This window comes from Momordica charantia (genome assembly GCF_013281855.1).
Source record: "Momordica charantia cultivar OHB3-1 chromosome 8 unlocalized genomic scaffold, Mcharantia_2.0 BLBB01000008.1, whole genome shotgun sequence".
Classification (NCBI taxonomy): domain Eukaryota; kingdom Viridiplantae; phylum Streptophyta; class Magnoliopsida; order Cucurbitales; family Cucurbitaceae; genus Momordica; species Momordica charantia.
Genome location: NW_028275166.1, coordinates 1,948,666 through 2,182,417, shown reverse-complemented (window position 1 = coordinate 2,182,417; position 233,752 = coordinate 1,948,666). Strand labels below are relative to the sequence as shown.

Here is a 233,752-nt window from a genome sequence, read left to right as displayed (position 1 = left end):
TAATTTTTACACACCACTAATTCACTTTCTTCAAAAGTGATTCTTTTAAAAAAATTTGATAAATAATTTTTTATTCTAAAATTTAACAACCACTTATTTCAAATTCCAACATTGTAATTACAAATGGGGTTTGATTTAGAATTTACAGCTCTATATAAAAAATCAAACTGACTAAATTTCATCTTTAGACATGTGTTGTTCACTTGTTTGATTCGATAAAATATAAAATTAAAAATATTTGGTTGGATAGGTCTAGATAGATTTTGTTGGTTGAATTCAATTTTGACGCGTGCAATTGTCAAATTTATTTTGGTCTTTATTTTGTTCTTTCTTAAGATTAATAGTTGGCTTTGACCAAAAAAAATTAGTTAAAGTAATTAAGCATCTATACCTTTCTATAATGAGTTATAGATTTGAAACTCTACTCAAACCATTGTGTGATTTGTAATGTAACTGTAAAAAAATTATAATGTGAATTGGGAGTTTAAAGTTTTAAACCTTAGCCTTCATGAATGAAGATAGAGCTGTGCCATTTGAATGGCTCAATATACTGATAGAGATGACGTGGCTTCCATGTTGGAGGATAAGTGTGCATTTTCTAATTCTCCTTTATTTATGGGAATAATATTTCATTATGAATAAAGAGTATTTACCATTATTATTGACATTATTCTCAAATTAGTATTATTTCTGCTTTTTTTAATCACTTTCTAACCCCAATCAAATTTTTTCATACGTCAAATCTCTATAATGAGCGTGGTGGAATTATACTTTTTTTTTTCCTTATTTAGGATTCTATTACAACTTATTAATGGATTTAATTTAACTTCGTATGATTACTTTTTTTTTTTTATTTCTTACTTGATTATAGCATTATAATTGTAGAGGTGAGTATTTGAATTTTGTACCTATTAAGAAGTTATTGATACTTTGATGGTTAAACAATTTTTAAGTTAACAAAAAATTATTAGATTTTAGATATAAAATAAAGAACATAAATCATATGCTATAAATCTCATTTTGACATACTAAATATAGTCCTTCTATTTTCATATATTACCACACTCAAATCCTTCACATTCCCATTTTTTATGGCAAATCTTTTTTTTTTAAATTAAATATGACCGATCCTATAAGACATTAATACAAAGGCATTTACTTCAATTTCGAATAAATATCTTAACCTTCTTTTCTGTTGTCCACTGCAAATAGAAGGACAACGAAATTGATGAGTTTCAATATTTGAATCTTGAATAAATATCTTAAAATAACTCAATTTTAATAGTTGTGGATGAATTTCACGTATTTTTTTAGATATTGGTTGAATCATATAAACACAGGTAAGAAAATCCGCTAAATTAAAGAAACATATGAAAAGGAGGTAGGTATTTGGCCATAACCACAAAACAAATATTTTTGTGGATAAACATTGCATAAGCGACCAAAATTCTGATTAGTGTTCATATCTCAAATTCCATGATATGAGCATGAGTGGGTTATAAAGACAACAAAAAGAAAAAGAAAAAAGAAAAAGGAAAACTATTTTATTTAGTCACCATCACGTAATAATGCCCCGAACCCAACATATAGGCCATTTTAGTTTAAGAAAACCGCAAGAACAAATAAATAAATAATATATATATATATATATATGAATTAATAGAAACTAACAACAATAAATTAAAGAAATAGAAGAATTTAAACCTTAAATTTGAGGGGGGAAAAACCACCACCAAAAGAAAAATCAATGACGTAAAAAATATTAAAATTATACATAATTCTCTTTCAACATTTAATTAATAAAAAAGTATCTCAGCTTTATTCCGCTAATACATTTTTTTTTTTTATAATAGCCACTAATACAACTAAAGTTTGCATACAAAATTTAAAATATTTATAATCGGAATGAACAAAATTAAAAATCATAAGTCATTCTTACAACATTTTGAATACGATCACCGATATCTTTAAGATTCTCTTCTAACATTTAGTCAGAAACTTAATACTAACGGGCTCTCCATGATAATTACACAGATTTTTCTTACTTGTCATAAATACGTACATTATGGTATGAAATCTTTAAATTTTGAAGTCAATAAAGGTTTATATCCCTTTTACATTAAGATAATAATTAATTATTCTTTATGTGTGCTACACGAGTTTAGCGTAGGTTAAATATATTATTGGTGTGAACTTATTTATTTTGTCCTTACTACTATTTATAAAATTTTGATTTAATTATTTTCAATCAAATTCTTATATTATAGAGTAGTTATAACTGTACTAGAGTGCAATATAAGTTTGAGTATTGTTAATTTGATATCGATGGCATAAAACAACTTTGTAATGTCGTAATCTAAATCTGAATCGAGTGGTTCGGAATTAGTATTAATTTTTTCTTCTCTCATTTGTAGTGTAATATTATCAAGAAAAAGAATCAACCCATCAATGAGATATTAATTTTGCAACTATCAGAATTTAAAATCTTTTATTTTAGACACATAATTAATGAAACCAATTTGCAGTTAGATCTCTTATATCTGCAAAGATTTTTTTCCCTTTATTTCTGGATTCTCTATAAGACTAATATTATAGGAAGCACATGCTTTGTAAAAGAAAAACACAATTATTACCATATAAATACGTTACATATAATTAAAAAATTTCACATGATAATTGCAACAAATCAAAGTATAATAATCCGACAGTATATAATTTAACATGATATTGTCATTTTCTCTCAAACAGTATTGTTAATAATCCACTTGTTGATTAACTTGATTTAAAATTAAAAAAATGGGGTGAAATGTTTGATGAAATAAAATAATATAGGGTTGGGAGGTGGCACTTTCAAAAAGAAAAGTTGCGGCAGGAAGAAAAGATTTCGTGGGTAACGGCACATTTTCCAGTTCATATTGCAAGACGTGGACCAATTAAAAACAGTTATCAGACGTCTGTGACAAAAAGTTGGGTCAAATTAACAAATACCGTGTGGTTGTTTGTCCAAACTCCAAAGCTTATTTTGGACAGCTCTAAATCGCTTGTTCCTCCAAATAGTGTGGCTGTAGACAAAGCCACAACTTTTTGACAACAAAGCAATTACGTTACAAGAAAAAATTCGCGAGTATGAATATTCTTTTTATTTATTTATTATTCACGGCATCAGTAAGGTACTAAAAATAATATGAGATTGTGACATCCGAGTAGAGTGGATTACATGAATGAATGATACCACATCTGAATAAGAAAGATCACGAGATTATGAAAGAATGAAAAAAAAGCTTAAAAAATTGATAGTGACTACCTGTGCTAATAAGGTGAACCTTCCTTTTTGGTTATTGAATCGTAGGAACTCCAAAGTTAACGTGCTTGACTTAGAGCAATTTTCAACTAGATTACCTCATTTTGACAAGTCTATTTGTTTCATTTGTGTCTTGATCTCAGGCTGTGATATTCATATTTTTACTTGTAGTATACTTATTTTTTGTAATAAAAAATAATAAAAATTTAAGAAGAAAACTCTTAAAGAAGGAGATTGTGTGGATAAGGATCAAACAATGAAAGTTAAGTTATTTTTCTAAATGTTTATATAGTGTCAAATAGGTACGTTTCTGAACTTAAAAGTCGTCTAATAAATTTATGACTTTTCATTTTGTATCCAATAGATCTTTGAACTTTAAAAACGGTCTCATAAGTCGGGGATCTAGACACAAAACTAAAAATCTAAGAATTTATCGTATACATACTTAAAAATTGTGTTAGAGTGTAATTAAGGAAATTAAATAAAGTGGGTAGCATGAGAGACTGAGAAGAAAGTGTTTACGGTGATATATGCAAACAGTTAAAAATGAAGTACTTAAGCCAAAAGCATTTGGATAAAACTAAACACCTATCTTTTTAAAGAATATGCTTCTCCACCCAAAACATTTGAGTTGAAACTTAAAAGGAGTGCTTTTAACTATCCAAAAGCAGAATCTGATTGTAAAAAGCATTCCCAAACACACATTAATACAAATTTTCCCTCTATCTTATTATATGCTAATGTTGGCCTAGTTGGCCTGCCCACCTGGCCACCAATAAACTTTATAGATAATAAATACAGCCCCCAGAAACTTCATCACCAAGGAATTAAATGAAGAGACCAAATCTACAGAGAAAAGGGGATTCTTGAATAAATTATTTGCAGAGACAATTGGAAAGATCAAAAGGAAAGAACGCACACAAAAAATGATGACTTCACTTCATCTTCACCCTCTTTTTCTTTCAGTAAAGTTGGAGGTGATAATGGTGGCGGTGGCGGTGGCGGTGGCAGTGGCACATATGATTCTACTCACTTCTTTTTCTCTCTTCGAATTTGCATTTGCATGTCTTCTTCAGCAAACAGAGATGCTTATGTCACCCACATTCATCTTTTTTGGCACCCACCAGCCAGCCCTGTGACTGTGATGTTCCATCACTCTCGCAGCAAAAGTTGACACAAATTTCCCCTTGCCTCCTATTCCAATTTCTAATTACTTGGTTGACGCATTTCGTCGAACAGGTGGTGGGCGGTCCAGAATCGTCCCCACCTGCCACCACCACCTACCCACCCCTTTCTTCTTCTATGGCTTACCATGTCCAAATGTCCTCGGCCAGAGGACCCTCGCCCCTGAAAAAGGGATTTTCGTCGGAGCCCTGCCAGCCGGTGCCGGCCACTTGGGAAATGTGGGAGCGTGAAGAAGATGGGAAAATTTGTGTGGTCGCGGGATTTCCAAGTCAGAAGGGTTTTTATTCATTCTTTTGATGTTTGGAAAGAAAAATTGACTTGGCGAATGAAAGCGAACGAAAGCAATCGTAGACGAGTGATTTTGAAAAAATATATTTAAATATAATTGATTTTTTTAAATTACGATCTCGAAGTGATTTTTACCATATCAAAATCATTCTCAAACACATCGTTGTTGTTGTCGCTGTCGCTCGACCCACCCAACTTTTCTTCGCTTCTTCAATTTATCGCATTCAACCAGTGAGAGTGACTTATAATTAGTATATCCTTAAAAATGATTATAACAATACAATAGTAAATATACTATATATCAATATAAAATATATTTTCTTTCTAATATGTGAGCTTTCTTAGGATCACCTCCGCTATCTTAATATTATCATCTTTTTACAATATTTGTTAAATTAAAAATGAAGTTATTTGATTTTAGAAGTTTTAATTTGTCATCAATGATTTAAATTTAGTTTAATCAACTCACAACTTTCTCTATAAAAAAATAAAATAAAATCAAATCAACTCACAATTTTTTGTTACGATAATATTGAAAATGTTACACGATAGGGATGGTTGTATTAGTTAACTTAATAGTGATTATATTTTTAAATGGATAAAATAAATAAATTGAAGTTTAACCAAAAGAGGACAAATTTTGAAACTTTTAGAATTATAAGAATCAAATTAAAATTAAGACCAAACTAAAAATAAGAGAAAGATTGAACATATAATATGACCACGTACACATGTCATGATTACTCGGGTCATACATGAAAATAGATTCAACATGAATAATTAGCCCTACTTAATTTAAACTAAATTAAAAAAAATTATATATGAACGAGACAAATCAATAACTTACTCTAATTTAATCGGGAGTGCACTTAATATAAATTAATATAAATGTTCAAAACTCAACACATAGCCACAAAATTGAGAGTAGATCAAATACATTAAATATTAAAATTTAACAAAATATTCAACGCAACCAAAAAATGAACCCGTACCAATATACATTTGTTTGGTTGTAAAGTTGTAACAATGTTCACGACTATTTGTTTTTTCAATAGAAAATTAAATTAAAAGTTAAAATTAAAATTAACTGAAATAAAAATTTAACCTTTTCCCCATATAAATTTTGAGAAATTTTAATAACTACTATCATTTTCTATTAATTAAAATAAAATAAAACTTCTTGTGATAATTTAAATGCGCAGATCATTGGTGCCAATTTATTTGCTACATGAATTATATTTAAAAGGAAATGAAAGGTGGAAACAGAATAAATAATGGAGAATAAAATGCCGGCCGCGCCGCCGTTGCCACCCTCTAGAAAATTAGTATTAAAACTGGATTTCTCTTATGAATTAAATAAATCCAAATATTTCGAAAATATTGACTTTTCTCTGGTCAATTCTATTCAATCGTGTCTCCCTTTTAAAGTATATATTTTTTCAGTTTTTGTTTTCCCCACAAAAATAGAGAAGAGATGTTATTTTTCTAAATTTTATAATCTCAAAGTTTTAAAGTTAGTATTTACAAATTTGTAGAATCAAAATGAATCCTTAAACCAGGTCAAGATGGAGACCTTTTTTTTTTCTTGTCCATTTAATCGATTTTGCAAGTTTCTAGCTGTGTTTTATATTTTACAAATAACAACATTCATATATGGAGCATTTTTGTAGCAAAATAATAAAAACTTTATTACTTCTAGCAGTTGAGCTAGTTGACAATTTAATCGTATTTATTAAGAGATGCAAATATTTAACTAATAAAACGATGGTGTGATATTTTTAAAGATATGAAATCTTGCAAGCTCGCTTCACATTACTGGCCTATACCCTAATTCAGTTGTACTAGAACTCAAAATTCCACATTTCTTCATTCTTCTCTCTCTCTTCATACTCAACACTTAATAAGAAATGACGTAAATAAAAAACATGATATGCATTAAATATGATAACTGTTAGAGATCAAAACTGATAGATAGACATGTGGCTCTCTCATGTAAAGGCGTGTGTTTTTGGGCCTTAGCTCGCTCAGACATGTCGAGAACGGGAGGAAGGACTAATGTGTCCTTTAGCAATGCTCAATTTGGTTTTGACTCGAGGAAAACTTCGACCAACGAGAAACCTATTGGCATTCTGTAGAATGACTATTTTATTGTCGAAGGATCTTCCATTTGTCGACAGAAAATATGTTGAATGAAGGGTATGATTGTCACAACAGAGCTACGATTCTCAATACTCCCCTTGAGTATAAGAGGCAAATTCTCACATTCTCGAAGGTACACAATTTCCTGCATTTTGTTTAAGTTCGACTCAACATCAGCTCGAACTAAGTAATAACTTAAACTTCAGAGTGTATGAGCTCTGCACGGGTGCATGCAAGATTCTTCTGGCAAATCACTAGCCACACCCACGTCAGTCTCTACATGATTGGACCCTTTGCTGGTGTGTCAAACAAGTTCGAATCACGAATCAACATTAATGACTTGTAATGATAAATAAAATTTACAAAGCTCGACAAACGCAAGGACCAAACTGAAGTTTACTATGTAGATCGAATTTGTAATTTAACATTTTTAATGTGTTTCAAAAGGTAGATAATTATACAACACAAGTGGGTAAAATAAATGGGAGATATTTATAACAAAAAACTAATATAATACATAAAGTGATATAAAATGGTAAAAAGATGCCACGTAAAAAGATGAAATGGACAGGTAGGAAGTAACGTGAGCAATTAATTGCCACGGTGGCAAAATCCAATAACCCAACAAAAGGCAGTACCTCCATCCGTACAAACTATTTTATTACATATTATAAAATGATTTTCAATTAGCTTGGCCATTCAAAAGCATGCCTCCAAATTTATCTTTGTTTAATTGGTTAATTTTTAAAATTTTTTAATTTAATTTAATCTGATATTTTTGGGGGATGTGTCACCAAAAAGAGAGATGGATATTATATATTTTATTAACCCAATTGAGATTGGTGGATTAGTTTTCAAAAAAAAAAAAAAAAGATTGGTGGATTAGTTTTTAAAATGAATGCACAAACAAACCTAATTCTGTCTATCTTCTTTCATTATTTTATGTTGTTTTCATTATTTTTTAAATTTATATTAGATATTATACGTGCATCTTTAACAAGTATTTAGAATAGAAAAACGATGATTACTGTATGCTTCCCTTACAAATAGAAGAACTCAACCATTGGTACTACACAGAGTTTGAAGAACAAAAAACCAAAATTCCTCGTGATTAATAAGTACGTCCCGAAGACATGCTGCCTAGCTTTTTGTTAAGTCCCATTACATTTTTTTTTTATTTTCACATAATTTGGATGGTACTGTCTATATAGGTTTTGCTTTGATGTTCAAGTCCATTTTGAAGTGGAAACGACAGAAAAGATTGAACGAGATTAGAATATTCCAAACCACATGTAAATTAAAGTGTTGAACTCAGCTTGAATAGGGTGATGCACATAATGATGAACATGAAATTAAGAGAGATTAATTAAGGGCATATGGGATTAGGGAAGAAGAAAGGGACAAAGTTCCAGGTCTTGTGGATGACAATAGAAAGAGAAAAATGATTCCAAAAATTGATTTTGATTTGATGCCAAATGCAAAATGCGCACTACTGTTCCTCTTACTGCTACTAATTATCCCCACTATCCTTTTCTTTCCACTTTCTCATCTCTCTCTTTCCCCAAGAAAAAAAAAAACCTTTTTATGGGGAGGGACTATTTGGATATTTGATTCTGTTTTTTGCAAAAGTATTTAGGTACTGTTAATAGAAAGAAAATAGAGATCGGATTAAACAAACCAAAAAAAGAAAGAAAGTAGAAGGAGCAGACCCGAAGAGGTAAGTGGGTTGGGGCACAGCGACTCGGGTCGGCCGTGGCCGATCCGGGATTGGCGCCAATGGGTTCTCGGCCACTCTCCAATGAACCCCGACCCCATGCAAGCCCAGTTTGAATCGACTTGGTCTCGACCCTGAATAATACAACATGAAGCCCACTCTGTTTAAGATCTCCTGAGTGTGTAAGGATTCAACTAATGTAAACCCTAAAGGGATTAGGGTTCAACTAATGTAAATCCTGAAGGGATTAGGACTCGATCTCTATAAATACGAGGGTAAGCCAAATTCTAGAGATATGCTCACAACACCCTACAACTCAACTACTCTGATTCTGACTTAAGCATTGAAGCCTGTGTGGCAAGAGCCACACCGGTCCTTAGTGCTATTCTGTTTTGCAGGTCTTGTCGATCCCTTTTATTTTAGAAGGTTGGTGCGAATTTGACGGAATCTGAGGTCAAATGTTTGCATCAACAGGTACTAAATTTGTTGCTTAGTTTCTAGCAATATCTACTGAGTTTTTTTTTTCAACCTTAAAATTTTATAGTTAAACTGAAAATTTGAGTATGGTTCAACTAATTAAGACGTAGTGCGTGATGAAAAAAAAAAGAAAGAGAAAAAAAGATTTACAATTAAACTTAGTCAACTGCATAAAGTGGGTCATGAACTCAACTAATTAAAGTTATCTTATCCCAATAATGCATGCTAATGCATGCCTGACTTTCAAGAGTAAGAATTTCTATGAGACCTTTTTATTATGATGGAGGATGATCATCAAGTGGGCGAATGATTAACATAAACGTGATGGATTATCAAACTTCCTTTAGAATCATAATTTATGGTGTTTTTCAACTCTAGTTTGTTTAGCTCTAGCAATTTCAAAATCAATCCCACTTTAGGACTTGGATATTTACTACTATTCATACTACTATGCTATGAAGAATTGTAGCAATATACGACTCCAATTTTATCATTATCAATTCAAACGATTCCGATCACAAAAGAGCTACCAATCTGATTAACAAAGTGTAAACACACGTCAAAGCTAGCATAGTTGACATATATCTCAAATCAAGAGGTAATGAGTTTGGTCCTCCATCCCTATTGTACTTTAAAAAAAAAACAAAGTATAAATACACACCAACAATTAATACCAATTGGAAAAAAATTTATATCGTAACTAACTTGAACCCGAAAACTTCCAAATCCCAAAACTCTTTTGTTTTGATAACTTAGGCATCAATTGTCCCGCCCTAAAGCCATCTCCACACAATTGCAAGTGGGAGAATCATTTGAGCCTACCATTGACAAACAAAATTTAGACAACGCGCGTTTTGTGTTCCTTTTGTTAACTAAGAATGTTTTGTCGTTGTCGAATGAGTTGCATGATTGAAGTGTGTTGAGTAACAGCATTGGCAGGAAAAGAAAAAAGAGAATAGGAGAAGGGAATAACAAAAGAAAAGGAAAGTTTGTTTTGTTTGGTGGAATATGCTTTTATGTGTTTTGGCCGAAATGCCAAAGGAATTGGTAGACTCTAAAGGCTAAACAGTTTTAATTTCTCCCCAGCCCACCACATATGGGTGAGATTCAAACTCACAATCTCTCGATCGAAAATAAATGCATAAACCAATTAAACTATTTTCAAGTTGAGCTCACATTTTCCTTTTTAATCTTAATTTCCCTCAACTTTTCATACATCAATTAGATATTAATAAAGTATAGACTACTAAAATCATTATTTTACCTGATATTTCTCACATTAATTGTGGTGATCTTCTATGTTGAAGTTGACCACAACTAGGGAGTGCTATCCAGGTGGGGCTCGGACCCTCTCCGTCCCCGCCACCCATTTCAGGTCCCGTCACCATGAAATTCTTAGTTAAATTTTACAAAGATTGAGACGAAAATTTTCCTGCCCCTCCTGAATAGGGATTGGAAGTAACATCCCTAACCACGATCATGTCGATTACAACTAAAGATGTTTATGGGTTGGATCCAACGGTTCGAGTGGTAAATTTAATTAATCCAAACTATCCAATTAGAAAATGAATCCAACCAACCCATGAAATATTTGAATTGATTCAGTAAAAAAATGGGAAGTAAAATAAATGATTTAAAAATTAATAATAAATTTGAGTTGGTTTGATTAACCTAAATTTAATTTTGGTAAACTCTTGAACCAACCCAACTCAAATGGTTTGATTTACAATTCAACGATCGATTTTTTTGAACACTCAATTACGACCCTATGATGCCTTGTTATTTTATTTGTATCTTGTCAAGTAATCACAGATCTTTGGCAACTTGGTCTTTCCAATTTAGCTCTCCATTGTTGATTAAGAACTCAAGATTCTGTAATAAGAAGATTTTGATAAAAATTTCAAAATGGAAAGAAATCAAGTTTTTACTTCTACTTAAAATTATTATTTAATATAAGATAGTTCATATTTCATGATGCTAGTTTTTAGAAAAGCAAATAATATAATAATAATAGTAGTAGTATTAGATCTATTACTCTTTGAAAATCCAACTTTTTCCAAAAAGAAAAAAAGAATGAGGAAAATAGAGACCCCATCGATTAATAATTCAATAAAATAAAAAATAAAAACAAAAACAAAAACAAAAACAAAAACAAAAACAAAAACAAAAACGATCTCCTACAAATTAAAATTCTTTCAACTTTTCATTTTTTTTTTAACATCTTGAAAAAGTGCAAGTGTTACCCGCCTCAATAGTGGAGGTACAAACAAGATAAAAGCTTATTTATTTTACAACTCAACAAATTAATCTCCTGTTCAAATAAAATCACAATGAAGATAATAACTTATTTTCTTTTGAGTTCATCACAATCAACGAGGAAATTTGTAAATTTGAACCTCTGCAGAGTTACTTTATACTTTAACCAATTGAACTATGTACAATATGTCGATTAACTTATTTTCAAGTGCCCAATAAACATCCACATACATGTTTTCTCCGACAGATAATCGGGGTTGGAAATAATTTGACCATTGATGGGTTCTAGATCTTATAGATAATTTGGGTAAAAATATGTAAAAGAGGAGAGAGAGAGAGAACATACATAGTATAAACATTTGGAATCTTGGAACACTTCTCAGGTTCTGAGATAGATCCACAGATGCTAGAAATCAGAAGAATTAATTCTGTTGCTCCTTGAAATTTGCTAGAGCTGACAGATTAGTGAGGATGGGCCCCAATACCATGACCATATATAATATATAGTAAGAACATCATAAACTCCGATTCCTAATGAACAAATGAACAGAACTTATTGCATTTATCAAAGATTCGATGGTTGAATATAGAATAAAGCATAAAGGTGGCCACTAGAAAAAAATGACGTGGGATTATAAAATAAACGTGTTACATAAACGTACCTTCTTCTTTTTCAATTGGACATTTGACAGCATCTGACAACATCTGACAACGCGTTGAACACGAATCCATGGCGTTAGGTAGTGGGTGCACTGCAAAAATTCTCCAATCCAAGATGAACACTTGTTGAGGACATAGACCATTTGTTTGTAGCCAACATCAATGTTCAATGCCAACTATTGAGTCCCCCCTACTCCCAAAGGGCAGCAGCTTGAGGTTGTAGAGTTGGAAATGGGGCCATTTTCATTCTGCACATCAATAATGCAATATGGTATTAAAATGAAGAAGTTTGGCAGAAAGGGTCATATCTCTATGAAAATTTCTATCATCCAGAAAAAAAAACATCTTCAACATGTAACAGGAATTTTCCATATCTCAAACTTCATGTTCATACTCTAGACTAGTGCTCTCAGGTCCTGGTCAATAAGATCTACAAAGGTGCCAGGGTTACAGAGGAAAGGCAAGATAAACTGACATCAAGAAGCTTGCACCACAAAATTCCTCACAGAGTTGAAAATAAATTTCCTAATTTAACATGAACTGCACCGAGACGAGATAAGTAACACAAAGCCTCCTTTGAAAAGTGTTGCAGCATCAGCTCTCTACCAAATACTCAAAGGCAAAAAAATACATAAAATTTTGGAGATACATCAGACCAAATCAGATCATGAGCATTGAGTTTGCTTTAAAGGAAGATTTCAAAGCACATAACACCAGATTCACAAGAAAATTCACGACAAAGATTCAGGAATCCAAGAGCCGCTACCCTAACGAAGCAAGAATCTTCAGATTTTGGACAGCAGGCATTAAAAGAAGCGCCTGCCTCTATCTCAAAACCATTAAGCCCTCCTGAACGAAAAAATCCAATAGACATGGAAGCCACAGCTAGTGAACGAGGATCACAATAGAAGGTAAACTCTGGAGTTAAGGAAACAAGGACATAAAAGAAGAAAAGTAAAGAACTTAAAATATCTTCCAAAGGGCAGAAATACAAGCTCGTTTCAACCACATCTGAATCCTAACCAAATCATGCATTTCATACTTCTACATTTGTCCAGAAGGTGTTTCATTTAGAAATTGTTAATTACCAACTCCAGCCCACCCCTTAATCTTTCTACAAACACCAATTCTTTTCTTCATCTCGTCCTTTCCACAAAAAGTTCCTTAAATACTATCAACCTTATCAGCTACCATACGAGGTAGTTTAAAAATAAAAAGGAAGTATCACAATTAACTATTTCTGACCCCATCTAATTCAACCATATGGGGTGTGCACTGCCAAGGAGATAACAGAATAATTAATGTTAATTATGTGAATAGTATAATTTCTATAGAAATGAACATGAATCCACCTTAGATACTAATCTTTTCTTAAAAGATCCGACTCATCCAGATAACTGGCCTGGACCCGATAGTCCCAAAAATCTGTCGCCATCTTTCCAGCCTGTAAAAAACTGAGCGGTATTAGCAGTAATTATGAGCCCCAGCAATAAAATTAATTTAGTAGATAAAATGGCAAGTGCTGATCAACTCGTTCTTGCTACCAATTATTCTACTCATCCAACCCATAAATCCAGTATCTATCAAATTCCTAAAAAGATGTTAAAGATTTACCAATACCTAAAGGAATTAGCAAAATAAATCATCACATCCAAATCCATTCACTCTACAATACACATTCTCTAGACTTCAAACCATGATGTGACCAGACAGTTAGTATTGTGTGTGCATGTGCAAATGTGTGTACTATATATGAAACAAGAAATTTTTATTAGAAAAAAAAAACAATACTACAATGAGTTATCATTAGAAACAAGAGCTCTTCATTAGTAAACACAAAGCTACTATGAGCGATAGTCATCAAACCAAGTAAAAGGCAAAGGAAATTACATCCCAAATATCTTCCTCCTCCTTTTAGGATATTACAACTCAATACAATTACATGAATTTGTAAAGACTAATTGGAGTATATCCGTATATGGACTCAGCAAGCTACAAGGCTTGCATTTTTTAGATGATCTAGTCCTGCCAGGCTAAAATCAGTATCATGACAATTTCTATATGAATAATAAGATATTCTATGTCAAGCCACATAATTTAGAAAACCCAGAAACTCTAAACAGTGAGAAGAACAGAATGTAAAAATGGATGAAAACTTAATATTAATAAATTTATTTTCTAAGAACAAAATTTTGTTAAGAAGCTTAAAGAAGTAGGACAACAATTATACAGGAACAAGCAAGAAACTTGGTATTGGCACAAATTAATTTTTAAGAATTAGAAAACAGAAAAGCAATAAGATAATAAATTCAACCTTTGGAGTCTTCTTTAATTGATTAACCATGGGATTTCAATACCAAAAGATTTTTCGTACCTCTAGAAGATGGAAATAAATGAAAGAAGGGAACAGCTATTAGATAGCAATTGCACTTGCCTACACTTGAGGGAAAACCATCCTTACCAATAATTTTCAGCTGAAGCATTTACGATCAATTACACTCATTATCACATTCCAAAACAATTTTGAATCAAGTCAGAAACTTACACAAATTTCCAACAAAATAACTAATTTAAACTCATAACCAGAAAAGCATATAAGTTCCGTGCTTTGTGTGTTTCACTATTAGTATCAGGTCAAAAATAATGGTTTACACAGTAATACTTCTCAAAAATTAACTCATCAAAACAAATTAATTCCAAATACCACGGGATCTAATGCCAACCTAATAGGTGATTGTTTTATAGAGCAAGGACTTTTTCAAGACAAATTATTATGGTACTCCGTAATCATTATAAAACTCTTTTCTCACTTTAAATACCTATAACTCCTCAAAAAACAAATAGTAATCCTTCTCAGAGTGAAAAGAACATCGTAGAAACCTAAAATGTCTGTTGCTTGGGGGTGGGAAAATTTCAACCCAAGTCATGCATTATGTTACTCCAGTTCAAACAAATTTAAGATGAGTGCAACATGGGTTAAGAGTATAGTTATGATCCTCTCCAACATAGTAATTTTGTTTTTGCCTCTCCAACATAGTAATTTTCAAACTAAACCATGGATCTTCCTTTAGAAAAAGAAGCCATTGGTAATTCAAAGACAATCTTGTAGCTTTAGAAGAACATATTTATTAGCATATACTAAGTAGTTATCAAGAGCTAAGATGAACTCCAAAGAAACCTCTGCACATAAGATGTGTTTAAGGAAAAATTACAAATGTTTTTTCTTATCTTTCTTTTGTATATTGAACTTTCTTTGCTAAAACTACTTGTATGGTTACATCTGACAACTTTATCTATCAAACGCTAAATCACAATGATTGAAATTCCAAATGCTTCCAAATAAAACTTGGAAGAACCTCATTGAGATCCACGAATTTCGCGAATCATGGATAGTAGCATCTCATCTCCAGCAATTGATCGCAACCTTTTAACAAGAACATCTTTTGCCAATTTCCCAGCCTGTAATAGTCAAGCACGTACTGTTAAATTAGCATCACATTATCTTCAATTAGTTAAAATCTATTTCATCTTCTTTTTTTCTATTTAGTGAATAGGAAAGCGTCCAGCAAAAATTCTACAGCAGACTTACCTTAAATGTCTGAAACAATGTCGCAACCTCTTGAACTTTAGAGGTAGGCAGGGAATTCTTCATCTTAGAAAGTAATTTCACTAGGGAATACTTTGTATCTGTCGATTCTCTCAACTTGTCTGGAAAAAAGAATCAGCCAAACAGAAAAAAAAAATGACGATGAGATTAAGAATAATACCAATGAACCCAATCAAAAGAAATATTTACCTGCCAAATGATATGTTGATTTGAAGCTCACTATGTACTCCGGTAAAATGTGTCTATTCATATTGCTACACCATACAATATACCGTTTAGGACATGTCGGATCATCCACACCAGTGTCGAACTCTGGACTCGAAGGATGGGATTGCTGAGATCCTGCCTCAACCTTTTCAACGTTACCCAATATAACTCGACATAGAGCCATATGTTTTACACCATCCTCGTCGGCCCCCAATAGCTTAGAACTGGGAAACACAGTTAAAATGCAGCTTGAAAATGGGGAGAACATATAATTATGAACTAAAGTACCTAAACATAAACGAAAACCAAATTACCATAAATGGGGCAAGCCCACTGGAGACAAATAAACTCCAATGCCATGGGTATCATTGGCAGGAAGCTGAAGAGGCTCCCCAAATCCATGAGCCAAAGTTCCCGCCAAAGTTTCTGCGGAAGCTCCATACCATGCATACACCATATTGGACACACCACGAGCAGCAGTTGTAATCTCATTCTGCTTCTGAAACACATCGAGGCGAGCTTTTTCCAATGGCCCCGTGCGCGTGCACTGATGGATTGCGGTGATTGCAGAACCAGGATCAACTTTTTTCATCGAAGAGAGAAAGAAATTGCTCACCAACGTGTACGCACTATCTCCTTCAGTTAGCGCTTTCACGTTCGGCCAGGCAGCAAGAGCTTCAGAATCGTTAGCAATCACACGCGGTACTTTCGATGCCTTCGCTTCCACATGTTCGTTAGTAGAATTGACTTCATATTCTTCCCCGTTCATCTCTATCGCCTCCCTCTTTCTCTTCCCGGACATCCCGTCAACCGTAATTTCAATTTCAATTTTCGGATTCCAAGAGTCTCCGTACGTATTCGCCCTCTCCTCGCAGACAAATACTTTAGGGAAGAAACACTTACCATTTTCATCGATCCAAGCAACCGATCTCTGACTACCAGTGTTGAAGTCAATCTGCAACATCCGGTACAAATCAAACAGGTACTTCGATCCTTCAATTTGCAACTCCATCACCGGCCTCTGCTCGGAGAAACCCGCCCGCAAGGTTTCGAGCACTTGGGTGGGAAAATCAAGCCACGAACTGCCCCGATAAAACATGAAACGGGAAGGCAAACCACTCGTCTTGAAATTGGAGTAGTTCTGAATCAGCAACTGCGGAGAGTCGGAGAAGCTCATAGGGTTTCTCGGACAAGGCCTCGGAGAAGCCCAAACTTCAATCGACTCCACCATCTTCTTCCCCAATTGCTTCGAGGCCATGGATTCTACTAGTTTCTGTGGATCGAACGCCGGCGCTGAAATTCGCTTCGAAAAACCGGTAGAATCAAGGCGATGAAAGGTAGCGTCGGGGCATATGTATCCGTTTTCAGCACCAATCATATCCAAATTACACAAACACCCCTCCGTGTCGCCTAAGTCAAAAGTCGGCAATCGACTTTAAATCCTTAAAGCGAGAAGGGTATTTAGGTCATTCAAATCAAAGATCGCCGATTTGACGGAGGCTTATGAACGCGGAACGCCGAGTCAAGGAAGCTTCGCCGCTGAACTAAACTTACTTGGAAATTAAGTTAGCGACCTTCTACATTATTTCTTTTTTGTTTTCTTTAATAAAATTCCACGTCAGTGTGGGCTTTGCATGACACTATATTGGGCCCAAAAAAGATTTTAAAAACTTTTTTAAATGAAGGTCTAAATCCTATATTGGTTCGTATATTTTGTAATTTTTGTTTAAATATATATATATATATATATATATTATATCGTAATTTTTAAATATCCATTCTTAGTACTAACTTTGGATTTTGTTTAAAAAACACTTGGGATTATTTGTAATTTTAGAAATAACTATTTAGTCTCTAAACTTTGCTCCGTAATAAATTAATTCTTGTATTTCTAATTTGAAAATAATTCAATCATTAAAATTTAGTAGGTAACAATTTAATCTCTAAAATAAAAAATTTCATCACAATTACGTGCTAATTTTTATTCATCATCGATTTATCGATCAACATATATAAAAAAAATTAAAATATAGATATTAAACTATTACGTAATAAGTTTCATGCACTTAATTGTTACAAATTTGATAGTACATTAACTAAATTGCATTTAACGTTTAGAACTAAATAATTTATTCGATAAAGGTATAGCGACCAAGTGTAACTTAACTTTCAAAAATTTTCCACATTGGTTCATATATTTTTAAAAAAATCTATTATGCCCCATCTATGTGTTAACGAGTGATTGTTTTGATCATCTTATTCAAAATAAGGAGAGATTATTAAGGGTAGGATTTGTGTGAAGTTTTTACTAAAATAAAAAGAGAAAAATTAAGAGCTCTTTTGGTAATCTAACGTTATCTTTGATTGTTTATGTTCCTCTTTTTTAATTAAAAATAATAATTGCATTGCCCCAACATCTCTAACAATGATAAAACAAGATCTTTATTTATGTTGGAACAAATTGAAAATTGGAACAAGAAACATAAATTTGTTTTGGTATTTATAAAATTTCTATCCAACTTTGAGAATGTTTTTAAAAAATAGAAACAATAAACATAAATAGTTATCAAATATTTAAGTTTATTAACAAAATTGAAAACGAGAAACAATAAATAAAAATGTTATCAAACAAACTATAAATGTCAAATTGGTAACATTGTCGTTTCCAAATTTTGATAAAAATAAGCATTTAATAACTATTCATATTCCCCTCCTCATTTTTTATAAATGAATTTTGTAGAAATTGAGAAATAACAAAATAAATTTTATTGCCATTGTTTCCTTTTTTTTTAAATATATATAAAAACATTATTTTATCATGGTTATTTATTTATTTTGACTTATTATCATTTTTATTTATAAAATGCATGATACATATAAAAAATAATTATAATATAAAAAATTGAATATTTAATTTAAGAATTAATTTTATATAAACATTTTATTACCGATTATCACCTTTTTTTTCTGTACAACATGTCGAGGGAAGGATTCTAACTCATAACCTCGTTGGAGATATATATGACAATTACCATTGAGTTACGTTCGTTTCGACAATTATCACCATTTTTAACACATAGAGACTAATTTTTTCTTCATAGAGACTAAAAATTAAAATTTCGAAAATATCAAAATAGATAAAAGCTTATGAAATACTACAACGTAATAAATAAATAGTCACATTTTGACTTTTAAATGCAAAGCCTTTTTCGGCGCGTGTTGGAAGCCAACGCATGGCCACCACACGGCAACAATATATCTATATTCTAAATTTCTAATATAATATTATAATATATGACGACAATAATAGGAAATGAATCGGAAACTTTATGCTATTTCGATACGTATATTTTATTCGTATGGGTTATTTTTTGTCAAATTTTGTCAGCTGTTTAGTTAAAGAAAATCTATGTTTAAAGCGTTTCTAATCCTTTTTAAAAGTTGTTTTTGTTTAAGTTTCTTTCAACGAACTATCATCACCGTTCTTAAATCTAGACTTTTTGGAGAGCGTTTTCCCTTGACTTGACTATCCTAACGTCGAGCTAAGTGACTTCGTAACCTTTGCGTTAACAAAAATTGTAAATCGTCTAACAATAAAATATAATAATCTGATTAGGAGGATTTTTTCACTTTTGTCACAGTTAAAAGTACTTTCCACCATTTTCGAAACTATTATATTTTAATTTTCGAAATTATTATATTTTGGAGTACATAAAAATACTTTAAAAAAGACAAAAAAGAAAAGTTAGATGTATCTCAAAATACTTGGTCACTAAGTATTTGTTTGAGCAATCTAGAATTTGCCAAGTGTTTCACAAATAAGCACTAGAAAACACTCTTCAATGCACATAAAACATGAACAATAAAAAGTTCAATAGAAATGTCAAAAAATTCCACGAGGAAGGGATGATAAATTTATTTTTCCGTTTCAATCTTATAAAGACAGGACTAAAGGTCAAATGAGTAAATAAGTTTAATTAGAATTACAATGTTGTGTATAACTACATCCTATGTCGTGCCACATCAATATTTCATCAACTGATCAATAATAAAAGTGTACGTATAAACTTATACGCTTAGAACAATGATTTTTATACTAGTAAAAATGTGAAACATAAACAAAATGGTTGTTTTTGGATCAACAACATGTGGAGTGAGATTCGAATCTCTAAAACCTTTTGATTGAAATATTTTCCTTAATTAATTGAACTATGTTTAGGTTGGAAACTGGGTGATGGGTACAATACTTAATAAAATATTTTTGGTTATTCAATATTATTTAGTAACCATTAAATCTACTATTGATAATACAAATTAATCAATCAATCCAAACGTAACTAAATGAACATTACTTTGATGGTTAGGTCTTATCCCACAATTGTTGAACTAAAAAAATAATAATCGAGTTATCAGATGTCAAATACCAAGCACATGGGATGATTTTGATTAATTATTAAACTTCAGCTTGCAGATATATTTTAATCAGTAATTTGAATTATTCATTTATGAATGGGAGATAACAAATGCCATATAATTAATTTGTTATCATCCAAATAATGTATTGTGAATATAGTCTCCTAATGTTTCTAAACGTTATCCAATAATTTCTTAGTTTCTATTTATAATGTTAAGCATCAACCTCTCAGTTGACTATTTGAAATTTATATTCGCTGAGCTCTATTTACGGAAATAACCCTTGCAAAAGATCTGGAGCCCAACGGCAACAGATACAAAGCCCAAATGCGACCCCCACCATCGGCCCATAACTTCTGGCCCAATAAGTTCACGCATAGGCCCAAAACGAGAACAATCTCATCTTTTGTAGGATCAAGAGCGGTGGTGCATTATGTTCACAATTTTGAATAAAAAAAAAAAAAAGCGCACACACACACACAACTTTTTTTTTTTATTTAAAAAACGAAACATGACCATGTTAGAATTTCGTTAAAATTGATAAATTTTTTTTAGTATAACATGTTGAGGAAGAGATTTGAACTCACAACATTTTTATTGGAGGTATATGCCAATTACTTATAAACTATGCTCGTTTTGGCCATAGTCGAAGTTTTTGTAGTATAACGGTTATATATCAATACAGATACAGTATATAAAGTTTGGACATAAGAAAAAAATAAAATTGAATGGGGTTGGGAATATGGGAAGATATCCCCACAGGCCACAACTAGTTGACAACACTTGTCTCAGCACTTTGTGTGTATAATTGCTATTGCTTTATGGTGCACATCACATGTTTGGTTTATTTCCTCAATTAAACCCCACACCCAATTTCAAACCCATTATTTCCAAAAGCATTCACATGCAACAACCAAGAGCAAGAGGCCAAAATTAAATAATAATAATAATAAAAATAAAAACAAAAAATATATATATATATATATATATATATATGCTTGTTATTTTTTATTTGATAATGCATTCCAAGTATAATATCACCAAATACCATTATAACAATTATTAGGTGATGTCAATGTTTAGCCCACAAATATAGAAATTGCTTCTATCATTAGAGGCTTTGAGTGCTGATTTTCCCTAATGGAATACATAATTATTGTCTATATATTTATATATCTATTGTCTCAATAGTGTTCCCTCGGTTGTGTGATTGCACACTTTTTTTTTTTTTTTTTTTAATAATATTTCACTAGTTTCTTAAAACAATGTTAATGCGCTTTTGCTTTATTAGAAAGATATGTGTAATGGAAATTCAATATCTTTGACGAAATTGGAGAAATATTTGGTCTAATAGATTTCGATCCATCATTATCAATATATGATGGGATCATATGTTATGTTGCCATGTGACGACGATCAATTTTTACTTTTGTGTACAAACAGTATTTCTTTCCGTCTCCCATTTTAGGTAATGGTGCCACACTCAAATACCGAAAAAAGATTCTTACTTGAGGAACAATATTTAATCTGAGTTGAAAATATATTCTCTTGAAAGTATGAATATATTATTTTTTTTCAATTCCATATATTAGAAACAACTTTAGGAAAAAGTCAGTCTAACCTATTACACAACTTGGTACGGTTGATTCGACTTTAGAAATCTCAAAAAAGGAATATCGATAATTCGAATTGTAAAATACCCTATTTTAATTAAGATATGTATTAAGGACAAGCCTCAAATGTTTTTTTAAATTGAAGTTAAAAAAAAAAAGAAAAGAAAAGTGTAGTTGAATATTTAAGAATTGATATTCTGATCCCTAGAAAGATTGCAATGTGTAGTAGCTGCAAGAGACAAAGATGTAATAAAATAATTAAAGATTTGGGATTTATTTTTTCTTTCTTTATTTTAAATTTATAAAACTGTTCCTTTTTGGTCAAGGGTTGAAACTTTTTTAATTTAATGGATTCTCCACATTGCCAACTGAAAACAGATGCCTCCATGAATCTCATTCTTCCAACAAGGCTTTATACAGAACCATACATTAGGTTTTTATTTTTTATTTTTTATTTTTTTCCAAAAGCCATCATCTACTTGCACTATACATGTTGCTTTCTTATTTTTAAATTTTTATGTTCTAATTTTTATCCTATGGTAATTTAGAACTGACATGACGGTTTTGTTGAACAAGACTTCTTTGATGGAGTGAAGGCGATTCTTTAATGATTCTGTCATCTAATGATCATTATTCTTAAAAATAGTTTTATTTTAAAGCCACGTGAAATCACACCTTATTATCTTTGGATTCTCGATAGATGAAACATTTTCCTTTTAACTTTTTGAAATCACAGATAATCTTGATTTTTGTAAAGTAATGTCTACTCTAAAAGAACAGTGAAAATCTCACTAGAAAATTCATGATTTGATGAGTTATTCGAGTCTCTCAAATCTAATCACTAGTATTAAAGATAAGCTAGCTAGGTTATGCTTTTCATAATTATTGAAATACTTGTTGGTTCAATTGTTTTTTTTTTTTTTTATCGTTACATATCGTTTGTTTCTTTCTCTTATTCTTAAGAAGATTATGAGCCTATGAGGAATGATTTTGAATAAATTATATATGATAACCTTAATATAGAGTCATTCAATCACTACTTTAAAATATAGTTTTGTTTCTTAGAAATACATTAACTTTGAATACAATAACTTCCACTCGCGGTCATTCATATTTTGAATTCTCTTACTCAATTAAATATATTTTAATATTTTAAAATGAGAGAATCTTAATTATTTAAAAGTAACGTGTACTATAAATAAAATTCTTATCAAATCATTTATAAGAATAATCTTTGATTCTTTAAAGGATTAATAAAAGCCTCACTTAATTGTAAAAAAATAAATAGAAATAAAAGTCTCACTTATGAAATTAATGACTCCAAATCTAATCACTACTATGCATATAGTTGGTTAGACTCTACTTTTTTATGATTATTGAAGTACTTATTGGTTCAATTGTTTCTTTTTGTTTATTGTGATGAATATTTGTTCCTTTTTCTTCAAAATAAAATAAAAATATGAATGGTAAAACACGATTTTAAAGTAAATTTTAATAATCTTAACATTTGCAAAAACATTCCATCAATATATTTTTAAATATATTTTTGTTTTTCATAAAGACAAAAACTTAAATACTATAGCTACCTTATGCTTTATGTCATTCATATTTTGATTATCCTGAAATCAAATATCTTTCAATTTTTTGAAGCAAGAGAGAGTCTTGATTTCTTTTAAAGTAACGTCTACTATAAGGGATTAATAAAAGTTTCACTATAAAATTAGTGGTTTGATGTAAATTTATTTTAGCCTCTCGTTAGTATATGGAGTAAATTAGGGCTTTGTACTTATTGGTTCAATTTTTTTTTAATATTTATTGATAACCCAGTTTTCTCCTCTTCATAATATGACAAGATTATGAATAATAATTTCAAATAAATAATCACCTTAATATAATCATTCAAACAGTAAAACTAAGAGTAATTTTATTTCCACAAATATAGTAGGTCATATACCTTATATCATTGAATTTTTTGGAATTAGAAATCTAAATTTTAGTTTCTATTCTATAAAGTAACGTGTATTACAAAATATTGTGAAAATTTAACTCTAAATTAATGATTTGATGCAAATTATTGGTGCCTCTCAAATCTAACCCATAGACCCTAGTGTGTAGAGGCAAGGCTAGGGTTTCACTTTTCTCAATAATTGAAGCACTTTTTGGTTTAGGTTTAGGTGGTTGTGTTTTTGAACTTAATATATGATTAAAGAGAATTATATTATAATGAATGATATATAAATATATTTGCATTTTTGAAGTTTTGATGGTGTAATTTTGACATCATATTATTCATTTATTTGATTACTTTTTAGGAAAGCATATAGTTATTGTTATTTGTCAATCATATTTTTTAAAAAAAATGGTAATTTTAGTTGCGATGTATTTTGACTAATTAACTCAATGCATATTCTGCTTTTTTGCAATGGACGTTGACTTTGGTCAAATTTCTTTTAAAAAAATGTTTTCTATTTTATTTTTAAACAAAAATTTTCTTGATATATTTGAGGATGAATGTATTTTCCTAAAAGTACCACACATTAAAAATAGTCTCATTTTAAACCACAAGTTCTATTCAAAGTACTCGTAAACTAACACATTAAACAACATCAAGATACAAAGAGAATAAGTCCTGGTTTTTTTTTTAATGTTCATTAGAAACTAAACACTCCCACCTTTAGGATTTCAGAGTTAATTTTGTAACCACGGATATGAAATATAAATTTGAGACAAAGAATAGAAGCTATGCATCGATTCAAAGAACAGAAGGAATACCGTAAAATTGTGTTTCTTTTAGTACACAAATTGTGGTACGAGAATTTGAAGTTATAATTTTAATTACCACTAAGCTATACTCATGTTGACAGTATATTGTAAAATTGTTATTGAACCGAAAGGAGCACACAGAATAAAAGAGCCATTACTTTTTTCTTCTTTCTTTCTTTTTAAGAACGATGGAGAATTCAAAGTACATGTGAATGAGGAGATAAAAAGATGCTTTCAGCAGTAAAAAAAAAAAAAGGAGACCACTTTTATCTTTTTGCCCATTTGCACAACACAGCTTCATCAAAGTGGGATGGATTTGAATCCTCCAGAAGGCAATCATGGCTCAATAATTTGAAATATTTGTTTAATTAGTTTTAGGGTAACCCCACTTTGAAAATTTTAGAGCAAAAAGGGATCTCCTTGCCAATCACCTTCTTCCACTAATGACTCAAGATCTTATCTTTCAATTCTAGGACTCCCTTTTCTTTTTTGACAAAATTTAAAAGGGGATATTGAATAATTGTTGTTTTTTTTTCCTCTTCTTTTTCATGGGTCCATTTGGGTCTGTTAGGAAGACTTTTTTTTTTTGTTGGGTTTATGTTAAATCATTCAATTTCATCTTTTGTTTCGGTTCGTGGAATTGAATTATTTATATTAGCTTAAGTGTATACGATTGGTTTAGCTTTGAACGGTGAGTTGATTGATGTAGCATTCTTTTCAGATTTTAAAAGATTTGGAGTGAATATTTGAATAAATCTAAATTAATTTAGGCAAGTTGAGAATAAATCTTTATTTGGAGAGGAGGTACCTTGAGTATAGCTTTGAAGTATATATTATTCACTAAATGGTTGACGATTTGAATGCACCCGGCATGTTATTGAACTTGACAAAAATAAATCTTTAGAGATAAATTTATGTAGCATCAAAATTTGGAAGGTAAAGTATTTCTAAACAACTTTTTAAACCATGTTTGAAGATGTATTTGAAACAAAAAATACAAAAAATAAAAAATAAAAGAAAATGGTGTTCTTAATTCTTATAGGAATAATTACAACTTGTGCCAAATACTCTCATGGTTTGCAACATACGATTCTAATATGTTATGCATACCAATATACTAATTTAATTAGTTTGGTAGATAAGTTCTTTAAAAAAAAAAAGTTAGGTAGAGAAGTTAAAATTATTATTATTAGTATTATTATGTGTCATAGTAAAAGTTAAAAAACTAAGAAAAGCATGGTTGTGCAAACTCCACTATATTTAAACAACTTGATTCAACTGATTAAGATATATATCATTGACTAAAATGTTAGAGGTTTGAATCTCCACTTCCACAAAATTGTGAAATCTTCTCCATTTGAGATAGGGGAAGAGTTACTATACCTTATGAACCCCCTCTTTCTCTCTTTTTTGAGAATACACTCGGGATAGAAGAAAACTCAAAGATTTATTTATTCTATACTATGCATTTGTTCACGACTCCCAGAAACTTATGCCTCTAAAATCACACACCCATGTTTACAAATTCATTCCTCTTTAGGTTATTCAACACTTTTCAGTTGTTGCCTTGTAACATCTTCTTCACATTTCAATTGCAACTTCTATTCTATATATGTTTCTCTTCATCTTTCAAAAGAAAAATTACATCATTTTCATCATAATTCACCCAGAAACCGAGATTCAAAAAAACAAAAGAGATGAAACATCATGGTAAATATACAAAATTAGAACTTATATTCTTCATCTATTAGGCATAGCAAAGCAAAACATTAAGAAGTAGAGGGCAACAATAAACATTATCAAAAGAGCAACAACTTAGTCTCTCCTTTGACTCTCTCTCCCTCCCTTTAGTATTGGAGAAACCACTTATCTTATCATATAATTCATTCAAACATATAAGAAGAAGAAGAAGAAAAAAAGGTCACTCCCCCTTTTAACTTAGAATCTGGACTCAAAAAGGGCACTTTTATTATCGTGACATCATGGGTATCCTCCCACTTTTTTGACTTCTTTGAACGGTCGGTCAAATTTGCAAGGATCCACCTGTTGCAGCAGCTCTACCACCTCTCCCATGGCGGGTCGCAGCACTGGATTCCTGTAAGTGCAGCGAATGGCGATTATCAGAGCCTTAATTATCTCATCCCTGAACGACCCTTTTAGTCTTTTGTCAAGAATCTCGAGAACCCCTTCTTTTGTGTCCACTTTGTTCGAAACCCAGAACACAATGTTCTTGTTCTCTCCGTATTCCGCCTCAATCGGCTTCTTCCCGGTAATCAGCTCCATTAGCACCACCCCGAAGCTGTACACATCGCATTTGGTTGTTGCCTTGGATGAATATGCGTATTCTGTAACTTGTAATTTTGATTGTTATGAGAAATCTGTAACGAAATCGATTCAATTGAGATTTGGGGCAATTGATTGAGAAGTTTACCTGGGGCTAAATAGCCGTAGGTTCCGGCGATTACGGAATTTGTTGAATCTTTGCTTCCTTGAAGAACTTTGGCTATGCCGAAATCTGCAACTTTCGGTTGGTAATCTGCGTCTAATAGAATGTTTGTGGTTTTGATGTCTCTGTGGATGACCGGCGGCGAGAGGTCGTGGTGGAGATAGGCGAGGCCTTGGGCCACCCCCACCGCGATGCGGTGGCGCGTGGGCCAATCGAGATGGATCCACCCTCTATGGAGCGCGTCCCAGAGGTTGCCGTTGGGCATATATTCGTAAACCAGAAGGCTGCAATTTAGGCCCGAGAAGTAGCTATAGAGTTTCACGATGTTCTTGTGCCTTATACTGCCTAGTGTTTCGACTTCCGTTTTCAATTCCTTATCGAAGAGATGTTTCGCCCTTCGATTCCACAGCCTCTTCACGGCGACGATTTCTCCGTTTCCGAGCTCGATTTTGTAGACCGTTCCGGAGCCCCCGTGGCCCACGATGTTCTTTTCCACCATGGCTTCGAGAATCCCGATTTGGTCGAACCTCTGCAAGTGGAAGAATAACGAAGAGAGGGTTTCTTCGTTTTCGATCTCTGCTCTCTTTCTCGAAATCCGGCGTTTTAGAAACAGGGCAGCGCCGGCGAAGAAGATGAGCAGTGGAATCCCGATCGCCCAGATGAAATTTAGGCGTTTTTGGAAGGAAAAATGTGAACAAATGGGGAATTTCTGATCTGGTGAAATGAAATACGCCGGTGGAACACACAGATTAGGGTTGCCGGAGAAGCTATCGGCCAACCCCTGTTTGATCAGAGATGGAGGAATTGGACCTGAAAGTTGATTGTTCGAAAAATTCAGAGAACTCGGGAACAATTGGCTCAAACTTTCTGGGATTGTCCCGGATAAAAGATTATTGGAGAGATCGAGAACGTTGAGGGATTTCAACGACGAAATCGAATTTGGGATTGAAGAATCCAGCTGGTTCCCCTGTAACATCATCAGATTGAGTTTCTTCAGATTTCCAATCTCCGGTGGCACCTGGCCGGAGAGAAGATTGTTGCTGAGATCAAGCTTCACCAGATTGGTAGCTCCTGAAATCTCCGGGGGTATAACTCCAGAAATCCTGTTTCTTTGCAAGAACAATTCCGACAAGTTCTGTGCCCGTGAGATCGAATTCGAAATCGAACCGGCTAGATTATTATGAGCAACATCAATAATCGAAACATGGGGGAGACCCAAAACTCCTTCAGGAATTGTGCCCACCACCTGATTGAAACTAATCCTAAACCTTAAAAGCGACTCGCATTCACCAAAGCTCGGAGGAATTTCTCCAGAAAGCCTGTTTTCCAGGACAAGAAAGTACAGCAATTTCCCCCCCCTGCAAATATCCAATGGCAGTGATCCGGACAGGTGATTTTCCGACAAGTCGAGGACAACCATTGGTGAGAACTTCCCCAACTTTTTTGGAATCTGTCCTGTGAGAAAGTTGTCATAAAGTGATAGCATAGTGAGTGTTGTTGAGTTTTCTAGTACACTTGGAATCTCTCCTGTGAGGCTATTGTTGTAAATCTGTAGAACTTCAAGCTTGGGAAGTTTACAAATAGATTCTGGAAGCTCTCCTGTCAAAAGGTTCACTGACATGTCCACGTCCACAAGCTCTGTTAGGTTCCCAAGCTCCTCTGGTATGTTTCCTGTGAGTTCATTGTAATAGAGTTCAAGTTGTTTCAAGTTCTTCAGTAAGGAGATTTCTTTTGGAATCTCTCCCTTGAGAAAGTTCCCACTGAGTTCAAGATCAACTAGAGATGTCATGCTCCCTATTGACCGCGGGATTTCACCGTCTAACATACAGGTAGTCAAGACCATGGATTTCAGCTTCTTCAAGCTGGAGATGTTTTCAGGCAGTTTCCATAAGTTGAGGTTGTAGTTCTCATTGAAATTCAGCACCTCGAGGTTAAAAAGGTCGAAAACCGACATGGGAAAGTCGCCAGTGAAGGAATTGTACGAGAGGTCAAGCACACGCAGCTGTTTCATTTGTGACAAGTCCGGGATTGTTCCATTGAGATACAAAGAGCTCATGTCAAGCACTTCAAGGAGAGAGCAGTTGGTGATTCCTGCTGGAAAACGTCCCCGAAAACCGGTACCAGCAAGACGAAGAACTCTCAGCTCTGGCAGGTAGGAGCATACATCTCCAGGGAAGCTACCAGAAAGAAGTTTGCCAGAGATATCAATCCCAACGACGCGGCCACGGTCATTGCAGCTGATTCCAGTGAAGTTGCAGAAGGATTTGCCTCCGGAAAGACCCCACTCAGACAGGAACTTCCCTGAGGCAGTCTTTTGCATGAGAAAGAAGAACTGAGACTGATTATCATTAGTGAGAACTTGAGAAGAAGAGATGGAGGAGGAGGAGGCGAGGAACAAAAGAAGAAAGAAAGCTGAGTGAAGAGCCATGATTGGCACAAGGTGGAGAATTGAGATGATGATGAGAGGTGGTGAGTGAAGAAAGCAAGCCAAGATGGGAGAATATAAATGGGCATCAAAATGGTGCAGCAGCAACAGCAGCAGCAGTACAGTAACAAAGCCTTGAAAATGAAAAAGGAAGGTGAGAGAAAAAAATTAAATAAAAAAGAAAAGGTTCCTGCAAGTGTACTGAGAGAGTGAGAGAAGGGGAAGAAAAAAGAAAAGAAAAAGAAAAGTAGAAAGAGAGAGGGGTAGTAGTAGATACAAAGCTTTGTATAAAGAAACTTTATGTTTATACTCCACTATAGAGAGTTGTGGAGAATAACATCTAGAGTTGGAAAAAGATTTTGAAGTTGTTTGAAAAAACAAACTACTGCAGAATCACCCCTGGTTTTGTTTCAAAGATTGCAGTTGACTGAAAGTAGAAGCTGATCAAGGAGCTTGGAAGACAGGTATGTCTGAATTAAACTTGTTCTGGTTTTGGTTTTACCTAAGAAAATCCATTTTGAAGAACAGTGCCATTATGCTCAATTCAATTCCTTTGGCCTCTCCTCCACTACCCTATATTGGAGCTTCAACTGATGACACTAAATCATGGCTTCCCCCACTTCCATATACATTTTTCACTCCCACCCCTAAATCCAAATCCTCCTCCTTTTGAAAATCTCCTCCCAATCTCTTTTTTACCAATCCAATATTTGCTTGGGTAATTAAGCATAAACTCACTTATATCATATTTTATCTTTTTTGTTTGTTCTTTCTGATTTGCTTATGAACGTTTAATAAATGTGTTAATTCCACTAGCATCTTTTACTGAAGAAAGAGATTAGTAGTGGTGGTAGCAAAAGGTAGCTTTGTGAAACACATGTTTCAGTTTTTTTTTTACTTTTCTTTTTTCTTGTCGTTGTTCTTTCTTCCAAAATTACGAACTTAGTTTTTTTTAGTACAACAAATGTGGAAGATGCCTCGAACCACTCTGGGTGGTGATTGATGACTAAATGAACTTATATAATGGCCCATTTTCATTTCCAGGCTCTATGGGTCATGGATCCAAAAATTTTGATTACAGCAGCCCATATTCATTAGTTTGCCAAAAGTTTTCTAAAGTGCCTTTGGATTTCATACGCAAGTGTTTATTAGAAACTATTATGTAAAATTCTTATTTTAACTTTACTTTTATTCTCTTTAATACTTTTTTTTAAATATATATATTTGCCATTCTTTTTCTCTTAGGTATGAATATAGGGAAAATTATTTGTTCTGCATAGTGCATTTGTAACTTTTAGTAGATTCATGATTTTAATTAAGATTGATTTTTCATCCCAAACATAGGGTCAATATTTAAACCTAAAATCTCTTATTTAAGAGGATAATATGTCTTGACTACTTATACACTCATAAAAATTTAGAAGCAATCTCTTCCATATACACTTCTCTTCCTTTTCCTTTATTTATTTACTTTTTTTATTCTCCAATTCTACTCTTACACATTTTATTTTCCAAGTGTCTCTTTTAAAACATCAAACAATATTCGATTCTCATATTTTAAAACCATTATATATAAAAGAAAACTCGAAACTAGATTTGAGAAACTTTGACTTAACAAAAAAGAAAAAAGAAACTACATTTTTTCCCCTAGACGAAGAATAAAGCATTTAGGCACGCTTATTTCTGGTTAGTCAGAGCAGAGCTTGGCCTGTAATGGCCGCTCAGCTCAAGACGCCATGACTTTTTGACTACACATTCTAAAACCCTAAACACAGACCCCATCCATCACAGATTCACAAGCACCGCGCACCATAATGTTCATAAACCCTAATTCTGGAAACCCATCTGGTGGAATTGGACTTGGACTCCATTAATTGTCCTCTGCAAATCCCTGTTCAGCCCCCACCTTCTGATACGCAGCTGAAACTCCGTCGCCGCCGCTAAAAGCTTCACCGTCTGATCGGAATTCAGAATCTCCATCACTTTCCTCATCGTGGACCCACGGAGCCCATCGGCCCCGTCGAGAACCCCCACCATCGCCACCTTCAGCTCCTCCATGGCGCTCTCCATCTCGCAAATCTCCCCGTCGACCAGCCGCCCCGCCCGCCGCGCCAGCCCCACAATCGGCGGCGCCGCCACCGTCTCCTGCAGGCTGGCCATCGCCTCCGTCAAATCCCTCTCCCTCCGCCTGACGTCCGCCTTGAGCTCCTCCAGCGCCGCCCCCTGCTCCGGCGTCAGGTCCCTCACCGCGCCCTCCGCCAGGCGGAAGGCGATGGAAGGCCGGAAGCCGCAAATCCAAAGCAGAGTCCTCTCGTAAGGGGTGAGCCAGGGGGCGGAGAAGACGCGGAACACGTCTTCTCCGGCGGCCTTTGAAATCTCGTCGTGGTACCGCCGGTAATGGGCCAGAACTTGATTGATCAAACGCAGTTTCTTGTCCTCTGTTCCGGCGTCGGAGGATTGGAGGAGGTGATGGAGGAAGGATTGCTGATTGGCGAGCCAGGACTCGTAGAAATTGCCGAAGCTGTCGATTACAGTGTGGGTCATTGATGGGTGCGCCATTTTTGTTGTTTTTTGATTTTTCGATTTCACGGCGGCCAATCGGAATCCCCGGACGGGGTGGTGGGGGCAGGGGCACCGATGATTATTTATAGTTAAAAATCGGGAGACAGATTTTTTATTTTTTATTTTTTTATTTTAGATTTTAGATTTTAGATTTTGATTGCGTTCTGCCGCCATTTTAAATTCTTATTAAACAAAATTCGGGTAGGGGACAATTTTTGTAATAGTAGCTCCCATGAAAACAGGGGACTTACGTTTACGTTGGAGAGAAATTTCTAGTGATCGCAAGTCTCCATTTCCTTTTTTGTTTTGTTTTCAATTTATAAGAAATATAATGCATTTTTGTGTTGGAGTGAATATGTTATATTTTACCCATTTTAATTTGAATAAAAATGAAATGGATTAATAACTCGAAATAGTATATTTATTAAATTTTTTATCATTTTGTATTTTAAGATTTCAAATTCAAAATTTAAAAGTAGGGTAGAAATTTCATAAGTTGAAAGTGGTTTTAAAAAGCAAAATCTATCATTGGGATATTTAATTTCAAAATTAGGTTACATACCAAACATGTCTAGATCTTAAACATTTGATAATTGTTCTTTCTTATTTATATTGTTTCGACTACAAGACATAATTCTTTTTTAATTAAAAAAAAGAAATGAAAGTTTTGTTTAGTACAACATGTAGGGGTGGGGTATCGAACTCATAAACTCTTGATTTGACGTATATGCAAGAAATGAAAGTTAAAAACCATAAATATTACCCCACATATTTTAATAGACAAAAGATCTTGCTTTCCTTGCTTTGTTTAGAAATTAAAAACTATATTATTTGTGAAAATTTTAATGGCATATATCTTTAATTCGTGAGTTTTATCTCTCATCCCTACGAAGAAAAAGGGGAAAAATGATATAAGTAAAATTTAGATTTTATAAAAAGGAAAAAAAGATTATGGTTTTAGGAAGTAGGCGATTGTCCTGGGCTTTGGATTGACCTCCACGTGGCACTGCGCTTTAACATGTGATCCATACCATCTTATTCTACATTCTCCGTATCTGTACATTCTCCGAATCTGTACATTCTATATCCATGTCCCTCGTGCACTGTTTTTCTTATTTCTTTTAGGGGATGATTAATATACCTGTTGAATTATATTCAAATAAGTGACACAATCAGCAAAAAAATTATAGGATATATTTATATAAAGCTCAAACAAAATTTGTAAGTTATTCAAAATTATGAAACTTTATAAGTTCCATTGGAGGGGATAAATACCCGTAAGAATTGCCTACGGATTCAAAGTTTTAGATGGAAGTAGAAAAATAAAAAAAGGGAAAATTTTTATTCAAAGATTTTATATGAGATAATAAATAATAAGTTGGAGATCATCTTATCTAAGATAAAATAGTATTAATGTGAATATGAACTTAATTCAATCGCACGTGAGGTAAAAAGAAATAAATGAGTATTAAAGAGACGGTTGCTTCGTTGGCAAGGCTGCGGCGGTGGCAGTGGGTGATAGGAGAAGAGAGGCGCCGTGTCGATCGGTAGGGAAAAGAAGGAGATTTAATTATATTTCCGGCGGACGGCGGTGTTGACAGTGGAGGTGAGATTTATTATATTTATTTACAGGGTTTTGGTTGGAGTCCAGGTGGCAGGGTGCATTATTTTTTAACATTTTTGTATTCTTGGCTGTTGGATTCTCTGTATCTGTACCGTATGGAATTCTTCTTCTTTGTTTACTTCACTTTTAAGCAAACTTGCTTAAAATGTCAAACGTAACTGTTGAGGTCTCAATTTTATGAAAATATCCGAGTCGTAATTTCACATGAATGGTGCCTTCAACCACTCGACCATCTCTCCTACAGAATGATTATGGTCCAGAAATCGAGTTAATAGTGAGTAGTAAAAATATCGATAGATATTTTTGTAAAAGTTAAAAAAAATAAAAAATCGTAAAAAATATTTAAAATAACAAATAAACATTTTCTAATTTCTAAATTAGTTAAAAATAATTAATATTAATATTATGTGTGTTAGTGACATTTTCATATTTTGTCGATTTTTTTTATTATAATGAAAATGTCGATTTATTCCTCGTGTCAATGTCGAACCTATAAAAACATATATCAACGTGTCGACGGATATTTAGAACTATGAAACAAACCAAGTATTATTTTATTTTAGTTATAAATCATAGATCTAAATATTCGTCGACATATCGACATATTCATATTTTCATGCATTCGACATCGATATTTCTATCATAGTATAAAAAATCGACAAAATAGAAAAGATATCAAACAAACATTTAAAACCTTGATATAAACAGACAAAAAAGGGAAGAGAAAGAAACTTTCGTTTTGGTTATGGTTATTATTATTATTAAATTCTTGTTTCTGGGACACGTGTGGACAATAATCTTATTTTATTCATATACAGAGATACTCTTGCATAATTTTTAGGTTGTATTTAAATACCGACACTCTGACAACTCTGAAAAATGCATATTAATAAGAAACATCGGAACTCGAGAAGAGGAAATTTTCGACTTACTTTCTACTTTCTACTTCTAGGTTCAAATTATTATATTCTTGTTTTCAATTTTTAATTATTATTCTTTTTCATTTTTTATTCTTTAAACAGAAATATAAGCGGCAATTGTTTTTATTTGTTTTTTTCAATTTTTTTTTGAAACATTTACGAAGTAAACTAACATGAAAAGTACGACAACTAAAATGTGGTTTAAAAAATATACGAGAATCAAAATTGAGAGTATATGGACAAAAAAATATTTAAACATTATTATTTTTAAATGATCCTGATATTAACAGAGTTGTCGAACATAAAAACATCCATTTTCATATCTTCATGATGTACAACGCGTAAAGATTTGTTTAAGATTCGTAAGTGTTTGTCTAATTAATGATTTTTTTCTTCAATATTTGGTGTACGATCAAATTATCAACTTTTAATGCAGATTATAAGATATAAATAATATCATTTTAAAGAGTTTATTTGTTGTAGTATCAAGTTAATTTTGACTTTGGTAGAGTTTTCTTTTTTCTTTGTACAGATGAGAAAACATAGGTCTAGTCATATTAAATAGATATATATTTATTATATGGCTATATATAATACACGTCTATTTTATGTCCAAATAAGTATAAATTCGAGGAGTTTCGACACATTGTTCTTTGAAATTCAATCTCTCGTTCACACGTCATTATATGTACACACATTTGCTTCATAAATTTAAAACATAGGATATTTTAAAGTCAAATGATATATATTTTTTATGTCGTATTATCATTTTGTGATTTTTTATTATACTAGTAAAAAACAATAGTTTTTATTTCAATGTTTAAAAATATAAAATTTAATTAAATGGTTAAAATTTATAATCTAATTTGGTTTTCTTTAATCTCTAAATGTTTACCTCACCAAGTTTTTTCGTATTTTCAATGTTTATCTCATAAAACAACGTCTCAATAATTCTCATCATCCATTGATGCGGTTAGTGTAACTAAAAGGATTATTCTTCATTTACTTAATTTTTTTTCTAAAAAAAAACATTTTCATGGACTTTTCATCTTTTTTTCCCTAAACATAACAATACATAAAATTAAATAAAACTTTGTTTCAATTTCTTATTTGAATCATTGAAAAATAAAATGATAAAAAAAAATAGTGAGAGATAGAGGTGCGTTCAGGACAACCGTTCTTTGCCATATTCGAGTTCCGATCCATAGCTCATCGGGAATGCCAACCGCAGCCATGTTCCGATAGATTGCTTCGACTATTTTCATCACACGATGATCACCTTACGAATGAGGAGGTCATTGAGAGAGTCCTCGTGGTTATCAAGTGTCATCCCAAAGTGGATCCGTCCAAGGTGATCCAATCTTATCACTCATTTTCCCTTTTGTTTTTCCAGTTGATTGTGTCGTTTGGAAAAAAATAACTAAAAAAGTTGAATATTCTATCAAACAATCTAACTAAATATAAGAAAACACAAGACATTGACTAAAGAATAAATTTAACATACCGAAAGAGAAAAGAAACTCAAATTTTGATTAAGAAAAAGTTGGGAGAAAGAGTAAGAAAAAACTCTTTATATAGTGGTAGAAAATAAAAAGCTACTAAACTTTTGAAATTCTTTATTAATTATAATTCAAAATAAGTTATAACTTTTTAACATACAAAGCCCTCCGTATTATAACTCTTTATATTCTAATCTTTAAGAGGAAGAGTTTATTAGAAAGAAAAAATTAATTTGAGAAAAGTAAAATTTGTGATGATGGAGATTAAATATTTTAAAAGAAATGAAAAAAGTTGCTCTAAAATGTCCATAAGAATGTTGAAATTAAAAGGGTAAAATAGGCCGAAAAAATTTCTTCCTATAACTCATTTTATATATACTATAGATATAGATATATTCTAAATTCATGCTTACTAGAGATACCGTGGTAAATATGTGAGGACTAAAAAACAACTGACAAAATTATGTAATTAACCAAATTCTCACTCGAAATACAAATAAAGTTCTAAAATCGAACCAATTGGCTGGGTATGCCGATCTGATAATGATTTATAATTTATAATTCTTTTGTTTAGCAAATTTCTATTTTTAAAAAATATAAATTATTGGATAACTGTTTTTTGTTTTTTGGCCAAGTAGGGTTCGAATCTTCACGCGTGTAGAGGATAATAGTAAATATTATATAATAAAATTCAAAAAGAGATAAATCTTTTATGCTCCGTTTGATTTCTGTAATTGGTAGGAAATAATTTCAAATTTCACGAGAAGTGAAATGATTTTGAATTTCTCATTGGAAACCAAAATGATTCTAAATCATTAAAATTAAAATTTATTGTTTGGATGTTCAAAGTATAACATTTTACTATTATGCCCTTAATATTTTGCAGAATATTATATTATTAATAATATAATATTTTAATATAAACCAGTAATTTCAAATTTGAAAAATTTAAATAATTTAATCAAATCAACCTAACACAAGTTAAAACTTGTCAATGTGATCTTTATTTTAAAAACTAAACTAAAAAAAACTTTGCAAATCTCTCGATTCAGTTTTTTTTTTTTTTTTTTTTGAACAACTACTTTGGATTCAAATATTAAAAAAATAATAATAAAAAATGAAGAAAAAATATAAAAAACAAAAAAAAAACAAAAAACAAAGATCTAAACTATAAGGAAAATTAAACCTACCAAAAACAAAATAGAAAATCAACCTTATTTTGTTTGAATGGTGATGAAAAAAATTATATAAGGAGAGTCAGTTTATAGTTATTAGAATTAAAAAAAAACGGACAAATCAAAATTTGAAACTAATTGAGTTGATGATATGTGCAAAGGAGGTTGGAATGATACGTATTTTTTTTTCACCAAAGTACGACAAGATCAGAATTTCTTCAGTTTAAACTTAAAATCCTCACAAATCCAACTATTTGGAACTAAAATTCTCCCACCCCACCCTTTGTATAAAAAAAACCAATGAAATCTTTAGTTTTTATAATTAAGAAGTAAAAAAATTGACAATAGAACCATTGATTTAGACATTTATTTTCAATAATAAGCTCATGTGTTGTACTAAATAGAAAGACAATAAAATCTAATTTATATGCATTAGTTGAAATACTATTCAATTAATATAATTATTACTATTATATATATATATATATATATATAATGGAAAACGAATAAACTTTTACTAAGAAGAAATTAAGTCCTGATTCGTCATAAGGGCCAACCAATCACAAATACAAAAAATCCAACCTACACTCTACTCTAAATCGAAAACCCTACAAGATAGTGGACACAAAAATTATCATCCATGTTCACCTTATTAAAAGAGATGACGTTACAGGTAAACTTTTTTTGACTACCCACGTTTTTTCAATAAGATCATCGCATTCCTTTGCAACAACTTAGCCACCTCTATTGAGTTAGTCTCCATCTAAATAGGATAAGATACCATAAACTATAGATTTCGCATCCCTTCCAGAACATCAATAACTTCCAACATCTTCACACTTCTATAGTTATCCATGAAACGGTTGCTTGCAAGGATAATGACACATTCCTAATTATGCAAGATCCACCTAACCCCCTGCCTGCAGATTCTCTGGCCAAGGCACATCAGCATTCAATGTCGAGGTATGAGGGGGGGAAGGGTCCAAGTGGTTCTTGCCTTAGTGACTCCGCTGCTATTAACTAAATACATTAATAGGCAATCATAGACTTTAGAATGATGATACATTAGACCTTTTTTTAAGATCAACCTATGCAAATTTTCAAACTTTTTATGAACTTTAAGAAAATGTGAAAATGTGAGCAGGGAAACAATCACCTCTTACACTAAAAATATTAACTTCAAACAGATATTTGTAATTCGATTTCTTTCACAACTCAGAAAAAATAATCCAAGTGGGTTTTGAAGCCTCTTCAAATATTTAATTACATCACCCAAGTTTGATCTTTAAGAGCAATACCAATTTCAGAGACTAATCCCATTTTTATTGCCTACATTATACACTTATTCAAATTTTTCAATATTGAAATAATTAACTCAATATAATATACTTAATTTCTTTTAATAATTTAGTTTAGTCCTGAGTCATTATACTTAAAAAAACACATACATGTAACTGACATAAAACTATTAAAACCAAATTACACCTAAAATAAAATACCTTAAACCCTGCCTTTAAAAACTAAAACATGACGAACAAATTCTAAATACAAAAAAACTATATATATATATATATATTTTTTTTTTTTCTTCCCTAAAATCAGACGACAACACAACAGTGTTTGTAAACACAAGTGACACTGACACAACCTAATTTTTATTTTCTTTTTTATTTTTTATTTTGGAATTTAGTTTCACTATAAGAACTCGGAAGTGGGCCTACTGTGTGGGCCCACCATAGTGAAATTAGAAGGGCATCACGATTCACGATTATGGCGTTGTTCTCTGTGAACGCCCCATCTTCTGATTCTGAGCTGAAACTCCGCCGCCGCCGCCAGAAGCCTCACCCTCTGATCGGGATCCAGAAGCTCCATCACCTTCATCACCGCCGATCCACGCACCCCATCCGCCCTATTCAAAACCATCACCATCGCCGTCTTCAGCTCCTCAATCGCGCCCTCCATTTCGCAAATCTCCCGATCCATCACCCTCCCCGCCCGCCGCGCCAGCGCCTCGATCGGCGGCGCCGCCACCATCTCCTGCAGGCTCGCCATCGCCTCCGTCAGATCCCTCTCGTTCCGCCGCACCTCCGCCTTCACCTCCTCCAGCCGGGCCCTCTGCGGCGGCGCCAAGTCCTTGACCGCGGCATCCAGCAACCGGAGCACGATGGAGGGCTTGAAGCCGCCGATCCAGAGCAGCGTCCTCTCGAAGGGGGTGAGCCAGGGGGCGGAGAAGGCGCGGAAGACGTCTTCTCCGGCAGCCTTGGAGAGCTCCTCGTAGTAGTGCTGGTAGTGGGCCAGGATTTGGTTGATTAATCGCAATTGAGCCTCTTCCTTGTCGTTGGCGGGCAGTGCGGCCGATTGGAGGAGCTGTTGGAGGAAGGATTGCTGGCCGGCCAGCCAGGATTGGTAGAAGTTCCCGAAATTGTCGATAACAGGGTGCGGTGGCTGTGCCATTGTTCGCGGCGGCGCGGCGGCGGCGCTAGGGGTGCGGTCTCCTGTCCAGGAACAGGGGAGGTGCTTCTGGTTGGCTATTTATAATCGGAATAAATTGGCGCCGTGTGGGTACGGCAATGGCGGTGGTGTTTTGTTGAAACTTGGAACAATCAGGAAGGGGAATATAAAACTAAATTAAGTTCTAAGAAGCATAAAACTTTGTTTTGCATTCTTAATCAATATTGCTAATTTTTTTTAGCACTGAGCTCACGTTTTCTTAATTGAAAATACGTATCTTAATTGATTGAATTCAAATTGGATAGCAGGTTTTTCAAACTTCTATGATTTAGAGAACAATTGATTAATTTGGAATGGGAATTTGTCTTAATTAATTCAACTAAAAAAATAAGTTTGATGGAAAATATTTGTCTTTATCCACATGTAAATATATATGTTTTTGAGTGTAAAATCAGACTAAGCTCATATCTAAGAAACTCGAATGGGTGTACCAAAGCTCGAAGTACTTATAAAACAGACCTAGCACTTCGACGTTTTTGTTAGTGCACAATCCGATCTATTGCTCTAGAGAGAATACTTTCACGTAAGGCTTCTGACAGCACTTCAACAGTTCCCCGACTGTTCAGGAAACATGACGTGTTGTTGGAAAACATCCTCGTTGCTTTCACGCCTGCTAGTGCTCTTCAAGGTCGATTCATACCTGATGAAGGTCGGTTGAAAGGTGAAATGTTGTTTGGCTTGTCTTTCACTTGCCGATTTTCTATAACTTGGACCAACTTAAAAGGTACAATTGATTCGATAATTTTACTCTTCATTGCCAATTAAAATATTCAATGATTTTTTTCTCTAAATATAATACGTAAGATTGGAAGATTTGAACTTACAACCTTCAAGTCGAATATAAATATCTTAAAAGAGCCATATTTAGATTAGTGGAAAATATTTAATATTTAATGTTAACTAACCATATACATTTTTATTTTTAACATATTATTTTATTTAAGCATATCCGATACAATTAAAAAATATATATATTCGTACAAACTTTGACTTAATGGATTGAATGACGTATGTGTATCTATGTTGTCTGTCGTTCCTTCACTGTTTACTTACAGGTACTAGCTTGATTAGCAAGTATACTATATATAAAGAGTTTGATCATTGCAAATGGTGTGTTATATAATTGTTTATCCAATTTTAGTTTTTAAGTAGTTATTGGGTTAAAATTATTGATTTCCCTTAAATTTCTAGTTTTCTTTTTTAAATACTAAACGGATACTGAAACTAATTTAACAAAAGTTCAAAAGTTCACATGAAATTTTTTACTAGAAGAACTTTCTTGATAAATAAGTAAATCTTAATTATAACTTTTAACTTGATCATTAATCAAGTCAATTATAATAATTAGTGAATTAGATTATTATTCAATTCACACGAATTATTTAAAAAAAGTTAATTAGAGGAGCAGTCTAATTCAAATTCTCTTTAATTTTAATGTAATTTCTCTGAGTTTAGTATTGATATTGAACTAAAACTAAAATACTAAATCAAAATAGAATCCAAAATATTTCTAATCCATTTTGATTTTTGTTTAAAACGTTATTAAAAATATAACTATTTTTTAAAATATTATAAACTTAAATTAAATTAAAAATAATACTCTTTTAAATTCTTTGCTTATTTATCGTTCTTCAAGAAGTGACAATGACAACACATGAGCGAAAATTTAATGGAGAATTATTTTTAAAATCAATTTGTGTTTAAATATTTTAAAAAATAGTTTTATTTCTAGTAATATTCATTTTTAAAAACCATTATTCCGTCCAAACGGTGGATCGGTCGGCATTCGGCATTCGGCATCGGCAATTGTTGTTTTGTTCGTTGCACAATTTTTAAATTTAAATTTAGAATGTTCAGCATGACGTGGCGTCTGGATGAGACTGCCACCGCTGGCAATGTTATTGGGCTGACGGCCCAAATTTATCGAAAGGGCCATTCTTCTCGTTTTTGGTAGTGGGCCGCTGGTCCATCGCACAAGCCTGTCTGGCCTTAAGAGGGAAATTAGAAAATTCCCCAAAAAGAAAGGTAAAGGAGAGGGTAAATGTCAAGAATAATATAATTTAAAAAACAAACTACAAATTGGTGATAAAAAAAGAAAAAAAACCAGCGACAATAACATCCATCAACACAATTTAAGAGTATCCATATGGTCTGATGTGTGAAGTGCAGAGGTGAGTTAACAGGTAAATCACATGCAATATACACTATTTAACTTAAATCAGGTGCGATGTGTTATATAATATAAATTTTTTGTTTAGTTTCAGACCCACCGAACTTGTGTACATTACACAGGAGTTGAGTCGACGAGAACTTGTGTGTTCGGACAATCACATGATTTATCCTTCCACTCTATGTAACGCTAGTTCAACGGGAACTACTTACATTGTAAATCACGTACATCTTAAAAAGCGCACCATATGAAATGATTTACGTCGAAATCACATATGATGCATATGATTTACCTCGAATTGTATTGATTCTACGTGACTAAGCTATCCACTTTTGTAAATAATTTCAAAATTGTTCCATTTCTGTGATTTTCTTTTAAAATACATAATTTTTAAAAAAAGGATCCAAGAAGGGAGAAGCAAAGCAAGCTAGCAATTTGCTTGTCTACTAAGCCAAGTCTCTCTCACTCACTTTATTCTGTCTTTTAAAATTCATTTTTATTGACTTTACGTTTCCTCCATGGATTTATAAATTTTATATTCGATTGCATTCTTTTATAATAAATGTATTATATATCTTTTATAGTTCTTTTTAAGAATAAAAATCAAATATAGAGCCATAGAGGTAGAATGAGAGATAGAAAGGTTAGGGAGAACGATAGGAGAGAAGTCATATAATAGTTTATAGATAAATTTCATCAATGCACAAAATAGACCATTGTGTATAATTCTCTCAAAACTCACATATTTCAATGCAAAAAAAATCAATTATAAGGTTGTTTTTCACTAAAAATTTTATCAATTTGATACCCTACTTATTATAATTCATTGAATGCATGTTAAAATACTTTTGTTTATTAATTACTCAAATAAAAATCTATTAGAAGCTAAAATTGCATCTTAAATTGCAACATTTATCTAAAGTTTAGGAGGCAATACATTAAAATTAAAAATTTAGATTAAAGATCGAAAAATTTTCCCTAAAAAAAAGATTAATTTATATGTTTAACCAGGACATTTTAGTATCTAATAAGTCTCTTAAATCTTAATTTTATGCCTAATAAGTGATTGAAATGGAGACTTATTTTCTCTCGGTTCAAAATCTTACATACATATTTTTAAAACTTAGAAAACTAAAAATATATTGAGTTATATCAAACAACTATATTACTCTCAAAGGAAAAACAATGCACGAAAAATATAAATTAAATTATACATCAAATACACTGGAATTATAATATCTAAGTTGATATAGTTTGTATTTTGAATGGTGCATAAACTTTAAATTAAATATATGATTTCAAAAATTTATCAAACATGCGTTGAGAGTTGGAAGTTTAAATTTTAAATGTATACTTATAGCTCACAAAATAATATAGTATGAAATTAAGCAAATCACAAAGTAATATAGTCATGAAACAAAAAGTACACAAAATCTAAAAATATCAGCTTTCACTTTATAAAAAGAAAAAGAAGGTGGAAGCAAGCATTCAACCATTCCACTTCCTACCCAAAGTAAAAAGGGCAAAATAAACCAGGAACGTTTTATTAAAATGTTACTAGAATACTCTATCTCTTTCTTTTCCTTTGTGTTTTATGTTCCAAAATCGATGCTGTGGTTATTTGAGCTGGTCAACACTAAGTACAAAGTCGAACATAAGACCTCGTGATAGATGATATTACAAGGCCCTAAAGTCTTTGTTACTGTACCATCCTCTAAGAGATAAAAAAAAATAAAAATAAAAAATAAAAAATTATTAGATTACTACATTAGAGTAAAGATTTGAACTCATGATATTTAGAAAAGATAAGAATATATTAATTAATAAATCATGTTCGATTAATAAATCAAGTTCATATTGATTACGTTATGTATTTCAAAAAAAATATTGATTACATTATGAAACAAATATAATTATGGTTAGATAACACAAAATTAATTAACATTATATGAGGTGTGTTATATGGATGATCTGACCATAATAATTCTTCATGCTGGCGAGACCTTTTTTAGAGGAATGAGTATGAATGAGTTGACTATAAGAGCTTAGGCTAACAATATTCTCTTGAAGGAATGAATATGATGATTAAGGATAAGCTGACTAGTGGAACTTACATCTCAACAATACATATGGTCGAATAAAGCTGTACCTCAGCTCGACTCTTTGAGGTGGACATCGATATCAAAAAAGTCGACATTGTCATATTCCTAGAAACGATAATTAGGCATGATACTTCACTTGAAAATACGCAATTTCACCTTGGCTTAGTCCCATACCAAATTTAATTATATCAAAGTGTGTTTGGTCAATACCGCATTAGTGTGCAACATTTCTTTTCTATATAGGCCCTATTGGTTATGAAAGCTACTTGTGAATTAACTACTTAGCTCACGCCTCTCATCCCATAAATCTACTTGAGTGAGTGGCTCATCTCCCACCTCTAAATTCATCTTTCCAAATCATAACTATTTAGGTTGCACCATTTTAACTCAACTCATCTAAATTATTAGAATTACGCTAATATGAATACAGCTCAATATTTAAAAATATCTTAGTTATTTTCTAAAGGATTAAATGGGAGGAAAAAGAGGAGGAATTGAAATTAATAACAAACTTATGTGTAGTTATTACTTAATGATTCCCTTGATTTCCCGCTTTTTTTCTTTTCCTTTTGTTTTTTTTTTTGGAAGCGGTGCCCGTAATTTATTTGAATACCGTAGGGGCAGTTTCGGTTGTTGGTTCTGATTTCTGAAGCGGACAGGAACCGCCACCTTTCCCTCCGGCTTCTGCGTTCGAGGAATCGCGGCGTACAGTTAGAGATAGAGAGAGGGAGAGAGTGAGATAGAGGGAGAGAGTGCCGCAAATTGCATGCTATCTAGACGGAGAAATGGTGATGCCGGAGTCATCGGAGCGCCACCGGACTGTGTCTCGTCGACCGCATGGACCGGCGATTCGGCCGGTAGCAGGAGCTAGGGTTCCGCTAAGACGGTTACTCCGCGTGGCATCTGTGGCGTCTGGAATTCAATTCGGTTGGGCTTTGCAGCTCTCTCTTCTGACTCCTTATATTCAAGAGCTCGGTATTCCTCATGCTTGGTCTAGTCTCATATGGCTCTGCGGACCGCTTTCCGGCCTCTTCGTGCAGCCGCTGGCTGGCCACATGAGCGATCGCTGCACCAGCCGACATGGCCGTCGGAGGCCCTTCATCGTCGCTGGAGCAGTTTCCATCGTAATCGCCGTTTTGATAATCGGTCACTCGGCGGACCTCGGTTGGTTGATTGGAGACAGAGGTGGTGTTAGGCATCGTGCGATTGGATTCTTTGTGGTTGGATTTTGGCTTCTGGACGTGGCTAACAACTTCTCACAGGGTCCTTGTAGAGCTCTGCTCGCCGATCTTACCGGTAAGTTGTTTGGTATAACTTTTGAACTTTGATATCTCTGTTTGTCTATGATTCCGTTTTTACGGGTTCTTCTGTTGAAAGTGTTTAGATTCAACTGTTCGTGTTCATATTTTACCATTCTCCCTAAATTATTCGTGCCTTCCAATTTAAAGAAGTAATTTGCCACCAATTCATGCAATAAGGTGAGTAATGTATTTGTCTAAGCTCCCTCACTTGTCATATTATACATTATATAGTCGAAAAACTAGTGGAAGAAATCGTGATTACATAAAACCAAGAGAGTTTAAATTCTTAAACTGTGCCAATCACGATCAAAAGGTTTTAACAAGTTATTCTTGTAGCAAGAAAATAGAAAAGTTTTCTGTAATGGTAAATTAGTAGTTGTTGTAAACTGACAAACGGGCAGTTATTCGTTGTCAAAGGACAAGTTCTGTAAGTCTTAAATGCGTTTAAAGTTATAGTTTATATCAGTGTGATCATTTATGCGGGAAATTAAATGTCCTTTCGGGTGTTTGGTGTCTAATGTTTTAGGGTGAAACAATTTTTTTGTGGGATCAGTTGGCCCTTTACACCCACAATTATATAAAAAAGGCAAAATTGTTGTAATTTGGTTTTAGTTCTCCCATATAGATGGACTTGAGCAAGAACAACTGGTACGTGCTGACATGCCAGGAGGCTAGTTTACGTGTCTGAATTAATATACCCTGACTCTTGATGGAGAGTAATATTAAAAAATTGGTTGGCACTTAGTATTCTTCGGATGCATGTTAATACACAATCAAGGCCCCCTCCTCATTAAAAAGCATTCATGGTACCTGCTTGTGGCTATGGCACGTTCAATTAAATCCAAGAAACCTCTTATGTTGTGATGACACTTATGTTTTTCAAAATAATATTGTTCTAGGTAAGGATCATCGGAGGAATCGAGTGGCAAATGCTTATTTTTCTCTATTTATAGCTATTGGTAATGTTTTTGGATATGCGACAGGATCTTTTAGTGGCTGGTACAAGATTTTGCCGTTTACTCTTACCAATGCGTGTTCTGTTAATTGTGCAAATCTCAAGTCAGCTTTCTTGATTGATATTGTGTTCATTGCAATTACAACATACTTGAGTGTATCAGCTGTTCAAGAGTTGCCTCTAGATTCAAGTGACAGGTCCTCCCTGGTTGTGGAAGAAGGTATGGGGCAGTCAAATCATGCTTCAGAAGCTTTCCTCTGGGAGTTGTTTCGGACTTTTAGATACTTTTCAGGGTATATGTGGGTAATTTTGCTTGTCACTTCCCTCACATGGATAGGATGGTTTCCATTTACTCTCTTTGATACTGATTGGATGGGTAGAGAGATTTATGGTGGCAAGCCAAATGAAGGACAGAGTTATAACTCTGGAGTCAGAATGGGAGCATTTGGTCTGATGTTGAATTCTGTCGTCCTTGGAATAACTTCATTACTTATGGAGAAGCTGTGCAGAAAGTGGGGTGCTGGTTTTGTATGGGGAATTTCTAATATTTTTATGGCTCTATGTTTCCTTGCTATGCTGGTTCTTACGTATGTGGCAAAAAATATGGGCTATATAGGCCATGATTTCCCACCAAATAGTATCGTATCAGCTGCATTGATTATCTTTGCCCTTCTTGGCGCTCCTTTGGCAGTAAGCAGCTCCTTCGTCGTATAAATGTGGTTGCATGTGTTATATCTTACTTCTTTCTGCCTCATCCTTTCTCGTCTTAGCACAAAGAATACTAAAAGTACATAACAATGCAGAGATTTCAGGGATAAAATTCACTTGTATATCATATTGTATCTGGAAAAGTTAGTCAATATAAAATTTATCAGTCTGTGATAATGCACATTGGATGTCCATGTATGCATCACTATTATTGATTTGTTGGAATAATTCATTGCAGATTACTTACAGTGTTCCGTATGCCATGATCTGCTCACGTGTTGAATCCTTACAACTTGGTCAAGGTGGGGATTGGATTGATGTTGCTTTCTTTGAATGAGGAACTATGGAGTTGCTTATTATGGCGTTGCTTCTTGCAGGGTTGTCCGTGGGTGTCTTGAACTTAGCAGTAGTTATTCCACAGGTGACTCTGGTCCTACATTATCTTTTTCTTAAGTTTTTTTTGCTCTGCGAGGGCGAAGTGATATCAACATTTTCCTTTAAAGGAGTTTTCTCTTAACCTATTAAATACCCATAGAAAATATATAATGTGTATGCCTAGGACAGAACATTGATTTGGATTCTTCTCTTTTTTTTTTAATTGAAATTTACTTTTGATAGCGATCCAAATGAGTTGTTTGCTGGTCCTTGACCAAACTTATCTATGGTTTCCAATATTTCGAGGGTGGATGTTCAATCTGATAACAGGATTTAAGCTGAATAAAAGTCTTAAATATGTGACAATTAGAGAGATGCTCTAGACAATTGAGCTTGAGGGAGCGACATCATTTCATCCTATAGACAGACATAGTCAGAGTAAACAGGTCTATAAATATATATTTTTTCATTTTTAATATTTATTGACCTCTTGTGTCCGCAACCTCTTTTTCATTTATGTTAAGGTCTAAGGAGGAGGAGCATATGAGAAGGGAATGTATTGAATATCATGTTATACATGAGAGAGTTGCCTGTATTTTAAATTATTATTTCATGAGAGGGTATAGAGTATGCAATTATTTGTGGAAAATGTTTCCTTTCTAATTTTCCCTATGATTTGATGACATTATTTTTTTTTCCTTTCCATCATTATTTGAGGGAATTTTTCTTTTCTAATTTGTCCCATTGTCTGCAATGTTGCAATCTTGAAGGACGTAGAAATTTTTTGATCTTTGTTTAGACTCAATAGTTGGTTTTACACAAATTTTGTACTTATACTGTTTTTTTTAATATATATGTATATATATCCAACTGAATAAAAATCATGTATGAAATGCACGAAAACCCCTATAGTTGGGGAAGAGGTACAATTGCATTTCACTTGGAAAACAGAGAGTTTGCTGACCTTGTATTTGCAAGAAGGAAAATACGGAAGGTCTTATCCTGAACTAATGAAGGAACATTACAGTTCGTGTGCTCCGTGTTTAGTCATTTGACCAAAGTATGTCTAATTTGGACCGGCCTTTTTTGGGACATATCAAGACAAGATTTTTCTTGAAAATCCAGTGGTGGATATCCCTGTAGGCTGTTAGCCAGTTCACTTTTTGTCTGGGGAAAATATTTTAGGGGATGCAGATGAAATACATTTCCATTTGGAAGAAATCGCAGGGAGAGGATTAGAGTTTGTCCATATCGAAAGTCCTGCATTCACTTTTCAACATGTAATGGATGATAATATAAATGAGATAATTTGACAAAATATTTTGTTTTTTCTTCAAAACTTTTTTGATCGCTAGTGGACCTCCCTGTAGGATTCAATCCAGCCGAAAGATTTGGCTGTTGCCTTAGGTAACATTGTCAGAAACATATTTTGATCTGAAGATATGGTGGACTTTGAGGGCCATGGCAGTAAAAGATTTTAACCTTTAACAAGGAAGCATAAGTTGAACATTTTTCTCTTTTCATAAACATGTGCCTCATGGTTGGTGGATTTTTTTTTTCTTTTCTTTTTCTAATTTCTTTCTCTTCTTCTTTTGAGAATCTGTTGCTTGATATAATTATTCTATTCACTTTAATTTCAATTCCATGCTTGTTTGAAAAAAAACAAAACAGAAATGGTATTTCTGGAAGCCATATATTCTACCTATACATATATCATTCAACTTTGCTTTTTATATGAAGGGGTCTTCTCTTTAGAGCTAAAAGTCATGTATAATACAAAAATTGAGATCTCAATTGAAATCTTTTGCTGTGTTGTGATGGGTATCTCAATTTTCTGGGTGAACTGTGCATTTTATAATCTAAATTTTGAGGAAGGGATAGATAGAGTTTTGTCATAATTATGATGGTCTAGGTTTCTGTGACTAAAAGGTAAAACCAGTTTAGCGTTCTGCAGAATAATCGTGTCTCACAAAGCCGTTTATTTTCTTGGTCCCATACGTTGTGCTTCTGTCTGCCTCAGAACAGAAGAGCAGGGTGGGGCTGGGTGCTGTGTTGAGAGACGTAATTGCGTGAGACATTCTGAAGACTCGAGCTTGTTTGAGATTGCACTCTACTTTTCTTTTCTTTTCTTTTCTTTTCTTTTCTTTTCTTTTTCATGTATATATATATATATGTGTGACAAACCGAGGCTTGATCTTAAATAATAAAGTCAAATATTTAGCCTCTAGTGCATGTTATGTCCTGAAAATATTGTGGATGCAGTTATACTTGCAATCCGATATTCTACCAACGGATGGACTGTATTGTCTGGTATTAACAAAATTTTCAAATTAAAATATCCCTTGATCTAATATATGTAACCTGCTAGTTCAATCACAATAATTGGTTCTTAAATCAATTTTCAGTCAATAAATGAGCTCTCATGTGGAAAACGTTATGGTAAAATGCTATTAGTGACTTTCCAACCATTTATTTTTCATCCTTTTGAAGTTATTTTATTCATTTATTTATTGTATCGGATAATAGGTTGTGGTGTCCCTGGGAAGTGGACCATGGGATCAGCTGTTTGGTGGTGGAAACTCTCCAGCTTTTGCTGTGGCAGCACTTGCAGCCTTTGCAAGTGGACTCATTGCCATCTTGGCTCTTCCTCGGTCTGGTGCTCAGAAGCCCAGAACCCTCACATGAGGTATCAGTTATATTTGTTTCTCTTTTCTTTCATCAAACTTATCATCTTATTGGGAAACTGTTTAGCTCATCCAACAAGTTTGTAACTAGCTTTAAATAAACATTAAGACTCTGTTTATACGGGGATTTTCTTCTTTTAAAATATTTCCTTTGTTGATTGTCAGAATATTTGAAAAGCTTGGTTGGTGTGCATCTCATCCTTGATCAACGTGATAATTGATCTGAATTTTGATGCAAAGCGCATGTGTCAAATACTATACGGCTGAGTTTCTGCATACAGCTTTTTTTATTATTTTTTTCTTTTGGGTTGCGATGGGTTGGGGAAGTTTGTTTATTAGATTACAGTAGAGCAATGAAGTCTGGTCCAAATATTGGGGAGCGGTGATGGCAAATTTTTAAGGCATGGGCATATATTACAGTGACCAATGGTGGGTGCTTTATATAAGTAAGCGACAAATGAGGAAAAACAAGATATTGATTAAGCAGACACAGTGGCTATACATTGATAATTATAGCATTAGCTGTCACCAAATGCTGAGAGAGACAAGTTATCAGCAAACAGTGAGGAATTTTCTTTTATGAATATCAGTCCCACCTCCTGGAAATGTTGCTTTATGACAATTTCTGTGTTAAAAGTGGGGAAGCCTGAGCTGTGGATTCCAAAATTACTCTGAAGACTACTTTCTTACCAACGAAGATAATGCTGCTGATTGGGAATTATTCCTTATGAAGTATCATTTTCTTCTAAGGCAAAATTTAGTGCGTTGGTGGTTCAATCATAATGTATTGGATTCTCATTCATTTGTGCATGAGTTTCTGTACGAGTATGTTGGAATGTGCTTGGTGGGAAACAATTAATTAGTGAATTGTGCTGATTGAAACCCTGATGAGGACATTTCTTTTTATCCCTTTAGATAATTTGTTAAGAAAAGCTCAAGCGATGTTTGATCAATAGCATCCTTGAACTAAATATACTTTTAAAATAAATGTTCTTTTTAGCTTCTCTCTGATCTTGCATTTTCATGTCAGAATAAGTTCCCTATGTCTGATTGCACTGCTAGACACAAATCTGGTTTGCTAATATATGATATAATCTAATATGCTCTCATCTCATGCTATTCTTTCTGAAGGTTTTGATGAGAAATATCAGTGAGTACTGAAATGGTTGCTCGAAAGGTAATATTCCTTTATTCTTTGAACATCTCAAATGGAGGAGCATAACTGCATAATGAAATTCTTTAAGTGACAACATAATTGGTTCTTGACCTTAGATTGCAATTTATGGCTTTTTCATGCATCTCTGTTTCCAGAGAAGGTACTATTGATGAGGAAAGCTCGAGCGGTATCAGTTAAATACAATTGTTTTTTACATGTGTGGTGAAAGGAGATGTTAGGTCTATGTTGTTTAGAATCTTGTGATAGAATCAATCTTTCCCTCGAAAAGAGTGAAGAAGCTTGGTATAGAGAGGAACAATGGTGAATTTATTCCAGTGTCTGGAAGGGTATAATCTTTATTGGTGTCAAATTTGTGTCTTGTCAACTTCTACAGATCATTTTCGAAAAACTTGTATTGGCATTTATTATAATCTGTTTGCCAAGATGCCAAGAAAAATTCTGTATGATCTCCCTCCATTACAACAACTTGTTGTCGATTAATTTGCTTTCTGATTGATGAGGAAGTAGGAAGTGCATAAGCATAAACATGTGATACTTTTAGCTCTTCTGCTTTTGCTTGAATCCTGTTTGGGATCTGTAATTTGATGGGCCAAATTTTGGTTCTCCAAACTGCAAAACAAATTCAATCTGTAGTGTACTTGGAGACATGGTTTAAAATATTTTTAATCACTTAAAATTGATTTGTTTTTTGTCCAGAGGGTTGTGCTGCTGATACTAACTGATAGAGCCAAAGACACATGGGAATCTGACATGGGGTTGTGTTATGAGTTTCAGAGAAGCAATATCTCATTACAAAGGAAAAATTGGTCCTTTGTGCTGCTGCTCAGACTGGTGGTGAGAGAAGGAAAGGAAGGAATAGGATAAACAATCCAAATTTGGTGGCTTCTGGGTGTGGCTGATAATGGTAGGGCTGTGCCTCAGCTGAGGACACAGTCCCCCAGCTGCTGGAGGGACAGTCTCATCTGTGTAGGGAGAAAAGGGATACAATTTTTTTAATGGTTGTAATTGGAGCACCTAAAACTGTGTGTGTTCCCTTTCTTCCATCTGCCCCTTCTTCATACAGCCATTCCACTGTCACCTCCCCCATTAACACACCATCTGGTGGTCCCATCTCAAACCATCCTTCCCCTTCCTTTCTTTCTTCTCTTCTTTTGCATTTCCAGCTTTTCTTCTGCCCGAGTTACCACCTGGAGTAATATGTCCAAATTTGCTAATGGGGTAGAGATGTTACCCCATTTCAGGTGCATCTTTCATGGCTGTTTTCCAAGATAAAATACACCAACATTTCAAATTAAATCAATAAAGAGCGTTGTAAATTGATCAAACCTCCTCCTTTTTTAGGTCACAGGCCCACCCTTTTGACAGTTAGCCCAAAATAGCATTGTAATTATTGATTCGAATGATTTTATTAGTGGTTTCATTTTGTCACAATATCTCCAAGTATGTAATAAATATTCTTCCAAAACACAACCCCCCCTAAATCAACATCCTTCACTCTTTTTTTCTTTTTATCTCATCACCACAGAATATTAATAATAAAGGGGTTTTGAGAACATATTTTGTTCTGTTTTCCCCTTCATTCTCGATTAGAGTGGAAGGGGCTTTTTATTTGTTGAAATTGTTGCAGACAGATGAATTGGTGGTTGGAATTGGTATGATTTCCCACATGGGTTGTACAAGAATCAAACATGCATGTTAGCTTTTGAACATGCAAACATCTCCTTTGCCTACAAAGAGAGAAGCCACAGCCAGCCAGTGATCTTCCTCCCATCCAAACACAAAAAAAAAAAAAAAACAAAAAACAAAACAAAACAAAAAACATAAAAACATTTTTTTATATTTATATTTTATAAACCACCAGTTCTTATGCTCCCTGTCATTTCAGAGAATTTTCTTCTCGAACTCCTCATCCACTTGGCATTCCAAGATAAGTTTCTTTTATCTCTTTTAGGCATATTGCAAAACTCAACCACAACTACAAACTCCAAGTGTTTAAAAAGATTATCCACTCACTTTGCATTATGCATATTATAAAACACCGAGTAAATTAATTCATTCATTCCACTACTCACAAATTTAATAAAAATGCCAATATGGGTTCTGTTTTGTGGCGGTAAAAAAATAATCTTTTCTTTTTTTCTTTTCCAATTTTCAATTGCCTTCACTTCTACCCCAAGATAACATAAAAGGGGTTTGAAATTTGCCTCCCCCCCCCCCCCCCATGGATATATTATAAAATTATTTTAGCTAATGCGTCCCAAAAGTGAGGCTTTAGTAAATCAGTCGGCTCCTAACTTTTTTTTTTTAAAAGGGAAAAAAAAAATTAAAAAGCAGAATTCTTTGTTTTCTTGACCACTGTCCTTGATATCTTGAGACACGTTCCTTAAGAGGACGGCAGAAAATTTTCCAGGTCGCAATCCCTCTTAAGTATATAAACCCATTCTCCCATTCACTCTCATCATACCATTTTGAGAAGCCCTCACTTAGAGGAGAACCCACCAAACAAAATATTACAAAATTTCAGAGAGAGCGGAGGGAGAAGGAGAGCTCCATTTACTCACTCATATCTCTCTCTCTCTCTCTATCTATCTATCTATTGTTTCCCACTTAGAAATACAGATAGAAAAGAAGATTGTGTTGTGGCACCTAATAAGCTATGTGTAACCCAAAACCAACCTCTCCTAATAATTCCTCATTTCTCCCTCCTAACTACAAAACCAACTTCATGAATGCTCAAACTCCCAACAAAAACTTGGACAACAACAATAATCATCTCCTCAAACCTGTTGCTGATGATGATCAACTGGCTCAACTCCATAGACTCCCCACTCTTTCTGAGGTAAAGTTGAAGATCAAAATGATGGTTGCATGATTGTTATTCAATCCCTTTTTTCTTTTCTAAGCTTTGTGGTTTTTGCATTCTTCAGGCCGTGGAAGAAGTGAAGGAAATAGGGAAGATTTCAGGTCCAACCGCCATAACCGGGCTTCTTCTGTACTCGAGAGCCATGATCTCCATGCTTTTTCTTGGCTACCTTGGGGAGCTTGAACTTGCAGGCGGCTCCCTCTCTATTGGCTTTGCTAACATCACTGGCTACTCTGTTCTCTCTGGATTGGCCATGGGAATGGAACCCATTTGTGGGCAAGCTTATGGAGCTAAACAATGGAAAATCCTTGGTATAACCCTCCAAAGAACTGTCCTCCTACTCCTCACTTCCTCTGTTCCCATCTCCTTCATGTGGCTCAACATGAAACGAATCCTCTTGTGGTGTGGCCAAGACCAAGAAATCTCCTCCATGGCCCAAACTTTCATCCTCTTCTCAATCCCGGACCTCATTTTCCTCTCCCTCCTTCACCCACTTCGAATTTACTTGAGAACTCAGAGCATTACCCTCCCATTGACTTATTGCTCTGCTCTCTCTGTTCTGCTCCACATTCCCCTGAATTTCCTCCTTGTTGTTCATCTCAAATTGGGTATCTCCGGAGTGGCCATTGCCATGGTGTGGTTCAATTTCAACGTCTTCTTGTTTCTTGCGTCGTTCGTTTACTTCTCCGGGGTTTACAAGGATTCTTGGGTTTCCCCGAGCGTGGATTGCCTCCATGGATGGGCTCCTCTGCTTTCTCTGGCGATCCCCACTTGCGTCTCTGTTTGCCTCGAATGGTGGTGGTACGAGTTCATGATTCTGCTCTGTGGCCTCCTCGTAAACCCCAAAGCCACAATCGCTTCAATGGGGATTTTAATTCAAACAACTTCTCTGGTCTACGTCTTCCCATCTTCCCTCAGCCTCGGGGTTTCCACCAGAGTCGGCAATGAACTCGGCGCGAATCGCCCCGCCAAGGCGAGGAACTCGATGATCGTGTCCCTGGGCTGCGCTGCGGCGCTGGGAGTTGCGGCGATGGCGTTCACCACGCTGATGCGGCACAAATGGGGCAGGTTCTTCACCGACGACTCGGAGATTCTGGAGCTGACGGCGGTGGCATTGCCGATTGTGGGGCTGTGCGAGCTCGGAAACTGCCCGCAGACCACCGGCTGCGGCGTCCTCCGAGGAAGCGCCCGGCCGACGATTGGAGCCAACATCAACCTCGGATCGTTCTATCTGGTCGGGTTTCCGGTGGCGATCCTGATGGGGTTTGTGGTGAAATTAGGGTTCGCGGGGCTGTGGATTGGGTTGCTTGCGGCTCAAGGTTGCTGCGCCTTTTTGATGATTTATGTTCTCTGTACCACCGATTGGCTTGTTCAGGTTGAGAGAGCCACGCAGCTCACCATCAAAGGCGGCCCCCCTCCTCCGCCATTGTTGCCCATTTCTTCACCTTCACAAGATGGCGCTCAGAATTTTCAGATTCAGATGGGTAAAAATGGAACTAAATTAGATGGGAATAAAACGGGGAATTTGGAGGACATTTTGTGCTCTAATTACGAAACTGACCCTCTCATTCCCATTCCCACTCCCATTCCCACTCCCACTCCAACAAATACCACTCTTCAATAAGCTCCCAGTTTTTTTTTTTTTCCTTTTTCTTTCTGATTTTTGCTCCCTTTGAGGAGTCCCCCTATTTATTTAATCCACCCCACTTGTAGCCCTTAGTGTAGAAATTAAATGTTTACCCATTCTCCAACTTTCGATTTCGTGTCTAGTTACGGGTTGGTGTTATTAATTAATTAACTCGATTCAAACTTACATGATATGGTTTACCCTAGAGTCAAATGATTCAGTTCAAAAAAGATTCATTTGACACAAAATTAAGAGTGTACGAACTTATTAAACTTTTCCTTTCTCAATTTCCTCGTGATCTCGTTTTCTCCTATTTTTTTTGAATCTCTATGATATAAACATGATTTTCATGTATTAACATTAGAACATTTGGATGATTATTGAAATGATGATATATTTTACTTTGGAGAGAGAGAGAGGGGTGGTAGGTTGTCGGTTGTTTCAGAGGCTTTGGATTGAAAGGAATCTATGTGTGTGTGTGGTTTTGGCCTAACTTTTGTTCTGGTTACCTTTCCATATTAGGAAAAAACCTGGACAACCCAAAAAAGGAATTCTTTTTTTTTTTTTGAGTTAAAAAAATCCACCATGTGATCCAGCTGCTCTGATCACCTCTCATTCAAAAAACCCAGTCTTTAAAAAACTCATCTTTTTTTTTTCTTTTTCTCTTTTTCCATTTCCCCTTTGCTTTTAACTTTTCATCACAACAAAACCCTTTTGGACCAAATACTAAAAGGGTTTTCATCAAACAACCCACAGATGACAGAAAAGATCAGGCCTTTTTAATTCGTTTTCCACTGGTAGCAAAGAAAAAGCTCACATTTTTCTAATTCTAGGGTTTGATTTCATTTCATTTTCCATAAACTACAAACCCTTTAACACACCCCTCCATTAAAGCAGCCTTTTTGCATGCATTATAAAACTTATATGATCTCTTACATTCTAATTTGTCTCTCTCTGATATATATGTCTTAGTTTCTGTTAAGACTTTCTTTGATATCTCCTCCTCTAGGGTTTATTGATCATAAAATCATGCAAGATATTTGTGTAGGGTTTTGGTAAATATAGGATATATCAGAGAGAGGGGGAGAGAGAGAGAGAGAGAGAGAGAGAGAGAGAGAGAGAGAGAGAGAGAGAGAGAGAGAGAGAGAGAGAGAGAGAGAGAGAGAGAGATTATGTTGGATAAAATGAACCAGAAAACCCTTATTGTCTGAATAATGAACAACACTAAAAATGGGAGACTGCGACATATCAGGGAAAAAGAAAAACAGTAGTCTCCACTGAGTTTTAATTGGCCCAAAAAGTTGTTCTTCTTCTCTTCTTTTTGGGAAAGTGTACCCAAAACCCCACAAATGAAAACAAATTCAAAACCTCGACAGGAACAAACATTGGCCAATTAAACACAAAACCCAGAAGAAGAAGAAGAAGAAAGAGAGAGAAATGGTAGAGAACAAATGTTAAATAATTGGTAATAGAGAGAGAAAAGAGAGAAAGAAAATAGAATTATTGTGGAAGAAGGAGGAGGAGAATGGGGGGGGGGGCCTGCTTCTTTGTGGAGAAACAAAAATGAAGGCTATAATAATTATCTCTGTCCACTTCTCAGATGACAAGAAATTTCAGCAGTGGCTCTGCCTCTCTTCTAAACCACACTCTCTCCACAAAACCCCACCACTCAATAACCCTACCTTCATACATCCTTCCCCTTTCTGCACATATATACATGTGTATATGTCCATTTTCCATTCAAATTAACCACAATCTCAAGGGTTCTAGCGGTTAAGTATTGATGAAATATTAAACTTTTCATAATCCAACTCAAGTTTTTAGGTTCAATGGACGTAGTTTGACATTATTATGTTAAAATTATTGAGTTTGTAAAATAAATGCAAACAAAATCCTGCATTAACTAGAGAAAGAGGCGATCATGAGTATATAAGATAGAACAATTATCCCTATTTATATGATGCAAAGTTTACAGTAACTTATCTATTTAAACTTTTGAATTTAGTGGTGGTTTAACAATGAGTAAATAAATGGTATTATCTTGCTTTGATTAGATGAAGTGTGCAAATTAAGTATCAGTTAGAGGTAAAGTTTTTGTTAAGTTGTAAGTTGGGTTCTTTCAATTTTTAGGGTTGTGTTTATTTTTTATCTTTTTTAATTCCTTTTTAGTACATAGTCGGTTGTGTTTATTTAGTCTTTATAATTTAAATTTTTTGATAGACCTCTAAAATAGCTTAAATTTTGTGTCTAATAGATTTACGTTTGTTAATTTTTATGAAATAAATCCGCCATCGTTTGATCCCATGATTCTTAAATAATATACTTACCATACCGTGTAAGTTAACCAACCCTTTCTATTTTCACCCAAAATAACCAAAACTCTCATCTTCACATTACAATAATTTGAAGTTTATTTATTTTTTTATTTATGGACAGTATATTGAAGTTATAACAAATAAAATAACTTGACGTGCAAATTGAAGAATACCTCATTCAAAAATTCTCTTTCTTTTATACAAACCTTGAAACCAAAGGTAGATTCTTTATCAAATACCAATCTAACCTTGGGTTCCATGGATATCGTAAAGAAAACTTGTAACTCAAAATTATTCTGCAGTTGGAAGAAGACAGAGAAAAAGAAAAAGAAAAAAGAAAAAAGAAAAAAATTCTTTGTTTTTTTCTTTAATTTTTAATTAATTTTTTTTCTATTTTAGTGCAACAAATGTTGAAGTGAGGATTAAATTGGAAGTAATAGGTGCCTTATCCACTCAGCTATGTTTTGATTGACAATTATACGAATAACATGATATTGAATAGAATTATTCAATAATTATTAAAAAATTAATAACAATAAGTTAGTTTTTTTCCTGTTTTTGAAATTATATGAAATATAGTTTGTGTGCTGAGTGTGTGTATATATACATATATCATGATTGAAAAAAAAATCATGAATCATACATTTAAATTAGCTTTTATTTTATTTTATTTACAATTACATTGGAGCTGTTATATCAATAGGAATACATTTATGTGTCGATATGGTCTCCATATTAATATGCAAGTACAAAAAGTGAAGAAAAGAGCAAAAATGTGAGTTTATGTTGGTTTATTGATGTAATTTGGAAATATGTCTCTATTATCTAAAAAAGAATATTTTTATTAACAACATGGTTTGGTATTTATTTTATTTCATACTATACTTGAAGAAAAATTTAAAATAAATACAAGATTGATATTTACAATCCTCTACCTAGTATATCAATCCTCCCCCTAGCTCCCATCCATTGCAAGATTTCAATATATTCTCGATTCGACATCAATAAGAAAGTAAGAAAAGACGATAAAGAGGGAGTTTTACTACGATAAACAAACCGTGCTTAAGTTATATATTTGCTCGTTTTAGACCAAAGATTAATGCAATTCGCTATCTTTTAAATCTAGATGGATAGGTAATTTTCTATTTTACTAATCAAATTCATATCCAAAAGAAATTCTATCTTTATATATATACAAAAGAAATATACTTAGAATATATTGAAAAGATTTAATCAACCCTAAGTATATTAATTAACTTAGTAGATAAAACACATATTATCTTTCCTAAAGTTAAAAGGTTTGATTTCTACCACCCACATTTTTTTTACTAAATAAAAAAGAATTAGCCTATATATTCCACTTATGCTAATATTATATCCCATTGAAGAATACTTAAATACTTATGGGTCGACAATTAATTTTTACGGACTACTAATAAAAATTTGACCGCTTTTTAATTAAAATAAAAAATCTCTTTTTTCTGCATTTCTCTCTCATACTTGTTAAAAGTTTAATGGTACACGGCCCAAATATTTTTTTGTATTCCAACAAGTCTAATGTCGAGAATTTACTGAAGAGATTAAATGTAATCTAAACCTATTACATTGCTACAATATATTTAAACAAAAACATTATCATTGTCATGTGTCAATGCATTTGAACATATAAAGATAACATTTTTATTAGGTTCCATATCTTCTCGTTGGTGGAACACGTAAGGCCATCAACAGTGTAATTTCTTTCCCTTTCAGACAAAGTTTTGCAGCAAACTCTTTGAATAAGAAGATGACTTCTCATTTAAATTTTCAGCTTATTTTTTATTCTTTTTATTTTTTGTGGCTTAAAAAATAGCATTATCTATATGCCTATCTAGCTAGCTAAACCCTAATATATAAATATCTCCATAAGAATAAATCATGCATTTTTTTTTAATAAATTTTTTGTGGTGAAGAAAATTACAAAGTTTCTTTTGTAATGGGAAGTGTGCCCTTCAATTGGTGGGATTCCATCCCTTTGAATTTTAGGGCTGTGCCATTATTGTTCTTTCTAATTATTTCAAACCGCCCCCCACAATGCATAGCCCTAACTTTTTAGGTCTTCCTTATTGAGTCCATGATGATATATTTATTTAATTTCTCTTTTTTAAAGAATGATGAATATGATGTACTTTAATTTAGTATTTGGAAAAAGAACTCTGCCATTGAAAACAACAACTTGCATTAAGAAAATAAAAGTACAAAGTGATGTACAACACCAGCTAGAAATTCCTAAAAGGACAAAAAATAAATTAATGATCATGAGGAATATTGTGATTAAAGTTACAAAGCTTATCATAAATAAGAGGTTATTAATGTTTGATTGTTTGGAACCAATGAAAATGCAGTGGAATTGATTGATCTCATAATTAATAATGAAATCTTTTGCATTTTTGGACCTATGGAATAACAATAAATCAATAGTCTATATGTGTTCGACAATGCAACAATAGTAGTCTTCGTAAAATCCAGACAATAATCATTTCTCATATAAGTATATATCCCAACTGTCTGATTAAATCTTAGTCGTCGTCGCTCAACTTTGAAGATCGAGCCTATTCCACTCATCTCTAAAGACACTTACACCAAACGAGCAGTATATATTATATAGTCACACGCATACTGACACACACACATGAAGAATACTGACTCAGTGTTTCAGATAACCCTTCTGAACACATAAAGACACACCAGAGTAAAATTTCTGAAATGACAAAAAAGAAAAAGAAAAAGAAAAAAGGATCTCCATCCATCTAGTACCAACTAATTGTACTTGAATTTACCATTCAGGGTTTGGAAGTTATTGTGTTTAAGCATGAAGGGCATCCAGGGATGGCAATAATAATAGTGGAAAAGTGTCAAAAGAAGGGGACTTTAGGGTCAATGTGGAGTACAATTTGTAGTGAGTTGTTTTTGGATAAGTGAAGTGAGGAGTTGAGGGGTGAGTTTGTGAGGGGTACCCCTCAGAGAGAGGGCATGCATGCAGTATAAAGGACACCCTCCCCTCTGCCCAAATAAAGTACTGTACTAAAAGTTTCTTCTGCATATATAATGTATATTTTCAACCATATCACATCTTGACCCTTTAATTTCCTCTGCCCTGCCCTTCCAAAGGGTCATTTTCTTCTTCCCCCTTTTCCCCCACATTGTTTTTATCTTTCTTTTTTGGTCATCATCTTCAGTTTTACTCCATTGCTACTGTAGTTCTTCCTTTCACTAAATCATTCATCCTCTTTGATCCTATTCAATCATTTCATGCATGTAATGTGTAATAATAATGCATTTCTTCATTTCATTTCATTTTTGGCTATACAGGCCATGTGTCAATAGTATATTTGTTGTTAAAGATCTCTTTTTTTAAGAAAGTATAATATGTATATGACACTCTAAAACACATTAGGAAAAAAAAAAGGAGTGGCTTTGTTAGTGTGACGATTATGAAGTAGATGGAGTTTCCAGATCGAGTGCTAATATGTGGGAAGACATCAATATCTCAACCTCATCATGGTCTTCCGAAGCTCCTCTTTTCTTTTGTAATTATAACGTTTCTATCATTTTTCTTAATTGGAGTGCTTTCCTATAGCCTCCTAATGAGACGGTACCTTTTTTTGAAAAAAAAAAAGTTTCATTTTTTCCTTTTCAAAAATATGTGAAAACGCTGGTGAAGTAAGTAGCTGTTTATGCATGATTAGATTTGGGTCCAATGTCAAATGCTTCAATTGAATACCACCTGCATGCACCAAAAAGATTTACCTCTGATGCCTAAAATTAGATATAGATTAAGTCATGTAGCAAAAAGTAGGACGGTGAAAATGTACCTTGCGCCCCAATCTATAAGACCTATCTCTTATTCATAGAGGGAGTTTCCTTGGATTTGGCTTGGTGGATGAGCTCGACTAGGGTAGGTTGGATTGGCTTGAATTGACCTGAATGGCTCGATTCACACATTAGTCTCACCAAATTTTGATTAAAAAAAAGTAATTAATGTTGAGAGAAATGTAATTTCAACCTAAGAATCTTTCTTTTCTTATTGAATTAATTAATGTAAAAGCATATGCATCAACATCAAACTAAATGATGACCCACACATATTAATTACTTGATTTGTTAAAGGGTTTAGTTTAACACAAATATGGGAAGTCTTGGGCAAGAGGGAAATTTCCCAAAATGTGGGTTATAAAATAGATATGGAATGTTATTCCAAGAGAGGAATCTCCCTAAATGTCTACTTAAATATATTGGTTTAGTAAGATATTAGAGGGACCCTCTCTCCTATGCCCTTTTAAAGGCAATTGAATAAGATTTTAATTCTTTTAATTAGGACCATTAAATTAAAGGGTGGATATTTCTAATTTTGTAGCATGCTGTTTAACATATCAAGAATTAAAATCATTAAATTAAAATTTAAATTAAAGGAATCAGATGCATGTTTCCCTTTCAGCCTCTTCAAAGAAAATTCCAAAATGCTTAATATACAAGTACTTGCCACTTTCTCATATTATTTTATATTTAACCCTCATTTGCATTCTTTTAGACTTATTATATTTTAATCTCTAAACTAATTCATTTTAATCACATCAAAAATCATTTTAATTCTTACCATTAATATATGTTTTGAAATTAAAGGATCAAAACGAAATATATGAAATAAGAATCGTTTAAATCACAATTTATTTTAATAAATAGAATCATTCAAATAAAAAAAATCTAATAAGAGTATAAACATGGATAATTTTATAGCTTAAAGAATATCTACATATAGATTTCTATGTCACGAAATTATGTTTAATACACATAATATACTCATAAACTACTATATAAAATATTTAAATCCAATAACATATTATAAAGCCCATTGCTTATAGAAGAATACTTTATGAATGAAATGAGAGTTAAATATTAATAAATTTAAACTATATGAAACATAAAGAAAAGGTGAAATAATTGTTAGGATATTTGGAAAAGTTAAATCCGACGTGGCAGTGGGCAGCAGGACACTTTTGACAAAATGAAAAGTTGGCGAATATTAAGAGGACACGTGTGGAGGTTGGAAATTGCAGCTAAAAGTCTAATTTTGCCGGAAAAGAAACATTAATAATGAGACAAAATTCAACCAAATCGGACCCTCCAATTCAGCCATTGCCATTGGTGGTAATAATGGAATCTTTAGTGCTCCTACTCTACTTATGCACATTAATTAATTAAATAATTATATTATAAGAATCCCACTTTCCAAACACACACTCTAAAGTGTAGCGTAAAGGAACCACTTTTCTTTTCCATTAAAAAAAAAAAAGTTAATACAGTCACCAAAAACTAAACTACTGGTATTTTTTAAGTTTGGTTTATTTTGGTCGCGTACTTTCAAACGGTTTATTTTGATCATTGTTCTTTTAAAAAGCGACTATTTTAGTCTCTTAATTTTATTTTTAATCTAATTCTTTCTTTCACAATTTCAAGACATTGTACTCATTAAATTTCTTAAAATATAAGAATGCCTTTTATATTAAAGAGTTTTCGGTATTGTATAGAATTTGTGTTAAAATTTTGAAAATATAGATCAAAATAGTTATTTAAAAAAAAATACGACCTAAAACGAACATTTCGAAAGTACAAAAACTAAAATGAACTCAAAGTGAAAGTAGAGAGACTAAAATTAACATTTTGAAAGTATAGTGACTAAAATGATCGAAAGTATAGGAACAAAATAGTATTTTAACCCTAAAAAAATTACTACAACATAAATTCCTTTTTTGTTTGGTTAAAATACCATTTTGGTACGTTTAGTTTTTTTTTTACTTATTATTTTATTTTAATTCTTATACATTTATTTGGACTCTAACCCATATTTACTTTTCTGGGTTTGTCAAACCCATGAGTCTCAATAAAACCCCAAAGCCACTTTCATGCACAATTTTGCTCCCAACCGTGATCGAATGAGAATGGATAAGAGGTTTGTGGGATCGACGTGAGGGGTGCGGATGGCTATATTTCTGGGAGCGAACCCACAATTTTTCTAAACATAAGCCTTATAAACTTGCACTTCAAACCTAGTTTTCTTAAACTAAATATGCTCTTAAATCCTTTCAAGTAAACCCTCAAACTTAATATTCTTAATTAGGGTTTAAGATATCGTATCAAGTTCCCGCACCCCAAACGATCCTTAAATATTCAAGTTTAGTGTATGTACTTTCTATATGATGCGTTTCAACAGGGAATATATTTTTCAAATTGCCACCGAAAAGGCCTATAGAAAATTCTTCTTCTACTTCTTGGAAGTTAACCTTAGAACAAGCGTGACGAACATGTTTAAAACTAAATTTGAACATTTAAAGGTAAAGAGACGGTATTTGTGTTTAAAAAATTGAGGGCAGACACATGCCTAGCTAAATCTGGTGGTGGCATATATGCCCTCTTTCCCATAAATGTCTTTATCACAAACGAACTGCTCCAAAAAGAAACCTAGAGTGAGTGGCTCTTAGTTATCTACTGAGTGAAAGGCAAGCACAGAAGTGGCCACTACCAGCCTCCTTCTTCTATCAAAAACCCCCAAAACCAAAAACCAAAGAAAGAAAAAAATCCCATTTTGATTCCCTTGAGTTTTATGCTTCATTTTCTTCCATCGATTGGTTTAGGGTTCTAATTTGAATTAATGGAGATCATAATCTCAGAAATGGAAGGTCCAAAATGGACCCCTTGTCACTTCATCTCTAGCTGAGAGATATATCATCACGATGTATAATTCTATTAAAAAAAGAAAAAACTGACCCCACGCCACAGATTCCTTCAGCTTGTGACAATAAATTAAAAGTTTGGTGTCTCTATTATTATGTTATTCTCTTCCATGCATATATGGCCGCAGCAGCCATTTTCATTATCCATCCCATAATATAAAATATATATATATATATATATATATATATTACTTACAGTTACGTATATCAGTTCTCCCTTTACATATACTTCTCCAAATACATTAAAAATACGTAAATTGAAGCAAGCCCAGATGCCCAAATTAGTTGCTTATGAGATTATTATTGGTGTTAGGAAGGGAAGCAATAGCGAGAGAGAAGAAAGAAAAATTGTATTAAAAAAAGAAGAGATGAGAGAGAGAGAGAGATTACGTACAATTCAAAGATGCCAATTGTGTGGGCGATAGGCATAGTCATATAAAGTACAGGCAGAAGCCGTAATGTAAAGGCTTCTTTTTTTCTTTTCTTTTCTTTGGGATAGGGGTTGGATTGGACCATTAATTTGCATGCCCTATAGACTAAAAAAAATGATGTGTTTTGTTATTGGCTAGCTTGGCCTTTTAAGGGGTCTCACAAGCACATTGAAAGGGGCCGACACGTTTGTGTGTGTGACAGTGGGTTCGAAGTTATAGGGGAAACAAAAGTGGTCATTTTGTAGGGCTTGTGGGAAGGCTTTAGGGCATGGGAAATTTGACAAATTAAGCCCTCTCTTGTCTTCTTACAACTTTACACTCCAACATATATCATTGTGTTATTATTATTTAAGTGAGGAATTATTAGGGAATGTCTCCAAAATAATAATAATAATAATAATAGAAGAACAACTTATGAATTTCAATTATTTTGTTGTTTGGACATTGTCCCACATCTGCATTTCATTATTATCATTATAAAAAAAAAAAAAACAAAACTTTGTGTTTTTTATTGTCTTTCACACTACTACTACTCTCACTTACCCACATTCCCATATTTCTTTTTCTTTCACACAAAAGTCAATCAACTAAAACTTTGATAAGAACTGGTCATGCCAGCAGATGAGCCAGCACTTTTGCCTTCCCACCACCATTTATTTTTGCTCTTGACACACAAATTAGAGATGGAGAGATATATATGTTTTATTTTGAAAAGTGCAAGAGGGAATTAATGTACACACTTTGTGTTTTTATGCAAAACACGTGGATGATAGGACTTAAAAGAAAAATACTTTGTTCCTTATCAGTGATGACCAATCTTGTCATCATCCTCATTAAATGTTTGACAACTAAGAAAGAGAGATGTAAAAACAAATGTTTCTTTTTTTTTGTAAAATAATGAGCTATCACAAATAGTAAGTACAAGAATTAGTCCTTACTGATAAATAGTCAAGTATTCTCCGGTTAAAAAAGGAAGCAAAAACTCTAAGCCACCCTTTAATTAATCTTTGTTAATTAACTAGTATCTTTGCCTTGAAGTGAAAAGGAGGTTAAAAAAAAGGTTCCATCCACTATAAAACTTAGTGGGGTTGACTTTTTTTTTCATGCTATTTTGGTTCCTAGTGTTTGACCCAACGCAACTTTTTAGAGGAAGAAAAAATGTGGGGTTTGACCATTGCTTTCATCCTAAGTAGTATATTTGAAACAACCCAACCAATGAGAGAGGCATTTTGAGAGAGAAATGGTGGTGCCTCTCCATCTCTATCTAGAGTCAAACTTCAAAACCAAGGATTTGTGGAATTTTGAATTGTTGAAATGAAACCATTATTCTATCATCCAACACACACAAAAACACACACTATGTCGATAGTGATGATGATGATAACAACAAATGACTGTGACGAAGACAACCATGATCATCAATTGAGCTGTCAAACATTATTATTATTATTATTATTGTTCATTCAAAAACCTTAAACCGAGGAAGCAACTAACACCCAACAGACATGTCATCCACCAACAATATGGAATTTTGAACATCACATTCTAAGTTTTACCATGAGTTCAAATACGCAACCATTATGAGCAAACGTTTATCCATCCATGAAGACTCGAGCTTGGGAGATTATTTTTCTTTTTTTTTCTCTTATATTGTTTTAAAAGAGAGGAATTGGTCTTTGGCAAAGAGCAATACGGAAGCATGCTTCCTTTTCCTTCCATTCTCATCATATTCAAATTCATACCGATCCACTTTCTTTGTTATTCAAACTCATCATTATTCAAATATTTCCTTTTATGATATAAAAAGTTACCCGATTTCAGCCTCGATTCTTATATAAATCTTTGACTATAGATCTCTATCCATATATCTTCTTCTTACTTTTCGGATTTTCTTATAATATTCCTCCTAACGGTCGGTTGCAAATATAGCATGCTTAAACACCTAACATAAAAGTTAACTCGTTTGGCAGATATCCATAATTAAAAAGTTGTAGGTTCGAATACCCACCATCACAAATATCCTTTATGGTGTAATGCGGTGGAGAGACAGACTATTTGATGATTCTTCTAAGTCATCTTCTCTCCTTTGGAAAGATATAAAGGTTTTAGTTTCATTTTGGTCCTCCAAATTCATCTTCTTTTTGTAATTACGATATCTCTGCCATTTCTCTCAATTGGAGCACATTTATCTAGCCTCCCTCTTGTATCTTTGTATGTTTCTCATATGCCTTTTTGAATGAAATGGTTTGATATCTTAAAGAAAATAATAATATAAAAAAACCACCATCACATATTGTTGCACTAAAAAAGATATCGTGATAATAAAAGTTCAAAAGATGTGTTTGTAAATATGGCAAAAGAATTAATTAAAATTTATATTTCAATAACTTTCATACAAAAAATAATATTGCACGCGATAAATTTTTTTGTATAATTTAATTTGTATTCATAATCTTACGAGCATATTTGAAGTCTCCGACTATGCAGCTTGATCAAGCCTTTAACTACGTAATTTGATAAAGTTCTTCGATTTTTCAAATCTTTGAGTCTTCAAATCTTTGCTGAGTCTTGGATTACTTTGGACATCTCTTGAATATTCTACTAGACTTTGGATGATTCTGAATACTCACATAACTTTAAATTTGAATCCTTGAAAGGTGACCTTATATGTTTAGAGATAGAGTTTTAGCGGGTTTTATATGAGTTTTTTCTCATAGGTTTACGTTAGTGTCATACAACAATTTTAAGAAAACACCGTGGCATAATTTGGATTTGCAAATTTTAAAATTAATTTTAGAGCACATTTAAATTTGTGGTGGGTCCCAAATATAATTTTCTCATTTATTTAAAATAATCACGTCACATTTGATAATTTGACAAAATTTATCACTCAACAAATATATCTGCAGGTTTAAAATAAAAGAAAGTATTTGTGTCAAAATAATAAAGTATTGATGGATAAGGATATATTATCTCTGAGAGTCTGAATATTGGGTTTGGGCCCGTAAGTTTCTGTCATTTTCATGGGTGAAGAATTGGAAAAATTGGGCCCAAAAGCAACCAAGTTGCTTGTTCCTGCAGGTCATTGGGAGTTTGTGGAGAAAAAGTACAAGAAATTAAATAAAATTTATTTATTTTTTCCTTGAAAAGTCTACACATTTTTTATTGGGTTAGGCCAGTTTGATATTATTATGATTTTTTTATTTTTTATATAAAAAAGGAAAAAAAATAACTTTCAATTGTCCATTACGTATTTGCATTCTTAGTTAATGTACTAAAATGTGCTTTACCAGCAATCAAATTCCAAAAAGTTTTTCTTTTCTTTTCTGGAAAAGAGAAATCTTTGCTTCACAAAGCAAAAAGCGATGTAAATATAATTAATTTAGATTCGAAATTCTTTAGCAATTGAGTGAGATTTAAAAGGCCCATTACAAAGGTCCAGTCCAGTTTTCATTTGAGTTTTAAGCCATTAATGTACGGTTTTTTAGCCCAGCCCATAATTGTGAAACTACGCATTTTGAACCGGCCCAGTTGTTTGCAAAGCCCACTGAGATCTTATTTGATAGCCCTCCAGGATTGGCTAGGAGATCCAGTTTGTTTTTCAGAAATTCTGGTATCTTATATTTTATTTCTAGTTTTTTTTCCCCTTTTAAATGCATTTATTTTAACAATTATTCTTGTTTTGTATAATATATTTTTAATTTTTTTTAATGAAATTCTAATCAAAGTTTTGAAAAGAGAAAGAAGGAAAAAAAAAGGTGGTTTCAAAACAAAGATATTGTTAATAAAAAGCTTAAAGGCCAAATCCTAATACTGCTGTTTCCTGTTTTTGTTTTTTTTTTTCTCAATTCTTCTTTTCTAACTAAAAAAACTACGATACTGTTTTTTTTTTTAATTAAAAAAAGAAACAGAAATACTCAGTAACTATTTTAAATTAAGAAAAAGTAAAAGCTTTATATGAATTTAGTTTTTCAAATTGTATATTCAAAATATTATTTTTATTTTTTATTTTCTATTATGCATTTTAAAAATAAAAATGAAAAAAATAATGTTTTTATGTATATTTTTTGAAAAAAAAAGTCAAAAACATGAGTAAGAAATAAGAAATTTTCTTTTATTTTTTTTTTTCAAAATTTCTATATAATTTTGGAAACATTTCCTAAATACGAAAGATGAGGGAAAAAAAACAAATACATTAAACAAAAAACAAAATTATCACTAAATGCGCCATTTGTTTTTTACACTTGTTTTTTTTTCTAGACAGGGGAAGGTTCGACCCTGGATTTTTGTTTCACTCTTTAAATCAAAAGAAGATTAGTTTGATTGATAAATTGCGGTTCATAAGCTAAATTAATTAAAATGTTTGAAACGAGAAAAAGGATTCATGAAAAACTGTTGGCAACAACAAACATAACTTGGAATCCACCTCAATTTTTACTAAAATCAGAACCTTAATGAGGTTTTTTGAAGACAAAGGTTTTCTTTTTAAGGAAACCTTAAATCTTCATCAAACATCATAATTATAATGTTAACCCAAGGAGAGGAGAATATATTTGGCCAAGTTGTGTTTATTTATTTATGTACATGTGTCTGTATTGTAATTAAGAATAGAGCTGTCAATTGAGTGTTTTTGTTCTCTACTTTCATATCAAGGAAACCGGTTGTTGTTCTCTTTCTCTAATCGTCTCTTAAAACCCGATCAATCCAACTACTACCGTATAGATTGAGTTAAGTTAGGTTCAAATCAATTTAACGTTTTGTAAGTTAAGTTGGAATTAGATTACCCACTCTCATAAAGTTAGCTCACGGTTAAACTAAACAGAATGAAACTTATTGCTAACTAAACTTACTATTTTTCTAGGTTTTTATTGGTTTTTTTAAATTCTCAATTTTACTTTTAATGCATATATATTTTTAAAATCTTAATGAATGAAGTTCTTAACTTTGAAAAATATGTTGTCTTTGTTAACATATTCATATTTTAGTGAGAATAAATGAATTTTCTTGACAAATAATTGAGTTTCAGGTTTCAAGTAATATTTGAGTGGTACATTCATATGTTAATAAAATAATCTTGTACTGATGTATACATTAAGTTTTTATTTATAAAATATTTTCAGGATCATATAATTGAAATTTTTTAATATTAAGTCATTCATAAGAATTCAAAACTTGAAAATTAGTAGATAAATACTCCAAACTTCGAAAAGAAGTAGACAAATACTTAAGCAATGACCCCCTTACGTATGTACAGATATGGTACCTTCTAAGTATAGGGGCATAAATGTTAAAAGCCGCCGACTCCTGGTAATAAAAAAAAGAGTAGACAAATACTTAAAAAAATTAAATTTTCACTATTACTCGAATAACTAAAACAATAAACTCGATCCAAATAATTCATTTAACCTAATTAGGATGATTTTGGTTGAACAAATTTTATAATCCAGACAGCTGAGTTGGGTCTAAAAGGTTCATTAACCTAAGCCAACCCGACGCGTAAACACGACTAGTGTAATGCATGCTTTTAATTTGATGTTAGACCAGAAATAAATACGAAGAGAGATGATATAAAGTAATTTGAATGTATGCAATTTAAAGATGAAATGCGAGTGTCACACTCTTGTCCACGTAGGACTTTGTGAGAAACTTGTGGCAAACACAGACCCTGAAATCCTATGAACCAATCCCCATCACATATCCTTCCACCCCCAATCTCTTCTCATCTTATCTCACTCTTAACATTACAACAAATATATGAAATATTCTTAACAATATTACGAGGGAAAAAAAAATAGAGATCGGTAACAATAATTTTCATTTTCCTATTCTTATTTTAAACAATTACACATGAAAGGAATATCAGATGAGTATGATCGCAATCAAAAGAAGATACATATCATAAATATTTGTTTCAATTATTTAATGACAACTCCTTGAAATTGAATTGTTTACTTTTTTTTTAGTACAAGTGAACATCGAACTCACTTGGTTTGAGATATATGCCAATTACCATTGAACTATGCTTGTTTTGACAAATTGAATTGTTGACTTAAGAATTGGTATACAATAATTTTCATTTTTCTATTCTTATTTTACAATTAAACATGAAAGGGTATCGCGAAGAGTATAATAGCAATCAAAATATATGTATTAGTAATATAAATATCATAAATATTTGTTTAAATTTAATAACAACTCGTTCACTTAAGAATTGGTATACAATAATTTTCATTTCCCAATTCTTATTTTAAACAATTAAACATTGGAATGAATAATAATATCACGATGAGTATGGATTGTAAGATGTAAAGTTAAGCAAGGATTACAGTTTCTTAAATAAGATTTGAATATATTTTATATTTTTTAAAAACTATTTGAAACTAAAATCATTTATTATGAGATATTGATAGTTGTGTGTCTAACATTTCACCAACCAGACATGTTCATAGGAACGATGATATTTTTCTTTTTTAAGAATCCCAACAAAAATTGAAGAGGAGACGATAGCTCCAAAATTCAACACATTAAAATAAAAATGGGTAAGAACTTATTCGATTGGCATCAAAATGCACCCAAAAAGGAAATAAAAATTTTAGGATTAAATTTCTAACAATTAATTATTCAAAACTAATTTTAGATATTAATTCAAATATTAAGTTGGACAAATCAACAGTATCCGATAGATATATGTCAATTAGAGTATAACTCGACGGGTTAAGACATATGTACCCAACTATAAAATTGAGAGTTCGAATTTCCACCACCACATCGTACTAAAAGAAAAGATAAATATATGCATCTTTATATATACTATATATCTATTTATAGATTAGCATAAAGTTTATTTTCTAGGTAAAAAGTAAGGGTAAATCAATATTGTTGAACAAAAATATTTCTTCTATATTATAAATATTATACACATTATAGTGAGCATAATGTTACTTTTCAAAATAGTCCTTGAAATTGTTTTTTTGTTAGGTAAGCTTACAAATTTTGTTGAAAATAGGATGATTAATTTTAATGTTTCATTTAAATCTAGGAAAATAACTAAAAATATATAATACGTTTTAAATTCTATTTAGATTGGTAGTTTGGTACTTATATCTCATTTGAATCCTCGTACAAACTTTCAAATTTTCTAGCCTCTAAATTTTATATCAATATTATTTTAGCTACGTTAATTTTTTTAATGACATTTTAGAATAGAAAATTTTGCTACCTTCAAACTTTTCTTCTATATAATTTTTCTATTACAAACTTGAATATCATTGGTTAACATTTATTTTCAATTAAAAAATTGTGAGTTCGAATTTTCTGCATGGTAGAATTTTCTGCATGGTAGCTAGGAGGAGGGGTATGAAATGAAAAAATAGAAACCCCAAAAATGGTGATGTTTGGGGGAGGGGGACCCAAATAGAGATTAGGACAATCTGATACTGAGGGAGAAGAGAAGATAGAGGCTGGAAATGAGTGTGGATAAAGCGTGTGTTCCACCCGCCAATCACAGCGCAGAGAAATCACAAACCTTCAGGTCTCAAAATCCTTCTCCTCCTTTTGATTTGATCGAAAATCCCAATTCCCAAATCCCAAATCGCAATTCCCATTTCCGAAAGAGGTCAATTATTGTTTTTGAACCCACCAACTCTTACTTTTTGCACAAACGACCTTCCACGTTCATCCCATTTGACGAACTCCGCGATTTTTGTTGATTTCGAACAGCCCCCGTTCATTCAATTTCACTTCTACTTCTCTCCTCTTTCTCTGGGTTTAGGGCTTCCCCGCGATGGCTGTTTCCACCAGTTTTTCCGGTGCCAAATTGGAAGCCCTCTTGTTGAAATCCGCCGCCACTTCCCGGGGCTCCTCCTCTTCTCAGCTTCCCGTTTTCTGCAATTCCATTCGGAGCAGGAGAGTTCAATTTCACAGAACTGGGTTTCCGTCCTTCACCCCAGTGAGGTGTGAGGTTGCTTCCTCTTCCGATGTTCTTGTTCAGAATGACGAAATTGATCGAGCTACAGCTTCCAATCTCTCTGCGCTTGAACAGCTCAAGACCTCTGCTGCTGACAGTATGTCTTCCCCCCCTCCGGTTTGATATATATATGTCTTTCTGATTCTTGTGACTTTGCCATTGCTTGAATCTGCAATAGGATTCTAATAATTACTTCTAGTTTCGAAATTCCCAGTTCCATTTTTGGTCATTCGTCACTGATTGACTTCCATAATGAGCTTTTGGTTATCTGATTGAATTTCTATTTGGAAATGCTACATGATGGGAGTTTTTCAAATTGGATGGTTTGCTGAAAGTTTTGGGTTTGTTCTGTACCAAATTAGGATATACAAAGGAGAGAAGTAGCATTGTTGTGATTGGGCTTAGTATTCATACAACACCTGTTGAAATGCGAGAAAAACTGGCCATTCCTGAGGCAGAGTGGCCTCGCGCCATAGGAGAGCTCTGTGGCTTGAACCACATCGAAGAAGCAGCCGTTCTTAGCACCTGCAACAGAATGGAGATATATGTTGTCGCTTTATCTCAGCATCGTGGAGTCAAAGAAGTGACTGAATGGATGTCAAAGGTTCTGTCTTTCTCCTTTTTATTATTTTGAAGTTTTGGGTGCTGAAAAATTGATGTTTATCTGAACAAGAACTCTATTGCCGTTGTATAGATTGATGTTAAGATTCATAATCATAGAAGACTCTTTTTCACGTTAGATTATGCACTTTTGGTTTTGTTTTCTATTCTATCTGGTTTTATGCTTTTTAAGCACTTCCAAGTTTTAGCTTGTATCTTTCTTGGCGTGTCAAGGATTCAGAGTACGGTATTAAATATATTATTAGTTTATTTATGTCAAAATTATATGGCTAGATAGATATTTGTTCTGCATGAGATTACTGCACAACCACGAGTATTGAAAGATTAGAAGAAGGTCATATGATATTCACCTTCGTTTGGCCAACACTTTATGCTTTCATGATTCAAACCAGCACCAGTAAAGAATATGTTTTTGTTTTGAAATTGTGTAAAGAATGAAATTGTATGAATAGTTGGTTATATTTTCTTTTGCTGTTATCTTCAGTCAAGTGGAATCCCAGTCTCAGAGATTTGCCAGCACCGGTTTTTGCTGTATAACAATGATGCCACACAACATATTTTCGAAGTTTCAGCTGGTCTTGACTCTCTTGTCCTAGGAGAAGGCCAGATCCTTGCTCAGGTTAAGCAAGTTGTCAAAGTTGGGCAGGGTGTTGCAGGATTTGGAAGGAACATCAGTGGGCTTTTCAAGCACGCTATCACGGTCGGGAAGCGGGTAAGGACAGAGACGAATATTGCTGCTGGAGCTGTTTCTGTGAGTTCTGCTGCTGTAGAATTGGCCTTGATGAAGCTTCCTGAAACATCACATGCCTCTGCTAAAATGCTGGTGATTGGAGCTGGTAAGATGGGAAAGCTTGTAATCAAACACTTGGTAGCTAAAGGCTGCACAAAGATGGTTGTTGTGAATCGGTCTGAAGAGAGAGTTACAGCCATCCGTGAGGAGATCGAGGACGTCGAAATTATCTATAAGCCCCTTACCGAAATGATTAGTTCTGCTGCTGAAGCAGACGTGATATTTACCAGCACAGCTTCTGAAAGCCTTTTGTTTACAAAGGAGCAGGTTAAGGATCTCCCCCCTGTTGGGCATGATGTTGGAGGCCTAAGGCTTTTCATTGATATCTCTGTTCCTCGGAACGTCGGAGCATGCATCAATGATCTAGAAGATGTCCGAGTTTACAATGTCGATGACCTTAAGGAGGTAGTTGCTGCAAATAAGGAGGATCGGCTCCGAAAAGCAATGGAAGCACAATCAATTATCACTGAAGAATCCAAACAATTTGAAGCATGGAGGGATTCGTTGGAGACTGTTCCAACGATAAAGAAACTGAGGGCTTATGCTGAAAGAATCAGAACTGCAGAGTTAGAAAAATGTCTATCCAAGATGGGTGATGATATCCCAAAGAAAACTCGACGAGCTGTGGACGATCTCAGCCGAGGTATAGTTAACAAGCTGCTTCATGGTCCTATGCAGCATTTGAGATGCGATGGGAGCGACAGCAGGACATTGAGCGAGACCTTGGAGAACATGCACGCTCTAAATAGAATGTTCAGCCTCGAGACAGAGATAGCGGTGTTGGAACAGAAGATCAGAGCTAAAGTGGAACAAAACCAGAAGTAAGCACTCTTATTATATAAAACTCTCATTCAAAATCCTTTACTTTTACTTCCACAATTCAAAATAAGGGGAAAAATCCTCACCCCGGTCCCGTCCTGATCTCAAATCCGTAGGTAAACATCGTTTATCCCTTCCCAGGAACTTTTCATTTGATGGTTTGTGTATTGACACTGGTGAAACCTGGTCTCTCAGCTGTTGTGTAGAATACATTTGGGGTATTATTGGATGAGCCAAATCCTGTACCGAGTTTGTAATCTGTAATCTGAAATGTGGTTAATTTTTGTAATTAAGATACTGATTTTGAATATATAGAGATAATCCTTGATTCTTCTCTGTCATATCTCTTGCTCTGCTTCTTTTCATATTTATTATCAAATAAAAATTAGGCATAAAAATGCAGATAAAACTCTTGAAATTTTTTCAGCTACATATGCACTGAGTTCTTTGTATTCTTTACATTTCAACTTCTAAAACTGAAAGCTAAAATCAAACCATACAGAAATTAAATTTATAATCTGAGTTTAAATTTGGTATTAATATGAAATTGAATTGGAGTTCAATTAGTGATCATAATCCATGTTTGAAGGTGATGAAGCTCTGCAATTTTAACACCCAAAAGAAAACTATTAATTTAACTAATGAGATCTAAACTTTTTTTATATTTTGCCAGAGAAATTAAATTAATTAGAGGATTTATGTAGAACTGAATGAACTTTTCCCTTTCTGAAATAAAACAGGCTATGCCCTTGGGATTGTATAACCTTTTCAGTGTCAGCATATGCCTTTTGTTATTTATTATTATTTGTAAAAAGGGCAAAAAAGAATCACATGGACACAGATCCAGAAGAGTAGAGTTTCAAGTTCCAATTCTCATGTGAAGATTTCTTTATCTAAAAGTTCTCTGATCTCTCATTTTATTATTGTCTTTTTTAAATATAAACGCTGTTTCAATATTTATTACATTCCATTCACAAACTATTGAACCATATAAAAAATAAAATATGATTCTGTGTATCGTGTTTTGATAATGAAACATACAAATTGTTCAGAAAAATATTTTTAAAAATTTAAGCATCATATAAATTATCAAAATTTGGTGTTAAGTATTGAAAATACAATGCATTTAATTATTGTTACACATGTATCAAGAATAATATATTTGAATAATTATTGAATTCTATTACTGAAAATATTTGAAATTGACTCTCAATAAATATGTAACATTTTCATGCATAAAGGCTCGGCAAAAACTTAAACAAACGGCATCAATAAAAAATCGCGGCATAAGAATTAAAATTAAATAAGTGAATTTTTAAAAACAGAAATAGAATTTAAACCTCCTTACTAACAATGAGATCATCTTCGTCAAGCTATATATGTGTGCATATTATTTTATAATAATGTGTCTTTTTTATTATTACGCAATAAATATAAGTGGCATTATTTTTCGGCTGGGGTGGAGTGGAGCTAAAAATTTTCAAAGCAAAGTAAATATAATTGTCATTAGTGTATAACCTTTGTATATTATAAGTTTAAGTCAATCATTGACTTAATTAGTAATCAATTTTGTTCTCGCCGATAATTGTTTTAGTACAACGCAGATGAAGTTTGAGAATTTGAATTTCCACCTTTAAAAAAAGAAGTAGATATATTTGTTGTTCAGTTGTTTTTTGTGATAATTATTAATTTAGATAATATATGATTTTGATTTAAAGTTTTAAACATTAATTAAAATAATCAAAATATTATATATATATATATGTAATTAAAACATATTGACCTGTTCACTCACGAATAATGATAATTTTGTGGAAAAAATTTACCTAGCATAAGTAGAAATCTCCCGTTGACCATAGTTAAATGTTTGACAAAAGGTTAGCCATTGAAATTGTTACCATTAGGAATTTTAATCTCATTTGCAACCAAAATGCACAAAGCCTCCCTTAAACGTAGAACTAAAATAATTATTATAATTAACCCATAAACCCTTTTAACTCTCAAATTGATAACATTAGCTACATCTAACTCGCCACTCTTAGGCTATTATAGCAGAGAGTTTAATTGCAACGATTTCAGAACTATAAAGAAGGTAGAGTTGGACAAGTTGAAAATCTGACGACACAATCAACAGTAAAATGAGCGTTTTGAGTTTACGGGTCGTATTTTTTTAAAACGTGACAAAAAAAGAAATCGAAAGAAATATATATTGAAACGGTAGGTGGCAGGAGAAAGCGAGTGGCATTGATTGAATCTATATATATATATTGATTGACATGTTTGATAAAAAGAACACAATGCTTCATCTTGCCATCATGTTTTTTGATTCTATTAATTGAGTCTTCTCTCTTATGTTCCCTTGGCTTGTGGGTGATGCAAGTGGACCAATCTCTAATCTCTCCGCAACCCCACCGCCCACAATCAATCGCTGTTTTTTTATTGTTCATACCAACTAAACTTATGAACAACAAGATAACAAGTAATGGTACAAAACGCTGTCTTAGCCCCACACACAACAAGTTGTGGCTTGGATCACTTGGACCATTCTTTCCCCACCCTATGTTTCACTACCTTCAATTCAAAGGAAAACGCATCCACCCAGCTAAGACCCGAAAACATAGGAGCGAGCCAACCAGACTATTTTTACATCGTTGGATGTACAAGAAAGAAAATCGATCGTTTATCAAATCATTTGGTTAGAAAAAGGTCGTTTTCGGAGGCCAAAAGGGAGTTGGATTGAGATCAAATGCAAAGAATTTGATCGAGAGATGTCAGAGCAAGATGAATAGATATCTAGATACATAGAATTATTGATTGTTGTGAGTGTGTGTTAAAGTTGGAGCAAGATTTCCGGATTGCACTGTTTGAAATTGTTGAAACATGAAAACCCCCACCATAGAAAAAGAAGAAGAAATCATATGCTCATCATATCATTCATTCCCTTCCTCTTTGACCAAACCCTTTACTCCATAACATGGATCACCATTTGAAATGTAACTTTCCTGGTTCATGCTTTGAAATTAATTTCTGCTACTCTACAATGAAAGCTACAGAAACTGAAACGTTTTGTGTGAGTAGTGTAGGTCTAGGACAGTGTAGAAGACAGTCCAATCAATTTGTTCAGGGAGCTGTCACGAATTCACCTTCTAATTCAACTCTCTACTGTACTTTTTCCAACCCTCTCTCTAATTAAATAATAATACAGTTGAGTTGCTGTTGCTGTTGCTGTTTGTAATTGTTGTTTGTTGTTTCTTTCTAAAACCTCGCGTTTTCGAAGCCGTGCAAATCCCCCACTTTACTCCTTAACGACTTCTTCATTATCGCCACTTTCGCCAGCTTCTCCGCCGCCCTCCACGCCGACGTCGGCGTCAACGGCTCTCCGTTCTCGTCCACCATCGCCGGACCTTCCTTATCTCCGCCCCTCCTCCGCGGCGTCGTAATTGACTGCTGCTGTTGCTGCTGCTGATGTAACTCGAATTGCTGCTGCCTCCGCCAATGGAGTTCTGCCAGCTCGACCTCCAGCTCTCGCACGTACACGTCAGCAGCCAGCGATCCCGATTGGATCAGTAGGGCCCGCGCCGATGCCAGTAAATGGTGCGCGCTCGTATGGTCGTCGTAGTCGATTAATCTTCTGGACTCGGCCACAGCGCGGGTGGTTATGAACATGTTTCTCAGCCGTTCGATCTTGGGGGCGGAGGATCGGACGGGTACTGGACGTGCGATGAGGATGTCCTGTTCTCTGCTGTAGACTACCTCTTGCGTTGAGGGGTCTTTGTAGAGGCACTGCATGGTCATCACGTGGTGGGTCCCGCCAGCGGAGTTGGGAATCTTCAGTTCCACGAGTAATTCCCTCTCCTCCTCGGCGTACAAATCGCCCAGCCGGACCGATCCCAGGCTGCAAACCGTGGGCCGGCCGGTACACGAATATATGGCGGAGATCACAACCGGAGTGGACCCGGTCGGGAAGCCGAGCTGGATCCGGAGGTCTTGAACCACCACACTAAGTAACCCGCTGACGCATTTCGCGAACGCGTCCTCCGCCGGTTCTTGGCAGTAGCCGCCGCTCTCCCCGAACCCGGACGCGTGAACCGGGATCTCAATGTGGGCGAACCGAGAGGAGGACTCGTGTTTGGCTGCGTGGCGTTGATTTGAATGGATCCGCTCGTCTTGGCCGTCGGATAGAAGCATGATGCTCGCCACCGGGTTTCTCTCCCTCCGGTCGTCGAGTACTTTGGTGGCCTTTCTTAACGCTTCCCCTACGCTGGTCCCTTGGCTGCAGACCAGAGCGTCGATCACGCGCCGGGCCGCCGATTGGCCTTGTGCCGTCATTCTCCTCAACGGCAGCAGCCGTTTCGGAGCGGCGGAGAACGCTACAATAGCGAGGCGGTCCGACGAGCCGAGCGACGAAATTACCAACCGCATAGCGCGCTTCAGCATCATCAATTTGGCCCCGGTCATGCTCCCGCTGACGTCGAGAACCGTCACCAAATCGATCGGCGCACGGCGGGATGGGTCTAGCAGATTGGCGTTGGTTCTATTCCGCGACAGGTGCGATGGCGGAGGCGGCGGCGCTTTCACTCTGAGTGCCACCGCGTAGGTCTCGTGAGTATGGCCGGACGATATGAGCGCCGTTTCAGGGAGAAGTCGGACCTGCACATTAGTCCTCAGATTAGAGGATTTCACCGAACTGGAAGGCTTTGGATTCACGAAGAAGCCTTGAAATTCCTCGACATCGTCCTCCTCGTTCCGATTCTCGTCGGCTTCGGGGATAGGAATAATCCGGGCGGCGGCGGTGGGGGACAGTAATGGCTCGTCGTCATCGTAGGACCTGAATTCGGAGGGCTTGTTGTGGTGGTGTTTGGATTTGAAGGGCGTGGGGGAAGATTGGATGACGGTTTTATCCTCGATTTTGGGGTTGGTTTGAGGGCCGAGATTTTTGTGGGCGGCGAGGAGAGGAACGTCTTTCCAAGTGGTGTTGCAGACTGGGCAAACCAGAGTTGCGTGGTTTCTGACATGAGAGGCAATGCACGGAAAATGAAAGGCATGCGCACATTCGGCAGTGTAAATGGCCGTTCCGTGCCCCGTCTTCACGCTACTCAAACAGATTCCGCAGCTACTCTATTAATTAAAAAAAACACAAATAAATGTAATTGAAATTAGAAAACAGAGAGAGAGAGAGAGAGAGAGAGAGAGAGAGAGAGTGCGTTAGTCATACTCTGAATTTGAAGCTGTTCTTGAAGAGGTTGAGTTTGAGAGGGGAGCGAGGAGAGGAAGGGTTGGAGCCCACAATTCCGCGTTGGGATTTGGAATGATCGACGGCGTCTTGGGAGGTTCGGCAGCGGAGGCCGGGGGCCGTGGTGGGCTGTGACTGCGTTCGAGGAGTTGAAGGGTTGCTGAAGAAACCCAAACGAACGCAGCTTCTGGGGCTCGGATTGGGATTGGTGGAGGCCGCTCTCTGCTTCTCGGAGATATTGGATTCGGAGTCTCGAGGGATTGTAGTACAAAACGCCTTTCTCCACCCAGTACCCATTACGAAACAAAAACAAAACTCTGCCAAATTAAGCTAAGAAAAAGAAGTGGTGGTGGGTATGGTTATGGTTATGGTTATGGTTATGGTAGATCTGAAGGCAGAGGAGGAGACAAAAGGAGAATGGCATGGGGATCACAAACAAAAAGGACAATGTTAGGAAAATTTAGGATAACATGGAAAAAAAGGGGAACGAACAAACTCGCCTGCCCTTCTTCTTCTTCTTCTTCTTCTTCTTCTTCTTCTTCCTCTCTTCCTCCTTCCACTCGGTATTTATTTATTTTCTGTACCTATATCAATAGCCCCAAAAAGATCTCTGCTTTTCTCCTCTTTTTCTCTCTCTCTCTCTCAGAGAAATACAGGCGCATCTATGGGGATATAAATATTCATTGGAAAATGTGAATTTGTGGGGAATTTACAAAAATAACCGTCATCACTTATTTATTAATCCTTTTTTTTTCTTTTTTTAATATAAAAAAGGCCGGTCAATGACCGACCCGACCCCCCGAACGTTAACTCCGGATCGGACAAGCTCTCTTATTCTCCATGCTGTTTGTGTAGTCATGTTTTCGCCCACGCTCCAAGGCAGTCGCGTCTACTGTGTTCTCCCTCTTCCCTCTATTTTTATAATATTCATTTTATTTATTAACCTCAAACTAAAAGTTTTAGTTTTTCCTGTTAATAAATAATTTTGGGGGTAGGGTTTGGAAAATGAAAGATGGAGAAGGGGCAGTGTCAGAAGTGGAGTTAAGTACATAGGCATTGTAGGCGTAGGGGGGAGACTGTGAGTAAGGCGGTGGCTATTTAATGTTCGTACTTTGATTTGATGAGGTGATTGTAGCCGTATGATTGCTTAGGATTGATTGAGTTATGATGATCCTACGGTCCTGGAACAACGCATAAAATCAAACACACACTCTAGGCTTGGCCCCTACGGAATTCATGTCTGTGACCTATGCCCTATCACCCATCGCCCAGCCAGAAGATTTGAAAGGGTTGAAAAAAAATAAAAAGACTGCAGTAAAAAGTAAAAAGTAAATGGTATTTTCCCAAAAAGCTTCCTCTTTCAAATGTCAACTCACTTCCAGTACACTAGTTTCTCTCTTCAATTTATTGCACAAAAAGAAGGTAAAATTATGACTTTATGGTCATGAGACTTAATTCTTGATATTTAAAAATGTTGGCATGAAACTTAGTTTTTGATATTTCAAATTTTGAAATGTGGGAGTTTTTTTTTTTTTTTTGTGTGCTGTGTTTGGCCAAAGCCATTGATTGGCTGTGTGTTTGGGGACAATATATCACTACTACTCCTTTCAAACCAAACATCCCTTATTCACTGCCACAAGTTTTCCTTTTTTTACAATGTTTGGTCTCTTCACTTCTCTCCCTCTCCAACTTAAAAAAAATTAATTTTGAAATTATTTGGAGTTTTAATTATTTATTTGGAAATTAAATGACATATTATGTATGATTTTAGCGATTTATTTTTCGAAGTCAACGTATCAAAAAACCAACTTGGCCCTTGCCTTGTCATCGTATTGTTCCAAGTACCGAGGTTTGTTTAATCTTTAATGCAAATGGGGTTTCGCTTTTTTTTTTTAAATTCGGGGTGGGTGGCCCCCACTTTTTGACTGACGTGGACAACATGTCATTACCATATCCGTCCTAGTTGGCACCACATCTCTTCCTCTGGTCAAACTCGTTGACTGGATCTCAATCCTCCAAAAGCATCGTCACTTTCTTTTAAGAAATTTTCTAGTAGGAGTATAGGTACTACTCGTTTTATTTTCAAGTATCATTTAAAAACGAATGGCAAGAACTAACATAAAATAAGTAGTTATAAAAATAAAATTATAATGTGAACAAAGAGAGTAGATATTCTCATAGTACTGTAAATTTTCTCTCATCCTCGTGATAATGTCTCGTTCTTGCCTCTTCTAAAAAACTTATAGAGAGGTGCATATGGAAGAAATTTTTTCCATTATGTTAATCCAATTTTGTTTGCTCACTAGAAAAATACTTTTTTTTATTTTAGTTCATCAATTAAGGGACGAGAGAAAGAATTATTGACTTTTGAGATGATAATAGATATCATATCTACACTCAAAAGATAGCTTATTTATTCATTCAAGGAAGAAAAAACTTGTAACAGAGAAATAGTTATTCAAAATTACACTCAAAAGCAACATTGTCGAGAATATTTGATGACAAAAACCGACAAAGTATTCAATTTTTACATTTTGCTCCCACCATAATCGTTAGTTACATATGAATCAATGATAATCAAAGGGTCTAGTCAAAAATTAAAACTTTTCTCCTACCTTTTCAGTTCATTTTAATATCATGTTGTGAAGAGACAATATAATACACCAAATTATAAGACATACATATCATGTAGATACCATATACATAATTGCTAAGAAAATGAGGCATTATTTAGGAGAAGAAGAAAAATAAAATAATAATAATAATAATGCAAGAAAAACCAGAAGCAAAACCCCACAAATAAAAATGAACAGAAAGGGCAACACAAACTTTTTGGCATGGCTTACATGTAAAAGATGGAAGCTCCATCAAATCCAATTTCTTCATAATGTTTTTTCCTTCCTTCTTCTCGACACGTGGCAAAATGGGTCTTTTTATTTTTTAATTTTTAATTTAAGAGGAGTCAAAATTGTAAGTTGATCAATCATTATCTAATAAAAAGAAAAGGGAATGGGAGTTTGGGTCAGTTGTTTGTCTGAAGGGCAAAAAAAGGGAAGTCTAAATTAAATGTTAGTGAGAAGTGTGTATATGGTGGGGTTTAAGAATCATAAGGAGTGTGATTTTGGGGGTTTTGAGAAGGAAATGCGAATGACATAGCACATGACCTTAATAAAATTCAACATCCCATATGGGAAGAGATCCCATCACTAAGCCCACAAAATTTTAACTTTTTTTTTTTTGGTTTAAATTTGAAATTAATATGAGATTCCCATCAATTTCAATGCAGCAAATCGCCCTGGATTTGTGTAATCGGCTCTATTCAATTATAACCCATGTGGGTCTCTCTAATTTGACAACCCATTTGGGGCATATATTATAATATTATATGAGTTTAATTAAAAATAAATGTGGGGGGGTTCTTTTTTTTTTTTTCTTTTTAGGAGTTTCTGGTTAGGAAAATGAAGGTTGTTTATAGTGTAAAATTTAAATTAATGGAGATTACGTTGGTGGGATTAGGTCATTAATAATTTTTTTTCTTTTCTTTTTTTTTTTTTTTTGACATTAAGGTCATTAATCTTTGACCATTGTGAAAGTTGTGGAATTACAGGCCATCCCAATGCCGCTGGCTGCGTCTCTCTTTATCTGTCAATTATTAATTAATAATTAATTGTTTTTTCTGCAATGTTTTTTGGGTCTCGCTTTTACTTTTCATCCTTCCATTAATTGTCATGTTACTGATTGCAATCATAGGTCAAAGTTAAATTTGACTCATTAGGAGCCAAATAATTTTTTTTAATTAAAGCATACATTTAGTATATATCTCTAACTAAATAATAGTGAATTATGTTAGAAATTTTCGTCCGATTGAATCTTTTTGTTCTCCAATGCTCCATAGGAATCTATTGCTATTCTTTTTCTTACACCGGCCAAAAAAAATGTTCATTCCGAACCACAAGAATTCTCTCTTTATTCTTTTCTTTATTTTGTAAATAGAGATCAAATTTGTCACTTTTTAAGAGTAGAGAGATCGAAATAGTCATTTTGAAAATACGACTAAAATGAACAAAAGTTAGAACTAGAGTGAGCAAAATAAACCAAAGCCAAAATTATATAGATCAAAATAATATTTAAATAATTTTTTTAAAGTATAAGAATATAAAACTAAAATGTAATTTGAATAAAATAAAAATAAAAAATCAATATATTTCAATTTTTATATTTTAATAGAATTTAGAAAAAATGGCATTTTAAACTGCTAATTTTAATTCAATATATAAAAAAATAGGTTAAATCCTTAAAAATGCTCTTTTTCTTTTAAATTTTCCCAACGATTACAGCAAGAAACTCAATGTGAATGGGAGAGGAGTCAAACAAAACTCAAAGATATCTTTCGTCTATAAATTAAAAATAATTAAAGATCATTGTAGATTTCTTTCAGGTGTTTAATTCTTTTTTTTTAAATAGTATATAGCGCTATACGGTAAAGAAAATCATCTCTCCATTGGAGGGATTCATATTAGAGCTTTATTCTATCTCCATCCTACGATCGAGATTTCTCAATGTTCTTGTTCTACCTCTTTCTCTGAGATGTCTATTATCAACAAAATTTAATTATAAAAGTATTGCCTTCATTTCGACATCATTTAGAACCAATTTCAACTTAAAAGGGGTAAAGATTTACAAAAACAAAAACTAGTAATAACAAATAAAACAACACCGTAAAAGTAATTAAAAAACTCATAAATTGACCATTTTATGAACTCTAGAAAAATCATCCCATGTCAGAGAGAGAGAGAGGAGAGAGAAAGCATGAACCGAACCAAACCAAAATGTGGTGGAGGAGAAGAGTTGGTCAAAAACGACATCAAATGGGTCGTACCATTCACATGGAAGATAACATTAAAAACAGCTCTACAGAGAGAGAGAGAGAGACCAAAAAAAAATGGTATGAATTTGAAATAGAGAGAAATTTTAATGAGAGAGACTTTTGAATTTTGATTTGAGACAAAAATGGTTATAATATACGAATTAAATTAATCCAATATCCACTCAAGTTTTTTTTCGGATTGAATGATGGTTTATTTATCCTTAACACAAATACCTTGACTTTGGCTTCACTTAAATATTGGTTGGTTGTTAATTAATTAAGATACTCCCATTATTAGTCCACATGTTCTCTAACTCCTTCAACAGAAAAATAAAATAAAATCTCTTCTTTATAATTTATTTTTTATTATATAAATAACGTTGCTTGACCAACATTATATTATATATTTATTTATTACTTTGAGACATTTTGAAGATTCGTATTTACGAGATCAATCAGCTAAGGAATTACAATCTCTTTAAAACTCTCCCCATGCCAATTAATTTATTTATTAATATTCTCATTCACCGTTCCCCCTTCATCTATATCGAAAGTTTCGATATCTCTCCTCTAGTCTATAGTTATTGCATTGGGGAGAATTTCTCTTTCAAACACAATCCTAAATTATTTTGAGTGTTTGTGTTTGGTCCATAAAAATTACGTAATCTGACAATGTTTGCTCGAGTAATTCTATCTGGCACGCAGTGTGCCCACTTCCTAGCATTGTAGCTAGATTCCACCCCGCTACTAACCAAGACCATATGATTGCTTATACTTTTTGAATAGAAGTCAAGCTTTCACTATTTACGAGTACAATTCTACTATTACTCTTTGACTCCCAACTTTGATCTAATTTAAATAAGTAAGGAGTATTTATTAGACACTGCATCGGTACCTTTTTTCGTCTTCTTCATCTTTTTTTTAACCAAATTCAATCCAATATTTCATTTTCTAACCAAATTGATCAAAGAAATGGTGACTTGGATTCAAAATTCTCTCTCTAAAAAGGGTAGAGAGAGATTATTATTATTATTATTATTATTTAGTTAAAGTTTAGTATAGTATATGTGTACAATGAATGTGATAAAGAAGAGTTACAATGAAGACAATTGTAGCCTTCTTTATGGCCATTCAGATTTCGAGGAAAACTTTTCTTTCTTTTTCTTTTTCTCCCTTTTGCTAATTTTTTTTTTTCTTCTAAAAATCATTTCTTCTGGAAAATGCCTTTTTCCAATGGATGAGACTACATGACAGATGTTTGAAAAAGCAAGGAAGAATACTATTATAAAATAGAGTATAATGAATGAAGTCTATGATCCAAGCAATGACATCTTTTTCCAAGCAATTTTATTTTCCATTAATTAAACCAACCCCCACACTAGAAATCTTGTTCAATGTGATTTTCATTTTATTTTTAATTTCTCCGAGTCATAACAATCATATTAAATATATATAATTTTTAATGAGGTGGATAGGGTTAGTTATTAACCTAGTATCATTTTTAATGGAGAAAATCCTATATAGACTTGTAATACGAAAGCCTCCCTCTATTAATATTTAAACTATATGTAATTAATTGATGTATTATTTTATTTCGTGGATTCTCTCTCATTTATAAGTGATATTAATATGATTGACAATGAATTATAGTATCAAAAAAATTTCTTTTTTTTTTCTTTTTTTACATAAGTTACTTTCTATGAAAGCAAGAAATCTATTAAGAATTTATCTTCATATAAAATATAAAGCGAAGATGTCTTATTTTTTTTGTTGGAATACTGTATTATTTATATAAAATATCAACAAATACTAATATATTTTATTTGAAAAACTAAATATTAATACCATTTAAAAATTGAGTTTAGTTGTTATTCTATACGTTAAATGTTAGAGATATTATATTAAAATATTTAAACTTTAATCAATTATAACCTATGATTAACGATGACTTTCCTTTTTTAGTTTATTAAGTGGAGGATCGCGACTTCAGTCGAAATAATGTAATTGATATTTATCTAATGAGCTATATTTGAATTGACGGTAATGAAAACTCTCAGTTAAATAAAACATTGAAGATATAAACGATAAGAGAGCTCAGCAAACCGAATCCAATCTCTCCCCTTTGTAATTATGCATAGGGAGAGAGACATTGGAGTTTCAAGTGTTTGAAAATGGCAAAACCAAACAAAGAGATGGTTCATGTGATTAACTCTCCGTACCCTTAAAATCAATCCTTAAAAAAACTGTCTACTTTTTCTACTAATACCAAACAACGATACCACCCTCTCTCTTTTCCATGTTTTGTCTCTTTTTCTACAAAAAAAAAAAAAAAAAAAAAAAAAAAAACACACCACAATTTTTCATATCTTTCTCCCTCTCTTTACAACTTTGGGACGATTTTCAACTACCCCTTTATATAAATCCCATGACAAAAAAACTTGTCTCCCACACTAAAGACCTCGAAAAAACTTCAACCTGATTGAGGCGTGTTTTTGAGTAATAACCTAGCTCAAATCATACTTTTTCTAGACAACGATGTTTCGTTGATAGTTTGTCGTGTTTATTACATATATATATATGTCTCAAAACATGCCCATGTGGGACTGCCACTCGTTGAGGGGGACTGATGGAGAATTTGGAAGACTTTTTCATTTACTTAACCCCATTTTTATCACCCCACACCACACCCTTCTTCTGTTTATGTCTCTGGATTAAGCGTTTGGATGGAGCTCCAAATCCCCCAAAAACAAATCGCCTTTCCATTCCACACCAACTGTTTTCGGACCTAAGTTTCTTTTATTTTTCATCTAAAAGGTTATCCGACATGACTACGATAATGTGATGCCGATGCCGCTCTAACGGTTTTTTTTCTATATCCATACTTGTTGATTCGGTGAATTTTTAAAATTGTATCTAATAAGGCTCAAAACTTTAAAAGGTAAATTGGAATAAGTCTTTAACTTTAAAAAATGTTAATTAATAGTTTCACGTATTTTCAATTTTGTACTCGATAGGTTTCATGACTTATATTAGACATTTTTATAACAGGTGGATGACTTTTCAATTTGTGCTTAACACAAGTCCTTGACTCATTAGAAAATTTTTAAATTTTAAAAAATTTTTAAATTTTACGCACTTTATTAGTGACAACAGTTTAAAGATATGTTCTATAATTAAATTTATGATTTTTTTTAAATTTCAAATATGTTAGATACTTATTAAAAACAAAAGTAAAAGTTTATGAACCTATTATACTCTTTTTAAAATCTAAGCGTATAATTTCAATTCAACCCAACTTCTAAACGGATGGAAGATGGGATTTTTCAAAAACTTTTAAGTAACTTAGCTTGTATGAATAATTGAGAGGGGGTTGGAATGGAACATGTTTTTGATATCAAATTAAAGAGGTTGGAGCCATGGATTATTAGTTTTGAAACAATCATGCATTTAAAAGGGTCAACAGATGAGAAGAAGAAGAAGAGACATTATGGAGAGAAGGTGGTGGGGATTATTTAAAATAAAAAAGTATGATTTGACTCATCATTAGACCAATTTGTTTCTTCTCTCTCAAAGACTTTAGTTTCAACCAACTATGGCTAACCACTCCAACTGATCCATTAAGCCCCACCTTCACTTTTAAATTAATGAGAAATTGTTTGATTAATAATATACTTTTGGTGATTAGCTTAATGATATATATTATTGCTGGTGCATGAACCCATCATATATGCTTCAGAACTCTGTGGGGATTGATTAGGAAGTTAGGAGTTGGAAGTTTTTCCATAATTTTTCTTCTCTTTTTTGGTATTAATTATGATTCAAATAATTGTGCATTAATTAATTTTTCAGAGTCAAAAGAGGGTTTCAAATTGCTTTGCTGACTTTTGATCATGTGGTTTTGGAATGGTAATTTTAATTAATCTTCAACTTTATAAGAAATAACCACTTTTGCATTTTGTATGAGTTGTTTTGTGATACATTGTTCAACAAATAGATTGATATGATTTTGAATATACATGTAATTGATAGGTTACTATATAAATTGGCTAAAGTTGTCAAAATTTGTCTTAGTTCAACTGATTAAGACATATATTTTCGATCAAAATATCGTATGTTCGAATTCTCATCCCCACATATTGTTGTATTGAATTGGCCAAATTTAATATTAGGTGGGCATGTTTTTTGTTTCAAATATGAATTGAATTTTTCTTCTATCACTTTAATTAGGATTGATCAATTCAACACCAATAAAGAGAAGAAATAAAGGAGGAAGTTGATGGCAAAGCAACAATAAGGACTACGTTAATTAAGTTCTGAGATGAGGACTGATATTTTGAAAGTTCAAGAACTACAATAACTTTTAACTTTAAAATTTAAGCATTTGATAATTATTTCTTTTTTTATTTCATTTAAATTCCTAATCAAATGTTTAAAAGAAAATAGAATAACAAGATAATGAAACACATGGATATAATTAATGTTCTTAATTTTCAAAAACAAAAAAATAAATAGTTATCAAATAAGATCTTAGAAATCAATACTAAACCTGGTTTATAACTTTCTTTTTCGGATTTTAAAAATAAAGTATAGAAACGTTACTTTTACTTATGTGTTACTTTGTTCTGTTATATAATTTTAATAAATATTTTCAAAGTCTAAGTCGATTTTTGGGAAGAAAAAAAAAAGAGGTGCTTTTTAAAAACTTAATTTTATTTAAAAGTTGGTTAAGAAATCAAGTATGCTTTCAACGAAGGTGAAATCTCGCTAACAAAGTTAAAATAAAAACAAGCATAATTTTTAAAAGTAAAAAACTACAAACAAAATGATTATCAAAACATCTTTAAGAATCCAAATAATATTTTTTTAAAATGAACCGACAAACACAATTTACCAAACGAAGAATTAAAATATATCTTTGGGATATATATCTAAAAGAGTGGTGATAGAAAGAAACTTTTTCTTTTATTTTTTTTATTTTTTTCAAGTACAACACAGGAGGAGGGATCAATTCATAGCCTACTAATTAAATATATATGTCAATTACATGAGTCTAAATTTTAGGTTCGTGGGTAATTACTTGTTGGGGCAGTTTTCTAGGATTCTGAAGCCGTGTTGCAGTAAAAAAAAAATGACGGTTGCTGTGGTGAATGAGATGAAACCGAAGATATGGATATGACTGCATCTGCCTCTGCAACTGCAGCTCTCGCAATTACATAATTCTGGGTTCTAATTTTACCCACATTATTCTTGTTCATATTTATGACATGATTTCACAGCAGAAACTTTACTATTCAGGATTTGTTTCTTTTTTAACCCACTAACTTTTTTCATATATACTAGTTACTTTTGAGAATGATATAAGCTAAGGTAGATTCTTTTTTGTTTCTATTTGGGTGAAACATATGCCTAAAAAAATTTGTACAAGTAAGGGAGGAACAGTATCAACTGTTGTTTTACTTTACGAAGACGATCAAGTATAATTTGATCAAAAAGGTAGGCCGGTCAAATAAGGGAGAGTTGATTTATTATAGAAAGGGAGTTTGATCGTGAAACAGAATTATTAAGAATCTATGAATTCGTTTTCCACGTAATAAAGTTGGAAATACTCTCTTCGCTGCGGTTTTTTCCTTCTTTTTTTTTTTTGTGAAAATGTAGGTAGGTTGGGAGAATCTTCATTATTTTTTAGAGTACATCATTATATAAGTGAGATGAAACAAATTTGGAGTTGATCTCCCTCTTGAAAAACCTTTGCGAAATTTTTTTTTTTCCTCCATCTACCACCTTACTTTAAACAAATCAAATAACCTAGTAATTGTAATAATAATGATAACGATAATAAACTTTATCTAGGAATCAAAGGAATCCAAGAGTTTTCAATTTTGACGGTACAAAAACAATGCTTAAGTCAAGAAGGGAGCTTGTTGAATGGACGACTACTTATGTTTTGGAGTTTAAGGAAGCTAATGCTAATCCTTTTCTTGGGAGAATTACGACTACGGAGATTCATGAGTGGCAACCACCCGGTGAAGGAATTTATAAAATTAACACTGATGCCTCATTTTTAGCTTCAGATCAGAATGCAGGTTTGTGAATCATTATTCGTAACGACAGAGGGTAAGTTATGGCTACAGCTATGAAGTACCTGGAGAATATTCAATCGGTGGATGTGGCGAGAGCTATTTAAACTATGGTTGGATGAGCTTCTGTAATGTTTGTTTTTCCTTTCGTTTTTAGTATCAAAAAAATAAAATCCCAACATTATGAACTCAAGAAAAAATCTAAATATCATATTTTTCGTAGTTAATAATGCAGACGTATGAATTCGAATCACATATCTTCGCTACTTGAACTATGCTCTCAAGTTAGTGTTAACGTATTGTTTTCTCCATTCTCTATTTTTTTTATTTTTATTATTATTATTATTATTTTTTTTTTTTTTTTGAAAAAGTCCTGGGCATGCTTTAATATTTAATTAAAGGAGTCACCATCCCATGGAAGGAAAAGTCGTAATTAACCTTCAAGCACGCGTGATTTCTGATGAGGAATGGAATCTACATATCTTTACATCATCCATACTTGTCTAAAATATTATATAATTTATATATAAAAACAAAAAAACAAAGTATTATATAAATTCAAATGCCTATAACAGCATAATAATGTTAAATTGCGATTTTTCTTGTAATGTTTAGAAATAATAATCTTTGAAATTTTAGTCTAGGGACAAATTTAGAATATCGAAAAATTAAAAATATGGGATAGTTCGAGCAGTCTAATTTTATAAATAAATTTGATGGGCAAACACTCATAAATAGTATGAAGGAAGAATTTATTTGCAATAATTTCATTGGGAAAAAAACAATGGTCCTGATGGGCTTCCATTTTATGGGCATCCCCAATTGGAACGGCCCAAATTTTCATTTTTTACTTATTAAATTCCATCTAGTGTATCAACAATTTCCTTCTTATAATTTTGACTTATTTAGCTCTTTTTTTTCTGAAAAAAAAAAAGATATTTGGATTTTACTATTTTAAGATAATTATGAAACTATGTTACAAAAGAAAAATGAATAATACAAATTTATATTGCTTTTCAGAGATGACATGAAAAGTTAGTCAAAAGCCTAAATTTGGGAAAGCAAAATCTTTACTTTTGAGAAGTTTACATGTGTAAGTGTTAGATTAAGGGTGAATTATTAATCATTTAAATATTATTTTACAATATGATAAAAAGAGAAGCTATATCACTAAAGTAACCTAAACCTTAGCCATTAGGTATGGTGTGAAGCTTTTTTATATATTTATTTTTCCTTCTTTTTTTTTTTTTTTTGTTTTTCTTCCTCCTTTCAGAAGGCTACAACTCTCAATTAATTGATATAATGACATTAAATATATAATAATTAATTAAAATAATGGAGGAAAAGGGATTAGTGCCATTCTCAGATTGGTTAATGACCTATTGCTTTTGCCATTAATGTGTTAGTTCATTTGACAAATAATGCAAATCCGATTTTTTATTTTTAATTTTTTTTACTTTCTAAGATTTCATATTTCAATTTAATCCCTCTCTCTCTCTAAGAATTTAGTCCTTGGCTCTTAAATTCAAAGTTCTAGTGGCAAAGTGCCTAATTTTCCTTCTTTTCCCCTTCTAGATGTATATTAATTTATTGTGTTAGGCTTTGATTTTTAGCATTACCTGACAAAAATAATTATGATTATATATTTTTTTTTCTTTAACTCAAATTTCCAATGATTCACTTGGTTTGCAATTTATTAATAAGCTGATTTGGAAGGATCATTGGGGTGGGTTCAATTATGATCTGACTAATTTGTTTGCTGGTTATAAATCATTAATTTATTAGCTCTGATTATTTGCTCTTGAAAATCTAATTTGATTTTTGTTTCTTTTTTCTTTTAGATAGAATATAATTGGGGTTAGTTTGATAGGTATATATATTGTCTTTTATTTAATTAAATTGCATTATTGATTTGATCGGAAGTTAATTTAATTTCGATTTGTTTTTCATAGAATCTTCATTTCAATTTAGATTCGATTCAAATTGCTAATATTTGGATTCATTTCATTAAATAAAAAAAATTTGTACAACTCATCAGCTTTTGTCTAGACGCTACGCTTTTAAGAGTTGACTGATGCCTACCATTGACCTAATTGCTTGGCTTAAGCTGTAAACGTGATCCTCTTGCTATAAACTACTCTTTTTTTTTACTTCTTTTAAATACAAGTATTAAAATATATATATACACAAATATTTACTCGAGAATTAAACGTTGGATTAAAATTGTGTTATAATCTATAAAAGTACTTGTAGAGTGATATTATAGTTAGGAGTGTCATCGAGGCAAGGCAGGGACGAAGATGGCTTTCCCGTCCCCAACCAGCCATTGAAAGGTGACTGAAACACTAGAAACGGCGACTACCCGAGCTAATGATAGAGGCAAGAACACTTTCCGGCCAGGCCTTACTATAACCAACCTATCTCACTCAATCTTTTACACCGATGTATCATACATACTCTCTCGACTAGGTCATCATAAGAAAATACTGCTAAATCTTTCCGAAGTGAGAGAAGGAGGGAAGGCGCGCTACAACTAAAGAACAGCCAGCTGAAAAACGCTAGCTAGCTAGGCTAGCGCGCAATGGCTTTCTCTACGTTGGGCTCGCTTCTTCAAGTCGGAGCCCAACCTATACAAGACAAGGTGCTGCTCGCTTGTCATTTCATTTTCCATCCCAACAAAATTTCCTAGAAAAGTTTGAGGATTGAGTTCTGCAGAGATCTATTCCTTTTTTTTTTATTTAGAAAATTTTCTATTAAATATTAATTCTCCCGGGGAATCACCGCAAGGAATTTCCATTCTTAAATTTTCTAAGATTCATAATTCATAAAATGATAAATTATAAAATTTAAATTTTACCATTCAAATTATGAATACAAATAAGTTCTAAAGGGTAAACATCACAACAACAATATCTCTTGTAAATTTTACATACAAATATTTAGATTTAAGATTTTTTTAAATATATATAAATAAACTAGATGAGACGTGGTGGAGAACATATTTCCTATGCTCACAGGGAAAATTTTCGGACACTTACTCGCTGGGCGATTAAATAGAAATTTTCTATTAAGTCCTGCGGAAAAAAATTATAATTATAGTGACTTTTTTTCCTTAGGACCGAAATTATAATGACTTTTTTTTCTTAATACAGCATGTGGAGTGGGAGATTGAACTCACAATCTCATAGTTGGAAAAATATGTCAATTGCCACTTAACTTAGCATGTGGAGTGGGAGATTGAACTCACAATCTCATAGTTGGAAAAATATGTCAATTGCCACTTAACTATGCTCGTTTTGATCGAAATTAATTATAGTGACTTGAGTGATTATAAAATTGTCTTGTATTTTGTTACAATCAAGCTTTCTATAGAAAAAGAGTATCTCAAGTCTTGGAAGAAGACTTCGTGCAGTACTGGAAAAAGATGAGTTTTTTTTAGCTGTAGCATGCATGTGTTATCCAACTCACGTCTATTTAAACTTGCTATAAAAACATTAATATTAATAGTGAAACACACATTAATTTATAGAAATATCTTGGTTTACTCGAGATATGTTCTTGTCAATTTGTAGCACTGAAGCGCAAAATTCAACCCATAATATTGGTTTCAAGAATTTGTTTTTCACACACTTGGAGCTTGTGTCAATTGAAATTCCATGTCACGTTTGTTTTCCCCCTTTTCTTTCATTCAGTTGGCTCAGTTGTTCTACTTCTTTAAGATATTTTCCCCCAAAATTCTAAAAGTTATTTTGAAACCTAGAAATTTAAGTGTATTGCACAATAGACAGGAAATTCAGAAGCTATAAATCTAGGACCTACAAGCTTCGATATACAATATATACTCTTCAGGTTCTTAAATTTCGCCAACATAAACATAACAGTTAAAGCATCTTGCTCTTTCTATAGAGATCGGAAGTTCAATTCTTCATCACTACATTTGTTATACTAAAAAAAATCCTTCAGATCAATAATTTCTCTACCTAGTCCTTCCTAGAGGTTGGTTAGCTATCTATGGCAGCATGTAGGAAGGTCCACCACCAATTTGTATTGAGTTCTTTTTTTCAAATAGCCAAAAAGAAAAGGAAGAAACAAAACCCCTACCACCCCACCATCCACCAGTACTACAAGGCTCCTCAAAATCCATGTTTGGGAAGAGGACAAAACCAATAAATTGGGTGATGGTTTATCAATCACCAAACTGCTAATTTGTTTGAGTTTTGGGGTACCATCATCACATGATTTAACTCAGCAGTGTCTTCCTTTTTCCTTTCTAAGGGGGTAGGGGCTCTGAATGCAATTGAGCAGTTATATGCAAATAAATCTGAGGCTATTGGCTACCATATTTTCCCCTCTCAGCATAAATGAACAAATTCAATTGCAGACAAATATATACTGTTTCCATACCTTACAATCTTCAGAGCAAAGCAATGAATATGATACGGGTCTCATCATTGCTCCAGAAGAATCAACTCGGTCCCTCTGATTCAACAAGATAAGATACAATCAGGCGGGTAGACACAACACAATCAGAAAGTTCTTCCATTTGCATCATGCATTCATTGCAGCATTCTATATTTTTACTTCAACTCTCTGGTTTACACAGCAAGCCATAAAGCTGTTCAAAACAAAACTCAAGTCCCCGTTCGATAACGTGTTCATTTTCAAGTTATCAAACGGGGTCTTAACACTATTCGCATCCCAATAATTTCAAGTTAGATTTAAAAAAAATAAAACTAGTTCGAGAATCACAAAAGCCAACTCGCAGAGCAGGAATCCTTGACATTATAAAAATATGCTCACTCACTCACCTTATGGGAAAATATAATTTATATTTTGAGCTTCAATAATGCAGACAGTTATATCAAGCAGTCACATGCATACTTTAGGAACTACCCGACAACCATATCCAAATAACTGACAAGACTGCATTGCCTAAATTATTGTTTAAGCCTACAGTCATCAACCGACAAGCGCATCCAAATAACTTGCAGGCTTGCCATTTTCTTCATAGTACTGATAGATGCCACAATACTACAAAAATGTCTTACCTCGAGAATTTTGGCGTAATTTCAGACTACTATTGCAGCCTAATAGGATTATCCCCCGTCTCTGATATGAATCCATACCTTGAATGCGAAGCAGTCGTTTGGTTGTCTGAAAAAATGTCATAGATAATGAAAGCAAGGCTACCAATGATGCTAGTGATAAATATGTGGTAAAGAAACATTCGGGTGCAAGTTAGACAGAAAGTTTTCAATATTACAGAGCATTAAAGCAACACAGTAGTTCGATAACCAATAACTTTACAAACTTTCAAGAGTCCTGCAAAGAAGGGACAGGAACTTATCCACAGGTCTGCAGACTTGCACTTAATAGTTTTTAAGTAGTTCAATTCACAAACTCAAACAACCGCTTAGACATCATCAAAGAAAAACATAATTAAAGGGAAAAAAAAAAAGAAAAGCCATAATGTAACAGAGGGAAATGCACACAAGAGAACCTATCCCATCCAAAACACCGCTTTCTTCGAACAACCTTCCAAAGCCACATTTGACATACGTTTAGATCTGTCTTGTTCCGACTTTTGGATGGATAGTATCAACCGTGGCATAGTGCTTAGCTAGTTCCTGTTCCGGCACTTCTCCACCGCCCTAGGAGCTGTAAAGAAAAAGGTAAACACCAATGAAAAAATTGCATTGTTGTAACACGTAATAGTCAAAATAAACCATTTTTTTGTATTTAAAATTCAAAACCAGAACAAAGGTTGGTATTGTAGTTTCATATTCCAACATTTTCATTATACATGGTTAACATCAGCCTAATGTAATTTGATATGCGGCACCTATTAATCAGTCCAGAGGGGATGCGTATTTGTATCCTATTAATAAGAGCAATGAGGAACAGAATGATACGAAAAAATTAATAATAAACCAGACAATATAAGATCGTTAAATCTAAATTACATGCTAGGCCGTATCAATGAACATTGGGAAATCTCCATTGGTCATCACATAAATTTCTTTGCTTCGATGGAAAGTATGCAGGAAATTATACATTTTCATATTTAATCCTATTATCCAGATGGAGGCGTGTGATGTGTCATATAGTAAATGCTGCCTGACTAAAGGTATTCAAAAATTTATAATGGATGCATCAAAATACTTACCCAGCCCAATTGCATCCGAGCTCTTCATAATCCTCAGCCTCTTACAAGAGTCGATGAACATCCTGGATAAGTAAATTCAGATATCAGATGCTACTACTAGAATTATGGAAATGGTAAATGCTCAATCAATATAGATAAAAATGTTCACAAAAATGTCCTCCGATTGCTTAAAAGGACTATGAAAAGGGAAGGATTGTAGGTTCTTTAATTACAGTCATAAGTTTACATAGAACATGCATGCAACATGTTTGCAAGACTTCACAGCATTTGATGACTTCGAACAAACTCTTAGAAAAAAAGGGAAAAAAACAGAACAGAGATAGAAATGGTCAAGTGAAGGAATGAAGATGAAAAATAAGAAGAGGCAGAAGCAGGGAAAAGAGAAAGAAGATGACAAAGAAAAACCAGTGTTATCTCAATATTTTATAATGAACATTAGCTCCCAATGTTTCTGTTCTAGCATTCGTACTGAATTACATCGACCCATCATCACTATGTCTAGACAGTAGCTTCTTGGGTTTCGCCAGATTTCTTTTGTATATTTCACACGCAATATATAGCCTAAACCAATACAAGTCATGCTTACACATAAGGACATGCAATAAAAAATAGAAAACAACAGATATGAACTGTATAACGTACTGCCAGGGGACATCACCAACGAGCATCCAGTCACCATCTTTATCCTCATATGTTAGAACATATTCTGAGCCATGAAGAAGATCTTTCAGCTTACTCTCACTCATTTTCTCCATGCCCAGAGCTCCATGAGCTCCATATTGACCTGCTCAATACTGAAACAACAGTAACTAGATCCATGCAAACTAGACAGGTAATTTGAAAATATCAGTTGTAAACTTAACAATATTATTTTCATCATGTTACAGGTTTTTGGATTAAATAGAAAGCTTCAAATAGCTCACCTATAGTAAAACAGCTGAACATCTTCTCAAGGGCAGAAGACAGCTCCTGGTATGCAGAGTAGTTCCTCAGATCTACCTTCCTCAGGTAAGGAGCACCATCCATGCTGACTTTGACAAAGAGTGCACCAGACATTGCCTTTCCATCAACTTCATCATTATTCTTTGAAGTTGTAGCCAATGAGTTCTTCCTGAAAGATCTTATGGGTGGCCAACCCACAACCTGTGCCCTGAAATGGAGCAGATAAGATACCAGTTCTTTGAGTTGAGGAAAAACTTGTAGCCAACCCCCCCTTCCTCCAACTTACTTGGTAACAGGTGCGCTGGTATTGTTATTTGCAGTCTCATTATGAGATGGCCTGGTTTCACTAGTTTCTTGAGGCCGCTCTTGTACAATTTTTTGTGTAGTTGCCTCTTTCACTTTCCCCATTTGATTTCCAAGGTTTTCTAGCAAAGAACCAGCTTTCAAACCTAGGTTAGCTTGATATTTTCCCTGCACCAGATTCAAATGGCTTTAGGGTTAAACTCTAGCCAAACATTAAATATACTCCAAGTCTTTCAGGAAAAACAGAGGCAATTTTCACCTCTGTGAACTCGTTCATAGCATCTGAAAAACCTCTTTTGTTGCCTGAGACAACAGCCTTATGTGGTGAAGAGTAGTGACCATCACTTGATGGGTGCAAAGGAAATAGTCGTTTTTCATCAAGATGAGAAGAGCTACGCAAGCTGATATCTGGATCTCTCTCGGGGGATTCAGATCCAGGGAGGCCTAGCCTCAATTCTGTAGCCTTAAGATTCAGCAAGGGTTTGTTCCCATCAGATTTGGTGGCAGTCATACAGCTGTCCTCTGAAGAAGAATCAGATAATCCCATGTAGTTACGCTCTTCAAAACTCAAATTGCTTTGACTGACACTCTCCATAGAGTTTGAAGAAGCCAACAGGGTGACATTGCTGCAACTTTCCTCACCCTCCCCAACACCAAGTGGTGGAGACATCAAAATTCCAGAAAGAAAAAGCTCTCGATCTTAATACCTGTCAGAAAACAGAACACTATGACTTCCAAATTCCAGTAGAAAGCCGGACTGCAGAGATTCTTCTGTTATGTCTTCCTTGTTAGTCATCCAGCTTACCGGACTATAAGACACTAAAAAGAAGGAAAACTAAAACCAAGGAAGAGAGGGAGGGGCTTTACAGGGGACTTAGAATTGGAACCTTTTATCCTCATTGGCCAAAAACTACCAAGAAATACTTCTCCAGAACGCGGCGTGAACTTGAAGTTCAGTGTGAACAAAAACATTTCAAAAATAGCTAGAAAATAACAGGCTACAGAGCACTGCGCTCGGTATGCTGAAACATATTGCAATTTCACACACAACAATGGACACTTATTTGGGAATCAAATCATACTAAAAACGGTTATACAACCTAAATTATCTGCATAACTGTTAAGAATTGGGGAGCCGCTACAAACGGCCACATAAAAAAACAAATAAATAAAATAAAACTCTACAAAGAAAAAAAGAAAAAGAACGATCTCGTAGCTTTTGCCCCGAAGTCAAGAATTACAAGAGACAAAGAATACGAATTATCCAAACCAAAATAAATAAACCTACGAACGGAAGGACCAAAAAAATGGACCATGTGTGAAGTCGCTGGTATCTTGCAGGGATAAAAATAAAGCCGAACGCAATGCAAAGGTTTAAAAAAGTGAATAGAAATTCGTTTCATAAAAAATGAAAGAGTGAAATTCCTGACTCCTTGGTGCCTGTTCAGCACGTTGAAAAACGAAAGATAGACGTCACAGATCTTAAATTCTTTAATTCTTCAGATAGAACAAAAGGATAAAAAGTAAGTAGAAGAAGATTCAGTCTAGTAAGCAGCACATTAATCAAAGCAAAAGCTCACAAACTCATAAACTCATTACCTCCAGCTCCTCCAATTTTCTCAGCTCGCAAATTAGGATATTCATAAACTCTCCGAGCTCAAGAAACACAGAGACAGGAAAGGAAAAAAAAAAAAAAAAGCGAACAACACTAGCAGAGAAGGAAACGAGCGAAGAAGACAAGACGGAAGAGGAAATTTGCTTAGAAAACACAATCAGAGTGGAATCAGCCTATGAAGACCTCAAACAAAGATCAATCAGGCAAGAAACAGAAAGAACCCGCAAAATTAAACGTTTATACCTGAATAAATCTGCAGATCAGTAGGTTAAACAGAAGAAGTAGTAGCGATTGAAGTCTTTGATTCTCGGCAGTTGCAGGAGAGAAGCTGAAGGGTAGAGAGAGAGAAGGCAAGAGAGAGAGAGGCTAAGGACCCTCCATTTGGCACAAAGTAACAAAAGCCTTTTGGTGTCCGATGTGAAACTCAATGCATTATAAAAACCACTTTTAAATCACACAAAAAAAAAAGAAAAACAATTACTAAAATTTACACTCTCTGCAGAAACAAATACAAATTACAAAATCATTCTCCTTTTTTTTTAATAATTATTTTTAAAATTCTGCCCTTTCATGCTTTTAACCAAACATATTATATTCTTCCCCCATTTTAATAATACTCTGTCCCGCCCAAGAATTTCCAGGGAAGCGACTTCCGACGGCTCAGATTCTCCGCCACTTTTAAACTGAAGCCGTTGATTTTTCTTCGCTTCAACCACTGCCCGTACATATCTGACGGTGCGTTTCGATCAATATTCTTACCTATACGACGTCGTTTCGAGCCGTGGCGTAAATATCATAATTGTCTTTTTTTTATACGGCAAGATATTAGTATCGAATCCCTAATTAGTGGGTGGAAAATTTTATACCTTTTTTAATTTTTTTCAGATTTCAAGTACTTTTTGTACCTTCCTATATGGCCCACATCTTATAAAACTAATTTATGTTCAAAATATAAAATATAAAGTTTAGATCATATTTTGGTATTTTATTTGGATTCTTAAAAATCTTCAAAAATTTTTACTTAGTTTTTAAATTTAGTATAGATAATTAATTTCTATCAAATTTTTTTTTCATAAATTATATCGCAAAATTCTAACACGTGCACATGTTTTTATTTGGTAAGATGTAACATTATAATGTATCAAAGTATCAAAGTAGTTGTATATTTATTTTTCAATTTTTTTCAATTCATGACAATAAATGACCAAAATGCTTTCTATATTAAATTTATAAATAAAAATTGAAGTTGGAAATTTGAGGAGTAGAAAATGAATCTAACCATTCGGGAGAAATCGATATGCTGCATTTAATCCTTGTCTCCCTCAAATGGGAATCGATGTAACAATAAGGCGAGGAAACCAATCATTTCATATAGTCATGTCGAAATTTGTAGAGATTGGGTTTTGATCTCTCGCATTAAGCTGATTTCTATTAAGGAGGGTCTTCGGCTTGCCTTGCATTTGGAGCTTTCTGCAATTGCGGTGTTGTCTGGTTGCCTTCAAGCCGTATCACTTCTAGAGGAGGGGGAGATGAATCGTTCCGAAAATGCTATCCTGATGCAAGAAATTCGAGATTTGGGGAAGAGTTTTCAAAGGGTGGAGTTTCATCACATTGATATAGATGGAAACATGTTGGCTACTAAATTGGTCAAGGAAGCCATCAGATTGAGAATTTTTATGTGGTGGGATCAGGTTTTTCCAGTGTGGTTAACTAAGTTAACGACGAATAATCAATCAAATTTTGTAACCCACGTGGCATTTAGTTCAGCTTGATAAATTCATCTTCTTAATCTAAAAATGTATAGACTAAAACAAAATAAATATAAAAATTGAAACAACAAAACAAGATATAAAATATAACAATGGTAGTAAATATTAGACTCTCGAACTTGATCAATTGATAAAATATTAATAAATGGGAAAAAAATATATTAGGTGATTTTGTTTTTACAAACATTTATCAAATTTTTAATGATTTAACAATGTAAATTGTACATATGTATTGTCTAGGAGAGTACAGGATTTGTACTAAATAAATCTAATATTGATTACTTAGATTAGGGGTTGCTTTTGAAATTAAATATGAAATACGAAATGTGAAGGAAACGGCGCCGTGTTATGTGGATCATGTTGCCACTGTTTAGGGAAAGGCAAAAGCGGCACTGTAGGAAGATGCCAAACAAATGGACAATACCAATCTTGCCCACAGTGGTAAACTTGTCATTTCAATACAAATCAATCAATCAGAAACTACGACATGTCCAAATCACAGCCCTCCATTGTCGTTTCTTCCTTCCAGATAAGCCCGGTAGTAAACCTGTCCCGAGCTCTCTCGACCGTCCGATTCCCTTCCCTTCCCTCTTCATTGAAGCATGAATCTTCATTTGGACTATTCTGCCCCTCCCCTTATTAGTTATTACAACAAAACCAGCCTCTTCAATGGAAAAAAATAAAAATAAAATAAAAAGGCTTAGCGTACAATCTTTCTTTAGTGAAACAAATAGGCCCTCTTTTATTCCCTCCTTTTCAATGCTTTGTATCATCTGACTCAATTACATGTTAATAGAGATCATTTTATGGTTTTTTAAAGGTAATTTTATGGTACAATTTCCTTTTGAATATTTTTTTTATAACATAATAAGTGGAGATGAAAATTTAAATTTATGATCTCTTGATCGAAATAGGTACCAATTATTGCAGACTTAAACTCACGGTGCTATAGTATAATAATAAATTATTAATGTCATAATTTATGAGATTTGAAGATTGTCAATTTTGAAGGGAGGATGTGATTATAGAGACAAAGAAAAACAAGCATTTTGGCTAAGCTCAAAAATGCGAAAAATTCAACCAACCCCACTTATGACTTTAATCTTATTATTCTTTTTGAATTAAAAAAAAAAAAAAGAATAGATCCTCTACTTGTCGTCCCCAGGGGACATAAGGAGCATCTTTCTTGGATTAAATTTGCATAATGCCCGAAATGCCCCTTTCCGAGGATTCCACCAATTCCAAGTTGACATGCACCGTGCATGACTTGGTAGAATGGATTCCACACCAGATACTTTTCACATGATGTGGGCCCTCCCGATCCGGGCCCACTTGTTCCCCTCCAAGGGTAAAAGTGGAAATTCCACTCGATGCCTCGGGGAAAAAGGAGAGACTCTCGGCTTTGGCACTCTCGGAAAATTTTAATTATTCCACCCACGCCAATACGCAAATTTGTAAATTACAACACAATTACAATAGCTACATCACCATCGAAATTTTAAACAAAAATAAAATTTATAGCACTGATATTTTCTTTCAGATTTCAAGAGTGTGATTAATATTTCACCCAATTACTATCATTATTATTTACCAAAATATGATACAAATATAATCTCACAGTTGTTAAAAGTGAAAAAATATATATTCATAACATTAATACAACAAAAACATTCATTTACTTACAAACTTGTCTTTAAAATGAATAATATCATTGGTTAAATTACAAATTTAGTTCACAAAAATTCAAAGTTAGATTTATTAGTTCTCTCCACTTTAAAAGTATCCTAATAGGTCTCTAAACTTTAAATTACGTGTCTAATGGACTAATTAGTCTCCAATGAGTCATTGAATTTTCACTCATGTATCCATTATGTTGTTGAATTTTCAATTTGATATATAATAGATTATTAACCTTTTCGACATTTTAAAAGTACTACTCTTAGACACGAAATTGAATTTTGTGTCTATTATGACCCTAAGCTTCCAATTCTATGCCTAACAAATCCATAAATTAAAAAATATATGTATATCGAAAAGGTCAAAAGTCTATTGGACACAAAATTAAAAGTACAAGTAACTATTAAACACTCTAAAAATCTAGGAATATACAAAATACAAATCTAACATAACAATATCATGTTATCGTAAAGATATGGAGAGACGTGTCGGAGGGTCGAGTAAGTGAGGGTAATTTAGTAATTTTAGAATAGGGAGGTGTAGATGTAGATAGAATGATATTGGATTGAAAACTTTGAGAGGGGGGAATTAATGATAAATGTAGGTAATGAAGAGAGAGAGTGGGGATAATAATAAAGAAATAGAAAGGAAGGAGAGAGAGAGAGAGTAGTGGGAAATTACGTAGAGAGCATAGGAAAATGAAGGGAGGGGACAGAGGAGAAGCAAAGGGAAAGCAATATGATGCATTTGGGGGACAAGAAAGCGGCTTTTAGTTTGGGTCTGCCGGCTTCACAACGCAGACACTTCAACTTCCCCCACGCGACCGCTTTTACGCATTTTACACCTCCCTTTACTTCCAAGCTATTTTATCTTTTTCTTTTCTAAATCACAAATATATAATCAAAATTCAAATCTATGATCCGGACTATTGGTATTAGGTTTTTTCAGTTAAGCTTAAAGCAAAATTGTGAAGTTTAGGTCTAAAATGGACAATAATACTAACATTATGAAAATATTTGAAGGTATCGTTGTTTTTAACCGTTATATTTATCAAAAGATAAAATAATGTATCCATAAATATTCAATTGTGTGTTTTTTAAGTTGATGTTGTTTTAACTTTGTGTGTTTAATACTACTACGAGGCACGTTCGGTGTATTATTTAATGATTATATGATGGGTTGATTTCAAGTAAGTTCGATAATTTGATAGTGTAAATGTTAAACTAATGATACAAAGTTGAAGGTCTGTGACCTCATTGTAATTTCTGAAACTATAATTAACTAAATAGATCGATCAACTCAACAAAAAATTATGCCCTCCTTCTCTACCTATCTAAAGGATGGATCCCATCAAATTATTTATAATACTCGTATTAACGCATTTTTTAATTTGCTAAACATGATGAATACAACTTTTGTTATTGTCAAAATCACTTATCCTTTCTATTAATCATGTTTGGTAAATTAAAAAAAATTTGATTTTGGAAAAGTTTTAATTCACTTGAAATTTATTTTGAAAGTATCACTTAGACGGTAATTTTGGAACATCAATTACACTTAAATCTATTTTTTCAAAATCACTCAATATTACCTAGTCAAAAGTGATTTTGACTTTAGTATAAGTAATTACAGCAATACTAAAATAATCTCTTAAAATGTTTAAAAAACACTTGCCTAAACCCAATAATTTCAAGTGTCCTGTTTTATTTATTTTTTTAATTATTTGTAAAGAAAATAATTTAGGTAACAACATTTTTTTTTCCAAATAGAAAATAAAATAACTTGGCAATCCTAATGCAAAAATAGAAGTGAATGGGATTGGAGAAATTGAAATTGGAATAATGGTGTGTTGGAATTGGAAAGGAAGTGTGGTGCACGCGCTGAAGGGAGAGGGTGGGGAAAGGTTTAGTGTGGATGGTATTTAATGGTGGATCATTAACTGCCACTGAGACTGTCTCTGCACGCTTTGCTCCCTTTTTAAACGCCCCTAAAACTTTGCAATTCCCATTCCATGCCCCATCATTTTTAATCCTTTATCATTATTGGGCTTCCCCTCAATTTTCGGCCCATTTACACTTTTTTCTTCTCAAATATATAAAATTATTTGGGTTAAAAAATATTATTTTGATCGATGAACTTCCCGTTTTAGTTCATTTTAGTCTCTATATCTCTAAAATTTTATTTCGATCTATTTACTTTCAACTTTAATTCATTTTAACTAACATGAATCAACTCAACTGACTACAATTAAAAGAATATAAATTCGAATCTTCACCCCTACATGTTATAAAAAACTTTAGTTCTTTTTTTATCTATGTAATTTTAAAATCTTTGTCTTGGTACTTGTATTTTTAAAAAATATTATTTTAATACAAATTCCACACATAATAAAAACCCTTTAATATAAAGTTATGGTTTTATTTAAAAGAAATATATTAAGTACAGTGTCACGTTGAAATTATGAGAGAATTAAAAAAAAGTACAAAAGGAATAGGTAATAGATTTAAAATTTTACAAAAATGGCATAAATTGCAAACTTATACAATTACATGAGATCAACAAAAAAAAACATTTTTTTATATTAAAAAAAGTAATGATAGCTACACATATACATATTTATTTTATGCTATTTAGTATAATTACACTAAAAATTTTAAATAGGTATTCATAAAAATATCATTACACTTTTTTTTAATGTCACAAAGTGGCTCTTGGTTGGTTTAGAAGTTTGCAATTTATGTCATTTTTTAAAATTTTAAACCTAATTTTATATTAACAAAATACATACTCTATTTATGTTATTTTTGTATTTTTATCTAGAAGAAATAGATTAAAAATAAAATTAAAAAGACCAAAATGGTTAGTTTATGAAAGTACTATAATCAAAATGAACATTTTAAAAGTACAGAAACTAAAATGAACTCAAATTAAAAAGCATATGAACTAAAATAAACATTTAAAAGAAAAAAGAATCAAAATATAGTATTTTAATCAAAATATTTATTGAATCTAGTTCCTAACATTTGAGTTTTGTTTCAATTTGATATTGTAATTTGGTTGAACATCATAAGTCTTCTCTAACCATCTTGTGTTTCTTATATTTTACTCCATCATAAATCTCGAATTTAGTCGGTCTAAATTAGCTCATGGTCACGTGATTCTAAAAATATCGTGAATGTATAGTATAGCTCAACGATAAAAACGTCTATTTCTTTCTTTGAGGTTAATTCAATTCTCCCTTCCATAATTGATATACTAAAATAAATAAATAAATAAATAAAAGAATGTCATATATTTAGTGTGTTAACCATTTGTAACAACAAAGATAATCGGTGATATCTTCCCCAACCACGAGGATTAAATTAACCATTTTAAAGTTATGTAAACCAAATTAAAATTAAAATTAAACTCAAACATAGATACCAAATTGGTAATTTAACATATATGGTGTTTTATATATAAATATGTCATTTTAGATAATTTGGGGGGTTTCTGTAATTCAATTAATTTTTTATTAATAATTCATTTACTTCATAATTATTGTTATGGTATTTTAATAAATTCCTACATCTCCCTATTTTTCTTACGATTTTGGTCATAATGCTAAATGATTTAAAATTCCAACTCCTCGCAATCAGTTAGGTCTTGAAATTCTTTCATCTCTTCTCACTCATAGAACTGTGCCTGGAGATATTCTAATTTATTTTCTTTTATACATAATTTGTTTATTGACAAATTATTTATAAAAGGAAAAAAAAAAGAATTATATTCCCCACAAATTTCCAACATATATGAGACACCCAAAATCAAATTGAAATTTTGTTGAGTTCCATTCCATTGGATGGGATGGGACCATATTTATGAGCCATTTAGAAGTGGGAAAAATGGTTTGATTAGTGGAATTATTGTAAAGAATACGACCCTTTTTGTCGGAGCACGTGCAAGGCCACGTGCGGAATCTGGATATTGAAAGCTACAGACTCATTTACAATACAATGGAGAGAGGGACACAATTTTGTTGATTCTCAAAAGGAATTTTGGATAAGGGGTTTGGATTTTTTGCTCCTATCTTATTCTTGTTTCTTTCTTTGTTTGACAAATTTAGTATGACAAATTTAGTAGTTCGAGATTCTATAATTTATTTTTTTCGAATATTATTCAATATGATTGACACTTTATCATTGTTAGATGTATGATGAAAGATATAAAAGTATTTTTTAAGTATGTATCTACAAATTACAAGAGTGGTCGGGAGTTCATTTCTCGAATTTATTATTATTCTTAAAATAAATCGGTTAGGAAGCAACTTATTTTTCTTTTTTTTTTTAAATACATTTTGAAATAAAGTTTATTCCTATTTCTAATTTGAGTTTTTATAGTTTAAATCTAAAAAGTTTTCTTTTATCTCTCTCCTTATTTATTTATTTATTTTCGACATATATTTCTCTCCTTATCTACTATCTTGAATGTTCAAACAAATTGATTAATATTTCTTTTATTATTCTAAATTTAGGAGATATATATCAATTACAATAAAATAAATATTTTTTTCATACTTTAAAATTAAAATTAGAAAAAAACTTTATAATCGAAACTGGGCCAAATGTCGATCCGAACTTCGGTTAACAACTATCAATACTGTTGCCGACATGTCGGCTTGACTATGAGTATGAGCCTATCACTTTACCATTTTTCATTTTTAATATTTTTTTTTTTAGTAATAATGGCTCCATTTCACGTAGCTTGTAAAAGAACTGAATGTCCTACCGCACTTTTGCAAACAAATTATGCTCCCTTTTTTAGAACTATGAGTGCCATAAATCAAGTACAATTGTATTAAATTTATTTATTACACATTTTAATCAATCTAATGTATATAGGTTCACAGACTTCCTTTAAAATTATATATACGACCCACTTAATATGTATTATATTGGGAACATTATCTATCTCTGGGTGAAGATATTGCTATTTGATTGATAGTTAAATATACATACCTTTTCCTACGAGTCATCAGTGAAATTCTCAAATCTTTTATTTGCAATGTAGTATGAAAAAAAGTTATAAATCCTATTGTAATCCACGAATTTTAAGTTTTATTTCATTCCGTCACCAAACTTTAAAATGTCAATTTTAGATTTAAAACTAAAAAGAAAAGAAGTGAAATTGCTTATTTTCTAAACTTCAATGTCGTGTCTAATAGGTTCTTGAATATTAAAAAATGTATAATAAGTTGTCTTCTAATAACTATTGGATGCATATTCGAAAATCTATCCCACCTCTTCTAATAATTAACCATTGTAAATAAAACAATTATTTTTCATAGGTAATGTAACCGATTGAGACACAAAAGTGAAGATATTTTTTAAGGTTTAGGGATCGAGTAGACGTAGTGTTTAAAGTTGGAGAACTAAATTTGAATGTAAAGCAAATGAGTTATATGCATTTACGAGGGAGAAAAGTAAAGTAAAATAGACACATTTTCCGAGACGAAATAAACTCTAAAAAGGAAGGAGAAGGAAAAGGAAGGTAGGCATGGAATACACAGGTAAATGTATAGAGACAAAAGACAAATGAGAAAGAAAGTGAAAAAGAAAAAGAGAATTGTGCGGCAGAAGAAGCAAGTGCTTATAGAAGTCGAGAGAAGGAGAAGGCAGGAGTTATTCCCCTGCCAGTGCCAAGTGCCAAGTGCCAATGCCATTCAGCGGCACCTTCTCCGCTGCGCTGATTTTGGCATCACTCCGTTGAGACCAAAAGACAAACAGTTGGTGCGCAGCGCATGCCCCCCAAAACTTCATTTTACACACCATCCATCGATGGCTACTCCACCACCACGCGTGCTCCACCCAATCATTTGTTTCAGATCCCATCCACGCAACACAATCACAATAACCCCATACCTAAGGAATCCGATTCCATTCTCAACGGATCATAAATCCTCGTCTCGTCTCTGTTTCTGTTTGTGATCAGCTGTCTGTGATCTTCTTCTTCTGAGGCGGGTTCAGCGCATTTCGTACCATTGCCGCGGTTACTTACGAGATGGAATTACGGTCGGAATACACTGCACAACATCCATATCTTCCATTCTCTGCGCCTGCCACCGACGATCACTTTTCTTTAGCGCCTTCCATCCACTTGTTGGGGAAATTAATAACAAATAATTTATTCTATCACAAAAATATCAAAACACACACCACAGTAGTAGATAAGAAAGAAACGAAACACAAGAAAACCACAATTCGGCTGCCTCATATTTCACTCAGAGGGGTAATTCACTAACTAATAACGCTAAGGACAAATAACTCCCAAAAATTATCTCTATAGTTTCCAACAAAAACCCAATAACTTCTAAAACTCACAAGAATCAAGATCTAATTATCCCGAATGTCTATCTTATCTGTCCCAATGCCTCTGCTAAAACCCCGAGTCTCTGTCTTGAAACTGCCACAAAAACTATCTGAAAATCGACTGAAACAGCTCCAATTACGTCGTTTTGGCTCCACCGATCCCAACACCACTTTCCAAATTGGTTGATTTTAATTCATTTATTTTCAAAATATTCATTTTATTTCTTTTGTAAAATTCTAACATTCTTGGTAGAACGGAAACAGTTGAATATAAAATTATGCTACATTTCATAAAATAATTGAGTATGATGCCGGTTGAAATTGTGATAAAAATAAAATTAATGGATCAAAATAATTGTTTTTTAAAAGAGAGTATGCATCCAAATAAACTAAAGTTGAAAAAATGGAATAAAAAACTAAAATAATATTTTAACTATATAATTATATAACGTAAATAAACCCTATTTGTGGTTGTTTTTCTTTGTGATTTTACAAGGGTTGAATTATGCTAATTTCACACGTATCCACGCGCTATGAGTTTTGATGTTTCTTAATTGGCTAATGCATTATAGTTCGAGTAAATTAACTTTTGAGAAAGAATAATAATAATAAAATTAGTAAATTAACTTTTGAGAAAGAACAATAAAATCATTTATTTATAAATTCGAAGGCGTATATGAAATGAAATTGAATTGACTAACTTTTTGTTTGTTTAATGGATATTGGAAAGAAATGGGGAATGGGAGCAATCAATGGACGACAATCTCTGAACAAAATGGTTGCAGCTGCAAACAAAGGAGAAAGAATAAGAAGAAGATCACCACCTCATCATTATTCTCTCTTCTTTCTCAAACAACTCTTTCAAGTACCAAACTTTTTTTTTTTTTTCATTTTTGGTTAAAAATCAATGAAACCTTCTTCTTCTTTTGTTTTTTTTGGTGCTTCCTTCATAATGATTATGTCCTTTCACGGGTGTTAGTAAAATAAAGTCTTCTTCTTCTATCTCTCAAATCCCAAAAAAGGGATGGAAAAAAATTGGATTTAATTTGGCCCTATACTTTTGACGCGATCCTTTCATTTTACTTTTATCTCTTTTTCTTTTTTTTATCATAATTTTAATATGACACTACGCTTAATGAATTTTTTGAACAGGTAGCCACAACTTTATATTATACAGTTAGAATTTGTGTTAAAATTTTTGTAAATGATGACTAAAATTGTCACTTCTTAAAAAGTACACGAACCAAAACGAATGTTTTGATCGTAGCAAACCAACATTTTAAATTTTGTAAGCGAATTTGGATTATATATGGTTTTGGGTAAGTTTTGAGAGTGTTTCTTTAAACCGGCAAAATGTGTTTGTAATGGTGAAACATACTTATTATTACAGTTTTTTTTTGTGTTGTTTTTTACATTTCTTATTATTTTGTAAATTTTGAAATATGTTACTGTAAATATAAAAAACTATTTAATTTATGTCATTTTTGTAATTCCTTTCTTTATTATATTCTAAACGGTATATATGTTATCATGCTTGAACTAGTTAAGGCATTGTAAAACTTTGTTGAAGACCACAAGTGATAATTTTGGATGAACGAATGAGTTCTGTATATTGATTATGATGTCCACCTCTATATTTAAGGGTAGAGCCAAAAATTTATCTTTTTCTATAATATTTCGATTCTAAAAGAAAAAAAGTGAAGAGATATCTTAGAGAAGAACTACACAATTTTAGACGATTTATATGTTTTTGAATTTACAATAAACCAAGTGAAGTCGTGAACGTTCATTGAAATTGAAAAGTTTTAAGTTAATCCATAAAAGACACTTTTATTTACCCCTGTCAAAAAAATTAAGAAAAAAAATCTTTTATTTACCATAACAATAACGATGACAATTAGAAATAAATAAATCCGTTGGGCTTGGGCTTACGTATTGTTGACCGGCATCAATCCAAGACCGAAGGCTTGGCCTTGTGCAAGCGGACCTTCTGATGGCTGTAAAATCGATCAATCTGGGCTTTTGGCGTGGATCGGCCCATTTCAGAAATGGGCTTTCCCAAGCCCACAACATCAATTCAATACCAAAACACGTTTCATAACAAGCACATAAAAAATATGATTCTCTAAAATATAATATATGTATCTCTAAGAAAGTAATTGCAAAAATAACACATTTCTCAAAGGTAGTTGCAATTATAGTATGTTTTAAACATACAATTTGACGTACCATTAACGAACTGAATTCATATATATATATATATATATATTCTTTTTTCTAGTACAATATGTGCGGGTAGAGATCGAACTCACAATCTCTTAGTTGAAGATATATCGAACTCACAATCAATTTTGATTGAAGATATATGTCAATTACCACTGAGCTATTCTCGCTTTGGCAATTAACTGTATTCATTGATGTACCTCTACGTGTATATATATTTTTAAATTACCTACATTTATATATTGATTAAATAGCGAACATGAACTTGATTCAACAATAATTAATACTTTTTTCTGATCAAGAAGCCATGAATTTGAATCTTCCACCTCTAGGGGTGGATCCACGTGGAGATCGAGGACACGTGCCCTCACTGAATTTTAATTAAATAATATATAGCACATCATATTGAAACCAAAATACTTTTTGGTGCAGTGGTTGTCCTCTACACTAGAGTTTGTGCCCCAACCTCAACGTTCTAGGATCCATGTGATGGACAGAGTTGTTCCAGTTTATTTTTTTACCATCTTTATCATTTATAATACACAAAATCTATTATTAAATAACCCTCCCAAAACTTACAAATTTAAGTTAAAAAACGAACTCTAATATCGTTTTTTTTTTCTAAATCCTATCAATTATTTCATACCAATTTTTTTGTTTCCATTTGACACACGAGAATATTGTTTCAACAAAATTTTCCATTATATTTATATGCATTTGTGTTCCTCCTGACATCAAACCCTGAATCCGCCACTCCCCATCTCACTTGTTGTATTAAAAAAAAAATTGATTAACTATTATAATTTTTCTCTTTTGATTAATTATAATCACTAATTTATTTATGTTCTAATTTTTGCCATATCTTTAAAATATTGTTTTTAGGATATATATTGTTGGATGTGAAGTTATTTGATAAAATGTTAAATATAAGCTGGCCGCTTTTTGCCCCAAAATCGTGAGAATTTAACTATAATTTTAAGTTTAAATTATATTAGACTTTAATATCAATCATTAGATTCCATTATTTTTTTTATTCGACAAATTTTGTAACGACATTAAAAAGTAGAAGTCCCTCTTGAAATTCATGTCAAATCCTAATTCTCAAACTTTTCTCTCTTTTTCCTAGTTATACAACACGAGGTTGCAAACTTACCATTTATTTAAATTTCTTTTATTATAGTCCAAACGAACATAACTCAACGGTAAATTATATATATCTTCAATCAAAAGATTAAGAGTTCGATTCCCCATCTATACATGTTGTACTGAAAAAAAAATTTATTCGTGGACTTAACTTGTTGGAAGGCAAAATGCGACCTACCACGTGGTGCGCTACAAAAAATCATCTCACGTGATCTTTCCTCTAACTTAAGAAAAACAATCATACCCAAGCTATTAAGCTGGACCAGAATTCATCTATATAGCTCAAACTCAAGTGGTGGCTTGTGTTTAGGCCTACACAAAATTGTTTCATGCAAATCATTTGTAATAATCACCTAATTAATTATGGAAACCATGTAATAGACCGAAGTCACAGGACCCACTTCCAACTTTCTATAAATAGTCAATCACTTTGGGGGACGAAGTACACAATCTAATTACTCGCTCTGAGAGGTTTAGGCCGAAACATTATTACTAACTCGAACATAAGAACGTTTGTTATCTTTGTGCAGATCATTCCTCACTTAAATCGTTCGGAATAACTCAACTATATCCACCTCACATGTACTCTCAGGTGATCAGAATTGGGTATAATTTTTTTTATGCAATGGTATAACGAACTAAACATTAATTTATTTGACCACCGCAAAAAAAACTCTTGAACTAAAAGAAAAAAAAAAGAAACAAAGTTCATTTTAGAAAGTATGAAAATAAATAAAATTTATTATTTCCAACACTAATGAAAATTGCTCTAATTTTTGCAAGTGGACTTATAATTTGTACAATGCTAATTTTAAACTGAACTGAGACAAAAATCAAGCATGTCAGAAAAAATAATGCAACCACTCAATGTCATCAAAATTTCTGAACCTAATTAAAAAGTATTTAATATAATTAGAAGAATCAATACTTATAAAACTGTTATCGTCTTACTTGAAAAAAAAATCCAAAATTAGCTATAAATGTTAATTAAAAAATAAATTTATTAATATTATTAATTTAACTTCCTATTTAAGTTTAAAGTTCATATTTCATAAGCTGAGGATTAAATTTGATGAAATAAAAATTTTAAGGTGAAATTTGATAAACTAAAGAGATAAGAATGGATTTTATTTCGTATGTTATTACCTTGAAATCTGACTTGGAAATTGTCAGCTCTAAAATTTGAAATATGCAGGAGATTAATAAGCTTAATTATTCCCCCTATTTGAACTAAAATTTAAGAAAGAGGAGTTGGGAATGAGAAAATTGCAAACCTCAATAAATTACAGAGATTTGATTACTAATTAAGAACATTACCACATTAAATAAAATTAAAAAAATTAATTTCTACAAGCATCTTCCTCCATAGCCTGCATTCCTAAATAAAGCTTCCTTCAATTCTCCAGGCTTCCGTTCTGCTTTCTGCTTCAGTTCCTATTTTCAAGTCAAAATTATTAAAATAAATCAATGTAATATCATTATCATTAACTTTTAACTAACAAAAAACATTAGGCAAAAATTTCTGACCGGGGATTAAGTTTTAAAAAATTATTCTCTACTTTCAAAAATAAATTTCAGATGTAAAATAAGGAAAATACTCATGTCCTTAACCGTGATGAACTCTTGTCCTCAAAAAATTGACAATTCATAAATTTTGATAAAAAAATTTCTATTTTTTATTTCTCTCCTGTTCCTCACTGTCAATAAACCAAGTACAAAACTAACGAAAAGAAAAAAAAATAAAAAATTCTCGGCTAATGTTGCATTTAGTTGATTATTAAAGATTTAAATACTATTTTGAACTCTTCCTTTCTTATTTTGTTTACTTACAAAAGTTCATTCCGTCTCTTACTTTTAAAAATTTCAACACACTTTTCTTTTTTTTTTTTTAAAGAAAGAAAATTACTTGAAAACAATATGAATTTGTATATTTATTTATCTGTTATTGAGTCAGAGTGGTTGAGAAAGTACAGGTACCTGCAGAAAAGAGTAGTACCCTCATATTTCTTGTCTCTCAATAATTTATTCAGAGCCGTTGCTTTAGAGCTTTTAATTTTTTTAAAAAAATTCCAATTGTCCTTTGCTTCCAAATTTTATCTCCACCATGCTTTACAATTATTCAAGATGTAATTAATTCAAGAATAACCCACAAGAGTAGTCTAAAATGTGTAGTTTAAAACCCTAATTTTAAGATTTGAATGGAAAAAGAAGAGAGGAAAGTGAGGTGAAAGTGAAAGAAGGAAACCTCAGAACAAGTGGCCTGCAATGCGAAGTCATTGAAGCAGCTAATTACGCACTGTTGAATCTCAAGCCCCAATGCTTCAATCGTATTCACCGTTGATAATAGCAATCCTGGTTTCGCTGCGCAGCAAATCTCGATCCTCGTGCTCCCGTTTCCACTTTCCACCTCAAACTGTACGCCCAAATTTCTCAAAATCAATCCACAGCGCACACTAAAATCAATCAATCCACTGCGTGTTTGAAAAACAGGGAAAAACAAAAAGGTTCGATTACTTTTGGTGAATTCCTCACTACGAATTCGCTCGGTTTTGTGTCGTTGAATGAATTCGTCTGATTCGACCGATCCACTTCTCTCTGCAGATTCCCGATCTTCTCCAGCAGTTCTTTCATGTACTCGATTGCATCCGCCAGAATCGCAGTTCTGTCCATCTGTTCGAGACGATTTCCAGATTAATTTCCAGCATTTCCAGAATTGTGACTCAGAGATACGGTGTTCGATTTATACCTTGCTGATCTTCGGGACGATGGATCTGAGCATCGAGAGGCGATCGTTCAAGCGCTTCCTTCTCCTTCTCTCGGCCATGAGGTTCTTCGATGGCTGCCCCTGCAATTTCTTCGGTCTGTTCTTCCGTTCGAGGGAGCACGTTCCGATGTTGAAAACGGGGATTTCTGGAGATAGATTCGGCTCCATTTTGCAGGCCGATTGAACTTGAACCTCCATATTCTGAATCTCATCCGCAAGAAAACCTAATTCCTCTTCCTCTACTTCTCCTTCCCCTTCTCGCTCCGCACTCGGACGGTCTGCTTGGAACGGCAGAGGCGCGGCTACTTCCATGGCGGCATAGGCGGAATCGGCCACTTGTGGAACTGAGAACTCACTGGCCAGAGGATGGTAGAATTCGTCGAGGTTCTGAGCGGACAGAGCCTCCGATGAAGAATTTTGGTGGAAATTGGCGGTGCTCTGATCGAAACAGTAATCGAAACTCCAAGCAGTTGAGCAGAGATCGCTGATTTCGGTTGGAATGGCATCCCAATTTGCTTCTCTTCGTAGAGCCAGCAACTCCTCCATGAAGACGTGTTCGTCGAGCTCCATTTCTCTCTCTCTCTAGCTTTCTCTCTCTTAGTCGCTAATGGCGGTTCTGCAGGCGAAGTACCTTGACGCCATAAAAATTGCAGCAGAGAGATTATATATATAGGCACACGAGGAAAAGAAAAGCCTAATACTTTAATTCCATCATTAAAGAGAGAAAATCATCACAATATTATATCTTCTTACGATAAATGGATCTGGTTTTTAATATATATTTTAATTTTTAGGGCAATTTTGGCAAGAGTTTAATGTTTTTTTTTAAGGAATTTTATGTTTTCTTTACTAATTCGATTTTAACTTTAAACTTACAATCTCATCAAATTAATACTTGAGTTTTAATAAAATTAATTAGCACTTTTTAAAATCAATTTGAAAAATTACATCTAATAAACATTGCAAATATGAGGGTCATGTAAGACAATACTAATATTTTTTATCCATTGATCATAATTATAAAAAAAAACTTAAATGGAAAAAGTTATAAACAAATATTCAAATACACAAATATCAATAAAAAACAGTTAAAATCAATTTGATAAAATTTACGAAAGAATTTCCTTTTTTTTAGTTTCTAAAAAAAATATTAAAAAAATCGAACCTCAAACATCTTTAAATCGTTGACTCTTATAGGTTTAATAAAATTTTCATAAATTAATTTTTACTCACCAAAAATCTCATTAATTTTCTTATATTTTTTTTATTCAATATTAAATCCTAATGCATCTAGTAACGTACTACTCACTGTCACATTAATAAAAAACATGTCATATATTTTCAATGTGATAATCTATTTTGAAAGTAGAGATAATTTTTGATATCATACGAATAACAACAAAGTTAAAACTTTTTAAAATATAATTATAAAATTAAAATTATCATAACTATGAATCAAATCGAAATTATGACATTTTATTACTTATTCGAAACTAAATAAAAAATTTATGTACACCTGATCAATAAATTAAACTAAATTTAATACACAAACATCAAAAAATATAAATAACGAAACCCAATTGACAGCTGCGTAATTGGATATTTTGTCCCTTTGCGTATTTGGATATTTTGGTCTACTTCATATTCCACCTAAGAATTAAATTATATAATTAGGCACAGATTTTTGTTTAAATGGATCTAACTTCAGTGGTGGGTTGTTTTTTCCTATTCTCACTTCACATGCTTAATGTACTAAATATAGGGAAAATAATATTATTTATTAAAGGATAAGATCCAAACAAAAAAAATAATGCATATTGTTAAGCCTAACTTTAATTATTGTACTTTTTCTGATGATTAACTTCATTTTTTAACCCAATATCTCGCCAATTGTTATTATTCTTATCATTTAATGCTTATTTTGTTGTTTTCGTGGGAGGGGAAAAGAGCAAAGGGACTCTAATATACGGGATTGAAAAGTAGATTTTAAAATTAATAAAATTTTAAAACCATGTTTAGGAAAGAATAAAGAAATATTAAACAACACAAATAATGTTATATTTAAATAAACAGATGAAGGAGAAAAAAATATAGTTGGAAAACTTGTGTTTTTAAATTTGTAGATAAAAATAAATTTTGAGAAATCATACCTTAAAAAGTAAGTTTAAGTCAAATTTATTATTTTCTCGTCTAAAGTATATACTATTATAATTTTTTTAATTTTATTAATCTTATTTCAATTTTTTTCATCGGGATTATTTATGTAGTATCACGAGAGAAATATAAAAACAGATACTTTAAGAAGAAAATGATAATAATAATAATGAGTTGTCAAATTTTCAAAAGTGGCGAGGACAAAATTTGGTCCTAAAAAAGAAAGGAGCCAATTATTTTACCCATCTATTTGAACTTTTGCTTTTAAGTTATTATTATTTTCTTATGTAAATATATTAGTCAAATATCATTTTTGGAGTTTGAGAATCCGAGTCTCCACCTTTTTTTAATCTCCATTATTATAAGAGGAGGAACCTTCGCTCAAAGTACGGTCTCCATGAGCCTCGTCCCTTTTAAAAAATTTGACAAGCATGGTAATTGGTTATTCATATATGTGAATTAAATTTACTCAATCCATTGATTTGAATTTCTGAATTGAGTGATTGTTTATTATCATTTGGTACAAACTTGAGAGAACCAAACGATGGCCTAGAAATCGGGCAAAATCCATTCAATAAATTATCACACACCACTTGAGACTGAACAAAAAAGAGAACATAAACCAACCAACATCCTCTCAAGTCCATTGTTGATTGTTCTGTGCCACTGTTTCTGCAGTGGCCGCCGGAAGCTTACGTGGCCGGCCGGCCTTTCTGAAGGGGAAAATGGAATGAAATTGGGTTTTGAATTTGAAAAAAATTGTGGTCCGTACAGTTTTCGCATTCCAAGTAAAAACAAACATGAGAGAACTGTGTGAAGGGTTGAAGGAGGAGAGGAAAGGGACAAAGAATCTATTAAAGCCAAGACATTGACACTTTTACCCTACATGGGTGAAAGTGAAAAAATAAAATACCATTTTTCTTTTCTTTTATTTTATTATAAATCGATTATTATTTTCCAACAGCAAAAAACGTTTAAATGTAAGAAAGATGATGGAATTTAAAAAAAAAAGAAGATCATGAGTCGTGGGTTCAAATCTTAAATAATAAAATAAAAATAACCAAACTTAAGATGTACCCGATTGATGATTTACAATCCTATGGGTAGGGATTGTATAAGTTTTAGATTAAAAAACTGAGTTTTTATGTAGATTTATTTATTTAAGAATGTCAACTTGTTAATCTAAATATTTGTACAAGCTTAGTACCTCTTTTTTTTTTTGTGAAAAATAAAAATATATGCTTACAATAATGTCGTCTCTCAATCAAGGTTTTTTTTTTTTTTTTTTTTAAGTGTTTGGTTGAAGTAAAAGGTCATTGTAATAGCTATCTATCTATATAGTGGAATAAGAGGTGGTTATGGCAGGAAAGTACCAAAGACAAAACCTAGAGGAATCTCAAATTCACATGCTATAAATATGGTAATGTCATTTCTTTTTGGATCTCACTTTTTCATATGAAAGGTTGAAGAAAGTATGGCAATGGAATGGCCCTTGAAGTTGTAGGTGCTATATATTAAATTTACTTGGAAGAGGTAAACCCTACTTTGTTACCCAAAGTCTATTATCAATCTATTTATTAAAACTATATTATATACCACCTTCCATTAACTATTGCTATTTAATTAGCATCAAAATAAAATAGATATTTAAATACTACTTTGGTCATGTACTTTCAGTTTTGGTTCAATTTGGTTTTTTTTACTTTTAAAATGTCTATTTTAGTAGTGTCTATACTTTCGACTTATTTACACTTTAATTAGTTCATGTACTTTTAAAATATTTATTTTGATTTTTATACTTTTAAAAATGACCTTTTTGGTCTCTATTATAAGATTGTGATACAATATTTTATACACAATAGAAACTATTTATTACAAATTTTATGGTTACCTTTCTAAAAATTTATTGAGTGAAATGTATATTAAAATTTTGACCGTAATAAATGAGATACAAATTAAAATAAGGAAATTAAAATAGTCGTCTTTTGAAAATACAAATATATTTATTTTCAATAATCGATTAATAATATATGAATCTATTTCACTATCTATACTTAAATAATTATGCATAGCTTGTTTATCTACATACACATATTAATCAAGTATGTGAATATTATACGGATTAAATGAATATTATAAAATTAAAATATTTGAAAACTTAATAATCATACGGAAGTAATATTTCACATTAATTTACGAGGTTCAAGTTTATTAATGATAATATGATATTTTAAATCTACATCAATTATAGATTTGAAAGAAAGAAAGAAAAAAGATTATTGCGAAAAATAAAAGGAAACGACGTTGGGGCCAAGCTCGAATACCGAAAAGTACGTGAAGTTCTTGATGGGACACGTGGCTTCTGTTGAAGGCCAAAAACTGTCTATGACTCCACAGTTTCTCTGTTTTAGATTAAAAAAAAACCCAGAAAATGTGAATAATTTTTACACCACCACTCACCTTTTAAATATATAAAAATGTCTAGGTGTTAATTTTATGAATATGTTAGATGAAATGGTTGATAAATTAATGTCGATGGTCAAGCGATAAAATGAATATTTTTAAAAATATTATAAAAATAAATAATTTGTAAAAGAATATTTAAATAAATAAATAAGTATTTTATTATTTTTAAATGAGTTAAAAATTATTAATAATTAATGATATTTTATTGATATTTTTCATATTTTAATGATTTTTTTTTTTGAAATACTATTTTAAAATGTTGATTTACCCTTCGTATCGGTATCGAATTCATGAATATATGAAAATATTGATGAAAATATTGATAAAAATATAGACATCTGGAGGAATGTTTAATACACTGCATGTCACCTTACTTTTATCCACTCAATTAAAATATATATCCTCCCTTTTTAAATCGTTTTATTTTAACAATACTCTCACTTGATTGATCAAAATGACGTACTGATTTCTGAAGCTCAAATTATTATTAATTTTTGCAATAAAAACCTCGCTTACCGATTAAAATTACAAAATCTACGACCAGTGACACAATTTAACATCATAATTATGTAAATGGTAACTTTTCACAGATGTATATTGGTTTTGGCGCTAAATAATGGTAGATATAAATTTGAGATTTAAATATTATTTTTATCCATATATTTTTATTTTGAATAAATTTGCTCCCTATATTTTTTAAACATTCATTTTGACATCTATACTCATAATTTTAGTTATCTTACTTTCAAAACGGTTGTTCTCTCTGTACTTTTAAAAAGCAATCACTTTGGTCCCTTCATTTTCGTTTTTATCTCATTTCCTTGCACTAAAAAAAAATTGAAATGTAGTCATAAATTTGCATCAAAGAATTTCTTAAATTTATGTTAAAATTTTACCAATAGAGATCAAAATGGAGATCAAAACAAATATTTTGAAAATATATTTACTAAAATAAATAAAAATTGAAAGTATAGGAACAAAAATGACTGTTTTGAAAATACAACTACCAAAATTAACCAAAAAAACACATGAAACTAAATAGTTAAACCTTAAATTACAATAAATAATTGAGTTTTTAAATTTATTTTTGATGTGTAAACGTAAAACCATATTAGTTTAGACTTAAAACATACAAAACAATAACTCAATCGCCATAAAGGGAACAGAGAATCGTAATAAATAATATGACATAAAAACTAAACTTTGAAACCTCCCAAAATTTGAAGGCTTTGTACTACACCCACTACCTAACCTCCCTTCTTGTGTCCCGAAAGTGCTTTTACAAAAAACAAAAACAGAAAGAAAGTGCTTTTTGTTACATATTGAACCAAAAAAAAAAAAAAAAAAAGAAGCATTAGGTAGAGAGATGAGATGGCATGTGAAAGAGGGAAGGGATCAGACAAGATGACCCTAGCTAGTCCTTTACTTTACTACTTACAATCAACACATCCACCCCATTATTAACTCTCTATACTTAATTATATAATAATTAACATCTTAATAATTAATGCTGTTTGCTCTGATTAACATATCATTAAAATATTTTACCAAATTACCCACACCGCCCAAAAGATTAGAGAATCATCACTTCATATTTTCCATTATTGTGGTACTTTTAAACTTTTAATACATTGAATTTAATAGATCTCTTGTCAAAATTTCTAAATTTTGAAAAGTGATGAATATTGAAGAATCATAGAAATTATTACTAATTCTTAATTAGATGGCTATCATGAAATTTGAACTTATTTGCAATCTAAGATGGCTATAGACATATTAAATATACAAAATTGAAAGACGACTATAGACATATTAAATATACAAAATTGAAAGTTACACGAATGAATTTATCAAACATCTTTTTAATATATAGAAACCAAATTAGATATTTTTAAAAGTTATACGTTTATTAGACACAATTTTAAAAATTGGATCAATAATGATACTTTGTCAACCTAAAGATTGCAGTACAAAATTGGAGGAGCATTTAATTGAAGTTGAGTAAATCATGTTGTAATAAACTATTTTGTGACCTAAAGGGATAATTTAGCCACAAAATCATCTCCTCATGAGAAATATTTATAGTCAATATAAACATAGTTCAGTGATAATCTTTTTTTTTTTAAATCGAGGAGTCGGCGGTCTATTGGCCTTTATACCCCTATACCTGGGATATGCGCACAGTCTCATATCCATACATATGCAAGGGTCATTGTTTGGTGGAATTGCGTTTCATGTGACTTGAACCCAAGATCCTAAGCTACCTAAACTATACAACGATACTCATTTTTTAAAGATCGGAGGATTGAGTCTCACCTCTCTTTTATTTGCTGTACTTTGAGAGGTGAATTGGGAAAAGAGCATATAATTAGAAAGAAAAAAGTCGATTAAGTTAAGAGACAATACAAATCACGAGACCCCAATCCACAGTCCATAACCACCAAAAATCACAGAGAGAGAGAGAGAGAGAGAGAGAGAGAGAGAGAGAGAGAGAGAGAGAGAGAGTACCAAAAATGGTTTCATCTCTCCATGTTGGTGTCAGTAGAGAGGTTTTGGCAGCCCACAATATGAAGAAGAAAACCACCATTTTCTGTGGCTAAAACCTGTGGGGGTCACTAAAAGCAACAACTTCGTCTGTTAGTGGCTTTATGTTTTGTTTGGTTATGGAGAAAATGAAATGGGAAAGAGGGCACTGTGCATGGCCTCTGCGAGGACTCAGAGGAAGGGTTCAAATTCCAAAACTTTTGATTCATCTCCAAACGCAAACACACACTCAACCCTACAGTTTCAAGTACACCCTCCGGGGACGACTCATCGTCTTCAAAATTTTCATCCATATGTCAACATTTTCGTATTTATAATCTCGACGTCATATAAAGAGTAAATCGAAATTATTCTTATCTGTATAAAATAATCGATAAAATATCACCAAACACAATGAATTGTGTTGTTGTGTGTCTCCAACGTGACTTTCTACTATGCTCTTGCTTAAAAATTTTCATATGGTTACTAAGTTCTTGGATTTAAGAAATTGCGGTATTAGAGAGTATTAATATCTAATCTCTCTTTTGTATGTGAACTCCAACCTTAATTAATTAATAACATAACAATATATATGTATATATATTTTTTTATATCTAGGTATGATGTTGTCCACTTTCGAGTCAAGATTATTTTTTGTGTTAAATTTCCGAAATGGGAACACTGATCTATATGAGTTATTATCTCTAAGATACTATTGGAGTTAGATCTAGAGATTGAGATAGCGAAGAGTAGTACTTTAATTCCATTTTGTTGAAATCTTTAGAAAGAAAAGTAAGAATATAGTAATAGGAGAGGAAAATACATATTTTAAAATGAAAAGAGTATGATAGAGAAAGAGATAAACTAATTTCTTTTTTCATGGGACATGTAAGCACAAGAACTTAATTTTTAAACATCTTTTAAACATATATGACTTGTAAAGGAGAAGTAATGAATATGTACGCGATCATTTATCTTTGTGCTTTATCCACTCGATTATGTTCGGATTAACGCAGACTCATTATAAGTAGATTTTTTATAATAAATTTATTGACAAAATGATTATCTATTAGAAAGATGTAGAACTCTTTGGCTAGGGGGAGAAGCATCTCTCATAAAGAGACATAACGAAAATTATATATATAATATGATATGGTGATGTCAACCAAAAAAGGTGGACCTATTTTCAACAAGAAAATGTCATATGCGCGGCGCCCCGTGAACTCGCATTTCATTATTTTTAAGAAATATTTTATATTTAAATATTATTTTCATCTTGGTAATTTTCTACTTAGTTTATTTTGGATTATATATTCTTAAAATATTTATTTTGGTGTCAAAATGAGTATAACTTGACATATATCTTTGACCAAGAGATCATGAGTTCGAAACACCATTCCTTACGTATCTTATATATATATGTTTAAAAATAAATGAAACAAAATGAATGAATGCTAAAATTTAAAATATCAAAATAGTATTTTAATCTCTATTTTAATTCTACGTGTCATACCACAGCAGTGAAAAGCCCTTCAAAATAAAAATATTATCCTTAATTCACATATGTTTATTATAAATATAAAAAAAAAAGCCGTATATGTACTATATGTTGTTTCTCCAACAGAAATATATAATAATATAGACAAACATACTAAAATGTATAATAATTAAGATTTTTTAAATGTTAAATCTGGATGTTTTATTTATTTTAATTTTTAAACTCTTAGTCATTTTTTATTTATTTATTGCGATAGTTATCTAAATATGAAAATGCTACTCTTCTCAAAATCTAGTTCTTTTAAGTTGTTTTTATTATTATTATTTTTTATAACTCCTTAAGTTGTTTTTATTTTTTAGTATAATATGTTGGGGAGGGGATTCGAACTCACAACCTCTACATTGGAGGTATATATCAATTACCACTAAGCTATGTTCGTTTTGACAAGTTGTTTTTATTACTTCATATATGAATCATTAATAATTAATATACCTTAATATTATTAATTAAAACCAAAGATTATTGGTATGAAATAAGACTATATAATATAGATATGCATTTCAACCCACACAGTTAGTGTTGTTTTGTAGCATAGGGAAGGCATTTGCCTGGTTAATTAGGGCAATTAATTAATGTCATAAGCTTTTTATATTTTACTCCATTAATCATTTATTAATCTTGGTGGTACAATGGGACTCTACCAATTGTACATGTTTTACCTTTTGTAGTTGGAGCATAAATTAAATCTTATAATAGAGATTTTGCTGTCTGAGTTAGAACCATTTTTTATTATTTAATACTATTGATATCAAGAGAGAATCCAATAAATATTTAGTTGGAGGGGAAATTTTAATTAATTACTACATTTTACTATTTCCCATATATTTGACTTTTTGGGTAAGGCAAAAATAATATTTTCTGTAGTGAAACAAATGCGAATTTTGAAAAATCAAAGAGGACAACTGGCTTCTTATTTTTGTTTATGGATGTAAGTTCGTGGAAAACAAGCAAGTGAGTAATTTATATATGGATAATTTTAATGATGATAACTATTCTGACTTTATCTCAAAATAAATTTTAAGGATGGTATTTGTCATTTTTTATTAGATTAGATCTCGCGGTTTGAGTTACAAAGAAAAACAATTCAATCTAACTCAATAGTTCATTTTTATTTTCAAAATATACTCTATAGTTTTTTAAGACATAAACAATAAACAGAATTATTGTTGATATATGGATAAAAAGTACTAAATTCACTTGAAATGAAATTAAAGAAGTCACGTGAGCCGAATCATTTGGGTCAAGTCGATCGAGATGTACCACTTGACTAAACAAGACTAGATCCTACTTTGATCGAGTCGGTCTATCTGAGCTCAACTCGAAGAGAGTCCCTCTATAAAAATAAGAGTAGAGGAAAGAAGTGTGAGGTATGTTATACAAGATTACTCTCGATTGAACCATATGTCTGATGTAAGCGAAATGTATTGGACGACTTAACATTACACTGGTCGGTATCTATATCTCTTGTGCGTGCATGTGTTCATCGTAGTACTCAACATCGCAACAACGATTATCAAATGTACCCAAGGCTTAGTCTCTATCGTGGCTTCAGAAGTCCAACCCCACCTTTGCCCATTTCTTCCGGGCTCTCCTGCCAGCATCCAATGTAGAAAGTTATGACCCACCTACTTCATTTTTGTTTTAGTGTGGTTTTGAAGGCAGCTGAAGAAGGGTATTTTTTTGTAGGTATCCATAGACAAACAAAAACAACCCTAGAAAACAGGGAGCCTGCTGATTTTGACTCTCAATATCTTAAAAAAAATATACAACAAAATTAAAACCAAAACACATAATGTAATTCATCAACTTCAACTTGTGAATAAAACCATGCGTTTAGTTCACTCATGTTTGCTGATATATATATATATATGTATATGTATTCTTAGCCATGTGCTGGATTACCCCAATACTTGGAAACATGGATTCCAATTTGTGCCCTTTTGTTGACTTTTGCTGTCTTATACAGTTTGGAAGTATCTGTATGACATTTAAATTTATCATACGAATATACTACTAAAGTTTCACGAAAAATATGGTAAAACTTATTAATAAAGAAAACATTTCAATTTATACAAGACTTTCTGAACAACCTGAATATATGTGGATGATATATTTTTCATTTCATATGGTCTATCTAGGTTCATTTTTAGAGTATGATGTAATTGAGGTGACTTCGAACTTACATTTTTAATATTATTAGGATTTTGTTACAAAGATGATAAAATCCTAATATAAAAATTTCAAACTTGCTTCATTTATATAATTATATGTCAATTTGTAATTAATTAATAATTGGAGGAGTTGGTTGATTAGAGGGTTGAGAGAGAACATGTCGTACTCTTTGGATTGTGTATAAACTGGTGCAAAATTATATGTTTTGTGACTTTATAACTTCCCCTATTTTACTCGTCCTAACACGACAATTAATAAAAATTTGACAGATATTTAGGATTAGTAGAGAATTCAAAATCTGTTTGACAAATTTGTTTTCCAAAACTATTTTTAAATCCTATTATCTAAATATAGTTGAAATTTTAAAAACAATATTTTTCTGTTGTTATTGTTTTCAAATTCTAAATTTTAAAATTTAAAATAAAAATTACATTAAAAAAGATAAATATTTTGGTAAATATGCTATTTCATAAAATTAAAATAGATAACCCATAATATATTATAAATTATATAATATTAATGTTAATAAATTAATTAATAATATTTTAGATTTAACTAAATATTTATTTAGTTTGAAAGTATCATTACTTTATAAATATATTACTAAAGATACCTTAAAAAAATTGAAATTAAAATTAGATTTCTAAAACTGCTATCAATCACACTGAAAACGTGAAATACAAACTTTAATTTTATTGAATCTTTTAGACTTTCTCAATTTATCAATAATTTTATAATCGGTGAAAATGCTAGCATATTATTTTAATATTTTTGTTAATTGAACTGTTAAGGACATGGACTAATTAGAAGTCGAATCTAGATTTCAAGAATGTAATTGAAGTTTTAAAATTATAAATTGACCCACTCCGAGAACAATAACTAAATTTATAATTTAATCTTAAAATTATCAAGGGTAGATCCGACAATTTGTTGGTTTTCACACGTAATGGGCCTACTTTCGGAAGTATCTGGCCCAAAATCCGTAATGTGTTAAAGAAAAAAGAAGTTGAGCCAAATAACAGGCCCAAGCCCAACGGGTCACGTGGATCACATGATTAATGTTTCGTTTCAAATTTTCTAAATAATAAATTAAAGAAACGGTCTCGTGGACCGAATCGTAATTGCGGCTCTCTATTTTGAACTATATATATATATATATATATATATATTTTTACAGAAATATTGAGCTATAAATCAGTGCTCTTTAATCTGTATGTTTTGTCGGTTTATACAGCATAAAGTGCATTAATTAATTGATTATAATATTTTTCAAAATATTATTTGTGAAGATTCTTTTGTAGACTAAGATAGTCTCATACAAATTTTTAATATATATTTTCAGTTTATAAGAAAATCATTAGAAAGCCAAAACAATTAGCAAGCATATAGTTTCTGAACATATTGCTATATATTTTAAATTGATTTAAATGAAAAATTAGCCCACAATAAATATTTTCTATTTTTGCTTTGAACATATTGTTAAAATAATGGTGTAGAAAAACTTTGCCCCTTCAAATTCGAATTTGAAATCGTGACAAAACCCACGACAAAAGCACATGAATTAAGGGCCCCTTGCAATTAATGGCTCTTCATATATATAGATATATTGATTTTGAAATTTATTGATCTTTCTTTTTTACAAGTTCAAAATTTTGGTAAATTTTGGATTGTCGATCGTTTTAAGTCACATGATGGTAGTGTTATACGAATTAACCGAGTGTATTATTAATTTTTTTTAATACAACACATGTGAATGGAGATCTCGCAATCTGAGATATATACTAATTATTGCTAAGTTTAGTCTTTTAACCTGTGTATAAAATATTATTTTAAACTTATACATTATTATAAATATCATTGAAATAAATAAAAATCACTTATATCCTTAAAAAAATTAAAGATTAAAATACTATTTTAGTCCGATGTATTTTCAGTTTTTCTTCATTTTAGTTTTGTACTTTGGAAATGTTAATTTTGGTACATATACTTTAAACTTTGGTTAATTTTACTTTGTATGTTGAAAATGTTCACTTTGATTATTGTATTTTTTGAAAATGGATCATTTTAATATATTTTTACAAAATATTAACACAAATTTTACACATAAGGAAAACTTTTTAGCATAAAGTAATGTTTACGTTTTAATAAATATATTTATTTTAGTGTCGTGTTGAAATTGTGGTAGAAAAAATGATATTAAGAATAAAATTAAGGAACAAAAAATGGTCATTCTTTTAAATATACAGTGACTAAAACAAACATTTTGGGAGTATATGAATCAAAATGAACCAAAGTTGAAAGTATAGATAACAACTAGTATTTTAACTAAAATTAAAAACATTAATTTCATTAAAATGATCTTAAAGTTAAGTAATTGATAATTTGTCTTTTATTTGATTTATTACCCTTCCAAAACTCATTAGTTTTAATGAAATTTAAGTCGTAACAAATCAAGGCACAAAATCAAACCATGACAAATTAGTCCACTAAATCAAGTATCACAAATCAATATATTTTTATCTTTTTTAATATATTAAAATAAGTACTATATATATATATATATATTTATATTAAAATATACTTTTGTCAAAAAAAAAAAAAATCAATATATAAAGGATTGACAATTATATAAACTTTTAAACTTTAATTTTTTAAATCAAATATTTAGAACGACGCTGCGCCCACTAAATCTTTTTGATACATAGTTAAAATTTTGTAACTTTCCGGTGTATATAAAATTTTTGTTAAAACCCTATTTAAAAGTACAATAACCAACTAAAGTCAGTATGACTAGCCATAATTGATGTACTTAAAAAAAATACAAACTGGGAAATTGAAAATACATCAACAAATAATATGTAAATGTAATTTTCAAATTCCAGTAAGGGCGTTATCGTAACTTCAAGTCCCCTTGACCCTTTTCTTCTTCCCAGGTCAGAAATCCGAACAAACATCGCTGTCAAACTACTACTTCCTTCCGCTCCGCGCCTTAAAATATAAACACAAACAGTGGGTCCCACTCGTCAGGCCATAATCTCAAGTGGGCCCACGCACACAGCCGCAACATTTCCTCTGGCCCACGCTCTTTCTTCCTCTCCTCCGCCGCAAGTAAACAAAAATGTTCCCCCAAATCTCTCAATTCTCATTATCACCATTCACCACCGGCGCCAATGGCTACCAAACCCTAAATTCTCTAAAACCTACTTCAATTTCCCGTTTCTTGTTTCCTCCACTCCAATGGACAACTATTCCTACTCCTCCTTTGCCGATTCTCGCGACTCCTCTCCTCGTTCCCGTGATATCGACTGCGAGAATCCCTCTTGGGATGAACCCCCCTCCCACCTCAACGCCAACGCCAACTACAAAGTTAAATTCATGTGCAGCTATGGCGGAAAGATACAGCCTAGAGCCCATGACAATCAGCTCACCTACACCGGCGGCGAGACCAAGATTCTCGCCGTTGATCGCACTATCTCTTTCTCGGCGCTCTCCTCCAGGTTATCGTCTCTCTGCGATGTCGCTGTTTGCTTTAAGTACCAACTCCCCGGCGAAGATCTCGATGCTTTGATTTCTGTTACCAACGATGAGGATCTCGAGCACATGATGTTGGAATACGACCGGTTGCATCGCGTCTCGAAGCCCGCGAGGTTGAGGCTTTTTCTCTTCCCTTTGAGCCCCCCTGCCCCGACGATTGTATCCTCCAAATCGGACAGGCAGTGGTTCGTCGACGCTTTGAATTCTGTGCGGATTCAGCACCTGGAAGGTTCGTCGCCGCCTGCGGTTGCTCCGGGATCTGCCGCGAATCCTGATTTCTTGTTTGGATTTGATAACGGTTACTCGCCGGTTCCTGGTTCGAACTTGACGGACGTGGCCGCCGTACATAACGTGTCGAATACGGCGGTGAAGGACGTATCGGCGGGTTCAGATTGTGGATCTGAAGAACGTCATGTGGTCGGAGAACCTGTTGTTTCTCCGTCGGAGTTCCAGAGGCAGATACAAGATTTGCAGAGATTGCAGATGATGACTGAGAGAACCAGCGATGATACGATCTCCAAGACTTCTGCAGGCGATTCTTACCCACCGAAAGTTTCAGAGATAGTCGCTCCACCGCCTGCGGCAGTTCCTCTGCCTGTACCTCTAGCAGTTCCTGCGGCGTACTTCCCGGAGAGGCAAATGATCTCCGGGGGTTATCCAGTGAACGCTGCGGCCAATGCTCCGGCGACCGACCAGTCAATATATCTAATTCCTACTACGGGAGGTTTATTTCAAGCCCACGCTCAGACTCTTAGACCCATTACCGGACCAGTTGGGCACCAGCCTTTTTACGGAATACACGCATACCGTGAAGCCCAGGTTCATAATTCGGTCCGCCCACAGGGCTCGATTCAGCAGCCAAATATTGGGGTTTACACTTCCGAGGGGATTCAGATGATACAGCCAAAAGTTGCGGTTACCGACGGTGGCTACGCACAGGTTGCGTATGACAACACCGGAAGACACGTTTACTTTACCACAGCGCCGCCGTATCAGACCATGGCACCGGTGGGGGTAGACGGGAGACCTGGTGGTGGCACCTTTAATCCGGAGGGTAATGTGATTAACACTTCAAAAACCTCTGGTTTGTGATTACAAAAACGTGCATATGTTTCGATAAATCATTTTTCCATTGTTCATTATTATAATAACGGAGTTGTGGGTTCATATAGGTGTTGATGAATTTTGTATCGTCATTGTTTGATGTCTATATTTGAAGAAAAATGAAGGGATTTGTTTGTTTAGAATGGGAAATTGACGGTTTCTCTGATCGGTTTGTCCCTAATTTTGACGCACCTTTTCGAGTTCTTTAGTAGCCATTGCTTGGCAAACCTAACAAAGCACACTTTTATTCTTGCTGTTTAGTTCGTTTCTTTCCCACTTTCTGAATGTGCCATTTTTCTGGTCTTTTCACCAACCCCAAATGAAATATGACATTGACAAACAGTGCCATCCTACTTCCCTCATTGGCTCACCACATTCAATTTGAATTATTTGACATATTATTAAGTGATATGTTATATTATTATATTAATGTCATGCCATTCTTAAGATTTTCGAATTACTGTAGTACCAGAAAATTTTGCCTCCTTGTAAGTGGCCATAGCCTCCCCATTGGCTGGCCCCTTTTTACCTCATTGGATGAAACATCAGAAATTTCAACCGTTTGATCTTTTAATTCCTAACCATTCTGCGTTTGTTTAAATTGATAAAATGTATTTGAGAAGTTTTGCAGAGAAATGAACAGGGATCATCGCAGTTATTAACACAAACTGGGACGACTTGGAGCACGTGAAAGGACAACTTGCTGTTGTTCTATTCAGAATTCATCACCTCTTTAGGTATTACTTTAAATATTTTAATGAAGATTTGATGATTGAATAGGATTGAATTCAGATGACATGTCAGCGTTTAATTTCTAATAATAGAATAGAATCATATGTAAACTACTTGTTTTTGTCCAGTGGGAATTCTGTTGAGAGTCCAGACCTGTAGATTTGATTAAAAACAGAATTTGTAATTTTTGTAATGCATAAAGAATAGGAAAAAGGATTAAAAAGAAGAAGAAGATTTCTATTTACACAATTGGTTAGTGGGTTGATTTGTTTGTTCAAATAGCAATCATTTTTCCAGTACACCCACTGCTTTTAAACCTATGTCAGAATTGGTCTATTAATCAATTACTTGTTTGATTAATTCATTCCACAAGACCAAACCACTTCTGGCCAATCTCAAATTTTATATTTTTAATTTAGATGTTTTGCCCACAGATTTGTTTTGTGCAATTTATAATAGTAAACTGAACCTGCATTTTGTACGTATGTGTATTTTTAAACCAAACATGAATTCATCAATCTAACTTAGAAAAATTAATTAAGCTTCAAACTTGAGAAAAGCTTGATTGATTAAAACATTTATCTTCGACCTAAAGAATGTGAGTTTCCTCCTTTGTTAAGTCATCTACCTCCAATTAGAAAGTCGTGAGTTGATACTAAAAAACACCTAAAAATTGGGGCTAAAAATACTGAATTGTCCTAACCTTTTGTTAATTTCAATTTGGCCCTAATCTTCTCATTTCACAATTTATTCAAAATTTTAAATTAAGTCGTATATTAATTTTGTTTTTTTTTTAATTGGCTTAAAAGGAGTTGATGTGTCATTAAATTATTGTCTTATTCAAAGTATTTGAAAAGGTTGGTATTGGTATTCCACTTGAATTAAGGACCCAATTAATAGAAAAACAATTTATTATTATTCTTTTGTTTACAATTCTTTTCAAAGAGGAGCCTAATTGATATATAAGGTGAAGTTGAGAACTTTTAAAGGTTGATGATCAAATTAAGAATCAACTAAAAAATTAAGGACAACTTATGAATATTTAGCAAAAAATTAAACTTATAAGTTGATCTAAAATAAGTCTTAATTTTTTTCTTTATTATGCTTAATAATAACAACAACAACTATTAAATAAAATGGTCATGTCAAACCTGGTGTCTTGGTTCTGTTCGGAGCATGTGATTGGATAAGAATTTTAATTTGATTTTTGAAGCTTCCTCTTGCTTTATTTCTGGATATTTCACATTGCCTTGTTGGATAAAATACATATATATTTATTACTTATTTCTTAACAAAAAATCAAAATCTTGTAAAAACCAAATCATATTGGATATGGAAGAAGGGACGCCTCTTAATTTTTCATTTTATATACCAATCGTAAGACATATAATTAAAACTTTAAAAATATAGCAAGATCTACATTTTGCAATGTACATCATTTTCATAAATAATAATTAATAGATTCTACTTTAATGCCTAAACTTCTGTAAAAATTTGTTTGATTCTTTATCATTAATATTTTGCATAACACTTGGACAAAAATCTTAGGCTGCTTCTCGTTTTTAAACTCTGATCAAACTTGATGTATAATATTTAAAAGACTAGTTAAATGCACTGTACAAAATTTATTAATTCTTAAAATAGAAATTAAAAATTTAAATTAAATAAGTGTGTAAAAGTTTTAGGATGAAAATGAGATTTGAATCGAATTTAAATTTTGATGGAAAAATGAAAATTAATGAATAAAACAAATTATGTCACGTAAATATGTCTTAAAGGAAAAAAGATGGTTGATAAGTGATGTATCCTTAATCTTTCAAATAGCGTATAATTCTCTCACACTCATAGAAATCTTCAAAGTAAACATTATTTTGTTTCAGTTTTCAAGCCTGTGGGCTGTATTTGTTTCCTAAAGAAAGAAATAAGAAAAAAGCTCTTTTAATGAAGCTATATCCTTATACTTTGAATTAAATTCATTATTCATTTTTGGTACATTATAAACAAATATCTAATGTATTAAATTACTTTTGTAGCGACTATATTAAAATTCTTTGTCCATTTAGTTCTAACACCTATTCTGTTTTCTAGGAAAGTATAAGATAACTTTAATGTGGTATTGATGAACTTGTACCTTCGAGTGTTGGCGCAGTGGCAAGAGGCTTGAGTCTTGATACTCAAGATTCAGATTCCAACCCTCATGTATTCAGAAGTCAAAAAAAAAATTAGTTGAATTGTTACGTATTAAAGTTGAGACAATTTGAGATACAAAACTAAATCAATATAAACTAAATTCGAAGAAAATAGAGAATATGGCATCTTCATCAGTGGAGAGACATCATCATATAGAGAGATGGAAGAAATGGAAGTGGAAAAGTGGGGCATTCTAATTCTATTATGGCTTTGTAGCTTTGTTCTCAAAAGAAAATTAGGTTTTGAATGCCAACCCAGGAGACCATTTGAATATACTTTTCCTTTTGTCCACAAATCATGGGATTGGATGTCACTTGAGTGCTCATTTTGATTTCTCATTTATTTTCTAAATAAAAACCACTTTTTTTTTCCTTTCATGTGACGCTATTTGATATGCCAACATTCACCAACATTATTTATGTCATGACATAAAGTCACGTCGTCTATTCGAATGAAACGTCGAGCACTATATCACTCTTTTATTAACTTACTAGAATGTATATCATCATCTTAGAAAAATGATGCGTTCAATTATACAACTCATTGAAAAATACATTAGATTAAATGAAACACTTACTGTCTTTTTCAGCATAAATAAAACAAATTGTTGATGCATAAATTTGGTCTCCTAGATTCCGCCAAATTCGCATCAATCTTCAATAATGAAAGGGATCGACGAGACCTGCAAAATAGAATAGTACTAAAGACCGGTGTGGTTCTTGCCACACAGGCTCCGATGCTCAAGTCAGAATCAGAGTAGTTGAGTATAAAGTGTAGGGTGTTGTGAGCTACGGTTTGGCTTACTTCAATAGAAGTTGAATCGAAGAGAATCTTGAGGCAATCAGAATATCTTCTCGACTATAACGGATATTTTCTCCTTTTAATATAGGTTGAACTATATCTTCTTTTTGAATTCCTTAAATAAGGAGAATTCGAATGGTAGAAAATTAAAATATGAATTTTCTAATCCATAACACAAATAATAGCATAGAAAACTAAACCGCAGTAGATAACTTCCATCTCACTTCAGTAATCTTTTCTGAAACTTCTTCAAGCCAGAATGGCAGAATCTCTCATTGCCCAAACTAGCCGCCAACTATGTCATTGCATGAGCTAATTGGTTGTTCTATCTTCTGCACCAGTTGAAGTTAAAAATGCGTTTTTGTTCGTTATACTTTACCTTTTTTTTTTTGGTAATAATTTAATATTTTACCTTCATTTTTTCTAGTTATTGGAATCCAATATCTCGTATAACTTATTTACGTGTTCCTTTTTGCTATCGCATATTCGATCTATTCTTTTTATATTCTATCAATGTTATTTTTGCATGTTTATTTAATTATTTGATTTCTTAGCGATATACTATACCAGTAGAATTAAATGGTATGTAATTGATTATATAAATATAACTTTAATTTTCTATCATTGTTCTTTTGCATATTAATTTACTATTTAGTATATGACTAATATACCAAGTCAATTGAATGAAAACTTATGTAACTTTAATTTTCTATCAAAATGTTGTATTGGCATAATTATTTAATATTTTGTCTATCACTTATACACCATATGAATATAATAAAAATGGTATAATAATGATTACTTCTTTTTCTATTGGTACTTTTTTGTATGCTTATTTCATATTTGGTATCTTTGATTTATCACTGATATACAATATAAATAAAACTAAAATAGTCGATGACTATACAACTTTCGTTTTCGTTTGATATCAGTTTCATATTTAGTTGTTGAAATATTACTTCCCCTAATTGATATACTATATAGTAATTATGAAAATAGTTATCACCCATAGATTTCAGCAAACAAGCAATATATTAGTAATATACCTGGTGGAAAGAAAATTAGTATCTAGCACACAAAAAAATTTAGAAAAAGAATGGTGAAATTTACAAATTTTTTTTATTACCCGAAGCCATCCAAATGGAAGAAAAATATCCCTTTCGTTTTCTCTAAATTCCCGGAATCGTGCAAAAGAAAATTTTCCTTGGAATAGGAATAATTATCCTATTTAATTAAAATTAGATTTCCCCTAAAGTCATCCATTTCCTCTGTCTAAAGTTGCAGTTTCCACATTCAAAGACTGCTTTAGAAGCTCAAATAAGAATCAAATTCCTTTCAGGAACAAGGCAAAAAAGTGAAGCAAATCCCAAATCACCTGCCTCGACCAGTCCGTTCTATGTATTTTCCATGTTTGAAAGCGAAAAAGCTTCTTGGCGACGGCTTTTCTGATTATCCCACAGCTTCTGCAAGAGACGGAGTGCAAATGCTGAGATCGAGTTCGAGTTCTCGAGATTAGATTTCAGCTGCCGGAGCGGAGGAGATTGACGGCGGAGATGGTGGTTCGAAAAGTCGGCAAGTACGAGGTAGGGAGGACGATTGGAGAAGGTACTTTTGCGAAGGTAAAGTTCGCTCAAAACACTGAGACTGGCGAGAGTGTTGCTATGAAAGTCCTCGATCGGAGCACCATAATCAAGCACAAGATGGTCGACCAGGTCTGCGTCTTCTTTCTAATCTTTCTGCTGAGAATTGGAACTGTTTTCATCATTAGAAGATAATTCACCTTCGTAATTGGCTTTGTGTGACTGCATACATCAATTCCGCGCCGTAAAATGTTATCGATTCAGTCACTCTCTCAGCTACTGCAGCTGTCAATTGAAGCTGAGCTATTGAAATTAAGTGTGTATGAAGTTAAAATGTCTCGAAGTTAGCTATCAAAACTATATTGGCCGTGATTACATGCTTCAATGATGTCGATTGCTCCCTGATATCACGCTCCAGCTATATACTTCTATCCTTTTGGTGAATTAGATGGTATTTAGTATCCTAATAAATGTAAATAGTAATAATTGACCTAAAGGATCCTGATGAGCTTCATTTGTAATCATCCTTGGGCTTCTCCAACGGCAGTCAATTGGTGAAGCTTAATTGAAGCGTGAAATCCTTGTTTCTTCCTCACCTACCCACTTTCACTCAATAAAATGAAGAAGAAAAAGAACTTAGTGGTGGCTTGATCTTCGAATGAAGGAAATGGTGCCTACTTTTTACTGTTGAATAAAGCTGCAAATATTGTGGATGATGGAGAATCTTAGTGTAATTGATACGAAGTTTATCTATCTGTAGCTTCTGCATCTTTTGCTGTTTTGAATAGTGCGAAGAATTGATTGGTAGTGAAGCAGTTGTAAGGAATACATTAAACTATACAATCTTTGAAAGACAAAGTAACAAGCAGGTCTTTTCATGAATCCGTGGTTGAGCCAGATATTTTATATCATAAGCTTCTTCAGTGTTCACTTTTCAAGTTGTCATACCAATGTTCTTCATACTTCTCTTTTGCAAACTCGATCCTCAGTCTTCTACTTATTAACTTTTTAGTTCTAATAATCTAATTATAGAATGTTCTGATAGGGATGCAGTCTGAAGCCTTTTCAATATCATTTCAAGCGTTTCTTTCAATAACTGTTACTCATATTCTGCAGATAAAAAAGGAGATTTCTATCATGAAGCTTGTGAGGCACCCTTATGTCGTTCGTCTTCATGAGGCATGGACTGATTTTCTGAAGTATTTATTCTCAGTTATTATTTTTTAGCCGCTTCCCTAGAGTATGGGTTTGGACTTTATATTTCTTGTTTAACACTCGGCATGATATCGGTTTTTAGGTTCTTGCAAGCCGTACTAAGATTTATATAATCTTGGAGTACATTACTGGTGGTGAATTGTTTGACAAAATAGTGAGTAATTTTAACAAAGAGCTTCATTCAAGAAAGATTAGCCATTTGAAAATTTGAAACTATTCATTATTTTGTAGTCCTATTGTTCATGATCTAATCCGTATTCTTCAGGTTCATCATGGACGGCTTAGTGAAGCTGAATCTAGGAAATACTTCCAACAGCTAATTGATGGTGTAGATTATTGCCATATCAAGGGAGTATACCACAGAGATTTAAAGGTATAGCTATTTTTATTAGCTGAGATCATGGAGTAAATATTCTTACTGAGATTTGGAAGAGAAAAGAAACAAGAGTCTCATCATTTACTTTCTTTCTTTAAGCAGCCTGAAAATCTGCTACTTGACTCCCAAGGTAACTTAAAGATTTCAGACTTTGGCCTGAGTGCAATGCCGGAACAAGTAAGTCATATTTGAATGGTTCTTATTTACTTAGATATAGACTTCTTGTGTAATTTTAGGACATAAAACAGATAGTTGATTGTGTTTGCTGACAGGGAGGTAGCCTACTCCGCACAACATGTGGGACTCCAAATTATGTAGCACCAGAGGTATTTATCTTGGTATCTAAAAGCTTGTTAAACCAAAATTTATACAAATTGGTGATGACATTTATAAGCTTGCGTTTTCGTTTGATTCTCAATCACTTCATTTCTCCCATAGGTGCTCAATCACAAGGGTTATGATGGTGCTATGGCAGATGTTTGGTCCTGTGGAGTAATCCTGTACGTGTTGATGGCAGGATATCTTCCATTTGATGAGCTTGATCTCACCACGTTATATAGTAAGGCATGAACATTTTTGTCATGTTATCTTAAATCTACTCCACCTTTCTATGTTGCATTTTCCTAACTAATCTAATCAACCTTACAAATGTCGAGGTGTTATCAACGTCTATCTTGGGTGCAAAATGCAATCGAGGGTATGGCATGATGTGTTATTTCCTGTGAAAAAATGTTTAAATTTCCCGTTTAGATTGAGTAGTGAAAGCAGTTAAATTATAGAATAATCAATTTGCCTTGTCTATTTTGGTCGGGTTTAGATCAGGATGTGAGGGCCTTTCATTCTTTATTTTTAATATTTTGATCTTAATCCTTCGAAATTTCTCTACTTTGTTCTTTGGTCTAACTTGAAATGATATTCATTTCAAAATGCACTTTTATGATCGATCAACATTGTCATTTGCTTTTCTACAGATTGAGAGAGCCGACTTTTCATGTCCATCTTGGTTCCCTGTGGGGGCAAAAGCCTTGATTCATAGAATATTCGATCCCAATCCTTCAACTGTAAGTATGGATTTCCCGATAAAATGTGCTCTATGCATACGCACTTGAACATTCTCAATGCCTTCGACTGTTTAAGTACGAGAAAAATAGAAACGGTTCATGGTATTTGCTGTGCACTTCAGCTACTTAATTAAAAAAATGTCTACAATGGGAATGCAAAGCACACATTTCTTTATCCAGTATTTGAGTGGTGGAACAAATTTTCAGAGAGCTCAATGTTTTTGTTACATTCTGTTTGGAAGGAAATAGATGTAGCAGACATTGTGAATATTTAGTTCTATTAATGGGCTTGCAAATTTCAACACTGCAACATTTCAATTTCCTCTACTTTCATACCACATTGTTACTCAAGGAAGCCAATCGATTAGTAACTCATGATACCACTGTTCTCTTTAATAGCTCAAGGAACCATGTTTGGAGTGTTGATTTAAGCACTGCTTTTTTGTTATTGGCCTCGTGAACTGAGGGCAGGAACATTACAGTAGAGCTCTAAGTTTCTTCATTCTTCACAACTTTATACGTACCAGAGATATTGATGCTATCAATCTCATTATTTTGGTATTAGTATTTTCTGATGAGTTGTTCTCTTTTCTTTTCTGTGCAGCGGATTACCATTGAAAAGATCAGAGAGGAGGAGTGGTTCAAGAAAAATTATGCTCCAGTCAAACTTGTCGAATATGAAGATGTAAATCTGGATGATGTAAATGCTGTCTTTGATGATCCTGAGGTTGGTAAGGATTTGAGTATTACATTGGCATTCGTGTGATTTAGAAGTTTTTGAACTCTGGGCATGGTAGATTTTCAAGGTTAGCTAGGTCTTGTTTTGTAACTATTTCGTTTTTAGCTTTCTATTTTTAAAAATTATATTTGTTTACTCACGATTTCTTTGATATTTTTTAACATTTCTAGAAACACATTTCAACTCTTGGCAAAATTTCAAAAACAAAAACAAGTTTTTAGAAGCTACTTTTTTTAGTTTTCAAAATTTAGCTTATATTTTGAGAATATTTTTAAAAAGTAGATGCATAACAAAGAAATGCATAGGTGAATGTAATGTTTACGAGCTTAGTTTCCAAAAAAAAAAAAAAATACAAAAGGGTTATTATACGGGACCTTTTTTTTTAAGTACAAAACGGGGCGTTATTGATTCTATCATGATTTGATCTCATTTGTTTGCAACCTTTCATCTATACCATAGTTATTTTATTACCTTAGTTCCTTTCCCATAGTCATTAATTACTTACGAATAAATCCATAACAAAAATAACGAATCTTATGTTGGGTTAATTGTTTCCAGTCAACCTGTTGTGTACCAGCATAGTCTCCACTGTTATGTGACTTTTGTCTTCGTTTGAATGTTTTTCTATGATCCTTTTAATTTTCTTTTGCCAATGCCATAGCGCTCAAAGTTCTAACTTTTAGTCTCTAAGGATAAATATTTATTTGAAAATACTAGAAGCTGTAGAACTTTGGTTGAAAGTGGTGGCGATTTTTTTCCTCAATTGCTGTAGTTATTATCAACTAATTCTCCTGACTTTCTCACAAAATTTGTCCATAGGAAGAAAGGACTGAAGATCGACATGGTATCAAGGACATGAGCCCTCTGACCCTTAATGCATTTGATTTAATAATTCTGTCTCAAGGCTTAAACCTGGGGACGATGTTCGACCGTGGCCAGGTGTGGTTGTTATATGCTTTAATCCTTACCTTAGATTAACAACATCATGCTCTGATCATTTGAAAATATGTTCAGTCAAAATAGCTCGGTCAGAGTATTTTGCTTGAGAATTGAAGGTTGAATTCCTTTTGATCACAATAGGATTCTATGAAGTACCCGACACGCTTCATCTGCCAAAAGCCTGCCAATGTTTTATTATCAACCATGGAAGTTGTAGCTCAATCAATGGGTTTCAAAACACACATCCGGAATTACAAGGTAAAACATTTTGGAAATTCTCATCTAAAATCTTGTCCTTCAACTTCATGTTCAGCCCTATCCATCTGGATTAGACATGGAATAAGCCAGGCCGAGGCAGGCCCCTCCTGTATTCTAATCTGAACTAAGTTTCTGGTGAATGTCAGATGAGAGTAGAAGGCCCATCAGCAAGCAAAACTTCTTATTTCTCAGTCATTATGGAAGTAAGTTTCAGGCTTTTCTGCACCTAAAAGTTCTAGAATTTCCATTTTTGCGTCTAGAACCTTGATCTGAAACATTTTTGCTGTAGATTTTTGAAGTCGCTCCGACATTCTTCATGGTGGACATTCAGAAAGCAGCTGGGGAAACCAGCGAGTACCTCAAGGTAAGTCCTATTAGAATTTCCACTTTCCTTCTCATTCCCACCATTATCTCATCGACTGTTCAATATTAAGACATTGTCGTTGCCTGTCACAGTTCTACAAGATCTTTTATGGCAATCTCGAAGATATCATCTGGAAACCTTCAATCGACCCCGGAAAATCAAGGACCTCGAAGAACAAGAGTAAGAAACGTTGATTTTGTATGCATCAACAGCATTATCTAACCAGATGAAGACCAAAGCAGTATGCTGTTGGGATATGTTTACAGTTCTTTAGTAAAGAGAGTAACAAATCCTAGGAAATTTGTATGAGAGTATATGTATATACCATCACCAAGATTTTACTAAAATCTTCTTGCAAATTAGCTGACCTATGCCTTGCCATTATTTCGCTATATAGAGTAGGAACAATGGTGGCGAGGGCGACATTAAATTGTCTTGTATTTCTCTGAAGCTCAATATAGGCTGGTTATTCTCCCGACCTTACTTACAGAAAAATTAGCTTCATATGAATATTTTGACAGTTCAATGTTTTACTAGGTTTGAAAAGATTGAAATCTCACCCTGCTCATCGAGCACGTTAAATAAGATCTCCGAAACCTCCACAAGAACAGCATCCATTCAAAAACTTGTGGAGCTGCTTGCTGTCTCGGATGACGATTTCCCTACCTTTCAATAATGAAATGAATCTGATAAAATTATGGCAATCCCTGCACATTGTGATGCTCTTGACAACCCGAATGGGGGTGGCGGTTGGCAGGTTTAACAAACCAAAAGCAACAGCTAACTTTTCGCTGTGATAAATGGTCGAGGAGAATACCTTTTCCTCGTCTTCCTCTTCAATTACCTCCATATATTCCACAGGCTCGTAACCGAGGTTTTTTACTTCATCGAGTACATTCTCCAAGAGATTGTACATCTCTGCACTTTGAGAATGTGATTTATCATTGGGTTTAAATGAATAAACTTTTTCTTTGATGCTAATCCAGCTCCAATCCTTCAACTTTCCAAGCTTCTCTTCTTTCATTAATTTCCTTACCTTGGAAACGTCCTTCCATCTCCCTTCAGAGAGGTACATATTTAGCAGGGAGACGTAGATCTCCGTGTCTTTCGGCCTGAGTTTGAGTAATTGCTCGGCTGCGTAAAACCCCAACTCCGAGTTCCCATGACTTCGACACCCTGCAATTAACATAGACCATATAATCTCATTAGGCTCAAAACTCATCTTCTTGACTACATCAAAAGCTTCTTCCACCCGACCCAACCTCAGATACATATCCATCAGGCATGCAAAATGGTCCATTACAGGCTTAATGTTGTATTGCTTCAGCATTACTTCAAAGTAATACAGTGCTTCGTCCACCAAGCCAGCATGGCTACAAGCCGATAGAACGCCTACAAATGTGACCTGGTTCGGTCTAACTCCTGCCAACCTCATGTCTTCAAAGAGCTGAAGGGCTTGTTGAGACAGACCGTGGCGTGCAAATCCCGTAATCATCGACGTCCACGATATCAAAGTTCTCAAAGGCATCTCCAAGAAAGCTTTACTCGCCTTATCAATGCTTCCACATTTGTTGTACATACTGACCAGTGAAGTTCCCACAACAACATCTGCCAAAACACCACTTTTGATGATCTGAGCATGAATCTGTTCCCCTTGTTCTAAGGCTACTAGACTGCTACAAACACTTAAAACACTGGAGAAAGTGAACAGATCGGGTTTCATGCCCGAGCGATATAATTTCTGGAACATTTCAAGTGCTGTAGATCCACTCTTGTGAGCGGCAAGATCATCTGCAGCAAGATCCATCATCTTCGCATGGCCTGCAATCATTGCATTCCATGTAATCAAATTGAGGGTCTCCATACCTTCAAACAATTTCTGAGCCTCAATAAGCCATCCACATTTCAGGTACAAGTACATGACAGAATTTTTTACAGGTATGCTTGATCCATAACCAAGCTTAATGCTTAGTGAATGAATCTGTGCTCCTAGAGCCAATGCCAGCATCACACAACAAGCGCTCAAGGCACTGGTCAGAGTGTACTCGTTCGGCTCCACACCCTCCTCGAGCATCTCGGTGAAGAAACTTAAACTCTGTGCTGCTTGACCATTATCGCCACAGGCAGATACAACTGAAGTCCATGAAATGACATTCTTTTCCTCAATTTTCTGGAAGGCTCTTATGGCAAAATCCAAGCTCCCAAACTTAGAGTAGAAGCTAGAAAGAGAGTTGCCGATACTAGTATCAAAATCTATATGATATTTGATGATATAACCATGAACTTGCTTCCCCAATTCGATAGACTGTAAGGAAGAACAAGCATTTAACACTATACCCAGTGTATAATTTGTAGGATAAGCCCCAGCTTGCAACATTTCGATGAATACTCGAAGAGCGGCCACAGGCTGTGAATTCTGAACATAACCGGTCACCAGAGTTGTCCATGCAACAACATTTCTCCTAGGCAAATTGTCAAACACTTTCCGGGCATGTTCCATGACTCCACATTTCGCATAAACATTAACAAGAAACGTGGTTACAAATAAATCTTCATGAGTTCCAGTTTTAATGATATGTCCATGAATAACTTCCGCTTCGGCAGCTAAATTGCTAACTATGCATTCTTGCAACAGAGGAATATAGTAAGAAGTTTCGATCCTCGTACCCTCTTTTAGCAGAGACAGAGCTTCTCGCAAGTCTACAAACCTCGGCTCCGCATCAACATTCAATCGGATTAGAGACTGATTCTTCTGATACGGCACGCTACCACTCTGCAGCACCATAGAATCAGTAAATCGACAGATCAAGAAGACGAAGCAGGTTTAGTTCATACTGTACATGCTAAGTTACGAACAAATCGTAATTAACACAGTTTCACACTCCAACCGATCTAGTTCACGAACAAAAAAGCAGGTCGGTAAATTCATTTCATTGCACAGATTTCATAATAAATTTCGTAATGGATCAAGATTGCGTAGAAGGATAGGCAGAAGAGTACCTTATCGGCGACAAGAAAGCTGGAGGAATGGCGGTTTCGTAAGTCGGGTTCGAGCTTGAGAGTGGCAGCAATGGCAGGAGAAGGCAAGGAAGCCGCCATGGAAGGAAGAAGGAGAAGGAATTTACATTACGGTGGTGGTGGAAGAGATTGGGGAAAGCACTTTATCCGCATACGCAACAATTGTGGAGGGAACAACGCCTTTCTTACTTCGCGTTATGGTAACCATATTTTACTTCAACTGCTCCCAATATCGTTGTCAATTTTTGTTTTCAGTGAATAAATATTTTGTTTTTATAATTTATGTCAATTTCTTTTTGCTCACAGAAAAACTTTTCCCCAGTAAATAAACAATAGAAATGTAGAAATAAATATATTTATTTTATTATTTAAAAAAAACTGTTAAATTTTCGGAAAAGGCAAGATAGCATTTAAATAACTTTTTTATTCTCCAACTAACTCCATATATTATGCTTAAAAGGAATTTACAACTGACGGATGTTTAACTTTATTGTCAATTTTATCTTAAAAAATAATAAAAAATAAAAACTTAAAACATCGTCCTCAATTTAATTTTTAAACTTTCAAATATTATGTTTTAATATTTCAACTTTGCATGATTTTATTTCCGTCAAGAAAACCTGAGATGTAAATAAATGACTATATAAATGGATTTAGATTCTTATATTTTTATAATTTAAAGTTTAGAAATGACTAGAATATTAGAGATAAAGGTTCTTTTTGAGTTCAATAATGTAGAGGGTTCTGAGTTCAAGAATGTAGAGGTGAAAATTTGAATATTTTACTAGGATGGGACAAATGGTCAAAATTGATAGAATCTCTCGAGATAGAATCATGATAAGATTTGAGAGAGAGGTATGATCTTGTATTACACTTGTGAAGGAGAAATATTATGTTTACAACAAGATTGGGGATTATGGTTCAAAGTGGATAGCCTATAAATCAAATTTTGCAAAGATCAAAATAATATTGTCAAGATTATATATATATAATTGGAAGTCCCAAAAATCTGCTCACAAGGGACATTTATTTAGTGGAAACGAGTAAACTTTCTGCTGAAGGCTCCGAGTTCAGCGACTTTGATAAGAAGGATATCAGCAGAAGCAGAATTATGAATGCTGCATAATAAAATATCAAACACCAATTAAGGAGATGCTGGACATGGTAAACCCCGTAATATGTGGTTTATTATTATTGCTAAATTACTTTTCTATAGCTACTTCTGTAAGAATTTTCGAATTAAAATGCACTTTACGTGTTCTTCAATATTTTTATATATTTTTCTATATATGTCTGAGCTAGCTTATGCACACCATAACTAATTTCACGGGACACCCCAAAATGGAGTCTGGCTAGTGGACCAAGAGGCTAAATGGTATTTTGTAAATAGGACAAATACACGCACCGTAGAAGGTAAATGGTGTCTTTTTATCATTTTATCTAAAGACGGTTTGGAAGAGATTTGAGAGCTCTCTAATTCTCCCTTGGCCCTTTAATGCCTTCTAAATATCATTCTTATCACTATGCAACTAAGCACATTATTGACGGTATTCATTCAACAAGTTGAGAATGTTAGAGATTTACTAACCCCACTCAGCTGCCAATCCTTGCCTTGCACCTTAAGAATCCTTTCTTCAGTTTCTGTATCGCATTGTCTCTTTCTCAAAACCAATTGTTGGAAATTGCTTGGCATACTCTTCAACCTGATGTCGGAGCTTTGAAATTTCAGATTGAAAGTCTTTATTTGATTGCATGGTTGCCACGAAATCCTTCAACTTAGTACCTGCATTTACAATATTTAAACACAGATGAGTACATCAAAGGATTCTAAAAGGCAGTAGTCCGATAAATGGGCAATACGAGAGAGAGATCTGGATATTTCAATGCAGATAAATATTATGCTCGAGAACCTTGGCTATCAGCCTTAATCTTCAAAGCTAACTTCACAGCTTCATCAAAGAATTCGGCTACTTTCGCAAAATCTGCCTCAAGGAACCCTCTCGAAGTCAGAGCAGGCGTCCCTATATATACGAGAAGTCCAGAGAACAAATCTTCTACAAGTTTAGATATTTGAGCAGTAAGTTTGAAGATCAAAGGCAAAATGTTGGAAGGTCATACCCATACGGATGCCACCAGGAACCATGGCAGACACGTCCCCTGGAACTGTGTTCTTGTTAGCCGCAATATGAACTGATTCCAAAACCTTCTCAACTCTCGAGCCATCAATACCCTGCGAATGATAACAAATAAAATATTAAGAAAAGGGTTGTTCACCAATGCTACCGGTCATTTCTAAATATTGGTCCAAATCAATCAAAAAGGATAACCTTTACACTCCCCTTGTTATAACAGAAACATAGATGAAAGTTCATTTTAGGGAACCTATATTATCATAAGTTTCAAAAATAAGTTGGGAAGATTTTTATGGTTAGTTAAACTGTCTTTACATTTGTATTCGTCAGCACCCAGCACTACATAAATACAAACACCTGATGACAGGAGAAACAACTCTCCAACTGGATGAGAAGTATAATAGTTATAATGGTCAACAGAAGTGTCACCTTTACCTTATTTTTTAAATTCACAAGGACTAAATGGTTGTCAGTTCCAGCAGATACAAGTTCATAGCCCTTCTCAATCAAACTCTGCATAAACAATTGGTTTAACAGTGTAAACTACAATGACTTACGCAAAGAAAAAAGTTCAAGAACTAACTACTCTACATAGTGAGAAAAATATGTAATTGAAGAGTATTATACTGATGATTTGTCATAGAAGTTGCAGAGAAACATCTTCTGTATACCTGAGCAAATCTTGAACAATTGCTGAGAACCTGCTCTTGGTAGGCTTTGTATTCCGGAGTAGTGGCCTATTGCAATATGGTAAAATAACAGAAATAACATGAATGAAGACAAGGAGAAACTTCAAGTAGCTAAATCTAGCATCTGAAGTAAAATTTCATCAGTATAAACCCAAATTTACTTTTGTTATCGAGAAAGAGAATTAATAAAAAATAAACAACCTGCTTTAGTGCAACTGCCAGACCAGCTATAGTGTGGTTGTGTGGGCCACCTTGAAGACCGGGAAAGACAGCCTGATTAATTTTGTCTTCATAGTCATAGAGCACCTGTGTGTAATAAAAATTAGACAACTGAGAACTTGCCCTTAGAAACTTATATTTGCTTCTAGGTGTCGTAGGAACCTTCCCTTGCAAGTAGTATTCTTTCCTACATTTTTAAGACCTCACTTACTTCCTGTCCTTTTTTGTTGATCTCTTTAACACCCTTCCGGAAGAAAATCATAGCCCCTCGTGGTCCACGTAAGGACTTATGTGTGGTTGTTGTCACAATATCAGCATATTCAAAAGGAGATGGAATAACACCTGCTGCAACTAAACCGCTAATGTGTGCCATGTCGGCCAACATGATTGCCTTCTGTTTGTCGCAGACCTGTCAAAATAATCATAGTCAAATCATGTGTTAAATGATATTAGAAGTGTAAAAACCTGAAGAGGGCTACTCTAAAGTCAAGCAAAGGAATAACCTTGCGAATTCGTGCATAGTCATAGAGACGGGCATAGGCACTTGCACCAGCAACAATGAGTTTTGGTCGGAACAATGCCGCATTTCTCTCCAACTGTTAGAATTTACCTCCATATAAGTTTGTTTATTTGGAATTGCAGTTTCAAGAAAAATCAACGGGATATCCCTATACAGTCCCAACTCACAAGCATTTTTGCTAACCTGGTCATAGTCAATGTAACCAGTGCTCTCATCCAACCTATATGGCATTGTCTCAAAGAATATTGAAACAGCAGAAATCTTCTTCGTATCAGTCTGCAAAAGTTCAAAGAAACATACGTAGGCAAGTATCATGTCAAACATCATAAAAAGTTCATATTACCAACAAAATCACCAAAAGCAGCAATGTGAAAACCAAGTACTAAATTTGAAAATTAAACACCTGATAACCATGCGAAAGATGTCCACCATGTGGTAAATCAAGAGCCATAATCCTCTCATGAGGTTTTAATAATGCAGTATAAGCCTGAAAGTTAGCCGGGGATCCAGAGAGAGACTGCACGTTAACTACAAAAAGTAGCATGCTGAGTTTAATCAAGATTGTGCTCTGGCATTCACATAGACCAAATTGAATGGTCTTGGAGATGGTAAAATATAAAGGACAAGCCAACCTAAACAACAACACTCTTATGGTTCGCACTATAGCAAAGCTCACCAATATGTCTTCCCTCCCAGGCTGTGTCCAAAAAAAAGGGAGGTGCAGTTGATTTTCTGATTTATATATGCAACAGTCATCCTTTTAAGAAAAAATCCTCTATTGTTGTAACATAATGTGGTTGGGTCTTCGCTTTGCGAAGTTTGGTTAGAAAGAAATAGAATACTTTTCATGGGAAGAAAATTGTTAGGAGGTTATCTGGGAGACTATGTTTTTTCCCTTCCCCGTGCAAACTATAACAAACCTCAAAACACAAGAACAACATTAGTAAAGTTTTGCAATCAACTCCATCTGGGCCGTTCACTCTGTCATTAATTATACCAATAAATGGCACCATATTGAGAACAACCGGTTGATGATAAATACATTTGCTGACTAAATTTTGAAAATATTTGCAATATATAGCTTAATTTGCAAGAAACTGCGGGAAAGAAACAGTAAACCACTAAATATGTAAATAGGCCGTCTGACCCAATTTTTATCGCTGGAAATTAATAATTATCAATAGTTCTCCTACCTCCCCATTTTGCAGGATCCAAAGAGAAAGCTTCTAATGCACGTTTCTGGCATAAGGATTCTGCCATGTCAATGTACCTAAATCCATTTGGCGTTTATGTTAGGAATCCAGAATGAAAATGAAAAGGAAAAAAGACAGAAGTGGAGGGAAAGAAAAACAACAATTATGTGCCAAAAAAAAAAAAATCAGTGTCCTCGCTGCAAGTTGCCAAGTTCTAAAACTTGCAATGATTTTGTTGACATTAAAAAAAAATCGTGATGGTCTATCATAAAACTATACTATGTTCTTATTTTGTTTTTGCAAACCTGAAATTCCATCCTATAAATTCAAAATCCGTCAACCTTATCAGAGAAGTAGTCATTGCATCCCGAATATTAAGAAAGAAATCCATCTTTGATACTTCTTATCCAAAATGCAATACTTTATGCAATAAGGCAAGAAAAAATTTGTATTCTGGAAATGATCTAGAATCACATACTCATTTCCTCCATAGTATCTGGCACCTGGATATCCTTCACTGTATTTGTTGGTCATAACTGAACCAACTGCTTCCATCACTGATGATGAGGTGAAATTCTCAGAAGGTATGAGTTCAAGACCCTTCAAATTCACAAAACAATCGTACATGATTTTGATGTTAATCGCAAAACTCAACTCAATTCAATGGATATCAACACCATCAACGTCTACTTGAAGTCTTTAAAAAATGAAGAAGCGATTAAATCAACGTAAAATTTTCACAAGTACAAAGACCCTGAAAACAGCTCGCAGTAAAATATATATATATATATATACCTTCCATTGACGAGCTTTCTCGAGCTCAATGATGTCTGCAATTTCCGGATCAATGACCTCGAGGGGGGCGTTCAGCTGCTTAATCCACTGAAACCAAAATTTCCTCCAAACATCAATATCAATACAAGAAAACCGACATATAAAACAGATCTCGTACACCCCAGTATCCACATACATGCCTTTGTCCTTATTCACATTACAAGTATCAGAAGCAAATGTAAAACAAGAATCATAAAAATGGAACGCTCACAGTAGCTCGAGCCTTCTCGCGGTCCTCCGTAGCCGCCCCGGACAGAGAAGACTGCCGCCACAGACAACGAATTCACATACAAAAAGAATATCAAAATCCGGCATCGGAACAGTTACGAAAAATGACAAATGCAAAACATAGATATCATGAAATAACAATGACGGCAAAAGAAAAAACCATGTGATGGAGGAACCGGCCATTGACGAGAGGATCAGTAGGTTTCCTAACTGCGACGAGGAGCCTTCGAAGAGCCATAGGTAGAGGTTTCCACCGGCGGTTCGTGTCTCCTCCGATATGGAAATCCGCGAGAAAGATTCGGCGCCCTTTTCGATTTGGTGCTCTTTCTGTTGTCACCACTGGGCAGTGGGGTTTCAAGGTTGGTGATGAAAGCGTAATACTCTGTCTGGTGCTTCAACTTTTTTTTCATTTTTCCTTTTTGAAAATTATTTTGTCGAAAAATGTTTTTTCTTTTAACCGATCATATATATTAAAATTTCACGGAAATTTGTTAAATGGTTGATAAAATCCAATCTTTCACCGGGTGTAATTTTTTTTAGAACAAATAAGATTGGAAATCGAACTTAGAGTCTCTTGATCTGACATATGCTAAATTATGTTCATTTTGATCATAAAAATATAATTTATACTTGAAAGATGAAACGGACCGCAAATAATTTGATGCATAAGATGGTTAGAAGAACGTGTTATTTGAAAGGAAATAAAATTTAGTTGAACTATTTCACTTTTTTTCTTTTTGCTATTTTGTTCTTTAATTTTTATACTTGTTTTATTTGTTTTTGTACATTGCATAAAAAAATTTATCTTCGCTATTGTAATTAGAGTTTCCCATTGAATTTTAAGGAAAAATGTTTGCTTATAACTTCGTAGTTCATCAAAGAAAAAGGGTCGTACTCCAAGAAGAGAAAAAGTTGTTTGTCTTTAATAGGCCACGCAAGGAAATGGCACAAGAATTAAGAATTTTGGTGATTCAATGTCCAATCTTTGATTTTTTTTTTTTTTTAATTTGGTACTTGAGCTTGTTAAAAATCTTTAATTTAATGTATTTGACAATTTTCACTTAGTTCTTTGTCTAAAAAAAAGTTTATTAACGTAGTATCAAATGTATGATTAGATTATTATTTTATAGACAACAGATGTCACTTGAAAAAAATAAATGTTATTGATCCTTAGGTTAAATTTTACCAATAAATTAGTTTGATTTCACATATGAGATAATATTCAAGCAACATAAATTTAATGATATTAATAAAACAATAATTTAATGATTTATCAGCTTTTTGTTAATAATTTTTAACAATTTGTTTATTGAATGAGGTACTTTATAATTTTTAATATATGAAGGATAAATTTGACAATTTTAAAAGTTTGAAGATGAATTTGAGAATTAACTAAAATAATAAGGATGATTTGGATATTTAGCCAACTTTAATCTACTTCTATGCACTACAACCACCCCACATTTGTAAATTTTCGTTGAAGGTTTGAATTATGTTGTTTTACATTGCAGTGTTGCATTCAAAAATATTTTTAGAAATTATTTTTTTTTTAACTTGGGTGGGTAAAATAATGAATTGGTCTGCCTGACTTTATAGTTGTCTAAAAAATACTCTTGAAGTATGGTAAATCTGTGCTTAACTCAGTATTAATTTACGTCAATTTTTAATCAAGAGGTGATGAGTTGGAATCTCCCACTCTAATTTGTTGTACTAAGAAAAATTTCATAAACATGGAATGCTGTAACATTAACAATTTGATAGGATAATTTTTTACGACTCCTTCAATATTATGTAATCATCAATTATCTTTTAACAATTTGCAATCATCACTTGATTAAAAAAATTGATAAAATTACATTATTGAGTAGTTTGAGTTAAGAGTCTTGCCTCTGGACTCATACCTTATATTAATATATTAGAGTCAGTTTAATCAAATTAAAATAATTCCAAATAGGTTTAACAAATTTGATTAAACTATAATTTAAGTTCTCACGCTGTAACCGACTTTAATTTAAAGTTTTTAGAAAATTCATACTCGTCATTATATTTTGATTAAAACTCACCAATCAATTTTTTCATTAATAAAAAGTTACATAAATTCAATATGGCAGGTTATAACAGATGAGTTATGTGATACGAAATTTTTAAAAGAGAGTTTATGGCAAAATTGAGTAGACAATGGAGAAGTAGTGAAATTAAGACGTTAATTGCCCCACCACTTATTATAGATTTTGCTAGATCAACCTTCCGTTTCAAATATTAATGAAGGTTAAAAATATATTTTTGAAACGTTTATAAAATGTCAAGGATGGTATTTGAAATATTTGATAGGACAAAAGTAAACAAAGTTTAGGGGTGTTTTTGTAATTTAGTAAAAGAAAAAAAAAAGGAAAGTTCAACCACTCATGAGGTTGAAGCCCACTACATTTGATTGGGCCACTAAGCCTTCCGTTGGGTTTGCTTTTGGTCTGAGTTTGAGTTTCTCGCCTTCAGCAGTCCGCCCGCGCCTCCTTCCCCAGCCAGCAACTGGATAAGCAAAAACGCCGCCTCAGCGCTCCCCCACTCCGCTTCCTCTTAGCCCCCATTTTTCCTTCTTCCATTTTCCACTCTCTGTAAGTTTCCTCTCTCCAAACTCCTCCTTCCCTTTTCCAAACAGCATTCTCTGCAATCCCATCGACCTCCACTCCTTTTCTTCACTCTTAATCCAAATGGGGTTCTGAGCATCATCCTCTTCTTCCCTTCCAGTTGAAGGATTATGGATGTAACGTTACCAGCAAAGCATTATACAGATGGGTTCTGTTTGTTTCAGCGTCAGAGCACAAGAAATCGCGGCCGTAAAGTGAGGGCCGGAGGGAGGGTTACTTCGGAGGCCAATTCTTTAAGGCTTTATGTCGGAGGAAAGGGGAAAGCTCGGTTTCTCGTTGTTCCTCCTTCTGATTGTTCTGTCTATGGAGAAAAATCCCATGATTTGATTAGTAAACAGCTGAGCATTGTTCGTGCGATTTCGAGGGTCGATACGTTTAGTTCCAATGGTAGATTGCAGCACGGGGAGAAGAATCTCCATGGCCATTTGAATGGCTCCAATTCGTCGTCGTCTGCTTCGAATCACTCGCAAAGTTTCGAGGAATTCGAGAACAACAATCATCTTCGTCGACTGGTAAGAAATGGGGAATTGGAAGAAGGGTTTAAATTTGTCGAGAATATGGTTTGCCACGGAGATATTCCTGATATAATTGCCTGCACTAGTTTGATTCGCGGTTTGTGTAAAACGGGGAAGACTAGGAAGGCAACTCGGGTTATGGAAATTTTGGAAGATTCGGGGGCTGTTCCTGATGTGATAACTTACAATGTTCTGATTAGTGGTTACTGTAAATCTGGTGAAATTGGGAGTGCTTTACAACTTTTGGATCGAATGAGTGTTTCTCCTGATGTTGTTACATACAATACAATCTTGCGAACTCTGTGTGACAGTGGAAAGTTGAAGCAGGCCATGGAAGTTCTTGATAGACAGTTGCAGAGGGAGTGTTATCCTGATGTAATAACCTACACTATATTGATTGAAGCAACTTGTAAGGAAAGTGGTGTTGGGCAGGCAATGAAATTGTTGGATGAAATGAAGAACAAAGGATGTAAGCCTGATGTTGTCACTTTCAATGTTCTTATCAATGGGATTTGCAAGGAAGGAAGGTTGGATGAAGCTATTAAGTTCTTGAACAACATGCCTTCCTATGGCTGCCAACCGAATGTGATCACTCATAATATAATTTTGCGTAGCATGTGTAGTACAGGGAGGTGGATGGATGCCGAGAAGCTGTTGGCCGAAATGGTTCGGAAGGGATGTTCTCCTAGTGTTGTCACTTTCAATATCTTGATTAATTTCTTGTGTCGAAAGGGCTTGCTTGGTCGAGCTATCGACGTTTTGGAGAAGATGCCTCAGCATGGCTGTACTCCAAATTCCTTGAGCTACAACCCATTGCTTCATGGATTCTGCAAAGAGAAAAAGATGGACCGTGCAATCGAGTATTTGGATATCATGGTTTCAAGAGGCTGTTACCCTGATATAGTGACCTATAACACTCTATTGACAGCATTGTGCAAAGATGGGAAGGTAGATGTTGCAGTTGAGATACTGAATCAACTCAGTGCCAAAGGTTGCTCTCCTGTATTGATCACATACAACACAGTCATTGATGGGCTTTCAAAGGTGGGAAAAACAGAAGATGCCATAAAACTCCTAGATGAGATGAAGGGAAAAGGCCTCAAACCGGATATAATTACGTACTCGTCACTCGTCAGAGGACTGAGCAGGGAAGGAAAAGTCGACGAAGCGATTGCATTTTTTCACGACTTGGAAGAAATGGGTGTAAGGCCTAATGCCATCACGTACAACTCTATCATGTTAGGACTCTGTAAGGTTCGACAAACCAGTCGAGCCATCGACTTCTTGGCATACATGGTTGCCAGAGGGTGTAAACCGACCGAGGCTTCGTACATGATTCTGATTGAAGGATTGGCGTATGAAGGTTTGGCCAAGGAGGCATTGGAGTTGCTCAATGAATTGTGCTCTCGAGGAGTTGTGAAGAAGAGTTCTGCGGAGCAGGTGGTGGTCAAAAACTCTTTTTGATGTATTTTCTTTCTGTTACTTAAGCCGTTTAATGGCCTTGAATTTCATCATCGAATCTTCATAGATATGTTATGTTATTCATGTTTGTCAAAATGGGTAGAATCCAAATCAATTTTGTAAGATAAAAATGCTCAACTTGAGTAGTTTCGAAGTGTATACTCTGTTCAGATATGATAAAGCCATATTCGTGTGCTGATGAGCTGAAAGCCTGAAACTGACCTGCCCGACGCACAAAATTGAATCGACCAACAGTTTGAAAAATGTCAAAATTGGTTTCAAATAAAGTTTGCGTTTCTTATTTTTCTTTTCTCAATTTTTGAGAAACATAAGATTTTGGTAATTAATCCTGTCTCTCGTTTTTTATTTTCAAAATTTTATAAAAGCAAGTTCTTTGATTTTTTTTTTGTGCTCGTGTTTAATTTTTAAAAATATTATTTTTATCAACTTATTAAATGCGTAAAATATTTTTAAAAATAAATATAATATAAAAATGTTGACTAATTAATTTGAAAAGTTAAATTCCATATAAAAAACTTTTTTTTTTAATTTAAAATTTTAGAAAAAGAGAGGCAATGAATGATAACCAACATTTGTTTTCTCAATTAAAAAAAAGGGAAAAAAAAAAGTCAACAATTATTTTCATCTTATTTAAAAAAGGGAAACTTAAACAAAAACATTACAAGAAGGCTTAAATTTTAAATTTAATATTATTTAATTCTATTTCTAATGGGTTTAAAGTCTTTAAATATTCATTATTTGAACTTATTGGAAAATTTAAAATTTAGAAAACATTTATATTTTATAATGAGTATTTTAGGCTCAAACAAGGGTCCATAGCTCAGTGGTAGAGCATTTGACTGCAGATCAAGAGGTCACCGGTTCGAACCCGGTTGGGCCCTTTTTTTCTCTTTTTTTTTTCGTTAAAAACTTACTAAACATAAGTTTTAAATGTTCAAAATTAAACTAGTAATTTAACCAATCATTCTTTCGTTAAAAACTTACTAAACATAAGTTTTAAATGTTCAAAATTAAACTGGTAATTTAACCAATCATTCTTTTGGTCCGAGTTCGATGCATATATATTGAGCAAGAATGAATGACATCCTTCCATCCGTATATACTGAGTAGAGTGTGGATATGATGCGAACTTCATATTAAAAGAAAAAAAGCAAATGAAGCTAAAATGTAATTTCGTACTGATTCTTTTTAAGAAAAAGAAAAAAGAAGAAGAAACCCCACCTCGATCAAAGAAAAGAAAGAAGAAAGACCCACCAATTATGTAACTTCCAAATTCAAGATCAAGGTCAGTCTGAGTACAAGTACAAGACATCATTCACAGACTAATGACGTTTAATTTCCAGATTCACACATTTAAAATAGCATAAGCAGCAAATGACATTTGAAGCCCACCTCCTCCCCTCCTCCTTCACAAGCACAGGACAGGTCGAGCTTTACGGTGCCCGCCCTTCTACGACTCGTCTAACTGATCCTGTAAGGAGTTCATATATTACAAATGTTATGGCCTCATAATAAATGGGAATGTGGTATCTTATGAGAAGGGAATGGAGGGTCACTGACCTGCGCATCTGAAGTCCAGAGAGTGAGGTTGTCCCTCAACAGTTGCATGATAAGGGTACTGTCCTTGTATGATTCTTCACCCAAAGTGTCGAGTTCAGCAATCGCTTCCTCAAATGCCTGATCCAAAGTATAAGAATTGGTGAGTAACACACTACTCAAGAACTACGGGAAAACATGATCCTTAAACACTACTGAAATTAGGCGGCTAACTTTAAGATAGTGCCGAATGCAAGCAATGATGCACTTGAGCTAAAAGGAAAGAACAGAAAATAAACCAAAAGTGATTTCAAGAAAATGTAACATGGCAACAAGTTTTGATCAGGCCAGTAAGATTAATTAAGTAGCAGATATATTGCAGACAGTTGCAGGTATATGATTGAGAATTCTTTCAAAGGGAGATGGATCATAAATATCCAATCATCTTAATCACAGTAGTTCACCAACAACTATGATACATTTTCACATAAAAAGAAAAATGAAAAACCATAATGGTTTGAGGAAACTAACATTGGTATAAATGATATTATGGAATGTGTTCTTATGTATTGTTATACGCCCTTGTGTATTCTTTCATTTTTTTCACAATGAAAGCTTGGTTTCTTATTAAAAAAAGAAAGAAATAAATGAAGATATTATGGAATTCTTGAGAGCTGGAACCAAGAGCAAAAGAAGGAAATGCAAAGATGTAAACTATTTGAATAGTCAGTCAAACAAGATGCTCGCTAAACAAACATGTCTCGTGTCCATAGCAATCCTACAGTTGTAAGATCAATTAATGTAAAAAGGTTTCATACGTGAAGCTGGCGGCCACATCCGCATATTAGTGATGCTATGGAACATACGATTATCATAAAATTCAAGTTTTTAGGAGGAAGATCATATGCCATCACATTAAGCAAGTAACACGAAGACAATAGTCTGACAAAGTCGCCAGAGTAACAGTACTAGCTGATGCAATTTCGTAGGAACAATTGAGAATCCAGAAAGAATACAATAATACAAAGCTCTGAGAAAGGAGACTCCAGTGATAAAAACAAAAGGGTGACAGCAATAGCCCACGCTTCTTCTCAGTGATAGGAAAAAAAGGGATAAATAATGTACAGAGGGAAATGAACCAGAACTAGGCGACTGAGAACGAAAATAAAGGATCAAATTTACCTCCTTCGCCATGCTACATGCTTTATCGGACTGATTCAGAATCTCGAAGTAAAACACAGAGAAATTGAGTGCCAGCCCCAGCCGTATTGGATGAGTAGGTGCAAGATCCGCAACAGCGACATCCTTCGTAGCATAAGAGTCAACAAATTCAAAATCAGAATTCAGAATATCCCATCTCACAAGCACCCACATAGTAGAATTGAAAAATCCAATCTCTATTCATTCGATTTATTATAAAAAGAAACCATTAAAGAGGTACGATATAGAAATGATCGGTTGAAGATCGGGGATCTTCCCGGAGAAAAGATGAGAAAAACAGAGTAAGAAAGATAAACTATCTTTGAATTTGAAACCGATCAGAACTAATTAAATCAAGATTTCATTTCCGTAGGAAAGAAGGTAGTAGAACACGGGAACATAGCAACAGTAAAAGATGGATCACATAATTGTGGATGTTCGGCGGCGGTACTATATCCAGTGTTCAAAGTCAATTCACAAGTCAAATGTCTAGCCTCACATGTCCATAAAAGCAACGCCATTCCAAAATTATCTCAACGATACCAAAAAGAAAGCCACAAATACCTGAGCAGCCCTATAAGCCAGCATAGTATCCTCAGCAGCGGCTTTCCTCTCGTCGCCGACCTTGAACTCCGCTAAATACCTATGGTAATCCCCCTTCATCTTCAAGTAGAAGACCTTAGACTCACTGGCAGAGGCCGAGGGAATAAGATTCGAGTCCAAAAGCTTCAAAATACTCGCACAGACCTCGGAAAGCTCGGATTCAACCTTTGATCTGTAATCCTTAACAAGAATGACATGATCTTCATTCTTACGGCTCTCCTCCTTCTGCTCGATGGAAGAGACAATACGCCAAGCGGCTCGAAGTGAGCCAATCACGTTCTTGTAAGCGACAGAGAGAAGATTGCGCTCCTCAACCGATAGCTCGGAGCCAGGGGTTGAACCAAGAACAGTTTCTGCATGAACTGAACCATCTCCTCATATCTCTCGGCCTGCTCGGCAAGCTTCGCGAGGTACACATACTGCTCCCGAGAAAGATTGTCCGGCACGGCGACGGCCATTGTAGAACTCCGGCGAACGGAAGAGAATGATAGAGACAGAGAGACAGAGAGACAGAGGGCTTTGCGTTTTCTATATCGCCGTTTGGTAAAGATGCACGGGCCGGCGGCCTTAAAACCCAAAATATAAAAAAGCAAAGGCTGAGAGAAAAAATGAATAAAATTAAAATTAAAAAAGGGAGCCGTGCTAGCCTGCGGCGGATGTAGAATAGTGACGAAACGGGAGCCGTTGGATAAAAGCGGGTGACGATGACATCGAGGTGATTGAGGAGGATTGCCAGCTATGCAAATGCAAGGAAAGAGAAAGCTAACACATCTTTTTCTATTTTTAATAATTTCAATCATGTTGTAAGGTAGCGTTTCAATTAATTTCTAATTATTAATACGTCCACAGGAGGAAAAGGAAGGATACCCCCCACGACACTGCCACGTCATTTATTTTTATAAATACATTAAAATTATCATCTTCGTATACATTATTTTAAAAATACACAAAAATTAGCTTTAAATAAATCAAGTTACTCGCTTATTAGCTGTTTTAAAATGAAGCCTGGGGAGAGATTTTGATCAAGTATAAATTGACATTCGGATAATATTATTTTTAAGTGAGAGATTCTTTTTATTTATTTTTAAAATAAAACATGAATTAAATGATGTTTTTAATAGTACTTCTAAACATTTTTTAACATTTTTCTTAATAATAAATATTTGAATTAGTTAACAACACTTTTCACGTAGTCTAAAAATATGTTTAAATTTAAAAGATGGCAAAGAGATGAACTTTCCTAAAGTAAGCTTTGAAATTTTCCATACAAAAAACTATGTTAGGATTAACATAGACTAATAAAAATGTTTGTTTATTCTCATTTGCATGGGAAAATAACTAAAATTGAATACGAAAAGTATGAAAATGCACACACCTAACGAGTCATCTAATTAAAGAATTTAGTTATCTGTCACTTTTTAATTAAATTTAAATCACTTTTTTATGTGTCAACTCAAAATTATGATTCTTAAATATAAAAGACAACATTCATACATATTAAGTCCAATTTTTTTTCTTCTAAATATTCGTGAATGTCCAAACCAACTTATCTCGACTAATCTTGTGAGGCAACCGTCTGCCCCTACAACATTTAGTACCAAAAAACACATAGGAAATTCCTATGGCAGGTGATCATCCATGATGGTTTAAGCCCAACTATTTTGTCTTCAAAAAGTAGATAACAGATACAACTTTTCAAAATAGTGATTATTAACTTAATTTAAAAAATAAAAAATCAAAATAATTATCAAACAGAGCCAATCGAATCCGATTTTAAACCAAGAGTATCAACTGCTTAAGAATAAAGCAAGAGAGAAAGAAGGCCAAAGATTTAGAACATGGTAGGAGTGAAGTAATAGATACAAATATGAAGGTTATTATTTGGGTATTTTATACAAAGATGAGAGAGCCAGCCGAAAGTAGAAAGCATTGGCTGTGGGCAACTTGAATTGTCATGTCAGCAGATGAGATGATAATATAATAGGCCAAATGTTCCCACATGTACTGAGAGGGATGTTTAGGAATAAGAATGGTGTGTCTGTTTTTCTTCTTTTTACCAAATTGAATGCTTAATTCCAAGGCCATTGCATGTCAATATAAGCCCTTTGTAACGGCTGAGATATTCCTGCAAATAACATAATAATTTATAAACCATAAGAATGATAGAAGGCGTGGTTGATGGTAAAAAGCAGCAGCAGAGACAGAGAGAGAGAGGAGAGGATTTCTTACAACTACGGTGTAATCATATGTGTACAGCATGCCTTTGTTGTCGTATTCTCTCCTCTTGATGGGATCACTCAAAACTGTCCATCAACAATAATACAAAATGTTTTGTGAGATCTAGAGTTTATTAATTAGAAATAGTTGCTGTTTTTTTTCTTTCTTTTTCTTGGTGAAACAATCCATAAGAAGAGAGAGGTAAGGAAGATTGGGTAACCTCCAAAAGCCAAAACAGCCTGGACTAACAAATAAAATTCCAGTCAGCCGCAATGGAAAAAAAAAAGGAAGATAATTAGAAAAATCCCTAGATAAAGAAAGCCAAGTGGAGAGATCGATATTTATCTCAAAAAATTTCCTATTTCTCTCTTGAGACGGGAAAATTGCTGCCCACCACAAGGATTTGGATAATGAATGATTTCAACCTTCTACCTCTCTCTCTCACACACAGAAGACGCAGCCCAAGAGAGTAAAACAAGAGAATGTGCATGTACTTTTATCCACGCTATAACTCAACCACAGTTCTATACAGTGAAGATGCAGATGCAGGTCAGATGAAGTTGATCCAGTCCAGGAAACCCATGGTGAAGTGAAACACAGTCAAACAACACAGGCCGGTTGCTAAAGATATTAAAAAATTGGATTGTAACAGATGGCCTTGTTTAATTGGAAGGTTGAAGCGAATACAGGAACAGAATTCAATCAACCGTGGGGCAAAGTTGCTCTAAATTGTTTTCCCGAGCACTCCCTTAAATGTCTTTAGTCTGCTAAAATAGGTTTCTATCTGATCTAAGATTATCTTTCCACGCTCCAAATAATCAGGCTTGCACTTGGCATGTAGGCACAGTACAGTAAAAGCAGCCAAAGATAGCTTGAAAGAGAAAATTCTAGAATATTTAGATGGCAGACGGCTGCCACCTCCTCGTAACTCATTTCAAAAAGGTTAAATCTTTGCATGTAAAGCATTCTTAAACACACTAATAGATTCAAGAAAATGCATACAAGAAAGATCTTGACGGTGAGTTCAGATTAGTTTACAAACAAGAATGGCCTGCTGCTCCTGCGCCCACTACTTCAAGTTTCAACCTCACAAAACTACAGCGATTAAGTTAAATTTGACTGATAGTTATCTACAGAGTTTATTCTTGTAACAATAAAATACATTTTCTTTTATATACCTGGATGGAAGTCGAACCCTATCTCACTATGCTTAAGAGACTACAAAACAGTCCACTAATTTCCTAGAACTGGGTTGGGGGGAGGGGATGGGATTGGGGACTTTGCTGATCTTCCCAATAACGAAATAAGTGTATTCTACCCAATCAGGGGGATGATTGTAAACAATAAGACCGCAAGCCATGTATTCTATTCTATCTGGATTCACATTTTCCCTTTTGTGAAAGTAAAATAGCTAAAAACGATAAAATTTTGGACAAAGTGTGACACCAATATTCTATGTAGAAAACCTAGAAAAGAAAACTGATAAATCTTTCACTACGCAAAAGGGTTATTACAAGTGGACTTTCCTAGTTTCTAAGAATGCTACAAGATACACACATCGAGAGGATATATTACTATGTTAGATATCTCGGCATATAGATTAAGAAACAAACATTTAGTTGAAGGAACAACAATATAAAAAAATTCATCTCCAAAAGAGTTAAAAGAACACTCCAATTGGATATATTGGAAGAGGCGGAGAATTATAAACTTCTTGTATGGTATACAATAATGTCTTTATATAACATTGCTAAGAGATACCCATATCCAAATGATACACTCCTTTCTCTTAAATATCCTCTGTGTGTTGAGCAAAGCATAGACCTCACTTTCTTCTCCATCCCTCACATGGGATATTTTTTAGCAACCTCCTCTCCTGGTTACCCTTTGAAGTCATAGATATGCCCTAAATGGCTTGAAAGCTATTTCTTTTATTTATTTCTCTTAATGAAACTCAAAGGATTCAACCTTCTCTGTACCTTTCTCGTTTCTTTTATAGAGAGAAGAATAACAGGCACCCCCACTTCAAATGCTTTCATTTTCTCTCTTTGTTTTTCAACTGCTTCTATCTGGAAGCAAATTCCTTTTTAGCAGCTTCTAGCTATCTCTTAGTCTTAGCTAATTTGTTTTCCTAGTCCATTATATTTCACCCTTTTTTCTTTCTTTTTCTACTTCTTCTTCCTTTTGTTTGTGTGTGGGTACTAGGAAGCCATGCCAACCACATGGAGGCATTTTCTCCACCAAAAAAAAAAAAGGGAATCCATATTACCAGCTATCTCTCTGCTCGCACATAAGCTCTCACCGGCAGCTGCTTTAATTTCCAAATTCATACTCATTGTTCGTGTGAAAATGTTTCCACTTTAGTGTCTTTGGCACCATTCACAACTCTCCTCGCCTTAAGCCCTGATGTGACTTCTTTAATGATCTTAGCAGTAAAAAGTTATTTCTTAATTTAATTTTTCTTTAGATTAACAGCAACCACACTATGTTATATCATACTCGCTAAGAAAAAAGGAAGCGGAAGAGAATTTTACGGACTTTCTTCCCACTCTTACTGGTACTATAAGTCCCTCCAAAATTCACTAGTCTATTCTTGTTTCTTTCATTTCTACAAGTACTTGGGTATGTAATGCCTTCATTTTACCAATCTAAAACCGTAGAATGAAAAATCTGAAGTATATGGAGCCAATCTGATTGACATTAACCTTTTCTTCTCCAAGCCTCTTTATAAGTATTAAAGTAGATTAAACATGTTTTATTACTTGAAATTCTTTTGGTGTCACAAATAACAAGTGCACATGATCCCTGACAAAGACGCATGCCATTGAAATTGCAGGAAATCCAGTAGAATAATGCGAACAATAAAATGCATTAACTAAAAAACTGAAAAAACCGACCTTGATAAGCCTCGTTTATCTCCTGAAATCTGGAAGTTGCAACATCCTGATCTTTCTGCTTATCAGGATGCCATTTCTGCAGGGAACCAATTCCAAGTACCAGTTGAGATAATCACCCACAAACAAGAATACTGAAATGAGGACCAAATCAAAATTGATAACGGAAAATCGAGGGATGGAGATAAAGTGGAGAGGGCACGAAGTCACGAACCAGAGCCAGCCGTATGTAATTGCCTCGAATATCATCATCGGTCGCATCATAATCCACCTCCAACGTATTGTAATAGTCCTAAAACGAAACCAATTTCACCAACAAAAAAAAAACCCCCATCAATGTCAAAATGCCCAACACACAAAACCAACTCAAAACCCTACCTGGCTTCATACGGATAAGAAATGCACTTCGAAGAGAAAGAAAATGCACTCGTAAGCAATAATCACCTTAGGTTTAGTTGAGGAAGAGGAGAAATCGAAATTAATAAAGGATTCTCGGTCGGATTGCGGCTGATCGGAGCCCGGCAATCCAGTGTCCCAATCGTCCCTCATCGAACCGCAACGGCAACGGAGAGAGAGGTAGAGGAAGGTGGAAGCTTCAGAGAATCGTGGCTATACGCCGGACTGGAGTCGACAGATTAAAGGGATTGGGCGGTGGTCGGTGGTGTGCTGACTCCTCCTCTGGTTTGTCTGCAAGTTTGTGTGCTTATCGGAATGCCGCGTAATACAAAGTCATCGTGGATTTTAGCCTACGGCTACGATACGCAATCCTAAACAATTATGAACAAGGAAATTTAATTGCCCGGGTTTATTTCCTGATTTTTGTTTCCAACTTTTGTTTCTAATTTTTATTAATTTTGTAAATAGCATGAAATAAATATATTATTTCAAATTTAGTGGAAAAATAAAATTTTACCAAAACAACCTTACTCAAATTAAAGACAACTTTAAATGTAATTAAAAAAAAAAGACACGCTATCAGAAGTAAAATTTATGCTATATTCGAAAATAATGAAAATTTTTTATGTTTTTAAAAATACATATTAAATTTATGTTGTATATCTTTTTTCTTAATTTTATAAGTTTTTTGTAAAAAAATAAAAAGAATTAAATTTTGTTCAGATGTAGCTTTTCTCTACTTTGCATTTATTTGAATTCTACTTTATTTTGGATTATGCTGTTTCTTATAGAATGTTGAGTATTTTTTTTATCAACGGATTTAGTGATTTTTTTTTTACATAATTGTTTTTTTAAATTGTTTTCTTATTATTTTATTTAAATAGTGTAAATTTTGTAAACAACATTTTTATGTTTGGAGTATTTTCATAGTTTAGATTTGAAATTCAAGGATATCGTTACATTAAAATTATGATAAATATATTATTTTATATTATAAACTTCTTTCAAATTTTATTGTTATTAAAACATTATATATTATAAATTATATAATATTGATAATTCTACTAAATTTATACGTTGATAAATTAATTAACAATATTTGATATTGAACTAAATATTTAGTTGATAAATACTAGTTTAAAAACATTAACTCATTTTTTAAATTGAAATTAAATTAAATTGAAATTAAATTTTAAATTCTGCTTCGTACACATGTTTATGTTATGAGTTTTTTCATTTAATTTTTTATTTTCATATTTATATTTTCAAACAACTAACTAAATACACCCATAACTTTTTGTTATATTTTAAAATATTTGTTATTTTTCATTTACTATTTGTCTAAATGCTTTATTTATGTATTATAATGTGTGAGATGGATAATCCAAAGCTCGAGATAAAGTAATTGGTGTCTTGAGTTTGGATTTGGATTTACTTGATGATTCTTCAAAATACTAGACTTGATCAATCTTCTCTATCCACCAATAAAATATTGGTTTAAATATAATTTTATATCCACCCTTAGGTTTATGGTCTCTAACAATTGGATTTTTATTAAAATTCATGTGAATTAATACATAAATAGGATCAAATGAATTATTTTACAGAAATATCGAAATCAAAGTCAAACTCAAATATGCTCGATGTGAATTGTTTTTCAATATTCTTAAATTTAGTTTCAATTATTTTTGCGTGGGTCGAATTTCTACTATTTTTTTTAGTATTTATTAGTACTTCTACTATATTTAGTTGACCATATGACTTAATTAATTTTTGTTTATAAATAATGTAATTTTAGAAATAAATGAGATTATGGTGATTATGAAACCAATTAAAATTAAAATTAAAATATTGATGAAACAAGTTCATTAATATATAACCGATGCTATAAATTAATTTATTTAAAAATGATGGTGAACTTTATATTTGCAATTGGCCATTTAATTTAGGAAACTAATCAAACTAAGGTTACATTCATAAACCGAACCATATGCACGGTTATTGAGTACTCGAAAAAAAAAGCACGGTTATTGCAATAATTTTGGATTTTTAAGTCAAGGAAAATTTGAAAATCAAATTATCTAAATATAAAAAAGGAAAAAGAAAATAAGATATCTTCGGTTCGGTTCGGATTTTAATAAAAAGCCAGAAGAACCGACCATATATATAACATACGAACCATAGGCCCATTCCAACCCACCGAATTCAGCCCAATATCTCGGCCCAGTCCAGTCCCACTGATCCAGTTTATTTAAGAAAAAAAGTGAAACAGAAAAGTAACCGTTAGTTTCGTGTTTCCCACACAAACCCTAGCCGCTCTCCTCAGTCGCCTTCTCCCCCTCTCTCCCTCTTCCGTCCGATCGTCGTACCGATCCGATGCCCATCCCATCTATCTTCTTCCTCTCTTGATTCAGGTACACTTCTAAATCCTTATTCTGTACAATTTTCGAACGCTGTGGTCTGTGATTCTTTGTATGATTATTTTCTCGATGGAATCGAGCCGAGTAAACGAGATCCTCCCGCAAAGAAACTGAGACTAATGGCCTTTGGGAATTCAAACCCTAATCGCCTACCATATGATGATGTGCAGAAATTTTGTGAACCCATGAATCCGAACTCTCCGATCACTATCCTTTTGAGTTCGCTTCCTGTTCCGCCTCCTTTTTTCCTCGTCCAATTCTCTCGCTTCAACATTCTCTCCCATGCTATCCCTCAAAGCAATTCGGGTTATAATTCGTGTGGTAACCCTAATCTTCAACCACTTTAGTCAAAGAGATACAGTGTTACTTCTCTATGGCTTTTCGTTGGGACTATAGGTTTAGATGTAGATGCTAAATAATATCATTACTAATATTGTGCATACTTATTAATCTCATTTTATTATTTTTATTTTAGGCTTGCTGTCAATTCAACTAAGTTTTCAGATATCAATCTCGTGTCCTTTAGTATCAGGTAGTTGTCTCAACTTTGTATTGTCGCTTGGTTATTTGGAATGAAATTCACATGTGTGCTATAGTGCTTACATGTCTATTATATCTCTCTTTCAATGGAATTTGAATAGGTTTATCCTGTTTGGAAATGGTACGAGAAGTAGGATTTGTCTTTCCACGACTAGCTTCAAGGAGTGGCATGACAATACTAGTGTTGTGGTCGCCAGATTGGATATTGCTAGGACCTCCCTGATTTAACTGGTATTTTTGTCTCTGGTTGCAAGCATTTTTCCTCTTCTGTATATACATCCTTTTATTACTTTGTTTTCTGTCTTGTTCAGTTTAACATTTCTAATTAGTGCTTCTCATCAATCATCATTATTGTTTATTTCGATTTGTGTATCTTAATTCTCATTATTTTTTTTAAATAGTATTTTTTTTGTTGCCACCAAAATGTTAGTTTTCTTGAAATAATGCTAGTTGGCCATAAAATATTTGTTGCTACGATATTGCAATTGTCCTGAAACATTAGCACGATATGTCGGTGGTCCCTAAATATTAGTTGTCTCAAAATAAAGTTACCAATAATTGTCTCGATATGTCGATTGTCCCTCAATATTGGCTCTTTAAAAAAAAGAAATCAACGGTTGCTTGAAAATGGCAGTTGTCCCTAACTATTGACTACCTTGAAATAAGGAACCAAGGGTTCCCTCAATATGTCGATTGTCCCTTAATATTGGTAGCCTCGAAATAAATGAACCAATGGTTCCCTCTATACATCGGTTGTCCCATAATATTGGTATCCTGGAAATAAAGGATGGTTCCCTCGATATGTCGGTTGTCCCTTAATATTGGTAGCATCAAAATAAAGGAACCAATGGTTCTCTCTATACATTAGTTGTCCCTTAATATTGGTTGCCTCTAAGTAAAGGAACCAATGGTTCCCTCTACATGTTGGTTGTCCCTTAATATTATCGGTTGCCTCTAAATAATGGAACCAATGGTTTCCTCAATATGTCGATTGTCCCTTAATATTGGTACTCTCGAAATAAAGGAACCATGGATTCCCTCGATATGTCGGTTGTCCCTTAATATTTGTAGCCTCGAAATAAAGGAACCAATGGTTCCCCGATGTGTCGGTTGTCTCTTTATATTGGTAGCCTCGAAATAAAGGAACCAATGGTTCCCTCGATATGTCGGTTGTCCCTTTATATTGGTTGCCTCGAAATAAAGGAACCAATGGTTCCCTCGATATGTCGGTTGTCCCTTTATATTGGTTGCCTCTAAATATAAGGAACCAATGGTTCCTTCAATATGTTGGTTGTCACTTTATATTGGTAGCCTCGAAATAAAGGAACGAATGGTTCCCTCGATATGTCGGTTGTCCCTTTATATTGGTAGCCTTGAAATAAAGGAACCTATGGTTCCCTCTATACATCGGTTGTCCGTTAATATTGGTTGCCTCGAAATAAATGAACCAATGGTTCCCTCGATATGTCCGTTGTCCCTTTATATTGGTAGCCTCGAAATAAGGGAACCATTTGGTTCCCTCGATATGTTGGTTGTCCCTTTATATTGGTAGCCTCGAAATAAAGGAACCAATGGTTCCCTCGATATGTCGGTTGTCCCTTAATATCGGTAGCCTCGAAATAAAGGAACAAGGAACCAATGGTTCCCTCGATATGTTGGTTGTCCCTTAATATTGGTACCCTCAAAATAAAGAACCATGAGTTCCCTCGATATGTCGGTTGTCCCTTAATATTGGTAGGCTCGAAATAAAGAACCAATGGTTCCCTCGATATGTCGGTTGCCCTTTAATATTGGTAGCCTTGAAATAAAGGAACCAATGGTTCCCTCGATATGTCGGTTGTCCCTTTATATTGGTTGCTTCTAAATAAAGGAACCAATGGTTCCCTCGATATGTTGATTGTCCTTTTATATTGGTAGCCTCGAAATAAAGGAACCAATGGTTTCCTCGATATGCCGGTTGTCCCTTTATATTGGTAGCCTCGAAATAAAGGAACCAATGGTTCCCTCGATATGTCGGTTGTTCCTTTATGTTGGTCGCCTCAAAATAAATAAACCAATGGTTCCCTCGATATGTCGGTTGTCACTTTATATTGGTAGCCTCGAAATAAAGGAACCAATGATTCCCTCGATATATCGGTTGTCCCTTAATATTGGTAGCTTCTAAATAAAGGAACCAATGGTTCCCTCGATATGTCGGTTATCCATTTATATTGGTTGCCTCTAAGTAAAGGAACGAATGGTTTCCTTGATATGTCGGTTGTCCCTTTATATTGGTTGCCTCTAGATAAAGGAACCAATGGTTCCCTCGATATGTTGGTTGTCCCTTTAATATTGGTAGCATCAAAATAAAGGAACCAATGGTTCTCTCTATACTTCGGTTGTTCTTTAATATTGGTTGCCTCTAAGTAAAGGAACCAATGGTTCCCTCTATATGTCCATTGTCCCTTAATATCAGTTGCTTCTAAGTAATGGAACCAATGGTTCCCTCGATATGTCGATTGTCCCTTGACATTGGTAACCTCAAAATCAAAATAAAGGAACCAATGGTTCCCTCGATATGTTGGTTGTCCCTTTATATTGGTAGCCTCGAAATAAAGGAACCAATGGTTCCCTCGATATGTCGGTTGTCACTTTATATTGGTAGCCTCGAAATAAGGGAACCATTTGGTTCCCTCGATATGTTGGTTGTCCCTTTATATTGGTAGCCTCGAAATAAAGGAACCAATGATTCCCTCGATATGTCGGTTGTCACTTTATATTGGTAGCCTCGAAATAAAGGAACCAATGATTCCCTCGATATGTTGGTTGTCCCTTAATATTTGTAGTCTCGAAAAAAAGGAACCAATGATTCTCTCAATATGTCGGTTGTCCATTTATATTGGTTGCCTCTGAATAAAGGAACCAATAGTTCCCTCGATATGTCGGTTGTCCCTTTATCTTGGTTGCCTTTAAATAAAGGAACCAATGGTTCCCTCGATATATTGGTTGTCCCTTAATATTGGTAGCATCAAAATAAAGGAACCAATGGTTCTCTCTATATGTTGGTTGTCCCTTAATGTTGGTTGTCTCTAAGTAAAGGAACAAATGATTCCTTCTATATGTCGGTTGTCCCTTAATATTGGTACCCTCGAAATAAAGGAACCAATGGTTCCCTCTATCCCTTAATATTGGTAGCATAAAAATAAAGGAACCAATGGTTCTCTCTATATATTGGTTGTCCCTTAATATTGGTAGCATCAAAATAAAGGAACCAATGGTTCTCTCTATACGTGGGTTGTCCTTTAATATTGGTAGCCTCTAAGTAAAGGAACCAATGGTTCCCTCTATGTCGGTTGTCCCTTAATATTGGTTGCCTCTAAGTAAAGGAACCAATGATTCCCTCTATACGTCGGTTGTCCCTTAATATTTGTAGCCTCGAAATAAAGGAACCAATGCTTCCCTCGATATGTCGGTTGTCCCTTTATATTGGTTGCCTTTAAATAAAGGAACCAATGCTTCCTTCGATATGTTGGTTGTCCCTTAATATTGGTAGCATCAAAATAAAGTAACCAATGATTCTCTCTATACATCGGTTGTCCCTTAACATTGGTTTCCTCTAAGTAAAGGAATCAATGGTTCATTCTATATGTCGGTTATCCCTTAATATCGGTTGCCTCTAAATAATGGAACCAATGGTTCCCTCAATATGTCGGTTGTCGCTTAATGCTGGTACCTTAGAAATAAAGGAACCAATGGTTCCCTCTATACGTCAGTTGTCCCTTAATATTGGTTGCCTAATAAGGAAACCAATGGTATATATTGGTTGCCTGATAAGGAACCAATGGTGTTTCATATATACGTTGGTCATTCCCTTGATATTGGACCCCTTGAAATGAGGAAACATGGTTTCCTTTATACGTCGGTTGTCGCTTAATATTTGTTATGTCGAAATAAAGGAACTAGTATGTTGGTTGTCCCTTGATAATGCTTCCCTTGTTATGTCGGTTGTTCTTTAACAATGGTTGGCTTAATATGTCAGTTATCCCTTCATATTAGTTGCCTCGATATGTCAATTTTATCTTAAGATTTGTTGACTCAAAATAAAGGACCAATGGTTCTCTCAATATGTTGGTTGTCCCTTCATATTGGTTACCTTGAAATAAGGAAACCAATGGTGTTCCATATATATGTTGGTTGTTCCTTAATATTGGTTTCCTCGGTTTCCTCTATATGTCGGTTGTCCCTGTTATGTCGAAATAAAGGAACCGTTGGTTCCCTGAACATGTTGGTTGTTCCCTAATGATGGTTTCCTTGTTATGTTGATTGTTCTTTAATAATGGTTGACTTAATATGTCAGTTATCCCTTAATCTTAGTTTTCTCGATATGTCAATTGTCTGTTAAGATTTGTTGCCTCAAAATAAAGGACCAATGGTTGGCTTAACATGTTTGTTGTCCCTAAATATTAGTTGTCTTAAAATAAAGGAACCAATGATATTAAGGTAGCCCAAATATGTTGGTTGTTGGTTTTATTGGTTGCATCGGTATAAATAACGAATGATTGCCTTAATATTTCAGTTGTACCTTAATATTCGTTATGTCATAATAAAGGACCAATATTTGCCTTAATACATTGGTTGTCCTTAAATATTAGTTGCCTCGATATAAAAGAACCAATGGTTCCACTTCCCTCGATATGTAGGTTTTCCCTTAACATTGATTGCCTAAAAATACAAGGCCAATGGTTGCGTATTATGTTGGCTGCCCTTAAATAATGATTGTCTCGATATGTTTATTGCCTTGAAATTATGGTTGTTTCAAAATAATTGTTGTCTCAATGTGTCAATTTTCCCAGAATTGGTTTCTCCCGGAATTGGTTTATTTTAAATAGAAGACCAATTATTGTCTTGTTATGTTGGTTGTTTCGCATAACAAATGGTTACTTTGATATGTTGATTGTCCCTAAACATCCTTTGCTTTCAAAACAAAGGTAAGTAGTTGCCTTGCTTGGTCGGTTTGCCTGTAAATATTGATGGCCTTTTTATGTCAATTGCCTCAATATGTTGATTGTACTGAAATAATAGTTGCCTCCCTATGATGATTTTCTTGAAATATTTGTTTCTTTGATAAGACAGTTGTCTTACAATATTGGTGGCTTCAAAATAACAATTTCCCGTATATATTGACTTGGTAGTCCCTATATGATGGTTGTCATGATGTGTTGGTCGGCACAAAATGATGTAAAATATCGGTTGCCTTATGTCTGAAAGTATATGGTGGTTTCCTTAAATGATGATTATCCTGAAATAATTATTGGCTTATATGACGATTTTTTCGAAATATAGGAATAAGAGAAATATGCATCTTCCTAAATATTCATTACCTCAAAATAAAGGAACAAATACAATAGTTGCACTGATATGCTGGCTGTCCCTAAATGGTTGTCTTGAAGTATCGATTGCCTCAAATTGATAGTTGTCTTGGAATAATTGTTATCCTTGATGTGATGTTTTTTTGAAATATTGGTGTCTCGACAAGGGAGATAAAAGGTTGCCTCAAATAATAGGCCAACTGTAATGACAAATATTCTAAATAAAAATTGCCTTAAAATATTTGTTGCCTTCATACTGTGACAGTTTTCCTCGAAAGTTACCGTGAAGTCATTGCATCAATGTCACAATTTTTTTGAGAATTGGTTGCCTTTGAAACACCTATATCTTTCAAATATTTATTACCTCCATATGGTTATTGTTCTAAAATATTGAAATATTTGTTGCTCTGATATGATCACTATCTTAACATATTTGTTTCCTCAATATGTTGGTTGGCTTTGAATAATTTTTTGCTTCGCAATAATAGTTGCCTAAAAATATTAGTTTCCTTGGGTTGACGGCTGTCTCTAAATAGTGGCGGTCTTTGAATATTGGTCTCCATAGAAATAGTTGTTGTCATGATATGATGATTGTTCAAAAATATTGGTTGCTTGGTAAGTGTCAGTTGCCTTAAAATATGCATTGCCTCAATATGATTGTTGGTTTTGAGTAATGGTTTTCTCAAAAATATCTTATGCCTCAAAATATTTGTTTTCTTGATGGGATGGTTCCATAATATTGGTTGTGCTCAAGTTGCATTGATAGGAAAGTTATTCCAAAATATTGATGCAATATCTTGTTGCCTAGATATATATGACAGTTGCCCTGCCTCGAAATAATGGATACTTTGAAGTGTTTGTTGCCTATATTTGATGGTTATCTTGAAATGTTGGTTGTTTAGAAATAACGACCAATATACTCATTGCTTTGATATATTGGTTGTTTCCGTGTTGCCTCTATTTAATGGCTGTTTCAAGAAATTTGTTGCTTCAATGGAATTGTGGTAGAACTGTTGCTTTGAAATATTGCTTCTTGGATACAACGGTTAACATGTTTGGATTCTAGCACTGATAATGTTATCTGCCATTCTCCACCTTTCTTGTGGTAGGCTGGAGCAACGATTGCTCAATTCAAGTCACAAATGGTTGATCGTGAACCAAAATGGTGTTCTATTGGCTGAATAAGTACGGTATGATTCAAGTCTCTACTATTAGAGAAAGATCTGTACGACAACTTTAGCTTGAACTTTAAGCTTGTTGTATCTTTAGGTTGCTGCATCATTTACAGGTATGAACGGGTTCTGCAGAAATGTGATACTAGGAATGATGATAATTTGAGGAGACAGATTTGAAAGAGCCATATTCGATTGATTTTCTCTTCCAATTTTTACAAATCTTTTTGGAATCGTTTTTTGTCTGATATTGTAGAACTTGTTTTCGGCGCAATTAAGAATTTTATGTGAGTTTTTAAAAGCTTTGAAATCGCCCAAAATCTCAAGCTGTCTGGTGGCTCTGAAGTTGATAACGTGATAGCAATTGCCAAAACTCAGGTGTGTGGAAGAAAGAACAAATTCAAAGCTGTAGTTTTGTAGACGTTATTTTGTTGTGGTTTGTTTCTCTCTCTATCTATAGCTGATAAAAAATGTGTTTTGTAGAGATGGAAGACAGGTTACGTTTAGCAAATACGTACAAAAGCTGAAAAGAAAAGTTGTAATCCTTCAATCTCTCTCGATCTTCTTCCTCTCTCGATTTCAGGTACTCAATCTCTATCTCTTTTCTTCAAGTTTAAGTCATCTGCTAGATTGTTGTATGATCATTTTCCAGATAAATAGAACCAAGCTGATAATTTCAGTTGAAAACCAGTTTTGATTAAAAAAAATGGACATTGGTTTGGTTCCCCAATCTCTTCCAATCCGGGAACATTGAGTATTCAGTTCTCGGTTAAGGAAAAAACTGAGAAAATTGAACCAACCCCTACCTAATAAACTGATTTACCAGCTGATGCCCAGTGACAATTTGGAAACAGAACATTTCAAATCTTCCTAATTTTAGGATAATCAGATAATGTGGGAAGGTTTTAGCACCCAAATTGTGGACTCCTCACAACAAGGTTATGTTTTAACCGTTTCATTTTTTATTCAAATTTGTATTTTTGCTGGACCTTTAGTTTCCGGAAAATTTGCCACCAATTGCGGCCTTGCATGCAAGGTGTAAGGAGCTTGCTTCAATACTACTATTTTTCAATTTCGGATACGCACGGTGGTAAGCATGTTTCACTAAAAAATATATAGTTTGTTTCAAAATATTTGTTGCGTCCTGAAGTTTAAAGTTGCCAGTCTTGAAATATTTGTTATATTGATATGATAGTTGTGTCGAAATAATAGTTGCCTTCAGATATTGGTTATCTCGAAATGACAGTTGTCTTGAAATATTTGCTGTCTTGGTGTGTTGGTTGTCTTGAAATTAAAGTTGTAAGTCCTGAAATAGTTGTTATATTGATACAACAGTTGTGTCGAAATATGGTTACCTCAAAAAAAATGGTTGCCTCTAAATGACAGTTGTCTTGAAATATTTGTTGCTTTGAAACATGGTTGCCTTGATATGTCAGGTTGCCTTGAAAAAATGGCTACTTGAAATATTTGTTGCATTGATACATTGGTTGTCCTGAAATATTGATTGTATTGATATGATAATTGTTTAGGAGGGTTGTGACTATTTCGGAATATTAATTACCTTGTTTTCTTTGAAACATTCTCTCATTCCATAGTTGCCACAAAATATTAATTGGCTCGATGTAACAGAATCCTCACATAGCTACTGTTAAGAAAGGATTGAGATTTCCTTGGTAAAAAATTGATTTGCTTGGTGTCCCCATAGAAACTTTTTGAAGGATTGTTTGAGATTAGCACTGAGTTGATGTATTGTCTCATGCTATTATTGTGCTCTTATGACTTCATTGAAAAGAAAGAAATGATAGAATCTTCCAAGATTAAGTCCATTTGTTTTACCGTTTATGAAGTACATTTTATTCGTTACTGTTCTATCTCAATGTTCAGACAAATAAATATTGTTGGAAGAGTGTAGAATAGATCGTGGGTATGAGGGGATTGAACCTCTCATTCTAATTCCAACCTTTAGAATGAAGCAAGATACTTTGACTACTAGCTTATATTAATGTTGGCAGAACATTGGATTGAATCTTGTGTAGGCTTTTAATTAGTTTAATTTATTATTATTATTATTATTATTTAATCGATATAGTGCGGGTAATAACCAAAATTATCAAATAGCCTTTTAATTAATTAAAACTTCTTTGTAGAGTTGTTGGTTGTGTTTGGCTATATGGTAAAAGTAGAAAATACTCTATATTTTACAATGTCTAAGAAGAATTAGCTCGTACATGATCAAAAACCGCAGCTATGCTTAGTCAACAAAAATTCTGATTGTCATTACCAAAGCGAGCATAATTTATCGATAATTAACATGTATGTTTAATCAAGAGGTTGGGTTCAAATTCTCATCGAGAGTTTGAAATCCCACTCGTACATTGTACTAACAAAAAGTAATAAAATATATTTAAGAAATAAAAAATGTTATTTTTTGATTTTTAAAATGATCTCTTAATTAAATATTTTTTCTATGAAAATTTCTAATTAATTAGGTAATTTTTCTATAAATAGGGTGGGTAGAGAAGAGTAAGGTTTTTTAGTATATGTATATAGAGAAGAATAATAGGGGTAGGGGGGAAAATTTTCTCCATGACCTTCCTTAGGCGGTGTCACTATTTTTCATATTCTATTTTTAATTAATTAATTTTAAAAAGTACATAAAACTACCGTACTTTAAAAAAAAAATTTTACTTACATTACACTTTTAAACTTTACGCAAAATATTTTGTTAGTAATCAATCACTTAAAAAGAGAGTTTTTCAAACCAATCGAGTTCAAAGCAAAAAAGGTATCAATGAAGTTTCAAGCATTAAAGAAACAATTTGACATATGTCTTATATACAATGATCTTTTTCGTCGGGAGTAACATAATTCAATGTATAGGTATATTATATATATAGAAAAATATAATCCTACAAATTACCTTATACGGATATAAACAAAAAAAAATCTACTTACCCATTAAATAAAAATAACATATAACTTAATCTCATTACTACCTATGCATCTCAAGAGATATTTATATTTGTCAGAGTTTAAAAAATATAATTTTGAGATTTTAAATATTACAAAATCAGCCATCCAAACATTGCTCAAAATAGCCAATCATTCGTATTCTTCAATATTAATATTGAAGGTTGAAATTACCCCCTTGTAATTTGCAACTTAAGACTAAAAAGGAAAAAAAAAGTAGATAATGAAAAAGGAAAAAAGAAAGGAGAATAGAGAATGAAAAAAGTTTTAAGGCATAAATTAAAAAAAAAAATTTAAAAAGGGAAAATAATAATATTTTATTTCGATTTTCCGCCGTCGGACGGTCAACGGAGAGAAGACGGCGGTCAGGTTGTACGAGACAGACGCAGACAGTTGGCAATTTGGAAGGAATATTCGAATTCGAGGGTAATTCCGTAATATTATGAACCACAGAGGGGCAATACCGTCAAGAAGGAGCAATTCCACTTGCCAAATGCGAACGAGTTAACGTGTGAAGCTTTTACACCGCCGCCCGCACAAGCACACACCAATTTCTCAGAGACAGAGTCGACTGCTAAATTTCCTCGGCTTCATTCATTTATTTCGGCTCACCCAAAGATTTTTGACTTGGTAGGTACCGGAGCCAGATGGAATGATCCAAAAGATTCTATAAAGATCTTCGTAATCGGTAACCTCGAGATTGTCGCTTGCCTCTGTTTCCATGGCTTCCATTTCTGGCATTTGCTCGTCTTCTCCATCGCTGAAGCCGCAGACCAAGACGCTGTTCCTTGGAGCTACTGGGTCATTACGGAAAGATTCAGTGTCATTTCCGATTCGCGCGAAGCTCAATGACGGGCGATTGGGTGCCGGTCCTGCTCACTCTGTGGCTAAGGAGATCTCGGTTGAATTATCCGATGCCGATGGAGGTGTTAAGAAGGCGAAGAAGGGGTTGCAGAAAGACCCTCACGTGCTATGGAGTAGGTACGTTGACTGGCTTTATCAGCACAAGGAGCTTGGGCTGTTTTTGGATGTGAGTCGAATTGGATTCTCGGACGAGTTCTTGGAGGAGATGGAGCCTCGATTCCAAGCTGCGTTCCGGGCTATGGAGGCGCTTGAGAAGGGTGCGATTGCCAATCCGGATGAGGGACGAATGGTTGGGCATTATTGGCTGAGGAACTCTGATCTTGCGCCCAACTCGTTTTTGAGGTCGCAGATCAATACTACTCTCGATGCCGTGTGCAATTTCGCAGACGATATCATCAGCGGTAAGGTGAGTTTTCATGGCATTCATCCCCCTTGGCCTTTTCTGTGCTGGCTTTTTTTCCCCCCCTAAAGTTTTACTCTCTGGTTTGGCTACGTACTACTGGCGCTGCTCTGGAGCTATGTAGTATGTATTATGGGTTTTAATAAAAAGTTGGAGATTGAACTTTTAAATGTTATAGTGGCTCTAGGGTTCGTAAATAATAAAATCTGTATTTACGAGTTGGATTGAAGAAGTGTGTATTTTGAGTTTGATTCAGCCGAAGTTTTATTTGTCATATCTAGCTTTAAAGTTTTCTTAATCTGTTAAATTCTTAGGTTTTGAACTTTATAGTTTTACTCCTGAACTCAAAGAACGTATAAAGTATTGTTCGTCTTCTTTACTGTTCTTCTCCCAGCCGGCTAATTTAATTTCCTCACAATGCCAAATGCAGATCAAGCCCCCATCTTCTCCCGAGGGCCGCTTTACCCAGATACTTTCTGTAGGGATTGGAGGGTCAGCTCTTGGCCCCCAGTTTGTGGCTGAGGCGTTGGCTCCTGATAATCCTCCGCTTAAGGTACTTGAGATGATCATTGGTAATGATTTTGCTTCATCTTGAACTTCACTGCCTTAGGAAGTACAAGGTTATTATTTCGGCAGGGGAGCAGCCATATTAGCTGATCAAGGGAAGAAATGTTTCTAATAATTTGATTAGAGATATTTAATTGGGACAAGGCATGGTATTGCAGCGGAATCTGTCTAGTGTGTCTTAAATGCTTGGAGAACAACTGATGTTTATCCAGCATGCTATCACTTATGGTAGTTTAAAGTTAAATGTGTACTGCTGAAGAGCTTTCTCAACACCATCAGGGCAAAAAGGACCATGCACTTATAGTAACTTTAGCAATTATATCAAATTTTATATCTAAAATTAAACCCAGAAGATACCTACTACTGTTTAATAAAAGTAATTTTTTTTTATCATGTGATATTAATCTTTTACTGAACATTCAACTTTTTTTCATTCATCTTTCGGGCAGATAAGATTTATTGACAATACAGACCCAGCAGGAATTGATCATCAGATTGCACAACTAGGACAGGAATTGGAAACTACTCTTGTAATAGTGATTTCAAAGGTCAGAAATACTTTATCTTTTACCTTTCTTCATGTTATGTGTAATGTTTGGGGAAGAAACTGATATTGGCTTGGATAGCTGCAGATAGAGTTAAACTGGAAGGCAGGCTCCATATAGCAAAATGCTTGGACTATGTTTAAGTAATTGAGTCTTGTAATATTGTTGCAAAATAACTAAACCAATTTTTCCAGAAGTCACAACTGATAGGAGAGAGTCAATATATTCATACAAGTTAGTTATTGTCAGCCAGCCTTGGGGCACAATCTTCAAACTTACTCTATTTGAGCTCATCACTTTGTATGAGCGTGAACCCAATTGTGCACATCATTCTCATCTCCTCAGAAAAGTACCCTTCCAAAATGCACCCAAGGGACTTGGACCCAGGACCTTTAGTGCTAGTTCCAATTTATGTAGGATAGATGAATCAATTGTCATAAGAGAGTAGCTGATAGGAGAGAGACCAATTTATTCCTATAAATCACTCAGGACCAAGCCTGAGAGTGTACTCTCCAAGCCCATTTTGTTTGGGCTCATCTCTTTGAAGGCAACCATTGTAAATCAAATTAGGCTCACCCAATAAGTAGGCAGAAAGGTTTTCAATAGGCCAACCCCCTTGATCAAGTAGTACACTGCATCACATATTATCTCTTGGATACAGGGTTGTAACTTATTGGAAATATTGCCAATTTAATTCCCATTTGAATTGTTCACAGAGTGGAGGCACTCCTGAAACTAGAAATGGTTTACTGGAAGTACAGAAGGCTTTTCGCGAGGCTGGCTTGGATTTTGCAAAACAGGTTTTGATCTCAGGTTTTTCTTTCTGCTAGTATTAGTTTTCTCCTACTTTTCATAGTTTAGATATTCTCTAATGTGTTAATTTGAAGTTGTAATTGTAGATCATTGTAACATACAGTTCAATCACTGTTTGCATAAATTAACTCGCACGTTGTGATGTTTAATTAAGTACATATACTTATATCTCTTTATCACCAAACTTATTAAACTGAGTTTCCTTGCATTTCCATGGTCAAGTGTAATCATCTTGTGCTTCTTGCTGAAACTAGAACGAAACATTTCATCTTCTTTTTGCAATCATCTCGTGCTTCTGGAACTAATATACAATTTCAGTACATTCTCGTAGAGCTTGTCTAAAATCATTTGTTCCTTCAACATTTCATGTTTGAGCTCAGGGCATTGACTGTTGTCTAGAGTGAAAATTTGGTCAAATATCTGTAATGAAAATTTCCCTGGCTTCTTTGTTTTCATTATCTTTTTTATTGGTGTTACATTTGTTTTATTTTATAATACTAGATGTGACCAAAAATATAACTCAACACGTGCTTTTTACGCAGGGTGTTGCCGTGACACAAGAAAATTCATTGTTGGACAACACTGCCAGAATTGAAGGATGGTTAGCAAGGTTCCCGATGTTTGATTGGGTGGGTGGTAGAACATCAGAAATGTCTGCCGTCGGTCTGCTCCCAGCCGCACTTCAGGTTGGTCGCTGTTAAATATTAAATCCACGACTTCCCTATCTTTTGAGTTGTCCTTACAAGTGAAGCTTAATACAGGGAATTGACATTCGAGAAATGCTTGCTGGCGCTTCTTTGATGGATAATGCAACTAGATCAACTGTGGTAAGAATAATTCCTTGATTTTTGTTCTGTAGAGTGTAATTATTTCTTTCTTGGTTAGTTATGAGAGAAAAGGTCAATTATGTTAATGACCGATCTTGAGGAATTTCTCTTAATTTATTTCAGTTAATCTTGCCTTGCGTAGTGTTCATGCCACGTTGCTCTATCTTTTACTTTAGAAAATATACCATTAGCATTATTTCAAGGTTACCAAGTGGCACCACGTTCAAAACCCTTGGATACCGTTTGGAATATTTGAATATGCCACACGTTCCCTTAACTACTAAATGAAATAAGATTAGACTGTAATTCCCAATCCTGAACTTGGTGAGTGCAAATGAATATCATTGCATTTTCTGTATGGTTACTGTTAGGCTGGAAAATTCTCAAAGTTGTCCATAGGGGTAGTTCAGCCGAAATTTAAGGTTGTGGATGTCCCAAAGTTCTAGAACTAACTATGTCTAATTCTACTGATGAAAAGGAAAAGGAAATTACTTGTCAGGCATGTAGTCGTCTTATTCTTTGATCCTAGTTTTACTATTAGCTTTCTCTTTGAACTGTCTCTTCCTAGGGTTTTCTGGTAACCTTATTTATTACTTTAATGGAAAATCTTATTTAAGTTTCTCGACTGTTCTACTACTCTTGTTTTGCTTTTCACTTTATGTTTTACATATGACACCAATTGCTCTCTCTTCCTAAAGAATAAAACACTTATGTTGTTCAGATTAGAGATAATCCTGCAGCATTGCTTGCTTTGTGCTGGTATTGGGCTTCTGATGGGGTAGGATCTAAGGTAATTTTTAATCCTGTCACTCCTGTGCTGTAGTCTTGAAACTTGTTGCTTCTATGTCTACCATAATTAACTTTTTCCTGTTGTGCTCTCCTCAGGATATGGTTGTCCTTCCCTACAAGGACAGCTTGTTATTGTTTAGTCGTTATTTGCAGCAACTGGTCATGGAATCCCTTGGAAAAGAGTTTGACCTTGATGGAAATCGGGTATCTGCAACATTTGGGAAGATTGTTCTTGTCTTTTAGTTTATTGAATGGGACAAAATTAGAAAGATATGAAAACTGTTACCTGCCTGAGAAATTTGATTGGCGCTTGTTAATTATTATCATGACGAAGTGGATTGATATTAAGAAGTGTTTGCGTGAATTTTGGACACACTTGATGCATGTTTCATATTCCAACCTTTGCAATCATTAGATACGCATCCACTGGAATGAATAGAGAGATTTATAAGCAAATGGATTATTAATTGTTGCCATAAACCATCCTTAGAATGATTATTTCCATTGGACCGTTAGCGTTGTAAGTAATAAAAGGATCAAAACACTTCAGGTCTCATATTTGACTAGCATGGACAAAATATCTAAAATTTTCCAAGTATCCAAGTACGAAGAATGCTATTCTATTATTCTAGTAAAGTATTATGGTTTGTTGTGTTACATCGAGATGCATTGACTAATAATATGGTTTGCTAAATTCACTTTTTCCCATAGGTTAATCAGGGGCTTACAGTATATGGAAACAAAGGGAGTACAGATCAACATGCGTAAGATCTCATACCAGTCGTTGGAATCTATATACCTTGTAATGCAAACTATGCCAAGGCCTAACCGCCTAATGCACATAACTTTATGCAGCTATATTCAACAATTGAGAGAAGGCGTGCACAATTTCTTCGTGACATTTATTGAAGTGCTGCGTGATAGGCCACCTGGTCATGATTGGGAGCTTGAACCAGGTGTTACATGTGGCGACTACCTTTTTGGTATGCTACAGGTTAGGTTTATGAGGCATGCTAGTTTTACTATATCTTGCTTCCAAATCAAATGGTCAGTGTTCTATTGTTTTGACCTCTCAGAAGACCTGATTTTTTTCCTCTTGTTAAACATTTGAGACTTGTTCAGGGAACGAGATCTGCACTCTATGCTAACAATAGGGAGTCCATCACAGTCACTGTTCAAGAAGTGACTCCTAGATCTGTAGGTGCAATGGTAGCACTTTATGAAAGAGCAGTTGGAATATATGCCTGCCTTGTCAACATCAATGCATACCATCAACCTGGTAAAAATATATGTTTCCTTGTTGCTCAGAATAAAATTCAAACTTGTTTTTCCCTTCAGGTGTTTGTGTTTTATGTGCCCTCATGCTGGTCTCTTTGCTAATTAATTCATTTGCTGTCTTCACCTCAATTTGCCTTCGTATTTTTCGAATGCTATCTCAGGTGTGGAAGCTGGGAAGAAAGCTGCCGGGGAAGTATTGGCTCTTCAAAAACGTGTCTTGGCTGTACTTAATGAGGCCAGGTATGAACTCTTCTAGAGATCCAGAATTTGTCATGCAGTGCATCATCATTTTCTGAAATGGTCCCTAAGAAATCCTTTTCTGTCTCAAAATTGGTATAATAAAAATATAAGAATTGAGGATTAGTAGCATTCTTATATCACTGTAGAACCCAAAAATTTATTCTTATATCACTGTAGAACCCAAAAATTTAAGTTAAGGGGTTACAGTAAATTTATCCTTGACATTCCTCCCTCGTGGGTTTGGAAATTAGCACAAAGTATAACAAGTAATTATCAATATAAATTGAAAAAGAAATGACATAGGAGAGATTCAACACAAAAATTAAAAGCTTAAGTCAATGAGTTAAAGTATTTTTGTTCCGCCTTCAACCGGGGCAGGAATAAAGGGGTTGTTTGTCAAAGCTTCTAATGATTGACATTCTCTCTCCCTCAGCTGTAAAGAGCCTGTGGAACCATTGACACTTGATGAAGTAGCTGAACGTTGTCATGCGCCTGAGGATGTAAGTAATGTGATCCAGTACTCATTTTATAGACTTTTTGAACGACATATATTCTTTGCTGACAAATCCTTCTATATTACTTCAGATTGAAATGATTTACAAGATTATTGCTCATATGGCCGCCAATGATAGAGCACTGATTGCTGAAGGAAGTTGTGGCTCACCACGCAGCATTAAGGTTTTCCTTGGAGAGTGTAATGTTGACGATTTGTATGCTTAACAAAAAACAGCGGTAATGTTCTATATCTTGTGCTGTTTGGATCTCCTAATAAAATTGAGAATACTTTTGCTAATTCTGTTAATCAGGCTTATCAGAGTTCAGTCTCTGGAATTATGGAAAATAATCCTATGAAGAGCAGTTTTTTTCTTGTTGCCCCATAAATGCTCTATTTTATTCCCAACCAAGAGATGGGAAAATGATTTTTTGGCTGGAAATGGTCAAGACTGACAGGGGTAACATGCCTGGCACGGGAGTGCCCCTGTATGGTTGCGCCCAGGCCCCACGCCCCAAGCAGCAAATGTCTGGACATTTGCTTGAGGTTTGGGCACAACAATCGGAGGCTCGGGATGGCGGGCGGCACGGCAGCATATTGTGCTCGATGGGGTTGGCTCGGGTGCCATGTGTGCTCGGTATGAGCCTTGTTGAACGTGAGATGTTGCGGTGTTGCTCTCCATCTTGTAGGCATCCACTTCGAGGTTGATTATCGAGCTTCGAGTTTTTCCACCCCATTCGGGACAGTGGCATGCTTAGGCCTCAGCGCATTGGGTGCGGGTGGAATCGGTAATTGGTAGAGTGTTTGCAAGATGGTCGTTGGAATGTGTGATGTCAATTGATGATGCCGCCCACACCCCGACGGTTTCCAGCCGGATCGGATGGAGACCCACGCCCTTCCATTGAGAGGGGTGACTCTCGCGGGTTGTTAAATCCAACTCGAGATGAGCTTGCTTGGACAATTATTGCACATGGTTATTTCGAATTAAAAAGGAAGGAATGAAGGAAAGAAAGAAAGAGAGGACTGGGAAGGCTTGACAAGATGTATCCTCGTTCACCTATGAATGAGGACAAAATCCACTGTCGTTTGTCACAGAAATAGAAAATATTTGCATTATACGAAAAAAATATTTTGAAAAGTGATAAAAAAATATATTTCGAATTGGAGTATTTTTTTTTATTAATATAATTAGAGTGACAGGATTTATATCACTATTGACTATCACGTACATATTAATTCTATATATTTGACACATAAAACCACTAATTGACCATGATTCCATATCTTTTGGCCATACAACCTAACGTAGCAAAAATCATCATATTTTTTAAAACAAATTCCACAACTTACAAATTCCACACATGGGGGAATCCTTTCTTAAAAGAAGCAATATGAAAAATGAGAAAATTCTAAAATATTTTTTCGGGGAACATTTTTTATGACCTTCGAAAAAATACCATGCCAAACAAATCGAAATAAAAGTGAGCGTTTTTGTGGTTACAGGAAAAAAAAAACCTGAAAAACAATACAATACCATTCAACCAAATCCAATTCATAAATTGCACATTACATTTACAGTCTCAATTTGGAAAGCTGGAAAGCACAATGTCTAGCAATAAGCACTTTTCATATATACTGCAATGCTTGCTTCCATGTTGGAACAAACTCAGTACAAATAATATTTTTTGGCATAAATACAGAAGATTTTGTCCAATGAGAAGATTCTAGCAGAAGAAATATTTACAAGAGTGCATTTGCCAAGGAATTAATCAATCTGAGGCATGAAAGAATAAACCCAAAGAGCAACAAATTGTTTTTCCACTACTGCATTTGAGCAGAATATTTACAATGGGAAAAGCACAAGGTGTATTAGAGAAGCTTTGAGATTACTTGGCAGGAAGTCCAGAAGGCTTTAGATGCAGCGTTTAGAATAACAGGGTTCTGGTATATCCTGTAGCATATCAGTTGCAGGAACCATCAGCAAAATATTGTATGTTGTATTCTTTCAGTTCCAGAAGAAGAAATTCAAACATGTTAGGCTAATATTAATACGTATTTATATTGATATAAATACAAGAAATCAAACAAAGAAATAAAAATCTTTTAGCATGAGTACGACGTGAATGCATAAAACAAAAGTTTTGAGGAAAATGTTACGCGGTCCAACTGGTGCTAGTGTCAAATTGCCACATCACGGGCAATTCTTTATGCTCGTCCAGCTTATGCTAAAGGAACAGTATCATTGCAGAAAAACAATACCAGGGAAAGTTGAAGGAAACTCATCAAGCAACAGCATTTTGAATTGTCTTAGTGGCCCATACAATGAAGAATCATTTAGTGCTAAATGCAAGAACTTTTTCATATGATATAATTCAGTCACACTAGTTGATTAACGTACCCAACTGCAGTAGCTCCCCAAGATGCCACGTTATAAATGACCTTGCTCCCATCCCATGCCTTCCGGAGTTTTCCTTTTCTCTTCTTCACTGAGAACGTTTTGCAAAGGGCTGCATGACATTCCAGAGATAATCAAAATTTAGTGAAAAATTTGGTCATAACATTGATTGGGAGCAAATGAAATCTAAAACCATCACGTCAACAAGAAATAGTGGTGAGACTCACCATTCTGCAGCTGGTTGGGTGACAATTCCTGTTAGACAATGAGAACGCATAAAAGGTTGATCATAGGCTCATAGCTCATACATAACTAGCATGTTTTGGTTTTCTTCTAAGACAAGATAAATATGAAAGATAATTTCCAGTAGCCATATTCTCTTTGTTATAGACAAGGAACATGATGGGAGTATTATAATTTTTATAAAGAACCAGAATTAGTGGAAGCATCGGTATGACAAACACGATTTTCTTGGGATGTCATGTAAAAGCAATATCCTCATTATTCATTTCACCTGGCAGAGTCAAACCCACGAATGCCAACAATATTTCAAATCAAGAAAAGAAACGATTTTGTCAAAAAATGGAAGTTACATAAAAGGAGGAAAACCCCTCAATCCACAAGCGTTGCCACAAGCAACTTACATGATTACATCCACAGTTTAGACAAAGAACTTAAAGAATATCCAAACCAAAATTGGATCCACGATTTGCACCCCCCACCCAACCAAAAAAAAAAAAACAAAGGCCAAACTTCAAGTTTCCTGTTTCCAAAGAAATTTGGCGGTGGTGTGTGGAGTTATTACAAATTCCCAAACGCATCAGATATTAAAAATCTATCCAATCTGGAAGAAACCACTCTTTCTTTTGGATTAGACCGAGAAAAGGGGTCAATATATATTTAGCTCCAACATATGCATACTGAAACACAAAACTCATAGATGCTTAAAATACATGCTGAAACATAAAACTCATAGGTGCTTAAAATTCCACAAACCGCATGCCCAAATTTCACTAAACCATAAAGCTATCATCAATCTTTTCTTTCAATAGCTGTAGAAGTCCGGAACAACTTCCATACATCTCAGCTAATCACATGGGACTATTATCCAGCTCTGTAACATTTGAATTTGAAACTTTTGGAATATTAAAATCCTGAATAGGTGATCACAAAAACCCATGAACTCATAAACCATTACTTACTTTTTTTTTCAGTCACTATCCATGATGGTCGAACTCTGCCTATTCTGCACAGCTTGAGACCAATCCTTTATCCAAACTTAATACTTCTTCCCTTATCCATATTAAGAGCTAGACAATTCATTTATATAATGAACGAAGACACCTTATTTTCTTTTTCAGAGGCAAGAACAGATTCATTGATGAACTAAAAGGTGTACAAAAGGAGGCCAGGGAGATCAGGCATCTCCGGGTCTAAATCATCCAGCAAGGGGTATTAAAAAACATCCCCAGTGAAGATTAATAGAAAAAATAGGTGAAGCAACAAAACTCTCCATTTAAGGCACAGCATGAGGAAGGAGATAAAATAATTACAAGGTTTTCTGTGTTTTGGGGATATTGTAAACCAAGGCACTTTAAACCACTAACCATCCGAATTTCCCTACCTTCAACCATAACCTCTTATATATTTATCCATGCGCATGAATACATGTGTGTGCACGTGAGAGAGAGAGAGAGAGAGAGAGAGCTGTTGTGATCATACCTTGGTTTCCTTTAAGGACAACAAATATGCTGCCATGAAGCAAGCAATACCATCTACTATATCCTCTTGCTTTACAACGACATAACCATCTTGATCTAGAGCATCACCACTTTCCCATAGATCCACATCGCTTACCACATCCCAAGAACTACATTCCTCTATCATTACAAAGAAAATAAGTAATTAAAATAAAATGAAATGAAATAATAATAAAAATGATTCAGCGATCATATCATAAACCAAACAGTATTGTTATCTCAAAGGATAAGGTCCTTTAAAACCTAAACACCAAACTTCAAAATCATAAACTACAATCTGTTTATCTGAACACATACCAGATGTATTTTGCGGAACTGACGCTTGAGCATCCTCTAGCTTCTCTAGAAAGTCACGGCATTCAACTTTAGATTTAAGAAGATCACACAACTGCAGACAGGTGTCTTCAAGTCAATGTCATGGATCATAATATTTAAAGCACATATTGATTCCAATTTCCAACATAACATTTAAGCAGCATGAAGGCCATATAAAATAATTTCGTACACCTAGTTCCATAGAGAGAGAGAGATAAAAGTCTATACAGAGAAATCACAGAGTAACTAACTATTCTGCATGGAGGAGATTTGCAGACCTACTGCATTTAATGCTTCATTTGTCTATTACTTCTAAATTTTAGTGTACCCCCTTATTATTATTGACAATTGGAGGGCTTTACATAGAGTGCTGTATAGATGGCATTAAGGGGAGGGGAAGTGTAAATTTCCATCTATTTCAGTGACAGTTCTATTTTCATGAGTGAATAAATGGAGGATCCTAGTTTCCATGAAAAACACCAAACGAGGTCCTCATAATTCATATTTTCTTCAAATGAATGATATTACTTGAATTGGCATATGATCCCGATATCCAGGAAAACACCTAAAGAAGTCGCTGTATTTCGCATTTTCTCTAGATAAGTAATATTTAGTTGAGTTGCTGCCAACTACACTTCCAACCAAATGAAAACAAATGTCTCGTCAACCTGACCACTTCCATGAGTAGCCATCCCTGGTGCCATAACATAATGATTCATGAACGACTTCAATGGAACAAAACACATATAGATCCAGGAAAAAAATATGATTACAAAGGGATTGTAATTAAGAATTGCACCTTGGCAACTTCAAACCAAGTGTTATACATAACTCTGACTAAATACCCACTAATCAATCTTACACAAATACTCACCACTGTATAAAAGTAGAGCATCCTGAAGCCAAACCAGGAAAAACTACCACTTGTGCTGTCGAGTCATCCATATAAAGTGACTTCAAATCAACAACAGATGAGGAACTACCATAAGCTAATAGATCAAAGTCAGAAGTTGTTTCTCTTATCCGATATTCAGCTTAACACAGCAATGCAAAGCAAAGAAGAGAAACACGCATAGCATCTTCTCAATCATTGAGCTAAATTTTTCTAACCCAGATACAATACAATCAATCCAACTTTCAACCAAGAATTCTCGGTTAAAACCCTCACACGGCATCTTCCCAATCACTGTGCTAATTTTTCTAAACCAGATCAATACAATCAAGCAAAGTTACAACCAAAAACCGTCGATTGAAACTAAATTTTAGAATCATAAAAAACCTCCATACCTCGTCGGCTTCACCGAGCTGATCATCTTCATCCCCATCGCCACTCGCATCATTCCCCTCGTTTTCATCGACACCGTTGGAGTTATTAAGCAATTCGAGAGCTCTCTGGCACTGCTCTAGCACAGCCTGCAAGGTCTTCTTCTTCACACGAACTCGATCATCAGTCGGGCTCTCCAAATTCTTCCTCTTACTAATATCGCCGGTATCCGAGTTTGGATCGGATACCTCAACCTCCATGCTCCGGCGTGAACTGGATCCGTCCGATCTTCAAAGACAATTGTTTCTTCGCTTCAAAGCCATGGCGATGGCCGACAAAAGTTGTGGCTCCTTGTGGTATATAGATTGACAAATGATAATAATGATGGAGCGATGCCTCCTTCTCAGTCTCTCGCCGCAGTTTCGTGTTGTGTTGCGAATTATTGTTGCTTTTGTCCACTCGATATGCTCTTCCTTCGACGTCTCTCTCTGCTGCCGCCGACGCGGATTTTCGGCCTTCCTTTTTTCCCTTTTCCCTTTACCTTTTAATCAAGATGGATGAATAGTTAAAAAATCTATGTTTAAAAACAAATTTAAATTACCAAAGTTACTCCGTCCCGTCCCCCCCCCCCCCCCCCCCCGACTTTAAAATTTAGCTGACTATAAATCGTAAGTTCGGATCTTTGAGAAAATAAATAAATTAATATTTATATTATAAATATTCAAATTTTTAATTTGTATCTAATAAATTCTTTATCTAATTGATTTTTCTTCAATTCAGAACTTACAAAATTGACTATGACTTTTTTAAATTATTTAATAAATCAACACGAAATTAAAAGTTAACATAAAATTATCAACTTAAAAAATCTAGTTCTCGAAGTTACTGATTTATTAGACCAAATAATAATATTAATAGGAATTTATCGAAAAATTAGTTCTTGGATCACGACTCAAACATTTTCCACAATAATTTGAAAATAATCTTATTAAAAATAATGACCTAGTCGATCGGGGCCTACGAACGGTTGAAGGCAAATTCCACGGGTTGGCTGGTTGGAAGGGATTGCTTTATGCCGTCACAAATGGGTCACAGTGACCAAACCCGGGACAATAATCCCACTAGATTTAGTCTTATAAAATATTTATTTTTCTCTAAGTTTTAGATTACGAAATATGATAGATTTCAAATAAATTATTTTACCAAAACTATTCAGTTGAAATTTTTCGTTTGTTGCCTTTCGATTTGAAAATCTGATGTACGGTTTTTTTGTTTAATATCTTAACTGAAAAATTGTCAGGTGGTTTCAAATTTATTTTATAATTTAACTTGGCGATGATTTTTCTTTTCCATTTAATTATTAGTTAACAATCTTGATTTTCGAAAAAAAAAAAAGTTAACAATCTTATTTTATTTTCTCTTCAAACAAACTAGAGCAATCACATTGAGATCAATGAGGGTGGATCATATAAAATATCCAAACACAACAATAAAATTACTATAAAAACCCAACCACAACTATCTTAAAAAATAAACAACTGGTACAATCATTTTATTTTTTTTGAACTAACAAGAGATCCCACCATTGAAATTAGGAATAATAATAGAGTTATAGATTAAAGATTTGCAAACCTCCCATTTTAAGAAAATAAGTAATTCTTGATTTTTCTAAAGTTAACATAAACAACAATTCAATGTTAAAAATCCAACCTCTTCGAATTAAAAAATGAAAAAAGAAACTAAAATTACGTTGGACAATACTCATGTGAAAGAGCTTGAACAATGAAATGAAAGGCTTAACTTTAGAGTTCGATCTGGTTTTCATCATTTTCGCTTAAATAACAAAAAATGAAAGAGGGGAGTGTTTTAATTTCCTTTGTTTGTTGACCGTCGTGTCGATATTTTTCTTTTGTTTTGGCTTTTAATTAGCCTAAAAGTTGTAGAGTTGGTCCGATCTCTCTTTCCATTGTTTCACTGACAAAACCAACCTTTCAATTTGACTTAACAAAACGACTTCGACTTTAGAATAATAAATCGAACGGGTAAGGCTAAGATAAGGGCATGTTCATAATCCGTATTCAAATTGCTTGCTTGACTCATTAAGAGAGTTTGGACAGGAGAAGAGGCTTTGACGACGAAACGAAGGTACAAAGTGGATTTCTCATGGCCGTCATATTTGATTTTAAGATAATATATTTGATTTATCTATTTACACTCAGTGTGAAATTTCATCAAAACTTATTTTGTTAACTAAGTACAATGCTTTCTATTGATTGTGCAGCAAAGAGACTTGCATTCTTCATCATTTAATTTTATACCACTAGTAGATAGCTAAAAGTAAGTAATAAATAACAACAATAAAAAGTCTACCGGAGAGACAACAATAATTCATATAAGAAAGTACACATAATATTTATTAATACATTATCAACCACATATATTCTTATATTAAAAACAAATGAAATCAAGAGCTTAAACACTTCAACTGGTGTATTTTGTATCAGTCAACTCTTATTTTGATACAACAATACTTCAACTTGTGTATTTTGTATCAGCCAACTCTTATTTTGATACAACAATAAAGATTTAGACATCCAAACTCAAATTAATTAGTTATATGTATTTGTCATCAAGCTATATTCATATTGGTGTGCTATTCGTCTTTTAAAGTTCGGCCAGTTGAAAAAATCTAATGAATGAGTAAACCATAACTAACTTGAACAAAAATGGTACATGTTATCATCAAAAGGTAGGTAATGGTTGAATATGTATATATAATAATAATGAAATAAAACAAAACAATAAATGGCACATCGGATTCTTATTATTTTTTTTTGTCAGTCCCATCTTTATTGCCATTGCATCCAAAAGTTCGAACTGTAATCTGAAAATTGCTTCCAACGTGTTTGTTTGCATAACTGTACTTTATCGCCTCTTAGAACCCACCAAGGTGGGGGTTGGGCTTCCAGTTGTAATACTGGGCTGGGCCCAATTTGGGCCATCAGCTTTGGTGGGGTACTAAATGGCCCACAATTCAAACCCACTAATTATTTCGACACTCCATTTCCTGCCCCCCGTGTGTTTTGGTGTCCGTTACTTCATACACATCAATAATTGTTCCATTTTTTATTTTTATATATTTTTTCTTCCATCATTGTATATTTCTTTTTAGTAAAACAATTGACAATCGGAACTTACAATTTTTTGGTTTGAAATAATACGTCAATATTTAGCTATGGAGTCTCAAATTATCAATGGAGAGTCGGTGATAGTACGATTTTTTGGTTGGTGATGGTATATTTTTTGTCTATGCTCGTTTAAACAGTATTTCATCATTGTACTTAAACATACAAAAACAAACATTTTTCTCTATCAATTTATTTCCATTTATTAACTAACCCCAAACAAAACTGAGATGGCTAAGACCTATTTTCGATCAACATATCATAAGTTTGTAATTGTGTTCCCATTTTATGTGTTGTTATACTAAAAATAAAAAATCAAATCTCTTATAACATCTGAACACGTACATTTGATAAGGCTTACCCACTCCACTAATGCTTTATTACGTGAGTCATGTTAAGTAGACTATAAAATTCATTAGGATAAACTAAGTTTTTTTTTATTAAGTTCAACGATATATGTGGTGAAAATTCGAACCTTTGACTGATTATATATATCTTAATATGTCTAACTTGTACCAAGATTTAGTCCAAGTAAGATTTAGTGGGTAAATTTTTGACCACACAAATTTATGTATACTCTTGTTGTAATCTTGAGGGGAAAAATAACTTTTTAACTCTAAACTTGGTTATTTATATCATTTTTTGTCGTACATTTTTTAGTTTGTTAAATTAAATAATAGGGTTAAATACATGTTGCAATTTTTACTATTTAGGAAGTTTTGTTAATTCAACCATTAATTCTAATAAAAAAACTTAAATAAAGCTCATTAATCTAATGAAAATCAAACTTTACACAAAATTAAGTTCGATGAAGGCATAAAATTGCCATTAAATAATTATGTCAAAACTTACAAAATTCGAAAAAAAAAATCTATTGTTTTTGTCTTAATCCCGACAATTTAATTTCAAATAAATGTTCTATAATTTATTTGCCACGCATAAAAATAATTTTTTTCCATCAAAATTTCAAATGAAAAGGGTTGAACACTATAATACTTTATAGAATTTAATGTGAATATTGTAATATTTAATATTTATCTAAATTTAAGGTAGAACCCAATAAAATTGAAAGTTTAGATAAAAATAATACATACATAACAAAATTTAGCGCTAAAATTGATATACTCTCTCATTTTTTTAACAAAATAAATGTAGAGAAAAACAGTATTTAAATATATTTTATTTAATGTTTTGTATATTTCTAAAATAAATAAATTTTATTCCTCTATTTTTCCAGATATGATGATGCTTTGAGAATTATTATCGCCCCTGCCACCAAGCGTGAAGGAGATCGAATCTGAACCGTCCACGTCAGACGCGGGCCACAAGAGGGTCCCACATTATCCCTTGCAATGCTCCCTCAAACGTAGGAAGGAAACGACCCCACCCACCGGACAAACCTCGAAAGGAAGGGCAGAGATTGAGATGTGAAGAGAGAGAAAAAAAAAGTCAGAAGGTGAAAATTACAGAAACGTCCTTCCTCTCTTTCCCTCCTACACGTTTGCAGTCCGTAGAGAAGGACCAGGAAATCGGGTGACGTGTACAACTGCCGCCCATTCGGCGCTTGCTTGACCTCCGGGCTTCCGTTGAAGAACATTTCTGGCTCAAGCAAGAGAGAGAGAGAGAGAAAGAAGAGAGAGAAACAGAAGAGAGAGACGCAAAAGTCTCTGTTTCACTTTACGCTCCTCCCCTCCACCTCGCTCTCCTTTCTTCTCCTTCCACGGAAGAGAAAATTCTTTCCCTCTCTCTTTTTCAAATTCGAGGTATTATTTTCAATTCCGCTTTGCGTTAGAATCATTGTAGTCACCTACATTGTCCTTTACGTTGGCGGAATGAAACGCATTCTTTCCAAAACTTTGATTCCGTTTTCTCTAGGGTGTTTTAGGATCTTTCCTGGTTTATCTGTGGATGTTTCAGCTATGTTTTCGTAACCATCGCTCTTCTGATTTGCTGATTGATATGGTGCTCTGATTTGCGGATACGAAGATGGCTAACCGAAACGCCGAGCCTTCTCAGGTTTTTTTTTTTTTTGTTTCTTTCACATTAGCTTGAAGCGTACCGTGTTTTTGATCGTTTTGATTTCTACTGGTTTGGTTTTTTGCCTTCCGTAAATGTCCGTGGTATTTGTCTTGAGATGAATATGTATACACTTGAACCTATCGTTTGGTGTTGTAGGGAGAATGCGGCGCTCCTCCGCCTCCGCCGCCGCCTCCTCCACACGATCCTTCATCTGGTGCTCGTGTTGGCAACACGGTAATTTTTTTTTAATGCTTGTTAATTTCTTTACTTCTTTTGTATTTTGAATTTGATCCTTCGCAGTTCAAGTATTCGTCGTATTTCCTCAATGGCTTGACGTCGAGATTTCATTTATATGCTCCTGCTTTTCGCAAAGTCTGCGTGTTGGCATTTCGTTAAAATGATTGTTCAATAAGTATTTTGGACGAGCGGATTAACTCCTTTGCTAAAGTTACAAGTATAACAAATTAATTTGATTGGCGTCGCATGAAATTACAGTGCGAGATGGAAGTTATGGTTCTGGGATTCCTTGCAAAGAAACTTTGGGAATTAGAGTTTGACAAAATGAAGAGTAATTAGCTAATAAAACAAACTGGCAGTTAGTCTGCCGCTGTGAATGTTGGATGTAATAATAAAATTAGAAAATAATATATTCCATTAGCTGTAATGATTGAGGAGCTGATATTACTGAGTTCTGTAGAGACCGAGGCAAAATGAGTTTTTGGCATTAGCGTTTAGTGACTTTGATATTTATTGGACGTCACCGTTTGTTGCATCTGCTCTGAAAATGAAAGGAACGTTTTATGTTTACCAACCTATATAGTTCCATCATTGATTGAATCAGAACAGTGCCAAGACTTCAGCCGGTAACAACAAATGTTTCAGAAGAGTCGCAACTTTATAAGCAATATAACTATCTATTTATCACGTGTAGCAGGTTGTGTTTTTCTCATGTATGTTTTGTGGAGGAAAGTTGTAAGCTACATAACTGAAGTGTTTAACTGTATTGCAGGTTTTCAAGAGTGGACCACTTTTCTTATCATCTAAAGGTGTGTTTTATTAGGGAAATATGTAATTATATTATATTAAGTGTGAGATAGCAAGATTTTGGGATACACCTTACACCTTTCATGTTAGGCGTTTAGAGCATCGATTCTTCATAGTAGTGACAAGTGTTGATTTATACTCCTTGAAGTTGAAAAAATTATGTTTCTTACTGGACCAAAATAAAAAAAAAAAAGAGAGAAATTGGAAAAGTTAACAGTGCCCTGAAATTTGTTCCTACTATTCACATATACATTGTTCTGGTTTTTATGTAATCAACTTATGTGTGTTTTTACCTAGTCCTTTCTTCCCAATACATCTAATTTGTTTGATTGTAGTTATCGGTTCAGTTATTGCAATCACCTTAAATGTCTTTTTGTGCAGATTATATTTCAGTTTGATGTTTCTTTTCCATGTCTACTCAACTTATAAACTTTAATACACTTGGTTGCAATAATAAGATTTGAGAATTGAGCCTTAATAATTGTCCTTTTCTTTTTCCCAAAAAAAAAAGGGATTGGATGGACGTCCTGGAAAAAGCGATGGTTCATTCTAACACGTACTTCACTGGTTTTCTTTCGAAGTGATCCAGTAAGTGGTTTTACTTTTTATATTTGGTCATGATTGTTGCAATTACCTTCTAAATAGTTCTTTAGATATTTATATCATTGGATTATTTATTTATTTAGGATTTGAAGGCTAGAAGAGTTAATTTCACTGTATATTTATTTTTTGATCTTTTGCCCGAGTCTGGTTTTGAATTTCATTTAATTTGGGTGATTTAGAGCTAGCTTCATGACCATGTTTTAAGTGGGAGGATGAGCCACTGGGAGTTAGTAATCTCTCTGTCGCATAAAAAGAAGCTGAAGTGATTTTTTTCTTTTTGGATAAGAACCTTTTATAGACAAAAAAGAGAAAGAAAACAACATAGGGGCAAGGAGCTGAGAGGACCCTCTCCCAAACAGAAAGCTACTTGAGAAGAACTCTCCAATCTTGAATTTGAATAATCAAGGAGAGGCTATAATTACAAAAGAATTTCCTGTGTCTAAAGCACCACCAAGAAGATGAGAGCTGAAGTGATTTTAATATCACTTTTAATTTGTTTGTGTTGTGCACAAGATAGATACATGTGTATTGCATGCTATCTGTTATGGTTGATTCTTTATCTTTTTTATTTCCTTCTGAAGCTTTGAGTTTTGAACATTTAGTCTATTGTTTCTCTACCTTTCAGAATGCTGTTCCTCAAAAAGGAGGTGAGGTGAACTTGACTCTTGGTGGCATTGATCTCAACAATTCAGGCAGGTTAGCTTGTTTTCTGAATTTAGATGTGCTTGAGTTATTTCTACAAGGAAACTAGGGCAGCACACTAATTTAGTGGTATTACCATACATTTTCAAGTGTTGTTGTGAAAAGTGAAAAAAAACTCTTGACTGTGCTCTTTCCTGATGGTCGAGAAGGACGGGCATTCACACTCAAGGTGCTATCTTTCTCTCTCTCTGTACCACCTTTTTCCTTCTATCATTTCTTTAGCTGAAGTGAGACTTTTCTCTTTGCCTCTATAAGCTTTTAGGTTCTTCATTTGTGTCTTCTGTTCTATCATTTTGTTCACTTTCCTACGATTGACATACAAGTTTGTCAATGCTCACTGTAAAAGTTTTCTAGCATCCTTCATTTAATTTATCTAAAACATTAGCTTGTTAAAATTCTCAAGTCCATTAAGGAGATTAGTGTCATGAAAAAATGCAGATGTTGGAGTCTTGAATTGATTTCTTAGATTTGTTTTTTTAATTTTTGACAAGCGTTCTTAAATATAGGGCATAGTTTGGATTGCAATATAACTTCATTTTAACTTGGATTGGACGCTCTTCAGAGAAAGAAGTTGAAAGTATTTAAAATGGATCAAAAGTAAATGAAGGGTGTTTTTGTTCATCTTGTATGTACCTCACAGCCTGCTGCAACGTATGTTATCTAATGCTCTGCAGGCTGAAACATTGGAGGATCTCTATGAGTGGAAGGCTGCACTGGAAAATGCTTTGGCACAGGCACCTAGTACTGGCCATGCTAATGGTATCTTGAAGAATGATAAGATTGAGCCAAATAATGGGTCTTCAGAGCCGTGTATGCTTTTTCATCCAGTTGTCTTTGGAGACCACTTATTTTATTTTATTTCTAGTTCGTAGTTCCAGTGTTTGTTCAGTTCTTTTAATGTTTGTCCTGTTAGCATAACTGCGCAAGAGAAGGTTGTACCATTAACGGATTAAGCTACAATTCAGACTTATAGTCTACATTGGATTTAGGCTGTATATCCTTCACGTGGTTACATTTTCCAGAAGCTTTTCCTTTTGATTTAGTGAATATTGTGTGTATTCTGCTCATGTATAACTGCGAACTTTCACAGTCCTGTTTGGGTGATGCATGGGAATGTACCAAAATTCAAGTAACGCGATGATGGAAAAACTATTATATCTAATTAAATAATTATATATGTTAGAAATTTTGCAAAGAAAACTTTTTTCTGATGCTTTGTTCTCATGTATTTAAATGTATTAGTTTTTGGGTTTGTTCATGTTTGATATTTATGTGATGCGTTCATGATCTTTTTATCTCTCTCACTTAGTTCTTTACTCGGAGTTTCACCTATACATTGAATAAATAGATTGGTTTGTTTTGTTTAATTGTCATTTGATCCATGGGTCCGTGTTTGTAATATATTTCAACTTCAGTAACTTCCATGCTTTTCTTCATTCTTCTCTTCATTGATTCATTGATGATTTCTATATATCTTTTCCAGCGAAGGATAGCCAACCACAGCTTGTAAGACCAAGGGTCCTTGGCAGGCCAATTTTGCTTGCTTTGGAAGATGTTGATGGAACTCCCTCTTTTCTGGAGAAAGCCCTTAGGTTTATAGAGGACCATGGTAGATTAATCTAGCATATGAAATTATTTTTCTGCCAAAAATCTTATATTATAGGTTAATTTTTGAACTAATGGATCTGAATTAATAATAGGAGTCAAAGTAGAAGGCATTTTGCGACAAGCTGCAGACGTTGATGATGTTGAACGTCGTTTGCGGGAGTATGAGCAGGGTAGTTATTTGATTATTGTAATGATCGTCCAGATTTAAGTTTGCTGTTGTCATTATGTTTCAGTCCATACGACTGACAAAATTCACAACTTTATTTTCTCACCTACTGATGGGATGAATAGTACACTTCCAAATACTTCCCCAAACTACCCACAAAAGATTAGGTGGTTGTTAACTGTGATATTTGGAGTCTTTTCTTTATATTGCTACATGATTGTAGTTATACTTATTTACTGGCCTTGTTTACGGTTCTCTTCTCATATTCTTTTTAATTTGACTTTTGAAAAATTCATGTCAATGGGGTCAATATGTCGGTTCTTATGACTGGAATCTTAAACATTAAGAATTAAGATAGTTTGTGAAGAGCTCCTTATCAGAAATATTATTTGTTCATGCTTTATTTATTCTGCAGGAAAATGTGAGTTTTCTCCAGAAGAAGATGCACATGTCGTTGCTGACTGCGTGAAGGTAGAAAAGTTATTTAAAATTTGAATACTGATAGCAATCCTTTCACAAATAGTTGTTGCCTGCTGTAGAAATCTTCTTCCATCTAATGTCTTTTACGTGCTATTCCAGTATGTCATCCGGGAGTTACCATCATCTCCAGTTCCAGCATCTTGCTGTAACGCATTACTAGAAGCATGCAGTAAGTACACCATTGGAGCACCTAATTTTAATAAATAATTTAAGTTTCCATGTGTCAGGTGGACAACTTTTTATACATTCTTTCACAAGACAAATCATGACATATAAATGAGAAATGACGAAAGCATAAAAATACAGATGCAAATAAAAAAATATACTAGTGACATGCTATTTTTTAAAAACAAAACTAGAATGTGCACGTGTGGAGTAAAATATATTTGCTTGAAAACATATTTGTTTATCGATTACATTCTAATAATTTTATTAATTTTGATTCATGAGAATTTTTACCCTGTAAAATCTGGGATCAAACTCATTGTTTTGTTTTCATATTCATTTCATAACCTATTATTATTATTATTATTTTAACGTAAAAAATGTGAAGCTATAATTTTTCACTCTTAAATGTCTACTAAAGAATGTCCTATTGCCTCTCTCTCTTTTTTTACTTCGAATGCCCATTTGTCTCTATAAATTTCAGAAGAAGACAGACTCTTTTTTGAGTTCGGGTCTTTCTTTGAGTATGATCTGGCTTTTGGTCATTCATTATTTTTTGTGGAAGTTAGGATTATTGTTAAAAAGAAAATTTGATTGACGACTTCAGCAGCACTTTAGTTTTATTAGGGTCAATGTTCTCGAGATGAAAGAAAATGAAATTTACAGACTGATAGAACCACCCAGCCTCTGAATGTCATTGATCAGATGAGGGAAAAAATACAACTAGAATAGTTTAAAATAAAAAAAAAAAAGAATACTTTACAATAACAAATGAAGTTTAGTATCTAAATAAGTTCTGCTACCATCCTTGGAAAGTAACAAATTAACTGAAGCTTGAAATAAAAGCAAATTGATTACGTTAAAGTTCCGAAGTAGATATCTTGCTGGAAAAATCTCAATTGTCTCAAAGTTTTCCTTCAGTATTCTATAAGTATAACATGCCTAGTGTGGATCAGATCATTGGTGCGCACATGCACACAAGCACTCACACACTGTGGGTAGCACAATTTGAATTGACATCAAAACCGGATCGTGCAGAGACACATCTAGGAGAGTAAGAATGCTTTCAATAGAACAGAAGCAACAACATGATAAACACGAAGGAAGATTACAACCTATCTGTTGTTGGCCAATTCAAGAGGGCCGACATTTCTCCAAAAGTACATAAGAACTCACAAAATAGAACACACCGAACTAATTTTTCTTGCCCCTATAGTATGTATATCCCACACAATTATCTTCTTAAAACAGTTACTAAAGCTAACTAGGAGTAAGATCCTTATACATTCTACCCTTTCTAACACGAACTTTAGTTACCAGAGGTCTAACAGCATCCTTTTTGTTTTTTTTTGGAAGATCTCTCTCTCATTTTATTCATTATTCTTATAATCTTTTCAACGAGTTTTATGTTGTCTTTTCTAGCCACCTATTTTTTTTCCTTATTTATTTTTTATAAATAGCTGTAGTTTAAAATATGTTCTCTCTTATTTTTGTGCTGTATACTCCATACTAGAAACTGATCGAGGTATCAGAGTAAATGCTATGCGATCTGCAATATATGAAACCTTTCCAGAACCAAATCGCCGTTTACTGCAGAGGTATCTATAGCCTTGCTTTTTCTGTTTTGTGATTCTTTTTTATTTTAAATTTAAAAGTTGATAGAGAGAATCAATGTTGGTGATTATAATCTATTTTTGATCATAAGCAATGTAACCATATATTTATAATTTATGTTTGAATCCACCTTATGCTGTCCCCAAGATCAAGTGCCGATGTGCGATTTTATAGATGTGTCAGCTATAAGATCTTTGAGTCTAAAAGAGCTATTTGTAGTTTATTCGAAGTTTTGACCATTTTACATCATGTAGAATTTGTCTATTGTCTGTCATGTGTGTTTATATTGTGAGTTCTTATAAAAAAAATCTTGTGAGTTCTCCGTTATGGAGAATTTGGTAGATAAGATTTATTGTAAATTGTAATGCTATTTTGATAGATATTTGTGCTAGTTTGTAGACAAACACGGATTGACTTGGATGTCAGATGTGTGATGGTTAGGCATATATAAGTCATGCAATGTTTGGGAGTAAAATAAAATTTGTTCTAAATAGACTTTATCAAGTAGTCCTGTAGGTTGGACCATTTTAGAGACTGTAAGAAAATGTTACATTGAAGTTGAATGCGTCTTTAACAGATATAGATTGATGGGAGGAGTATGTTATGACGAGGGACATACCAATGTCAAAAGTCTGCAATGGTCAGGAGGACCAAGACCATTTATTCTCAAATTATGAGTTTTCCAAGAGTTTATGGAGGGATCTTTTGCAATCTTTAATTACCAATGCTATAGGCCTTGAAGTGTTAAAGATTTCATTGTGCAGACGTTCATGGGGCATTTCTTCATGATTTTCTTGTGTCACGCTCCTATTAATCTCTGGCGATCAAACAAAATACTTTTAATGGTACTCCTGTTGCATGTTCAAATGGTCATATCTCATAGGGAAATTTAGTCATTTTCTACTTCAGAAAGTAATTCTTTTGTTCCAGTCACCCTTTTGGTACCGATTTAGCTTTTAGATGCATCTTTTTGTTCACAATTTTTTCTCTCTTACTCCTGCCTCAGAATTCTCATGATGATGCAAACTGTAGCTTCTCATAAAGCTGTGAATCGAATGAGCTCTTCAGCTGTGGCAGCTTGCATGGCTCCCTTACTCCTTCGTCCTCTTTTAGCTGGTGATTGTGAGATTGAAACTGATTTTGATGTGGGGGGTGATGGTTCTATTCAACTTCTGCGTGCAGCTGCAGCAGCAAACCATGCTCAAGCCATAGTTATTACTTTACTGGAGGAGTATGGCAAAATTTTTGGGGTAACTATTGTATTTGTTCTTATATTTCAAAATTTCTAGTATGATGTAGATATGCACGAGAAGGCTAGAAGGATTATTATTACTACTATATATATATATATTTTTTTTTTGGTAAGAAACCAAAGATTATATAAATTGATTACAGTCTAAGGACAAAGGATGAGAAATCCCCCTTCCCAAAAGACCTATATAAGTACAGCTTTCTAATCTCTGCTGACATAGATAAACTGTGATTACAAAAGAATTTTTGGTTGTTTAGACACCACCTAGAAGCAGTAATTTGTAATTTATACACTACTACATATTATTATTATTATTTAGTTTTTTGCTTTTTGATCACATTATTATTATTACTTTTTTGTATATTCTACTTTGACTTGATCTTTAACTGTTATGAATCTATGATGAGGTAGCATGCCATGAGAGGGATGTCATGTTGCATTTTGGATAAAAGTTTGGTTTCAACTTGGTGGATGTAATGCATTCTTCTCTTTTGAGTGCGTCTATGTGCACATATGTGCATCTCTCGGCCTAGCTAGTTTTATTTCTGAATACTCATGATTTTTGTGGTTGCTCCAAAAAGAAAATAAAAATATCGGATGTAGCATATTGTTTTGAAATATATATTTTTTTTCCTATAAAAAGATGTAAGACTGCGAAAAAATCTTTAAATGATCTAAAGGAATCTAATTTCATGTATTTAGTTGTCATAGTTAAAAATAGTTGAAAAGTTAGTCACCTTGTAATTTGAGATCCATAAGTTACTAGTGTGATTGCAGGAAGGTTCTATGTCCCCTATATTGTACTCTGACGAAGAGAGTGGAAGTGAGAGTGAGGAAGCAACTGATGATGATTTGTCTTATGATGATGAAGAACAAGATGATGCCACTGGTTCTGATGCAGAAACAGACGAGGAGATTGAATCAAATGGAACCTGTAGTGGAAGTGTTAAATCTGAAAAGCATGATTTATATGACAATAAGGCATGTCTCTATACTTTCTCAACTGAGATACATAGATATCTGATAAAATGGTATTATCACCATCATCCTGTAAAAGTCTGCAAAATGGTAATATCACCGTAATCCTCTTGTACTATTAACCTAGAGTTGATATCTAGCCATATATAATTTTTTGATAAGAGATATCTGACCATATATTACACTACAAGCTTTTATTTTATTTTAACTTATTTTCCATTTTCATCCTTCTGGGGGGACGAAGTAGGTTCCATTCTGGATAATCAGATTAGAAATTCTATCAACATCTTAGTTAAAATTAGGAGGGAAAAAAATTATTAGACACATAAGAAGCAGGAAAGTCAAGAGCCCCACATTACGTACTAATTTTTCAAGATGCCTCTCTCCTTTACCCATTTTCTTTTGACAGAGGCTTTCTCCCTTACTACTACATACTCTTATTCAGTATTTTTCTCCAACATAGCCTTCTAACCAATCTCCTTCCTTCATGGCTTCTGGTTCCCTTTACTGTCAGACTCAAGAGTATCCATGCATGTAAGGGCAGAAATGCCCTTACAAACCTCACTTGATACACTGTCTCCCCCCTAATGTAAGTCAGTTTGATTTGTCAGCTCATTCGGCTCATCATCATCAGATAACTTCATTCAGATGCAAAATAGTCCAATTCCAAGTTTACATTTGTCGTGTTTTGAAATATGATCTCTTGCTTTTAGAATGGTTCAGAATGAGTTGACCGATTCTTTTCCCAACTGGCTGGGTCCAATGACAAAATTTAATCAAGCATCAATCGGAAAAGATGACAATATTTACTCTTATTATACTGCAGGGCATTGAAGTATCAAGTATTATTTCGAAGAATTCTGATGAGTGTGATCTAAATAGAACAAAACCAAGCTTTTCATCAAGTTCCTCAAAAACTTCTTTGCCTAGACATGGAGAAGTTCGAAGCAAGCAGCGCAACCAGGACCAAGTTGATCCAGGTAGAGGTGGTTCACCAATCCAGGATGACAAGTCTTGTGAAGTTGAATTTCCATCTGAAGAGGCAAATAGCTTTGAAGGTTCTCCAACTACATCTAATAGAAGTTCCCACATGTCAAGGCGTCTCACTGTTTGGGGACGCACGCCTGTGAGTAAAACTTTCATTGACAGCGACACTCCTTTTTTCTCCCCCATTTCCTGCAAGCCTTCTGCATCCCATTTTGCTCAACCCTCACCTTCTTCCTAGGGTGCAACATAGACTATAGTTTTTGTTGTTGCTATAGATACATTTGGATTTTCTTCTTCATATGTTTCTTTAAATCTAGCATTTTCCTTTTCATGTTTCTGCTGCTAGTTTAACTAGCTTTACTTTTTGACACAAGCGCAGGCAAAGAAGAACCTCTCCATGGAATCCATTGATTATGCACCCGATGAAGAGTAAGTGATGATCCATATTTTGCATTGCCATTAGCAAGAGTCCTTGTGTAGTATGAATTATCAAACACTGGTATAATATATATATTATGCTTCTCTGGTTTCTTTTTGTTTCTTTTGTTTGTATCATTTCCTATATTTATAGGGAATGATTGTTCTACAATCAAATTTTCCATAGAAATTGAGGAATGTGGATTGGAATTTACATTTCCTTGTAATTTTTCTTTAACAAAAAATCACCTTGGTTTATTTTTTCTTCACCAGTCATCCATCTAAGGACTGGGTATGACATTTCCTGATTATTTCAATTCAGGGTTTAAAAATCTTTTTGTTCATTACTGCATAATAATTCTTAATGACTTCGTTACTCTGAAATTTTCAAGACTAGTCCAAATATATGAATTGAAAATGCTGTGGGGTGGGTGATATTGTTTGGAATTTGGATTGAGTTTTATGATCATGAGACTTTTCCTTACATGTTCTAGATTGTCGACAGCATTGTTTTCTTGTGCGTTTTCTTTGTTAGATTATTTCAAAAAAGAATTTCTTAATTTCTTTCTTTATCATAGTAACTTTTTCCTAGGTAAATATTTTCTATATTCATTTAGAAGTTGTACTTATAACTGTAACTGCGATAGTTCAATTGGAAAAGACAAGTTGATATACTCATCTAGAGTTCTCAATTACACCGATTACATTCTTTTTCCTGCAAAATCACCGATCACATTGTTATACATTATACCAATCTCTTCAAATACTTACAACATTAACCTTGAACGTCTTGGGAAATGGTCATTTTTGCACATGTTAATTTTTTTTTTCTTTCTAATATATATTTGTTTAATAGAAGGTTCTCCACGACACCTAAATTTTTCATTATCCTTTGTCTCGTAGATATTCTTTGACATCTTTTTGTACTTGTTTCAGGGTTGAAATCCAGAAACTTGAGGCTACTAAATGTGAACTGCAAAATAAAATCTCGGAGGAGGTAAAGGATCCTCAGTGCCCTTTTTTCCTGGTGTTTCATTTCTGGTTCTTCAATCTTTACAAGACTTTAATATTTCCTGTTACAGGTTAAAGAAAATGCGATTCTGCAATCCAGTCTGGAAAACCGAAAGAAGGCCTTGCAGGAGCGTCGTCTAGCTCTTGAGCAAGAAGTAAACTCTTCATTGACCATTAATCCCACTGCTTTCTAGTTTGATTTTCTTTATCCTCCATTATGTGATTGCTGTGTCTAAGTCTATGCAACTGGAAATTTCAACCCTTTTGACTCTTTCCAAACTCTGCACTCTTCTTTTCATTTTTTGGTTAGCAGCAAGAATGCACTTTATTTAATTATGTAAATTTTTCTTGTGTTTTTGCAAACTACCTTAAGTTGACCCAATAGTCCAAGAAACAAGTTATAGTTTGGATACCTTTTAGGGTATTAGTTCGAGTTTTGTAATTTTATTTACATTTGTTTCTGCCAACTACCATATGTTGACCCAATTTTTAAAGAAACATGTTAGCCTGGGATACCTTTTAGGCTTCGGTCCAAGTTATCAGATTCATAATATATCTAAGATAATTAGTATGTTCTTTTTAGTTCAAATGTTATAAGATGAAATAGTAGTTGTGTGGATTATTCAAGGTGGACCATAGTTGGCCTGGACGCCCACTATTATATTACAAAATTTAGCATGTTTATGCACATTCTAGTGATTATTAAAGTTGCAAAGTTAACTAATGAGATAAAGACTAAATCGTGATCAGTAATTGTGTGTTCAGGTGGAAAGACTAAAAGAACAGTTGCAAAGGGAGAGAGATCTGAGGCTGGTTCTTGAAACAGGACTTAAAATTTCTCAAGGCCCGTTACCCAATTTAGCAAATATTAGTGAAAAGGTCAGTTTGTCTAATGCTTTTAATTCTATTTAGTAGGATTACGTGACAGATTTCCAGTGCTATAATGTGTTAGCTATTCGTTTAGACAAAGGCAGATCTTGAAGAACTAGATCAAGCAGAGAAAGACATTGCCAACCTAAACAACATGGTGGATGATTTTGAAGGACAGCTTGGTAGGCTACGTGAACAGAAAAATAATTTGTCATCTGATTCACGTAACGTCTCCCAACAAGGACAGAATCATCAAGCAAAATTGTAGGTTTCTCTTTTCCGAAAGTTCATTCCTTCTATAAACGTATGATATCATATTAGTATTTTTTGCATGGGTCAATGTTCATATCTTTTTCAACCTTTTCTTATGTGGATAGTAATCTAATTATTAATGTGAGATTAACGATTCAATGGGTACAGGAAGGATAAGAAGAAGGATGCTGGAGCTTTAGCCCCTTCGCATAAGGTAAATCACTTTCGACCAAAACTGACCTTTGCACATAGATTGTTCTTGTCAATTGTAGAGTTATTTGCTGCTCATGTGTCAGTCCATTCTGTGAACTTGGAGGTTGATTTAATAGGTTGTGAGCGCCAATTTTTTCTCACGCTTGATAATGACCTGATAAGAGATATCCAGTTCCTTCATTCCTTATTATAACTCTTTACGGATATAGATACCAACATCACTGCTACAACACTGTTATTCTCAAAGCACGTCTCCTCCTCAGCTGAATTTAATTGTATAATAGCTACATTTCGATAGGCCTCAGTTGGCCTATCTGCAAAATACTCAATTAATCACCCAAAACAGAACACAAGAACAACAAGAAACCTCAACTCTTTGAGAGGCCAAGCACTCTCCTCCTTGAAGATAAATTCTCTAAGGCCAATACAAAGACTGAATTCCCGGAATTCCCGGCTGTTGCAAACAATTTCCTCTCCCTCACCAAATACCCTCCCTTACGACATATTGCTGTGACCACCTAACAGAAAAAATGGGGGGCCCACTCTAGTGCACGCACTCTCAAAAAGTTAACGAACTCTCTTGCTCGTCATTCTTCCTTTTTCTTTTCTTTCTTCAGCTATAAACAAACTTTACGGCAGGTGGCTCCCCCATGTTCCCATCATATTTCCATATTTTTAATCACACCTTGTTTCTTCACTAGAATGCTATCTATGATCATGTTGAAGTCATAAATCGTGGGCATGAACTATTATTACTATTTTGATCATGTTGAAGTCATGAATCGTAGCCACATATTTAAGTTATTTTTTAAGGCCTTGAGGAGCATCGCAAGATTGTCTTCCCAATTCTCGATACGTGTCATGTTGTCTAGCTTGTCAACATATTGATGATATTCATTAAGCCCACTGATGTGCTTTTAGCAGGATATTCAATCGGGTCAGGCAGAAAGTGAAAATGAAAAGAAGACGGAACCATCATCTTCCATTGTTAAACATTCCCCTCCATACCATAATCTTGATCCTCGTAATGCCAATGTTAGATCACCGACCAATTTATCTGCTTCTGAGACAGTACCAAGGCTAGCGACTATAGTCAATGCTAAGAGAATTGCTGCGAGGGTTGAGGTAGGTTGTTGTTTTGATTCAACTGTTGCCCCAGTTTTGTTGCTTGTTTTATCTCACTATTATTACTAAATTATTTGATATTTACGTAAGTCGATCAAGCTTTGTAAAAAGATAACAATGTCATTGTGTGAGATTCATGTTTGTGTATTTTTGCTGGATGGATGCCTAGAAAATTATATTTGTCATAACTATGTATCTTGAAATCCTTGTCAAGATCATTATTTATATTGTTGCATTGTTGCAATGGCTAGATAGCACTTGACTTTTTTTGTACACTAATATGATCGTGGTAGTTTTTTTAGTACAACATGTGAGGGTGGGGATTCGAACTCGGTCGGAGATAAATTACTTTAATTAGTAGAGTTATGCTCAGATTACCTATAATCTGATGCTGTTATTCTCTAACGTTTCACTTATTATGAATACAACAGGGTTCAAATCATACTAATTCAGCATTGACAAAGCTTACGACTAGACTCAACTTTTTGAAGGAGCGTCGCAGCCAGATAGCAAATGAACTCCAGAATATGGACCGAGGCCGAGCCTCAGGCCAACCGTTTGAGAATTCCGAAAAGGGCAGGGGACTTGAATCTCAGCGCTTGAGCCCAAATTTGAATGATATTCAAGGGTCTGACATGCAATCTATGCGAAGTCCAGAAACTAGCAAGATGGCCAACAATCTCCAATCCATTCAGGACTCCGATAAGAGAGCGGGAACTGATGGCAGCCATGCCTGAAAATCGGATGCTGATAAAGGAACAAGATCAGGAGGCCAAAGCCAGAGCAGTTTGGATAGAGGAAGATCAGAAAGGCAATCTGCCCCTTGATACAGATTAAGGTCCTGGAAATGATAGCAGCAGCAGACCTTTGGCAACGCCAAGGTTGAATACCAGATGATACTGAGTGAGTTTTGAAGACCTCTTCTGATTTATCAGTTTATTCTGGCCTTGTGAAGTGGTTGAAATTTGAATTTGACTCTGAGGTCTCAAACTGTGAAGTGAAGAACCTTCACACTGGAAAAAAAAAATAAAAACAAAAAAAGAAGCCAAGATGTACAGATGGAACCAGTTTCTTGGTCAAAGCTGATGATTTTCTTTTTTTTATTTCCCTTGTTGGTTTCTATTTCTTCTTCTGGGTCAGTGAATAGTTCAAATATTGTATAGGAAGGATCATCTCTATATGCCCATAGCATAAAATTGAGATGACCATTTTAAATTATTTCCAAGTTTATTGTTTGAATTAGGTGATATTCCATTGTATGAACGAGAACAGAAGAAATAACCCACTTGAATTATATTCAAGTGATCATATATTAGTGCTCTTTTTTGAATTATTTTCTTCTCATTTGAAATTTAATATTATTGAAATTGAATAGAAATGAATCTCTAATAATGTAAATTATAAACGCCCACAATTTGGGTCATCATAAAGTCAAAATTGGTTGAAAATCTTTCGAACTTGTTCAAGTGTGACAAACAAGACGACAGTGAAAGGTCCCTGCCTTGAAATTGTAGGAATAAATCCTTTGTAGAGAGCCATCGGCCCCTCCGCTTTCACCGTCTTCATCGCACAGTCCAACGCCCCACTGTACGGCGGCGTCGCCCCGCCCTCCACCTTCATATTCATCACTCTCGTCTTTATAACATCCACCGGATTCGACGCCACCGCGGCCACAAACCCCGCCGCGAAACTCGCCGTCACGTGAGTCCCAAGCCCGTCCTTCATCACTCCCTTCTCCAATATCGTCTCCTTTATCTGATCGTACGACGCCAATTGCGACGCCGTCACGATCATCGCGCGGTTCACCGTAAGCGATGACCCGCGCCACAGGCTACCGATTCCCTCCTGCTTCGACATTCGCGTTATCGCGTCCACCACGCCCTTGTAATTCCGCCGCTGACCCGCCGGGAGCCGCCCGTCGGCCTGCATCCTCACCATTGCCACGTCCGCCGGGTTCCCCACCGCCGCCCCAATTCCGCCGGCTATTAGACCCGCCGCGATTTTCCGAACCAGAGGCATGTTCCCGGAGTTCGGGTCGGTCCATTTCGTCTTGAGCACGTCGTAGAGACCCATCCGGGTGGTGGAGTACAGAGTCTGCCGGAGAACGGTGGCGGAGACGCCGGAGAACAGCGCGGCGACGCCTTCGGACTGGACAATCCGCACGCCGACCGAAATGGGTCCGGCGCGCGGCTGCGGCGGCGGAATGTGGAAAGATTCCGGCGACACAACGGCGGCGGAAGGAGTGGCGTTGAATGCAAGAGCTGGGCGGAGATTGGGGAGGGGCGGTTTCTCGCCGTCCAATTGCATCCGAACTTTGATTAGATCGAGAGGGTGAGTGGAGCATCCGGCGACAATGGAAGCGATTCCTCCTTCAGCAAATCCTCTAAAACCCATCTCTGAAATTAAGATGAAGAAGTAACAATAAAGGGATTTGGAGAATGGAGAAGATGCAGAATTGTTGTTGTTAATGGGTGTGGTTTGGATTGAAAGATTAATTTATATGAAGAGAAGAGAAGAGAAGAGAACAAGGCGGGCGCCGGCGGGTGAGTCGTGGAAGCTTACGTTTACGCGTGAGGGTCTAATGGAAGACCCGATGCCCTAATTGGTAATGCGATTCCTCTCTCCAGTTGTTGACTTACTTTGACTTTGACTTTTTCTTTTTCTTTTAGCCTTCTTCTTGGAATCAGTCGCCGGTTTAATTATTTAAACCCAGCCCAACCAACACTAACTCTTCAGTCTTCACGTTTAGCTACATCTTTTTTTTTCCTCTTTCAATTATTTAATAATTCTAAAAATTTCAATTTAGTTTCTAATAATTTAGGTTAAGATCCAATTTCCCGTTTTATGATTTTAAAATTTTCAATTTAGTATTTAATTTCAATCTACATAGTTTTAAAATGTTGAATTAAATCTATATGGTTTAAAAAGTTTCAATTTAATCCTTATATTTGGTTTTAAGTTTCAATTCAGTAGCCAATTGTCAAAGTGAACGTAGCTCAGCGATAATTGGCATATATCTCTAAGAAATTGTAAGTTGATCTCCATCCTCACATGTTGTACCAAAAAAAGATATTTAATGCCAATCTGAAAATATTTTAATAGATAAAAAGGTAATGATTTGTTGAATTCAAAAAGAAAAGTTTCAAATTTAGTGCTTATGATTTTAATCCCTTTAGTTCCAATGAGGTCTATATTGTTTTAAGATTATTTGGTTAATATTACAAGTTTGACATATAAACTTTTGATTTTCTCTCTAAATCTCTAAGCTAACTTTAGCTTAATCAAGTATTTGGTGGTGTAAGCGTTAAACTCATAACTCTCGTAGATTTGCTATTGGTTTCACCCAAAAAGTTTCATACCTTGTCAAATCTTATATATCACATATCACTTCTTCCCCTGCCATAGGAGACTTTTCCTAACCTAATAATCTTATATCCAAATACTCACATGTCTCAATTTAATATTGTTGGGTTTTGGAGCCTAAATCATCAAGAAATACTTATGGGAAGGTTGTTGTCAAAACAATAGAGAGGTAGCACATGAGATGATGCATGCTAACACATGACAAAGCCCAAATCAGCTTTGACCAATATTTGAACTGTAGCACAGGACCAAGGTATAACATGTGTGGCGAGGTTTCAAATTCACAAACTCTTGATTGAAAATAGGTACCAATTAACTATGCTCTCTCGGACTAAAAAAACTCAAAGCAAACTATTTGTGCATACACTTTCATTAATTTTGTTTAATTCTGTTGAAGCAAATAATCACAAAAAAATAAAAGGGATTAGTACGGCCTATTTAGAAATCATAATTACGTAAAAGGATGGAAAAGTATAAAATTTACACTTTTGTCATGAAATAATCCAAAATGATAAATTGGAAGATCAAATCGTTAAAATGTGGTAATGATACTTTTCAAAATTAAAAAATCTCAAAACTCCAAAAAATCATCCATTTTTTAAACCCACCCCTTTCTTCTTCCTCGTTTTTCTTTTCTTCCTCCGACCGTCAGTTTTCCTTCCTCTGATCCTCCGTTCCTCTTCTCCGATCGTCAGTCGCTGTCTGTCTTCCTCTTCGGTCGGCTCCACTTTTCTTTGTCGCAAGAGCATTTCATCTCGCGACCGCTTTCGAAAGGAGATTTCTGTCGATTCTTATTCTCCAGTTGTTTCTGAAAGCCTTTGTCTTCGGCCGACGTCGGCCTGCCTTGATTTTCGGTTGCCTCCATTTTTCTTAGTCGCCATAACAGTTCATCTCCAGATTGAAAGGTTTGCATTCCAATCTGATTTCGTGTGAAATATTGTATATATGAGCATATATAGTATAGTGATTTGATTATGATATATCTTATAACTCAACTTGTATATATGCAGATATGCGGATATATACTATAGTTATTTTGAATGTATATATGCGGATATATAAGTGGATATATCTTATAACTCAACTTTTATATATGGAGATATACGGATATATACTATAGTGATTTTGAATGTATATATGTGGATATATACTATGATTTTGAATATTTTTTTAAATATGCGGATATATGTTTATTGAGACTTCAAAAGATGTTTATGTGATTTTGAATTGTCGTTGAAGATTGAGCACAAATATGGGAGTGAATTAAGGGAATTAAATCTTTTATATTTAAAAAAATAAAAAAAATAAATAACCATAAATGTAAATACAATACATAAAGGTTAAAATCAGAATTAAAATAAAATTCTACGTGCACGAATGAAAGTGTAAAATTAGAAAATTTTAGGCATAAATAAGTTTCTAAAACCGAAAAAGTTATCTCAAAATAAAAACATAAAAAAGAAGTTTTCAGTTTGTAGGCCTTAGGCCCAAAATGCAATGGGCCAAGCCCATTAAAACGATGCTATTACCATTATCTTCAGAAATGCATTAACCATACACAAACATAATTGGATCCAAGAGCGGAATCCATCCCCTAAAAAGCAAAACTCACAAATCAATCCTAATAATATTCATACACTTCCCAAATTATTAATTCATAATCCCGAAACGACACGTCGGCTATGGATTCAGTTTAATTACAGAGCTCACGAGCAATCCCCAATTTAGAATTCGCAACATCGAACAAAATCCGATGATTCTGCTGCTGCAAGTTGGCAATCACATTCAGCACCGAGTTCACATTATTCGGCGCCGCCGCCATGGCCAGGCAAGCCAGCGCCCCGGCGCTGCTGTGAATCAAACTATTCTCCATCGGCAGTTTCAAATCCAAGCCGCTGAAATGGAACGTAATACTCGGCGCCGAAACTTCGTTACTCGTCCCGAAACACGTGTCGAACGCTCCCAGCGGCGAGAACGAACCACCCACTTGCTTCCTAAACTCGTCCCGAACCGCCGCGTAGACCGGTGAGACGAACCGGGTTATTACGGTTCCCGAGTCGATTATGGTTCCAGCTCCAGTGTTCGGGTCGAATGCGAGATGCTCGGGCTGAACCGGGACGAGGACCCGGCCGACGCTGATTCCTGTCAGGTTGACGTAGTACAGCGATGGCCGGTGGGGGTTCTTCAGAAGCGGGGTGGTTCGGATTGCCTTTGGCTGGCCGACCGGGCCGAGTTTGAGTGAACCGGAGAAGTAGTAGGATTTGAAACTGGGAAGGCAGTAGGAGAATAGACCGGAGTAGAGTGAACCGGATTGGGAGATTAGAGAGAGGGGCCCGCGGCCGAGGCCCATTAGGCCTTGCGGCGGAATGGAGCTGCCGGAGGCGGAGCTGAGGCAGCCGAAGGAGAAATTTGGGATTACGTCGCCGCCTAAATGGAGAGAGTCTTGAACGAGGGTGGCGGAAAAAGAGGAGTCGCCGCCGTAAGTTTGGTTGAAAAGGCACTCGGCGGAGCCGGTGGTCGGACAAGAGAGACCCCTGACCTGTTAAGAATGTGAATTTTAAATATAAATAAATTTCTCATAATGTAAATTGAAATCTGATCTATTTGCAAGAAAGGGTATTTTTAAATTTGAAACATTTTTCTGGAGGAAGTTGGGGGAAAACGTTTCAAGGCTAAAATGAAATTAATTGATCTATATAGCTATCTTTCATTAGAAGAAAATTGAATATTATTATGCATCTCTTTTGGTGTAAAATGATTTTAAGGCCTTTTCAAGTTAAAAGAAAATAGCATGATACAACCTATTCAAGTGTAATGTAAAATGTACCAAAAAGGAGACATTTATATTATATTTGAAAATAATGAAAAACTGACATTTCTTAAAATAAATTTTGAATTTACACTGTGTAAACTTAAATTTCTCTTTAAATTTGTAGATTTAACATTATGCAACGTCATCTTTTAGCCAAAAAAAAAAGAGCAAAATGTTCTGAGTTATTCAACTATTAAAACGTTTAATTTTTTCCCTAAATTCAAAAAAAAAAGGCCAAATAACTATATTTTGTCGTTATTATCATCTTGTCATTTAATATTTATTCACTCAATACCATTTAGTCTATAATGATTTTAGTAGATGTCTGTGTAACAGGAGATTATACATCTTCAAAAGAATAACATTTGGCTAACCAAATATTGTTTTTACTACTGTTGAAAATTTTTGACAATTCATTCTATTTAAAAAAATATTTATTTTTGCATTTCTCACCAAATTCATTCACCCCTAATTAAGGAGTGAGGTATTTTCCTTTTTAAAATTAGTACGTTAATTTGTTAAACGAAATTACTTACCTAGGTAATCATTTAGTTTTGTTTAATGTTACAAAAATATAAATTCAAGACCAAATTAAAATGCAATTCTTCGAGAAAATGTGATGATTTAAGAAACCTGGCTGCATTCTGGCTTGGAGCAATCCAAAGTGGCAAACGAGGAGGAAGTTTTTGAGGAAAAAGTGACGGCGGAGCAGCCGGCGCAGCCGGAGCACGGCACCCATGCGGCGTCGTTGCTGGTGTCAAGAACCATGTACATTACTTGACCCGGAGTCCCGAGTTGAACTCGGACCACGTAATTCCCAATATTCAGCACCTGCTGCCCTGAGGCGATCGGCGCCGCGACGCTCTTCTGGGCGCCGAGGCTCCACAGGTACTTCACTCGGCCCGCGTCTTTCGCCGCCATGTTCATCACCGTGTTCACCCACGACTCGGTTTTCGGCGCCGTGAACGGCGAGCATTTGCCGTAGATGGGGATGACGGAGATATCATCGGAGCCGTCGGCTTTTGAGGGGCAGGGATCGGAAGCGTTGGATTTCAAACCCAGAATTAGAATCGCGAGGACAAAGAGGAAATAAATTTTGAGATCCATGACTCGGTCTCGACTCGGTCGCCGGAGTTGAAAAAAAAAGGAAGAGGCTGATTGGTCTTACCGGTTACCGGAGTTCTGCATGGGGAAGTGGAAGATTTATACGAAAATTGCGGCAGGAAATTACCGAAATGGGCTTGTAATTATTTACTCGCACGTAAATGGTTAATGCATGCACGTGACATGGATAAAACCCTTTTTTCTTTTTCAAAATAATGATATTTGATAAAGGTAATATTAATTACGAAACAACTAATTAGTTTAAATTATTGGAGATAATAGAGTTAGAAAAGGAGAAACTTTTTAATAGAATTGTGTGTTGGTACCATTTAGAGAGTTGCAATTAATTAGATTAGACTATTGCATATACATTGGGAGAGATTATGAAATAGTTTGTAATTATGTATTTAACAATACAACTAATACAATTATACCCCCTAATTGTATTTAAAGTTTCAATGGCATATTCATCAATTTTTCTAAAGTTTCATTTTATCTTTAAACTTTAAATTTGTTTTAAAATTATCATTTCATCAACCATTTTTTTTTTAAATAAAGATGGAAAATTTCGTAGCGATGACTTGTTATCTTTATATTAGCCTCCACTCAAAAGTTGACAATTTTTTATGTTTTAAAAGAAAAAATTATAGATGGATAAACATTTAGATATTATTCATGGTAAAGTATGAGATATTTATAAAATGTGTCGCACCATGGAATAATTTAGATGTAAAAAGTGAGGGAAAAAGTGTGGCACGATCAAAACAAAACAAATAATAAGGATTTAGTACCGTTTTCATGTGGGAATCCAAAGACAAGATGAGTTTTATCTGACGGTCTAATTAAACAGACGGAAATACCCTCGGACGAACACAAAACTACGAATTGCCACTGTGAGGAATATGATCTCGTGAACCATTGAGAGGAAAGTCAAGGAGGACAGTGGGGATATTTTTGTCCGTACCCTGGCGCGGGACCTGGTCGGTCACGGGCCTCCGAACTGATTTGTTATTGGGCCAGGCCCACCATAAAACCAGCTGTTTGCATAAAACTACAGAAAAAAAAAATTTTAAGTGAAAAAAAAACAAAACAAAACCATGGAGCGCATTGCCACTTTTTTTTTTTTGGACTTCAGCGCATTGCCACTTGTGAGGTAGCAATTCAATTATATTGCCAAAATTACTGAAACATCATCCCACCCAATTGGATTTTTGTTCCCATTCCTATTACTTATTTTGATTTGCATCTCAAAATTTTTGTTTGGATTAAATCCTTAAACTAATGAGCATAACTCAGGGGTTAAAACATATATGTGTTAGAAGTTCTTTCTTACTTTCTTAAAATGGGTGGTTGCATAAAATAATAGCTACTCTAGTCTAGCACAAGATTCAAAATTTTTAAATATGCCACAATTTGTATAAAAAAGACGTTTGAAAAGTTGAAAAGACTCATCAACGTATCTCAACTCTGCACAATATACTGTAAAAATGAATAAAAATGAACTGTGTACGAAAAATTAAGAAAAAAAATGTTGTATTTGCAAATTATTTTTATGTTGAACAAATTTACAATACACGGTAACTAATTTTGCACAAATAAAACAAACCTAAAAGTTTAGAGACAACACAGATTAAGAGCCAAAATAGTTGTTTTTTTTTTCTCAAGAATTCAATGACTAAAATATCAAGTTAGAGATTTGAGAGACCTTTCATGAACCAAAATAGAAAAATGAAAATGAAATTTATATCTAAATCTAAATTTATCTTAAAAAAAAAAAAGTAGTAATCTGAATTTGTGAATAATCAAAGAAGATTGCAAATTCCAAGGGCAAGCACGGGGGAGCGATAGAAAGAAGACAGCCGCAAAGACAGAGAAGTTGACGACCACAATTATTGACTCGTGATTCGCGAACGATCACGGGAGTTTCTTTGTTTACAATTTATTTTATTTTATTTTTTTATTTTTTGGTGCAAAGTTCGAAGCCTTCTCATTAAATACCAATTATTGGCTTCTTTCTTCATCCCATCTCTTTGTCCCTTTCATTCCATTCTATCATAATTGGATGGAGCATTCTATTCATCAGCTCAGAACTTTGGTTAAAACAAATTTTTTACTCTGCACTTTATACGTTCCTCTTTATAATTCTTTAAACTTATTTCGTCGCATGGATGATTTAAAAAATTATGTTTGGTTTCTTATAATTTCTATAGTATGTTCATAATCCTTAAAGCACGCATTTTAATTATTAGTGAGATTTCACATTTAACTAAGAAACTTAATTTTAGAAAACAAAAAATAAAAAAAAAGGAAGTACAAAAACCAAATAACTATAATAAAAGTATGAGAACCAAGGTCCTGCAGGCAAAGAGTATATCTTAATCGAGAACTTCTTATTTCTTACAATCATATAATTTAGAGGGGGGAAAAATAGTCACATGCCACACAGGAGTCACGTGTCTCACATTAAAAGACATCACAGTCCTTCAGACGACGGTAGGAAAAAAAAAAGGTAATGTTCCAAGAGTTGAGGCACAAGAATTTCACATCAAATATCTGTAATAAAAAGATTCGATACAGCTTTTTGACACACGGACAAAACAGAAAGAATAACTCAAAAAGTTACTCAGTACAGTATAAGTTGCCAAAAGACAGGACACGATTTTCAGAAGCCATGGAAGATGGTCAGCTGGACATAGGATTTGAATGTAAACAAAGGGACAACAGAGGATGTAGCAAAGCCTATGAAATACAGAAACTTACTGTTTTAGAATGGTTGTCAACAAGATTTGATGTGGCAGCAGCAGCGCAATATGGCACGTACAGGAAACTGCAACGCCAATGCACATACAAGGGAAGCAGAAAGTAGTCCAATGGATGAATACGACATATTAGCAAGCACTGAAAGAACTGGTATCAGGCACGCGACAAAAGGAAAAAACCTGCAATCTAGGTGAAACGTATAATGATCGGTCATATTAGCAATTTTGGAAACTAGAATCAAAGTTGAGCAGCTGCAGCGCAACGAATGTTCAACGGGGGCTGGGGGGAGTTAAAGGCGTATAGCTGCCGACATGTCGAGAAAAAAGGATAGAAAGAAACAGTTGAACGAAAATACATCACACATATGTTCATATCTTATCTGTTTTACTCAGAACTATTGATTATCTCTTCATATAATATTCAGTTCAAAGAAATTTTGAAATGGATAAACTAAATCGTGATGCTTGTAAAATAGATGAACATTTACTTGGTTTCATGTTCAAGGTAAGATTTGAGAATAAAAGTCAATCAACATTCACTAATATGTGAAAATTCAGTAGCCGGGAGGAACAATAATCTAAAAACTATATGACAAGATACGGAAAACCAATAAAAAAAATCTTTCTTTGCATGGATTTTTCTAATACCATAAGAGCCCTATGAACATTATGCACCTGTTAAATTAATATATGATCGACATATCAAGAATGTCTCTTCAATGGCAGTAAGAAGTAAGCAAATTTTTTTTAAGTATTAACCAACTGACACTTGCAGAAAAAAAACCCAGAAATGATGATGGGAGAAAACTTAACAATTAGCCAGTATGAATAATCAAATTGGAAATGTATGCAGAACCTAAAATGTGTATCCTGAAATCATAAGGCATTTAACCAAGGGGAATGGATTTATATTCTTAATTAATAAAAGCAATCTCAATCAACATTAAAGTGCCAGGAGATATCTACAATTTACTCAAAAACAATGTCATAAAAGCAGTAAAGGAATAAGAGAAAATCGATGACAAAGAAATCTGAGGCTAACACATGAAAGAGTCCTCTGACGAAGTATTGAGTGTACCTATTTAGCTCATGACGCACTGCCCCTTTTCTTGTCCTTGACTATGATGACTGGGCATTCAACATGGTTGGTACAATAGTTGCTTACACTTCCCAAGAACATCCTGTACAAAGCGGTATGATCACAAAGGCGTGTCAATAACCCTTCACTTCAGATGTTATTTTCCAAAAAAATATGTGGAATTACATTAATGATGGAGATCTAGCATACAATAACAAACTATAATAAAACATGAAACAAACATATGGCCATTGATATTGTTAGCTTAACTCTTAATTCGGAGGCCAGACTGGAATACTTGGGATATGCAAGCAAATGATTCGACAAATTCTTGGATGCAGCGAGATGTTTTTTCTCAAAGTAAAACAATGCAATTAGAATCTGTAACTACGTCAACAGAACACTTGAAAGTAATACAGTACAGACTGAAGTAACTGAGCCTATTTTCTCATTGGTTGCCACATGCATCACAAAATCAAACAATGCTGTAAAGATTCACACCAACAAGCAACAACTACTAGCTGATTACAGTGTGGCTTGCAGAAAAGTATAGATTGACCATTACAAAGACTAATTACGGAAATCTATCATATAACCATACCTTTTGATGGGACCAAAAGCACGGGATCCCATAACTAGCAAATCAGCATGCAAATTCTCTGCCACTTCACAGATCTTTTCCTTTGGATCTCCGATCACTACTTTAGTTTCCACATTCACCTGAAAATCACATAATGAAATTCGCTTCAACCTTCAGTTCAAACAGGATAAAACGATACGTGGAATTGAAATTGATGCCCCGGAAATATTGAGAAAACTATAAACACGAGCAAGAATACACCACATATACACATTGTTGGAGCTAGTTATTAGATATTCATTACCAAAATCATTTCGTCTGTTTCAGGAGAAGAGAATAAAAGAAATGACAAAAACTAAAAAATGACTTGAAGTTCACTGAGATTGCTCTTCTTTACTGTTTAATTTATGGTATAACATACTCCACCACACACTGACAAGGAAAACGAATTGCTGCGAGAGCTTCTGAACAATAGAGCTAACCTTGTACTCGGAGCAAATCCGTGAAGCATGGTCGAAAATCGCAGCTGTAATCCGCCTCTGGTGCGACTCGATTGCTGCCGCGAAAGCAGGAACCTCCAGATCGCCTACATCCAATTAAAACATTAAATTCAGAGAACTCTCGATAACAGCTCAGAAATGAGCGTGAGAAAATTAGTACAGGACTCGACTCAACTAGGGCCGCCAAAGGGGATTGGACCAGGACTGAGACCGGCGGCGATTGAAGGAGGAGATTGAACATGTAGCGCTACAAAAGTGCCGTCAGTGGAATCAGGCGCCGCTGACCGGAGCTTTAGATTTTCAAGCGCCCACCGTAAAGCGCCCATGCTCTCCTCGCTGCCGTCGACGGCCACGATCACGCACCGGAGATTCTCAGACATGATTCGATCGATTCCGATTAACGGAAGTATCAGATGACTTTTTGGCGGTGATTCTCGAGTCTCGGCCTCTGTCGCTGACTCTCAGTTACAGGCGCGGGAAGGTTCTGGATTGCAACGTGACGGCCATTAAGCGCGCCAAGAGCCGTTCACGGTAAGCACCTGGACGGCTGGACTACGCAACTCATTGTTGGATCTCGGCCCAATACGACAATGGGCTTGTCCCCTCCCACACGGCCCATGAGGCTCTATCTCTAATTTTCGATACTTTTTTTTAACTCTAATTTTCGATACTTATTATAAATATAATGGTAAAAATCATTTTTATACCTTACCAGCCCGGATTTAATCCATAAAATCTAGTTTGTAATAATTTAGTATCTATATTTTTTAATTTATAGTAATTTAATCCCTAAATTTTAGTAGGTAATAATTTAGTTTTTGTAATTTAAAATTTATAACAATATAATATCTATGGTGAAAAATGTTGTTAATATTTAATGTAGATGTATAAATTGATAAAATAACGAGCGATCAAATGTGTTTATAAACTAAAAAACTAAATTGTTATATACTTTAAACTAAAGAAACTAAATTATTACTAATTTGATGGTACAAACAACTAAATCATTACAAACTAAGCTACTTGGACTAAATTGTTATTTCAATTAAATTATAGCCAACAAAATATTTTTAACCTAAATATAAAGATAAAATGGCCACAGCTCGGGAAAAAAGTAGTTGGCCTGGAGTAATTTTAATAAACAACCTAATGTGTAAGTAAAAAAATTTATTGTCAAATTCAATAAGATGTAAATCGCGATTTTTTAAATTTCCAATTTTGATTCTCAATTCCACAGTCATTTAACTCAATAATAAATAAATAAAATATCTGTTTGCTTTTTTTTCCCCTTTTTTTACCAACTTAAACATAACTGACGAGTCAAGACTATAATTGATTAGAAGGTTGTGAGTTTGAATTTTCACACCACATGTTCTACTTAGAAAAATATGGGGGTAGAAGTAGAGAAAAACCAATAATGCACAATTTTCATTTGGCATACATGAAAATTAAAACTTACAATCTCTTGATCGAAAATAGATATCTTAAGTGGTGTACTTATGTTGACTCTAAATGTTTCATTAATGTTATTATTTCAAAACATTTTATATTCAAAATTCATTGTTTTTTATTCCAGCATATATAATGACATAAATAATTACTTTATAATTAAAGCCATATCATTTTAAAACAATTGACATACAACTTAGCGGCCATTAATTTAATTAATTAGCGCGTGCATGCGTTTAACAAGGGGCCTAGACATCAATCGTAACACGCAGCATATAGCACGTGGAGGCACGTGAGCGTGACACAAGCATGAACAAAAATAAAACAAAAAGAAGGTCATTACGCACTTTGATTCATTTTAATTCCTATATTTTTAAAATGTTCAATTTGATTATCTTACTTACCACTTTACTTCACTTTACTCGACGTACTTTGAAAATGTTCGATTTGGTCAATGTACTTTTTAAACGTGACAATTTTAGTTCTCATTTGCATAAATTTAACACAAATTATACACATAACGAAACTAAAGTAATGGTTACACTTTAAGAAATATATTGAATTTAGTGTTGTGTTGAAATTGTGATATAAAATAAAATTAAGAGACTAAAATAATCATTTTTTTTAAATACAGATATCAAAACGAACATTTTAAAAATATTTGGATTGAAACAAACGAGAATTGAAGGTAAATAGATAAAAATAAATATTTTAAAAGTATAAGAGCCAAAATACAATTAACACCAAAATAGTATTATAAACTAAAGAAAGAAAAAAAAAACTCAGTTCCAAAATAGCTAATATTGAAACTTAAAATTCAAGCTCAAAACAGGGACAGACAACATAATGCATTGAAGAGGGCATAGGGCGGTCAATTAAAATTAAAATTAAAATTAAATTAGATGGAATGACTCATGTCCAAGTCATGTTGTAAAGACATTTGAGGCCTCGGAATTAAAAAACCAAGATCCCATCTACTTTTGTACAATATAGTAATTATAATTATTTAAATAATAATAATAATTACTGGAAATATTGATATTAATAATAAGCTTAGGACAAGAATAACTTCTGAGCGGCATCAAGGGCTAGAAATGGAAAATGGTCCCTGTGTTTACCTTTTAGGCTTGGGGTTGGCCTTTCCGTACCTAGGAATGGCTACTCCTTATTAAATTATATTTTCTCATGCCACTTATTTATTACGAGTTTACGACATCCCAAAATGTCGTATCTTAACTGTCAACTATAATGGTATCCGACGTGATTTTGAATTTTCATAATTAATTCTGATTCTGTTTTTCTTTTTTTTTTTTTCGGATTTATTGAATCAAATATTTGTTTTGTATACCTTGTTTCTGATATTCCAACTCTGATTTTTTTTTTGTTGGGAGATAGTTCGTGTATTGAACATTTAAAAAAAAATTATTGCATATTTGTTGACATATATCGAAATATAAAAATATCAACAAAACATCACTAATAGAAACGTAATATTAACATCAATCTATTTTTAACTCATTTAGAGACAACGAAATGCTTGTTTATTAATTTAAATATTTTTTCACAAATTTTTATTTTTATAATATTTTTAGAAATATCCATCCACATCGATATTTACATGAAATTGATACAAAGACATTTAAAATATTAGTCCTAATTTGTAATATTAGATATTTAATATATGAATTAAATTTACTAAATCCATTAACTTAATCTTTTAGATTTAGTGGTGGTTTATTCATCTTTATGGTATTAAAGCGGGAGGTCCCGTATTCGAACCCTTGCGTTGTTGTTTACTCCCCAATTAAATCATAGCTATACTTCAATTAAATTAATTTTGAAGAAGTTGTTAATTGGATTATTAATTTAAATTTCACCATCTAATATTAAAATTGATCCACACCCACCGGTGATCGAGCTTTTTCCTCAAATTTGCTTCATATATTAAAGGAAAATGTCCCATTAAAATTAAGAAAATGACATACTCTACCATATTTAAGAGGGATTTTAATTCATGAAAACGATTTATTTGGAGATGGAGCCTACAAATTCAAATACATTTATCACCTCATTTAGAGCATAATAAATTTCAACAAAAAATAAAACTAAAATTAGAATTTAAAATCCAAGTCCTTTTTTAGAATATAGCATTACAATGATGCATTTTCCTCCAGAAAAAAGAAAAAAAAAGTCATAGAGTTAAGATTTAGATCTTCGAATTTAAATAAGTTTTTTAAACATTATTTTTTTTAGTCAACGATAATTCTAAACATGTTATAAGTTAAATAAATCTTATTATATCAATTCAATTAAACCTAAATGATCGTATGTTATGTTTATTTAGTTACAAAATAAAATTGAATCTTACGAAAAACACTTGAACTAAAATAGATTCACATTAAAAGTGTAGGGGTGAAAAAAACAATATTCTTGAAATTAGTTATTTAATCACTATATTAAAAATCTATAAAAAAACATTTTCTCATAATCTTAAACTCAATGATTTTTATAATTTTCCACTATAAAATTGCAATCCCATCCAATTTAACTCTAAATTTGGACACGTGTAAAAAATGTTCCCACTAACCAAATTTTGCTAATTCATCTAAAAATATTAAAAAAACTCATTAATTTGATGAAAATCATACTTGGCACAAAATTAAATTCAACCATGTACAAAATCAAGAATTAAATACATCTGCAAAAGCTTACCAATTGGAAAAAAATATTTTATTATTATTTGTCTTAATCCTATCCACTATTCATCTGACACGTATGAAAATATCTTTTATCAAATTTTAAAGGGTAAACTTATAGCAGGATGAAATTGCAATAATTTTTAAAATAAAGAATGAATATTGCAACATTTTGAGAGTCGAAGATAAAAATAGATATAACTTGTGAAGTTGAGTTTAAATTTGATATTTTATAGGGAAGTAAAAAAGGATTTAGAAGGTAACCGGTCAAAATCAAGGGTAGCTAACTGAACCGGATGGGAAAGAACACTGAACCGCTTTTGAGGTGGGGCCCACCCGCATATTCGGTGGCAAAGAATTCACGCTTTCCAATGCCACCAAACCGGAGAAAAATACAAATACCTTACCCCCGACCGCCAATTTTCTTATTTCACAATTCTCCCTACTTTACAAAAATATAATTGAAAATTACACTTATTACTTATTCCCCCATATTTATTGTTTTAATTTACTTTTTCCCAAAACGTAATCGAGAAACTCGAATATTATAAAATTCCATTTTCCGTAAATTTATTAGTTAATTCGTATTTTCTCTCCTTCATTGGTTGTTCTTCCTCTCTCTCTCTCTGGTTTCTGACCTTTCTCTTTCCCCAAGAAAACGAGCCAAAAAAAAGGTGTTGATCTGAACTCTGTAAACAAGTATTAATTTTCTGTCCAATCCACGAGCTCGAGCTGCTTCACAAGCTCACTCCACCTTTAATTTTGCCCAACTACGCGACATTCTTCCTTTTTCTCCTCAACTTCTTGCATATTTTCTCCGCTTTTCTGCGATTTCTTTTTGGTAATTTCTTGTTACTGGGCCTCTGTTCTGGTCTGTTTGCATGACCAAATCACCAGGTCCTTTGACTTGTTGCTTTCTCTCCACAATCGGATTCGGCGCCACCATTGATACCCTAGGCCTCATCTGCAACCTAATCGAGGAATCTATGTGTGGTAGCAAGATTAGAAGCTTGAGTTCTGGCGCTTCTGGTGGCTGCATTTTGGTGCGAGAGGATAAATGCTTGTCGCTGGGGATCTAGGGTTTCAGAGCCTGGTCCTAGCGGCGTGCCTGGTTTTCCCCATTATTGCTCTCCTCCTTCGACACAAATGGCGGCTTGGTATGGCCAGGAAGGAAGAGATCAAACGCCTCTTGGTCTTCGCGTCGGAGGAAGCTGCTAGGGTCGAAATTGAGGCTTCGTTTGTGTATACTGCTGCGCCGATTCCTCTGAATCATCACTGCGCCGTTTGTTTCAGTCCCACCACGACCCGTTGCGCTCGGTGTAAAGCAGTTCGATACTGGTATACTGATCTTATACTCTCATGAGCGATATTTTAAATTGTTGATTTGATGTTCCATCTTGTGTATATAGTGTGCAATGTTCCATCGTTTGAGTGTCTACAACTGTTGTTCTATCGTTGGGGTATTCTTTTTCTATTTTTCCCTTTTTCCTTAATTTGGGATTCTCTAGGAAACCTGTGAACCAGCTACGAAAGATTTAAACAGGAATGGGTGGAGTTGTCTTTTTGATCGTTATAATGATTATCTGTTACATTTTTGCTTGGAAAACTACCGACGGCTTACTCGGTTATCCCATTCCTTCCCTTCAAGTAAAGACCGTCTTAACTGCATAACATGTTAACACCTTTTTAACTCATGGGACTAAGAATTGGAGTCCACTGCGTAGTTTATGGCATAATCAGGCCATAATCTGTTTAACAATTACAAAGAAGCAGAGATTTATCGTTCTTCAAGACAACAAAAATAATTTCGGCTAGTGCTTCTAAATATTTTGAAGAATATAACAGTAGAAAGTTGCCAACTGCCAGTAGATTTTGAAGAAGTGCAAAAATCCAAGTAACTCAATCGTTTTATGGAACCCCATCTAGGTGTTAGCTACCGGGTTGGAGATGCATGAGAAAACCCAAATCCATTTTAATTTGACTGTGCACAGGGGTTCTTGTACTGAAGTATTTTTGGAGACATGTGGAACGAAGATAACTGATGATACATAACCAAACCTAACCATATGTTGATGGGTTTTTGGAGCAGCTCCTCTAATTAAAAATTGGCTATTGGTCAGAGGAGACAATACACATACTCTCATTAAAGAGATTGAAAAGATAATTCTTCTTGCTCCTCTATGGAAGATTCGTTTCCTTCATATTATTGTGCATTAAACGTCATGCTGAAGTCCTAGTCTTTTTTAGGGTAAGACTATCCAAATCAGAGCTCTCAGATGGTGTATGCATGTACTTTTTGGATATAGTATCTCTAGTCTGGGAAATTCTTATTCCTCACTCGCATTGCAGGCTTGTAAGTTGTAACGTGTACACATGATTCAATCTGAACATTTTATATTTTAATTTTTGAAAAAAATAGTGGGCTAGTATTCTGCTAAATGGTTACACCATCATGTTTGATAGAAGATAATTCCATCCATGCTGATACTTCCGTCACTGATTCCTTTTGTATTGCCATTTTGACCTTCAGTTCTGGTAAATGTCAAATTATTCACTGGCGACAAGGACACAAAGAAGAATGCCACCCACCCAAAACTTCTGATTGGACTTCAGAGGAGGAAAATGATTCTGAGCACAAGTTAGCAGACCAACACCACTGTGGAAGTTATGAAGAAAATTTTGATACTGACAGTGGGCAACATGTAGAACCAGATAAGACCTTAAACGATGGACTTGCATCACCCAACTATGGTTTCTCTGGTGGTAGTCCTCCAAGTGGGAAGGATGTTAGCATGGAGTTGCATGCCGATGGGAAGGAGAATTCACCTTTAGAGTTGCGTGACACCACATTTTATAAATCTCACACTTCCACATTAAGCAGTGAATCCTCTGCTGATGCCCCTGTAAGTGAGAGCAGTAGCCAATCTGATACCCCACGATCTGATGGATATTTGTCTGCTCAAGCTTCATTTGACCAGCATTATGATACATCTGGAGTATCGATTGTTGATCCCAAGCAGCCATTATCTCCCAGCTCTGCTCACTTGGTAAACTCTGTTGATAGATCTGCTAAACTGAAAATAGAAAATCATCCTTCATACATTAGGATTAATCCAGATGATGACGCCCGTTCAAGTGCTTCCAAAGTTAAAGGCATAGGTGGGAGTTGTGAAGGTTCAATTAATGAAATCTGCTGTGCTTCTTCCGGTTTCCAAGAAAAAAATGGAAATTCTATTGGGCCGAGAGGCAATGACCATGAAGACTCAATCCCATCTAGTATCGATGGTGCCAACAACAGAAACATTTCAGAAAGAAATTCCTTTCTACACTTTTCATTCAGCTTGTCTCGAGGTACTTCTCAATCCAATGTACAAGTTGCTGAAGTACATGAAAATGTAGCAGATGGTAATCTTCGTACTACTTTGGGGTCAAATAGAACCACTGGGTCTACTTTGATATCAGATATCAATGTTGAATCTTTAAAGGCTAGAAATTCCCCATCAAGTTGTGACGGGTCCCAAGATAAAGATAACACTGCTAAGGAGTTGTCAGATCTTCGTGTAGTTAATTCCACGTTATCTTCTTCATCTTGTACCAATCTGTTCCCTGTTTCTAGAGCTGAATCGAGGAGTGTTCGTGGTGATTCAAATACTAGTATGTCCGTACCCTTGGAGTTGGAAAGGTCATGCCCTGTTTCCATTGAGCCTGGTAATACTTCAAATATTTCAAAGCGTAGTGGTGGTATTGGGTCTTTATCTGTGGATGATTCCGGTGCTCATTTGCCTTCAATTATTGGAGGGGAGTCAGTTCCTCCATCTCATTCTAGAAAAGGTACCATACAGGTTGGTGCTGGTGTTTCCTCGCTGGATGCGAACTTTTCTTCCAATCCAGTTTATGGCTTTAGACATTTCGTTCACCATGAGCTTAGAAGATCTAAATCAGATCGCAGTTATGCAGCTAATGGCAGCGAGATTGCTAGAAGATACAGTAACAAGGTCATTTACTTGTTTATTTTTGTTTAAATGTAATTCAGTTCAGTTGGCAAATTGAATAATAATATGTTTTATACAGGGAGGCTTTCCATATGAGTTGTTTGTCAATCTATATAATTGGAACAAAGTGGAGCTCCGACCATCTGGCCTTGTAAACTGCGGGAACAGGTTGTTATAGTTAGGATGCTCCTTTTTAGTTATAAAATTTATTTCATAATTGCCAACAAGACATAGTTCAGTGTAATTGACGTACACTCCATTTGAAGTTGGAGGTTAAAACCCTCGTACCCCTAATTTGTTGTACTAAAAAATAAGTTAGTTCATGATTATGAGGTGTATTCTTGACTTTGGTTCATTACCGAGTTCATAGCTATAAGGTGTCTAACTTAGCTCCTGCTGTTTAAAGCTGAATGTTGAAATCTATCTGCAATTTCGCATAAATTTATAAATAACTGTTTGAAAGTCTTTTGTCTTGTCTTGTCTTTTTATTTTTTATTCTTCCGTGGTGCAGTCATCTCATGCTGACAATACAAGTAACCCCTATATTTACTTTATGCAGCTGCTATGCAAATGTTGTACTCCAGTGTTTGACATTCACGCCTCCTTTGACGGCCTATTTTCTTCAGGGACTGCATTCTAAAGCATGTATACAGAATGCCACTTTTTATCACTTTGTCTTATGTTCAGTTTTATAACAATCGCTTTAAATTCATATACCTAAGGCTTTTTGTTCTTGTTTTTGCATATCAGGTGCAAAGGAGAGATGGTGTTTTACCTGTGAGTTTGAAAGTCTAATACTCGAGGCAAGTGAAGGCAAATCTCCACTATCTCCTCTCAGAATAATTTCTCAACTGAGAAAAATTGGAAGTCAACTTGTTAATGGGAAAGAGGAGGATGCACACGAGTTTTTGAGGTATCTTTCTTTATTTTTATTGCCTCTCTCCAATCTTTATTTTGTTACTTTGTACACGTTCAATGTTACTTTTCAAAGAATTGTACATTAGGGGGTTAATGAGTTAGTTTGACAGGTGTGCTATTGACTCGATGCAATCTATTTGTTTTATGGAAGCTCAAGCAAGTCGATCGGGCCCTGTGGAGGAAGAAACAACTCTAATTGGTCTCACATTTGGAGGCTACCTTCTATCAAAGGTAGTGCAATGTTTCCTTTTATCAGTTAAGGATATTCAGGATGTCAGTTACCCAGGAAAAATCCGTTCTATAACTCTTTAGAACTTTTTCATCCTATCTGAAAAGCCTGTGAAAAGTTGATGTTGTTGTGAAAAATTCAAATACTGATGCTTGCAATTTTGATGCTTTTTACTTGCAGATCAAATGCACAAGGTGTGAGAGCAAGTCTGAACGAATTGAAAGGATCTTAGATCTAACTGTTGAGATTAGTGGGGATATTGAAACAATTGAAGAGGCTCTTGAACAATATACAAGCACTGAGATTCTGGACGGGGACAATAGATACCAATGTGGCAGGTTAATGGGTTGATTTGTTTATTTGTGCATTGGGAACATCTCTTGCCATTTACTATCTGTTTTATTTTTTGTCTCGACTTAATTTTTCTATGTATAAATGCTCGTTCCTATTTTATCCTTCTATTTTTACTTGCAATTATATTTATTGGTGATCTTGATTTCATTCAGATGCAAATCTTATGTAAAGGCCAAGAAAAGGCTGTCAATATTGGAGGCTCCAAATATCCTGACTATAGCATTAAAACGATTCCAGGTTTTTCTTCAACTCATTGGTGACCATCACTCTTTATTATTTGCAGATTTTGATGAAATTTCTTAGCTTTTTTTCTCTCATTTCTTTATTTTTGTTTATCTATTTTAGTCAGGTAAATTTGGGAAGCTCAATAAGCCAGTTATTTTCTCGGAAATCCTAGATCTGGCACCCTATATGAGTGGCAGGAGTGATAAATCACCTGTATACAGGCTTTATGGAGTGATTGTTCATTTGGACGTCATGAATGCTACATTTTCCGGCCACTACGTGTGCTATATCAGGAATAACCAAAACAAGTGGTTCAAGATTGATGACAGCACGGTATGTTATCGAATTCCATTACTCTATATTTTGTCAATTGTGAAGAAGATCATCAAGGGTTGTTTTCTTCTGTTAATCATTCAACTTTTTTCTTTGTTTACACATTTTTTACGTTCAGCTCAGGATTTTTTTTTACTTCACTCTTGACCGTTTTAAGAGAATAACCTGCCTTTGTCTGCACCCGTACAATTAAATTCTTTCTTCTTCCCCAAGGAGTGAAATTGATTGTTCAACTTCCTGTTTTAGTAATCAGTGGTTGATCCATATAGCAACTTTTAGGCAAAGTTTTATCTCCTCTGGATTGCTTGTTGTACATTTGATATCGATGTTATCTCATATGGTTTAACCTTTCTCAGAGATGTGACTTTAATTTATCTATGGTTGGGTAGGTAACAGCTATGGATTTTGAAAATGTACTTACAAGAGGGGCATACATGCTCTTTTATGCAAGGTAAACTTTGGGGCTAAAATGATTTGATCTAGGCAATTCATGTTTCAATTCTTCATTATTTGACTATAGGTAGCCCTTGCAGATGCTCACCTAGGGCCCCAAGGTTGATAAGAAGTAAAATTATGACTGATTCCAAGGATGGACGCATTCCATCTTGGATCAGTAGGAGGAGTGCCTCATTTCAATCAAGTCCCAACTCCACGTATCCTGAGTCCCACAACCTCCATGTTAACAGTTCATCAAATGATTCTGCCAATATCAGTTCGTTTTATCGCAAATTCCACCAGCTCCAGAAGCTTTTGGAAGAGGACTTAACGAGCGACAGTTCTTCGCTTCTCAGTAGCACTTCTGATGAAAGTTCATGCAGCACCAATAGCAGCAGTGACTCTACGAGCACTGATGACTTACCCGATTATATTTATAGTGATTCTGGATGTGGTTTTAATGGTCTGCAAAATCATTCTGACGTAGACTCTTCTTTGCCATCCTCGTCTTCGTCCTCTCCGCTTTTCCATCCTGCTGATTCAAGCCGATGTGCACCAGTTGGTGCCAAGACAAGTGGGTGTCAATCGGGCCGTCCCAATCAGAGCAATGGGTTGAGCAATCTCTCGAGCAGGCCAGAATCGAACGGCAGGGAGAAAACCGTGCCTTTGGAGTGTAAGGATGGCGTTTATTTGCATTCTGACCCTAGCAAACAGTGTAGAAATGTAATGAGTAATGGTAGTTGTAGAAGGGAGAGGTAAAAAGGTAAACATATTTTGATTATTATGAAAATGTATACTGAGTTCAGAGGTGAGTAAATAAGAGCCTTTAACTTGAGAGAGAATGTACTTAGCAAATGTTAGAGAGCTGATTCTTTTTGAAAGGGTTGGCTGTTAATATTTTGTAACTCACTTTTGATATTATTCATTCCTGTTGTTAATAATAAGATGCATTCATATCCTTCTTTACTTTTCTTCAATGTTGAGAGTATATTTTAGAGTTCGAATTGGGTTAAAAAAAACAAAATTGGGCTCATTTTTGTCCGGAAACCTCATTAATTTCTCCTATTCTTTACCTAACTTTAAAGTTTGATTTAACATTCACACATATCTTACACTCAATATCTGTTGATCAAGTATTATTTTATTTTGGTTTATCTACTTCGATTCAAACCTCATAGATGAAGAGGTTGAAGATGGCATAAACAAATGAAAGTGAAAGGGGAAAGTAAAGCTGTAATCTGCACCTTACATGCCTCCCATTTTTCTGTTAACAATAACTTACTTACCGGTTCTATTTTAAAACTGTTTGATAATATTATTTGAATTGTAATTAGATTATATTATTTGAATTAAATTTCCATGATTAAGAATTATAGTATTATAAATAGTTCCTTAAATGAAATCCTATTCTTATTCTTCCTATTTTTTCTCGTTTTTAAGTTAACAAAAACCACCATCAAAATAACTAGAAGAGTAATCCATACATCCATAAATTTTGTCAGTCTTTGATTTGACGTGAGATGTTCACACAAATTAGAAAACACCATGTTCGGTTTAGAAAAATTATGATTTTTTTTCTTTGGGTTTTGATCGGTGGCAGTAAAGTAATGGAGGGGTGACTTCTTTTTCTTCACCGCCTCTCCTTATTTTTAATCAATCTCCCACTTTGTTCGCATGCCAAAAAAAATCGCACGTTCAGAAAGAACAAAAAGGAAAAGGATGCCGCCGCCGCCGCCGACACGGCGCCGCGCGGCAGACGTTGACGGAACGCCGGGGGCTCCGGCGAAGCCTTTTTTTTTTTTATTTGAAAAATATTATTATTTGTGGTTTTCTTGTCGACATAATGGCATTCAAGTCAAATTACCAAAGTCCATAGAGGAGAAGTTCTTATTGGCCTTTTCCTTTTCATGTTCATGACATTTAAATTCCACCTTACAATTTTTTCCTCCTTATTAAGTTTTGGATTTCATGATGTTAGAACTATACAACAAGTGATACATATTTTTTTATTTTGAGATCGGAGGTTCAAGTCGTAATATCCTCAATTTATTGTATTAGAAAAAAACTATACAAGATATTAATAATCTTTTTATTCTAAAACACGGTAAAAAAAATGAATGACCATATATAATATATATTTTTTTAGTATAACATGTAGGGATGTGAGATCGAACTCACAACCTTTTAATTGAAGATATATATCAATTACCCAACTTTAATCGTAATATCAAAATTAAAAATGAGTGAATAAATCTTTTTTAATTTTTTGTTACAAATAGAGAAATTTAGTGGAAAACATAAATTTAATATATATTTTAGAAAATGTCATAACTTTCTGTCTCAAAAAAAAAAAAAGTCATAATTTCTTTTTTCCAAATGTGGCATAATCTTGTCTTTCTTTTAGTGTATTTTACCTCACATTTAGTGTGATTTTGATTCAAAATCAAAGTGATGCTACTGCTTTTGTAAAATTTCAAAATTTTTATTATATTAAAAATACATGTTTATTTTATGCTAAAATTGTCTCTAAAATTTAAGTTTTAGATTTTATATTGGGTTAAA

At 33.9% G+C, this 233,752-nt stretch overlaps 22 protein-coding genes, 1 non-coding gene and 2 pseudogenes across 36 annotated transcripts; 10 read left to right on the top strand and 15 right to left on the bottom strand.

Annotated features, from left to right (window-relative positions):
* Nucleotides 1-11,485: 11,485 nt before the first annotated feature.
* Nucleotides 11,486-17,199, bottom strand: LOC111004739 (putative inactive poly [ADP-ribose] polymerase SRO3). 4 transcript variants are annotated; one of them, XR_015792880.1, is made up of 7 exons: nucleotides 16,149-17,199; nucleotides 15,817-16,058; nucleotides 15,610-15,728; nucleotides 15,377-15,479; nucleotides 13,373-13,474; nucleotides 12,023-12,268; nucleotides 11,486-11,891 (listed from the first exon to the last, which is right to left on the bottom strand). XR_015792880.1 is itself a non-coding variant. In XM_022275910.2 (4 exons), exons 1-4 carry the CDS (start codon nucleotides 17,090-17,092, stop codon nucleotides 15,378-15,380), a joined length of 1,407 nt encoding a protein of 468 aa, XP_022131602.2. In that variant the 5' UTR covers nucleotides 17,093-17,197; the 3' UTR covers nucleotides 15,183-15,377. The 4 variants fall into 4 exon arrangements, 1 of the variants encoding a protein (XP_022131602.2); XR_015792879.1 differs by having other exon boundaries at nucleotides 13,373-13,464; nucleotides 16,149-17,198; XR_015792881.1 differs by having other exon boundaries at nucleotides 11,486-11,814; nucleotides 13,373-13,464; nucleotides 16,149-17,198.
* A 9,135-nt stretch (nucleotides 17,200-26,334) lies between these two features.
* Nucleotides 26,335-29,623, bottom strand: LOC111004817 (receptor protein-tyrosine kinase CEPR1). The gene is made up of 2 exons (XM_022276022.2): nucleotides 27,055-29,623; nucleotides 26,335-26,968 (listed from the first exon to the last, which is right to left on the bottom strand). Exons 1-2 carry the CDS (start codon nucleotides 29,495-29,497, stop codon nucleotides 26,604-26,606), a joined length of 2,808 nt encoding a protein of 935 aa, XP_022131714.1. The 5' UTR covers nucleotides 29,498-29,623; the 3' UTR covers nucleotides 26,335-26,603.
* Nucleotides 29,624-31,047: 1,424 nt separating this feature from the next.
* LOC111004757 (protein ZW2) lies at nucleotides 31,048-32,171 on the bottom strand. Its single transcript, XM_022275936.2, has one exon. The coding sequence runs from the start codon at nucleotides 32,051-32,053 to the stop codon at nucleotides 31,322-31,324; it is 732 nt and encodes a 243-aa protein (XP_022131628.1). The 5' UTR covers nucleotides 32,054-32,171; the 3' UTR covers nucleotides 31,048-31,321.
* A 6,606-nt stretch (nucleotides 32,172-38,777) lies between these two features.
* LOC111005009 (protein ZW2 pseudogene) lies at nucleotides 38,778-39,957 on the bottom strand (annotated as a pseudogene).
* A 4,671-nt stretch (nucleotides 39,958-44,628) lies between these two features.
* Nucleotides 44,629-52,582, top strand: SUT4 (sucrose transporter 4). 4 transcript variants are annotated; one of them, XR_015792714.1, is made up of 6 exons: nucleotides 44,629-45,353; nucleotides 46,258-47,003; nucleotides 47,260-47,323; nucleotides 47,399-47,842; nucleotides 49,923-50,082; nucleotides 51,212-52,582. XR_015792714.1 is itself a non-coding variant. In XM_022275721.2 (6 exons), the coding sequence occupies exons 1-5, from the start codon at nucleotides 44,843-44,845 to the stop codon at nucleotides 50,079-50,081; spliced, it is 1,440 nt and encodes a 479-aa protein (XP_022131413.1). In that variant the 5' UTR covers nucleotides 44,638-44,842; the 3' UTR covers nucleotide 50,082; nucleotides 50,246-52,582. The 4 variants fall into 4 exon arrangements, 2 of the variants coding, with proteins under 2 accessions (XP_022131413.1, XP_022131412.1); XM_022275721.2 differs by having other exon boundaries at nucleotides 44,638-45,353; nucleotides 46,342-47,003; nucleotides 47,399-47,442; nucleotides 50,246-52,582; XM_022275720.2 differs by having other exon boundaries at nucleotides 44,640-45,353; nucleotides 47,399-47,442; nucleotides 50,246-52,582.
* Nucleotides 52,583-53,579: 997 nt separating this feature from the next.
* On the top strand, nucleotides 53,580-55,938 carry ZF14 (MATE efflux family protein). The gene is made up of 2 exons (XM_022275934.2): nucleotides 53,580-54,096; nucleotides 54,185-55,938. The coding sequence occupies exons 1-2, from the start codon at nucleotides 53,914-53,916 to the stop codon at nucleotides 55,742-55,744; spliced, it is 1,743 nt and encodes a 580-aa protein (XP_022131626.2). The 5' UTR covers nucleotides 53,580-53,913; the 3' UTR covers nucleotides 55,745-55,938.
* A 16,842-nt stretch (nucleotides 55,939-72,780) lies between these two features.
* Nucleotides 72,781-75,800, top strand: LOC111005074 (glutamyl-tRNA reductase 1, chloroplastic). Its single transcript, XM_022276441.2, has 3 exons — nucleotides 72,781-73,326; nucleotides 73,592-73,833; nucleotides 74,335-75,800. The coding sequence occupies exons 1-3, from the start codon at nucleotides 73,047-73,049 to the stop codon at nucleotides 75,463-75,465; spliced, it is 1,653 nt and encodes a 550-aa protein (XP_022132133.1). The 5' UTR covers nucleotides 72,781-73,046; the 3' UTR covers nucleotides 75,466-75,800.
* A 2,557-nt stretch (nucleotides 75,801-78,357) lies between these two features.
* LOC111004975 (Zinc finger (C3HC4-type RING finger) family protein) lies at nucleotides 78,358-81,349 on the bottom strand. Its single transcript, XM_022276309.2, has 2 exons — nucleotides 80,675-81,349; nucleotides 78,358-80,577 (listed from the first exon to the last, which is right to left on the bottom strand). Exons 1-2 carry the CDS (start codon nucleotides 80,987-80,989, stop codon nucleotides 78,715-78,717), a joined length of 2,178 nt encoding a protein of 725 aa, XP_022132001.2. The 5' UTR covers nucleotides 80,990-81,349; the 3' UTR covers nucleotides 78,358-78,714.
* A 15,525-nt stretch (nucleotides 81,350-96,874) lies between these two features.
* Nucleotides 96,875-101,088, bottom strand: LOC111004813 (auxin-responsive protein IAA8). Its single transcript, XM_022276014.2, has 7 exons — nucleotides 100,906-101,088; nucleotides 99,307-99,754; nucleotides 99,031-99,215; nucleotides 98,726-98,952; nucleotides 98,445-98,586; nucleotides 97,803-97,864; nucleotides 96,875-97,294 (listed from the first exon to the last, which is right to left on the bottom strand). The coding sequence occupies exons 2-7, from the start codon at nucleotides 99,715-99,717 to the stop codon at nucleotides 97,257-97,259; spliced, it is 1,065 nt and encodes a 354-aa protein (XP_022131706.1). The 5' UTR covers nucleotides 99,718-99,754; nucleotides 100,906-101,088; the 3' UTR covers nucleotides 96,875-97,256.
* Nucleotides 101,089-115,079: 13,991 nt separating this feature from the next.
* LOC111004555 (transcription factor bHLH93) lies at nucleotides 115,080-117,258 on the bottom strand. The gene is made up of 4 exons (XM_022275597.2): nucleotides 116,568-117,258; nucleotides 116,336-116,491; nucleotides 116,067-116,234; nucleotides 115,080-115,255 (listed from the first exon to the last, which is right to left on the bottom strand). The coding sequence occupies exons 1-4, from the start codon at nucleotides 117,153-117,155 to the stop codon at nucleotides 115,169-115,171; spliced, it is 999 nt and encodes a 332-aa protein (XP_022131289.1). The 5' UTR covers nucleotides 117,156-117,258; the 3' UTR covers nucleotides 115,080-115,168.
* Nucleotides 117,259-130,558: 13,300 nt separating this feature from the next.
* On the top strand, nucleotides 130,559-135,293 carry LOC111004650 (uncharacterized). Of its 4 annotated transcripts, none has more exons than XM_088128083.1 (3): nucleotides 130,559-132,046; nucleotides 132,720-132,833; nucleotides 134,917-135,293. In XM_088128083.1, exons 1-2 carry the CDS (start codon nucleotides 130,696-130,698, stop codon nucleotides 132,785-132,787), a joined length of 1,419 nt encoding a protein of 472 aa, XP_087984209.1. In that variant the 5' UTR covers nucleotides 130,559-130,695; the 3' UTR covers nucleotides 132,788-132,833; nucleotides 134,917-135,293. The 4 variants fall into 4 exon arrangements, 3 of the variants coding, with proteins under 3 accessions (XP_087984209.1, XP_087984210.1, XP_022131436.1); XR_015793053.1 differs by having other exon boundaries at nucleotides 130,560-132,046; nucleotides 132,728-132,833; XM_088128084.1 differs by lacking the exon at nucleotides 134,917-135,293 and having other exon boundaries at nucleotides 130,560-132,046; nucleotides 132,728-133,077.
* A 1,779-nt stretch (nucleotides 135,294-137,072) lies between these two features.
* Nucleotides 137,073-142,829, top strand: CIPK8 (CBL-interacting protein kinase 8). Of its 4 annotated transcripts, none has more exons than XM_022275879.2 (15): nucleotides 137,073-137,531; nucleotides 138,516-138,578; nucleotides 138,697-138,768; nucleotides 138,880-138,987; nucleotides 139,093-139,167; nucleotides 139,263-139,316; nucleotides 139,429-139,549; nucleotides 139,647-139,687; nucleotides 139,962-140,051; nucleotides 140,656-140,782; nucleotides 141,614-141,729; nucleotides 141,871-141,987; nucleotides 142,134-142,190; nucleotides 142,277-142,351; nucleotides 142,444-142,829. In XM_022275879.2, exons 1-15 carry the CDS (start codon nucleotides 137,373-137,375, stop codon nucleotides 142,543-142,545), a joined length of 1,377 nt encoding a protein of 458 aa, XP_022131571.1. In that variant the 5' UTR covers nucleotides 137,073-137,372; the 3' UTR covers nucleotides 142,546-142,829. The 4 variants fall into 4 exon arrangements, with proteins under 4 accessions (XP_022131571.1, XP_022131570.1, XP_022131572.1 ...); XM_022275878.2 differs by having other exon boundaries at nucleotides 137,074-137,531; nucleotides 140,656-140,778; nucleotides 141,610-141,729; XM_022275880.2 differs by lacking the exon at nucleotides 139,647-139,687 and having other exon boundaries at nucleotides 137,074-137,531; nucleotides 139,429-139,554.
* Nucleotides 142,763-145,593, bottom strand: LOC111004719 (putative pentatricopeptide repeat-containing protein At5g52630). The gene is made up of 2 exons (XM_022275877.2): nucleotides 145,352-145,593; nucleotides 142,763-145,124 (listed from the first exon to the last, which is right to left on the bottom strand). Exons 1-2 carry the CDS (start codon nucleotides 145,448-145,450, stop codon nucleotides 142,929-142,931), a joined length of 2,295 nt encoding a protein of 764 aa, XP_022131569.1. The 5' UTR covers nucleotides 145,451-145,593; the 3' UTR covers nucleotides 142,763-142,928.
* Nucleotides 145,594-146,177: 584 nt separating this feature from the next.
* Nucleotides 146,178-151,574, bottom strand: LOC111004911 (serine hydroxymethyltransferase 2, mitochondrial). The gene is made up of 16 exons (XM_022276185.2): nucleotides 151,345-151,574; nucleotides 151,168-151,218; nucleotides 150,918-151,004; nucleotides 150,601-150,722; nucleotides 150,123-150,199; nucleotides 149,333-149,457; nucleotides 149,113-149,205; nucleotides 148,913-149,005; nucleotides 148,621-148,818; nucleotides 148,392-148,496; nucleotides 148,173-148,238; nucleotides 147,937-148,014; nucleotides 147,488-147,599; nucleotides 147,280-147,390; nucleotides 146,958-147,152; nucleotides 146,178-146,487 (listed from the first exon to the last, which is right to left on the bottom strand). The coding sequence occupies exons 1-15, from the start codon at nucleotides 151,420-151,422 to the stop codon at nucleotides 147,004-147,006; spliced, it is 1,545 nt and encodes a 514-aa protein (XP_022131877.1). The 5' UTR covers nucleotides 151,423-151,574; the 3' UTR covers nucleotides 146,178-146,487; nucleotides 146,958-147,003.
* Nucleotides 151,575-153,643: 2,069 nt separating this feature from the next.
* Nucleotides 153,644-156,002, top strand: LOC111005101 (Pentatricopeptide repeat (PPR-like) superfamily protein). Its single transcript, XM_022276487.2, has 2 exons — nucleotides 153,644-153,796; nucleotides 153,930-156,002. Exon 2 carries the CDS (start codon nucleotides 153,940-153,942, stop codon nucleotides 155,806-155,808), a length of 1,869 nt encoding a protein of 622 aa, XP_022132179.1. The 5' UTR covers nucleotides 153,644-153,796; nucleotides 153,930-153,939; the 3' UTR covers nucleotides 155,809-156,002.
* A 633-nt stretch (nucleotides 156,003-156,635) lies between these two features.
* Nucleotides 156,636-156,707, top strand: TRNAC-GCA (transfer RNA cysteine (anticodon GCA)). The gene has a single exon. It is a non-coding gene; the product is annotated as a tRNA-Cys (tRNA).
* A 359-nt stretch (nucleotides 156,708-157,066) lies between these two features.
* On the bottom strand, nucleotides 157,067-159,737 carry LOC111004908 (14-3-3-like protein B). Its single transcript, XM_022276177.2, has 4 exons — nucleotides 159,127-159,737; nucleotides 158,545-158,667; nucleotides 157,387-157,503; nucleotides 157,067-157,297 (listed from the first exon to the last, which is right to left on the bottom strand). Exons 1-4 carry the CDS (start codon nucleotides 159,223-159,225, stop codon nucleotides 157,277-157,279), a joined length of 360 nt encoding a protein of 119 aa, XP_022131869.2. The 5' UTR covers nucleotides 159,226-159,737; the 3' UTR covers nucleotides 157,067-157,276.
* Nucleotides 159,738-160,995: 1,258 nt separating this feature from the next.
* Nucleotides 160,996-165,038, bottom strand: LOC111005124 (uncharacterized). Its single transcript, XM_022276517.2, has 5 exons — nucleotides 164,721-165,038; nucleotides 164,491-164,568; nucleotides 164,280-164,355; nucleotides 161,395-161,468; nucleotides 160,996-161,290 (listed from the first exon to the last, which is right to left on the bottom strand). Exons 1-5 carry the CDS (start codon nucleotides 164,823-164,825, stop codon nucleotides 161,219-161,221), a joined length of 405 nt encoding a protein of 134 aa, XP_022132209.1. The 5' UTR covers nucleotides 164,826-165,038; the 3' UTR covers nucleotides 160,996-161,218.
* Nucleotides 165,039-177,640: 12,602 nt separating this feature from the next.
* PGI1 (phosphoglucose isomerase 1) lies at nucleotides 177,641-184,238 on the top strand. The gene is made up of 14 exons (XM_022275918.2): nucleotides 177,641-178,392; nucleotides 178,817-178,939; nucleotides 179,403-179,501; nucleotides 180,215-180,298; nucleotides 180,854-180,997; nucleotides 181,073-181,138; nucleotides 181,860-181,928; nucleotides 182,024-182,131; nucleotides 182,639-182,691; nucleotides 182,783-182,921; nucleotides 183,050-183,206; nucleotides 183,367-183,445; nucleotides 183,879-183,945; nucleotides 184,031-184,238. Exons 1-14 carry the CDS (start codon nucleotides 177,844-177,846, stop codon nucleotides 184,163-184,165), a joined length of 1,872 nt encoding a protein of 623 aa, XP_022131610.1. The 5' UTR covers nucleotides 177,641-177,843; the 3' UTR covers nucleotides 184,166-184,238.
* A 1,308-nt stretch (nucleotides 184,239-185,546) lies between these two features.
* LOC111004869 (uncharacterized) lies at nucleotides 185,547-190,226 on the bottom strand. The gene is made up of 6 exons (XM_022276107.2): nucleotides 189,696-190,226; nucleotides 188,391-188,481; nucleotides 188,056-188,213; nucleotides 186,561-186,588; nucleotides 186,337-186,445; nucleotides 185,547-185,889 (listed from the first exon to the last, which is right to left on the bottom strand). Exons 1-6 carry the CDS (start codon nucleotides 189,930-189,932, stop codon nucleotides 185,808-185,810), a joined length of 705 nt encoding a protein of 234 aa, XP_022131799.1. The 5' UTR covers nucleotides 189,933-190,226; the 3' UTR covers nucleotides 185,547-185,807.
* Nucleotides 190,227-194,297: 4,071 nt separating this feature from the next.
* REN1 (Rho GTPase activation protein (RhoGAP) with PH domain-containing protein) lies at nucleotides 194,298-209,696 on the top strand. The gene is made up of 24 exons (XM_022276059.2): nucleotides 194,298-194,620; nucleotides 194,775-194,873; nucleotides 195,033-195,110; nucleotides 195,886-195,922; nucleotides 196,432-196,508; nucleotides 197,149-197,219; nucleotides 197,316-197,394; nucleotides 197,900-198,035; nucleotides 198,709-198,834; nucleotides 198,926-199,003; nucleotides 199,415-199,470; nucleotides 199,579-199,648; nucleotides 201,158-201,242; nucleotides 202,265-202,508; nucleotides 203,288-203,491; nucleotides 204,315-204,614; nucleotides 204,855-204,904; nucleotides 205,829-205,889; nucleotides 205,975-206,058; nucleotides 206,669-206,782; nucleotides 206,868-207,037; nucleotides 207,194-207,239; nucleotides 208,160-208,363; nucleotides 208,795-209,696. The coding sequence occupies exons 2-24, from the start codon at nucleotides 194,844-194,846 to the stop codon at nucleotides 209,098-209,100; spliced, it is 2,706 nt and encodes a 901-aa protein (XP_022131751.1). The 5' UTR covers nucleotides 194,298-194,620; nucleotides 194,775-194,843; the 3' UTR covers nucleotides 209,101-209,696.
* Nucleotides 209,697-209,707: 11 nt separating this feature from the next.
* LOC111004841 (mitochondrial uncoupling protein 5 pseudogene) lies at nucleotides 209,708-211,062 on the bottom strand (annotated as a pseudogene).
* A 2,157-nt stretch (nucleotides 211,063-213,219) lies between these two features.
* LOC111005199 (Eukaryotic aspartyl protease family protein) lies at nucleotides 213,220-215,728 on the bottom strand. Its single transcript, XM_022276625.2, has 2 exons — nucleotides 215,172-215,728; nucleotides 213,220-214,265 (listed from the first exon to the last, which is right to left on the bottom strand). Exons 1-2 carry the CDS (start codon nucleotides 215,643-215,645, stop codon nucleotides 213,420-213,422), a joined length of 1,320 nt encoding a protein of 439 aa, XP_022132317.1. The 5' UTR covers nucleotides 215,646-215,728; the 3' UTR covers nucleotides 213,220-213,419.
* Nucleotides 215,729-218,166: 2,438 nt separating this feature from the next.
* LOC111005122 (Adenine nucleotide alpha hydrolases-like superfamily protein) lies at nucleotides 218,167-221,067 on the bottom strand. Of its 2 annotated transcripts, none has more exons than XM_022276515.2 (5): nucleotides 220,735-221,067; nucleotides 220,542-220,645; nucleotides 220,081-220,199; nucleotides 219,480-219,582; nucleotides 218,167-218,581 (listed from the first exon to the last, which is right to left on the bottom strand). In XM_022276515.2, exons 1-4 carry the CDS (start codon nucleotides 220,937-220,939, stop codon nucleotides 219,489-219,491), a joined length of 522 nt encoding a protein of 173 aa, XP_022132207.1. In that variant the 5' UTR covers nucleotides 220,940-221,067; the 3' UTR covers nucleotides 218,167-218,581; nucleotides 219,480-219,488. The 2 variants fall into 2 exon arrangements, with proteins under 2 accessions (XP_022132207.1, XP_022132206.1); XM_022276514.2 differs by having other exon boundaries at nucleotides 218,167-218,588; nucleotides 220,735-221,066.
* A 4,216-nt stretch (nucleotides 221,068-225,283) lies between these two features.
* On the top strand, nucleotides 225,284-232,156 carry UBP16 (ubiquitin-specific protease 16). Its single transcript, XM_022275869.2, has 11 exons — nucleotides 225,284-226,042; nucleotides 227,235-228,699; nucleotides 228,776-228,864; nucleotides 229,256-229,341; nucleotides 229,447-229,609; nucleotides 229,725-229,845; nucleotides 230,024-230,181; nucleotides 230,350-230,434; nucleotides 230,543-230,755; nucleotides 231,145-231,206; nucleotides 231,289-232,156. The coding sequence occupies exons 1-11, from the start codon at nucleotides 225,762-225,764 to the stop codon at nucleotides 231,947-231,949; spliced, it is 3,384 nt and encodes a 1,127-aa protein (XP_022131561.2). The 5' UTR covers nucleotides 225,284-225,761; the 3' UTR covers nucleotides 231,950-232,156.
* The last annotated feature ends 1,596 nt before the right edge of the window (nucleotides 232,157-233,752 follow it).

Bases quoted from the DNA above. Each gene is read 5' to 3' on its own strand.
- SUT4 (XM_022275720.2), top strand. From the start codon at position 44,843: ATGGTGATGCCGGAGTCATCGGAGCGCCACCGGACTGTGTCTCGTCGA. The intron at 45,354-46,257 runs GTAAGTTGTTTG...ATATTGTTCTAG, and splicing joins TCTGCTCGCCGATCTTACCG to GTAAGGATCATCGGAGGAAT. The intron at 47,443-49,922 runs GTGACTCTGGTC...ATCGGATAATAG, and splicing joins TAGCAGTAGTTATTCCACAG to GTTGTGGTGTCCCTGGGAAG.
- LOC111004911 (XM_022276185.2), bottom strand. From the start codon at position 151,422: ATGGCTCTTCGAAGGCTCCTCGTCGCAGTTAGGAAACCTACTGATCCT. The intron at 151,005-151,167 runs GTGAGCGTTCCA...TTTTGGTTTCAG, and splicing joins GCGAGAAGGCTCGAGCTACT to TGGATTAAGCAGCTGAACGC. The intron at 149,206-149,332 runs GTGTTTAATTTT...GAACTTTTGCAG, and splicing joins ATCTTTCGCATGGTTATCAG to ACTGATACGAAGAAGATTTC.
- PGI1 (XM_022275918.2), top strand. From the start codon at position 177,844: ATGGCTTCCATTTCTGGCATTTGCTCGTCTTCTCCATCGCTGAAGCCG. The intron at 178,393-178,816 runs GTGAGTTTTCAT...TGCCAAATGCAG, and splicing joins ACGATATCATCAGCGGTAAG to ATCAAGCCCCCATCTTCTCC. The intron at 182,692-182,782 runs GTAAGATCTCAT...AACTTTATGCAG, and splicing joins GGGAGTACAGATCAACATGC to CTATATTCAACAATTGAGAG.
- LOC111005124 (XM_022276517.2), bottom strand. From the start codon at position 164,825: ATGAGGGACGATTGGGACACTGGATTGCCGGGCTCCGATCAGCCGCAA. The intron at 161,469-164,279 runs GTCGGTTTTTTC...GTTGATGGACAG, and splicing joins GATAAACGAGGCTTATCAAG to TTTTGAGTGATCCCATCAAG. The intron at 161,291-161,394 runs GTAAGAAATCCT...TGTTATTTGCAG, and splicing joins CATATGATTACACCGTAGTT to GAATATCTCAGCCGTTACAA.
- LOC111004555 (XM_022275597.2), bottom strand. From the start codon at position 117,155: ATGGAGCTCGACGAACACGTCTTCATGGAGGAGTTGCTGGCTCTACGA. The intron at 116,492-116,567 runs GTATAAATCGAA...CGTCTCGAACAG, and splicing joins TCGTCCCGAAGATCAGCAAG to ATGGACAGAACTGCGATTCT. The intron at 116,235-116,335 runs GTAATCGAACCT...TTGGGCGTACAG, and splicing joins TAGTGAGGAATTCACCAAAA to TTTGAGGTGGAAAGTGGAAA.
- LOC111004757 (XM_022275936.2), bottom strand. From the start codon at position 32,053: ATGGCGCACCCATCAATGACCCACACTGTAATCGACAGCTTCGGCAAT.
- LOC111005199 (XM_022276625.2), bottom strand. From the start codon at position 215,645: ATGGATCTCAAAATTTATTTCCTCTTTGTCCTCGCGATTCTAATTCTG. The intron at 214,266-215,171 runs GTTTCTTAAATC...CATTCTTAACAG, and splicing joins CCAAGCCAGAATGCAGCCAG to GTCAGGGGTCTCTCTTGTCC.
- LOC111004908 (XM_022276177.2), bottom strand. From the start codon at position 159,225: ATGAAGGGGGATTACCATAGGTATTTAGCGGAGTTCAAGGTCGGCGAC. The intron at 158,668-159,126 runs GTATTTGTGGCT...TATGCTACGAAG, and splicing joins TGGCTTATAGGGCTGCTCAG to GATGTCGCTGTTGCGGATCT. The intron at 157,504-158,544 runs GTAAATTTGATC...ACTTTGGATCAG, and splicing joins CATGTAGCATGGCGAAGGAG to GCATTTGAGGAAGCGATTGC.
- LOC111004869 (XM_022276107.2), bottom strand. From the start codon at position 189,932: ATGGAGGTTGAGGTATCCGATCCAAACTCGGATACCGGCGATATTAGT. The intron at 188,214-188,390 runs GTATGTGTTCAG...TTGTAATGATAG, and splicing joins AGTTCCGCAAAATACATCTG to AGGAATGTAGTTCTTGGGAT. The intron at 185,890-186,336 runs GTACGTTAATCA...GATATGCTACAG, and splicing joins TGGGGAGCTACTGCAGTTGG to GATATACCAGAACCCTGTTA.
- LOC111004650 (XM_088128083.1), top strand. From the start codon at position 130,696: ATGGACAACTATTCCTACTCCTCCTTTGCCGATTCTCGCGACTCCTCT. The intron at 132,047-132,719 runs GTAATGTGATTA...GTATTTGAGAAG, and splicing joins TGGCACCTTTAATCCGGAGG to TTTTGCAGAGAAATGAACAG.
- LOC111004739 (XM_022275910.2), bottom strand. From the start codon at position 17,092: ATGGCCTCGAAGCAATTGGGGAAGAAGATGGTGGAGTCGATTGAAGTT. The intron at 15,729-15,816 runs GTAAATATTTCT...TCTTTTTTCCAG, and splicing joins ATCAACATATCATTTGGCAG to ACAAGTTGAGAGAATCGACA. The intron at 15,480-15,609 runs GTAAGTCTGCTG...TGACTATTACAG, and splicing joins CATTGTTTCAGACATTTAAG to GCTGGGAAATTGGCAAAAGA.
- LOC111005122 (XM_022276515.2), bottom strand. From the start codon at position 220,939: ATGTCTGAGAATCTCCGGTGCGTGATCGTGGCCGTCGACGGCAGCGAG. The intron at 220,646-220,734 runs GTTGAGTCGAGT...AATTGGATGTAG, and splicing joins AATCCCCTTTGGCGGCCCTA to GCGATCTGGAGGTTCCTGCT. The intron at 220,200-220,541 runs GTTAGCTCTATT...TGTGATTTTCAG, and splicing joins GGATTTGCTCCGAGTACAAG to GTGAATGTGGAAACTAAAGT.
- UBP16 (XM_022275869.2), top strand. From the start codon at position 225,762: ATGCTTGTCGCTGGGGATCTAGGGTTTCAGAGCCTGGTCCTAGCGGCG. The intron at 226,043-227,234 runs GTATACTGATCT...TTTGACCTTCAG, and splicing joins TGTAAAGCAGTTCGATACTG to TTCTGGTAAATGTCAAATTA. The intron at 230,435-230,542 runs GTTTTTCTTCAA...TATCTATTTTAG, and splicing joins TAGCATTAAAACGATTCCAG to TCAGGTAAATTTGGGAAGCT.
- ZF14 (XM_022275934.2), top strand. From the start codon at position 53,914: ATGTGTAACCCAAAACCAACCTCTCCTAATAATTCCTCATTTCTCCCT. The intron at 54,097-54,184 runs GTAAAGTTGAAG...TGCATTCTTCAG, and splicing joins GACTCCCCACTCTTTCTGAG to GCCGTGGAAGAAGTGAAGGA.
- LOC111004817 (XM_022276022.2), bottom strand. From the start codon at position 29,497: ATGGCTCTTCACTCAGCTTTCTTTCTTCTTTTGTTCCTCGCCTCCTCC. The intron at 26,969-27,054 runs GTAAACTTCTCA...TACAAGTTACAG, and splicing joins CTACGGCTATTTAGCCCCAG to AATACGCATATTCATCCAAG.
- LOC111004813 (XM_022276014.2), bottom strand. From the start codon at position 99,717: ATGTCTCCACCACTTGGTGTTGGGGAGGGTGAGGAAAGTTGCAGCAAT. The intron at 97,865-98,444 runs GTACGTTATACA...TTACTTATCCAG, and splicing joins GTTGGTGATGTCCCCTGGCA to GATGTTCATCGACTCTTGTA. The intron at 97,295-97,802 runs GTAAGTATTTTG...TTTTCTTTACAG, and splicing joins CTCGGATGCAATTGGGCTGG to CTCCTAGGGCGGTGGAGAAG.
- REN1 (XM_022276059.2), top strand. From the start codon at position 194,844: ATGGCTAACCGAAACGCCGAGCCTTCTCAG. The intron at 197,395-197,899 runs GTGCTATCTTTC...AATGCTCTGCAG, and splicing joins GACGGGCATTCACACTCAAG to GCTGAAACATTGGAGGATCT. The intron at 202,509-203,287 runs GTAACTATTGTA...GTGTGATTGCAG, and splicing joins AGTATGGCAAAATTTTTGGG to GAAGGTTCTATGTCCCCTAT.
- LOC111005101 (XM_022276487.2), top strand. From the start codon at position 153,940: ATGGATGTAACGTTACCAGCAAAGCATTATACAGATGGGTTCTGTTTG.
- LOC111005074 (XM_022276441.2), top strand. From the start codon at position 73,047: ATGGCTGTTTCCACCAGTTTTTCCGGTGCCAAATTGGAAGCCCTCTTG. The intron at 73,327-73,591 runs GTATGTCTTCCC...GTACCAAATTAG, and splicing joins CAAGACCTCTGCTGCTGACA to GATATACAAAGGAGAGAAGT. The intron at 73,834-74,334 runs GTTCTGTCTTTC...TGTTATCTTCAG, and splicing joins TGACTGAATGGATGTCAAAG to TCAAGTGGAATCCCAGTCTC.
- CIPK8 (XM_022275879.2), top strand. From the start codon at position 137,373: ATGGTGGTTCGAAAAGTCGGCAAGTACGAGGTAGGGAGGACGATTGGA. The intron at 141,988-142,133 runs GTAAAACATTTT...GGTGAATGTCAG, and splicing joins CACACATCCGGAATTACAAG to ATGAGAGTAGAAGGCCCATC. The intron at 142,191-142,276 runs GTAAGTTTCAGG...TTTTTGCTGTAG, and splicing joins ATTTCTCAGTCATTATGGAA to ATTTTTGAAGTCGCTCCGAC.
- LOC111004975 (XM_022276309.2), bottom strand. From the start codon at position 80,989: ATGGGTACTGGGTGGAGAAAGGCGTTTTGTACTACAATCCCTCGAGAC. The intron at 80,578-80,674 runs GTATGACTAACG...TTTAATTAATAG, and splicing joins AGAACAGCTTCAAATTCAGA to AGTAGCTGCGGAATCTGTTT.
- LOC111004719 (XM_022275877.2), bottom strand. From the start codon at position 145,450: ATGGCGGCTTCCTTGCCTTCTCCTGCCATTGCTGCCACTCTCAAGCTC. The intron at 145,125-145,351 runs GTACTCTTCTGC...ATGGTGCTGCAG, and splicing joins GCTTTCTTGTCGCCGATAAG to AGTGGTAGCGTGCCGTATCA.